Genomic DNA, 271,647 nt, shown 5'->3' with positions numbered 1-271,647 from the left:
AAAAATAAAAGATCTTATGTTCCCCCTCTCCCTCGATCATTTTATTTCTGGTCTAGTCACTACCTCCATTTGGCTCTGAGAGAATGATCACTGATGACACATTCATTAACGATGATATTAGGGAAGAGAGGAATAGCAGTTAACTGTGATGCTAACTATCTTGGCAATGCAACATCGTTATCTGTTCCTCTGCGTGTGGGTGTTACTGAGAGTCTTATCAGTGGAAACAGACCTGGACGTGAGCTGGGTGGCGAGCAGGAGAAGGATGTGGAGGGGGGGTGGGAGGAGCGGTGGGGAAGGGAAAGCAACAGTGAATTTGAAGGATAAGAAAATAAATGGGAGACTGGAAGCAGGCAGAGGCGTGGAGATAGACGATAGACACATGGAGGCTATGAAAAAGGGATAATGTGTTGTGAGCGAGTTGAAAGCAAGATAAAAGACAAAAAAAGAGAGAAACAGAAAGCAAGTGGGACGTGATCCGGGTGGAAAGTGGGAGCAGAGGAAGGGACTGGAAGGGGAGAACAACAGAAGTTGGGTGAGTCAGGGAGAAGATGCCTAAAAGGTGATAAGTAGAACTGGGCAGGAGAGACATGCACCAGAAAATACGTTTTTGATGGACTGATCTTCCGTGCAGGTACCTCAGGGTGTGCCTCTAATCTCTTGCCTTCGCCCTGGAGTATTTCATTTCTGGTTTATATCGGCTTGAAGGCTATGACATAACATCCGGCATATTCTGAACTTTCATATCAAAATATGGTGACCGCTTGAAATTACATCAAGCACTCTGAGGCAAATCACTTATATTTAAAGTAGCAGTATTCAAAGTTAAAAATATGCCCTATGAAGTGGCCCTCAAATCTCAAGATGGCAGAACTCACTCCCTACCATCCCAAAGTTGAACAGTTCTGTACGACTGAACAGGTTCATGACTCAATGTTCGAACAGCCTGAAGCCTGAAACATGTCTCTGTCTGTAAGTTAGAAAACCGTTGAGGACTGTGTGCACTTTGTGTGTGTTTTACAGCCAACACATTCAGGCTTAGGATACTCAGAATGACCAATAAAACATCCGAAAGTAATGAACACATTTCTGCCAACATACTGGCATGTAGAGCAATCATCATCTCACTGCCACATTTCACTAAAATTGTACTCCAATCAAGTTGTACATGCTGGCTTTTTCTGGAGTGTACTCAGTTGCACATTTCATGTTTATGATGTATTTATTCCATTAGTGTTTGTTTAATAAACTGTTGGATTTATTATTTTAAATGTGTGGTTTTTTTTGGGCAGTTCTGTTGCCTTGTGGTCAAAATGTTTACCTTGTGATTGCAAAATCTGTGGTTCAATTGTGCCATTTCTTTGGTGAATATCATTGCCATTGATTTCTCCATGTGTCATCCTCACAGTCATCTATGATAATAAATAAGACGCCAGTAAGGTGTTCCTTTCTTTACCTCCACGGCTGCTGCTTTGCAATAACTAGCAGTAAAACTTGTCTGAAGTGGATGTAAATCTTCAGCATGGCACAGACCAATGTGTTATTTTCAGAGACACCATCTGAGAAAAAGTGGCATTATAAGCCTTTTGAAACTACAAATGCTCTGCAGCTATGCAGCGCGTTAAAGGCACTACAAACACACATTGCCGTGCTCATAAGCCACAGCAGGGGGCCAGAGCCGGTTTGTGTGAAGTCCAACATAAAGTAAGTCACAACAAAAGCTTGGACATGAAAAGAGGTAACCTAAGGAGAGGAGAGAGGAAAAGGACTGTCGTTTTAGTTGTTTTAAAGTGAGTGAGACACAGCTAAGAGGGGTGGAGGTATTTTAGACGAGATTGATTGAAAAGTAGAAAACAGATTAGGGATAATCTTATCCGGAAGGGAAAGAAAGATAGAGTGTGTGCCTCACAGACATAGCTTGAGAACGATAAATGATAGAGAGGGGGGAGTGTGATTGTGTTTGCATGTGAAATGGAAACAACCCTGCAAGGTGGGAGAGAGAGAGATGAAGTGAGTGTGGGAATTAAGAGATATGGAGATATGACAGAAGAGGCCTTGCAAAAATCAATACAGCTATGACTGGAGAGACCTAGAGTGGATTGAGGTAAAACTGGGGCAGGGAAGGAGAGAAAACGGTGACAATGAAGCTGAGAGAAGGGAAAAGGAGGCGGGGGGAAGGGGCAAGATGGGGAATGAGAGGGTGATAAGGAGAAAACTAGTGAGAGAGGGTGTGATGAATACAAGAGAGCGCAAGATGATGTGAGAGGAGCTGTTGTTTTTCCTCAGGCTGCTCTCTTCGAGGAAGGACAAGGATGTGGGGGTGGTTAGCAACATTTACTGACACAAACTGTGAGCGTGTGTGTTCATTTTTCACAGCAACCAGCCACCAATAACATTATATAAGAATGATCAAAACAGAAGAAACCATGGCAACTGTAATCCAACAGCCACTAGCTTTTAAAAAAAATGAAGGGTACACACTAGATTAGGTGCGACAGCGCAAATACCGACGCTATATCTCTTTCGAGATATTACGGCAAATCTGTCTTTAAAAGATCCACGCCAAAGAAAATCAATTTTTTACAATGAGAAGAGAAGAGCTTGCAGTCTAACAGGTAAGAGATGTTTTTTTATCATGCCAATGCAGACCATAGGGATATTAGTCAGAACATTCCTGAGGCATGCTTCTGGGAGCTGAGCGTATTTCAGGCCTGAAACAGAGGCATGATGGACAGAAGATCAGGGCATCTGGGTCATCGGCCCAAATGACTCCCTCGCTTCCAAAAACTCAGCCACAAGCCTCAAACGACTGTCTGTATCCCTAGCTTAGGAGAGGATGAGGGGATAAATGAGGTAGCTCCAGAGAATGTTGCTTCACTAGCCACAGCTTAAAAGCTCATTTACATCTGTTTCACCCTCACACAGGGCTAAACTGGGCCTTGGATGGCCTAAATACCAGTTACCCCACCTGTCTTTACTTTTTTTAGATCCAAGGACCATGAGAGTCTTAGGCCACCAAGCCTGATATCTTACGGCCCGTCCACACGGCGGCGTGCGTTGAGGCTTCAACGCTTCTGCCCATTCACTTTGAATGGGGTGACGTCACGCTTTGCCGAACTGCATCGCGTTGCTCGCTTCAAAAGTTGAGCAATGTTCAACTTTTGAAGCTTCGGCGGAAGCGTCAGCCAATCAAATCATATGCCAGTACAAGCTCTAGCCAATCAAACCGCGTGCTTGTGTGTCCGGGGCGGGAGATTCATGTGATTGGTTGGTGGTCGAGTTTCAGACAAGCTCACCGGCAAGCATCAACGCACGCCGCCGTGTGGACGCTGAGTTACTGATGGGTTTCTAAAGCTTCTGATGGAGCTAAATATCGAAAAGAAACATTTGACATTTCAATAAAAACAGTTTTTATAACAATATTAGAATTAAATAGAACAAGCTCTAAAAATACAATAACAAGTATGTCTTGTTTGTCCAGTGTTATGATATCTAGTATTTATTTGGAATCAATGAGTGACATGACATGGACAAGGAATGAGATCTTCTGACAGTCTGTGAAACAGAGAATTAAGACTTCATGTCAATATCCAATATAAAACTCACCTCATTATGCAGAATGGCCAATTTAAGAACCAGATATCTTTTATTTGAATGTGTTCACCTCTTCAATGTTGCCGCACGTTTACGTGGGGTTTATTTGAATAACTTTATACTAGGTGGCTTCATTTAGTAACTCAATCTGTACAATGTCGAAGGCTTTGACAAACAGATGTTTATTTGAAAATGTAAAGGGTAAAATATTTGCTTACAAAATGTAGTGGAGTAAAAGTATCAAGCAACATCTTGTGAAAATACTCAAGTTAATTACAATTACCTTCATTTTCTACTTAGGTAAAGCACTTTAGTAAATGCACCACTGCTGTTTGAATCCTTTGTTTGTGTGTGTGATTTCAATTATCAATAAAAATGTATAAAAACAAAAAGTATTACTCACCTCCATGAGGCTACTCCAAACCAGATGGCAATTAATGAAGAAAGTCCTCCCTCATTGAGGTGCATCTGAACTTTTCCTGATCACCCAGTGCCTGTTTTGTTTCCTATCGTCCGTTGTCAGCTGAAGGTTAGCACCACAGCTAATTGAGTCCAATATGCTAGCTTCGCATAGCTTAGCCTAGCCCTTAACTTCGCCGAAACTCAAACTCAACTACAACTATGTGAAAACACTTCGGTAAATCACTGCGACTGCAACTTAATGCATTTATTCACTAATTAACACTCTTATCAAGTTGACATTAACATTACACAACACATTTCTGGAGTTTCTCTCAGTCCTCACAGCAGCTAGCTTAGCACTAACAAACCATTGTATTGCTTCCGCCTCTGCCGTTGTTCTCTCGCCTCCCAGCCAATCAGTAACTCAGGAACTTGACGTTGCTCCAAGACTGACTAATAAGAGCTGGGATAAATTAAGCAGGCTAGGTCAAATACATAACCCACCTCAGCACGTGTACACATTATACCTTTCAAACAAACTGTTGCCGTCCGTTAATTACCCAACTCTCAATTTAAATAGTAACATTTAAACAACTTTTTAACATATAACACGCCTTAAAGGTGGGGTAGGTAAGTTTGAGAAACCGGCTTGAGATACACTTTTTGTTATATTCCATGGAATGTTCTTAACATCCCGATAGCAATGAATATCTTAAAGGGCCCATGTCATGGCCATTTCCACTGATCATAATTACATTGTTGAGGTATACTAAAATAGATTTATACTGTGCAATTTTCCAAACTCACATTGGTTTCGCATACAGCATCTCTGTCAAGCATGTGTATTCAGCAGTATTCACTTTCTCCACTAAACGACTCGTTGGAGCTCTTGCCCCCCCCTCCCTGTGAGCCTAGTGTGCTCCGATTGGTCAGCTCGGCCACTCGTTCTGATTAGTCAACCACCAGAGAGGCTGCGCCCATGTCTAACAGTGCTTTTCCCGGCTGCTCTCAGCGTAACATCAGTCTTATCATGGCGTCGGTACAGCCGTATATTTTATATACGTATATATTTTTAACTGTTGTTATAGAAGAGTGTGACGGCCCCAGGGCCTTTGTCTTACGATGGGGTGGAGCTGAAGAGGCTAATCAGCACGATCACGGACACCTCCGGACACGACGGCCCCAGTCTCTCTCCAAAGCGGCTGCAGGAAGACTAACTCTGCGATCCTCTCAACCACCTATCTCTGCATTTACCACAATAAATGTGCCGTGGTTTTGTAAACTCGTGTATGTCTCCTTGTCTTTCCGTTGTGGCCTACGAGCCGCTCATAACAAAGAGTAAGTTATTTTTACCCGTTATAAACTACTACTGTTTGATGAGAAATCAAATCATGGTTTGCTATATATGAATTCAGGGAAGAAAGGATAGGCCTACTAAGTATTTCCATTAAACTTTATTTTTAGAAATGTACAAAATGAACATAAATATACATATATACACACGGTATATCATCCATTCCTCCTCCTCGCATCTTGCCTGCGCACAGTCGGTGCGGTGCCTTTTAGCACGAGGCCTCAGTAGTAGTAGAAGTCCCTTCCCCGTCATGGATTGTCCGCCAGGATCTGGCTGGACGAAATCAAATGCAAATCACAAAATATTAGAGAAACTTAGTTGTTTTAGATTCGTTAGTAATAGTTGTGTAATGAACAGCTTGCCTGCTAATATGCTAACCTAGCTTTGTTTACCTTGGTAGCTAACACGATATGAACGTTAGCTTGGAGGAAAGGCAACTATAATGCAGTGTAATAAAACTACTATGAACAAAAGCTAGTGGTTCATATTAGGCTAGCAATAACGTGTTTATAATTGCAATCGTATACGGGTATTCTGCTACCATACAATGTAACTTGCATGAATACATTGTTTTGCGCTAGCATACAGCTAGCCTCGTTAGCTACATGCAGTATATGTACTGTCACAATGTACGGTAAATCACCCGGAGTATACTGTATGAGTATTCCGTGTGTGTGACTGCAGACATTCTCCTGCCATGACAAACATGTAAGGCCATCTGCTGACATTGTAGTTGATATATTTAAACGCTAGCAACGTAGCATCACAAAAATGTTTTTCCGACCAAAACTAGATCTAGCTCCGTGTGTTAGATCGGTTGCATACACGCTACGCCAGCTATAATGTAATTACGTTTCGCGACTGACCGCACGGCAAATCACCCGGAGTATACTGTCAATAGGTATTTTGTGTGTGAATGCAGACATTCTCCTGCTATGAGATACATGTATGCAAGGCCATCTGCTGATATTAGAGTTGATATATGGAAACTCTAGCAACTTAGTTAGCACAGTTAGCACTGTGTCAATGGCTTAGCAGTCCAACACAGTTTACACATTTAAACAGTCTTGTTTGATAAATACACAAATAACAATGCAAACTTACAGGTTGTATACCCAGATCTTCCCCTGCTCCAAACGGTCCAAACAAGCTGTGCATATCCGGCCTCAAACTGGGCAATGTTTTGGAAGCTTTCGTCTGTGAAATGCCGGTTCTTCGAACCTCTGGAGGAGGAACACGCCGCTGCTGGTGTGGCCATAGCTCTTCGGGATTGGTCCATTTCGTTCCGGGTACCGCATGACATCAGGCGGTACCCGGAAGAATCAAATGGGCAGTGACGTATCTCCAACGAGGCGTTTTGGGGAGGTATTTTCTGTGTTAGAGTTTTACTCGCTACAGGGTGTACTTTGAGGGTTTTGACTCTGCACACCGTTTACATGCATAAAAACCTTCATAACACACAAGGGGACGGGTAATAACCGGAAAAGCATGACATGGGAGCTTTAAGTGCTTTGACATCTGTGGAAGCCGTAATACTGTAAAAAGTACGACAATCATTTTAGCCGGCCCGGCTAAAATAACTGGATGGCCTACCTGCCTGTCAGCTTTCCATCGGGGCACAAACTTATCTCGTGCCCTCATTGGTCATGTGCACGTTCGTGTGTGTTGGAGGAGGGGCTCTATAAGGAAGTGGCAGATTTTCTCCGGTTGTGTATTTTAAAATTCTAGCGATCTCGAGCCGGTTTCTCAAACTTACCTACCCTACCTTTAAGTGCTTTGACAAAAAATCCATAAAAAAAATTCATCTGTGGAAGCCGTAGTACTGTAAAAAGCATCTGTGCCCTCATTGGTCATGTGCGCGTTCGTGTGTGTTGGAGGAGGGGCTGTGGTCTCCTCACAATCCAACTGTTTGTCAGCAAACAATCAGCAAACCATAAGATACAATAAAACAATGATCTGGAAATCCTGCCACGTGTGCTCATCTCTGAATCCATTGCGTCGATCTCCTATCCTTGAACAAATTATTCTTAACCAGATAAATATTCTTCATATACATAAAGAAAAACATAGCAAAAGGTTTGTAAACCAAATAAGCCTGCATGACGGATACAATTAAACTTTGACCTGTTAAAGGTGCTGGGTGAGCCATGGCTAGTCAAGTCGATCAGATTAATCCTATGTGTACCATGAATGTCTTACTAAAATTTCATTTTACATTGCATTAGTCCATGAGGTATTTTTCCTCCAACAGGGTAAGAGGTTTAAAAAACTCTTTTAGTGTCAGACTAAAAAAAGAAAGGCATGGCTGCTTCTTGATTTTCATATTGGCTCTGATGGTTGGGAGTCCTGTGGGCCATCTCATTGAAAAAAGGGAATAGAATGCTTGAAAATGAAGTCAGTTAGAAGGTCCAGTGAGGCCTTAGATACGATAATTAAAACTTTACGATCAAATTTGAAAATCACTAGAGGCCACTGCAGAGAGAGCATCAGCAGAGTGCCTTCTGTCGGATGTGTGTTTAGATTTAATCACTGAGACACACGTTGAGCCAAAAGATAATTAATCTAGTGTCCGTCTCAGCTTCCACATCTCAATTGTCCAGCTTGAGAGATGTAATACCTTATTGACTCTGAAAACGTTTCTGTGCATGGAGTGTCTGTCGGCGGGTCGATGGTGGGTTTGTGGCTGGTTGCCTACCTCTTAACATCACCTGCTGATTTAATATTATCAGAAATGTGGCGGGAATAAACAGAAGGCAGAAGGCATTCTCCCTTTGAAGCAACAGTTCCCATTCAGAGCCAATAATAGGGCATCTGTCACAGTAGCTCATGCAATATCCCATCACATCACATCTGGACCATATGCGTTATAGGCAGATTCTCTGTATTTAACCAAGCATTTCATTACAGTATGTTGTCCTTCTGTTCTAGATATAGTTTACAATGATTTCACATATTATCCATTACCTGTTTATTCTTTGCAGGGTCAGCGGACTGGAGCCTCGCCAAGCTCACATTGGGTGAGAGGCGAGGTACACCCCGGACAGGTTGTTGTCTGTCACAACAAGTAGAGACAAATGGACATTCACACTCACATTCCACAGGTACAGGCATACTATGATTATAAACAAAGGATGGCAATGGCTATCTCTGGGTCCACCTCTTTTGTCCATACTTAAATATCATTACAAATACTGGATGGATTGCCATGACATTTGGGGCAGACACTAATGTCCCCACCATTACCATGTCCAATACTTAAATGTAAACCCCAATAGTTGTTAAACACTAACATTATGCCTGGTTATTATCAGCATGTTTGTCACTGTGAGCATGTTAGCATACAGATGTTAGCCTTAAAGCATCACTGTTTCTAAGTAAAGCTTCAGCTTATAGCATAAATGTGCAGTCTTGTTCATGGATTTCAATAACTTTATATATAAATAATCAGGGTTTACTGTAACAATAAATGTACTCAAAATGTGTTTAGTTGCATAAAATAAAACCTACACAAAGATAGGATAAAACAGCTCTTTAATTAGCTGCCAAAAATGTAATCAGAGAAGAAATTATCGGAAAAGTTCATTTTAACTTATCCTGTGTCATTAGAATATAATTATTACACAATTGGGGTTGTCACTCATTTCACAATAGGTTTGAATATACTATGTGGGGGCCCAGTGCATTGTGTGTGGTGCTGAATTGTTTTTATGGCCATATTGTCATACTGGAAAGACAATGGAGCGCTGGTAAAATAGTCGTCCTCTATCTTGTTTTATAAGATGTAGTCTTTATTTCATGATACTAACTTAATGTAAAAGCCTCGTCCACACTGAACATTTTAAACTTCATTTTTCTTTTCTTAAAAAGGCACACATGCACAATCGTTCATGCAAATATTTATCTTCATAGCTTCCATTTTTCCATTCGTCATAATGTCTCCAATAGACGGGAACAGAGCCTGGAGATGAGGCCTTGTGCACGCTGACTAGAGATGAAATGAAAGAAAGATGAGTCAATTAATGGGAAGCAACAACAATAATGTCTTTCGACGTGTGGAACGAAGTGTGAGGATCACATATTGTCACTGCAAATGCGCAAACACAAGAACACAATAATTGTGGACCTGCTTCTCTACAGTGAGTGTGTGTGTGTGTGTGTGTGTGTGTGTGTGTGTGTGTGTGTGTGTGATAGTTTGTACCTTGTATCTAATGATCTCTGAAAATTGTTTCTGACATGTGTTGGGCCAGGGGACACAGCACTGAATCATATTGGTTGCTCCTCATATTAGATTCTCTTGTTTTCTTTTCTTCACGTGACAAAGACATCTCATACCTAAGGCTGCTCTCACTGTTCTGTTAAGATGGAGTTTCATTTTCTCACAGCATCGATCTGCTTTGGACTGCAGATGTGGTGAAGAAAGAAGAAGAAAGAGAAGGAGAGAGAGAATAAGAGAGTGGAAAAGCTGTTGAGGCATTATCTGCTTTTAAGAGGGTGCTGTTGTTCAGAAGCAGCCGGCTGGAGAGCCCTGCCTGCTGTAGCTAATCGGAACCGAGAGTGTGACGCCCTGATTAAAAACCCAATAAAGGCGTGAGCCACACACACACACACACACACACACACACACACACACACACACACACACACACACACACACACACACACACACACACACACACCACACACACACACACACACACACACACACACACACACACACACACACACACACACACACACACACACACACACACACACACACACACACACACACACACACACACACACACACACACACACACACACACACACACCTGCTTTGAAAGCAACAGCTCTCTCCAGAAACCTTTCTTTGGTTCATTCTCTCACTTATATGGAGGAACATTACTTTGGATGTGAACTGAACGAGACACTTCTTTATGACAATGAGATTTAAGAGAAGTAAATTGTGTTTTTCTAGGGGAATAATTAATGAAGGAGCCATTACCAAGGAAGTGTGTGAAATCCATGAGTATTGTACAATCTTCGACTGTGAAGGGTAACACAGGCACACATTAAAATAGGATGTGGCTAATTGGTATGATCAGAGAAAAGATAATGGTTACAATAATAGACACTTGATCAAGGTTCAGGAACAAAATAAGGAACAACAAACATAGATTTGGGGGGAAATATCTGTCTGTACTATTTATTAAACCTTTAAAAGTAAAAATAAATTGATTAACCATGCTCCATGTTGTCCAATCTAGTTGCTAACACGCTAGCCAGACATGAATCTCTATTCGGAACTATTTATGAACTTGTGAAAAAAAGTTATTTGCGACTCATCTTTAATTCTGCAGTTGATGTCACCAAAAACAAAGCCTGGAGGTTGAGAGCAGTGTAAAGATGAAGGAGAATTAATTTTCAAGCCCAGTAAGCCTTCCCTGGAAGAATAAAGGTTTAACAAATGCCAACACACATGACATACTGATGGCTGCGGATACAACTACATCTAGTAGCCCGTTAGTGAAGGATAAGGTGGTTATTAATCTTTCACCTTCCCCATCTGTTACCTCTCTCTGCCTTTCTCAGTTTCAGTCCCCCCCGCTAACCTTTCATTCTCCGCCCTCCTCCCAGCTTTGCAGCTTTCAACCCTGAAGTCACAGGCAGTGAGTGGTTATATGCATAAATATAGAAGGGGAAGAGAGAGAATTTTAATTAATTTCCATGTCTATATCTTCCTCCATCCACCTGCTCTATAGTCCTAGCGGGCAGAATGTAACCTGGAGTCAAGCCCAAGCCTCCATGACGGGAGAATTGCAATTATTTCTTCAACAGCCTTATCACACCTCATAACCACGTTCATCCACCCGAGTTCTCTCTCATAAAGCATTCGTCCAGAAATTGAGGGCTGAGCACAGATACTCTTTTCCAACAGCGCTTAAAGTAAATACCTTCACACCTCAGGGTTACAAGTATGCCAACATTCTCAATCTACTATACCTCACAGCTCTGATGGTTTGGGCATTGAAATACGTGTTTTTTTTAAACAAATTGAGACCGTTTGAAATTGCAGGCTACACTGCCTCCCTACACTAAAGTCCATTTCCGAAGGTATGTGACACAGAGAACAGTGTCTCTGCCATCTGGCAGGAGACTCAAGTTCCCACTAGCCAGGGAAATGATGGGTACAACAACTCATTTGTGCCCTTTGCTGTGGCCTTCCCAAACAGTGAAATAGTATTATAACCCCCCTCCAACAGTCCATGAGCACTGCGGCTGTTGAAAATGTATTTGTGTGTTTTAGTTGCCCTTAACTGTCTGTTTATAAACTGTGTTCGCAGAATGCCATAGGTGAATTTGCATTTCATATGATCTACTGCAGTAATGTTTTTCTTTTATAATATTTGTATTTTAGGGCAAAATAAGGAAACACAGACATTATGAAAAAAAGGCAAGAATAAATATGTAGTTTCGTGCATTTAAAATGATTTAAAAAAAATTGAATATCAAGGGACAATCTCAGCTGTTTTTTAATCGGCTTCGTGGTTAGTTGTATGTGCAAATAAATAAATAATGTTAAACCTACCTCCATGTGACTTGCAGTTCCCCAAGCATCCAGCAAAGATCTGCAGCATGACAATAATGAAATGGAGTTTCAGGCATAATGGAAATATATTTAATATTGATTATTTCCATGTATCAAGCCAGTTAAAAAAACAGCAAAGTTTCACTTCCTGTCCTGTTTTAACATACGTTTAGTATCCCTAGCAATTGCGTCTTTATTTTACAAATGTGCACGATTTGGAGTCATCATAGATCAACAATAATGCTTGTTTTTATATAGAGTGTGACCTCAATCTCAAACAGTTGATTTTCATACAGTTGATGCATGAGTGGAATCCAGCAGCTGTTTGAAAGGACGGAAAGATACTTGACAGTTAAAACAGGCAAAATAACTGACCTTCAAAAACTTCCTCAAGGGCGTTAGGTATAATGTATTTTCTTTACTCAACTCTGCCTCCCACACAGTGCATTGATTAATTCTGCTTTACACCTCCACTGCTTCCCTGCATTAACTCTAAACATCAACTTCCACATGAACTGAATGTTAATAGGCTGTGTTCTATGCAACATGGCCACATTCCTCCACTGAAATCAGTGGAAGATATTTCCTTCATTAATTGACTTCCTCTTTCCTTCTGCCCCACTTCCTGTCCTTGTGCCGCCTTTCACCTCCCAGGATGTCCGATCTGCATGAGAAGAGAAAAGACAGTGCATTAATCACCACTGCATCCAACCCTCCTGACAGTCACACACACACACACACACACACACACACACACACACACACCACACACACACACCACACACACAACACACACACACACACACACACACACACACACACACACACACACACACACACACACACACACACACACACACCACACACACACACACACACACACACACCACACACACACACACACACACACACACACACACACACACACACACACACACACACACACACACACACACACACACACACACATTAAAGATAGTAAACCTCACAACTAACCCCAGAGCTCTCCGATCCTTTAGAGGGGCGGTTCAGTTCCACGCTGTCTAAGCACTCGGGGCGTCTCACAGGGTTTTGAGCAGGAAGGCTTAGAGCCAGATTGGAAGAGGTCAGGAAGAAGGGCACAGAGAGACAGAGCACATAAAAAGGAAAAGATCCAGAAAAGAGGAAATAAAAAGGTTGGGAGTGGAGCAGCAGGGGAAGAGATGAACCGGTGTTGTAGTATAGTTGATATACTGTATATATTGAGTTATGGTATATATATCTTGGTACGCTCAGTATGAACTTTACTTCAGTCACGTACACCATTGTGTATTTTTCCGACATCTGAAATTCTATTATATATCTATATTTTCATTTTTGGGGAAATTTGGATGTTTGGGGGTCTAATGACCACCAGGGGAAATGAGGTGACATTCCAGAAAGCACGTCCCCCTCATGTCTAAAGGACATGGACATGGTAACATAACAGGTAATCATGTTATTGTTATGTTTATGCATGGGTTGTTTATGCATTGGTTGTTGTGTTGTTTTCTGTTGTTTGCTCCTTTTACCCCTCTCTACTCTGTCTCTCCTTCTCTGCAGGGCTGTTGTGTGACAGGGGGCGTGGCTGCTATTCTCCTGGCTGCAGATGAGGCACACCTGTTCCCACTTCCCTAATCAACCCTCTCTTTAAGAGCCTGGCCCTCACCTCACTACTCTGCCAGAGTATTATATGCTGTTCGTCGATCCAGAGTGCCTCTCTGCAGCCCAAGCTGAGTTTTTGTTTCTCTTTGCAGTTTTTGTGCAACTTTTTGAGTTTTTGGCCAGGAACGTTTTCCTTCTGTTTGTTTTTGGACCTTTCTGCTACCAGCCAGCTCCCTGTCGACAGTACCTGCCTTGGCCTAGTTTTATTAATTAAACACCTTGAAACTTTACTAGTGTCTGTCTCTGCTTTGGGCTCCTAGAATGTGTTATGTAATGTCTCTGACTATATGTATGTACTAGGCTGTATGTATTTCTATGCTTTGCTGCAGTAAAGATCAACATTTTTAGTTTTGAGGCTTTTTCTTAAGATTTCCAGAAATGTAGACCAGTATATTATCACGATTTAGGGGCCACTACAGCATGAAAGAGTGAGGTCTAAAAGAGAATATATAAAGCGTCAAGTAGAGGAGGATTGACAAGTGAGTGGGTAGAAGTGAGGGGAAAATGGAGGCTTTGGCAGAAATACAGTATGAAATTGGTTGGAGAATTAGAGTGCATTTCAAACACGATGATGGAGAGGCCAGAAAATGAAAGGATTGTGCAAAGAGGATAAGGGAGGGAGAGGGAAGGTGGGAGACTGTTGCAGCTTTTGGTAGTTACCTCTATTCACCTCAGACTGAAAAATGTATCCTTCGCTATAGGCAAGACAACACACCCACGTGCATGCTCTCTCTCTTCCTCTTACACACACTCAAGACGCACTCACATCAGGTAGAATGGTGATCCCTGGAGCCTTGATTTCAACATTGAGCACCTGCGACCACACTTTGTCTTTCTCTCTGTCTTCATCGTCGCTCAATGGCTGAAGTAAAATCAGACCTGAAACAGAGAGATTATTCCAGCACACTGCAGTTTATTACACCAGAACCACGCTCTGCTGCAGATGCAACCTGTGAAGAGCTTGGCAAAGACACAGACTCTCACCGTTTGACTCATTGTTGTATTCCCTTTGGTAATGCTTTTACATGAATATTTTAGAGTAGAAGACTATTCCGAGATGGGTCCCTCAGACAGGTGAAAAGCCTGTTGGCATAGGGCTTGAAAACCTTTCCGTAATAGAGACAGGTAACAGCTGGCACACGCATTTAACTGCACTATGTACTCACTGATGTGATGTAATGCATTATAGTTGCCATGTACTTTAAATAGCCTGCTCCAGCCTTGCAGTATACAGCTATGGTTTACGGCTCCATATCATGTATGGTAAAAATAAAACTCAACACCTTAAACAGGCTTTCCAGCAATTTAAAGGACACCTATCATGCTATATTTAAATGATATATTGTAGGGCCATACCTATATAAGGTATATTTATACGTTTCTGTTTTCAAAATACCAAACAGATCATGCATTTTAGCCATGCCTCATTTCGCTCGATTTGCTGTTCTCCAGCCCTGTTTTTGCAGGGGGGTGATTCTGTGAGCTGCAGCTGACCACGCCCCCCTGCAGGAGAGGGGAGCGTGCTCTGATCAAGTCAGAAGAGGGGGAGAAAAATAGATCTCCGTCCTCCGTGTTTTATTATATTATTATATAGAGTCGTTATTCATTTGTTTTAAAGCTCAATAAATAACAAAGAAGTCTTTTGACCGGCACTTTTCTAATTTTGTCCGGAAGATTTAAACTTTAACGGACATCTTGACCGGCGAAAGAAAACCAAACTGAAACTCTGCCGCACGGTCCCCTCGTTCCTTGGAAGAGGCGGAGAGGTGGGTGTTTTGGCGCGTTTCCACTACAGCGCGGAGCACGGTTTAAGAGGGCTGTGACGTCAGCGGCCCGTTTTTGGTTGCGTTTCCACTTGGCCTAGTACCGGCCGGCGGGTCCTAATTCACAGTTTTTCTGGCCTCATAAAATCGTGGGTCTAGGGCCAGAGACAACGAGGCTGAGTCGGGCTGAGTATGCTAAACTAGAGAGAGAATCGCTGGCAAGGGGGCTACAACTACAACAAGATGGACATATTTGACCGTGATTTAATTGAAATACACGTTTCCAAATGATGCCGAAGTAACAACATACTGATACCGGTTAGTAAAAACCATGAATTAATGCTTTGACAAGTCTGCAGACAGACGGCAGGCGAAAAACCTTTTAAAATGAGTGTTTTCTAAATGGAGATTGGCTAAGCTAACGCAGTATATGCTCCGACCGTCCACACTCACAACAACGGCCTATACAGACATAAATAAAGCAACGACTGTATTCGCCATGACACAGGCAGTCTGTGGTTTGTACTTGTTTAACTTTTGTCTAGTTTCTGAACATATATGAGGAGCTGTGAGCTCTGAGTGCTAACAGCTAACGGCTGTGTTGTTTTTCTGGGGTTCTCATTGAAGATGACGTCACGGCTCCGCCTACACTGCGTTACTATAGATACTACCCCAGTTCCTAAACTGTAATGGAAATGCGCCATAAAGTGAGCCAGTCCTAACGAGGCCTAGCCATACCGAGCGAGGCCGAGCGAGGCCGAGCGAGGCCGTGTAGTGGAAACGCACCATTTGTCATCTGCTGGTGGACTAACCGGAGAGAATTACAGTGCTTGCCTCGACGGGGAGGGATTGCATTGAATTACAGCAGCAGGAGCAAACGCTTGCCTCGGGGAGGGAGAAAAAAAGCCACAGCAGGGAATAAACAGAAGGGAAACCATGGCAACCATGCGCGGGAAGTCTTCTTCACTGTTTTTGTGACAGACTACAGCGCCACTTACAGGCCTGGCATATGTACTACAGCGTCTCCAGCGCTTTCGAGCGGCAATGGCCACCCGTGGCCCAACTCCACATTCCCCTGATAGGTGGAGAGTTGGCCCAATAGCCGTAGCGCCACCGTCCTGACGTCAGTAACGTGTTCAAATCTGGATCAGTTTTTATCAGATCCGTTGCAGCCCCGTTTTTAGAGATTTGGGTATGGAGGAAAATAGAGAGGGTTGTGTTTTCAGACACTTGGTGAGTTCCCTGGAACACCGGGGACACATATTCATGTATAAAAGACGTACAAAAGTGCATTTTGCATGATAGGTTCCCTTTAATATTGCACATCCATAACATCTGTAAACTCATGAGAGATAGACCGATTCAAATTAAAGCATCAGAGGCCTACATAACCTGACTTTAGGGTCTTTATTCATGTTAAGCTTCAAAGACGTTGGATCCTACAATTATCATAATGCAACTCAATAGGCGCGTTCACACCGCAGTACTTTTCCCACTTTAGTTCCGATATAGTTCCGAAATGTCGCGTTCACACCAAAAAGAGCCGGAACTAAAATTAGTTAATGAGAACCTTTTTTACCCCCTTTTCCGTCGGTTTCCCGTCCCTGCTAGAGAGCAGGGACTTTCGTGGGAGAAAAAGGTTCGTATGTCTGATTGGCTGGGCGGAATGCAAACCACGCCCCGTAAAACTCCCAAAAGGTTTTGTGAAGCCGCCATTTTATTATCCTCGCATTAGCATTATTAGCATTAGCCCAGCGCAGAAACGCAGAGAGACTAATTTATGGCAACACAAAAGAAAACATGGGAGCGGTAGAGATGAGGAGGTGTTGGTGTTCTGGCGATTTACTCGGAAGGCTTCTGTAGATGCAGCTGGGAGTCCCAGCAGCTTCTACTGAAGCCAGTCCCCAACTCCGGGGACTTCCGGCCGGGGACTTTGGGCAGCAGTATACGCTGTGAAGTTGTTTGCGGCCTGCCAGTAAACCCAAAGCAGAAGAAGAAGAAGTGACGTCAGCGGCTTCATTTGCCTAATCCTTCCCCCAGGAACTTATTGCGGTGTGAACGCGATCTGTACTTAGTTCATGAGAACTAAAGAGTTCTGATGAACTAAGTTCTGATGAACCTTTGTGGGAAAAGTACTGCGGCGTGAATGCGTCTAATATTATCTTTTGTCAGACCCTCCCCACCAAGTCTTTAAATTCTGCGTCTATAATTAGTAATGCAGCCTTTCTATTTTAAATCTGAATATGAACCTGAATTCACAACGACAAAATAAGATAAGTGAAGCAGACTTCATAAGACCGCTTTAACACGATGGTTACCATCCCGGTAACTAATGCCACTATGATTAGGTTTACATGCACACTTATATTCTTCTCTTAAAGGGGACCTATCATGCAAAATGCACTTTTTTATGTCTTTCATACATAAATATGTGTCCCCGGTGTGTCAGGGAACTCACAAAGTGTCAGAAAACAGAACCCTCTCTCTTTTCCTCCGTACCCAAATCTCTAAAAACGGGGGTACAACGAGCGGATACAGATTTGCGTCCGATATGACGTAATATCGGAAATGTGGACCCACGGCAAATCAGAAACGTTGCTATCAGAAACAATGCCCGACTGTTTTGGACGTAATATGGTCTTTGTTTACATTAGCAAGTATCGCTAACACTCAGAGCTAACCTGTACTGGAGAGAGCATGTGAGAAGCAGGAAATAAAAAAAGGAACTCACCTTGTGGTAAACCCGCAGGAGAAAAAGCATTTGAGCTCCATACTGTTTCAGAAATAATGCTTGATGTGGTTTGAAACATGATATGTTGTTTAATCACGGCAGCATTTAGCTGTATCTCCGGTAGAATTCTGAGCAGGCATTAGCTCCCCCTCCTTTTTTTTTTCTTTTCAAGCTAAGGACCCCGAACCTGCAGTTCTCTAACAGGCCTGAAATAGAGGGATATGAGGGATGTCTAAAATGCATGATCTGTTTGGTATTTTGAGCAAAACACATCATAGACATGTTTTTATATATTTATACATCTGAGACCCATAATATATGCCTAAAAATAGCATAATAGGAGACCTTTAAGGCCTTTACACTCAGAGTTTTTTCTTCCTGCAGTTAACCCTCAAACACAACAAAAGAATGAACTCATATTTTCTGTAACAAGGTTTTTTCTTCTGGATTTTAGCACTGCAAATAAACAACCAATCATGTTTTGTAGAATGGAGTTGCGCCTATGTTTATGAGGATTATAAAACAACATTGAGGCTCTGCAGTCCAAACCACGACAGCAAACTTTATAACTCCACTTTTTTTCTATACTTTTGCAATAAAAGCCACAGACGTATAATATTTGCCGGTGAGCATTTGCATATTTCGGCTAATTTAATCTTCACGCGTGTTGCCCATATTGTTCTAGTTTTAGGAGCCTTCTTTGTACACTTTTACAATACATCTCAATTGGTAGTTTTACTGCAGTCTGCTGGAAACAGCTTGTTGCCTGTTGACACCTAGCTCTTTGCGTTGTATAGCCCACATTTGTGGTTCAGAAGGAGAATACACCTATTTGAAATCATTATGGAGGACTTGGATATCAACAGGCATTTGAATTAATTAGCTGTAGCCTCAGGACATTCCCCATGAGAGAGAGGGTTAGGGTTAACGTTAATCGGAGTATATCCTGCTGCAGGTAAATGTGAATATTGAATACTCATTTTCTATAGATATGTCAACAGTTTAGCAGAAACTGAACATTTTGTGCAGGTAAACGTGTTGTACGAGCAGGTTTTGTAATGCAGCATTGTCCTCTGAGATGCTTACATTTCTTCTTCCCTGATGTGTTCGCATCAGTGAGTATTCACATTCAAGTGTTTGTAATGCTTGTGTCTCTCCAGGAAATGACAACTGACAATGACAAAACAGGTGTTATCCTTTTAGATTCCATGATGATTGTGTGTATTCAGTGTGTGTCTGTGTACGGGGTTCGCAAGTCTTGTATAGTGCGTGCAGCGATGCATGGCCCACTCGTCATCCGTGCAGGACATCTGATAATAAGCCAATCACCGGGGCTGATGGAGAGGAGTGAGTGATGAGAGCTCTATCTTCCAGCGGTGAATGAGACTGCGGGGGATAGATGATGTGCTCGGATGCAGGCAGGGCTGCTTTCTGTCTGGTATGACCACCAAACACCTGAGACCAGGGCCACGGCAACACAGCAAGCCACAGCGGATACAAGTATCTTTGTTATAGAGAGACATCCACAGTGAGTTATTGTCTCAGCAAAGTATTGCCAAAGGAACTGCTCTAAAAAACGGAGTTTGTTTTATAATGAATCAAATATGCAAGGTTGATTCTGGCACAAGTCTGGGCTCTGTTTACTTTCATAGTGGACACCAATTATCTAGTGATATATTCACACATTTACAAGCACTTGGGCAAACCTCATGGCATTTCATGCATGCAGAAGAGAAAACGGTGATACATGAGGCTCAGTTTTGCATTAATCACTGCATTGTAACTGCACTGAGAAAATATGGTAATCTTATTGTATTTGGGCACCTGGTGTGGGACTCCTACGCACAGCTCAAATGGAAACAGTCTTGGACTAATATTGCAAGGCACACATTGATCGGCCTCTTATCGCCAGCTGCAGGTCCACCGAAACAGAAACACACAGAAATGCAGAAATCCATTCATTGTACATACAGTACACAGGCAGCCTGCCACATGGCTCCCTGCTGTATTGATCCTTTATTGATTGTTATTTTTTGCTGCAGTTTTATGTTGAACTAGGCCATATATCTGGCTCCCTGGATTACTGTGCCCAATAGATATAGATAAAAGCACAACACCATGAGCGCTGAAAAAAGACATTATTACACCAAATAATGATCACGAAGATTTCTAGATGATTTGTGACAACACTGCAGGGACACAATCATGCAAATGTCTCAGTGGGGATAAATCAAAGGAAGCGGCAGCAATTCCTTCTCATCTCTGTAACCATTCCTTCATGCAAAAAATATACTTAGCTGGACAGGGGGTTAGAATCTGGCTGAAAGCATCTTTTTTACCCGAATGTCCAAAAAGAATGGCTGGTTTCTGTGTTTTCCCCCGGAGAGAATACTCATCTTTGCAAGCAAAGAAGCAAAGGCATGAACAATGTCCCCGCACACTTAACAGACAGGCACTACGAAGCCTGCCATCAGGTGCCAGCAAACATTCAGTGGCCATAACAATCACATATGAGCCTGCACGGGAAATCAGAGTGCCTGCAGTGGCGAGATAAACGAAAAGCAAGACTTGCCCTTTTGTCTGTGTGTGTGTGTGTGTGTGTGCGTGCGCATGCGTGCGTGTGCGTGTGTGTGTGTGTGTGTGTGTGTGTGTGTGTGTGTGTGTATGAATATGCGTTCCACCTTCCAGGACAAAACAAGCCTGAAGCAGAGCAGGGCACAGTTCAGTTCAATAATCACATACTTACTGCCATCTTTCCCCCCCATAGTTCTTCTATCTTCTGCTTTTCCTCTGGCCGCCTCATTTCACAGCCCATAAATTACAGAGACCAATGATGTGTTAGCCTTAATGTGAGCTGTGTTGCTTTACAACTAAATACCAGGACTTGTTTTGGATTACATATATTTCTTGTTTTCTATAAGGTTAATACACAAATAAATATATTACAGTGTCGGTGAAAAATAAATCCTACAATTTCAACTTTTGGGATTTTTGTAACAATTCCCAAACGCTCATATGTAGTCTCTCCCTCCCTGCTGCAAAGAAACTATGGATTTTTTCAGCCATCGTTTGCAGTGGAGTTGCATTAGTAAGGGATCTCTTCACTGCCAATACACACAGGAGGAATGACTAAAGTAATAACTTGTTCAATGCTCAATTGCATGTGAGGATTGCAATACGATATGCTAAGCTCTTTTGTTTATTTTGGGAAGGGTGTACCAATTTGTGTTGATAGTATCTCTTGTGTAAAGACTTTAAAGAATTGGAATTGAAATCCTTTTGCTAGAGTCTGTTGTTGCAGTTTGCAGTGTTGACACGCTACTGACAAAAGGTCCATAACAAGTTCTGCAATAACTCTTTTTGTTTTTGTAGTTCTTGTAGCCTACATCAGTAATTTGTGTAACCTACTACAGTAATGTAACAAGGAAGTTGATTGTGATGGGTTTGAAACCACCAATTTAGCATTTAAATGTTATTTAAAGGTACAGTGTGTAGTAGTGATTTTTAAGAGGGCGGGGTTACTAACTGGCACATTTGCATTCAGGAAAGCAAGTTTCCTCACTTTTGAGGGCTTAATGTGATTTCTCCTCTCTGAGAAGATTTGTCCAGTCTTGGAGAATATTCTCTCTGACGGAACTGACGTTGCCACAATGCAAAGCCTTTCCGCCATGAGCTTGGTGAGCCTGGAGTATAGGCATTGAACCAACGATAAAAAGAACGGTTCTCACCAAGTAGGACTCGGTTCCCTTCGTTCGTACCAAAGAGCCGTTCAAAAGAATTGGATCGTTCGCGAACGTAACATCACAAGTGTGGAGTTAGTGGCATCTATTGCAGTAAGTCTGCAGATTGAAACCATCCGAATACCCCTCTGCTTGCCCTTCTCTCTCTTAGCGTGTTGGAGAATCTACGGTGCCTTTGGGTGAAGTAAAAAAGGTGCAACATGGAGGACACACTGTGAAGAGGACCTGCTTTCTGTCGATAAAAAGAGTCAAATTCTCAGCTAAGGAAAACACAAGGATTCTTAGTTTCAGGTCATTAAACACTAATGAAACATTATTTATGAATATTATCTTCCATTTCTGCTAATGAATTCCCCTAAATTCTCCACACGGGGCCTTTAAACTCAGACAAAGGAGTCGGGGGTCCTGTTAGTCGCTCCTTGAGTATCAGCAGACACATCCTTATCTTCCATTTACTTCCAACTTATGTCATCTCTGCATTCCCTTTAATCATGGGGACAATTTCTGGCAGTCTTATAAATCTTTCACTGAGTATATGCCTATCATAAAACATAAAAAAAGATTTATTGCTTTGAACTTTTGGGTCCACTTTGAAAATAATGTTCCTCATGTGTCAAGTGAGAGTCAGAGCAAATTAGTGTGTGGGAGAGAGATGCACAAAGATGGAGATAGAGAAAGTGCCTTTGCCAGCATGTTATCTTTTTCTGCTTTGATCTCTCTTGCTATCATCCACTTTTGCCTGCGGTCAAGTGTGCAGCTGTCATTGCTCCCCGTGAAACAAGCAGACAGACAGAACGGGGGTTCCTGTTGAGTGAGGGCTGTGATGGGTCCTCAAGTCTCCGCTGTCACTGCACACCACACAGTTTATGTAAGAAGAAGGCGACGGAGGAGGGAGCGAGAGATAGAGCTGCGGAAAACAATGAGCAGAGAAAAGAAAAAGAAGGGGAAGGGAAAAAAATGTCAGGCAGGCAGTGAAAGAAATAGAGGGAGATAGAGAAAGAGAGGAGAGCTGTCATCATAAAGAGTCTGACTCATTCCTACTGTTCTGGATATAGCTCTGAGCTGAGAGGCATGTACTACAGCTCGAGAACAATTACATTTCTTCAAACCCGGATTAGACTCATAGTATGTGAGAAAACGGGTCAGTCTCTACAAAACTACACAGAGAATGAACTCAATTTTCACTTTAACTGCCACCAAATTATGTTAAGTCCTCAGGAAAAAAATTGAAACATACATTCTTGAGTCCAGATATGACATTTTGTAACATTTCTTCATAAAAAGTGCAAGTTATAATGTAAACTAAGGCACGCTACATGTGAAGATTATAAAATAGAAGTGTTATTTTAAACATGTCTCAGTTTAATCCCCTTTCATGTATAATGCCATGTCCTTCTTTGTTGTTAAACTAATGACTGTACGCTTTTGTGGAAACAAGTATTAGACCAACTGAAAAAATGGACCACAATATTGTAACTAGCCAAGATTTGGGGGTGAAATGCTGCCCCCTATTGGTTTGGAGAATGCGGTAAGGCATAACATGCAGAACACATGCAACAGTAAGATATTTAGGTTTTTCAGAATCCAGGACAGTTTTATATATGAATACCTCAAAGCTCCAACATTGGTCGGATATATGATTCCTTTTCACTCTCCCATTGTGTCTGTAGTTATCCGCAGAGGCAGTTAAGGGCCTCTACTTGGCAGGTTCTCCCTCTGTAAGTGCCTGCAGAAAGGACTGGCTGTGAAAGCTGCAGTCAAATAGCTGTAATTATCTACAATCAGTTGACAACCAGGGGCCGGCTGAAAGGCTGCTCGCACACAAACACGTCGGAGGGAGAGAGGCATTGAGGGGGCGCAGAGGGTAAAATATCTCTTGAAAAGAAAAGAAAATGGTAGCAATGTTGGTTTCAAAATCAGACGACAAGGCTGTGAAAAACACGTTATAATTGAGATCACAAATGAAGCTGTAGCAGATGTGAATACTAATCAGGGTAGAAGACGACAACAGGACTGAATGATGTGTCTAAAGCCTTCTGTCTCTAAACCCCATGTTTATATTAGAAAACACCATCTGTATCAGAAGTGGTTGTTGAAAGGAATAACACAGCATGTTACACAACATACTTTTCACATTGACTTAAATACGTCTTTACCAACAGTAATGCAATCCTCGTTTAGTAAAACATATAATTAAAGGTCCCCTATTATACTGTTTTTCATCAATATATTATAGGTCTCAGATATATACAAAACATGTCTCTGAAGTGTTTGGCTTGAAATACCAAACAGATCATTGAAGTGTCCCATAATCCCCTCTGTTTCAGCCCTGTTTCCGAAGTGCTGATTCTCTGTCTGTTACTTTAGATGCAGTGTTGGGAATTTACAATCAGAATCGAGTATTCAACTAAGCCGTGTAATACAAGTTGTTAGTAGCCTTAATGGCCTACACAGTTGTTATGCTATACCACATTGCCCTTCACTGGATGTATAATGAGCTGCACTGAACTACATTTTAGCATTTAAAATACCGAGCCATTCTTTTGCGGTTATTTTGGTAAAGTAACTCAAAAGTAATATAAAAATAGTGTAACTCGTTACATTTCAGAGACAGTAATATTGTAATGTAACGTATTACTTCAAAAAGACAGTAATAAGTAATATATTACATTTTGGAAGTAAATTGCCCAACACTGTTTAGATGAAAATAAGGCGCTAATATTTGGTTAAAAAGCACACAATGGTGCTCTGAGGAGATTCAGGTGATAAGGTGGGGGGTGTTATCTTGGTTGGTGATTGGCTAATGGTTACACAAGCCAAAAAAATCGTTATGACATCATAAAGTGGCCAAAATCTGATCAGCTCATTTTCAGACAGGTTTTCATATAAATGGATCAGGACAAAAAGAGAGTGAATCTTTTTTCCTGAAACTTTAGGAATCTCTTTTCACAGAGGGGACACATGTTTATGGATAAAAGACATGAAAAAGTGGATTTTGCATAATAGGGAACATTTAAGTCACTGCCATGTGTGTATGATACTTTGTCGTGCTTTCTCCTCTGCCACTTCGCCTATAAAGGCTTGACCGATAATATTCCTGATGCACAGGTTGAACACCACCACTAATGGCTCAGACGGGCGAAGAGAAACTAAATGCGGGCACGTAGGCTCCTTGATCAGGCAGAGAAGAGGCTGATGGATGAGTAAGAGGACGGTTTGGGATCATTTCGTGCAGCAGTCATCCCTCTTAAGAGCCATCATATAAGAGCAAAGTAGAGGCAACTTTTGAATGAAGGAGCTTTAATTCTGCACAGAGATAATTAACTTTTGTTGGATGTCTAACTAAAAGTGTTTGTCTACTGAATGTCAGAGAGAACAACAAAGCAGTAAACAATAAACAGAGAGGCTTGGGATAATCAGCTCTTTATGTTTTTTCATATTCAATACAGACATCAAACCTTCTGTGCGCATGTAACTGACAGTAGTATTGATGTTAGTGGAGAGGGAATCGGAGTGCAAATTGCTTCTTTGTACATCAAATAGTCTCCCAAAACAGAAATACGTCCTCCTCTCTTTTTTCTGTAGTCTCTCTCTATCTTCCTGTCTCACTCTGGGCGCAAATTAAAGCTTTATCTGAAAGTGATTAGCAGTTTCACAAATTCAGAATGATTTTAAGACACTGGAATGGGTTATTGATTATACAAGACTGTGCGCGTAAAACTAACAAGCAACAACATGCATCAGGCTCAAAAAGTGCACGTTGTGCGGCCTCACGTGGTCATCACTGAGCAGCAGCAATATATCACACTCTTCCTCTGCGCATGGGGTTTCACATTACCCGTCTCCCACAGGCACACAAGCTTCTGCCGGAGCATTAGGGCCGTGACAGAAGCTGTGAAGCATTGGCCTGGAACCACGGCTCTGAAGCACGCTGAAAGGCTGAACTGCCTCAGATGAATAGATGGTAATTAATACACATAGCACCCAGGAGACCGCAGTACAATCTCGGGGCAAATTACCCTATCAATAAAAAGACCCACAGACACAATGAGAGACAGAGAGGAAGGGAGGGAGAGGGGGATACAATTGTACAAATTAGGGCCGAGCAACTCAGGTGTTTGACTGTGAAAGTGAGGTGGTTAAATCTGTAATAAAGAGATTCGGTCATGCAGCCCCAGAAAAACAAACATAATAGTATGTGTTAACCCAGGTTTAAAAGGTGAAAATTGGGGGGACAAGTTATGAAGGAGAAGACAAAAGCAGATGGAAGAAAGGATAATATGTGGCGGGCTAAAAATATAATACCTTGGCATGCAGCAAGGAGATGAAAAGTTGAGCTTAATGCTCACAATCAAACACTATCAATAGGATTCCCCTTGCGCTTTAAGAAATCCAATTACTCTTTTCTCCTCTTTGCTTCTCATCTTCCCTCGATCTCCTATATGCGCTCTTCCCATAATGACGAAACAAGGCTTCAAGATATTTGGAGAAAAAGATCAATGGGGGGAAATGCATTGCCTGCACATGATGAAAATATTTCGCCTAATAAGATCATCCTATCCCCTCTGCAAGAGTCATCCACCAAGCAATGTCCCAGCATTCCTCTGGGTCAGCGTCTCACTCCTTTCTCTCAGACAGATCTCCTCCGACGTTACACCTCTGCAGCGATGGGGAAATGAGGGACAGTTTATCACATTGTTTGGACATCTGAACATTTATCTGCCTGAGGGCACGGTCGGGATTACAGCAGAGCGCTCCCCTAGTGAACCCAGCAGGACTCGCACTCAAGACCCGGTCAGTTACATGTTGTGGTCTCTGAAAGATCAAAGGCTGAGCGAAGCCGCCTGAAGAGATGCAGAGAAACACACGAGTCCCACAGTGACTCCGAGAGAACATGAAAGCTTTGGTATGAGATTTAAAGTGAAAGGCGAGGAGCACCGAGACATAAGACTGAATCCTTGTGGATCCTGTGTCATTCCTCTTCAAATACAGGTTTTACACTGTCAGCACATCTGAGAGGGAGGATGTTTAACACAGGCAGATATCTGAGCTGGAAGGCGTGCAGGTCGTGCTGTGAGGATGTCTGGTAGACGAGGGGGGGGCGAGATCAGTCCCACTGACTTACTGTCATGGTGGCAGCTGCTTGTTTAGGCCATAAAATGTTGCAGGAAGACTTGAACCTGATGAATTGATTTTACTAAATGCATTTGAATCCAGAATGATTTCATATTGGCAGACTTCTTTAAGATGTATTTATGAGATCCATTTGTGCTTGATTATTTTTACATTTTTTGTCTCCTGTGTTTTTTGTCTCTAACTATGTATTGTTTTGCTTATGCTGCTGCCTGTTGTGAAAAGAGAGTGTCTTTATCCTAATGGACTCTCTTGGCTAGTTGAATAAAATAAATATAAATGTATGAAATGGTATTTTATATTGTATCACGTTGCATCTAAGGACAAGGAGAGGCAATTAAAAAGCCAGAATAAAAAGGAGAAATAAAAAATATACAAGGGATATTCTACACATAAATTATAAAGTCTTTGGAAAGTGTCCTGCTGGGTCAGCAACATCTTCGGTGTGTGTAGGGTATCACAGCACTCACACACAATAATTTATCATTACTAAACCTAACCAATGTACTATGCTGCAACACTGTAATGTAAATAAACTGTATTCCATACCCCTCATTTGAACATACAACCTATGCTTGTGCTCCGTGTGAATCATCTGAATTACAAGTGCTGATGCTGCACCAAAGAGGGTTGTTAAATAGAGCACAGCACTCCAGTACGAGCTGAGTGGAACAGATTGGTTGTTTCATTAAAGATTTCTGGAAAGATCCAGCTAGGATAAATCATTTTCTACTTCTGTTGTGCAGCTTTAGCAGCCTCATCTCACCTCCATCTCCACCAGTGTTCGTTTATCCACCTTGCTAATCCACTTCTAGTTCCTTTTTTACGTTATCAACACTGTTTATGCGACAATAAAATAATAATAATAAAATTCTTTAGGACAAGTCTTGTAAGTCAAGATATAAATCGCTGAATACTCACCATTAACATGACACAGCTTTTAATAATGTCCTTCAAAGCTGCATTAAAGGGGAACTACCATGCAAAATGCACTTTTTGATGTCTTTTATACATAAATATGTATCCCCGGTGTGTCAGGGAACTCACGCAGCGTCAGAAAATAAAACCTTCTCTCCTTTCCTCCGTACCCAAATCTCTAAAAACGGTGGTACAACGGAGCTGATCCAGATTTGCGTCCGATATGACGTCATATTACATAAACATAACTAACACATTTGACGAGACACAACATCATATCGGCAATGCAGACCCACAGCACTATCAGAAACGTTGCTATCAGAAACAATGCCCGACTGTTTTGGACGTAATATGGTCGGTGTTTACATTAGCATCGCTAACACTCAGAGCTAACCTGTACTGGAGAGAGCATGTGTGTGAAGAAGCAGGAAATAAAAAGGAACTCACCTTGTGGTATAACCGGCAAGAGAGAAAGCCTTTAAGCTCCATACTGTTTCAGAAAGAATCCTTGATAATCCATGATATGGCGTTTCATCACAGAAGTATCTGCCGGTAGAATCTCCCGCATGAGCAGGCATAAGCTCCGCCCCTCTTTTTGATCAATTCCCAAAATCAGCACTTTTGAAACAGGAAGTGAAATAGAGGGATATGAGGCATGGCTAGAATGGGTGATCAAACTATTTTGAGCAAAACACTTCATGTGGGGCGTGTGGCGCAGTGGGTTAGTGCGTTGGTGTTCGGATCAGGGGGTTACAGGTTCAAACCCCACTGTAGTCAGCATGTCATTGTGTCCCTGGGCAAGACACTTCACCCCAAATTGCTCCTGTGGGGATTGTCCACAGTATTGAGTATGTGAGTCGCTTTGGATAAAAGCGTCTAACAAGTAGCATGTAATGTAATGTCATAGACATGTTTTTTAATATATTGTTATATATCTGAGAGCTATGCTATTGCCTACAAATAACATGATTGGTGACCTTTAATTCTAACTTTTGAAAAACTACATATGAAATGTTTTATTAAGCTGCTATTTTCAAGGTCAGGAAGGAACTTGCGTCAATTGAAAGCTAACATGAATTGGAAGTGTTTAAGAAATATGAATAAAATCAGCTACACTTTCATGCTATACATCCAGCCGCATGACAAAAGAGAAAAGCTCTATCCACTGATGAAAACCTTGAGATAAGAGCTAAATCTTTCATGGTGTTGAACTCAGCTGTGCGCATGAAAAGCAGCAGAAATAAACTGGCAATAGTAAGCTTAAGAGAAAAGGTCATATCCTCCATACTTCCTCCCCTCTGAGTGTCCAGTTCTATTTTTTATTTTGTTGCATTTGGTTTGAAGCATCCTGAAACCTTAAGGCTGACTCAGAGTCATGGCTCTGGACACATCATCAACTATCAGGGTTTTACAAAGACAGTTTCTTTGAAATAACTGCAAAGCATAATAATAATAATTCTAATATGTATTCCCATAAGTCTTTCAAGCCTGTGAAAATGAAAAGGACTACAAAGTTAATGTTGTTTTATGCTCCATACTCCTCAGTGTACGAGGGCATGGAGCGGCTCCCACTGGATGCAGGACGGCCAGTGTGTCCTCTGAGCAAAGTCCTCTGTATAAAAGAACAAAAAAGGGACACAAAGCTTCACCCAGTTCTCTCTAGTGATTGAATTTGGAACGTAGATGTCCGCCAGCCATGTTTGCTCACCTTATTGGGCACGATTTGTCCACATGGGGTTTGTGTTGCCCTTGAAACTTTGTTTAAGACTTTGACCCAAACTTGGCAGAGTTTCACTCTTTTCTTTTTAACTGGAAACGTGCTGAGAATAAAATAGAAGGATTACTTATCAACTTTAAGAAGGAAATCTGTCAATCTGACGGCTCGATTTAATTTGATTCATCCAGCTTCTTTGAGTTTCCTGAAAAGCGTTATACAAGTCTCATGTATTATTATTATTATTATTATTATTATTATTATTATTATTATCCAAATAAAATACATTTTTCAATTACAACTGTTCCCTCTGATGATGCAATCTAGTGATGAAGCTGTAGGGACTGCAGTTTCAGCACTGACAAATCAATGGGGTGAGAGTGTGCATTTGCTAATTAAGTCTGCAGACAAGCTCATTATAAGGAAGAATAACACTAAGTGAACACATGAGGCCATTATACAAGGACACATCATAGAGCCTACACATGCAGTATTCATTTTGTGTCTTAAACCAACACAACAAGCAGGTACAAATCAGCCAATGGATAGTGTTGTAAATTCCCCTGCCTTTTTTGGTCTTGTGGGAGGCGGGGCTTAGCCTCCACCTACCAGGCCACACCTGATCCCACTTAAAGGTCCCATGTCATGCTTTTCTGGTTATTACCCGTGTGAAGGTTTTTATGCATGTAAACGGTCTACAGAGTCAAAAACCCCCAAAGTACACCCTGTAGCGAGTAAAACTCTAACACAGAAAATACCTGTCTATGCTGCCCCAAAACGCCTCGTTGGAGATTTCTCTTTTTCCATTTGTTTCTTCCGGGAACCGCATGACGTCATGCGGTTCCTGGAACCAAAATGGACCAATCCGCGGAGGTCCTCACACACCAGGACCTTTAGCGTAAATGTTCAACAGGGAGTCCCATTGACTTGCATAGAGCTCCCTGGTTGGTAATAGACGAGTTGGGATCGCGGAGAAATGCTCTCCGCAGACCCATTCTCACAGCGTTTATAAACCTTTTTCTTACTCAATATCAAGCCACACTTATTGTTTTTACTTCGGCTGTGAGTGTTTGTGTGTGCTCAGGATGAGTTTTGCGCTGTCCCGCTCTATCGCCGACCCGGAAACCACACCAGTAAGCCAGATCATTGAGCAGCGAGCCTCGCAGCGTCCCGACCAAGGGACACTGGGCTCACAGGGAGGGAGGGGGGGGGGCGGAGCTCCTACAAGCCGTTTAGGACAGAGAGTGAATACCTGGTGAATACACATACTATACAGAGATGCTGTATGAGAAACCAATGTGAGTTTGGAAAATTGCACAATATAAATCTATTTTAGTATACCTCAACAATGGAATTATGATCAGTAGAAATGGCCATGACATGGGACCTTTAAGGCCTGTAATCAGCCCTGCTCAGTCTCTCCCTGTCTGTAGCAGCAAGCTGATCTCCATGTGCTCTCTTCTCGAGTTGAATATGATGCATTATTTGAGTAAGTTATGATTTATGTTTATTTGGTGATTATGTTTATTGATAGCTTGTTTAGGCTTATCTGGCTAAAGCAATATTTTATTTGTTTGTTACAGAGTATTGTAGTTCTTCCTGATTTATTGTGTTTATATCCTAGCCTCATCATCATCATAACCATCATCACCACCACCATCATCTACATCAACTCTCAACTGCATGTGAAGAGAATAAATGGTTAAACTGCTATCACCATGGGTCCTCAGACTTTGACTGGTATGCCAATGCAGAGGCACTTCAGACATGCTCTTCGGGCGTCCTCTTGCAAGCTGCGGGTTTGGCAAGTAGTCTTTAGTGAAGCGTCCAACAATGATCTTCGCCATACACTGCCTGGGGAAAAGAGGTATCCCGCCGCCCCATGAGGAACCAATTTGGGGTCACAGCGGGGATGGACTCTGGAGGCAGGCCAAGGCGGTGGAACTCTGGAGGACGGGCAGGAAGATGGCGGGACCCCTCTGGAGGACGGCCTGGAGAACGGTGGGACCGCGTCGAAGGACAGCCTGTAGGACGGCCTGTAGGACCGCCTGTAGGACCGCCTGTAGGACGGTGAGGCCGCTTCGAATGACGGCAGGACCTATTAGAAGTGTGTGTGTGTGTATCCTACCCCCTGACTGGATCTTCTGTTCCTTTTAGTTTTCCTTTTCCTATCCGTGGTTTAATGATCAGGAGGAAAGCTAGTTAACGTTAGCTGTTAGCTCCCTGCAGGACCCGGGTTCCATTGAGTTCCATTGTGATGCGTTCATGCGCTAGTTAAAAAAGTTTGCCCAATGCTCTTTAGGTAAAAAAGGAAATTACGTTGTCATGGTGTGTTACATGTAGTCATGTAAAATGCAATTTTTGGCATGAATTAAAAAAAAATCTGAGAAATATAAAATAGATACTAAAGGGGGATTTATTATTATTTAAAAAAATAGCCCTAACCGTTTAATAAAACCTAATTTACACACACTACGAGATGGAATAATTTATTGTGTAGTCTACCTATAAGATGCATATATTTTAACAAAGTGTATTTTGCAACATCTTGCAAGAAACAGCATCTCTGGGCTTCTTAACATTTAACAACCTATTAATGTGTCATACCCACTTAACGGGAAGAAACTCAGCTAACAGACGATATTAACAATTTTTACCTAAACGAAACACAAGTCTAACACCAAGCGTCTAAATCAGCACTTAGCGAAAACGGGCTAACGAGCTAACGACTACTTAAGCACCTAACTGGCAAAAGCGATCTTTTCTACTTCATGCTATCTGCAAAAACGAAATAGTTTCATGGTTTCATTCCCCTCGATTCTATTGGCTCTAAATGTTACAAAGAGGTGTCAATCACCCAATTTGACCAATGGGTTCCAGAGATACAGCCCTGCGTAATGCATGCGTAATGCATAGGTCTGACTGGCAGCTCGCGCACAATTACGCATGTGGCCAAAAAGGGGATAGAGGACGTCAGGCTGAACTTTCCAAAAAGGTCAAAAACAGTTGTATTTGGATGGAATGAATACCCATTGTGATATTTCAATGAAATAAAATGAGTTTTACAGTGTGGTACCTGAGAAAGGTCAAATGGCACTGATGGTAACCAAATGTACCCAAAGGTGAGTCTGCCTGGACCTACCTGTGCCAAAATATTCTTAAAAAATGCAGGTTTCACTAATTTAGCATCTATCTTGACACAGGGTACTTATGATATATTGTGGTATGGATCCCTAAAGGTTTTGGGCTCCTATCCCACCATTCAAGGGTGGTTTTCACTAAATAATGTGGTTTTTTTAGGCGGAGATTAGAATTTACATTTTTTTTACTATGTTCCATCTGAATGTACTCTGACACAGCAACATCTAAATTGATTCTGACACTTCCACAGCCAACTCACAGGTGTATCATTGCTTTGATAAAAAACATTATTCAAATGCCCCTTTTAGAAGTGAAGAGTCGTTCATTCTGGGCATGTCCTTTTCGAGCCTGAGGCCTGAAAAATAGGCTCAGGGCTTAAGGTTAAGAGTAAGGCACACCAGTGCTTTAAATAAACTGCTAATTTGCTCACATAAGCTTGTCTGAACCAAATATCTTTGAAATCTCACCCATGTGTGTCCAAAGGGTTCGGACACCCATTTTGGGTTCGGACACCCATTTTGATAAAGTGAACCACGTCCGAAAGAGATTAGTCGAGTCAGTTCTGAGACATTAGCTCTGGATACCATTTGAGACTCTGACCTTCTCTTGGTGAGTCCACCCATGGCAAAAGGTTAGAGAGCTTATGTCCCCTTCAAAGGGATTACTGACGATGGGTAGGCAATGTGTGACTAGCTGGAATTGGGCAAAGTCCCAGCAAAAGCATGAGCCATCAACATCACCACAAGTCTGTTTACCAACACTTCCTCTCTCCTACTGGCCTGCAACCACCTCACCCCGATATAAACCAATCATCTTTACATCTGTTTACATGGCTGCTTGTCACACACACACACACACACACACACACACACACACACACACACACACACACACACACACACACACACACACACACACACACACACACACACACACACACACACACACACACACACACACACATGGTTGAAATAAAGATGCACTCATGCATGCACTAATGCAACATTAGGATTATAATTTGATTGACAAAATGGTAATATGTGTCTTAAGTGTTTGATGTAGAGGATGCGGCTGACGGTCAGTTAGTACAAAGGCAGTCAGGCCTTCTGCTAATCTGCATGACGGCCAGTCAGCCTGACAGACTACAGACTTCATTTATGGAGCAAAGCAGTCTGAAGCTCCATTTTACAAGTACAGTGGCGCTCTCTGCTGGTAAGATATAAAAGAGTGTCCATACATATTATGTCCACATTTTCAGACAAGAAAGTGGGAATACATTTTCAAATAAAATCTTTATCTTTCACAATTATCTTGTTTGACTTTGGGACTTTTTTAAATGTATCTTATGATATGTGTTCTATATTGCCTTTGTATGAATGTCCTGTCCGTCTCTGTGTATTAAATTGCTGGTTTCTCTCAAGAATGAGACCCTGCAGTCTCAGTGAGATTACTTGTCTATAGAAAGGTCCAAACTAATTTATAGAGACATTGCCCAGTTGCTCCTGTCTGTTGAATCAGTACCAAATAGGCTTACAGTTTTGTAAGATTGTTCCCAAATGTCTCGTTTTTTTTCTAAAACTTGGGCTAGGTGTGGTCCTATTCTTACCCTCTGAGATTTCTCTTGGGATTGGGCAGCTGACTCGCACATGTTTATGTCAACCCTCCCTCGATCAACGCCTCTGACTGACACTCAATTCTTTTTTTGTTTTTTCATTCCCAGACACCTGTGCTCAGCTGTCAGACAGTTCAGAGTGTGACTCTGCTGCCATTTCTGCCGAGGAACAACAAGCTCTGTGACAAAGGCTCCCTGAAGCTGCCCGGAGGGACCCCAAATATCGAGGCAGGTCGGTCCTTATTTCATTCAGGGTCAAAGGTTGGGCTTCATCACGAGAGAGACTAGCCAGGGGGAAAATGGTAACATCAGCCCTTTTCTCTTTGTGTGTTTATATGCAGTGTGTATCCATCTGTCTCTCCAGTGGCTTTGCTTCATCTATTTATAGGGCTGCTAGGACATTAGCTCAATGTCCATGTAGAAATGTCATGTAAGACATAAGAGCTTCACAGCATTCATTTATAAATGTGAAGGTCGAGAAACGGCTTACATTTGTTCATTAACGAAGGAAGTTGACCTTTTAGCTGTGTCATTTTGTGCAGTGAATGTGAAATGCTAATGAGACTGTGGATATAACTTTTACAAAGTGAAGAATAGTGAAAAGAACAGCTGTAACAACATTTTGACCCATTGAATCACACTGTTGTGGGATGGTAACAATGTACCAACAATCCATATATTGAAGTGGCAGCCAAGTTCAAACGAAAAACTTTGTGTGATTAATATGTACATTTGTATATCTGCTGAATAATTAGAAAACAAATCACTTTTGAGCCACCGTCATCTTCTTCCCTCTCGTTCCCTCAGGCGGGGGATGGAAGAAAGCTATGAGACATTTGAAGAGGAGTTAGGGCCATCAACAGCAGATCCTCCTCCACAGAAGCCTGTTCGACAGATCCGCAGACCAGGTGGCCACACACACACACGCACACGCACACGCACACGTGCACACACACACACACACACACACACACACACACACGCACACGCACACGCACACGCACACACACACACACACACACGCACACACACGCACACGCACACACACACACACACACACACACACACACACACACACACACACACACACACACACACACACACACACACACACACCATATCTGTAATGCCTGCACATAAAAGCCTTCATCCATTGTGCATATATTGTTCGACTCTATAAATACTTAGGAGCAGCAGAACAGGGAGCCGCTGAAATATGACTCCTGGTCACAGGCTACACAGTGATAATGCAGCCATGCTAAATGGATGGTGGGTGTAATCAGATGCAATCTCTCCAAACACACACACAAAGTCCTCCTTGTGAGGAAGAGCTCTTAAAGGTCTGAAAGGATGGGAGAATGTATTTTTATTTGGCAGCACTTTGGTCCAGACGGAAATAATTATGTAGTCTTTTGAGGTCACCAGGGGAAGAATCCTAATGATTTTATGTAGAGCCAATTTAATTTGCCCCATACTTTAGTTTTCCAATACGTAGGTTGATGATACAATATCTGCAAAACTTCTGTATATTTCATCAGCTTCACTTTCTTTGTTTTTAGTGCTAATTTGATACATAATTAAACCTTTAACCAAGACGTTGGTCAAACAAAGTAAAACACTCTTTATAGTGACAATAATAATTTAGATTCCTATAAAATAAATACTTAAAACTGCACTCCTTAAAAGTATTATATATGTCGATGAACCAATAAATATGCATTCACATGGCAAGTGAAATATCAGCATCAATAAATAAGTTATAACCATAAAAATAAATACAAAAATGCCAAACGAAAAACAAAAGGCAAACACATTATCATTGTTTACATACAGTGTGCCAAGTAACAGTAATCAGCAAACCTCAATGCAATCAAGACTGCATAATTTAAATTAACAAGGTCCCTATAAATAGATAATACAAGTCCTAAGTGGTAATTACAGTCAAACATGCACATATTTAGCTGCTTAGGATCAGCCTAAAACAACATAACATAACATAATTGTAATATAGTCATTGTGAGTGTTGGTAGGTTGGTGTAAGCATGAAGCTCAATGCACACCTCGCATCTCTTAGTTTTCTTAACCTGTCATGTCCGTCTGCAATAAAATATAACGTTGGCAGAGTAGAGTTGCATTTTATGTAAATAAGACATTAGTTAAATCAAACACGTCAGCCAAGCAGAATATATGTACATGCATCAAATTCATGTGAATAAATACAATCCAGTTAATGCTTGTTTATTGTTCAGGATTTATGATATCCCCCATCAGTAAATCTTCATCTGTCTGTTGCAGAAATGTACGCTCCGAGGAAAATCAGAGAGGTGAGATAGAAAACAACCAACATGGATCATTTTTCACTGTGTTCACATCCCTATACATATTTTCTGCTAAGCTATACATGTTGTTTTCTGACAGGCAAAGGCTCCATTTCCACAACAACCAAGATCAGAACCCAAGATTTTACCGAGGGAACCCAGCGTCCCCAGAACAAGTGAGTCATTTCCATCGAACTCCTTAACCTCCATCAGATTTCAGTGTTTTCTTTTCTCGATTTCAATAACATCACCCAATCCTTTTCCTTCATTTCCTTCAGCAACTTTGCACAAACCCTTGTCCGTCCAAAACTTGACACATATTGAAGCCCCCTGGGAGAATGTCACCCTCAACCGCTGTCTGTTTGTGGTCATTTCCATCCTGGTGCTCACCTCCGGCTTTCATAGGCTTCATGGCAAGTAAACTGGAAGTAGCACCACAGTTACAACATGATGACATGCCTGCTGTGACTGAGTGGTCTCTTTTGAAAAAACAGAAACTCTGCGTGGTAAGAGGACAGCAGAGGAGGAAGAGGAAGAAGTTGGTGTGATAGTGAGACGTTCAGGCTCATTACGACATAGAGGACAGCCACCCGAGGTAAAGACAGGATTCACCTATGTGACAAGTTTATCATCCAATCTCAAAATAAACAGCTGTCCCTATATTGTGTCAACCACTTGCGTTTCCCTCCCCTCTAGCCCGAGACAACTCTTTGGGAAGTCATGTTTTGGTGGCTGCCAGACCTAGACGATGAAGAGGATGAGGAGGAAGATGAAGACGATGATGGACTTGTCAAAAAAGGAAAGTCAAAGAAAGGAGCATCAAGAGGTCTTAGAAACAAGCCACTGCCAGACAAAAAACTCATGAAGCCAAATGAAGGGAAATTAAAGGACAGGAGAGCTAAGAAAGACAGGGTCGAAGAAATCAAAGACATGAAGACAATAGATCAGGAGGAACCTGAAAAAACAGCAGATGAGGAAGATGAGGAAGATGAGGAGGTAAAGCCTGAGAAGACTAAAAAGCTGCAGGAAAAGAAGAAAAAGACTCAAAAGGGATGAGTTCAATGTTTCTACTGTTTCCAATGTCCTCTTTTAAATATGCTTCTACTTAGACTCAAAAGTCTTGCTTCCAGATAAATGACTTCAATGTCAATATGGTAGATTTTGGCTGCTTTGCTACAGATGTGATTTTGTGTAGTGACATGTTTGATTCAAAATTCTGACTGCTTTATTTAAACCTGTGATCATTTGGAGGCCTTTAGAGGTGAAAGATCTACATTTTTATTAAATTGCTTATCAATCGCACCAGCTCAGTTTACTGTCAATAATTAAAATAAAAGTTTACCCACAAGGCTTGTTATTTCCTCAAGAGCTGCTTCAAAAATATTTGTTCCCCGTAAAGTCAAGCTTCTTTCCTTATCAGCCTCTTCATGCCTTAATATTTCTGCACTGTTTCTATTTTCATGTGCTATAATCCATTCGCACAATCCTGGGACACATCGATTAACCTTAGTGTGTTTGTGTGTGCGTTATGTCTTTGTAAAAACACAGATTCCAATGCAAATGTTTTTTCACCAAAGAATTTAATTACAAAAAACAGAATGTTAAAAGATGAGCTATTCTTAATCATAGCTGCACGTCCAGAAAGTAAGCATTTATACAAAACAGTGGGGTCATACGGGCTGCCCTACACATTTACATAAATCAAACAAATGTATAAAAATCGACTAGATGTAGACTTTAAACGTCATTGAAAGTAATCACGATCTGCTGGTAGGGAATCAATTATTAGACATGAGGCTCTCAGGAGGAGGCGGCCTCATTGGCATGGGGGGCATGGGCATCTGATGGGGCATATGGGGGTTACCGGGGGCACCAGGTGGGAGAGGGGGCATCCCTCCTGGCGGGGGAGGAGGCATATTATCATTTGGCTGGCGATGTCCACTCATGAGAGGAGGAGGACGCTTCACACCAACAGGAGGTGGGGGTCCGCTGGACTGGGAAATAGCTTTCTCCATTTTGAAGTGGAACTGTAGGAAGAACTGGGAGGAAAAATAACACAGACAGGTTAAACACATATGTTCTCATTCCTGAAATAAAACATAGTGGTAATAAATGTTAAACAGCTTCTAAGTACCTGTTTAGTTTCTCTGTTCCAGTGGGTCCAGAAGCGGTTTTCTGCTTTATCAATTTCTCTACTCGGGACCTGAAAGAGCAAAGATGGTGATGTTATGTTTAATTGAATTGAAAGTACTTATTGCCTGAGATCTCATGATGTGGTTTTATTAAATGTGCCAAGTGCTAGGACTGTCTTAGGGAAGAAAGCTTTTAGTTGTGCAGCTCCATTAACATTACATTACATTACATGTCACTTGTTAGACGCTTTTATCCAAAGTGACTTACATACTCAATACTGTGGGCAATCCCCACAGGAGCAATTTGGGGTGAAGTGTCTTGCCCAGGGACACAACGACATGCTGACTGCAGTGGGGTTTTAACCTGTGACCACCTGAACCGAAAACCAACACACAACCCACTGCACCACACGCCTAACTTGGAACAGTCTGCAAAAATGTTTCAAACTGAGCACTTTGGTTCCCCTGCATCATTTTAAAACTCGGCTGGGTGACATGCTGTTTGATACTCATGGTACCTGTCACTGTAAATAGAGTTTGTAAACTGTACCCTGTAATTTATGTTGTATGTCGTCCTTATTGTTGTTCTGTTGTTTTTATGTTACATGTGTAACCAATGTGCTGCAGGTCACCCTTGAAAAAGAGATATTTTGATCTCAAGGGGCTTTCACCTGGTTAAATAAAGGCTACAAGAAAAAAAGACTACAGAGGAAAATTAAAGTGCAGTTAAAACTCACCTTAAAGGCAATGGTCTCGTACGGTTCAGCAGCCAGAAGCAGGTACTGCCAGCGGCGATCAGGGGGCTCGATGCGCTGCTCGTAAGCAGACATAAAACGATGCCTGGGTCCAATTCCTTCAGCGATCTCTGGGTAGTCAATCTGATGAACAGAGGAGTAAAAACAGGTAACTTACAGACTTGTTTTTGAAAGTAAATAATCAGCCAGTGAAAAAAATGTGTTTGAACACAAAAGGGATGGCTTAATTTGGTCAACAGGACCAAATTTGTCTGCTCGTCTGTTTTTAGGTTTGAACCAGACTGTGTACGATAACAGGCCAAATACATCCACAATATCTGTCCTACTGTACTAGAGAGTTCTTTCAGATTAAGAAAATGTTCGTTTAAAAGAAGTACAGTATATTGCCAGCCTTGGGAGAGAGAATCAAAAACCTAGAAAATATCTATTTACGGCTATTTTATCAGAAGTAGGATGTAAGCCAATGCATTTCCTGTAACTTTCTTATACGCCAACTTTTGTTTTTCCAGTCAAGTCATTTTGATGTGAGGCTGCAGCAGTAGGAAGTGTTTGGTTTGCATTAAGGACCTGATACAGCAATGTTTCCAGGTAAGTAGCCACAGACTAGACTTGGTAAAAGAGGAAATAAATAAATATTGCAATATCAGTGGGCCATAGGCTAATTCACCAATGTGTAACCGCATAAGGTGACAAATAATAACTTAATATTAACTCATTTTTAATTCCCTCCAAAAGACACTAACCTGGAAAAGTAGGGACTGCTGTCCGGTCTCCGAGTCCCTCTGTTTGGTTACTATGAAGAAAAGAAAGACATTGATTGTATAATAAAATGCAATACATTTGCAGGTAAACCCTGGTCAGTACAAGACAAAATAATCACTGCACTGACTCATAACAACTCAGCTCGCTTACCTTTGTATCCCGGTCGACCAATTTTGACAAATTTCTTGACCTCAACTTTCACTTTGGCTGGAGCTGGCTGGGCAGGAGCTTCTTTTGCCTCTTTGGCTGCTCTCCGCGCCCTGAAACAAAGAAAATATATAATTTTTTAACTGTAGAAAAATGATGTGCTGAATCTCAGTGGGTTGTTGCGGTGAATTGTTGCGGTACAATTAATTGGTCACCAAAAACACTAAACAAATGGCGTGTTGCACTTACAAGTTGGTCTGATGTTTCTTTCCTTGTGTGTGAGCCAAGTAGCTGCCCTGTAAAGTAGAGAAGAGCGATTTGTCAAACAGGATACTCCGATAACAGGAAATGTATTATTAAGTTAGGATAACTTCTAGCACCATACAGGAAAGTATCATTGTCTGCCTCCTCACCTCATTGTTATGAAGAGTCAAGCAAAGTTTGCACTCGTATGACCCTAAATGATTTTTCATAAAGTAGGGGTCTTTATTGATGTCAATAGTCTCCAGGGCCAGCTGGCGTAACCGCTCTCGCCTGTCCCGGTTACTTTCAGAGGAGGAGGCCACCCCACCGCTCCCCGTCTTCCCTCCAGCTCGATGCTGGAAATCCATCTTTGCAAGGTGATGGGCTCAATCACTCAGAAACCCACACGCGTTGCCCAGCTGACACTGGACAGGCACTCAGAGAAGATGCTGCTGATTATCTGAAGAAAGATAAAGCAAACAATGTCAGTGAAAATGAACATATAGAATAATGTTAACTGTTATTGCCGTACCATGTGTTACTGGATTGTGGTGTAAAACAGTGCCATGTATGGAGTTACACTATCACTTAGGAGTAAGCAATACAAGACTACTGACTTGACTCTATTATATACTGTATTAAGTGCATTGCTCTAGTCTAGATACTAGTTCAGGTCTCCTTTGCATGTAAACGGTTTGAGGAGCACTGCAGTAAGTTCCCCCTCAATTTCAAAAGGAATGTTAAAAACAAATACTTCCGGAACCAAGACTTTCTATAATTAGTTTGGCACACATTTCATGTAGTTAAAAAACGATACAATGACTGGCTGCGCTACTTTATGCTAACTTCCCTTGTAAGTGATCGGTCTTACTAATGGGCAACAACACACTTATTTAGACAAATATTCGTTATTGACCAGATAAAATATATAGCAGAAAAGAGGGGAATTTTTTTTATCAAGATAGAAAACAAATGACAAAAACTACAAACTGTAGTTAGCTGCAGTTTGTTAGAATATGGTAGCGCTCGCACGACAATGCTAAGCTAACAGCTATTCATTGAGACACATTTTAACATATGATCGAAGACCCCCGCACCTAAAAAGGAGCTATCTCTGTATATGTATTTATAGATTGATAAGTTATATGTAAAACTAAAGAATACACATGTAAAGGATAGTGTAAACAGTTTACTTTGTTCAAAACACTCACCGACAGCACAACGTAAGGATCATGCCCCTGTAGATCAGCAGTGCGCATGCTCAGGTGGTTTCCTCTTCACCGGTTGGAAAACAGCTTCAGGTGCATTACTGCCCCCTGCTGTTCTGGAGTATTCCTACATGTGGCACATTTCAGAATCATCTTTATATCTGCAAAGTAACTATAGCTGGCAAATAAAACGTGTTGAAGTAAAACTTAAATGTGCTTTCTCTCTGAAATGTATTGGATTAGCACACTATGAAAATACTCAAATACAACTACCTCAAACTTGTTATTGAGTACAGTACTGGTGTAAATGTACTGAAGAAATCTTTCACCAGAGAAAAGTACATCCCATACTACCATGTCACCAGTGGTATAAAGTAACTAAGTACACTTAATTGAGTATTGTACTCAAGAACTTCTATTTTACTTGAGTAACTCAATAATTTGCTACTTTGTACTTCTACCCCACTTAAATTTAAAGGTAAAAAGTGTACTTTTACTACACTTCAATTTATACCTTTAGTTACTTTGCAGATTTGGATTAATGGTGTTAAATATACTCAACATTTAGAAAATACTTGAGTCACACCTGGAGTAAATCACAAGCTACCTTGCACTATAAAGTAATTAACATTAGCTGCACCTTTACCAGCTTTGATTAACACATTAATACATCAATAATTACAATCAAACTATATAATATGATTCTGTAAATTGGCCGATCTGCAAATGAGTACTTTTTACTTTATATTTTGATGCTTCTGTATTTTTACTTGAAACTTGAGTATTATTTTGAATGCAGAACTTTCACTTACTATACTCGATAAAGTATTCCTACTATCTGGAAATTCTACTTTAAAAGTTACGAGTACTTCTTAGTTCTTCCACATCTGCATGTCACTACAAGTTGTAACTTACACGGCTTGTAAACGCACTGTTTACCTAGTTGGTTCCTCACCGACTTCCGTACTATTACAAGTGAGGCGTTTCTGGCTGCCACCGAGTGTCCGGTGTGAAACATGGAGGAGAAGTCCGACTCTTGACCACAGCAATGACAAAACACACACATTCACATTTCGAGGACAGAAGATTGCGAGGCAGTGACATTTAACGGACGCCACAGACAACGCTGCCTCGACTTGTTTGGTATTTTATCTCGCTCCCTTGCTGGGCTGTCGGTGGGCATGGCTCGGTCGTAGCTAAAGTCTCCTCTTCTTTAACCCGGGTTTTACTGCGTCAGTGGCCGTGATGCGTTTCAACGAGAAGGAGCTGGTGTCTCTGAGCCGACAGCCCTCTGAGATGGCAGCCGAGCTGGGGATGCGAGGACCCAAGAAAGGAGACGGTAATACGGTTTATTACACACCGATTCAGCTCCTTTCAAACCTACTTCCGTTTGATGTAATCTGCACAGCAGGCTGTTCATGTTAGCATAATGGACTGAAAACATGTTTAAGATTAGCAACCACCAGAGATATGTTATGGTCGTGTCATTCATCAGCTGTGTACTGGCAATCCTTTTTTTGTAATACAGTTGTAAAGAAGAGGCTGGTGAAACTCGTCGTGAACTTCCTCTTCTACTTTCGGACTGATGAGGAAGAGGTCAGTAGCACACTGCATTCAACATGCATCACATGTCTTACCTGCTCTAGTGACTAATGTGAAACCATTATTTGTTGTCAGCCAATTGGAGCTTTGCTGCTGGAGCAGTGTCGGGTGGAAAGGGAGGACTGCCAGAGCTTCTCTATTGGTGAGTTTCCCCTTCTACATTCACATGACTCACCTTTCCTTTCACTTTCTCGCATTGTTGACTTTCAAATCCAGTCCAATACCTAGGTTTTAGAAATGGATAAACACTTTTCTTCAAAGCACATAACATTTTTTGCAAAAAAGATTTTATTAAGATTTTACTTTAGAAATAAGTATTTTTTTCATTTTTTAGTGTTACTGAAATTAACGTTGTCTACCCTCTTGACCTACCTGTCATTGAGTATGGTCAGGTTTTGTACAACTGCTCATCGTCATAATTAATGTGTAAAATGCGGCTCTACATTTCAATACAAAATGTGGATCTCTTACTCGTTTTTATATTCAAAAGTGAATTGGCCTGATACTTAATATATTAGTTTTTATGTAAAATGTCCAAACTGTCTTGCTACAAAACATTTGGCCAGGTCTCTATTGTTTAAGATATATTTTATCTCAGTCGCACAAACCTGGTGTAATAAAGTCTAAATTAAAATTAAAAAGTCGGTGGAAATGAGCAGGCCGGCTTTTTATTCCGTATTAACACTGCTTTGTAGATGTCACTGATCAGGAATAAAGACATGTATCAACGTCCATTCCTTAAGACTTAATACTTTGTTGCAGTTTGTGTATTTTTATTATCTATTTGTGACTCGTTTTATGTGTTTCTCTTTGTAGCATTTCTGGATGAAGCAGAGAGAAAATATCTTTTTGAATGTGACTCAGAAGAGCAGTGTGGGGAGTGGGTCGACTCCATTGTGAAGGCCAGGTGGGTCTGACTCCTTTTCCAGTTATTGCAGACACAACAGACCACAACACCATGAAATACACATGTTGGTCGACCTGGCAGCAACTGACAGAAAATGACAGTTTTTGGGGGGTTTAAGGCATCACATTAGGCTCTGCTGATTGTCAGCGTTTTGAATTTAGATATTTTTTTTTAAAGACAGAATCATGTTTTAAGGAAAAAAAAATGAAATCCAAATGATGATGAAAAGTAGTCTTTCGTTGCACTTAATGTACTGTTTTGTTGTATTTTTGCAAATTAACTACAATATGGTGACATGATTTGAATTAACATTGTAGCTACAGTTTTCTCTACATCTGAAAATGGAAAAATGTGCAGCTTGGCAGACCGCAATGTGCAGTGTGATGCTATTTGAACGCCTTTAGTCATACACACACACTTGGGTTAAATGTGTTTTACTAGGAATAGGATAATGCTCCCTAACAGGGGAAGATTTTGCCTAATACATTTGTCATCTCATCTCTTACAGTTACGAGTTCATGAGGAAGAACCTGATATTCTATCGAACTGAAATCCACAGGCTAACTGGCAAGGTAAGAGCCGTCTCAGCAGCATCTTGAAGCGTTAAATGCCACACAGATGGCACTTATATCCAACAGTGTCGTAGTAGAAAGGATTTAAGTATGAAGTGTATTTGCGCAATACTTGCCTCGTTAAACGACAATCATTTAAATCCCGGCTGCTTTTAAAATGTGAAAAATGTGTGTGTGAAAATGTTTTACAAATGAGCTTTTGCTGATTTTTTTTTTGTTATGATAAAATTAATTAAAATGTACATCTCTGTATTTATTTGTTACATTTTGTCTGAAAAAGTTAGAAGAGCAATGTTAAAGCCTGATGATTCCTTACACCAAAAATAATAATCCCAGTCACCTTCAAACAGTGAGGCGTACTGTACATACGGCTCGTTGATTAACCATTAAGATATTTGTATCGTGACTGAAAGTCGGATCAGGGCATCGGAAAAATGTAATACTTTAGAAAAAAACTAAAAAGCAATATGACTTTTTTAGAAACAAGTTATGTGTCAATCAGGATGATCTGGAGACATTGAAAATAGTTTATAGCAAAGTTTGTCCTAAAAACATGGTAGGTTCGCTTCGCAAATGTAGTTTGTTGGTGCTGTTAAGACTGAGCCACTAAATAAAGTCAACTGAACTACACTGTATCCTGTTGGAGGCTTACACTAACAATTACAAGAAATCTCTAAACGATTTTTTTACTGTCTTACTCTTAACCTTTATATATATATACAGTCTATGGACTTAACTCGTATTCTTCTTTCTCACAGGATCCCTTGGAGCAGTACGGTATATCAGATGAAACTCGCTTCCAGGTCAACAATGGACTGCAACTCACGCCTAGAGATACCTCTTCCCTGTAAACCATCAACCTGTCCCGATGTACTTTATTTTAAATTTCAGTCTGCCCTTCCATTCCAACTTTTACTACTCACTGGCTTGAAGAACATGGTATTACCATAAGCTCAGATGCTTTTTAGATCTTCACTGCAATGAATGTTTTTAGTAGTGCCCTAGACTTACAGCAACATCCTTATGTGCAGATGTTATAGCAGAGTATCTGAGGCCATGTAAAGTAATGAAGTGATAATACTGATTATTTCTTTTATATCAATCATTACAGGTAGCGGGGCTGCAGAGAACTTGACACTGTCTTATCTACGGTTTATGGGATTTTACATGCATATTTTTTGTATCATTTTTTGAATTTTCCTTGGTTTATTTGTTAGCTATAAAAAAACATATTTTATACTGTGTTTTCTACTAGACATACTTTCAGACAATGTGATTTTGAGTGTCTAATTTTACATGTGCTGTACATTTCTTTCAGGAGTGTTCCGATGAGCACCGCTGGGATTTAAAATAATTGAACCAGACTTTTTGAATAATGTTAATCAACCTAATATACGCTGTTTGAAGAAGCTTATGATTATAAGATACAGTGCCCAATTGAGAAAACCTTCTGCAGTATTTCCTGAGTAATTTCAGCTGCAAGGGCCTTTGATCTGCTGAGTTGAGCCAACCATTTGACTATTTTTTTATCAGATAAATGTTTTAGCTATCCCTAATTGTATTTATCTTCCAGCCTTTTTAGACTACCAGTAATTAGTTTAAAAAACTATACTTTTGCACATATTACTTTACTGGGTGTTGAGGGTTTTTTTATTATAAGAATTTCAAAAAGTTACTTGAACCTATTGTACTTATTCTTTGGCACTTTGAATCAGATTCCTTTAGATATGCTGTTGGACCAGACTATGTGATTTTTCAACATCACAACAACTTTGTCATTGGAGCTACATCAAAGTTTCAATGATGAGGTGACGTTTTTCTCTCGTCCAAATGTAACTATCTTGCAAATTGTATAAAAAATGGTCAGGAGTCTACCCTTAAAGAGGATAATGTCATTGAATGTGTCTTTATTTTACACCTTTGCACATTGAATGTGTTAAGTCTATTTTTACTTCCTGTTCAATTATTTTTGTTTCACTTGCATCTCTCTTTTTTAAACTAATAAATCCATTGGAAATATACTGTGAATCAATATAGTGTGTCACTGTTAACTAGAAACAATTTGTCAACACCAAAATGTAATAAAAGTGTATTTAATCATGGTCAATCTAACAATAGAATTCAGCAGGTGTCCATAAAGTGTAAATGAGTCTCCTTCAAGACACACATATACAGTACCAATACTGTTTCAAATGTAATGAAAAGCACAGGCTTTATCATGAATGTATCACTGCTGGTTTGACAAGACGTGCATATTGTTAAATCAATAAATAGTTAACATGTAAGCCTATTGCTTGCACTTAAAAAGCAATGGATAAAAAGACAATGGACTATGCAAATATATGTTTATAGCCATGAAGAAATGACTGATAAGGAGCTTTATTATAAATGTATCTTCTGTTTTTTATTGTTTATCTTATCTGCTGAAGATGTGGGAGGAAATGTGACACGTTTCCTTAGCAACGCAAATGTGTGATTCAAAAAATAGCTACGTCACATTTTTTTCCCGTGATGCTTAGCGAGGCCAAATTGAACGCTCGGCAAAAGAAAACAATTGTATTTTGCAGGCTCTGTTTTAAAGAGTTAAACACATAAAAACCACACATTTCAACTGGAATTAACACCGCTAAGAAAAACAACTCTACGGCGGGTAACGGGAAGCGTTCATCGGGGCTCGGTAGGTTACAAAAGTGGACTGTGAACGAACAATGTTGCTAATGCATTAGCCGGACAGCTAGCTTAGCGTTTTAACGTTACTTCAGCCAGCTGGGCTAGCGTTAGCATAGGTCTGTATGTTTGATCGTTTCATTTACATTGTTTAAATAATTTTAGGGTCATGATTACAGATCAGCGTTAACTGCCGTGACTGTGTTTTTTGCAACTCGAAACCAGGAATCAAATACTTCAGTGTTGAAGGTTTTACAGCTAACTAATGTTATATGTTGCTAACGTCAGTGTTCACAAAGATAATGTAAGTGTTATGGGCAGAGGACTGAACCCACCCGCAGCTGTTCACATGCACTGTTACTATAATATGTCTTTAGCTAGTTTAAGAATATTCTAAATGAAGGCACTGGAGGTTAACAATAGATTGTATTAATCGTGTCGATGTTCCATGCCATATCATTATCTCAAGGAATACTCACTCTAGGCTGTTACATGTGTTTTTACAGTATAATCAAGTTAAATGTAATGTCAACTGAATAATTGTTGTTGTTTTTACATATAACCCAATGTAATACTTGACAACAAAGCAGGGACTTCTTTGATTTGTGTGAAACATTTAGCCACATTATTGAAGGACATGGTTCCTCAGAAAAACCTTCCCTGGTCGATTAGTAAATGTATATGAAACGTTAATTGTGTCATGTCAAAACATATAAAGTTACACTACAGATTTGCAATGTATCTACTTATCAATTATTCGATCTACAGTTAATTTTTTAAGATTTTGATAATCAATTCAAATTAGATGTTATTGTCAAGGATTTCACCATGAACTGTTTGTTCTGAATGAACTTAACAAGCAAAATGCCAAACATTAGCTGGTTCCATCCTCCTATATAATTAACCTTTGCTGCTTTTCTGTTTTCTGTTTTTAAAAATTGAACATCTTGTACTATTGGTGGGCAAGTCATCACCATGTTCAATTGAAAATTGCAATAAGAGTGTTTCACGATTTTATAAAATGCCATAGACTATAAACGAGTCAAAAACGAAATATCTAAAATTGCTCAACAGTCATTTGTGAGTTAAAGAGACTTATCTGTCAGTGCCAGAAGAACTGAGAAGTAGTAAGGAAGTTACGAGAGACAGTAAGATAGATAAGATAGATAGATAGTACTTTATTGATCCCAAATTGGGAAATTGTTGTTGTTACAGCAGCATAAAAGGCATTTTACAATAAAACAAAACTACAAAATATACAAGAATAGAAAGAAAAATAAAATAAAATATACATGTCGAAATAGAAAATATACATGCAGATATTATATATATATATATATATACAAAAATATACAAATATATACAAATATATATATATATGTATATATATATATACAAAAATATACAAATATATATATATATATATGGAGTATAAATATTGAACAGATTATAGAGTAAAATGTACAACGTGGTTTTATTTCAAGAGAAACTATGGAGCAGAGAGTTCTCTTCCAGCCAGAGGTGATTTATTGTACAGTGTTATTGCAGTGGGCAGGAATGTTTTCCAGTATCTGTCCTTGTGACAGGGGAGCTGCAGCAGTCTGTTGGAGAAGGAGCTCCGTTGACTGTCCAGCTGCAGGTGGAGAGGATGGGTGGGGTTATCCATGATGGACAACAGCCTGTTCAGTGTCCTCCTCTCCACCACAGCTTCAAAGGGGTCTTACCTGTCATCTGACATGTGGATTCAGGAAACTGTTGTATGACTTGTATGTATGAATGTATTGCTGATCAGTCTTATCCTCTTCTCAGGCATCATGGACCAGGACTATGAGTGCAGGCTGCTCAGGCAGATCAACATTCAGAATGAGAACGCAAGCCCCATAGTAAGTTAATAATATGCACTTGTACATAAGGAGCTGTGTTTCCTCTTGAAAAATGTTTTCCTAAAAAACAAACACAAACCATCTCATTTAGGCCCCGGCTCCACGAGAACAAATACGGCAAAACATCCAAACGCTGGAAAAGCTGCAGTACATATGCCGAACCTGTACGTGGCGCTGTAACTTCCTCCACAAAAGCAGCAACTTCCTCCACAAAAGCAGCGAAGAAGAATGGTTGTCATGGCTGCACTTCTGTTTTTTCTCCGCGGTGGGGGCGGAGGGAACCGCGCAGAGTTTTTCGCCGGTCAATGTGTGTTAAAGTTTAAATCTTCATGCTTCCTCATGCAGCAGCTGATCCAGTAAGTAAACCCGACAGTAAAAATAAACATATTTATAACTAGTTTAGGTAGTTTGAGAGGTAATTAAAATAGCTAAGGGTGGTGATCTGATTTGAAGTGTGTGTTTTGCTCCCGCTGCTTCACAGCCGGAGGAGCTGCGTGTCTCCGTCCTGTCAGATTAGACTTCACTCGCGTTTATGTTCATATCGAGATAAAGATAAATAATCTGAATCTGAATCTGGTGGGGAGAGGCGGGGCTATGAAAACGAATGACCGTATAGGCGACTCCACGGCCCCGTTGGACCCCCCAGAGCGCTCCGTTCCCAGATCTATCCACCTTTGGACCCGTTGTCGTTTGCGGGGTCTGTTTCTACGTTTCCCTTACGGCGTCGTCGAGCTTAGAGGGCTATACGCATGAGAAATATGCGGATTCAACCCGTATTTGTCCTCGTGGAGCCGGGGCCTTAGCCAAGGCTTAGGCCCCGGCTCCACGAGGACAAATACGGCAAAACGCATCGGAGAAACGCAAATGCAACTGCAAAAAACCTTCCGTCCCCACGCAATATACACCGGATTGTGTCAAGCTCCACGAGACGGCTCCGTTTACATCCAAACGCTGGAAAAGCTACAGTACATATGCCGAGCCTGTACGTGGCGCTGTAACTTCCTCCACAAAAGCAGCAACTTCCTCCACAAAAGCAGCGAAGAAGAATGGTTGTCATGGCTGCACTTCTGTGTATTCTCCGCGGTGGGGGCCGACAGAACCGGGCAGAGTTTTTCGCCGGTCAGCGTGTGTTAAAGTTTAAATCTTCCGGACAAAATTATAAAAGTGCCGGTCAAAGGTCTTCATTGTTATTTATTGAGCTTTAAAACAAATGAATAACGACGATATAATGATATATAATCATCAAATACACAGAGCCTGTCTCTTTTTCCTCTCTTCTCACAGCGTCAGTGTCTGTCTCATGCAGCAGCTGATCCTGTAATGAGTGACCCGACAGTAAAAATGAACATATTTATAACTAGTTTAGGTAGTTTGAGAGGTAATTCAAATAGCTAAGGGTGATGATCTGACTTGAACTGTGTGTTTTGCTCCCGCTGCATCACAGCGGCAGGAGCTGCGTGTCTCCGTCCTGTCAGATTAGACTTCACTCGCGTTTATGTCCATATCGAGATAAAGATAAATAATCTGAATTCAAGGAGGAGCTCCTGTAGATGTTGCACAAAGAACTGTAGCATGGTCAGTAGCGACTGGAACACGATAGCAACCCTGCGGGGGAGAGGCGGGGCTATGAAAACGAATGACCGTATAGGCGACTCCACGGCCCCGTTGGACCCCCCAGAGCGCTCTGTTCCCAGATCTATCCACCTTTGGACCCGTTGTCGTTTGCGGGGTCTGTTTCTACGTTTCCCTTACGGCGGCGTGGAGCTTAGAGGGCTATACGCATGAGAAATATGCGGATTCAACCAGTTTTCGTCCTCGTGGAGCCGGGGCCTTAGAGTCTTGACTAGTATCACTAGTGTGATTAGATCAGTATATTTACTATAGCATGATGGTAGTCCCGCCCAGAGAGGGTTATTAACCAGCAAAATACTTAAGATGGGGGCGGAGAGGTTGTTACCCTCCATGTGTCGGAAGAATAAACTGTTTAACAGGCCAGTCTCTTTCTTTTGACAATGTCACGAGTGTTGAGTGAAAACAAGACCTCCCCGGCCAAATGACTGGGTTTTGTGAATGATGCCTCCTGTTGTTAACACCTCAGACAAATGCCCCATCTGCCACCTCAATGATCTGCCTGCTTTGTTGCAAAGTGTTCCCATTACAGTCAAAGGCCTGTGTTGTTTGGCCTCCAGTCAGAAAATGCTTTCTCCTCTCCCATCTTGTGTAGAAAGCAGTAGGTGCAGTGCGAGCTCTGACACCCACCAGCTCCCCCCTGTCCTCCCCCAGCAAGCATGGCGATCGCTTCATTCCCTCCAGGGCTGGAGCCAACTGGAGTGTCAACTTCCACCGCATCAATGTGAGTCTGCTGACATACAACCAGGACTCACTTTCTTTTCTACCAAAAGAACAGTGGCTCTTAACAGAACACACAACAAAGAACAAGTGTTGATTGTAGCTTTTAAGAAAACACATTTTCTGTAACGTTTTACTATTGATTGTCTTGGCTTTGAGTGATTGTTTATCTATTCCAATTTCTGATGTAGGAAATCGAAAAGTCGCACAATCAAAACAGAAAAACCAAAGACGGCACAACAGACAGCAACAAAGGTAATCACTCCACCTTTATATCCAGAAACAAGTCATGGGACATATTTATATAATAACAGATTATGTTACACTTGCAGTATTTTATTTGTAATTATTTACTACTTTTGATAATAGTTCCTCATCATGAAATATTCTGCTTTTCTTTGTTCACAATTTACATAGACTTAACAACTGACCCAAACTAGTAGTAGTCGTAGTAGTACATTTTTTTAAATGAGTAGATGCTGCTGAGACGGGTCTTACCTTGCCAGTTAGCCTGTGGATTTCAGTTCGATAGAATATCAGGTTCTTCCTCATGAACTCGTAACTGCAAGAGATGAAACAATATTAGGCAAAATCCTCCCCTGTTAGGAAGCATTATCATTTTCCTAGTAAAAAACATGTATAACGTTTGATATTTTATGTATGCACACGACATCAAGTCAAATTCCTTGTACGTGTGAACCTACCTGGCAATAAACCCGTTTCTGAATAATAATAATGCAATAGATTTAAAGTACAATATAAGGCTGGTTGACTGTTTTACAAAACAAAGTTTCACCCTTTTATATGTGTATTTGTGTGTGTATTGTTTCACTGCCACAGCCACTTAATACAAATGATAAGGGGTTAAACTAATATTCATTGTTTTGTACAACATGCCCATGTTGCCCAAGCATATTCAATTTACTATAATAGTTTAAGAAGAATTAGAAATCCTATAAAAACATTGATTTTGTTTTTGCCATTGTTACTTACAAACATTACTCTAACTACTACTTGATTATCAAAATGGCTACAGATTAATTATCTGTCAATTGTTCTGTGCTCTGAAAAAAAACTGCATTTCAGTATAGTTTGTTCTGCAAAGAAAATATTTTATACCTTTTCACAAACTGTACATCTGGTGTGAGTCGGACCCTTTTTCAGCCTATTCCTTCAGGTATCTCTGTCTGCTCCTGTCAAAGTTGATAATTTGACCTTCTTATTTACTAAGCCTTGACAGGCTCATGGAAACTGGAGATAAGGGGGAAACAAAGCTTTGTGAAGAATTCTCCCTGATCTATAGAGATGTGAGAGCGTGCTATAAAATTGCAGAGGGAGCACAGTGTTTGAACTTAATCATTGCGACAGCCAGGTTTGATTTCCCCTCTGTCTCCTCCTCTGCCTTCAGCGGACGGTCTGGCTTACTCGGCTCTGCTGAAGAACGAGCTGCTAGGAGCGGGCATCGAGAAAGTCCAGGACCCCCAGTCAGAAGACCGCCGTCTGCAGCCATCTACACCTGCCAAGAGAAGCCTTTTTAGTGTAAACATAGTTATTATCGCTCTAACCTGTAATTCTGTTAAAGTTTTTCCTGCATCAGTAATCATCTGTCTGTTTTTTTTAGTATTCTGTAAGTGCTAAGAGGGCTCTGCCAGAAGAGGATGGAAACACAGTCTCTCCATATTCTCTATCACCTGTCAGTAGCAACAGGTAACGTCACTTTTCCATGTCCTTCCACAAATGTAATTTTCAAAAATCTTCGAATGTAGCCTCATATAACTTACTTGATTGTGTTTGCAGCCAGAAACTGCTGCGTTCGCCAAGGAAGCCTACGCGAAAAATATCCAAAATTCCTTTCAAAGTCCTGGATGCTCCAGAGCTTCAGGACGACTTCTACCTCAACCTAGTGGACTGGTCCTCTCTGAATGTGCTCAGTGTTGGGCTGGGCACCTGTGTGTACCTGTGGAGTGCCTGCACCAGCCAGGTGTGTGTGATCTGATTACTCGAGCTTTGAGCAAAGCAATGGCGAATATCATGGAAATGTTTTTACTCTTTTTCTGTGTAGCTACTGGTTTCCTGGTCCGGGAGTTTATCCTCCAGGGTTTTGCTCTAGCGTGTGTACCTTAGCTTGCAATCTCGCTACGTCGTCCTCGGCGTTTGCTATCCGTAACTGCCTGCGAGACTCACTCAGCACAGCCACTTATCTCCTTTCTCATAGCCGCCATAATTGCATCAAATCTTGAAGAAAACTGTTGTCATGGAGCTCAAAGCAGACAGTATTGCCCCCCTCATACACACTCGCTATCTGTATTCCACCTTGCATGCGGTAGTCTGTCAGTCTCGGTTGCTTAGACACTTTGCTCTTCTCTTTGCTCAATTGACCGGTTTTCGTCATCCCAACATCCACATACGCTACCGTTTTGTGTTGCACATTATTTGTAACTTGTTGTTTATCACAGGTTTCCTTCGTCTTATGATGTACCCGAACTGCCTCTTGGCATAATGTTAATCTATATTTCTTTCCTCCCTGTCTTTTTAGGTGACACGTCTATGTGACCTTTCTGTGGAAGGAGATTCTGTAACATCAGTGGGCTGGTCGGAAAGGGTGAGTTTCTCCAACATCTACATAAACAAAACCTACATCTGTAATAATAGTAGAACAGGGTTCCCGAGGGCTCTTAAAAAGTCTTAAAAAGTCTTACATTTGATAATCTGAATTTAAGGCCTTAAAAAGGTCTTAAATATGACCAAAATGAATAAGAAAGGTCTTAAATATGATTTAGAAGGTCTTAAAAATGATCAGATTTGAAAGGTACTTCTGTGTTGCGATCGCGTCTAAATGTGTTTTGGGGGAAATGTCCGGGCTGCATAGTAACCAGTACGGTAATAGCCTTTCAGTTCCCCCCAACAATTTGTATTGAATTAAATTGAACATGGAACCAGTAATCAATAACTTTGTTTCCCCCGGCCCCTTATCGGAGAACACCCAGCTAGTAACCTAGCAACCAAGCTAGCGGCAGTCAGAAACTAAGGTATCTTCGAATCTATTTACAAACAAATATGGGGAAGTGTAAGTTCAACCATATTTGGTTGGAAAACATCGAATTTAGTGCTCGATTGAAACCAGTTGAAGGGAACGTGTTTGAAGCCTGCTGCACCTTTTGCAAAAAAAAATAGCGTTTGTTTTGCTAATGTAGCGTTAGCTAGTGCAGCAGTGGCTAGATCCCCTCCTGGGTTTTAGTGACGTAATCTGCCACCCAGGACAAGAGACGAGCATATTAAATGTATTATTTTCGGTTGTGTATTTGTGTTTCCAGGTATAACATTTAAGTTATAACAATCATAATTTGTGGATTAATTTCATTATGGTATTTGAGTTTGTTTCAGATTAACTTTTGTATTTGATGTTGCAATTTAATTTCTCCAAGAGAGAGAAAAATCACTAAAAGATCTGGTGGATATCTGACCAGTATTTATATATATCCTAAATGTTCTTTGGGTTTTATCCACAAATGCAACACAAATAAGAACTGTAAGTTATTATTTGATAATCAAACCATTATTATTGATAATCACACATTTTAATGTTGTTATAGAGTATGATCTCATTATTAGTTAATGAACCTCATATTTGTAACAAGACGTGCGTGAGCGTAACTCTCCTCTATTTAGGGTAAACGTTAAACTTTTAATACAAAAGTTGCCGACTTCTCATCCACGATTACGTCACTTCCGCCGCCTAAAACCCAGGAGGTATACGATCTAGCACTACACACACACACATTTTGTCTAACCTGCTAACAAAGTTCTGTGTACTGTTATGCTGTTATGTTCAGTCATCGTTCTTATGTTCAACATGAATACATTTAATGTACGTATTTCTTCTTTCATAGCAATTTTCCTTCATACTTTCTTGCCGTGAAATAGGTCTTAAATTATATTCAAAGTGGTCTTAAAAAGTCTTAAATTTGAGTTGGTGAAACCTGCAGGAACCCTGTAGAAACTGCACACCAAAACTCAATTTGAATGTTCACTGGTCGATCACAGAGTTATTGACAGAGTTACTCAGGTTAGGGTTTTTAGACCTGCACTTTGTTTGCTTTGTTCCCACTTAGTCATTTTATAACTTTTGTATATTTTGCCCTTCAGTTCTTTTATGTTGACACAGCAAAATTCAAGGGCAGTGCAAAAGGTGTACACAAATGCCATGCGCGAGCTAGCTGTTCTCTCGTTGGTCTGAAATGTTACTGGGAAGATTTGACTCCAAATTTCTCCTCTCTTTTATTATTTCCACTTTTATCATGGAGCACAGGCAGCATGTAACGCTAGTTATTTTCATTACAGCGAACAACATATCCAGCTTCAGTGAGCATTTGTACTGTGACTACTGAACAATGTCCTAAAGCATCTTATTAGTAGACGTGATGCCTCAGAGATGAGCTCTGACACCACAAAACACTTGTTCTTCTGATAGAAAGGGCATCGGTTAACCTCAATTAGATCATCTTTATTGGGCAAGTTGTTTCTAATGGAAGGGTCGATTGGGTTTTGACAAACCACTCCAGTTTAGGTGGAAGCAAGCTGAGACTGCCATCCCACTTGAGTGCAATGGCTATGTTCACACATGTCCAGACAAATTGAATTAGAGGGTAAAACGCTTTCTTATACCCTCAGATCGAGCTGACAGAGTTCCATCATGAAAAAGGGATGTTCTTAGACAGTTCAGTGAAGATGCAAATTGTCTTTTGGTGTGCCTGTTTTGTGTGTCTCACTCCTTTGATATATGTGTGTGTGTGATATTCAAAGTGTGCTCTCTATTTTTAGGGCAACCTGGTGGCGGTGGGGACTCATAAAGGCTATGTACAGATCTGGGATGCGGCAGCAGGGAAGAAGCTCTCCGTACTAGAAGGACACACAGCCAGAGTGGGTGAGTTGACAAGCTGGAGTGATGTAGAAGAAAGTGCTGTAAAATATAACAACCTTCGTACTTTTCACACAGTTTTTTAAATCCTCTTACATTCGGTGAATCATCTTCCCTTCAATTCATTCTTGGTTTGTCAGGTGCGTTGGCATGGAATGCAGATCAGCTGTCGTCAGGGAGCCGAGACCGGGTAATCCTGCAGCGGGACATCAGAGCCCCCCCTCTCCAGTCAGAGCGCCGTCTCCAAGGACACAGACAGGAAGTGTGCGGGCTCAAGTGGAGCACAGACCACCAGCTGCTAGCCTCGGGGGGAAATGACAACAAGGTATGTAGACGGAGAATCTCACCTGTTTGTGATCCACACATCAGTATCAGGTGACTCTTTTTCATCAAACATCTAATCTCCCCTCTTCATTTCGTCCGGCTCGCTGTAGTTACTGGTGTGGAACCACTCCAGTGTCCTCCCGGTGCAGCAGTACACGGAGCACTTGGCTGCAGTGAAGGCCATCGCCTGGTCCCCCCACCAGCACGGCCTGCTGGCCTCCGGGGGGGGCACCGCCGACCGCTGCATCCGCTTCTGGAACACTCTGACCGGCCAGCCCTTACAGTGCACCGACACCGGCTCGCAGGTCTGCAACCTGGCCTGGTCCAAGCACACCAACGAGCTGGTGAGTCACCTGGAGCTGTGTTAGACAGGCAGGCAGATGGATACTGTAGCGCTGTACCAAATGTTATTTATTAGAATTGTATGTCTCTTGTCGAATTATCATAATGCCATGACCCCTAAAAAATATGTCATGATGCATACATGTAATTATGATGTTGTTAGATTACAAATTCTAACCTAATCTTTGGCTAAACTTGTGCACAAATTTGACATATAAACATAATTAAGGAAAGAATGCAGATATATTATAGATGAAGATTTGGTTTAGCCCTACACTCCTGTAACTCTGAACCAAACCAAGGTTTCTCTTGGTAGGTATTGTATTTGTGAAACTCTGAAAGGATCTGAGGTGAATATGTATTAAACCACGTTTCTTCCCTGCAGGTCAGCACACATGGTTACTCCCAGAACCAGATCCTGGTGTGGAAGTATCCCTCTCTAACTCAAGTGGCCAAACTAACTGGACATTCCTACAGAGTACTCTACCTGGTTAGTATATTTACTGTGTGCATTTATATTGTCTTTTTTGAGAACATTATCCTATGCTCTGTCCAACTGAAGCCAAAAACAAGGGTTCAATTCAAATTAAATAATAAATAAATAAAAGATAGACAGGAGGGGACCGAAATATGTGTACTACCTAAAACTATTAATACAAAAAGACATTTTCTAATGAAGTATTGTGATTCCCCTTTGTTTACAAGTGCACATCTAGGAGAAGAATGAACAATGGCCATAACATGCCTGGATGTTTTTGCTAATGTGAAAGGATTCCCACAAGAATGGAGCGAAACACAAAACAAATACCACTGATTACCATGATTTGTTATTGTTTTATAATGCTGTCTCTTCAGTGTGTAATAATGAGTTTATGTGCAGGCCATGTCTCCTGACGGGGAGGCCATAGTGACGGGAGCTGGAGATGAAACACTTCGCTTCTGGAACGTCTTTAGCAAGATGAGATCCACTAAGGTATTTATTTTCTCACTTTACGTGGAGGTAACATCCTCCCATCTCTATTTGAGTCTTTTCCCATTGGTCTTTGTCTCACCTCCTTCCTCCATCTCCTCCCTCTTTTAGGAATCTGTGTCGGTGCTGAACCTCTTCACCAGGATCCGGTAGTAAGCAAAAGCGGAGAAGGGATTTTATGTTTGCATGTACGGAGCTGTAAACGGGCCCCTTCTTTGAGCATTCTCCTCGGTGGTCTACAGGCGGCCCCCCCTCGACTGCCCTTTGTTAAATAGCCAGGTTGTAGCTGGGAGGAGAAGATGGAGAGATGCACAGCGTGAGTGTGGAGCGCAGAGGAGACGCGTTCGTACAGTGTTCCACTTCCTCCTGAATGATAAAGCCACTTCCTCCTCCATCAGACCAGTGATCCCTGATGACGAGGGGGACTTCGGGGGGGTTTCTCTCCCCATGTGATTATGTTTGTTTACAGACTGACGTTGTGCTTACCTGCCAAATATTGAGTTTGTCCTTTTAATTTGAGTTTGTCCTTGTCCTTTTGACTGTCTTATTTATTTTATTCTCTTTTTTTATTTTAAAGTTTTAAATATTACCCTGCTAGTTTGTTTGTTTCTAGGCTGGTAGATTTCCTTTTCTGTGTGTAACTGCAGTTTTTTGTTCTGATCTTTGCAGTGTGTTTGGCTTTCTTCATGTTTGCAGAAAAATCCAAGCTTGTCTTTTTTTTATTTGACTGCGGCAATAATGTTTAATGTAGACGATAACCGATTACAAATTCCTGTCTGGAAAACTTAATGGTCAACAAGGATTGAACGACTGGGTCTGATATTCTTTTTAAAAATCTTACACTAAGTTAATTTAGTCTAATTATACTAAGCAGTATTGGCTCATTGTTTCTCTCGTGAGAAAGTGGTCTAAGATGCATCTTAGAAAAAATTACTATTTGGTAACACTGTAAATAAGAACAGTTGCCTATACAATTAATTCACATGACAATTTGAGGATTTTAATTTGACTTGTGTGGAAGTGTTTTACCCATCTTGTTTTTTAGGGTCTTAAATGGAAAATCAGGCAAGGGAAGTTCAAATGAAAACACATCGGCTCATCAGTGTAGTTTATTAAAAAAAAGCACACAGCTTAACATTTGGGACTGCTGCTACTTTGCACTCTGTCTAAAATATTCAAGCTTGGGGCAATTCTCTTTTGCTACATGAGACCATTTCTGTGTCGAGCAATTCAACGTGTTTTTGTTTTTTTTATCTGAAAAAATAGATTTCATATCATTGCAACATTTTCTCCCAATTTTAATTTGTATTTTTTTCTCCGTTTGAATGTTTGAGTCAACAAGTGTGCCACATTTAAACAAATGCTATTTATTTGTGTTGTGAAAAAAGGTTATTGTACAGAAATGGCATGTTTGTTTACTAATGTTACCCGGGGGAAGTTGATGGGCAGTTTAACTGCTAGGAAATTTGTTTTTATGCCACTTCAAAATCAAGACAATGCTGCCAACTTGAATTACAGAAAGAATGTTAAAAAATAAATATTTCTGTACTGAGAGATAATCAACAATTAAAAGATCATATCTTATATCTTAATTGCTGTTGTTGTTGTTTTCTCCAATACCATGAGGGCAGACTATTAAGTCTTCTGAAGTTAAAGAAGCGGTTCCATTGTTATCACGCTTTCTAGCCCAGGCGTGTTCCAGATCAATGGATTGATTCTACCAACAAGTGTTAGGTGTGCAGCAAGGGCCTGATAACGCTTTATTTTAGCCAAAGAGCTCCAAACCACATGAATGAGCTAAACTGGGTGACTTCATTACCATGCATGCTAGTTATTTGAATTATTTTCTGTTAATTGCAACAACTCAATTAAACTCACTAGAACTGATGGTCTTTATGCAGCTAAATATAGTCCTTAACATATTCACTGTTTATTACTCGTAACATATTTAACAACAACTTCAGTGCCTAGCCTTTTCATAAAGAAAAATAAATACATTTGTGACATGTTTTTTTAATCTACATCTTTATTAGAACAAATGGACTCTGGGCTGAATGCCACACAGAAACCACACGCAGTACTGACTGAAGTCAATAAAAATGCCTAAAATGGTGTTGGCATTTTTTTGGCATTGTTGACAAAAAGAAAAAGGATTATTTGAATTATGCCATATTTCAGCATTAAAAAAAAGCATTCTTCTGTGAGGCGATGAGATCTGGAGATTTCAAAAGCCATACCGCATAGTTCACCATTACCAGATTGCGCAGATTAATCTGTCTTCAATTATTGCGGTTTTCCTTCATTGTGTCTCCTTTCAGATTGCTTCTCAGGTATCTACATTGTCCAAGTGAACACCAGAGGGAGCCATCCTTGGAGCAGACGCTGCTCTGCTGCTACCACACCCAAACAACCAACCTAAACCACCTTGAAGGTGAGGATCAGGTCTAAAATCCTGACAGTAATGTTGATTATTTTTAACAGGCTATGAGGAATGTATCCGGCTAAATTATACACACAGATGTAAGAACAAGTTTTTAGAACGAGTGCTTTAAAATAAAAAAAACACCCTGTGGCCTTACCTAGTTCCCTAAAAGTCTGCATTTTGTTTTGTCATATCCAGCCCACGCAAACATTTTTTTCACCCAGAGCATGAAAACTAATGAATGTTCACTGTCTCCCAAAGCTCCTACACCTCTGCTTGTGCCCGGGGTCCATCCAAACCCACTTTACACACATATAGGCAGCAAATGGATTTCTTTCAGTGTAAAAAACAGCTGAAGGGTGTAAGAGACGGGGGATCTTAAATGATTCTGTTCCTGTGGTTTTGCTATAATTTACATTTACATTTTTGATAGAAATCAGAAAATATTACTGAACACTGGCTAACTACTAACACGCTGGACTGAAAACACAACTCAGTGACTTCAAAGAAGGAAGGTTTTTTTTGTAAAATATTTTTTTATGAAGATCAGGTGCTGTAGGTGACTCAGCTTCTTTCGTCAACACCAGAGAGCCGGAGCCTTTGTCCCCGTAGACTCCATTATAATGTCATCTAAATAACGTGCATAGTCCATTATAGTGATGAGATAAATCATCTGAATGGAAGACATTCAACACAGTCTTCCAGCTCATCTGTGGCTCTCGGTGGGCAGATGTTAACATTAAGCCCTGAAAGCAGAGGGGAGGACACAGAGGGGGATTGCTAATATGCATAATCCTACCTCCTGATGTTTCCATCAAGAGGCACAGAGTGCGATGTTCGTTATACAACTAAAGCCCGACAACACAGAGAGCAGATCTTCCCCCAGGTTCCTCCCTAAGCCAGACTCTTGACTTGTATTGATAACCGGCCTACAGAGGTATCAAAGGAACCAGGCTTTTGTGAGAACTAATGGCTGCAGCCACCCAGGCTTCTTTTTGGTAATTTTGTCAGAGCACAGAGAGGGTCACGTGCCTTATTCACAAACACACTAGTCTCTCACTAAAGCAGCAGCTATGCATTCATAAACTGGGGAATCGATAGGATGTTCTTCCACAGCCTGTCGAGCTGTCAAAAAGCAGGTGTCAGAGAAGATGCTTTGATGTAAATAGGTGGAAAACAGAACAACATGAAGGTTCAGTTGAGCCTGATTGTCTTGAGGCTTTTGAAGATGTTGGTAAAATGTCACACAGGGCCCTAAAGGCAGCAGGAAACATCCCTGTCAAGGTGTCCTTGTTATTTCCTTAGAAAATGAAATTGAAAATGATAGTTAGACCGTCCTCAAATTGAGCCCTGCTGTGATGACTGATTTATACAAAATAAGTGGTTTCCAGTTTTAGCAAATAAAATGCTCAGAACAGCTCTGAAAATATGAAGGGTTTCTTCCTTTTCTCTGCATGTCACTTTAAATTGAATATCGACAACACAATTTCAAAACATCCAGTGGCTTTGGTTACTTGTGAAGATAATTTGAAAATCATTTTGGATATTCTTTAGACAAAGTTAAATAAAAAACAGTTGTTGGATGGAACCGTAAAATTCAGACTAAAATGTTAACATGAGTCTCACATGCAATTATGATCAGGATGTGTTGTATTGGTTTTCAACTCATTCTGTATCCATTGTGACAGTCTTTTTATTTTCTTGTAACAGTGATATTGTTAGGAAAATCATTACCAAACATGTTCAAAATTCATTTGTTATACCAAAAGGACAAAAAAGCACAAAAGGACCACAAACACGTCTGCTGACTGACAATACTGCTAAGCTTCACACTCATTGCTGTACTGGAAACAAATCCAATCATATTATACTAATGATACTAAAACCAAACTCTTACATTTATAACAGTTGTACATTTCTTGCAATCCCTTTCTTGCATCCTACCAGCCTACCATTCAGTCATTTAAAGACAATTCACGACGGGAACTGCTTATAATAATAATCATCCCCCAACACTCTCTGTTCTGACCTCTTTGAGAGACACAGTCATTTGGTCTACAACTGACAGATCAGTTTGTGATAGCTGACCCCTTCCCACATTTTCACCATTCAGCTACACAAGAAAAAAGGTGATACAAGACTTTTCAGGAGTCCTCTTACCTGCGAAACGACCTTCATATTGCTCTCTTTCTGAAATTTGAACGAGTACCAGAACCAGGACAAGTGTGTTGTTATTGTCAATTAGACTCTGCACTGATTTGTGAGGTCCCTGGCAGTGTATCAGTCATTTCCCATAATTTGTTAGCATTATTTAGGTTGAAAAAAATAGAATACAAATTTAAAAAAAATTGCATTTAGGAGTACTAATGGTAGTAAGCGTATTAACCTGTGTTACAATTATAAGTGGGTCCTCGGATATTATGGTTTCATGTCTACGAAATGTTTGAAAACCCCATCATAGCTTGTGCGGCTGATAACGTTCCCATGGGAATTGCCTGTGTTGTCTATTTATATTATAACTATTTTATGCATAATGGTTTTCTTATTGACTTTTGTCATTTTAAGTTTTTACCATTATTAGTGTGGGGACTGTGTATGCTCGTTGTGTTTTATGTGAGCTCAAATCAAACAACCAGTGAAATATATCAACAAAACAGGACTTGCAGCTTGACTGAACACACTAGAAACATGTACAACTGTGTGTAAATGTATCCGTGCAGGAGGATAAATGAAATTGTATTCAGCCCAGTAGTTTCTTCCAAAGCAATTAATTTTACCATTTACAATTTTCACAGCCCTTATGGTATGTAACATTCTCCTCTTGTTGTTTCCCTCACCAATTAATTTGATGCATAATCTTGATCTGCACAGTTCAGGTTTAATTCAATTACACCTGAGCTCCTCACCACAGGTTCTTGGTGTTATGCACTTTGGGACAAATCAATTCAGTTTTATTCCAGGTTTTCTTTTGGGGGTCTGTGTGTTAAATTACGAATGTGTGTAAATGCAATTACGTGCATTGATTTAACCCAACAGCTACCAACCCTAGAAACCCAGGTGTTCCACCGACATGTATCCTAACACCCAACATGTTTAAATTCATAGGCAACTTTAACCTTCATAAATGTAATTTGGCTGCTGGTTTTTGGCCGCACCCTTAACAAGGTTTTGAGGGGAAGAAGACAAAAATTAATCCACTTCAATTGGCCTCCCCTCGCAGTCGTCACTCCAACTCGTCCCGCCTCCTCCTTGTCTTCTCCGGGCAGCAGACGTATATAAAACACGCTGATCCATCTTCCTCCAGCCTCCCCGGTAACATCATGATGAGCATTACGTGGAGCTCCGGGGGGAGGGGGGTGTGGGGGGCGGGGGGGGGGGGCAGAGCCTCAGATCGTGGCTCCAGCAGCGAGAGAGACGCAGCTCTGGCTCCTCATCCAGCCCACGCTGCATAGCATTATGTCGGCGTCACCTGTTGTTCCCGTCGGTGAGTCCAGCACTTCCAGCCTTTGTCCTGTGAATGCAATACGCTATTTATTTCCTGTGAATGTATATGTTTGTCATGTGTTTTCGCTCCACAATATTTGTCTTTTTTTCTGTTGCACTTCAGGATTTTAAAAACAAATGGTGGAGCCAAAAAGAAAAAAGCAATAAAATCATCTGCGTCTACGGGAAATGTAATGACATCCCCTTCCTCCTCTTCCTGCCTCGCCTGGGGGAGAAAATGTTTATCATGTCGTCATGTTGCCGTGATTTGAGAGAAAACATATAAATAACCTTCTTTACATTAGGGAGCAGGGTCGCTGCTCATTATATATAACAGATATCAGAGGTCTTTTGGCTTTACAACCTCCTGAGAGAAAACTTCGCTGCAGCAACAGGTGGCATGTTTTTTTTTTTCCCCGGGCCGGAATCGAAGCGAGATGCTGAGGAGGAGATGGACGTGAAGGAAAGTAGGGCGTCATTCAGCACCGACACACTGGACAGCTCCCACATCGAGGGCTGTACTCATGTCTCTATAGCTGGACGGAATATCAGGTTTATTCATCACATTTATAGCTCGTGTTTGAAATCGTGTTGACATGTCTGGTGAATATTAACACAGCCTAATGGTCAGAATTCAAATAGCCCTGCTGCCTGGAAACTAAATGGACGATTTGTGAACGGCAGAGGATTAAATATGAGCATGCAAACGCAACACAAATTAAGTAATTTGTTTTTAATCAATACTATAAAAAGGACTCTGGTGGAGATTATTGATTCTCTATCCTGGGGTCTTATCTTGGTGTATAAGTGTTGTCTCTGCTCAGCACTCCTCTTTTTTCTAGTTTACACTCAAGGACCCCCCCCCCCCCCCCCCCCCTTCCCTCCTTCCTTGCTTCCTTCCCTCCCTCCCTTCCTTCCTCTCACTAAACTGTCCCCATCTTCCCATCCCCCTCTTCCACTGACTCCCAGTCTTGTTGCATAGCTACCAGCTCAGAAAACATATTGGAGATGCAGGACAATCTGTCTGTCTCTTTTTCTCTTTCAGTCCAAATGTGGTTAATTGGAAAGGAAACACACATCACTTTGTTTCCATTTTGTCAATCTAAATGGGGTGTAATTTAGGGTTTATGTTTATTGCATATGGTGAACAGCGTTTATTCTAAGTGCTGTGCTGTGATCCTCCTCCTCCTCCTCCTGTCTCCCTTTTTGAGAGGAGCTGAAAGGTTGGCATTACAACAACAAAGGAAGGATGGAATGTCAACAGACTTCAGAGAGAAATGGGTTGAGGGGAAAACAGAGATGAGAACCAATGTGGTGTTTCCATCTCCGGCATCTGAAGTTCAAAACCTGTCACCACACCACTGGTCGGGGGTCGGGTGTTGTGCAACACTTGTGGCACATGCATACCCTGAAATGCTCTGAAACTCTGAGTTACAAATGCAAAATCAATACATCATGTTTAACAGTGAATTCAACTATTTCGAGTTCCTATGGTGTTACAACTCCCCTTCTTTTATTGTAGATTGAAAGAGGCGGTGGGTGTGGAGCTTCAAAAGGAACTGAGAGGATGTTTTGGCAAAGTGTTGGTGGTGCTGAGTGGAAGACTAGTGATTTTGTTGTGATGCTGATCAATGAACAACAAGTCCCAGTCTGCCTCTCAGCACAAGCAGAGCTCTTCAGTCCACGTCAGCTTCAAATCAGAATGTATTCATGTCTCAATGTTGGTATTGTTACTCAGTTTCCTGTTTATTCAACTTGAAAAAAAAAGAAATTATTGATTCATCCCTGCCTGCATGCCCCTATGTGACTGGACATTAATAAGCACCAACGTTACCCAACAAACTGCTATCAAAAGCATTGTTTAAGCAGGGTGCAAATGAAACTGAATCATGTACAATAAAAATTGCTCAAAAACCTAGGGGAACAACTTTCGTGATGGCATACGCAATATCTTTTTAACAGACTAAATAATATCCCAGTATTTAACTTCCTTTCCAATCTTTGATTCCACTTTTTTCCAATTATGCTACCCAAGTGTTCATTTAAATGTTTCATATTTAATCTGCATTGGACGTTATTTATAGCTTTTATGTTGGTCAAATAAAAGTTGCTAATAAACCTTTTTCGTGTGTTCCTGAATTTGATCACATCAGCACCAACGTGACAACATTGAATAAACACATATGAGCCACACCGTGCGGAGGAGATCCCAGAGAAAAAATACCCAAAGGAAAAAAGCACTCTGGTCTCTCCTGTTCTTGTGTCTCTACACACTATTCTCCTCTCAATTATTACTCCTCAGATGAGATGGCCTGCTGCCAGAAAGCTTTACCGATAACGCTATATCAATCAATCAATGTTTATTTATATAGCCCAATATCACACATGTTACATTTGTCTCAGTGGACTTCACAGTTTGTACAGAATATCAGTATGACAATACGACACCCTCTGTCCTTAGACCCTCACATCGTACAAGGAAAAACTTCCAAAAAAGGAAAAACCCCACAGTTTAAAGGGGAAAATGGGAGAAACCTCAGGGAGAGCAACAGAGGAGGGATCCCTCGCCCAGGACGGACAGACGTGCAATAGATGCCGTGTGTAAATCGAAAAGATAATACATTTTACAGTATAGGTAGACCAGATGTTTGGAAATGCATGTGTCTATAATAATAAGATGAATCCACGAGGATGTCAACAATTCTGTGGGGGCCATCAGGGAAGTAGTATGATGAGAGTCATGTCAGTATATGTGCAACACTTAGGGTTGAAATACAAGTGGACCATGTATAGGAAGGGTCCAAAGCCCTGTGGACCCCAGCAGTGGCCTCAGTCACTGTAATGGACAGTAGCATGCCTGTATAGCTTCATCCGTTTCTTCAGTGCATGCTTTGTATGTTTTTTGCTTTTTACAACAGCCAGGCCTTTTATGAGCTTTGTATTATATCAAAACAGATCTGAGCAATTTAAATCTAAAGCCACTAAGAAGTAAGATATGTCCTGCTCTCTGCTCCAGTGCGGGGGGAAAACTGATAATGTCAGAGGAGAAAATGTAACAAAGATGTGCAATTCAAATGCTTCAAATCAAGACGCTTCATCGTTACATCAGATTATACCAGCTGTGCTTAAATACATGAAAAGTAGCGAAGGTGAGCACAATTATTTCTGAGAAAAGGGGGATTTAAAAGCATTCGTTGAAAATGATGGAAAAGGCTTGAGGCTTCAGATATTAAAAAAATGAAAACACACCACACATAATCTATCTGCCTCTCCCTCCCTCAGGATACCTGCATGAGTGACCTGACAAGATCCCATTTTTGTTACGCATGGCAGCAGAATGCTTACAACAGTATGTCAGCCTCACCTCAAATGCAAAAAGCAACATTTATAATAAAAAGCACTATATTGTTACTTTAAATGTGACTAGATAATGCACTTTAATATTGCCTCAGCTGACCTGATACCAACATGTATTTGAATGATGAATCATCTTTATCTCACTGACAATAAATCATCTCACTGACAATAAACGTGAACAAATCTATTTTGTCTCTATCTTGTGTTAATAAGTGACAATGCTTACAGCCTCCTTCAATCAGAAAAGCTTGCATGGTTTTAATTAAATATGCATCGTGGCTGGTCTCATTCACACTGCTCCCTGTAAGTCTCCAGATTGGAGGCATGCTGGTTTTTCATATATAAAAACCAGGGACTGGCTTGTGTTGCTAAGCAACACAAAAGAGTCAAGTGCATTTGTTTATTGGCCAATAAGAATGCAGACAAAGTTTCAAGGTTTCAGATGAAGGTCCTGTAATAATGCAACTCACAGAAAAAATAGAGCGGAGGATTCTCTTACCAAGCCTTCATATGTGTGTATAGATGTTCTGCATTCAGACGTCTCCTTCAGAGCTCACACAGCTCTCAGCGGTTTGCTAGAGAAATGAAAATGTGATTCATTTATATTTGGTTTTCATCCCAGAACATAAACATTTTCATCATTTTCCTCTTGACAGAGGCTCTATACATTAAAAACTACTGAGGGAGTCAGCAGTGAATCTGATCATTGCATAATACACTCTGGCTTTGTTCTGGCCTATTGTTGTTCTCTCAATAAAGATATGAATCAAAGGAACACAACGTGTTGCTGTCCAGCCTTTTGTCCCCCAAACACTCCTGCCCCCCACAGGAAGTGGACAGCATCTCACAACCAGCACACATGAAGTGCTTTTAATCCTGTTTTAATCCTGAATGAAAAATCAAAGCTTATACGACCTTGTAGGAAGAAATGGTTTCCTCTGTCAAAGACACTTGAGTTCATAATGATTGTATCTGAAAAATGGCAGCAGTTGCCATGAGCCCCAGGCAGATGGTTTCACAAAGAAGGGAAAGGCTATAAAAAGAGTCATGGATGTGTAAAAGGAAGTGCACAACAGGTGACACATTGCATCAGACACATTGTGGAGAGCACAGACCTTGTGTAATGCATGTACTCTCTCCTCGTTGTGATTACTATCTGGGCACACAGCCGGCGTGATGGTATGCCAACTGTCCCCCCCGCTGTCTGTACTGGCAGCCGTCAGCAGCACCCATGGCACCTCGGAGGGACTCTGGGGGAGGGAGAGCCGTCAGCATGTGGCTGCATGAGGAGGAGCAGAATCAGGAAGGACATGTCTGCTCCATCAAAGCACGGCTGACATTTGATGAGCAGACACGGATCAAACCTGTTATCAGACATACGCTCCACCTCATGGCAGATTGTGCTTGGCATTAAATAATTACAAATATCTAAGCAGGGTTATCTCTTACCTCTTTCTGTTGATTATAAATCATTTACAATACTGTAGGACAAAGAATAGCTGATTACAGAAAATAGGGAAAAGCTATTTACAACCAAAAATAGAGGCATTTTGCATTACCTGAACTAGCCCACTACAAGAATGGCAACAATTATCAAAAACAATATGTTGAATGTACAGCCTATCAGAATGAAAGTGAATGGTTTCTGTTCCTCTGATTTCATGGCCTTTTACTTTAGAAAGCAAATGAGGAATCTGAATATATTAGGCTGTAAGAAAAAGGCAGTTATCTTGTGAGTTAGGCTACTTCACTTTTTAAAGCACGACATCCATCACTGATTGTTTTTATTTAGGTTACACTTATTATTTAATGTGTAGTTGCCAGTTTTTTTTTTAATCATATCTTATCTTGAGCTAGATGAGGAAGACAGGTAACTCATTTTTACTAGGAGTACACTTTTGGAACCTAGTCAAAGCGCCTCTAGTAAGTCCTAATTTAGATGTTATTTAATTCTTACTCTTTATTTGTTTTTATTATGTATTTTTCAACATCTGGTCCTAACTTGTATTTGATTATTCTTTTGTTCCTTAATAGTTTTAATTCACACTTGGTATTATGTGTCAATTTTATTGAAATAATGTGTTTCTTCCTTGAGAGGTCAAGGAAAGATGTCTATCAGATAAAGTAATCATATAAAGAGAATAATTTAAGTTACATTCATTACAGACGTAGGGCCCACTTTTATAGTAACTATAATGCTCTTCACATTCTAAATGGGTCAATAGGCCAACATATCACCAATATGTAAATACAAATAATACTGATGAGAGATTTGGATTATGAATGAAATGTAGTTTACCATCACATAACCTCAGACAGTACAATCATCTGATCAAAGGTTTTTCCCGTTAAATGGATGTAGTGTAGTAAAACCATGGTGGATGTCCTTCACACACATTAGCTAAATCTACCCAAACACAAACAGCATTCATAACTAATGAGAAAATAATTTCCAAGCAGCTTTGTATAATGTTCATAAAAATGTGTATTATATTTACAGAACATAACATATTTAGGGTCACAATGAACAATATGTTGAGGCCTGAATATAGCATATCACATCATTCATGTTTTTGGCAAATAATAAAGACGTCAGTCCAAAAACCTAAACAATGTCGGAAGCCAATTTGAACTACAGAAATAATGTGTAGCACAAACACCTTTTATAACAACTTGACACCAACATTATTTTCATATATTATCATAATGTAGAAAACTTGCAGTATACATGATGAAACGGAACAGGAATATGATACACAACTTCTTTTTTTATTTTGACTAATCTGTGTTTTCCAACCATGATGGTGAGACAGTCAAGTCTCATAATGGCCTAAACACTGACATCATAGTTCACTGTGACTTCTATTTTCTTCAAACTGAGGCTTACCCAGTGACACATAAAGCACAGACGTTTTGCACAAATGTGACCAGCAGCACAGCCGGATATTCCAGAAGACATAAATAGGACAGGCATATAAAAGTCAAATGAAATAGGAGTAAAACACAGAGGTAAGAAAGCTGAATAATTTTAATTTACGTGTTGCTTACAAAAAGTATGAATTTGAAGTTTGAAAGTTGCACTAGCTGCATTTTATCTGCTGGGCTATACAACCGATCTCAAATCAGTTTTTATTTACATTGAAGAGGACCCAAGAGTCATACATTAAGGTCAACATAAATTCTAACTGGAAGAAAAACCAAAAACCAAGGTGTCTGGTGATGTGAGAGTAAAAGGAGACTCTGGAGGCTTAAAAAAAGAACAAAAACAGAATAAGACGGGGCTTCTGATCTTCGGCACACTGCCTCCTGCTGGAAGAAAACTGAAATCTGTAACACTTCACAGGTAACGGCAGGTCGGTCAGAGACGAGCCAGTCAGTACTAGGTGGTCTTCACCAGATCGTAGACGTGGATGTGGACATCATCGTCATATTTGATGTAGTATACTGTGGGCTTAGCTGGGACCTGGTAGATAACTAAGCCCGTCCTCTTCAGACCGTTATCTGTGACGTATTCCACCTGCTTACCCACAAGGCTCTCTGGCTCCTCACCCGGCTTCCTGTCTGCTGGCAGCAGGTGTTTGTTCTCTGAGGAAGGATAGCAGACCGACAACAGACATATAAGTCAGAGAAAGATAAAATAAGAACAATGCAGAAAGAGTAGGGCTCGATATTGCGAATACTAGTAGGCTGATTAAGCATTGGTACGGAATGAGTACGAAAAAAAAGTGTCCAATCACTTTCTTTCAGGTCGAATTAATGATTGGATAGACTGAATAAAGTCCACCAATAGCCACAGATACTGGATATGTTTTCTTTTTTTTGTCAGTGCATTATGTCACTGATTGCTGTTGAGAATGTTGACAAATATAACAACAAATATTTCTGAAATGCATAACCCACCCTGCCTTTAAAGGGTACTGGTATTTGTACCATAATCACATTATTTGTAATGATATACAGCCGTTAGAAGCAGCAAGGGATTTCTTGTATGGTTTTAATGTAGCCAAATTCAAAATGAATCCCCAAAAAACTGCGAGATTAAGATGGTAAATGATCTACAATTTGAGGCTGAACCTTGTACCCAGTGTATTTATTTACCTCTTCTTGTCCTTGTAGATAACATGCGTCTTCATGATAAGACATGAGTAGCTATAACAGAACATTCTCTCATGGTATTGAATCAAGCAGAAACTCTGGACCAAATGTTGATAAAAAACAAGAAGGCGGAATAGAGAGTGTATTGTAATGCTGACTATGTAAATGAGTCCTGTTCTCTTCCTCCCACCTTTTCAGGAGCATCTGAAATATAAAGCATTAGGCTCTCACACTGTACCTGACTCAGGCAGGACACGTAGATCTCCGTCCTTGTAGTCGTCCCACAGCTGGTACATGTACAGCACCGGGTCCTTCTCGTAGGTGATGTAGTACCAGTGGGTCATGACGGGGGCTCGGGACAGCACCATGCCTCGCCACTCGTTCTTCTCACCGCCCTCCTTCTCAAACAGATGCTCCACCGCCCGGCCCACCAGCTCCTCGGCCCCGGGAGGCACCTTGATCTTATTGTTCACTGCAGGAGAAAAAACATTTGTTTATTTACTAATGTCACTTATGCTTGTGGAATTTGCACATTGTACTTTTAGTGATAGGATAACTAAACTAATCTTTCAAAAGCTGGCAAAGCACTAATAACATTTAGAAAAAGCTACTGACAGACTATAAGTTTAGCTTAATATCAGCTTTATATTGGCTCACTGAAGTATAGAAATCTTTTCAATTTAAGAGAACAAAAATGTTACGCTGATACATCGGATAAGACAGATTATTTGCACAAAAAAATATTTAGTATCGTCTGGGCTGTGTCTGCACTGTCACTGTTATCATTTCAAGTGTCAACCTGTTACATTCTAAGACAAATTATTGTCTATTTGGCTGTTTTTTTACGACCCATTCATTCATACTTGGGCACAAAATAAGTGATATGTTTCATGATGTATACCACAGCAGTAGTTTATTTAGAATAAACAAAAGAAGAGTTAACATTAGCACAATAGTCGTCACACTAGAAGAGAAAAAGTATAAACACACTACCCAAGAATGAAACTGCAAGATTGATTTGCAAAGTAATCCTAGAGGTACTGAGAAACACACAGTAAATGACTGGGACCAAAGTAGTAACCAAAATAGAAAAGCAAAAAATACCACTTCTCTGTACTTGTACACCAGGAATGGAACTAACAAAGGATTTCATTATCGAAGATCGTACCAGTATTTTCTCGATTAATCGTTTGGCCAATAAAATGTATAGAAATACAAATAAAAATAATAAAAATATGCGCAAGGTGATAGATGTATTGTTTTGTACGACCAGACACAAAGACATTGAGTTGAATAATTTAAAAAACCAAGTGAAGTTACATATTAAAGGGGCTGAAAATAGTATTTTCTGCCATTTTGGAAGGAAAAATTACTTGAACAATTAAGTTAATCAAAATAGTATTATTATTCTTTCTCTTTTTTGACGAATTGAATAACTGTTGCGTGTGATAGACGTTAACACACTCACCAACTTTCTCTGCCAACACTTGCAGGTTGGTCACCCGGTTGTCTTTGAAGAGCTCGATGCCGTACACGCAGTCAAAGCCGTCATATTTGACCATGTAGAGGGAGGTATTCACAGTAAGGCGCTCCAGGACGGTTCCTTTCCACTTGGTCACGTTCCCCTTCTCCCTCCAGGAGTGCTGGATCCTTCGGCCCAGCAGGTTGTCTGGGTCTGGGCTCAGGGTCGCCGCCGAACTCTCACTCAGCTCTCCACTGCTACGCTTCCTGTGAACATCGAAGGAATTAGGCTATATTTATATTAACATATAGGTTGAAAATCCTAAGTATTATGAACCTTTGTGGGTACTTTTAAGCTTTGAGTTAGTCAATCAATATTAGTTATGTTGTTATTTGAGTGAGGCCGTGTCCAAAAATCCAGGGTGCCAGATGAGTACTATTGTCCTAAACTGTGAAATGTTACATATGCACACACAAGTGTCAGGCTTAGGGGATCGGTGAGTTACAGCAACTAATATCAGTGATCTTTTTATCATTATCGTTTAAATTAAGTCTCGCTTTAGTGCCTCTAAAGGTGCCATTACTTAGACTGACATATGTAGCCTTTGTGCTTAGATGTTATTTGAGTTTGGCCTGTGAACCTGTAATGATGAATTTGCCCAACATCTGCAGGACATAGACTTCACGATGTGTTTGCAAAAATGGTGCAGAGAGCTGAGTAGAAAGGCTTTATCTGAGTATACATTGTGCTAATGAAGTACGACAGATGTGACAGATTTTACAGGCGATAAAAGCATAAGCCAAACCTACATAACATAAACCAAATACATAAGCCTAATATGCCTGTATGAGTTATAGAGAAATCATAATAAAATCTAATTATGTATTAAAATGACAATGTACTCAATCCTAATTTTATGGAGCTTTTTGGAATGTTTTATCTAAGTTTCTATCCTTTTATATAGTTACATCCAAGCTATATTATCAGCACAGACAATTGACCATTGTTTTGTTGCTGCTGAATACATTCTTCCTGATACAATTTAAAGAATGCTCTAAAGGAGTGTAGCCTACTGTTTTTGTATTAGTTTTTTTCTGGACGACAATAAATGGACTGCAGTATTATTGTGCCACATTGGGTTTTTCATAATGGAAAAAACGTATCCTTTAATCCTGATGCTGTCACACACTGTAACACATCAGGGTCAAAGGGAAGTCATGCTGTGTGATCCTACCTGGCCCGTTTTTTTGACATGTTTCCATCAATTCACACGACCCTGTGAAACAAAAGACAGTTCCGTTAGTGAATATCAGAGGACTTTTCCACTTAAATCTTAATTAAAAAATGTTTAAGAAATAGTTTTGAGCAGACTTTGGTTACCCTGCGCTCAGTGAACCACATTCAATGCAAATGAGTCAACAGACCCGCTTTACCGGATGTAAACAACATCCCAATGCTAATGCTAACTATCTTAGCTCAATGCTAATAAAGACTACAGGTATACATTTACACAGCAACACATATGGCACATTAATATGTAACTTCCTTACCGGGTCTAGCTAAATGTCAACGTGTCGAGTGTCCTCGGGAATGTGTAGCTACAGTGAGTCTAAAATAGGAAACAGCTAGGTAGCCGACGTTAAGGAAGCCTGCTAGTGTCTGTTTGTAATCTTTTTAATGAGTAGAACTCTGAGAATGTGGTATTTCTACACATAAGCTAGCTGAACAAAAGGAAATGCATCGCCATGTAGAACGCTGATTCTGCACACTGGTTATAGCTTCTAGATTAACGGACACATTAAACACTGACCGTTAATTAACTGAAATGTTTAATCCGAACGACCAGATCAAAAGGTGCGAGCCGGCGGAATGAAGCGTTTGCCCTACCTGATCAATAATTTCACATGTGTTTGTCTTTGCAGAGCAGATTCCTCCACCTAACTAACGAACGCTGGATACACGGAAACGACCCCGACTACAAGTACCAGAAGGAATTTGCTGCTCGCAAAACACTCTGGGATTTGTAGTCAGTGTTATGTACTGCCTTTTGATTTGGATCACACTCTGGTGCCAACCTTTACACCACCCATTGTTTAATTTATTTATTATTTTATTTTTCCAGTTTGATATTGAAATTATATGTTATTGTCCTCTCTTTTAAGATGTTTAGGTTGTCGTGAAGCCAAGAAAGCCCAGACACTACATTTCCCAGCATTCACCGCATTCAAGACCACATTTTCCCTTCAATCATCGACTGCTGGACATTTCTACGTAGCCTAAGTAATAATTACAGTCACAGCAGGCATTTCTAGAATAATTTAAGAGATTATGAATGATATTAAAGATGACACCCAGAAAGACATATGATATTCATGTCTTAATGACTTATTTTTTTTTACGGCATAGGCTACATGGGTTTCTACCAGGTTTCTACACATATCTTGTTGGTCGGTAGCTACATTCACAAAATAACGTTAATTTGTTTTTATTTGTATATTAATACTATTTGAGAAAGTCATAGCTAGCTTTACCCAACTATTCCTACATAATAATAAACACCTCAACAAATGATTTATAGGCCTATTTGGAAGTTATACTGAGGGAGAGGTGGACTTGTCTTGTAGCTGAAATGCTAATATCCTCCACAAGATGTCAGACTAAACACAAGATCCCTGCCACAGGCTCTTTCAACAGACCTCAGATGATGGACTGACCAGTGTGTGGAGTGAATGATGCAGTACCCTTGGGGGCCTGTCTGACAGCTTTTTCAGGGTAAAAGCTTTTGGTTTTATCTTGTGCCAACCCACCTGTGTGTGTGTGTGTGTGTGTGTGTGTGTGTGTGTGTGTGTGTGTGTGTGTGTGTGTGTGTGTGTGTGTGTGTGTGTGTGTGTGTGTGTGTGTGTGTGTGTGTGTGTGTGTGTGTGTGTGTGTGTGTGTGTGTGTGTGTGTGTTTATGACTCACCTGTTTTGTTGGAGTGAATAAAAACACTGCATAAATCTTAACCTCCTTTAATCTTAAAGCAATCAGCACTTAGCGGCCATAAACAAATTTGATTGTAGTTATATTTCTTTAAAAGACATGCTTTGTTTACATGTCATTTATCTAACCGTGCCTATCATTCATTTGTTCATGTCTCATTCTTACATTTTAGTATAAAATCCTGGTGCATGACTCATAACTACAAATTATAACTTGTGATGGTGTTTGCTGTTAATTCATATCTTTGAGATCATTATGATTTTGCTGACAGAGTAACGTCTATGAGGACAATGCACTTCCCTCGGGTCTCTGGCAATGTAGATGTTTGTGGCGGAAGTTTTAAAGGCAGATTCAAGTATTTTTAGACTCATCGTATTTAAATTCTAAAACCTTTGACTAAAAAAGGAGATAAATTATTAATTGCCCCAAATATTATTCCTGGCTTTGTGAATGCTTTCCAAAAACTTTAAGACCTTCATGTTAAGGATTACAGTCTACATAAACAGAACAGTTAGCAAATTAATAAATATGATAAATCCAAATAATTTGACTTTCTATCAGGTCCACATTTCGTGATGGGGATGAGAGGGATGGTGGGGGGAGGAAGACCTTGGCTACCCGGTGATCATGATGTACATCTGCCTTAAAAGATGGGTGAACCTCTCTGCAGAGAAAGACAGGTCAATGTATTTTGTTTCAGGTTAACCTGACCTACCCTTCTTGAACTTATTATCAATCAGCCACTCAAGGTCTTAACTCAATTGCAACAATTCAGAAACACTTTGCTTCAAACTAGATCTATTAATTAGATACTATTACCCACCAAGATGCATTTGTACTCTTCCATTAGCAGGCGTGGTGGTCTGGGTGGTTACAGTCGTGTTTTTCTGATTACAAATTTCACATTGAAACAGTTTGACCACAGATATGTCAGATTAGTTCAATACAGATGGAAAATCTTGGAGGTGTGAGTCAGTGCTCTGTAAAGCTGACAGCCTTCGGGAGAAAGCTAGTGTTGTATTAACACAAAGCTGTCCGGCCTCCAAGGTTGCCTCTTCTTATCCTTGTTGTTGTCACAGCAACAGAAAAAGTCTGGATGTTGGAGAAATGGGCTCGCTTCTTCTCTTTTTGTAGTGGTTACATTTAGTCCCATGATGCTCTACAGCAGGCAATCAGTACATCGGTGGAGATCACTCAGTGTTCTGGGCAAAAGGAAGTATGGAGGGACACTGCAACCCAGCACATTCACAAAATGGTTACACTTCTGGCACTTCAATGTGATGAATTATACCTACTGTCTTCAGTTGCTAGGCCACAGAAAATAAATCCTTATGTCTACTCATCTGTGACTGACATCTTCTGCTGCTTGCAGGTTTCTCCAGCGCTGCCATCTGAGGAGAGGAGCCCGCAGCGGCCCACTCCCCTGGGACTCCTTGAGAATACCATCTCCAAAAATAGAGGTCTCCTCCTCTTCTTCCAACTGTTCCGCTCTTACAGGTATCTGTCGCTCCATTCACATTACTGGTTGGGACACACTCACACACCATTGACACACACATGATTTGCTCCTGTTGAGAAATATTGTTGATATTTTTTTGTCAAGTATTGCAAGGAGAATGTACAGAAAGTCAACCCAAGGTTAGTGTGTGTGTGTGTGTGTGTGTGTGTGTGTGTGTGTGTGTGTGTGTGTGTGTGTGTGTGTGTGTGTGTGTGTGTGTGTGTGTGTGTGTGTGTGTGTGTGTGTATATATTGATTAGATATTTCTATTATTAGCAACATATATGCAACCTGAACTATGGTAGCTATAAAGGGATGGCATATCATGTCTGTATCATGCATGTCTGGAGGTGAATTGAACTTGACTGTGACAAGTGTCTGTGTGTGTGTATGTGTGGGACATATAAGAGCAGTTGTTGCTGTTTTCAGCGTCGTTAATTATCAGGGTTTCTTTTTCTGTCTGGATCACAGCTCAACTTCCTCTCTGAAGAAGTACGTGGCAAAAGAACACAATCGACAAAACCCTTAGAGCCAAATAAAGAGCAAAGACATGTATTGCGATTTGGATTATGAAGAATTGTTATTTTAAGTCACAGATAGAGAACATAACACATGTGTGTACGATAGGCTGCTGGCTATTCCTGTGTTTTCTTTTATGGTAAAATGAAAGCTAATTCCCCTTTGGTGCTGAGATTGTTTCACATGTTTAATCTTTGAAATTAGTTTCCAAACAGATCTATCTGTCTATCCCTGGAGAAATTGTATCTATGCAGAAGTGTGAAAATATAATTTCTAGACTTTTCACAAAGAGCTTCACACCTGCCTTTGGCTTCTGATCACTCTTTTGCTTAATATTCAGTTAAATACATTTAAGAGTCCACATTCACAACTTCTGGAGAGAGAATGAATCTCCTTTGGTTTGCACGTGTGTAATTTCATCATATGAAACATGTAATGATTAAGTGTTGTATCCTCAAGTTGACAGTTTGGGTCTCCCTGAGGTGTTTTGCTTTGATTTAACAAGTCCATAGCTAATGTGTGAACATGCAACCTACAAGATGAATTGGCCCTCGTACCTAAAAGGCAGTGGTTGGTGTTTTCACCTTGAACCGTCTTCTGATTAGACATAATGGGGATTTATCTGGTCCCAATGTCAGCTGGTTATGATCTTGTCAGCAGCTTTCAATTATCTGTAGGGAGTCAATATCTGTTAAACTTTGAATCAAGAGTTTATCTATCTATGTATCTAGTATAGATTACTTCAACAACACTGTCTTCAATAAAAAATGGCTGATGCCGCAAAGTAAAAATAGTGCCACACAAATGACTACATGATTAAAAACGGTCCTTTAGGTAGTCTTAGCATCTGCCACCCAGCACTTAACCATAACACTAAATGTTTCAATGTAATTATATCCAGTCGGTGTGATAATAAGTAAATCCTCTCATTAATTGGGTCTTAGGATCGTGTAGCTCTTGCTGTCACAGCTAATTGACCCCAAGTATGAGGTGGAGTACGTGTGTGTGTGTGTGTGTGTGTGTGTGTGTGTGTGTGTGTGTGTGTGTGTGTGTGTGTGTGTGTGTGTGTGTGTGTGTGTGTGTGTGTGTGTGTGTGTGTGTGTGTTGTGTCTGTGTCTGTGTCTGTGTATGTGTATGTGTTTGACATGGGATCTCTTGACCCCAATCAACCGAGCCAGACCATATGGAAAGTGAAGCATCCTATTGGTCTCCATCGTGATTGCACTTGTTCCATTACCACTTAGTGTGGCAGAAATTGGATATATGAGCCATTTATTCACTACTTTATACTTTATGTACTGCTCATTCGCTAAATAGTTTTCAAATACTCTCAGTTACATTGGTGTATAAGTGTGACGGTTGATGCAGGTTGATGCCGCCACTGATTTTATTGTTTACTTTGGGGGCAATGCAAGCCAGCAGTGAACACAACCTATATGGCGAATGTGTTAGCAAACAGTTGCTATTTGTAGAAGCAGGAGGTACAGAGCAACTTCTCTCATATATTCGGAGTTGTGTTTCTGGTGACCTGATGTAAGCAAGTCCAATATTACCTCTCCTCTTAAGTGTTTTTTCTTTAGTAATGAACTCCCATGGGAAATATCTGGCTTGTTTGCTGATAAATGCTATGTTCCCCATGCATTGTTTGCCAGCAAACTTTGTTTGTCTGCTGTTTGTCGCTGTGCAGGAAAGCTACAGTGGTGTTTTAGAGCTTTTTACCTGGAAACAGCAGCTCGCTAAAATTGATTTAATATTCCACTTACTTGCTGATTATATCCTAAAAGTCTTAAAGGTCTCCTATCATGCAAAATGCACTTTTTTTTATGTCTTTTATACATAAATATGTGTATGAGACATGGCTAGAATGGGTAATCTTTTGGTATTTTGAGCAAAACACTTCATAGACATGTTTCTTATACATTTTTATATATCTGAGACCAATAGCATGATAGGAGATCTTTAAGTAACTGGGATGCATTTAGTGTTTTGCTCAAGAACACTTGGACTGTGTTGTATTGATGGACAGAGCAGAGATGTAATCTGACGCTGTTTACGGGACAGCCTCATTCACCAGGAGGCAGACACCTCAGAGAACGCAAACGTCTGTCCTCTTCACACTCATAGAAATAATTAGAGCTTGATGTTCCTCCGTTGAGATGATAAACAGTGCTGAGTGTATTGATCACAACTCTGCCAATGCATCTAATGTTGATTACAGTTTATTTTCATGACTAACAGGGCTGTGTACTCTTTGTAGTTTCTCTAGCGGGCTACTGGACTTTCTGTGTGCCCACGCTCTCTCCCTTGTTGATCCTTTAATCTCTGCATAAACCCACTGTGACTTCATAGCCCTGAGTCATACTGTATCACATCACACACACCTCTCTCCTCTCCTCTCCTCTCCTCTCCTCTCCTCTCCTCTCCTCTCCTCTCCTCTCCTCTCCTCTCCTCTCCTCTCCTCTCCTCTGTCTCGTCTCATCTCCTCTCCTCTGTCTTGTCTCCTCTCCTCTGTCTTGTCTCCTCTCCTCTCCTCTCCTCTCCTCTCCTCTCCTCTCCTCTCCTCTGTCTCGTCTCATCTCCTCTCCTCTGTCTTGTCTCCTCTCCTCTCTCCTCTCTCCTCTCTCCTTTCTCCTCTCCTCTCCTCTCCTCTCCTCTCTCTCTCCTTTCCTCTTGTTTCTTTTTTAAGTTTCACATTGTCTGTCTTCCTGTCACTCTTACCTAAACAGCAGGGGGTGCTGCTCTGTCAATCGATTGTTGTTGCTGCTTGCTGATTCAATGTGGTTGTGTCAGCGTTGTCAACATATACATTCTACATTAAAAAATTGATTGAAATTAACTTTCCATGTCAATCATCGCAATCAAAAGAAGTGACAGCAAAAATCCTACAACTTAATTAATTTTTCTATTAACCCACTCCTACTTAGTCACGTCCGAAGAACCGGCAGCTTGCAGACGCATAATCCGAGACACCTGGGGGCTTTTTGTTTGATGAAACTCCCTTCTGCCACCTAGTCTAGAGGCTCTTCTTTTCTCACTCTACTTTTGTTTTGAAGAGAGTTTATTAGTGAAATAAATTATTTTAATTTGACAAAATGGAGCATTCCCAAAAACCTATGGTGGGCTTGAAACCTTGAAGCCTATCTTTTTTTAATATAAATGATAAATGTCACGGCATTAAAACTAATGATCTGTTGATCTTAATGAATCCAGACACTAACAACTGCATTTAAGTTAATTAACTGAATACAAAGGAGAAATACTGAAGGTTAAAATGATTTAGTGAAGAACTTAAAGTGCACCTCTCATGCTATTTTTAGGCATATATTATGGGTCTCAGATATATACAAATATATAAAAACATGTCTATGATGTGTTTTTCTCAAAATACAAACAGATCATGCATTTTAGACATCCCTCATACCCCTCTATTCCAGCCCTGTTAGAGAAACGCAGATTTTGGGTCCTTAGCTTTAAAAAAAAAAGAAAAGAGGAGGCGGAGCTAATGCCTAATTCTACCGGAGATAAAGTTAAATTCTGCTGTGATAAAAGGCCATCCTGTTCTAAACCACATCAAGGATCATTTCTGAAACAGTATGAGCTCAAATTCTTTTTCTCTTGCGGGTTTACCACAAGGTGAGTTCTTTTTTTATTTCCTGCTTTTTAAACACATGTGCTCTACAGTACAGGTTAGCTCTGAGTGTTAGCGAGGCTTGCTAATGTACACAAATACCATATTACGTCCAAAACACGTCAGGCATTGTTTCTGATAGCAACTCTCTGTGGGTCCACCATCCGAAATTACGTAATATCGGCAGCAAATCTATATCCGCTCGTTGTACCCCCGTTTTTAAAATATGTGGGTACGGAGGAAAAGAGAACGGGTTTTATTTTCTGACGCTGCGTGAGTTCCGCGACACACCGGGGACACATATTTATGTATAAAAGACATCAAAAAGTGCATTTTGCATGATAGGTCCCCTTTAAAGTTACTTGAATAAAGGTAGGAAAGATTTAACAACCAAGTAAAGTTTCAAACATAGTCGATTAGGCAGCACAGTGGCCCTTCTCAGTGATATTATTATACATTTTATCATTGGATTATAGTTACTGATGAATTACTGTATAAGCAGCTTGTTGTCGCTGGTAAAGGTGGCGCAATTAATAAAAACCTTACAACTTTTACATCTCGTTACAACACCTCATGTTATGTATAATAAACCTACACCTGCAAGTCACTAGCACTGTAAAATAAATGTAGCAGTCTGAGCCAGAGATTAGTTACCATCATTTTTATTTTCACGAGAATGTAATATAAGTTTGTTGTCAGCCTTTTGAACTTCAGTGTCTTTTCCTTCCAACATGCTGTGTTCAATGTTGGCAAGTACTACTATAAATATAATGTAGCAAGTACTACTATAAACATAATGGTTCCTGACCGACCATTTGAATGCTTACTGCCCACTGAGCAGTGTAATAGATGGGATTATAAAGCTCTGCCAATCATCGATTTGCACACAATCATTTCTGCTCTGTCGGGCTGCAAGCTTTCTAGTTAGTGGAGCATGTGAGTTTGATGTTTACACAGTGTGAGGTTGAACAGCCACAGCACAACATATGGGACATATGTATATGGTGATGAGGGCAAATGTTATAGCATCCTGCACATATTGCAGAAATAAAATAAAGATACACCCAACAGCCATTGCGTCAGAGACCATTACAATTATGTTAAATCTTCCAACTGCATTTTTTTTGGTGAACACTGGAACCATCAACAATATGTGATATGACAAACATCAGGATCTGATGTCAAACACACGTCATCTGACTGCAAGGCCTCCAATCTGCTGCTTTAGTCCTCAATAAATATTAGTTTTTCCTCTTCAGCTCTGGTGTTTTAGTGACTCTGTATGACGAAAGCACAATTGTACCGCAGCATGGCTGTGTAGTAACAATATGTCTCATCCTCCTTCCTGCACCCATCGCTCTCTTGGGTTGTGAGTGTGCGTAAGTGTGTGTTGGCTGGGGTGCAGTAAGCAGTGTGTCTTGGTGATGGGGCATGTGGGTGAGGAAGAGACAGAAGGAGGAAGAGAGCTGGTCTGCAGCTTTACGCTTCCAGTGATTCAGCAATTTCAGAGATGATTTCTTTGTAAATAATCCCCTCTTCTCATATCTGCTCCCTTCACCCCTTATCCCCGTTGCCCTTTTCACACTCCATCACCGCCTCCCCTTCGCTCTAAAAAAATAATCTGTCTCATTACTTCATTGCTTTTGTACGTAAAAATAACATCTCATCACTGTAATGACTCTCAATTAGATAACAGAGGGAAAGCACATTTGAAAACTCATCATCACACGTCCATTGTCTTATTATCACTCCTATTCTGGAGCAGCAATTGAGGTGGGAAACATAATCTAGTGAAATAAGAAAAAAAAGCAACGTCATTATTTAAATGCTGTTGGTTTGCGGTAAGATTTTGAGGCGAACACTCATCACCGACATCCCTCATCTGTTTAGTGCAGGGAGAGACGTCAGAGGCACTTTGTTGAAGGCAGAGAGACGCAGGGACAGAAATAGACCATACTGAGATATCTGAGGAGAGGAGGAGCAGGGAGAGGCCCTGGGTATTCTGCCATCCTAGATAACACCGACTCTCGGCATGGTGGGGTGGAGAATTAGCGCCGACAGAGACAATGAGGATCATAAGCGTGCACTGGGTCACGCAATGAAGTGTGTCTGTGTGTGTGTGTGTGTGTGTGTCTGTGTGTGTGCGTGTGTCAGCATTGAGGTGGTCCCATCAGTGGTGGTCTGATGGAAGACAGAGAGAGAAAGGGGAAAGGAAATACGATTCCTATTAGATTAGGAAGAGAATAATTGGAGAATGTTTATAGTGCTAGAGAGCACAAGTTTTATGGGTGTAATTAGCAAAGGATGTTGTTCATTTTCCTTGTTTGCTTTATTTGTATCAATTATCAACACATTTCACCTTGATGACTGGCTTGACGTTTGCCTGGTAATCTGACTGCTGTTTTAAATCATTATTCAGCCTGACATTTGATTTCTGTTCAGTGACTGACGCATCTGCCCACTTACATTCAGTCATCACAGTTTTAAGGGACCTTTAATGTAGTGTTTTTCACATCAGCTGATTACATTTGTCAGTGTAAAAGCTGTTATATCTGTAAATTGTCTTCTAACAACACTAAGGTATTACAGCAATGCTTGCAGGAGCTGTGAAGCTGTATTTACAGTACAGGTGTACTGGTGGTGCTAGCACAATCCCATTGACAATGCTACAATGCTAATGTTCACCAGCATTAGATCATGCTAACCTTTACTAATTAGCACCAGACATAAAGTACAACCACCCAAATTATTACAAGTATTTTTTAAGTAACAAGAATCTCTGTACAGTATTGATAATAGTTGTTAGGATATTTTGGTCTAGAGCGGTGGTGGAGCCAGTAAGAATGGGATCCCTACATTAGCCACGTCTGATTGACAAACGGGTCACCATGACTTGAAGTTCACTGTGCCCAGAACTCACTCCCACTCATTCCCATTACTCACTACTTAGTTATACTGTTTTGACTTATCCTATGAAGGTCGGATATGATCACTATTGTGCAAGCATTATTTGATTTCCCCTGGAAGAACTGGGTTATAGAACATGAGGAACAAAGCCGAAAACAAGCAGTTTCTCTCAGCATCTGCAACATTGCAGTGAATTAATGATGATTGATAGTTTGTCAGGCTCTGTCGTTGGCTGAGCGGTCTAATGGGAGCACTGCTTCACATTCATACTTTCAAACTCAAATACCTTCTACAGTCAATGTAGTCCCACCGTCTTTGCCAGAATATTCTGATCAGTGGGATCATTCGATTGTAGAAAGGCCCCTCTTGCTCTGCCCCTGTTTATAGTTCAATCTTAGTTAGTTAGTTACGATCAAATCGTTTTTCAGTCACAAGTGATTCTGCTCACCTCTAATGACACAGGTCACAGTTCTACAGATAACATGGATATTGATATAAGAAAAGGACTAAATACACCTTATTGCAATCTCAAAAAGCAATTTTTCCTATCTCGTGTTTTGGTTTGCATTTTCATGCTGGCATTGGTCTGGTTCTTGACAACTAACAGGCACTTAACATTTGACGACCTGATTAAAAATAATAGAGTAATGTTATGAATTGCATCTGATCCTCTCTGTAAAGCAATATTGAATAGTCGTTGCAGCTGAAAATGTGCATAACATTTCAAGTTTATTGTAATTATGATGAATGTCCCCCTCCACTGACCTCACAATTAACTTTTAACATTTGATTCAGCTCTAGTACACTCTGACACTTAACAAATCACTCCCAAAACCTGTGGTGGATTGAGAAACTCCCATATCTAAACACGTCTGGCAGTAAGTAAGACACTAAACAAAAAATAAATAGATAAATATGTCAAGTCATATTGAGGAACAAAGAGACACACCATATGGCGTAGAGCGCGGGCTCATTAGACACCATAGAGCACAGGACTTACATTTCTATTGCTTTGTTTTTCTTCGCGGGACTAAAGTTAGGTCTGTTTGTTTCCCAGGTGAGAGAGAGGGACGAGGGTGCTGTTAGGACCCAGGGGTGCTCTGTTTGAATGTGATGGATGTTGTTCTGTTTCTCTGTCCTCCCAACAATTAGTTTATCACGGCTGTTCCCCCCTCAGAGCCAGAAACAGTGGCCTGCTTGAGATGCCTCTGTACACGGTCATCAATCTTAACTAAGGCCACTTAAAATCCCTTCTAGAGATTACGCTCTGCACAAAGCTGGGTTCCACAAGACCCCACAGCCGTATATTAGCGATTATGGTCACATAGCCAAACAAAATGACGGAGCAGAACAGACTGGTCCCTGGGCTAATACTCAACAACAACAAAAAGCACTACACAGCCCGAATACAATGTCTCTGTTAAAGGGTCACAGCAACACAAAGCAACACTTGTTTATAGTATTTCTGTTTGTGGTAATTTCCTCTCTGCTTCAAGTCCCATCTGAGCTGTTAGGTAATAGTTTTCACACTCACGATGCTTTAAACCAGGAAAGATGACCCTGTGATTTGTGCAAATCATCATCATCATCTTGTGTTTCAAAATGAAAGAAATCCCTTTTTTCTGTTCAAGTATATTTGATAATATCATTACTTCAATTTCAATTTGACCTTTATTAGGCCTCCTTCTAGAGATCGCAAAATGCCTGCAATGTAAATCATCCTTCCACAATTATTAAATAAACTTACATTTTACATAAATCATTCGGACAGCTACTAGATCTATCTGCATCAGGGGACTCATTTCTGTGTTCACATTCAATCACACTCAGAGACAAGCATCTGAAATGATGAGTTATTTTCAAAGTGCCAGAAGGCTTGAGCTGCTTGCTCTAATATGCTTTGTTTTTATTTGTTTGTTTTATTTGTATAGAGTGCAATTGAAAACATAGATGTTACCATTTGATGAATTGTAATTTTTCCTTTGCAGTCCCTTGGCAGGTGATAATTAAATCATACACAGTGAGAGAGCAGAACTAAACAAACAAGACTAACCATTAAAACAAAAAGGCACAAGGCAGCACAGTCAGCACGTGTATGTTGGACAAATTAAGTGCAGGAAATATTTGTATACAAAGCACAATCTGTAACACTTAGAGTCTGTGCAGCTACAGAGTGAGTCGCTTTTAGCAACGTTTCAATCTGGCTTTAAAGCTACGGATAAAACTGCAGCACATCCAGGAAATGTCAACAACATATATCTGAGCCTCATAACACTTATCCAAATACACATACATTTTCTGTTCAACATTCAGGAAGCTAGTTTTGTTAATTGACAAGTAGGCTAAACGACAATAGATAATCTGGAAGGGTTATATCCTGTGTTAACATTCAAATACACTAAATGAAAAGCGTTCAAAATGATTTGTTGAAGTTTATTTGCAAAGTATTAGGAAGTTGGCTCAGCTTGCACATATGACTCTATACCTTAACAAGATCCAGGTTGAAAAATACTTGACTTTTGACATTATCCTACATGATGTTTTCTTAAATAAAGGTGCCCTATGGACTATTCTTCTCACAGAATGTGTATCATTGAGGCATAACAAAGGTTTTAAGTGTATTACCTTCCTTGTAAAAATAAATTGCAAAAGCGTTTTCTAAAAATATCTTCAAATCATAAATGTAAACTTGATTGCAGTCTTCTTCTTCCCTTACTTTGTCGGAGTATTCTTCATTTCCATGGCATGTTACGGCCACCTGTAGATCAGTGGAATAATGTGAAACATGTGACAAGCATCCTGTCACCTGCGTCTCGCGTCTTGTGTGTGTAAAGTACAAACTCAATGAAGGCCAATTCATGCAACATTGCGTTTACGGGGTCAAATCTCTACGGGGTGCATTTGAATGTAACAGATACACCATCTGCAATAACATAATAACACACTAAATCACTCACATAAAAACGGTGTTGGGATTTTAGTGTGCGCTGTTGCACCTTGAATGTCTGATAAGGTAATAAAAGCTTTACAATGAGCGGCACACCTGGATGGGGTGTATTTTCGTCACTGTGTGTGTGTGTGCGTGCGTGCGTGCGTGCGTGCGTGCGTGCGTGCGTGCGTGCGTGCGTGCGTGCGTGCGTGCGTGCGTGCGTGCGTGCGTGCGTGCGTGCGTGCGTGTCTGCTCTGATGAATAGCCACAGTGTCACCAAGTGCAGACCTTGACAGAGCAGAACAGATGAGATGATTCAGAAGTCGAAGCATTGTCCTGGCTCTCATCACTTCAGTCGGCGGCCCAGAGCAAATATTAAGGGTGGAAGTGGATGATGGAGAAATCTTTGTTTCCTGTCGCGAAACAATCACAGCGTAAACAGCCTAAAGGCCTACAGGAGATGAAATGTTTTGCACACGAAACAAAGTGCTCTGAGAAAGAATAGGTATAGTAATTTCTGCCTGGAGATTGTGTTTATTCTCTGTGAATCATATTTCCTCTTCTATGTGTTTTTCTCACATTTCAATTCTTTCTTCATCCTCCCTTTTTTCACTCCTTTTTTTTTTCTGGCCCGGCGGGTTCATGGACGTTTCTGGGTCGTCTCTAATGGGAAGTGTTTAGCGGAGCAGATGCAGGGAGTGCTGCTCAGGACAGCTGCTACCAGAGAGCCAGCAGCCAGCACCCTTTCAGCGCGTCCTCTGCTGCTCCCCGCACTTTATATTCAAGAGAAGAAACATTTAGACATTTTAAGTTCAGGTGGAATAGCTGCTGAATTATTATTTTTGCTTTAAACACAGCTTTCAGGGACTTTCCCAAGAAGCACACATGACAAAATGTTCATCATTTACATAAAACATTGTATCTGAGCTGCAGGATGTGCCTAGTTACTGCTGTTGCCCTCCTCCTCTTCATCCTCTTCCTCCTCCACGCCTCCCTTAAGAGACACATTGCTCATTACATAAGTTGTTAGTTGTCTTTAAGCACGTCTACAGAACTCGATATGAAATGGTGTTATGTTCTCAACTTTAGATGCCAATTTCACTCTAAAGCTTTGCATCACAAGTCTGAATTCATGTCTCACTATTCAGGAACATATTACATATGAGAGTAAATCTAAGGGGGATGGATTATAAACGTTTTTAATATGTTTTTTAGTATAGTTACAATCATACAGAACAATTATAATAGAGTTGTATTTCAATAAATGGTGGATACAAATATGTTTTTGAATTGGATATTGGAAGGCCTGCTAATCATACATTCTTGGATTACTGGACTCTTTGCCATTTCCTCTCTTTTGATGTATGTGTGCAGTTAGTGTGCCACTGAATGGCGGCTGAGTTACAGGGTCACATGATTTATAGGCCATGTGTCCTTGAAGGGAGGCAGCATTGATCAGTAAAAGGAACATCTCTCATTTTTGTCTGAATGAGGAATAAAACAGTCAACCAAACCCCCCCTGGGACCAAAGATAAGACGACCACCAAATTACATTTAAATAAGATGACATAGCTTGTAGAAGACCATGTGACCCTTCCCTTCTGTCTCTTAGTGTGTGTTTTCCTCTTGATCATTTCAGCTTGACGCACTTCTCACTTCCTCCCCAGCCCACTGTCCTGAAACTGTGATGTTACTGAGGCTGCCTGCGGCTGAGATGGACGGTTGTAAGAGAGAAGGAGAAATCCGATAGAGAGAGAGAGATAGAGAGAGCAGATAGGAGAACGAGAGAGAGCAGAGAGATAGAGATACGAGCAGAGATCTCTATAGCCTATAGCATCCTCTCTCGCTCTCTCTCACTCTCGCTCTCTCTCTCTCTCTCTCTCTCTCTCTCTCTCTCCGCTCTCTCTCTCTCTCTCTCTCTCTCTCTCTCTCTCTCTCTCTCTCTGTATGTCTTGCTCTGTGACTCATTTATGGACTCAGAGCTTGGACCAAATGCTAATCCTGGCATTCAGATGTGAGCTGTGTTCTCTGGATGCTCCCGGGTGCAGAGGCGAAACAGAGAAGAAATGTAAGGGCAGGAGGGCAAACGATTGTATCCCTCTCTTCCTTTCCTTCTAGAGGTGCAACAATTAGTTGAAAAGTGGATGAGTTGATCAACTAAGAAATAATCCCCAACTATCATGATAATCGAATAACTGTTAAAATTATTTGTTTTTAGCGAAAATGGCAAAACAAATGCTGTTTTCGACTTCTAAAATTAGATTTTTCTCTGTTGTATATCATATTGAACCCTTTTAAGCCATGTGATTCACCTTGGACTTTGAAAAAACTGTGGTGGAAATGTTTTTATATATATTCTGATTTTATAGATTGAATTAATGATTGGGGAAAATAATCAGCAGATTAATTGATAATAAAAGTGTTTTTTAGTTGTGCCCTGTTCCATAGGTTCCTGGAATAGAGCTGAGTTTCCTCTGCACCTCCACACCTGAATATTACAACAATACCAAACTGCACCTGTCCTTATGAACTGCAGAATAAAGTTTGCTGACAAAAACCTGGGGGACGCAAATGGTTTAGCTTTTGAAAACGGAGCAAAATGGTCCAGTCCGGGAGGGAACTGGAAGGAGATGGATGGGAGGGGGCGTGGATACCATAAAGCAGCTGAATAAGCAAATTGCCCTCTGGAGGTAAACAGCCTGGGGGGTAGTGCGGGAGATGCTGATATGATTAATTGAAGTAGGACAGCCAGGGACACAGTAGAGGACCGGCACTGCAGAGGAAACCAGGTAGAGGACACTCCTCGGCCATATACAGGATGAAACTATATAGTCAGACTACATATCTGTTCACAAGTTGGTGTAGTATCTGCCTGCAGCCACTATCAGTACATTGCTTCCTCATTGAATTACAATGAAATGGATAGAGGGGGGAGAGTGTGTGTCAATAGAGCGGAAGAGAGAGAGGACATTATGTCACGTCAAGGTAAAACTACGCACACGCACTGCGGATGGCCTCACCCACATTTGTACCAGCAGCATGTAGCTCTGAGAGGGAACGGGTGTGAGCTGCTCCCAGGCTGCTAGAGGAGTGTCCTTGGACTGCCCTCCTCTCTGACGCACACACCCACCCACCCTTTCTCACTCACTCACACACACACACACACACACACACACACACACACACACACACACACACACACACACACACACACACACACACACACACACACTTGTCAATTTACTCCCTCCTTGATCAGACAAATACAAAATTAGGCTTGCATGTGTACGTACATGCTGCTAGGTACAGGGACAAATACACTTGCTTCTTTGTTCACTAACAAAATGCACCCACACACACACACACACACACACACACACACACACACACACAGAAATTGGTAAGCTCTTGGACTGAGCTCAGACATCTCATCAGGGATGCAGCAGAGCCCCTGTCTGCAGAGAGAGAGAGAGAGAGAGAGAGAGAGAGAGAGAGAGAGAGAGAGAGAGAGAGAGAGAGAGAGAGAGAGAGAGAGAGAGAGAGAGAGAGAGAGAGAGAGAGAGAGAGAGAGAGAGAGAGAGAGAGATCTCATCTGATGTGAAGTAGAACAAGGGTGGAGGGGTGCTAGTTGATTTACATGGGTGAGGTGTGTGTGTGTGTGTGTGTGTGTGTGTGTGTGTGTGTGTGTGTGTGTGGCAACCAATGGTAAGTTCACATCCAATACAGCATGGCAACCAAAAAACGACAATGAATAAAAGTCCACACACGGAGGTTAGTATGCCAATGCGCTCATCTTTTTATTGCACAACAATGTATCGTCTTTTTACGAACGCTTAAACGACATTGCCACTGACTGACAGACCAGCTTATTGAGAGAGACCAGGGTGTGGCTCTGTGTTCTCGGCCAACAGAGGTGGTGGACAAGACAGCCTTTTGGACGCAGGCCCAAATCAGCCCCCCCGCTCCCATCGCCACCAGCTGTGCATCTCAGTCTGAAAGGACTGGATGGCGACAAATATCGCCAGCATCACAAGTATCCCCCTGATCCTTTGAGATCGATTTGGAAGTGCTGCGGCCCGGGCTGGGGGCTGATTTGTCCCTGGACTGTAGACATCAACTTAGACAGAGCTTCTGAAATACTTAAAACTTTTTGTTAAGAGCAGAAGCAGAGCACAGCCTGAGACTGTTGCAGATTGGCCTCCAGAGAGAAAGAGAGACACGCGCTGTGTCAGATATCTGTGCTGTTGTCTACATGGTGCTGGTAAAGTGTGTATGGATGCCCACACTGAGCTGCTCGGGCAGGCTGTGGAATGCTACTAAGTCTAGGGACGTGCTGGAGTCTTTTCTAGGAGCATTACAGTGTTGTATTTTAGTGTGTCGTTACCATGTAACACTTTCCAGCTTGTGCTGGCGTCTCTCTCAGCTTCACATGGGTTTTAAACCCCTAAATGGCATCATATTCTCAAGTGGGACCAACATTATAGAAGGAAAGGCACAGGAACACACACGCACACACAAACTCAAGCACACAATACACAGAGTCCTGAAGCAGAGAGAAGGCTTAGGTAAGCTAAGTAGGCTACAGTAGCTACGACACAAAGGTTTAACTGTTAGACTAAATAAAATCATTGTACAGTAGTTGGTTCACAACAATGTCTAGGTAGAAGGTCCCACTAAGAATCGTACACAGAACTCTGCGTAGATAATAAAAATACAAGCATGCACTCTGCTGTCATCTGTCAAGTAACTCAACCCTGGAGTCGAGCTTGTGACTGCTGTGGCTCGTGAGCCAAATTCAGCCTTAGAGAGATCTTTTATTTTTTTAATGGCAAACCAGATCCATGTTCAACTAGCATATAGTTCAACGACCTGTGCAACACTATGGTTTGGGAAAGATGTTCCAGCATGTGTCCAGTTTTATTCCTGTATTTATATTGTGCAGTCATCTCCACAGTTTCATTTGTTCTTTTCTTTCTTGCGTTTAGCTCTGTGCACTAAGAAGGTCTTCTAAGCTAACGTCCAGACTGCCGATATTCACCAGAAGCCTGTCAGAGCTCACCCTCTCACTGTAGAAAATGTTTCTTATACAGCAGGTTGCGGTAAACACGACAATGTGTCCCACATCTGTGTGTATACCATATGTACAGAACATGAATGTACAGAGTACAGCGCGCATGGTGTTGGAAGGCTCAAACCAACAAAAATGTGCAATTTTGTGTTTCCCAAATCAGGGAAAATTATATATACTGACATTGTCATTTAAATTCAGGAATACTAGTCTGCATCTAATGTTTTTTTAGTTTTTTTTTTTTTTTTTACATATATTGCAAGTTGAAAATAAAAACAGATATTTGCATTTTTACAGGCACATACATACCACAAAAATAGACTATGTGGAAACTAGATATACTAGGCACAAGGTATATACAGTCCATGTGCATGGGGCACATTTGAAAAACAACAATAAAACCAAATGTACTGATAAATCAAATACAGTACAACAAAAAGAATACCCTGATTTGCTAACATATCAACACCGAGGCATTCAGTACCCTTAATATCTGGTACAGCAAGAATGAGAGGTTTGAAACTTAGATACTCTCAATAATTGTCAGTCAGTGTCAAACATGTATGAGGGATTTCAATCCCACTTCACAGCAAGGTCCAGTAGAAGAGCCATTAAAACAATCGCACTTTGAACCCCCCCGTCATCAGGCAGATACAGCGCTATATCACACACACACATTGACGGTGGCTGGAAGCAGACTGACTGAACACACTTGTGACACAGACACAAAACAGATAACTGACAGAAGTATGTGCTTGGCCCGGGCTGTATCAGCCTCATGGCTGCGGGTTGAAACTGAGTGGTACTGATCAAAGTGAGTCTGGGATGCCGTCCTTTGAGTGGGAGTGAATTACACACTACAGTATCTTACTGGATGGACGCAATGAAACAGAGACGGTGCCTGATATTGCCTGAAACATTAGCTCTTTAACTCTCCTCCCATCTTGCTCTCACTGACTGTGGACTCATTCATATCATATCAGCACAGTCCTGATAGCAGCTTAATAGGGCAAACTCTGGTATTAGCACAAAGGAACAGGGAAGAGGACCAATTGATTGCACTGGAACAGTATTGAAGCACACAACAGCTATTGACTCAAATGGACGCGATTCATTCACAATCTTATTGGCATTTTGGCATGAACCTTTCCCATAGGAAAAAATAAATACACAGTTCCCGCTTTGCTGATGGATTCAGCACTGTGACCCAAGAATGGCAATGAACCAGGTTTAGTGCATGTTACTGATCAAATAGAAAGTGGAAATGTGGATACTCCACAGTGACAATGATCCAGGGTTTACAAGCAATATTATAAAGCCCTTGGATAAAAACAATCACTTACAGCTTGTCTAAAGATTTAAATAGCTCTCAAGGGATCAAACTAAACGGCAGCGAGTTTTGTTAATGACAATCGGTCTCCATTCAATAGACCCGTGTGTTTCTCCGCCAATCAAAATTCAAGGGGAATCTTTCGGCACGGTTAAATCAACAAGTTGATTATGGGAGGATAGACAAGTCTACATAAATCAATAGACAGCCATGCTGCGGCGATCAATACATCCCTCTGGAAAGGTAGCTAACCTGAGTGAAATGTCCATTGCATTGATTTCACAGTTTGGCTAGGGGTCGATGCTCGGAGCTGAAAAAGTTGAACACAATGTTTGTTTAGCACATTGATACAGCTGCCTGTTTTCTTTCCCAATTAGATTCACTTTTCGTCCTTTACAGTTTAACCAGATAATGGGTCCCGGGGAAGTAATGCACCCGTTTAAAAAGAATAGAGCAATCGATTTTCATTTTGATTACAAGGTTGAAGTGCAACAGCAGGTGCTTAACTGAATGTCCTCAGTGCTCGTTTTGGACCGAGGAGTTCAAAGTGGTTACAACTCGCTCTCGTTCACGTCCACCTCAATAAATAAAGAGAAATTGATATTCTTATGGTAGATGTGGGGATTGGATTGGGTGTGTGAGGGGGGGGGTAACATACAGGTTAAATACAACAACTTTCTACCCAGAGAAGCATCATCAAACCCAAAAAAGATTGCAAAGACACTCAGCAGCACATACAGCGATGCCCACAACCCCTTTGCATCATAAAAGCCTCTTTAGATGTCTTTCCCTTTATTTACATGGCAGTTTATATCTGATTAGCTGTCTTCCTTCTCTTATGGCATACATTCAGCAAGAGAAGGCTTTTAGGTTCAACAGGATCAGAATATTTAGAACAAATAAAACCAAGCCTCAACGCAATCCTGTAATTTGAACAATAGGTTTGTTTAAGATCGAATATTGTTGTGACATTCGTGGGGGTTTCGGCTGATATGGGGCACATAGAGACTTTGATATGGAGCAAAGAGTTTTTACAAGTGAGGCGTTTATGCCCCATATTGCCCACCCCCAGTCATTTTACAATTTAATATCTTCAAATGAGATTAAAGTGACATTTTTGAGGATCTGATTTGCTGAACTCAAAGCGAGGATTCCTCCTGTGACTCTAAACCAGTTTTGGGCAGTTTGTCCCGTCTATACAAAAATGAAACTGCACGTCCTCTCATTCCCTTCAAACATTTTTGGTTAAGGTAACAACATGGTCACTGGATTACAATACTTCAAGTGAAGCCACAATAGCTGCTGGATTCTTTAAGAGTTCACATTAAAAAGAAAACAAAGGAAATTGTTCCTGTACAGCATATGTATAGATATTTATATTCATATATATTTATATATAGGCGGGGTAGAGTATTGCAGAATTATATTGCATGTGTTAATCAATAAACCTAGACAAAAACAAGCAAGTATACAGTATGGGTTGTTCACAAATGTTACCTTCGATAAAGCTCAGATTATTTAACCACCTTTGCATTCAGGGTTACAATCAGTGCGCTGACCAAACAGCTGACCGCCTCCCAGATGTTTCATGGAAATAGGTCAGTGCCACCGTCAGCATGTCAAACCAATTGCGCTTGACAAAGTGTAGTGTGTGAGTCCATTCTCTGAAAATAGAACCAAAACGTACCAACAAACTCACGCGCACAAACTTACACCCACAGATATACATACACACAAACCAAATATATGGCTTCTAACGTTGAATCAAGGCAGTTAAATAAATGGCATTTCTTCTATGTTCCTTTTTTAGTTGATACAGACACAACCAGACTTTGTGTTCAAGCTCAACTTTGGTTTGGGTAGATACAATGAATATAATATCCCTCCTTACTTTTTTCAACAACTATTTACACATCGATGTAAGATCGACCAGCGGTCTAAAACACTATTTTCACTACAATTTTAAACAATATGAAGAGCAATGTGTTCTTTTGCTACGACAGCTTATACAGAAAAATTACACTCAAAACACTTTTGAACGCTTAAAATGTCATTGTCATTTGACTTCAAGTCCCTGATTTTCATTTTTAAGTCCAGCTCCTGCTAGATTGCATTGCATGGATTCTACACAGTATGCAATAGTTACATGAATCATACTTTTCTTCATATCTTTACAGTAAAGACAGCGATATACAGTAGGTGTTTGGAAGCAGAGTGTAAGGGGTGATACTAAGACTAAAGGTGCTGGCACAGTAATCTAGACCAGTTCCACCTTAAGTTATACTAGTTTAATTGTATAGACTCCTCCTAGCCAAAGTGTCTCAAGGCTTTGAGTTGCTCTTTTCCTTCTGCTGACGCCAGCACACAGTGCATCCTGGTCGAATGACGGCTGGCGCTGGCGCTAGCTGAGTGGTCATTCAGCAGGCTGACAGATCAGCTGGACTGACCTAAAACAAACAGATTCTCCTACAAAAAAGGCCTCTTTCCTGAACCCTACCAGGGTCACAAGTTGGAAGACAGCCGGGATCTGGCAGAGTCTAGCTCTGGAAGGCTGACAATTGAATCTTTCTTAGGAACTCCAGAGTCTGGAGGTCCTGATCCAGCAGCTGCTGCTACTGCCCCCATTCCAGCAGGTCCACCAGGAGGGGCTGTGGAGGCAAACGCCACCCTCGGTTGAGCTGCTGCCGACCTTCCTACCCCTGAGGGCCCTGGCAGGTTGGGGTTAGGGGCCTGAGGGGGACCAATGGAGTTGTTAGAGGTGCGGGTGGACTGTGGAGGGCTGGGGACTGCAGAGGCAGCTGGTGATGTCTTCTCCTGGGGGAGTGAGAGCTGGGAGGCAGACCTGGCCCGGGTATCCTGGCTCAAGCTACTTGCATGAAGGGAATGGGTGCTCTTGTGTGAGGCAGGCCTCTGCTGGATATGAGTGGGGCTGGGTGCATGGTGCTGTACCAGGGACAACTGGGAGCCAGAGGGTCCCGCACTCGCCATGTACTGGAAAGTCCGTCCTGAAGCTGCGAGCGGGCTTTGGACAGGCGGGCTGGAGATGGCAGATCCAAACGCCCCTCCGAGCGTCTGAGGGGGTTGAGATTGAAGAGGGGACATGGCGACTGGGCTGGCCAGGCTCTGCATCACATGAAACCTCCGCACCATGCGAGGAGACAGCAGAGTTGATGGACCCACCAGGGGACTCGCCATCTGAGGACAAAAGCTCATGGCCACAGCCTGCTGGAGAGTGGCGATGGCAGAGCCTGACTGAGGCTGGCCGGGGGGGGCAAAGATGGAGGGAGTCATGGACATGGCCCGCGGCCGCTGCAGGTCCACGCGCTTCACCATCTCACGGTCGTACTTGATGATTTCCTGGATCATCTCGTTCTCCTGGTTGTTCAAGGCACCAGCGTTGAGATCATGCTGAACCTTGTGCAGCAGGGTGGAGTTATTTTTACCTTCAGACAAAAATAAATTGATAGGTTTATTACAGAGCTGCATACAGACAGGCCAGAGAGGACAAAAAGCAGAACACATAATAAATATATATGGAAAGAAATAATTTGGAAAGGGAAACAGAATGAGTTAGATTTAGCGTGTGATGTCCTTCACACCAGGTACATCCTCTAGCAGAACAGCCCTGAGGATAATGGATGTGTCACCCCACACCCAATCTAATGTTACAGTGTCCCATGTCGTTCTGAAGGAACAGCACGACTCGTTTTACTTCCTATTTTAACATTAATATTCTAAAAAACACATCTTTAGAACAATATTATTCTGTTCTCTGTACACAGGGTTCATTTTAGCATTTGCATTTGATCAAATAGAGCCATGTGCAGAGATTCAAAAATAATGCAATACAGATGTTACATGATTTCGTTCTAGTGAGATGGTTGACTGCATCGATGTGCCCATATGTCGGCCTCTAATATCACGTATGCATGCCCTGGAAGCGTGCCCTTTTTACCTATTCGGTCTAGACGGTCAATGGCAACAGTCTCAAAGGCGCGTCTCATCATGGGATATTCTTCCAGCACCTCATTGAAGTGGTCCACAGACAGTGAGTAGAGTCGACAGTAAGTCTCTGCTCGCACACTGGCTGTTCGCCGACCTCTCGTCAATAAACAGATCTCTGAAAGCAGGAAGGAGAAAATGCATCAGTTTTAAAAAAAGAAGCTCAAAATGGCACATCCAGAAAAAAACGATGCCACAAACTGTGTCCTACCTCCAAAGTAAGAGCCATCAGAGAGTTTCATTGCCAGGGTGCCCTTAGTGATGACGCTGCAGACTCCGTGCTGAATGAAGTACATCTTTTTCCCAATGGTGCCTTCCCTTATTATGTAATCATGCGGCTGGAATACCTCAAAACGCAACTTGGTCAACATGGCCGTCACAAAGTAGGGCTCTGCGTTGGCAAATAGCGGCATTGTCGCCACCAGCTTGCGACAGTTGAAGTTAACAATTTCCTAAGAAAAGACATTGTTTTGGTGAGTAACGTCTGTCAAATGTTTGACTGATGCGCCACACAGCTTCCCTCCGCATGCAGGAATTCAGGGAAGTCAGGGATTTGAGTTTAAATACGGTAACGACAACTAAAGGCTAGCAACAAGTACTATTTTCTAAATCAACGAGATCATAGTGCAAACTATGACTAATCTTAGGTTTCTCAAATAATCTTATAGTACAACATATCATGTGTAAAATTTGCAAAAAGTTTTGTCTTACCTCTCTGAGGGGCTCACTGAGTTCTCCCAAAATGCTATCCTCATCAAACATCTTGCCCTGGTATCTGTGCTCGTAGTAGTCATGGATTTTCTGTCGGAAGTCGGACGGCAGCTTATGGAAGGACATGTACTGCTCCACTTGTTTGTACTGAGGCAGACAGAGAAAATATTATGTTAATGCAGTACACATAATAACTCTTTCTTACACTGTAACAATGTTTGAATGTATTGTCCCTTTTGAAGAGTACATCTGGAGATATTCTGTGTTTTTCTTCATTTGGTAAAAACTTTATGAAGAGGATCTAAAAACCAAAATGCATTGATCCCTGTCTGTGTTGTCAAAGCCTGATATATTCGTCTGTGCCAAAAGGCTCCTTTGTTGTCCCAAAAAATATTAAAAACAGATCAATGAGCCACACTGTTGCTTTGGGTGACATGTTCTTTTATTATGATGAAAATGGGCACTGGAGTGCTTTTCTAGTTAATCCCACAGCTAGCATCCTGCTGTTGCTAGATACTCACTGCAAACAAATTAGTATATCTTTATAGCTGAAATATAGCACTATCTAATGCATTAGTTCAGTATGAACCACAGTGCCAAGCTTCATTGATAACTATTCAGCATTTTATAGAAAAAGGAAATGATATATTTGCTAAAATGATAGACATTGTAAGGATAAATGGATCAGATATTGTGCACAGCATATTTACACACTTCTGTACGCCGAAAAGCAAGTATGCAGAGATCTTTCAAATATGTTTGTAAGCATCCAGCAACATATATTTTGTGCCATATGACATTTAGGAAGCTGTTACACATTTGTTTTGTGGGGTTCACTGATTTCTACACTTAGAGTTGGCAGTCCAATGCAACAGCCTGGCAGTAAATCTCACGCTCATGACAGTCATAATGTTCATTTTATATTGCAAATGTGTAATCGAAGTCCCAGATTCAGATATATGGACGGTTTGGAGGCTGTAGCTCATAGTGCTGTTGGAATTTATAACATTATCCTCAGAGATTTGCTCGTATTTTATTTTTGGGTAAACAAAATATTACAGTATAAACACCTCTCAGTAGAACGCAATAAAATTCAACAGCACCACAAACTACAGCTTCCAAAAAGGATTGCAGCTTACCAAGGAAAATCAACAAGGGATCTCTCCGGGGATAATGCAACAGCAGTTTACCCATATGTCTTCCGGTGGGTCAACAAACAGAAAACAAACAACAGGAAACAAAACAAGCACTTGCCCTTCAGCTTTCAACTGAAATGAACACACTTGCCCTTTAATCAATGCTACCTAGAAGCTGATCAATGTCAGATCAATCGAAATTGAAGGGGTCCAACAAGGCAACACAAACAATCAGCTCCTATTGTTGAGATATGCTGATCACAATCCATCCAGAGAGACTAAGAAACCAGCTTTTCCTGTGGAGAGGGGAGTGATGGATGCGGCGATGAACAGAACAGACAGTTAACTTTTAACAGAACAAATATTTATCCTTGTAATCAGACTGTGCGCATTTCAACCAAGCTCAAGTGGAATGGTGCATAAGAGACACCGATTCATCCTGCACCTATAATGTAAAAAAAAACATTGACACAGTTTTGAGAGATGCAGTGAATGCACAGCAGGCAGGCACGTGCTGTGAGACAGCTGGCATCTCCTGACAATGTGTTCAACAGGTTTGTTTTAGAGTAGTGAGACCGCCCCACAACTGGAGGGTCCCAGGTTCACTTCTGGTGATCAGCTGTCCCGTCCGATCCCGCGAGGAAAACTGTGAGGTCCACCTGCTCACCCACCGAGAGCTCTGAATCCTCTACAGACTCAGATACATGCCTTGCTTGTACAGACTGGCTCTCTGTTTCCAAAAGAGAGAAATATTTGGATAACAAAGATTTTGAGTGGTTCATAACTGAATACTCGTGTACACAGAATAATCCTGTAGCACAAGGCAATTCAATTCCATCTTTCATGACAGCAGTACACTACCCTGCTCCACTACACAGCTAAAAAGCACCTAACTATACGTAATAACAGCTGATATTGTCTTTACATAAATAAATAAAAACTAAACAGACCTGTCCTTGTCTTTATCATTTCATATCATTAGGGTCCCATTAGCAACAGCAACTAAATGATCACAACTGCAGAATTTTGAATTGATTCTACTTCAGTATTTGGCTAAATATACTTATATTCCACAACTGAGAATTTATTTACAGTTTTTACAGTGCAGTCAGGAAAGTATTACATTTTGTATCACCGTTTTATGTAATATGAAACACTACATCTGGGTTAAAAGTGCCGATTCAGTTTTACCTTGAGCGTGATAACATCCATATCAGATGAACCGCGTAGGAGTGCTAATGTTTAATTTATGTACAGCCATTCCATTTAGAGAGACTGAAAGTAACAAGTTAACATAGACGTGAATCAGGACTTCATATTTCATATTTGGCTGAAAATCCGTCAATGGCTGGCTGAACTTTATGACCTGAAGACATCGGCAGACACACTTGGCATCCTCCCCGGTGAGCCAAGTGTGTACTCCTCAGTTCTTGCTCATTTCAGGAGCTTTTTAAACTCAGTGTGGTTTTCAGCACAGAAACACATACCCGTCTGGAGTGAAGTTTGTTCAGTCATATTATCCTGTCAATATAAAAGGATGCAAGTCCAACATTGCACACTGTCTATGGATGTTAACAGTGAACACAAACTGTTAACCCCATCAACACCAAGGTCTTGAAACATTTACAGTTCAGGATGATTCTTATATCTGTGATAACTTTGGAGATCTCCTGACTTTTCATATTGTCTAATACTTGTTTTATGACCAAGTTCCAATCAGCTTAAGATGAGTTTTATCCACGTAAAGTTACAATTATTACTGTAAAAGCTCTAACGCTGATTTCTCCAATATTTAACAGTAGGTGGTAAATTCATAAAGACTGGGTGTCTATATTCTATTTCAAATCCAATGTGCTAGATTACAGAACAAATACTTTCTGAACTGTATGTAGGTTTGAAGCTACCACATGCTGTTCCTGCAGAGGGGGGGGTCGGTATGCAGTGACCCCACAATGCGAGGAAACAAAAGTATTGTCAGTCTGCCCAGAAGAAGCTAAGCGTGTTTCTCCCACGCTGCTTCCTTCTGCCATATAACATAAACATAAATAAACCGAACATTTGAATTATTCAGCAATTAAGCTAAAGTCTCCCGGGCAGAGGGGGGGGGGGGGGGCAGCTGCACAGCTCCATGATGGAGTTACACAACACACGTCTCACCTGCATGAGTGACTCTGCTTCCTGACATCTGCAGATGGAGAGCGGCCTGAAGAAATGACCCAGTGTCACAACTCCTTACCCGACGTTCCAAAGCTAACACTGCAGCTGCTGAGGCTTTCATAAGGTGGAAGTGCTGATTGTGAACAAAGTGTAGGTGTTGGGGCGGTCTGGCAGCGAGGGAAAACCTCACACTCCCCGCAGAGATGCAGCCGCCGAGCAGCTGTGGTTGGACTGTGACTCGGCCATGTCTGAAGTAATGAGGCAGCAAAAGCCTATCTGGTTGATCTTGGATGGTGGCATTTAATGACTTGACTTTAAGAGCAATGACACAGTGCGGCGTATCGATCATCACCAAGCCAACCTGAAAACCCTCCAGTGTCACAGAGGAGAGAGGGCGTCACAGCACCTGCAGGGAGCTGACGAGCACCCAAAGGAGAGAGGAAATGACATCTATTTTCTGTTTCACATTGATGACAATGTATGCGGCATAAACGCTCCACTGACATTTTGTCATCTAAAATGCTGCTTATGGGAACCTTTGGAGAAATGTATGGAGAGTTTGTCATTGACTGATTATATATTTCCACTTATAAGCCCATTAAGTACTTACCCATGAGCTTCCATCTTTTAATGATATCCCACTCATTCTCCCTATTTCCTTTTGTTAAAGTTCCTTTCCTTTTGCCTTATTTCCTGTCCTTTCTCATCATCAATTTTATTTCATTTCATGTACCTTCCTTTCCTTATGTTTAGTTCTCTTTCCTATCCTTTCTCTTTCTTTTTTGTTTAGCTTCCTTACTCTTCCCATCCTCCTATTTCCTTTCCTACAACCTCTCCCCATTGGAAATTCTAATTCTAGGTTCATCCCAAACGGCCATGTGGATGTATAATTCATTCACTTAATTCCCTGCTAAATCGGCTCATTATATTATACAGCACATTCACCAAAGAGAAGAACATCAGATAGTGGTAAGTCAGAGCTTGCCTTGTTCTTCTTAAATTGGGAGATGTGTACACAGAGAGGAACAACACACTGTGGGGTCTCACACAGTACAAAGTCGTATTAAATGAAATGAGGCTTCTGAAGAAACTCTGATATTCCTATAATTCAGTTAAAGGCAGGGACGACTAAAGTAGACTGACTGATAAGGCTTTGTTCATCAGACACACTTTCTACTAGTGAATATCATGAGCCAGGACTAGGGGGGGCTGCTTTTTGTTGTTGACGTTGGCGGAGGAATTTCTTTGGCCACAATCTCTGCAAAGTCAGGCTGGTTCTGGATAATTGGAGCGATCAGTGACATGCAATCTGGCTTAAAGAAGACATATCACTGTTGTTGATGGTGGCAGCGGCACGCATAGGGAGCGGAGGAGGAGGGGGAGCAGGTAGAAAACAATCTTGTACACAGTATTGTGCCACATCATGGCAGAGAACTCAGACTAATGTCTGCCCTCTGTCTTCCTTACTAAGATTAGTCTCTCTACGACTACAAGAGAGGAGCGCTGATTCAATGTGAAACCCCTGTGAAGCCACTAAGACATGATTATCGATGCGCAAGGTGTATCTGCGCAGCATTATATAACTAGTCTACTGTCTGCTGCATATCTTAAGGCATACTGTTTGATGTAAAGGGGAGGAATGTATGCCAATAAGACTTTTTAAAAGGGTATTTTAACACTTCCTTGATAACTGGAAGTGATGTCACTGTGTGATTTCAGTTATATATACATCCCAGAAAGAAAGAAATAGGGGGAAAATGGATCAAGTGACTGAGAAACTCCCTGCACAGTGCACACCTACATCGGACTTCCAACGTATTCTGGCTTATTAGACCAAACAGATATCAATGACAATTTAAGGGATATTCTCACATTCTTACACCATAAGTACAAGTAACCGTGTCTAAAAAATCACTAACGTCAGCCTCCGAGTTGACATTGACAGTGACACTTGGGGAAAAGAACTAAAGAAGTGTCAACATACTGCTAACAAAATAGCCGCCTGCAGAAACACTAACCTTGGGTGTTGCATCTCAAAAGAAAATCCAATATTAAAACCAATATAATGCAATTAGCTGATAAAACTAGTGTTGTTTCATCTTGTGAAAAGGCTAATGGCTAATGAAGTGAAAACACCTGTGTGTGTGTGTGTGTGTGTGTGTGTGTGTGTGTGTGTGTGTGTGCGTGCGTGCGTGCGTGCGTGCATGCGTGCGTGCGTGCGTGTGTGTGCGCTCGTGCGTGCGTGCGTCCGTGTGTGCGTACACCATGAAGTGTGAAGGGCTTTTAATGCTGCATTATCTAGTGACATCACACCATGTTACATAAAACCTGATAATGTCAGAATCACAAAGTCAAAATCACAAAATACATTGCACCAAAGTGTTTGCATTCTCTTAACAAGCAGCTGCGAGGGTCAGACGTAACATTAATTTTACAAGAACAGTGATGATCGGAAACACCAGGCCAGATTTGTCGTTGCATTGTTTCCAAAGGTGCATTAAAGGTGGCACAAGTGAGGCTGCTTCTTCTATTGTCTATGTTCCCTTATGCTGTGTCAGTGTTCACTGTTATATGTATAAATAACAAAAAGGTCTCTGAACCAAAGCCACCAAGCCAAATTCTGCCTAAATATAACCAGCATGCATTGTGAGTCTGACATTACTGCCGGGTTGAAATGGAAACCTACACACAACGCTAGCTCGATCCTCACTGGGGCTCTAACAGACTGCCAGCAGACTTGTTTTGCTAACACTCTCCAAATGATAAAAATGTCACTCACAGTCCTATCCGGAGGCGTGGCAAATTCACCCGGCAGCATCGGCATCATCCTCCCCGGCATGGCTGGCACTTTGCAAGTTTTTTCTTATTTATTTAAATAAACACATCTTCTGCTGAACTGCTAATCCTCACAGAGCAGGAAGTGAAATAGAAAATCCGACAACTGGTCAGAAAGAGGGTTCTGGATTTTCTTTGGGTTGAGGGTGCATTAGAAGTATAAATGAATCCGAACAGACCAGACAGCATTATAAACTAATGTCCTTACGTAAAAGCATTTATGTTTCTTACTTCTTAAATTATCCTCAAACTGAATACAATTACAGGACGTTTGAGGATTATACACACTTATACAACTCATCACAGCTCTCAGACATGAGACCTAGTGCTTGTAGTGCAAATGTAACTCTGTATTTAAAACCAGATTATTGGTTTTCTTGCACAGGATGCTCATTTACTGTCATTTACTGTGGGAGCAACCATTTCTCACAGACCACACGCTATGGATTTCTCTCAGGCCTTTTAACCCCCATCATCCAGGACACACAGGAAAGCAACAGTAAGCTCTCAACTTGCCGATTTGTTGTTTTCTAAAGCAGTTATTGGAAATGATTTATACCCAAGTGGCCAACCGCATGCATGAAAAAAACCCATGGGAAGTTCCTTACAGCGCTAACCAGACGAAACGCAGACATAACACTAAACGACGAGATGTCGGCAGTGTTCAAATATCTCGCAGTGCACCAGGACTTGTGTCGACAACAAGGCCCTGCCATCTCCCACAGGTTTCCCCTCCCCCCCTCCCTTTGCTCCCTGTAGCAGACAGTTAGCAGTAGCACTGCACCTCTCAAGGACACCACCACCAGAGAGGATAAAGGGAGGGGGGGGGGGGGAGAAAGAGAGAGCAGAGAGAGGAGGGATACAGATAAGAGGGAGAGCAGAAAGCAGGCGGAGATATTTAATAAAGGTTGAGCGGAAGAAAAGAAGGGAGAGATAATGCAGAGAGGGATGGTCGAAGATGCATACCGGTTGATACAGAGTGCAGGTACCAGTGAGTGAGTGATCAGGAAGAAGGAAGATGGAGAGAGACCGAAAGAGAGGCAGCCATGGTTGCTTACGTCACCTTCAGGATGACATTGGCAGGACACACAGGTCTGCTGCCTCATCAATTCTACTGCTGTCCAAGGGGACATCATATCACAGACACACTCTCTCCCTATGTCTCGTTCTCTCTCACACATCAGACCCCCCCTCCACACACAAACGCCCAGCCCCTGACGACGTGGCTCTACCTGGCCGAACACACCCGCAGCCTCTGATTGGCTGCTGAAAGCCAGTAACACTCCCCCTGGGGGCGAGACTCTGCTTGGAAACAGGGAGGCTGTGCCGCTACACCACAGGCTGCAGCACTGCTCCAATCCCATCCTGGTTCAAAAGATGACCAATAGGCAAACACAAAGACCAGCTAATTACAATATACATTAATGGTTAAACAGTATCTGATAGAGGTCATAACCCAAAGGAAAGTCACCTGATGTTGCACTGTGCTGGCCCTCCACAATACATCTTCAAAATCCTTCCACTAATGTCCCTGCATTTAAAAAAATAGCAGTACCTTGGTTTTGATCACCTGAGATTATATTTTTATCGACCACAGAGGAACTGACCAGCCAGTCGGTCATCAGTACAAAACTCCTGCTGCGCAGCAACATGTGGTTGAAAGTGATTCAACTTTTCCCCCCGAGACAGATACCCAAACTTAACGTATCAGCATCATTACTTACCCGCTACCAGTGATCTTCTATTCACAAATATACCTGTAAAATTACCTTTAAAGGTCCCATGTCATGGCCATTTCTACTGATCATAATTCCATTGTTGAGGTATACTAAAATAGATTTATATTGTGCAATTTTCCATACAGCATCTCTGTAAAGTATGTGTATTCACTCTCTGTCCTAAACGGCTTGTTGGAGCTCCTGCCCCCCCCCTCCCTATGAGCCCCGTCTGCGAGACAGCGAGACACAGCTAAACCCAGCCCGAACACACACCCGCAGCCTGGCTGGGAGTTTGTGTGTGTGCTCACACACCGACTCACAGCCTCGCCGCGTCCCGCCGTCTCAGGGAGGAGAAATCGGCGGAGCTGCAGCTGAGAAAAGATTGAGTGTGTGTGTGTGTGTGTGTGAGGAAGTCCGCGGATTGGCCCATTTGGACCAATCCACGGACTTAACGTAACGGCTCCGCGGACGTAACGTAACGGCTCCACGGATTACCCAATACCCAATACCCAATGCCCATACCCAAATGGACCAATGGGTCCATTTGGGTATGGGCACGTCACAGAACCCAGGAAGCAAACAATGGAAAATGAGAAATCTCCAACGAGGTGTTCTGGGGCAGCATAGACAGGTCTTTTCTGTGTTAGAGTTTTACTCGCTACAGGGTGTACTTTGAGGGTTTGTGACTCTGCAGACCGTTTACATGCATAAAAAGCTACATAACACACAAGGGGACGGGTAATAACCGGAAAAGCATGACATGGGCCCTTTAAGGTAAGGTGAGGCAGCAACAACACATCAGTTCTTAACTATGTGAGATATTCACCTTCTAGGCTTGTGAAGGTCATCGTTAATAAGATATAACTTCAACCTCATATTCTAAACCTCTTGCATTCAACCAGGTATGTTCAAAATGTAATGATATTTTTTTCATTCTCACAACTCTCAAAAGACCTACTGTATAACCTTAAATAGCAGAGCACTCCATACCCTATCTCGCATTGTTAACCAAAAAATAAAAAGGTGTGTGTCTTCCCCTTTGATTTGGACCCCTTTACAATTGAATGGGTTCTTCTATGGCGGATGCAAAACCCCCCAACTAAGTTTCAAGAAAATCAGATCGGTATTTTATTTCATTTTTGCTGCAGATAGACGAAAAATGAAAGAAGTGCTTCATAATCTGGCAGCGCTGGTGTTTTGGCTGCCGGATTTGGCATCCCCTCTGTAACTTTTGCCAGGATGGTCATCATCTCACCAAAATCACACTGGTGTTAGTTATTCCCTGTAGTTCAATTGAAGAGCCTTTAAAAGGTGCTGGGCCCTGTCTCCAGTCTTCATGCTAAGCTAAGTTAGCCTTCTGGTGACGAAAGCTTCATTTTTAATGAATGGCACCAATTCTCTTATCTAGGTCTCAGCTAGAAATCAAATAATTCTCAACATGTCAAACTTTTCCTTTGATAAGAAATAAAAGTGGAACACCGGAGGTTAAGCGGGTGATAGGAAATATGTGAGAACTTGGGACGGATGGAGGTGATTTAATGAAGCTGCTCACCTTTTCCTGGTACTGCCGCCTGGAGGAGTCCAGGGACTGGATAAGAGCTGTTGCATGGCCAATGAAAACAGCATAGCAAGTAGCTCCTACAATCATACTCAGCATGGTGAGCCAGATATCTGAGAGACTCTCCGGGGCCTGCCGGCCATAACCGATGCACAGCATGTGGCTCATTGCCTTGAACACAGCGAAGGAATACAGCTCTGACCAGGTATCATTCTGTGGAGAGAGAGAAAAGGTTGATAAGCAAACAATTAAAGACATCAATGTAACATAAAAAGGCATGTTTTGGGGGAGAGCGGTGGCAGAGTAGGCCACCAGAAAAAAGTTAGGGACAGCAGGGTCGTGGAATAGCTCTTATTCAAACGAAAACCCCAGGGACAGAGAAGCGTTAGAAAGAAAGAGGGAGGAAGTAAAAACGACATCAGGGGAATCCTTCGAGGCCTAATCAGTAAAGTAGAGTCGGTTCGGAAATTATTTCCTCAGAGAGGAGTGATAATGAGAGGTCATTAAGTATGCCCTTTCAGAGCTGTGAGAGTAGGAATCTACTCCAGGCAGCCGCCACCAGGCAGCTTGTGGTGAGAATAATGAAGGGGAAAGCCTCAGGTCGAGAGTTGCAGAAACATCAGGGGCATTGGTCATGCTGTCCGAACACTCTGAAAACATTGAATCAACACTTTTCTAGATGTAAATAGTGGCTCTGTGTGTTTCCACTGTACAGATTTAGGCCAAACCAAGAAAGAGAGGGGGGAATGAGCGATCCGAACAAGCTCCATTGATCTGATACCTTTGTCCAGCAGCTTCCTTTGTCTCTCTTTTTTCTTTCATTAGCTCTCAGCGGTGACTGTGGTGACCTCAACCTGAACAGACTGCTGATGCCAATTCATTCAAAGAAAAACCAAAAGCCGGGGTTGAAGCCCAGTTTTATTTTTTGCCTTATTGAATTCATTCTACCAGGGGAACAAGAATCTTTTATAATGAAACTGTAATATTAAAGCAGCTTAAAAAAGGAGGTTAAAAACAGCCTCCTTCAAAAACCTCTCAGAGCCCAGCTTTAAGAGAAACAACATTTTCTATCCTCGCTCCTGACAGACACACACACACACACACACTCCTCTAGCAGGCTACAAAGAGGTCAATTATTATTCAGCAAAGGCAATAAACGATATCCTCTCTAACTTATGGATTTGCATTAGCAGTCCAATATTGTATGCGCCATCACATTATAAAACACACTTTCCTTTCCTGGCTCATTCCAAAAAACTAAATTAGCCACTCGTTCTGTTAAAGTCATGTATCTGCAAACACTTTTCATGAGTTGAGAAAAGTTCATATATCATTTTAAATGGCTAATTCTTCAGGGTATTTAAACCTTGGGGTCTGGGAAATTGCCACGAAGAAAAAATCAATAAAAGCTAAATAAAGATTGATTAATAATAAAAATGAATCATTAGAAACTCTAAAGAGCAAAACGACAAAGTAGATTAACAATTCAACAGTCTTGTCTTGTGTCTGTTCGATGGAGTTAAAGGGCCAGACACAGGGAAAGAAGCACCTCTACGTCACAAGAAGAAAGAGAAAACTGAATCCAAAAATAAATACAGCTCCACCAAGTGGGCTGAGGCTAAATGGTGTATGTGAAAACAGAAAGAGAAACAGTGGAGTGAAACAGATTGAATAATAGATGAATGATGAGCACTTTGATTCCGAAATAGCACAGGCAAGATAGAGGCAGAGAGAGACTCCATATCCTTATAAGTCTCTACAGGCCTCCCCAGGGATTTCAGTTTGGGAACTATCCGTTGCTTTGTTGGTAATCACCGTCTCCATTAGCTGCAGATAGTGGGTTTGAAGTCGGCTCATAACGCAAAGGGTTTTCAATTCAATCTCCAGTGTCCTAAAAATGCCTTTTTGTGTGCGCCTCTGTGACCTTACTGTGCGGCAGGCCTCTTATCCCACATACAGCTGAACTCAAAAATATATTTGACCTGCCAAAGAGAGTGAGTAGATGTTAGATATATGCTTCCAGAAGAGAAAATACAGAGTGTGTGCTGACTTTGAGTTAATAGCAGCTCTCTGAGAATGTAATGCTCGTCAGAAAACAACATGAAATATTATTAGATTTAATATTTGGACAGAAGGTGATGACAGAGTAAAGGTATTTGTTCGCATATGTCGAAGAGGTTCATTAAACATGAACATGATAATCAAAGTGTTAAGATATAAGTGTGGCAGAGTTGTATGAGTGAGGAGCAAAAAGGTCGTTTTTTTCTGACATCAGACCTAGTGTAGAAGAGATATAAAGAGAAAACACCCTTTTTTACAGTTATGCATTAAGTATGTTACTCATTTTAGTTTAAGGACATCCTCCCAATGGTCGTCAAAAACAAACCACAAATGTTAATCTCACGTTGCCGCTAGAGCATCACTTCAAACATTTGGGGAACAATCAATTTATAGGAATCCATCTGGTATTTCCGTCCGCACCAAAGTGCAATTTTCCAAAAAGATGACACACCAACATTGACAAAAGGCCACATAAACACTTTTGATTACCACTCTCATCAGGTCACACCTCGCTGGCTGCAGGAGGGAGGCTATGTGCCGGACTGATAGGTGCAGGGGGGGGGGGGGGGGGGGGGGGGGGAAGAAATGACAGAGACAGGGAAGAGGCAGATAATGGAAAATGGAGTCACATCAGACTGAATGACCGACCTCTATGTGTGTCCGACTGCCGATAAGCTGGACAAATATCAGAAGATCATCTACACACATGTAACAAAGCTTCTTCTCTGGCCCTGTCTCACACACACACACACACACACACACACACACACACACACACACACACACACACACACACACACACACACACACACACACACACACACACACACACACACACACACACACACACACACACACACACACACACACACACACACACACACACACCAGGTTAAGTTTACAATGGCTTATCTGAGTTTATTGTACAGTCTGCTCCGTCTCCTGCTCTCTCTGTCTCTCTCTCGGACTCACTGAGTGTGTGTGTGTGTGTGTGTGTGTGTGGGGGGGGGGGGGGCAGTACATTCGACATTACATTTTAAGGCCAAGCGGAAAGTGGCACTCAACAGTATTCGATCTGTGTGATGGTTGCCTGGTTTGTGTGGTTGTGTTTCATTAAATGAAAGCCTAATTCACATTGTTTATAGTTAAACTAATTAGCTTTGTTGCCGACATGATAGGACTGATACCACACGTCTGTGCGATGAGTATGGAGCTGGAGTTAGTCAGCTTGCTTAGCTTAGCAGGACTGGAAGCAAAGGGAGACAGCTTGCCTGGCTATAATCGGCACGTCAAATCATAACTTGTTTTTACATTTCTGTTTGTCGATGGATTAAACAGACAACATGTAACTTTTGTGAGCTTAAGAGTTGCTGTTTTCTTACTTAGTACACTCCCAGACTAGCTGTTTCCCCCTACTTCCAGTATTTTAGCTGTTGTACTCCTTTAATACCTGCATGTGTAGATGAACGTGTTCAGCATTCCCAAGTTAAACAAACCTTTTACAAGTACTCTCCTACAGTGACAGAGACACTTCAATTATTAATTATATTTCTGAAGGGGAACTCCAGTAAAATTGGGTTGACTGATAGAAGCACAAATGAATCATTTGCATCAGATGTCGACTTTTAGCTTCTAATAGCAAGTTCAAAGAACATATAGAATATTGTTTTGTATAATGCAATTTAAAAGCTTAAATTATCTGTAAATGCCCACGTCTTTTCAAACTCCACGACCCCAGTTTCTAACACAGGCTTTCAGGAATATGTTATTCTAAGCCCAGACGTGTGGCATTTAGAGTTTTCTTTTTACTTTACAAAGCTCCTGTAGAGCAACAGAAAACCATTATGACCATGACTGAAATAACCTTTATGTGTAGAATATGTTCCATACATGTTTTTTCAAGTCTATAATAACTTTTAAGCCGACAGTGTGCAAATTATGAACAATTGAGTTTGCATTTAAGATCTTAAAGCAATCTTTAAAGAAGATTTCTCACTAAGATTTGATGATGACTTTTATAGTCTCAATTAAGTCGAAATGGTTTAATTTCTAAAATGCAATGATTTTTGAAATGATCTCAGTCAGAATGCCAAATGTATTTAACTGTCTTCGAAGCAGCATTTCATTGAGTAGTTCTCGATACAATACCCTTTGTTTAAAATATGTTTAATTACAGTAACTTTACTTCTTCTTGAGTGTGATATAGTAGCATTGCTTGGCTTCAGCACAATGGAAACACCTGAGTTCCTCTGGGACTGAGATAATCACATCCTTTTCTCTCCTCACCCAGAAAACAAACACCGCCTATTACTGAGGTTAGACAACAGCTTTCACTTTTCATGTTCATATGCTGTTACAGGCCGAGTGAGTAATCCAATTTGCACCGTCCAGCAGCAGACCTGTAATACTGTTTGGTTAAAGTAGGTGCAGTAAGTAAATAAAGTGATTTAACACAGTACGTAGCAATTACCAGCTTATCTTCTTCGAGGTAGCAGACCACTGTAATGCAAAGCCCCCTCCCGCTGATGGCAGTGAGGGATAATAAAACTGCTTTGTGATGTGGATACAGTGAGGGATGGTTACACACACAGTTGTAATTACAGGGTTGAAAATATACACCCTGTGTCTGTAAGTTAGCACTGCTGTCAGTATTATTATACAGTCGTCTTCAATGATGCAGCGAGGCTCTGCCACCAAACTGCACTGGAGATTAACTATATAGCTGACAAAGCTGCGTTAAGCTAATGCTAAATATAATCTAAATGAAATTAATGGGTGCACTGCAAAAACAACCTTTGCTCCCTGAGGTATTACAAGTTCGGCTGAACCCAATTACTGGTTGGAGGATGTCATCCAGAGTTACACAGTGTTCTCAACGCCCTCCATGGGTCCTGCCTCTGGGCCCCTCACCACCAGAGCCACTGTAGGGTGCGAGGCGTGATGGATGGCCTGCTGCAACACAATGGCTAATGTTACAAGTTGTCAGCCACTCAATAGGAGGGCGGTCTCAGGTGGCTGTACCATGCCAGAGCGGCCCCTTCATCTCAGAGTGAGGGCTCTCTGGAGACGAGCTGTCTTTGAGTGAGAAAGAAAGCAGTTTCCTGTCGGCCCCAAACTCCATCATCCAGGACTTCAAACTCTGCACACTGCACAAGGTTGTCTTCTGGTGAGACATGTTAGTTTATTAAAGCAGGTCAATTAAGTAGTCGTGGAGTTTAGGTTGTGATAAGTCAGCACTGATTATGTCATTCTTACAAGTGAAATAAAATACCATTAATAGTTTAAGATCAAAGCTGCATATGAGTGGTTTTATATCCAACATATAGCCTTTGTTTAATATCTTGATTCATTTATCAATACACAAAAGATGCATCTTAAATTGGATTATTTAGTCTGACCAACCTACCAAAACCAGATGTGTATTTGAATGTAAAGGTGAAGCTAAGACATTTTTGGAAATAGGCTGAAACAATTTGACAGATTATCAAAATAACTGATTCATTTGTTGTGGATTGACTGAGGAAAGAATTTTGCTAGTATTACCTTTTTCTTTTAAATGAAAAAACATTGATGTAGGAGTCAGTTCGTGCTTTGCATTCAGAGTTGTTTTGTGGGTGTATTTCAGCAGAGGGCAGCCAGTGGATGTTTTACATCAAAGACTGGTTTGGACATTGTTAAGAGTCAGCCTCGGGGAGAGTGGACACACCTGCTGTGGATAAAATCTCTTAATGTCTGCATCCTGAGTATTGTTAAATTATAGTACACAAGTTGAAATGTATGTTTTATTATTTTAAAGATAACACAAAAGTAATGTTGGCTGAATTATATAAATAGCAGATGCCTCCTCCTGTTCTGCCTTCTTATAGTTCATGTTTATATATTATATTATATTTCCCCATCAGCTAATTTTGATTAAATATCCCATGAAAGCACCATTCATTCAAGGTAATGCTCTTTTCAAAAGCTAAAAAGACACCAGAGCCTGTTTTAGATATTGTAACTACGCAAGGAATAAAACTTGAAGTGGTTACCTGTTACAAATACCTTGGTATCTGGCTTGATGACTGTCTCACTTTTAAACGTCATGTCAATAACCTGCTTAAAAAACGGAGGGTTAGGCTAGGTTTCTTTTACAGGAACAAGTCCTGTTTCTCGCTTGAGGCCAGGAAAAGGCTAGTCACTGTGACCTTTTTACCTGTGCTGGACTATGGTGATTTGATTTATATGAATGCACCTGCCAATTGCCTGGTCAAGTTAGATGCCGCCTATCACAGTGCACTGAGATTTGTGACAAACTGTAAAGCATTAACTCATCACTGTACCCTGTATGCAAGGGCTGGTCTGCCTTCACTAACTGCACGGAGGCTCAGTCACTGGTACATTTTTATATACAAAGCCATGTTAGGGAAACTTCCATCCTACATCTGCTCCCTGATCTCACGGCGAATTGTAAGTGGCTACTGCCTGAGATCGCATGCTGTGGTTTTATTAAATGTGCCAACTGCTAGGACTGTCTTAGGGAAGATAGCATTTAGATGCGCAGCTCCACTGTCCTGGAATAGTCTGCAATTGAAATGGAAACTGAGCAATCTGGTGCCACTAAATGTTTTTAAAGCTCGGTTGGATGCTACTCAATCGGAAGCTGTTGGTACCTGTGCATATGAATAGTTATGTAAATTGTAATCCCTGTAATGATGCTGTATGATGTCCTTTTGTTGTTCTGTTTATGTTTTTTATGTTTCATGTGGAACCTACTTGAGCAGGTCTCCCTTGAAAAAGAGATCAATGATCTCAATGGAATACACCTGGATAAATAAAGGTTTGAAATGAAATGAAATTCATCAAACCCAACATTTTATTATTATTATTATTATTATTATTATTATTATTAATGCTGAGATCCTGAATCAATTGTATAATATATGGTTTTGTCAATACTGTCCAGCTCTACATAATAGTACCATAAAAACGGCAGTGTGTCTGTGTCTGACACCTAAAGCAAAAGGCCTTTGACAGACATGAGGGGGGGGACATTCATCCTCCTCCCCACATTAACTTGTTCAAACAGTAATTACTTTTGTAAAGCAATAAAAAACAACAGCCACTGCTGCCATCCAGGAAATAAAGTTGTTGTGGCAGGCTGGATGAATGTAGAGAAGCGAGACCCAATATTTTTAAAACCCCATTTGGACCTGTGCCTCATGTCTGGGTTAGTGTGGTCTCCCCTCACTCAGTGAACGGCTGGGCTCACAGACAGGACCTATAAACAAGCAGCTTTTATCTCTCTGAGAGAGACATGGCAACAAAGAGACCAGCTGCCGGGCCATATCCCCCATCCCTCCGTTTTCCTCTTTTATCTTTCCTGTCATCACCCCACCATGTTGAAGAGGAGCCACGGAGGGATCCAGAGGTGCTTAAATCTCTGGTTTCTTTTTCACAGCTTTCTCATTATTTTCAGATTGGCTGCAGAGGGCATGGATATGAGTCATTTTCTTGAATTGTTGGAAAGTAATGCTGGCTTTTCCTCCTGAATCAGTAATTGCAAATTGCAACAATAACTAGGATAATAATAGCTCCCTGAATAGTGCAGTGCGCTGTTTTAAAATGTGGACCATATTGATGTCAATTACACTATTGCCGCTAACCTAGAGGACCCTTCACTTTAGACAGCAGCATGACACTTGGGGTGTAAACGTGGGTCCACAACCTTGGTTCAGACTGAATCATAATGTATACATACTATATCTCAACTACTGTTGCTTAGGTGGCAAGGACATTTTGTTCAGACTTTGTTGCTCCCCTGAGGATGAAGCCTACTTTGATATAAGAACTCTAATTACCAATCTCCTATCGATATAAGACTTTGATGTTCTCCTGGCTTTTCATGTTGCACTATATTCATGTCTCAATTTAATTTGTCCAATATGTTTGAATATACCCAAGAAGGCTGCCCTAATGAGGTGTAGTGCTAAATAGATAAAGTTAGAAGCTAACACACCAAACTAAGACAGTGGACGTCGAAGACATTATAGCAGATTAACATCAGTATATTAGCATTATCATTGCGAGCATGATGCCGTTAGCATTTAGCTCAAACCACCACTGTGCTCTCCAAAGAGCTGCTTTGTGTGGCTGTAGACTCTTAGTTTTGTTTCAAATTATTAAATGTCCATCTTTGAGTATGACCCAAATTCCTCCAATACTACAAGATGCTTAACAACGCAACAGATGTATTTTTGTGCCAGGAAAGGAGTTGAAAGGGAAATAAACCCAATGTTTTCTGGTGCAAAAGTTCACTCAGAGATTTGAGGCTTTCCTCCAAGAGAAAGAGTTTATCATGATCCAAAAATATTGATTGACATTCAGACAATATTTCCTGATGGCGGTCAGAAACTTCAATCAATATTCTGTGACTAACGTTAGCTCTTTGCCAATCAACGCAGAATAAAAGATGCTAATCCAGTTCTGGGGGGGATATGTGCAACTTGGTATGCGCAGACACGGTTCCCCGTTACATACCTCCATCTTGTTGAGGGACACCCAGCAGTCTGAGGGGAAGTCCTGCAGCATGGGAACCAAGAACTGTAGGCAGCCGTCCCAGTGACACAACAGCAGCATCATACCAATCAGGTTAAAGATCCGCATCACCGCACTAGCCAGGTCATAGGTCATGTGGAAGATCTGTAGACAACAAGACAGGAAGTGGGGGTTACATTGTGCTGAGACATGTGGAGATAGAACAAAAGGAAGAGCCATGGAATTCTTCTGGCAAAGGTTGAAAAGCTACAACAACTCGACTCATACAGAGCAGCTAAAAGTTTGAACTTTGCTTTGGAAAGTTCCTTGGATCTTTTTTACTTTTTGGAACTTTTCAAACTACTTTATCAATCCCAAGTGGATATAAGGTTTTGTGACAGTTATAATAATATAATGAATACATATTTAAATAGATACAGTCCCTAGTTCTTTTTAGGACATAGAGAGAATATGTAGGATTTTGCAACACGAACTCATGGAATATGGCGTTCATTTTTCAACTTTGTCAATGGCTTCCCACTAAGCTCCTGGATTATACCAAGTTAGATGAATGAGCATGGGAGACAAGTTCACTTCAGTCCCACATCAAACACAGCAGGAGCATTTGTTACACAGAGACACACGACATCAATCAGAGGCTCAGACATGAACACAGAGTCCAGTCACACACACGACACACTCACGCAAGCCCGCAGGCACACTGATACACCAACAACACAGACAGGCATGCCAACCCACTCACATACACAAATTCACACAGAGTGATGGACAGGGACCATCATGATCCTTAACAACTGTGAGCCTATGTCGTCTCACACATCAATCATAGTGAGTCACTGGACAGACACTTAGGCCAATCATCTATCACCTGACTGACGGACGAACCTCCCTTTGTTGGTGCTTTGCGGCTGCATGCTAATCTTTATTAGGTCAAGATCTGAAAAAATTACAAACTGTTCACTGTAAGAAGGTCTGTTAAATGGGTCATTTCTTACTTGGTGTAGCAGAGAGATAAGTGATGCTCTGTGATGGGAGGGATGAGGGATGAGACTGGACATGAATCACATGTGCTGATCTTTCTAAATGTCACTTTAACCTTTATGGGGTTTTCTCTGTCAGTTGTTATCAATCAACAACTGACCAACTAGAGTCATTTGTCATATCATTTTCGCTGAGGTTGGATGAGAGGAACTGTATTGCACATGGTCCTGTTGTGCCGGCTAATGGTGATGTTCAGCACCACGGACAGCTCATACTGTTACAGGAACTAAAAGAAGCTAAGGGCTGAGATTCTTTGATTTCAAATAAACTATGACAGATAATGCCCAACAGACTGGGCTTTGGAACTGGTCGTTTCCTTTGTGTCAGTGTCTCACTCTTCACCCCATCTCCCTTCATTCTCCATGCATGGCAAGTATCACTTCCCATCATGCACCACAGTGTGTGTATGTGTGTGTATCCCATCATATCTTCAGAAATCCAATTATCCAAAGGTCAAGTTTGCAGCCCAGCCCCTCTGCACTGCTCACCACTGCAAAATGCCAGCATCAGGCTGCCAATACTGGCATAAACTTAAAGTCGAGTGATCTTGTGACATTGTTGGACTTCCTGTCTCCGAGGCAGCTCCCTTTCATTATAGAAAGGGGAGTCCAATGGAGAACTTGGAGCAGAGCCCCGACAAAGTGCATCCTTCACAAAGTATATAAAAGCTGAGTGGCCAGAAAGTGCAGGATTGTGTCATTGAGTTCAGTTTACTAGAAGTGGGGACTACCTAGCAACTGCACCCATCTTCACATCCAAAAATCTGTCAGGCCTCTGAGGAAATACCAGCTTACCTAACCTATCTGATCCTTTTAAATGAACAATTACTGACATACATAATCGCATTCAACAGCCCCCTAGTGCTGCATATTATCATCACCCCCCCCCCACCTGCTCTTCCTCTGGCACCTTAATTGATTAAGTATGTTTTCCCTGGTAATAGGCTGCTTATTAGACCGCCTGGTGTCGCCTGTGGGACTACCAGGTCAGACAGAGACACAGAGGGTAAGGGGGGGTTTGTGTGACAATAACAGTAATTAGAATGCAAAGTTTGTTAAAGCTCAAACATCCTGCTGACATTTTACATTTCTCACCAGGTGGCAGGTGAGAACATTAATATGGAGCGTGCCGGCGGAGGAGAGCAGGCAGACTGTTGCTTTGATCACAAGCCAACATCAGCATATTGGAGGCAAACCAGTGACCTTTTATCACAGACTACATTGGGTTTTGTGCCTAAGAGTTGTGTGATTGGAGTTGATATAATATTTACTGAGGGACACTCGTGAATCCTCTTACCTCTTCCCATTGGTGAATGTAGCGTATTAATCTAGAGAGCCTCAACAGCCTCAGAAGACTTAGGATCTTGGTAAAGCGGACGATCCTCAGGGCCCGAGCAGTCTTGTACACCTCAGCGTCGATCCCTTTCTCCACTATGAGGAATATGTAATCCACTGGGATGGAGGACACAAAGTCTACAATGAACCAAGTTTTTAAGTACTTTTTCTTAATGGTTTCAGGGTCCAAGATGATGTCTGAATTGTCTTCAATGATGATTCCAGTGCGAAAGTTTAGCAACAGGTCCATGAGGAAGAAGGTGTCGGAGACCACGTTGAAGATGATCCAGGGCGTCGTGGTCTCGTCCTTGAAGAAGGTGATGCCGACGGGGATGATGATCAGGTTGCCCACCATAAACAGCAGCATTGTGAAATCCCAGTAGAACCTAGCAGGTGTGTGACGTTGTGGTGTGTGCATGACAGTGTGTTAACATGTATTTGAGTGTGTATGTGTTGAGGGGGAAAGGGGGGAGGGGGAAAAGACAAAAATAGAGTCAGATAAGAATGAGAGTTGCTGTGGAAAGCCGATAGGCACAAGAGACTTACTAACTGAAGATGGGAAAGAGTAAACGAAGTACTAAGTCTTCCCTTTGCATGCCTAAACATTCAGAGAATAATGAGATTAACCTGCTTTTACCACACATATTCTTTTCATGCAAATAAACCACTCCTATAATTGTCTCGGCCCCCTGGCTGATGAAGTTTATTTCTATACTATATCTATACTTTTTAGGGTTCAAATGATGGAAGAAACGTTCAACCTCCTTTCGTATCACTCACATTGGCCTGACTTACAAATACTGCACTATAGTCTAGTTGTACAAAATCAAAGGAAACTATTATTGCAACAATGTTCCTTATGATTTTTGTCTTTTTTAAATGTATGTTGACCTTATGCAGAAAAGACGATAATTCATCCTTTTTCAACAGACTGAGCTGGCACACTTGATAACATATTACAATATTCCATATTTTTACAATGTAAAGGTCTATTGTTCCTCACGGTGACTCATGTTTAGAGTAAATTAGACCTCATATAAACAAACTAAAGTAAAACACAGATAAGATCCAAGTAACTGCAGTTATACTTTTTGTTTTAACCCTGATTTACAGCCATGCTCTCAGAGACTCCAAAGAGAAGTCCTTTTCTGACCTTTTCTATAGCAGATCAAATTAGGCGTCTCATCAATTAGAAACTGCTCTAGTGCTGTACTGAAACATCAGTGACTTGAGCTGTCAATGAGGACCAACAGAACATTATGTTTAATTGATCAGAGTTGTATGGATACCAAGAAGGCAACAGTCTAACCATCTGCCATCTTTGATGTGGCAGTTTGGTGGATGGGGTAGACAGAATTAAGAGATGTTTGAGCCCGTCACAGGAAGCTCTGCAGGACAGGTGCAGCGCTGAGTCATTACACTGCGACTTATGCAACAAGCTGCTCCACTTCACGACAATAACAATAACCATCCCATGATCATATTTGAAGCAACTTTAACTATGCAGTATAGGGGGGGATACAGATTTACCCGTGTGTGAGCTAGCATGGTAAAGAAATGTGTCCACCTGTCGTCAAATAAAACATCTGTCTGAAGTTTAGGCTTTAGTACTGAGTCGGCGTAATGTGATCGAAATAGGCCAAACATGAATGTCGCTGTTAAGGGGGGCGAGGGGGGGTTAAAGGTAGCGTTCAGACGCGCAAGACGACTGCAAATTATTCGGGAGCTATCCCCTCCTTGTGGTGCTGAAACCAAGCAGCCCATACTAGGGGAAAACTTTCACATTTTCTGACCTTAATACAATTTAGCGACTGATACATGTCGAGAAAATGATTATAAGCTAATTCACCAAGCCCGAGTCACGAGGAGCCTTCGTGGCTCATATCTATGTCTTTAAATATTTTTAAGACCAAATAGATGCTGGATGTCTTATCGGTGTTTGAGCCTTAACATAGCATCATGTATTAAATGCAGGATCAGGGGAGCCGTGCAGACGGTTATGTCTCCAGTGATGCATGCTTGAGGTTTTCGCACACTTGGCTCAAGGTGACATTCCATTACTGAGTGCATCGCACACACATACACACACACATAGCCTATTTCCTTTCAGCACGCCTCTTGTCGCAGATGATAGCATATTATACTACTGCACATTTTAACCAGATCTTCGAAAAAAATTATGGCATTTTGAATAAGCCCCAATAAGCGTTGTCCTCTTTGTTAAACGTAAGCGTGCTTCAACAAAAAGTCTAGATGTGTTAGCAGGCCGGGCTTGTTAAGCATCTCAGACACGCTACTGTACATGCAGACTGGAACAGGATTTGTTTACAACCTTGAGAGGACACTCTTTGCTCAAGTCCGTTTGCCTGACAACAGGTTGTTTGGGGGATTATTGGCAGCACGTTGTAATGCATCGATTCAAATCTCTAAAGATTCAATCAGAGGGGATGAAATAAAAATGAAGCAGCCTTTTACATTAACCACGCATGTGTTTTCCCACCATGGGGACTCAGTAGTAAGTTATTTGTGGATGACAATGGGGACCCATACGGCCCCTCATGACATTCAACGTGCAACCAATGGCAGCCCCAGCTCTTACCTGAAATCGCTGTAAGGGTGGATAATCCAATTTCCAGCTGATTTTACCCTCTCCTGCTCTCTCTCCACTGCTTTTTGACTACCATACATGCGTAAGGAGAATTTGTTAACTCCAGGCTGCAGCATATTACTAAACTGCCGCTGCATGAAGCTGGCTTGGCTGTCCTGAAGCTCCGAGTCCTCGGCCGGCACGATTGGGGGTCCATCCTCCAGCTTCTGGAAAGTGACAGAGTTCCTGGGCTGCTGGGTCTGGGTCTGAGTCGGGCCGTGCAGCGAGGACGAGGCTTTCCGGCTCGGTGCGTTAGAGAAGGACACCCTGGAGTCTTTTTTCTCGGGCAAACCGCTGGACACCGGGGTAGAGCCGGGGTTGATGCTGTCTCCTCCGTGCCCCCCGGTCATGGACCCGCCTGGTGTGATCGAGCCGTCCATGCTGGCGGTGGTCGAGTTACGGGCTCCTCGCTTGGCGCTCCCTCCGTCCTCGGCCCTCCCCGACCCTCCTGTCTGCCTCTCCTGCTTGGAGATGATTGAGCGCAGGCTCCCGGTACCCGAGTCCCTCCTGCATTCTCCGTTTTTGTTGCATTTCATGCTGGAATTTGCAGCGACGCTTTTGCAACCATCACTTGCTGCCGCGCTCAAAACCTCTAACGCGACCGCTGCCGCCGACGCCCCCGCCCCAGATGCTCTGCTGGTCTCGCCGCGCTGGGCAGCATCGCCCGGATTGGGTGTCTGGGTCGCCGTAGCTCTGGAGGCAGAAGTGGGCCGTGGAGCGGCAGGAGCTTCCTCTGTGTGCGTGTGGCAGGGCTCCTTGTTTGAGTTTCTCCTGGAACCCGAGGACGCGGCTCCCCCTCCTGGCGTAAAGTTCTTCATCCTGATACTGCCGCCTCCTCCTCCTCCTCCACCTCCGCCGCTGCCGCTCCCCCCAGCTCGGCGCAACCGCGGATGCTGGAACTTGGACTCCTCTTCACCGTCCTCCGCCTCGTCCATCACGATGTTGCTGGCCCCGCCGAGCTGCTTAGCGCTGGGTGCAACAGGAGAGCCGGAGTCCAGGCAGTTCTGGCTGCTGGTGCTCCTTGTGCATTTGGACGCGGCAGCCTTTGGTGCGCTGATGTGGCTGCGTCCACTGCCGTCCACCTCCTTCTTTTTCATGGTGGCATCAGAAGCCGGTGAAACCTCATTCCTGTCCATGACATTGAGCATATCAAATTTTGCCTCCAATTATCTCTGGAGAAAACCAATCAGAGATGGAGGGGAGATGGAGAGAAGCAGAGAGGGAGAGAGAAAGGAGAGAGGGGCAGAGGGAGGGGTGGACGTGACTTCTTTGCAAACTACTGCGCTTTTACTTTCACTAGTCGTTGTGTCACAGATGCTCAAGCTTCACACTAAGTGAGTCCTTTGACTGCGTGTCAAATATCATTAAATTAAATTAGCCTATTCTCCTGCTAATTCCACTCAAGCTGCCTCCGACTGAGGCCTCTCTGTCATGGTGACCCGAAGCTTGGTTTGCCTCAAGTAGCTATTTTCTAAATAGCCACACTGAAATACATGCTCAATATGTTGTCAATTAGGGTACAAACTAACATCAGCAGTTTAATTACCACGTGTTAATGAAAACTCCAATGATGTCATATGTTTTAAAGGTGCTTTCAATGACAACCTCACTGAACTGGTGTTAGCCATGGCTGGTGCTTAGTGCACCCTAGCGGCCACAGAAAGGAGGCACAGGAGAAGGCAGAACGATGTTCAACGTTAGGTGACCCTGAAACAACAGAAATCAAGTTAAATACTGAATAAACAGAAACAGGAACAAGTAAGTTAAACAGATAACGTCAATATCTTGATGAAAAGGTAAGATACTGTCCAACTTGTCGTCTCAAATGTGCCTGATCTTGTTGTTGGCGTTATGCACCTGAGGGAACACACTGTCCCCCTTCTATTTTTGAGCTCTTTCATTTATTCCCCCTGGAGCTATGCACACGAATCCAAGATATTTTTTTAATTGAAAGTACACAATGCACAACTACAATTTGTACTGTAGTTGTGCTATATGTCCTCAATTTGTGTATAAAAGGGTGAGAACTGAGGATGGGTCAATTAGCTATTCAAGTCACCTACTGTACTGCACAATTCGTGCAGGTACCTGTAATAAAGGTCACCAAGAACAGCAGAGGTGTTCATGTAGTGCATGCTGCTGCAGTCAGATGAATGTGTTTTGCTCAGGTGTAAATTGCATGGTATGAGCATAAAAATGTCTTCCGCAAGTGCAGTGCAATAATAACATTTCCATTATTTAGAATTACACTAAGATGGCCTGAATGCATGTTTGAGCTGCAGAGCAACACATAGGGAAATGGGCCGTGACAATCCAGTGCTTTGTCACTTGAGAAAAGATAAAGTAGTTAGCCTATTTTCTTTGTTCTGGTTGAGTCTAATTTTGGCCTCATATGTGAAGGATAGCTTGTATCTACACACAAATGTCTGCTTATCAAATCAGCATGACTATATAACTGGTGCCAATCATTGAACCTACATATTATCACTGCTGCAAATTAAAGTTAGAGTAACATTTTCTCCCTGCATGTTTCATACCTTTTGACATCACTGCTGAGAAGTCATACGCGTCACCGCTCTCCCCCTCCCCTGCTCTCTCTGCCAGCCTCCCTCCACTTCATTAGACAATGCTGCAGCTGCACCAAAGTTCACTTTAATTTCCTGCTGGGTCGATGCAGCGGTGTGACGCTCTCAAACGGCTCTCAAAAAAAGACAGAGACAAAGAAGACACAGCGATCTGCTGAAATGGCAATAAAATAAAAAGGAGTGTTGAACAGACGCCAGACAAGTATGCAAGTGGTGGTGGTATGAAAGGCCCAGAAACATGTTGTAGTAGTACAGGAACCAGAAAAGCCCATATAGTAAACACTAAGTTGTTGTTTTTTTAAGTAAAGCAAAAAAATAGGGTACTGTACCATTTAAGTCAGCATTTTCAATCAGGGCCTCTGTTCTTTCACCCTTATTTAGTTATCCAACCAATAGCAGCTTTAATGTATTTGCAGTGGAAGGCAACGTCACACCAATATGCTCTGGTAAGGTTGGTACCATCAGGAATACAGATTTATTTGTAACTTGTATTTATTAGAATATAAAATCCTCTGGTCGGGTGACTCAGCCACAACCTGTTAGTTCATTTTTTAGAATAATTCCTTTTTGTAAATGTCTGACATCTGACATGCTGCCCAGTTCCACAGAGGTATGAAGACCCTTGAGGCATTTTATCAACATTGGTTTTACATTTCTGTCAACGGAATAGCCAAAAAGAACTGATCGTGCCTATAAAAGGTACTATCAGTTTTTTCAAACTGTGGAAGTTTGAAAAAAGTGTTTTGTTGATATTTAAGCATTATTAAAAGTGTAACATTAAACCTCCTGGTGCAACATTTGATGATGACATTTTAAAAATCATTCATTATCAGGAGAAACTTTAAGGATTTGTTTGTTTTAGCACTTTATTGTGACTGTACGAAAAATCAGTAAATCAAATTTAAACACTTAGTGAAACACATTTGGCCAGTTTCAAAGAGGTAAGATGTTCCCATGCCTTTTTATACAGTTGTTTTCTTTTTATGTTGCTCAATATGGGTCTTCGGCAAGGGTTCAATAAATAAGTGAGTTTGATTCGTTTTTTTGTTTGTAAGAACAACTTGTCCACTGTAGAGCTGTGCGGATCTCAACCTTTGCACCAAACACACTCGATCAAGCTCTAATAAAAAATATAACCAGAATAAAAACAACCTTTTTTTTTTTTCACTGCAGACATTTTTGTTTTTTTGTTCAGTAGTTTACCCAAATCCACATTCCCACCAATAGACACAATTGTGTGAAAAAGAAAAAGAAAAAAAAGTGCAAATAATAAAAAAAAAAGTGCATCACTCAGCTTCCTTTCCACAAAGTTTCAGTTTGATCCACGAGCTGTACAGCAGCTGACCAATTATATCAAATTCTCTATCTACACATCTATGCACTCTGCACCACCACGGGCTTTAAAAAAAGTTGCATTCTGTCTTTTGAATAAAAAATGTGCCCCAGACTCGACAAGTCTCCGTCAAAAAGTTGCCGGCTCAAACTCCGCTCCAGTTCTTATTGTTATGGTGACAGCCTTTCTGGATCCTCCTTCCACATCACCCCGTCCCACCTCCTCAAATACTCTGAAACAATAGCAGCAGGCTCTGGACCGGGCGTCCGTTCAGCACAGGGGGAGGAATGATGACTTAAAGTCTGCAACAGATTCAGAGTTGAACTCGACTCACATCGTCCCCTAGAGATGAGACGGACCACTGTCCTGGTCTCAGCTCGGAGCCGCTGGGTCTCGCTTGGCTTCATTTGTGAGGTTTTCAGATGTGTGGTGACGGTGGAAAATCTAAGAGTTTCTGGCAGCATTCTCATTGTTAGGAGAGCTAGGGGAGGAAGAGGAGGAGGATGAAGGAGAGAAGTTCATTCCTGATAACCCGGGTGGGTCTGTGGCCGTGTTCTGTCCACTTAGACTCTTCCTGCAGACAGGACAGGTATCATGCTGTGGAAAAAAAGGATTAATGAGACTTTAGATGTTTCAATACGAAGGAACATGGTATATTTGGATACAAAAAATATATACTAAATTCTCCTACATACATAAGAAAAATACAACCCTGTATCCAAGCTTTTCTTTGCCAATTTCATAAAGTGTTATCGTAGTGTTTTAATTTATAAGAGTAAAATGTTTCTAAGCGTTTTGAATGTATTTTTGTAACAATACAACATCACTTAGGGGATTCACCAGAGGTATGTTTGAAACTGGAGGTGACGCATCAGTTTGTTTAACCCAAAGCATCGCTGCTTTTTTTGCATACTGTCACTATAAATACATTTAACAGAAAATGCAGGCTGCTGTTTATTTGTGTCACCCTGCGGTTGACTTGCTCACACTGCAGCACGTTGAGAAAAGCGTCAGATGTTTTCACAAAGCACAACGGTTATAATAAACAAACTAGCTCACACAAATTTGGCTTTATAGCTGGATGTAGCTGATACCAAACAAAAGATAAATGTCTGATACAAATGTTGGGGATGTACGTACCTGTTCCAGCCATGGCACTATACAGGCATTGTGAAACAGATGATTGCAAGGCAGCTGTCTAACATTCTCCTCCACGCTGTAGTCTTCTTTGCACACAGGGCACTCTAAACAAGCACCTGCACAAACAGAAAACCACATGTCATCGGTCTGTCCGTGTGAGATAACCGCCATCGAAAAAATTGGTCACACTGGCTCTGTGTATCTGACTTCAGGCAGTGTTGCAAATATTAAATTCAAGTTCTTCAGAAGCACTCACAAGAAGAACTACACATATAAATATAAATAAATGCAGAATTCTTCCCACTTTAGTCTGTCTGTTGGGATAATGATATGCAACGAAAAAGGAAATTGTAAGAGTCACCTTTTGTTGTTAGCCTTGGTCTCGTTATAGAGAAAATACCGTTATTGAAAAGCTGACAGCCTGTGCCAGTCTAATACGAAGAACCACACTGATCATAGGGAGAATTTTTCTGTTTCGTTCTGGCAGATTGGTCAAAAAAGCTGTTGCCGTTGCAGGATGGTTGAGAGATAATTACTGTGTATCAATTTGGATACTTCTGTACACTTCCATGAAGTACATTGTGTGCACTTTGTACTTGCGTGGGTAGAGTTTGCATTTCGACAGGGTAATGCAGGGTATCCGTGTTGATTGTCTAAACCACAATTCTGGCCCGCAGTTAAATATCTGCCGGCTCGTTTGCTCACTTGACAATTGTAAAAAACTGAGTGCAGTGTTTACAGCTTAAAAGGCTACAATTAAGGAAGAGAAATGCCAGTGTTCCACGTCCTCTTTTTGGCTATTATTATTGCACCATCCTCACAGTGATCTGCATTTAGCAATACATGCCATTGTGAAGTTATTTTACACTTAATTTAGCTTGTCTAAATACGATAGGACAGGAATGTAGACACAGCACATGAGCGAGTAACTGTAAGAGAGAGAGACGTGGACTTACCCACATGTTCCTCTGTGATGGTCACTGTGGGTAAACTCTTTATCCGTTCCCTGTCTGCAGGAGGCGGGCCCGTGTTTTCAAACTGGTTCAATAACTACAAGGGAAAAAAGCAATATCACAATGGATGTGAAATCAACTGCATGACAACAAGGCTGTTCTGTAAATGACAACTTTTAGACATTCACTATCAAAAAAACATACTGTTATGTCTAATTTAAATGACAATTCTTCAGAAACTTTAATCTACAGTCACATTTGGGCCCATAAAAGCCCAATATTTTTGCGCCATCAGAATATTATCCAGATATACTCCATTAAGAAAAAAGAATTCAGACACTGTTGCCGCCAAACTGATATTCAGTATTTTCTCCACTGTCATGACAAAAAACATATCAACATTTTTTTATAAAACCCTTTTTATACCTGTGTAATGATAGCATCAAGTCCATTGGCTCCCCATGCGTAATCCATTGGATTAGAATGTAGCATACCCCTGCAAGACAAGGAAGTAGTGAACTACAAATATATATATATATATATATTATTTTTTAAATCAGTAATATAAAACAAGTTAACAAAAGTGCATCAAAGTTACTGAGAATTACACTTACCATGGTCCCATCCCCATATTTGGCATGGCTGTAGGTGCTATTATTCCATTTACTAACTGCTGAATAATCCTGTAACCGGAAAAAAAACAACACTTTCAACACCTGAAGAAATTCCAATTGTCTTCTTATCTAAATTGCACATATGGAACATCTCTGTATCTAACTATCTATTAATAGTTTTACGATCATAACAATACATTAATACTCTATACAAATGGTACTACTGGATATCTGCCGTTTGTTCTTTATAGGAATAGTAGTTCTTTGTTTTTAAAATGGTAATACTAGATAATAGGCTAATACAGTACTACGAAGAATAACATAACTGTTGTTAAGGAAGGTTCTCCATGTTAAATGCATCTAAACGTATAATGTCACCATATTCTAAAACTGGAAATAATGGTGTTTAATCTAAGTTTTTTACATAACATAAAGCACGCATTACACATTAGCAGCTAATGTTTTCCTGTATTCTCCCTAGTCCCAAAACAACCTTCAACACACACTACTGCTGAAAAAGTCTCACCCCTCTAATGTGGGCACTCCTTCATGGCGCGTACCCTGTCTTCGAGGAACATGTCGACCCCGTGGTTGCCGTGCACTGTATCGTTGCCGCGATGCCATTTCCCTTTCCCTCCCATTTTCTGTCTCTCTGTTGTCCTCTGTGGGTAGCCGCGTTCGAAGGTCGAAGTTTTCATCAAAAATCCCAAGTGCAAACGGACCGTACCCAGAGGGGAATGTGAACAATTGTTGGTGATCCATGCTCTAGAAGAGAAGACAGAGGCAATGTCAAAACACAGCGCAGGGCGATTATGTATCCTGGACCAGCTGATTCAACAACTCACACTGACCTCAAAGGCTGGGCGGTTCTGATCACTGCTGGAGGACGTGGATGCGGACCCATTATCAGTACTGCACAAATACAGATGAGAAGTGGGGAAGAAAGTACAATGCTAAGACTCAGAAATATACTTTATATTAATCGAATTCGTGAGACATACGATTATCAGCCATACCTTCTTTCCTCAGAAAGCTCCTCAATGAAACCTGAATCACAGCGTGGACAGGTGTAGTCCTAACATGAAAATACAAATGTAAATAAGAATGTATACAACATAACTGTTATTAGATAGAACTAGCCAAAACGTGCACCTTTATTCAACAGTTCAGCATAAAAGGCTATCCTTATTAGGGTTATAACAGTTAGAGAAGTGCTAATTCAACTTAATGGTAATTTTAAAGAATCTGTGTGCTGCTTATGAATTGTATTTTGTTATACTGAGAGGTGTTTATAATATTTAATCTACCATAACTGATATAAATGGGGTTGACAAAATAGTAAACATATGTTTCAGTATTTGGCAGTAATGACGCCCCAAAATACTATACTACACACTTAGGACTTGGAAATATCTTGTATTAGACTGCAGTAGTTTTATGTAGGTGAACACATAAGATAATAAAATGGCAACTGGTTCAAAAAATGTCAAATACATACTTTCCTATAAACATGTGTCTCTGTGAAGTACAGACAATGCCTATGTTGAGGTTAAGAATGATGGCAACATTTCCAGATGACTCACTGACAATACATTAAGTTACATGCTGTTAATAACACATTGTGAGCACTTCTAATTAGTAAACACAATATGGTGACATTGTGCTGTCACACAGGTAAACAGCTGACTTACTGCCAATAAAGATACTGTTACTGTAACATTCAAGAAGCTTCCCATGAATGGCTGTGTTACTACTACAGCAGCAATACTGACTGACTGAGACTAGATAGGGCAGCTATTGTAAAAATGTACTTTATATTTGCGGGACAACCACAATAAACATAGAGCAAGACTTATGTGAAAGACATTTAAATGAAACGTGTTTATATTACCAGCCTGAACATCATAACATCGAAACCAAAACGTCCTGTAAGATGTGATTTAGAAAGTGAATCTACACTTACTTCTGTTAGCTAGCAAGATGCTAAAGTAAAACGCTACAAATATGTTCAGCTGTTATGAGTGGGATCTAGCTGATCTTAACAATACCACTATATAGCTGAAATGATGTGTTTAAAAAACACAAGAGTAAACGTGAGTGTACCACCAACTCAATTACAACCACTTCACTGTCACTCTGGACCGTTGTTGTCTATGGGGCTAGCTAACTAGCGTAGCTAAACAGCAGCATTGGGTCTATTTGACTGGTAGTACGCAACAAACACATACAACCACACAAATATAATTTCTCAATATTTGAGGAGGTATAGCCTTACCGGTAGACGCGGGCTGATTTCGGCGGAACACCGGTGACAAAAAAACCGGCAGGGCCGTGGGGGAGCTTCAGCCATTTCTAAGCAGGAGGCTAGTTCGTACGATACGGACGGATAGCAACAAGGGACAACTAAACCTGACTCTTGCAGCGGAAAAAGACGTTACGTTACCATGGCAGGTAGAACGAATTACCGAGGAAAATACTTCCGGTTTAAAATTGCTTTAAAAAATAAAACTATGTAAATAAAAGAAAATGTGTCCTTTAGAGCTGAGATTATAGAGATTATTATGGAATAATAGAGTCTAATTATGTAACTATGTAAAAGTAGTCAGTAGTTTAGTCAGTGTCGTTGGGCTCGTGTGGATTGTAGAGATCCCTGTCTCGATGCTTTTATTCTGGAACATTTACGACCGGAAGTTCTGTTTTAGTATTCATCAGAGGATTCAGCTTTACCAAAGAGCTAGGACTGTAGCAGCGAAAGGCCTTTTTGTAGTACGTGAGCGTATTTTTCCAAATATATTTGTTCTCCAGCTACGACCATGGAACCTGGCGATGCAGGTAAATCTTAACTGTGAATATCACTGTGATGCTTACGCTTACTATGTAGCAGCTGCCCTTATTAAACACTTACGTTAGCCAGGTTAGCTGTTAGCTGTAGCAGTATAAACGCTTGCTTGCTGGCGTAATCATTGAAAACCATTGGCTAGCTGTCGGGTAACATAAACTGGGAAACGTTAGCAATCATAAGACATATTGAAATATGTGTACGTAACTAATACGACACTAATATCCCAGTCTACTTAGTTTTGCAACATTTAGTATCTACGTTTAATATGATAACATCGCTTTAATATGATAACATCGCTTTCCCTAGTTCCCTAGCTTTAAAGTTGTTTGTTTGTTTTGTTAAAAACAAAGCTTTCCTGTATGCTAGTCTGAAATGCAAACGTTGAAGAATACTATTATTAGTAATATCCAGTAATAAAATAAAGTAAATTGTTCTCCATTATCAAAGTGCATTTTGTTATATCTTGTTTTTTTTATTAAGGGACAATTTGCATTTTCCTTTGCAACCCTGTGTCGTATACTGAAAATAATTGACCCAGGACCCTTATGACCTTGAATTGGGTCAAATTTCACAGGATACATATACACAAATGTCACTGCTACATTTGCTCTCTGAACCGCCAGCTGTTTAACAAGCCTTTTGGTGTGCTGATCTATCTTTTTTTTAAGGTCGAGGAGGATGGAGGTCCAAGCCTATCCAGCCACAGAAAAGCAAGATGAATATGAATATTCTCCGCCAAGAGAAGCTGATAGCTCAGAAGAAGAAGGAGATTGAGGCCAGATTGGCAGAAAAGGCAAAAGTGACCGTGCAAACACCAAGCAAACCCCTGCCTCAAAGGTAACAATATAATTACAACTTGCTAAAATGTCGTACATGTTTTGCAGAAATACAATGTACTTTCTTCACTAGATATATATCTCATAATTCGACCCGTGTCTTGTTCAGGCATTGGCTTGAATCATAACAAATGCTGTTTTGCCCAAAATGCTAACTTATATTTACGTTAAAAGTTCATCTTTGGGTGATAACTTAAAGAGTTTACCAGAATACATGATAGTATAAGTGTTTGATGATATCGATTTATCTAAAGTTTCCATCCTAGATTTTCACCACACATTAAGTACAGTGTTTATGTCTAGTGCTTCCAGTCAGTTTTGTTATATCTGAAGGCTTATTGAAACCATCTTTGGCCTGACATTTCATCCATTCTCTTCCCAAAGTTTCCCCATCCTTCAAGGACCTTCCTCAAACAAGTTTGTAAATGATGGAAGCTTCCTACAGCAGTTCATAAGGATGCATAAGGACAAACCCAACAGTGGTGAGTACTTTGATCTGCATAGTTCTGACCAAAACGTTTCTGTTATGTTTTTATCTTATCCTTATCAAAATGAATGCATTACTGTAATGTTCTATGATGAAACCTACACAACAATGGGAATGCTGGAACGCAGTATCTAGTATCCATAAATGTATTGTTTTGTCTTCTCTAAGACACTGATTAACTTCAGTCGGTCTGCTATAAGTCCTTGACAGCTTTACAGTTTGTTTTAAAGAGGGCATCCTGACCCAATTAAAACTTGATTCGAATAGGGACCACTGACATTACCTTGCATTACTTACTTACATTTGTTAATGCCAAATGTTCTGGTTGATAAACAATTCTTACATGTTTTAAAAATAACACAAAATAATGCATTTTACATGAAGGTTCTGATTATTTTTTAAGTTGTCCTGTTTCCTACTCTTTGTTCAGGTCCTACCAGTGATAACAAAACTCCAATAACCTCGACTTCATCGCCAGCAGGAAACGCACTGCAGAAAAAGAGCATTCTTGTTGGCAAGCGGCCTGGCCTTGGAGTCAGTAGCATGCTTAGTCAGTTTAAAAACTACTCCCACTCAAAGAAGAATCCTGTTCTTAGCCAGAGGCCAAGTGTATTTTGTTCTCCTGATGAGGATGAGGAGGAGGAGGAGGAGGATTACTCCAGATACTTAGAAATGAAAGGTAATTCAAGGCCTTTTTCTCTGGACAACTCTATTGCTTGGTCATTTCAAAGCATCTTCTGCGTACTCCAGTGCCTTTTTACTGGCATTTTGTCATGGGTGCCCTTAGAGTAAATATACTGATAGCCTGCTTAAAGTCTCCCCCCCAGAGGATTCAGACACCAGACTCATTATCGACAAGATGGCCTCTTTTGTGGCAGAGGGAGGAGCTGAGCTGGAGAGAAAGGCCAAGGAAGACTACAAGGACAATCCTATTTTCTCGTAAGTTTGAAGGACAGTGAAGCTGACACAGATGTATTTACGTGTAAAGTATTTTTAAACTAACCTGCTTCCAAATGTTATCTTTGCCTTTCAGATTTTTATATGATAAGAGCAGCATGGAGTTTCTCTACTACAAAAATAGAGTTGCAGAATTGAGAAGAGATTTGCTAGGACCTGATAACGCGTCGGATAATGGTAAGAGTGCTACACTTTAGCCAGTTAATTAACATATACACTCATTTGTCCACATTTCTCACCCCTATGTTTTGCCTAATTGAATCCTATTAAGGATTTAAAATTAGAGTACATGTTATGGTTTGAAATTGTGCACAACATTATACATGCAGAGAAGTTTCACTGGTCTTCATTTGTTCCAGTAAAAGCCTTACATCATTACAGTTCCCTATTCACCACCCCCTTCCCCCTTGCCCCTCCCTCCTCTTCTTATCCCCTATTGGCTCTAGACTGCTGGTGTGTGAGGGCTAGTTGAATACGGTACACTAGTAGAGAGTGAGTTGAGTCCCAGTACTGATAGGCTGCTTAAAGTCTCCCCCCCAGTGGACGCGGAAACCCAGCAGTTGGCTGAGAAGCTGGCCAGGTTTGTGGCGGAGGGCGGCCCCGAAGTGGAAGCCATCGCTGCTGAGCGTAACCGGGAAAACCCCGCCTTCAGGTCAGTCAACATATATGTGTCACTGTGTTTTTTATGCTTTGTGTTTTTCTTACAAACCTGCTTTTACACATAATATCTTCTGTCCCTCCCTCAGTTTTTTATATGACTATCGAAGTCCAGCCCACCGCCTCTACAAAGAGAAACTGCAGGAGTATCGTGCTGCAGCCTCGCAGAGCTCCTCCCCTCCAGCAGCAGAGTCGGGGACAGATCTTCAGCGGCCGTCTGCTCCAGCTTTATATGGAAACCCTCCACATCTGAACTCGGCTTCTCAACCCCACACTCAGGAGGCAGGAACTCCGCCCGTGAAACGAAAGAGAAAGAGTCGATGGGGGTCTGAGGACGACAAAGTGGAGATGCACATTCCTCACATCAATATTCCTCAGTGCATTCCTGTTGCAGACCCTGACATGCCATGTCTCTCTGGTGCGTGACCCTGTTTATTTACATTCTACATACCATTGTCCTTATATTTTCCAACCCATACATGCTTATATTAATATGCATATAAGATAATGTAAATATTTTCCCTAAATTGGTACTTCTATTGTTATACATTTTTATAAAATTGCGCCAAGCATTGATTTTTAATATCATATTTGTAATGTACTATTTCAGCCACTATATCAGCTGACCTAATAATACATTTTATGAATATATAAGTTTGTGGTAACTTGTGTTTCAGTCCAGGATCTGAGAGGTCTTGGTTATAAGAAGGGGAAGCCTCAGGGTCTGGTGGGAGTGACAGAACTATCTGATGACCAGAAGATACAAATCAAAGAACAACAAGATGTATGAACCTCTATGTAAATCTACATCCCTGCGTTTTGAAATATACTTACACCCATCCCAAACATTTTTTATTTAATCTCTGTCTATTGCTTTGACTTAATGTGTCTTTTATAAAAGTGGAATAGCATGTTGATGACTGGTGGATCACGCCATGAATTCCTGATTATAAGTCTATGTAATCTGTTAACTGTGGGTGTGTGTCATGTTTTCCCACGCGCTGTAGATGCAAGAGATGTACGACATGATCATGAAGCACAAGCGTGCGATGGCGGAGATGCAGGTAGTGTGGGAGAAGGCCATCAGAGAGCACCAACATGAATACGACAGTGATGAAGAAGTTGACCAGAATGCAGGCACCTGGGAGCATAACCTACGTAAACAGGAAATGGAGAAGACCCGTGGTAAGGCTGATTATCAGTAGGAAAAATGTCTTACTTCTGCATCACCAGCAACTGTTAGTTTTTATAATCAGTTATCATCGAGGTGAAGTTATCAACTGTTGCTGTAAAAAAGCATCTTGTCTGTACTTTTCCAGAGTGGGCAGAATCTCTGACAGATTTGGGTAAAGGGAAACATTTTATTGGTGACTTCCTGCCCCCTGAGGAACTGGATAAGTTCATGGAGACCTTCAAGGCACTCAAGGTAAGTCTTTCTCTAAATTCACTAAAAATACTTGCCTTTATCCTCTAATTTCACTTTTATAGGTAAATTAACTCAACTTCTTAATTGAGTCACAGATTAAGGCACCAAACTAATGTAAATACATTAAGGGGTTTTGAATGTGTAATTGTAGGAGGTGTTTTGTATTCAGAGAAAATAGTTCACCTATTCCCTGCAGGATCTCTTCTGAGTTGTATAAAAGGTTTCATATATCTTTGGTGTAACCTGTAGTAGCTTTTCTCTGTTAAATTAAAAGAGCCATACACAGTTTAGTAGAATCTGTTTGAAATTCTTGTAAACAGGATTGTTATCATCCGTCCATGCCTCTGTTTTCAAGCTGCTTATCCAGGTCAGGGGCACTGTGCTAACAGCCAGCAGAGAAACACAGACGTCCCTTTTCCCTGCACATTCCTCTAGTTCCTCCTGAGATCCCCAGGAGGAGACTGTAATTGCCAATTGTTTATTTGAAAGTCTTTTTGGCATTGTTGTTTTAACCACACTTTTCTAAATCCTTTTAAAAGTTGAAAAACAGAGCACGTTAAAAAAAAAAACAACGATAGAAAGTTATTGGAAAGTCAGTACAAGACCCAGAATGTGTGTTCATACCATTTTGAATGTAATGGCCAATGTAGACAAATGGTTTCTGTACAAAATATTTAAGGTTAGGTTATATTTAATAAAGACCACCAGTGGTGAGTTATGTGGAGACACACCAACCCTGCTGAACAGACTCCGATGACAGGCAGTGTTAAATCAGATAAATAATGGAAGATGTTGCCATTCCTGTGTTAAATAAGTAATCTCCTCATCCTCCTTTTATTTTAAGAATGAGACAAAATAGTTTCGGAGACGGTGGTTGGCGTGAATGAAGAAGTTTTTTATTTTTTACTTGCAGGAGGGCCGTGACCCAGACCTCTCAGAGTACAAAGAGTTTAAGTTGACGGTGGAGAATCTTGGTTTCCGGATGCTTATGAAGATGGGCTGGAAGGAAGGAGATGGCCTGGGAAGTGATGGACAGGGCATCAGGGCTCCTGTCAACAAGTGAGCATTCATCTTCTGTCCACTCGCTTTCATTGCATGTCTTCTTTATTCAGGAGTACAGCTGTAAATGAAATCTAAAACATACATTTTCTAGTTTCCTAAAATAATGACAATCAACAAGACAACATGCACAACACACAGAGTACCAACAGAAACAGTACAAGTGTTTATTCCCCCTAACAATATGTATTTTTTGACTGTAAAAACATTGTTTGTGCGCCAAGATCATACACTCCTTTTTTATCTTGCAAGTCTAGCTGTGCAACTGTGTGTTCCACAGTGTAGTCTTTGTCAGCATTTACACCTGAACAGACCTTTTTCTTAACGTTAGTTTTGTTAGTTTGAAAAGTGCAGTTGAGACTTATAACAATAAACAAACAAATTAAGCTCTGAAGTTACTGTACATAGATAAGAAATGAAATGAATCTTTCTCTCTGTCCTCCTCTAGGGGAACCACGGCTATGAACGGAGCAGGCTTTGGAGTTGACCGTCCCGCTGTGCTCACCAGAAATGACGATGAATACGATGCTTTTAGGAAGAGGATGATGCTTGCTTACCGCTTCAGGCCCAACCCACTGGTAACTTCTTACGCTTTTCTGTTTGTTCTAATAGCATTCTCTGAATATGTATTACATTTAATTATGCCTGTAAAAAAGAACATCCACATTGAATTTAAGTATATGTTATAGAAACTTAACAATTTTTAGCTCTTCCTTTAGTGGCCAAGACATAACATTTGAATTTAATCAGTTTCTTTTTTGTTTCCACAGAATAACCCACGACGACCATATTACTGATGTAAAGGGCTGTTTATGTATTTGCTTGTTCTTGTTTATTATAACTTAAAAGCCGGTTTCTTTAACTGCCACAGCTCTACTTGCTTGAGAAATGGACACTGTTGCACAGTAGACATTTTTAAATTTGAAGTGTGTGACAAGTAGAAAGATTGTTATACTGTCAAGAAGATTGGTATATTGTTTTAAGGTTTTGTTAAAAAAAAGAAGAAATTTTGTTTTTTTTTAAATAACTATTCACCAGTTTTGTTACATTTCAATTTAATACTGTAAAGATGTAACATATACTTGCATCGTCTGACTTCCAGAAGGATTTTCTCACTTCAGTTTGTGTTACCATTGTGTTGTTCACTTCAGAGCTTGACTTGACTTTGCATTCCCAACTATATAACACTGTTCTGCTGTAGTACACAATCTTTTGTATGCATTTTTGATTGCCTTTGATGTCTCTCACTGTGCTATAACTAATCTCTGAATCGTGTCATATGCTCCAGTGTTCACAATAAAAAGAGAAGTCCACTTACTGAAATGTAGAGTTGTCCCAGTTCGGTATTTCTTTACTTAGCTTTTATTCAGTGTTCATTTGATGGTACACCTGTGTGTGCTAAGTGCAGGTATGTTTCCAACTATGTTGATAAGTGCCAACAGCAGGGAGCCATAGAGTGGAGTTGACCAGGTTTAAGCATCCAGCAGTGAAGAGGAGGATGACGGATCAGTGAAATCAGACCTTCAGTTTGGCATTCCCCAGGGTTTTTTACACAGGTTAAATATAACTCAGAAATCCCAGCTAAGCAAGAGACACTCTGGTGGCGGCCACAGTATCAATCGGAGGCAACTTGAGGCATATTAAAAGGTAACCTAAGGCTTGGGTTAGTTAATGGCATGGTGAAGCTTTGAGATGAGGTGCAGCTTACTATCATTCTCATTGTCCATTAATTGTTTGGTTTATACATACATTTTTAAAACTGAAAAATCTTTCTAGAACCGTTTTTGATGTCTGAACTGAACCTTTTTATAGTTATAAAACTGTCTGATACGACAGAAATATAAACAAGCCGGAAACAAGGAACCATGGGAAAATAATGATTATCAAAACTGTTTGTAATGAGTTATTATTTATGTATTTACAGTTTTGGGATTGGATCATGTACTGGACAGATACATATACAACGTTCACAATACAATTAAGAGTGGAGTGGGACAGAATGAAATCACCTCAAATATTATTGTTTTATATTGCCACACATTGTTAAAGAACTAACGTTGCTGAAAGTTGTCAGGTGTTATGGTGTATCCATCCTAAATTCTCCGAAATACCAATGAAATCAGTCTACTTAATAAAATGTAGAGTATAAATTGTCCAGCAAATGGAGGACATTTTCTGCATCCTCCTCAATGTTGTTGTTTTTTTCCTTTATTCAAGAAACTATTTGCACATCAATATTACACACACAAAACATTGAAATCAGGGGTACAAATGTGCATAGTACACTACAAATTAAATATATAGGCCTATATATATATATATATATATATATATATATATATATATATATATATATATATATATATATATATATATATATATATATATATATAAAGAAAATTGTGATAAAACAAAAGGTCAGATTTCAATTACAATATTTATCAAATACACATTTGGATCCTCCTCGATGTGTGGGAGGGAGAAACTTTGATTTGACGCATTAACGTACAGGCTGCTGTCAGTGCGAGTCGGGGGGAGGTAAACAAGATGGCGACAACCTGAGTAGCAAGAGTAACATGAAGAGACAGAAAATGAATCTGATATACTGAGAGACCCAATTCAACCGATTGATTTACCCAGGACTGATTCACAAAGAAGAAAATAAAACAAGATCGATCCGGAACCAGGTGAGACCCGGCTCAGGAGTAAACTAGTTGTCTTGGTAACTAGCTAGCTAGCCGTTTACACTGGGATCTGAATGACTTGTTAGCTAACGCAGCCCCGTTGAGCTCGCGTTAGCTAGACGTATCTGGTTTATTTCTCTGGTGTAACATTAAGGGATGGATTTGATGTAAGAGCTGTTGTAAGATTTGCTCTTCGCTGAGCATTATGCACATCAGTCGGAAATCAATTACCGTATCATACATTGTTACCGTTGCTCCGCCGGCAAATGAGGTGAAGTCAGCTAGCGCTAATCTTAACGTAAGGCTCCGTTAGCTACAGTTGTGTGACGACGTTTCGCTTATCTTCTCTAATTGTCCACCGTTTGTTTTCATTCACACTAAATTAGTTTCCGCTGTTTTAAAGTACTCTTCTTTGTTGAATTCTGGAAGGGTTGCTAAAGGTGTTTATATCGTTAACCACAAAGTGAGAGTGAATGTTTGAAAGCTAGTTCATTCAAGCTGACGTGCTATGTTAGCCTACCAGCTAGCTAACACTTAACACTATATATATTTTTTCTTTTCAATTTATGAACTGAAGTGTTAACCGTGACTCGCATACAATTGTGCGAACTATATTTGCATAAATTATAATCTCATAATGTCTGAAATGGAACCCAGTAAAACTGACCGGCCAAGTGTTGATGTCTAGACACATTGTTTACCAAAGATGGCTAACTAAGTTCATACGCAAACAAAAGCCATGTATGAATTTTCAATAATGTTTAAATGTCCCCTTGTTTTCAGGCACCGTGGTGGCATGGAGGACACCTGAGGACGGTTGGACACATTGGATGGCTCAGTCGACCTCCAGGAGCCGGGCTGATACTGCTGCATGAGATTGGCTGTAGCTCTGTGCTTGGATCCAGTCCAACTGTACACACACACACACTTATGTATCCTGAGGAATCTTATGCTATGAAGCATGGACCTTTGACAGAAATGCTGTGCTGTATGGCCTTGAAGCAGGACTTGTTGCCTTTACCTTAGGCTATATGGTATTATATTCATTTAGAAGTGATTTAGAGCTAAGCAGAATTCACTAATTTCTGATCAACTATACTTGTCACCTACGTAGTACAGAATGCACAGTATAAAGCACTAACTTGGCACTGGACCCAACAGGATCTTCACACATATTCTCACCTCTTGAGAGAAAAGAGCCCTAATGTTTACAAATTGGGATTGATCCCCCACCTCCTCCCTCAGGACTCTTCTCTCTCCCATATTCAGTATTTTGTAGTTGATCTTTATTCCATTTTCTGGAATTGAGACACTCTGCTCAGTGCAGAAAGGTTACCAGTGGATTACTCTCCAGCAGCAATCAAAGCTATTTGCAAACGTTTTTGCACAGGAGGCTTAAGTAACTGTCAGTCATGAGTCTTGGCGAGCTGCATCATCTTGACTATCTTGATCTAACTGAAAGTGAACTGATGGAGATGGATACTTTCATCCACCGCATCGACTCTACAGAGGTGATCTACCAGCCACGGAGGAAGAGGGCCAAGCTGATAGGAAAGTACTTGATGGGGGATCTGCTAGGGGAGGGATCTTATGGTAAAGTGAAAGAGATGCTGGACTCGGAGACACTTTGTCGCAGGGCTGTCAAAATACTGAAGAAGAAGAAGCTGAGGAGGATTCCCAATGGAGAAGCCAATGTGAAAAAGTAAGTGTTTGCCAACCTGTTTTTTTTACCGTTTTTATCCCTTTTCTATCTGCACTCTGACAGTTTAAATAATAACACCAGTGTCACTGACTCCTCACATGTGCAATGGGCTTTATGCAAGTGGCATGGTGTTTTTCAGTTTATAGTCAGTTACCCTGATATGAGTTGAATACTTGATGTTAATATCAGTACATTTGTTTGAATAACGTTACTGAAAATATAAGGGCAGCACTCAATTGCGTAATGAGAAAGGCCCTTCATGCATGTCCGACTTTATTAACACTCCTCCATGTTCACAACTCTTAACTTACAATTACATTACTTAGTTTCAATACAAACACAAAAAAGTAATTTTTTCTAATTCATCTAAATAAGCCACGTTTCTCAAATGCATCCAAAATCTCACATCATATGAAAGAAAAAGGTCTTCTGTGACCTCTTTTGGTTGAAGGTTTCTTGTCTTTCTGACCTTTGAACAGCATCACTGTTGAGTTTGTTTGTTTGTTGCACACAAACGTAGTGCTGTTCTAAGAGTGTAAATATGGCAGGACTGCAAGAATAAAAGCTTTCGATAGTGGACGGAGGATATTCCTCTGCTTCATACATTGACTTTACATTAACTCGAGTCAGTGGCTCAACATTTTTGCAATAACCCAGTTTGGTAAACAAGAAGCAAGAAATGTGACTACTGTAGTTAAGGAAACTGTCACCACAGCTAGACCTTTTCTAAAAAAAACAGCCATCGATTTTCTTGTTCACTCATTACTGTAGTCAATGCAACCAAACATTGAAGTTTATCTTAAACTAATCATTTATACTAAAACTAAACATTTTCAGCCAGTGCATTTTGACACGTTGCAAGAAAATCTATCATTCATTATTTGTTTTACCTAGAAAATCACATCAATTTTTTCTTCGTTGCATGCACAGTAATACATTTTAAAATCAGGCTGTTGTCGGAGTTAATCAGAGTTAATATCCTAAACCTAAATGGAACATTTATCATTTTTTCAAAATCTCTTTGTTCCTGACTCTCTCTTCGGTCTTTATGCCTCTGTGATTGGCTGTCATCTCTACATATTCAAACTTCTTGTCTCCATCCCCTGTTTCCTGATGAGTATCAGACGTTTTAATCACACAGTAGTTTATTAAATATTACTCCAGCCTTTCGCTGCGGGCCTGTGCTAATTATAGAGGAAGCTTTAGAAAACTGTCAAAATGAGTTTGTACCGAGAGAATATGAAGAGCTGCAAGATGGCGTAACTTTTGTCCACAGTCAAAACGGCAGCGGAGAAATGGTAATAAGCTTGTTCTGATGGCTCAGCAAGAATCATTTTGTTGACATTGCATAGCCTGTATTAACAAGGTATCTAGATTAACTTCACTAAGAATATCCCAGAATATTGTGTTAACCATTCAAGAAGGACAACTTAAAGGTTAAGAAATACAATATTTCACCCACTCTAGCTAGTTGGGACTCAAGGCAGCGTCAGCAGCTCGGCGGCAGCAGCTGCAGTTCTCCATCAGTGTGTGGATCCCTTCAGCCACAGTATTGCTTTGCACACGTTACAGTATTTGATGCGAAGTGTTGATTTGAATAAAACTGAAGTGCATCCTTGTAGAGATTTTAAAATGTTGCCGTCATAAAAAGTTGACGAGAACAAAACACAAATGTATAAGCTAAGTCCAATCGCTGGTGTCCACACCCTGGTAAAAAAACTACACCATGGTCTTCAAGATATAAAGAAGAATGAACCTTTCAAGCGTATCTATCAGTTGTTTTGTAAATGACCAATACGGAGAAGCATACAATAACATTATCAAGACAGTCAGTGAGGTCAGTCATTAAAAAGTCCTCCTGAGAAGGTCTCTAAAAACCTATGCCGGCTTTGATCGGTGCTCCATGGCTCCAGGACTAAGACACTAGACACTGTGCATGCTGCTGTTGCTATGTTGAAAAACATCTGAAAGGAAAGCTTTGTTAGTGTTTCCAGGAATAAATGTTAGAGGTTGAAATGTTTATGGCAAAACAGAGAGGGATTCCGGAGGTAAACCCTTTTTCTCTACTGTAGGGGAGAGTTGAGAGAGCCAAAGCTTCACCAAAATTACAGTCCATGTTACTTGGAAGATTGATCAAATATTTTTCATACCTTCATTTCTTTTTTCTCTTCCCCTGAGTGATGAGGGGCTTAGCCTCTGTTCTCGCTTTCCTAGTTTTTTTATCGTGGCTATATTTATATTTTTAGGTCAAAGCTGCAGTGGTAGACAGCACGGTTATGTCACACTGTTGATAAGGCCCCAGCAGTGCTTATTTTATGTGTGAAGTAAATGTGTCTGCATCTGCCTCACTTGATGAAGGCCTTATGTTTCCCAGCGTGAGGAAGCTGGATCCTGGAGCCTGTGAAGGCCCGTCTGTGTGTGGATGTTGTAGTAGCCCCCAGCCTCCTCACTCAGCCTCTGTTTAGCATTCCTGTCTGCCAAACACTTCCTGATTTAACAGGGTTGCTATAGGAATGGGCATGCTCATACCGGCATTGATTGAGCAATGGCACTCCTGTTTCTACGACAACACCCCAAGAAAGCCATGCCCTTGTTTGGAATGACAGGAGTGCACATGGCCAAATACCTTAAGCTAGGCACAGACTCTGGAGCAGCCCAGTGTAGAGGCGGATTCAGATCAGTTGTTGATGTTGCCGCTGTGCCAGAGGAGCTACCATATCGCTGAGTGCTGAAATCCTTTCAGCTCTGCAGCCCACAGGCCCTGAACACACAAGGTCTATCAGCAGCACACATTTGAACTCGGAGACTGCAGATCGACTGCAGCAGTCACTGTGACTTAGTGGCAGCCTCCTTTTTTACTGATTTGTTTAATGGAAACAAGCAGTGATGCTGCATGTCATCTACGCTTGTTATTCAGCTCTATAGTCAAGATGGTATATAGCTTAAATGCTGCTATTCAATGTCGTGACATATTTTAATCATAGTTCTTTTTATGTGTGCATGAGTCAGCTCCCTCTTTTCTAGCAGTGCAGTGATGCAGCAGTAACTGCTTGTGTGTGTCTCTGTGCTAGGAGAAGGACAAGGCCCAGAATATCCGTTTGTCAGTAGCAACACAGACTGTGTACACGGCTGAGGACTGACTCAGCTCGTACACAGCAGGAGGATGAGGGACTGAAAAGCTTCAAAGTGTTTGTTGTGAGATTGAGTCAAAGTAAAAACAAGAAGAGAGATGATGCCTCGGCACTGTAGAGGCTTTCTTACATTTTTGTAAAAAGCAGGCTCCCTTTGCTTGCCATTGCTTCGCACAAAACATCCGATGTAATCCCGGGTAGGTGAGGGAAATCTATTTAAATAACATTCAGGCTTGTATCTACTTAAATTCTAAATATATTCAAATATTATTTCATTGATGTTGTCTGTTAAAATCCCACTTGAGTACTCAAAATTACAACTTTCCTAACCAAAGGAAGCTCCTTCATGTGCGCTCACACTGCACTGTGCTTCACCAGACGTATGCCAGGAAAAGCAAACGAAGAAAACCTCTCGTGAAATGCCATGTGCAGGCTTTGAGGCTCACACTACCACGTGAAAAGTGGAATCCATCTATGTTCATATCACACTAAGAGCAGCATAAGTGGAACTGCTCAGTGCAAAGCTAGTTTGTGTATGAAAAATTCTCGATCGATGAATCAATTTATGCATGTCTTCATCTCGATTCATCATTACACTTAGGCCTGGCCTAATTGAAAGAGCAGTTTATGTGTTCACTCTAGAATGTGCTGTTGGTCGTACTAAAGAAGTTTAAATTGCTTGTCTAAGCAATCGGTGAATAACCACAAAATGGACATTACATAATTCCCCCATGATGTTCAGCTACTGCTAATGAAATGGTGTTACTGGCAGTATAATGTGACGATGAAGGGGTAAGCCGAATTGAATCTCAATCTAATCACAAGATTCTCCTTTCCTAATGGTTGAAAAGCCGTATTATTTCCTGTGTGTTAGTGTGGATGTTAGTATGTCAGTGGTTTGCACTTTGTGCTCCTCCTCTTCACTTTTAATTCATTAGCGTCTCCTCTCACAGCTCTCTGATGAATGTTGGGTCTCCTGGGTGTCTTACCATGCCGATGATTTAAACCTCTTCTCCTCGCGTAGCAAAGTGATCTGTCAGGTTATCTCTCTTTATGAGACCAGTGTAATTGATTTCTGCTGCACTCAGACAATATAAAGTCTTACAGTATCATCCCTGTAAGTCTGAGAGGAGTCTCATATCTGTCTTTATTCTGAATGTAATGGATCTACAAATTTACTTAATTATTACTTGCAAATGTATTTGAATTTCATATAAAGAGACACAAATAGGCCTCCACTGTATCGTGAAAGAGTTTTCGCCTGTGCTGAACAGCTTATGAGAAATGCCAGTTATTAAACCAATAATGAATTCTTGCTTTATACTGCCATGTTGGTGTCGATGTATGGCACTGGACTTTGTCTTACATTTATTTTACTCAGCAAACACAGGCCCGTATTTGTTTATATAGCACTCCCTGTACAATTTAAAATAATGTTTTGCATGTGCTCTGTTCTTGTGTCACTTTATAGGGAGATTCAGCTGCTAAGAAGACTCCAACACAAGAATGTGATTCAGTTGGTGGACGTGCTCTACAATGAAGAGAAGCAGAAAATATATCCTTGCAGTGTAAACTAGATTCCACAAGAGTTGATTTTAAATGTTTGATGACTCGAGATGTTAGATTTTATTGTTACTGTTTGCCATTTAGCAGCTTTTTAACTGGCTCTCTTTATTAAAGGAACTATTTGTTTGGTTTGGCCCCTTAACTCCTGACTTACGTATATGGTGATGGAGTATTGCGTTTGTGGGATGCAAGAAATGCTGGACAGTGTCCCCGAAAAAAGGTTTCCATTATTTCAATCTCACGGGTAAGTGTCTTGTTTTCCTCTCTGCTCATACTCTCTGCTATATTTAGATGAACGCTCTCTGCACTCACTGCTCCAGGCCTAAGTTTAGACCCAAGACTGCAGGGCCTCTGCCGTTAAAATAACTGACCGTAGATTGTGCGAATGTGTGGTCGCTGCTGGAGACCACTGACGATAAATTAATAACGGATGAAGATATATACGACAGCAGTGATAAATTGCTTCATCTGTCAATTCCCTTTTATAACTTACAGTATGAAACACTTCCTACCTTTTGAATCCTGTGTTTTTCTTTCAGGTACTTTTGCCAACTCTTAGATGGCCTTGAATATTTGCACAGCCAGGGAATAGTTCACAAAGACATTAAACCAGGGAATCTGCTGCTGACCACAGACGGGGCACTAAAGATCTCCGACCTGGGAGTAGCAGAGGTGAGCTCGTGCTGCAGCATCGTGTTGTTTACCATCCAGGGGGAATAATACTTTTGTTTGTGTTTCTTATAACTACCAGATTTCCGCAACTATAACATCTATGAATTCCATATTTTAAAAATAAAGCCAATTTGTAATGATGGTTAGTGAAACCTTTATCACAATAGTTATCATTTAGCTCAGATATACACCAACAGCCAGTGGGAAAGCATACTCATGAACTGCTTTTAAGATTTAATACACTTAAATTCATCATGAAAACAAATTATTTGTGGCAGACTTTATATAAATGTCCACTTAAAGGTCACTTGCTATGTAAAAAAACCTTTCTGGAAATGAGCTGATCAGATTTTGGCCGCTTTGTGATGTCACAATGTTTTTTTGGGTTGTGCAACCATTAGCCAATAACCAACCAAGGTAACACCCGCCCACCTTATCGCCTGAATCTCCTCCTAGAGCACCATTGTGTTTTTTCAAACAAATCACTTCGCAGAGGGGCGTGGGGAGTGGCATCTCATTTGCATTTAAAGCTACAGACAGAATCAGCACTTTTGAAACAGAGGGGTTTATGGGATGCTACAATGCATGATCTGTTTGGTATTTCCAGCCAAACACTTCAGAGACATGTTTTGTATATATCTGAGACCTATAATACTTTTTAAGTTGATACATCTACACAAATCAGTTACAGTGTTTCCTACTTATGTGAAAGAAAGGGATGAGTGTAAAATACATTTTGCCGGCATGTTTCAGTCTATTCTGTGATTAATTTTATGATTGAGGTTCTACGGTGTATATACTGTTGCTAAAGAAGGAAATGGTAACACATTTTATAGCTATTTTATCATTCCTATTTGTGGTTATAGAGAAACACTAACTCAAACTTTGACTAATGTTACTAATTCTATATGTTTTAGGCCCTTCACCCATTTGCAGAGGATGACACATGTCGCACCAGTCAGGGCTCTCCGGCCTTCCAGCCCCCAGAGATCGCCAACGGACTGGACACCTTTTCAGGGTTTAAAGTGGACATTTGGTCTGCTGGAGTAACACTGTGAGTAGTCAGAGCCTCCGGTCGCTCCGGTTCTCTGAGAAGATTTATAATCATGTTATTTTAAAGGCTCGATTACAGACAGAAGAGTTGCTTAGTTGTCTTAATATCTGACAGAATTAGATTTTGATAGTATTTATTAGATTTTCATAGAAGGCTTTTGCTAGTCCTTTTCTAGAGAGTCCAAAGAGCAGGAAAGCATTTCTGTTAGCAGTTTGTAACAATTTAGATGTGCTGATAAAGGCTCAATGATTTTTAAGTACCTTGAGACCACTTGAATGTTCCGCCTGTAAGAACCCTGATGTAGGTTTGTTATACTATAGAAATAGTGTGGTTTTAAAGTGATACTATTGTGTTCTCTATTAACATTTTCCTATTTTGAGATACACTTACTTCATTTGTTGATTGCCTCCAACCATTCAGATACAACATTACAACAAGTCTGTATCCATTTGAGGGAGACAACATCTATAAGCTATTTGAGAACATTGGAAAAGGAGACTACACTGTTCCCGAGGAGTGTGGACCCCTCCTGTCGGACCTGCTGCAAGGTGAGTGTGCTATAGAGAAGAGATTCAAGATTCAAAGCTTTATTGTCATATTCACAGTAGCTACAGTGTAGTCATGGCAATGAAAATCTCAAGTCCCCGGCTCCTCCAACTATGCAACATAAACAAATGTATGACATCAATCCCATTGGAGCAGAATACAAATAAAATAGTGGGAGATGAGGATGCAAGGGACCAATGTGCAAGAAGTAAGCTCCAAAAATGTAATACTGTACAGTGGAATAAAATAATGCTTATTGTAACGATAAATATATATGTGCTGTAAAATGGATTCTGCATTTGACCCATCCCAGTATTAGGAGCAGTGGGCAGCCTCTATGTACAGGACGGTGCTTTGCTCAGAGGCACCTCGATAGTAGTAATAGTACTTGGTCGTTCTGAGACTTGACCCGGTGACCTTCTGGTTCCCAAGTCCCTCAATCTGAGCCACCACCACTGATTGCAATCAGTGAAAGCATACATTCTTCATACATATCAAAGAAAAAACCGTTACCTTATACTGTATGTATGTGTTGACCTCTTATAGAGTCAACTACTTTTATAATCAAACAATATGTATGTATTTATACAAAACTATTTAGAAATGAGCATTTTCACAAGAATATAAAGGTGTGTGAGTGTTGCATTATATCCATCCCTAGTATGGAGCACATAAGGCCAAATCATACTTTCTCATCAAGGTGTTGCCATGGTTGCATACTTATGCCGTAATGGATGATTCATAGCTCAGCGTAGGATTAATCCAGAGTGTTGTATTATGAAGGAGATGACTGTGTCATGCATCATCAGGCCTCTTTATTAATGCTATTGAAAAGGGTTGCTTTTAGAATGTCTCAATCGGTATGCTGTTTGTGTAGCGTTACAGGAAAAAAGTCTATTGCAGTAAAACATTTTAAGGTTTTCAAGCATGAAGAGTGAGCAGAAATATCAAACCAGGTCGTCCGCAGTCGGTGATCTGACCAGTGATCTCTTCTGCGTCCATTAGGTGGTGCTGTGACACTGAGAGTCACTGTGACTTCTCCTTATGTGAGGCTTCCTCTCCGAACTGTAGAAATCCCTCCAGCTGTTGACGTAGTTTCCATTGATCTGGAGCCAGCAGCAGAATACTAAGCACTGCATAGTCAGGCGTTGCTTTTCTCGCCCCGGCTCCTTGTAAAAGAGAGTCAAGAGTCTTTTACAGTGAAACATATAATCGGCTGAAAGGATGTCTAATCCAAAAAGAATGTTGGGAAGATTATGTTTGCACCGATTTATGAAATAATGAAGCTAAATGCCTCGCAGTCTGGCTCGTTATCCATCTTTGTTATTTTTACTTCACTTGGTGTTACATGGAGGGGTTTTTAGCGAGGTCCGCGAATGAATGAGAAATGCCACATTCTGGTTCTGTTATAACTCACAAGCCTTCATCGCCCATTTTGTGTGAGCGCGTGACGTCTGCGTGTGTGATGACGCAGCACCTGGGAGATAGTCAGTGCATAATTACACGGGTCTAAAATAAGCCCAGAGCCACAAAAGGTGTCCTTCAGCAGGCGAAGCACTACTATCAGCACTCTGCACGCCTGCTGGGAGACAATTACATTATGAGGTCCGGATGGGCACTGCATCACTGCCGCCTTATCACCCTGACACTGCTTTTCTCACCGATTCAGCCCACATCGTGATAATTAAGGGACAAAATCTTCATTATTTTGCTACAGCTGTTATGCTTCTCATATTGGTGTTTCCTTACAGTACCTCATTGACTCTTTAAGCTTTGCGGGATGCCTTGACTCCCAGTGATTAATGAGATTATTATGTGCATCAATTAATAAATGAGTTTATCATCTGTCAGGCTGTTAATCCCCCCACTCACTGCTGCAGCCTCCTACTTAGGTCAACCACCTCACAGGAAGAGGATGTGTGTTTATGATTGTTGTGATTTAATTGACCTTTTGTAATGTTTGTTTTTCAGGAATGCTCGAGTACGACCCTGCGAAGAGGTTTTCCATACAGCACATAAGGCAACATAAGTGAGTGACTTAGTACATTGCATTAATTATCCCATGTACAATAATAATAATAATATATATATATATATATATAATAATATTTATTTGCCGATAAACAACATGCTTAGACTCCTGAGCACTTGCTTTTTTGTATTTACATTTTCATTTTCGCCCCTGCCCGTGGCTTCTAGCTGGGTGCGTAAGAAACACCCTCCGACTGAGCCCCCCGTGCCCATCCCTGCCAACGCAGAGAGCAGGGATCCCTGGAGGAGTATGACGGTGGTGCCCTACCTGGAGGATCTGCACGGCTACACCGAGGAGGACGATGACGAGCTCTATGACCAAGAGGATGAGATCATATACACTCAGGACTTCACGGTGCCAGGTGAGGGTGAGCTCAGACCTTCCTTACAGCTGGACTCAAGACGGATTTAGATGTTATTGGACTATATTGTGCAGTATGAGAGCAATCTGTGTCTTTCAGTGTTGTTTTCGGTTACTCCTCTATTGTTTCCGTTTCGACTTTGAGGGACAAGAAACGGTCTGTTTGTCTTTATCAGGGTTTTGTCTAAACCAGGTAAGGGGTAACAGAAAAGTCGTACTTTCGGCATGGCCCTTGTACTAAAATGCAGATTTTAAAGTGATGCCAGAAAACAATATTTTTGTTTGTCAATAATGCTACAATTACTCCAAAGATATATAAATCGTGTCAAATATATCGTCCATCAGATGGCAAAAACAGCTTTGTTTTTACGGAGCTCGGATGTTGCGTTGTTGTTAACGTCCACGGCGCCATCTTGTATACGGGCGTCATGTTCTTTCGAGAATTGATATATCTCATATGCAAGATCAGCACCACAGTACTGCCCTCATACTATATGTGTCTAGAAAAAAAACCTGTTTATTGTCCTTAATAATGTGTTACAGAAAGATTGCCAGTTGTTGCAATTTTCTGTCTCTGTTGTTTTATTAACAGGTAGATTGGTGGCTACAGATGGTCCAATTGTTAAACCCACCTACCAAGCTGTGATTGGTTGACTGTACCTATTAAACAATCTGTGCACAGGGCTTAGATGTGAAAATAGATCTACAGGTCTGGAACAAAATAGACTTCATGTTGAATTGAGTTTACTGTTGTTGTGAACTGTGTGTACAAACCTTTTTGATCAGTGTGTTCACTGACTGGTGAATAGATAATGGTAGTATCTTTATTTTCCATTTAATTTGTTCCCCAACTCTTCTTTTATCTTTTCCCCTAAGAATGCAGATCCTTTATCTGTTGCTAGGCAACAGCTGGTAATAATAAATGCGGTAGTCGGGTATCTAGAAGTGTTGCCCCACATAAGACCCAAGCGGAGCTGCAGAGCTGTGAATGAAGTGATCTAAAAATAGTCCAGTGAGATGGTTTTGGTGTGGGAGTATGAATGGTTTCCAGGGTTCACTCCCACAGGATGCTCCATGTGAATGAAGGAATAGAGTGTATGGTAAATGAAACCACAGTATGACCTGATGTTTCTCTAAAGCAGTATCTACCTCTCACTGCTTTTAATCTCTTTACGGTGTTACTGTTTTTGCAGTCATTTAAAGTGTCCCTCAGCTCCAGTTGCATATACACACACACACACACACACACACACACACACACACACACACACACACACACACACACACACACACCACACCACACACACACACACACACCTGCACTTTCCAGTAAGGGCATACTTCTCAGTTGATTTCCTCTGGTTATTATTTGTCTTGTTTCTCATGGTTGGTCATCTGACCTGACATTTAGCTGGTGCTGTTGACAAATTAGCTTTCTTTTCAAAGGTCCCTTATTAGGACACTTGTTCATAGTTCTTACAGTTGTAGTCATTTTCATCCATTAAATCATTCACAGTGTGCACACTCATTACCTCGCGCTGACTCAATGAAGCAGTCGGCACTTAGGAATCTGTGATGGATTGGTTTTGTTGTGCGTGTGTTTTTAGGACAAGTGGAGGAGGAAGATGTGTACGAGGGGCATGCAGACCACAGTCCAGCTCTGGCCAAGCCAGCGTGTGTGAACGGGACAGAGGGGGGGTCTCTGAACAGCAAGGCCAAAGCCGAACGCCGATCCTCCTCTTCATCAAACCCCTCTCGTAAAGGAGTCTCCACAGCCAGCAAGATCCGCAAGCTCTCCACCTGCAAACAGCAATGACCCCCTCCTCTTCCTCCCTCGGCAACAACCCTCCTGGTGAGTGTGGAGACTGAAGAGCTGTCTGAGAATATATTATATAATTAATAGGTGTAAATCGAATATGAAAATCTACATTTGACTGTGAAAAGGGTCGGTCTCGGCCCATCCACTTTATATACGACTGAAGCCCCACAACATCACTTTTGAAAGAGAAATGTAAAATTGGGTCTAGCTGAACATGGAATTCATTAAATGTATTTTAATTAAATCTGAACTTCTTTGAAGTGATGTAAACAAACCACCTATCAATCAGCTCGACTCTTGAGGAGATTGTCAGCTCCTTGGCGACCCTCCCCCCTGCTGCCACTTTATTGAGGTTTTGGTTTGAAAAATGAGTTGGTATTGTATAAATGACTCTTCATTTCTACTTCCCAAATCAGCCGGTCCTCGTCCCTGCAATGCTTTCCAAGCACGCAAAACAAATAAAAGAGAACAGAAGAAAGGTAACCCTGCATCAGGCGCTGCCAGTTATGACATTCCAATTGACAACAATGACATCAAATTGATCTTGTTGCTGTGCTTACTGGCACCGTAATCTGTGGAGACACAGTTTCATAGACATTATCTGCATAAATTAATAATAATAATAATTCATTGCATTTATTAGAGCGCTTTTCTGAATGCTCAAAGCACTTTACATTACATATTACACATCAGACCGGTAACAGTGAATACTGTGGACAATACCCACGGGAGCAAATGATATAGTATATATTATTATTAAATAGAAGAAAGAATATTCTGACGTCATGTTTTGCCACCCACTGCTAGTAGACTATTAAGAAAAGGTGTGAATTGTGCTTCAGCAGTGTTTGGAAGAAACCTTTCCATACAGCAGACTGAGGGAAAAGATTAAGATAATCCCGGCAGGAGAGCAGATGAAATGATAGGAGGGATGTGTTGAGAATGCGTCAGAACAGACAGAGACGTAAAGATGAGTATCAGTGAAGAAGGAAGAGAGGCAGAGGAAATCAGGGAGGAGGGGGCGAGTCTACGTTTATATTCAGAAAGCAGTGCTCTGACTCACCACCCACACATGGAGGCTTGCCATACAGTCACAGAAACCACATCTGGACTGGTCCGGTCTGGAAGCATCAGTCTTTTTCACTCTGTTTGGATTCTTTAGCCTTCAGGGGTTCGTCAGCATCCCTCATTCAAGCTGAGATTCATGCTGAAGCGTACGCAGACTTTTTAACAGGTTGTCCTCCTCTCTTCCCAGTTACCACCCACAGTTTGCTCTTTCAATCTCTCGCACATACAAACCAGTCACGGTGTGAGGCTGTTTGTCATGAGTGCAGTGCAGAGGAGATGCTGTGTATTCATTTGTTCAGGCGATGACTCACTCTGGATGAGATCAAGTGGGCTGTGGGATGTTTGTCTCTCTCTTTGCCTCAATGGAGATGAATCTTTCCCTGTTAACACCCCCAATTTCTACTGTCTTGTAATATAAAAGAAACACTTTTCTCACCAAAATTGGCAAATTATATGCAGGGTAACATTCCAAAAAATACCTTTCTTTTTGCCAGTAGTCGAGTATACCTTACTGCTATCTTTTCTGGCGTTCAACAGCACAAATGCACATGAAGCATGGTTAGTGCAACGGCTAAACAAATACATAAATAGAAAACGTAACGTAACAGAAAGCAAATCCTAATGCAGTTAAATAGTCAATGTCCAGGCAAGAACTTCGGTTTGTTCCTTTATTGTCTTGTATTCCAATAATGCACATATACAGAACAATTGTTTCACGGATGCCTTTCCTGTGGCTTCTCCTGTAGCATATCCTATGTTCCCTGATCAAAACCCATCGTCTGGTGCGCCAATCCCACCACCACCTGCTTCAAATGTATACTGATCACCAGGTGCCCAAGTCACCCAGTGCCAAAACCTCCTTCAAAATAAAAGCATAGAGAACTACTGCAGCTAAAATAACGATGATAAATAATGATTCATTTAATACAAACAAAAACAGCTAGAAAATAAATATTGAATTACTAAATAACATAAACCCTTGTGTAGCTCCAACAGTTAATAAACAGTCAAAATGTTACGTTAGGGTATTTTATATAACTGTTATATATTCAGGTTCTCTTTCCAACCCTCAAACCACAGTTGGTGATTGTTGTACAACAAGGCTGTGGAAAGGCTAACGGATGGTTGGGATGAGTTTTATTTTTGTTTCGCTTCAGTTTGAATGAAGTGTGTCATACGAAGTTCAGCGAGTAAAAATGACTGTTTCTGTCAAAGGATGCTTTGAAGAGAGCATATTAATCATACATTTTTTTACGTTAATAAATTCTACTTATTGTCCACATCTGTATTTATTTTACATTAAACAATTGTCATAGCATTGCACTGGAAAAATAATGAAAATGACTGAGTCCAACCAGGTGTCATGTTTCCATCACTGCCGATCAGTGCTGGATCACATTTCTCCCGGAAACGAAAGACGATCGTAACCTTTCCCATTATTGGCAAAACCCACAGTGAGTGTTTTCTGTCAACTGTGGAAAAGGCGCTGAGGGGAACTCCACCTGACTGTCTGTTTTACTCTGTCCTCTGTCTCTCTCAGGTTGATCTGTCCCCGTCCTTCTGTGTCCGGAGTCCTCACCGTTGTGACAGAAACCTGCTGACGTTAACGCCCTCCCCCCTCCTCGGACCCCCGGCCTGCAGAGTCTTCTGAAGATGCGGTATGAGCGACGGGGAGGAGGAGGACAGCATGAAATGTTCTTTTTGCTCTGAGACTGAGGCACTGGCTGTGAAGATGATGTTTTTTTTTCTCCCATATGTTGGCTCCTTATAACTCTTGTCATCCAGTTCTGTCACCCCCCCCCCCCCCCCCCCCCCCCCCCCCCCCCACTCCCACTCCCACCCTGACATCCTCTATAGAGGCCCGAGTGTTTTTCCGGACTTTACAAACACCATCACCCCCTGTACCCCCGCCCATCCACCCCCTCTACCCCACCTCCTGTTTCTTTGACTACCTTTTTGTTTTTACTGAACCCTAATGGCAGATTTCAAGACACATTGTGATGTGTGAAAAAATTAAAAAGAAAAGATAACAAAAGTTATGAATAATTCTATATTTAAATCTATAATGAGAATAATTATGATAGTACTCTACTACCACCGTCATAAAAACTGCATGCTGTACAGAGCTGGAAGAAAGGGAAAGTGCTTGGTTTGTGGACAGACTGAAGCTTTGAGATCCACCTGTTGGGGATGTTTGATTTCCATTTAGGTTTCTTTCTTTTCTTTTCTTTTTTCCAATGAATATTTTTTAATTATTATTTATATAAAATATGTCCCAAACAGGCTATTTTGTTGGATGATCCTTTCTGTTTGATTTTGAGACGAGCATATTTTTTATCATACAGTACACCTCAATGTCCTGTTTTTTTTGTGATATTTTTTCCGCTGTCACAATCAGCCCGTCGTCTGTTTTCCAGCGAAGCTCTTTGTTACGCTGATCACATCAGTGGGAGCTCTGCCCCCCCCCCCCCTCTTCCGCAGCCAGGCCCATCGTCAGCCCCTCGCTGGGAATAGATCAGAGAGCAGGTGAGTCACAACTCTGAGGGAGGGAGAGAGAGCAGCACGGAGAGATTCTCCGTTGAGCGAGACGCAGGAAAAATGATGATGAGATGTCTCACATTAACAGAGTGTTTCAGCTGTGTGATTGGTTCATCAGGACAACTTAGATGAATCTGCCGTCATGACGGTTTCACACACATCAGCTTACGTTTAACACATCACAACAGCATAGTCACAATTTCATGAGTCACTTTTTTCCACTTTTTTTAATTCAGAAAAATGTTCAGTCCAAAATGTTTATGTGCCTCAGTTGGTCCCACATGGTCTGGCCTTTGTCAAGCCTGCGATACATTTGAATTTTCTGCGCTACTTGTTTTACAGTTAAGCAGATGGTTCAGCATGAATGAGGACTGAGACAGGAGTTTTATTACATACATGTACCCAGGTCTGTGTGAAAGAGGAAAAAGGGACAAGCTGTACCTACTCGGTTTCCCAGGTGACATCGCACATCATGACATGCAGCAATGTTTTCATGTTGAAGAGATGCAATTTGACATGAATGCAAAACGAATAATTACATTTGACATCCATACTGGCAGAGAGAGAGTAGAGAGAAAGCTATTCACCCTGTGATTTTACCATGTCAAGACATAATATCTGCAGAGTATTACCTAGAGGCTAGAGTTGCCAGTATTCTATCTTTTTCTTAATGTCAACAGAAAAACAAAACTAGCAGAGTTCCAATTTCTTTTTAACTGTTGGGCCCCTTGGTTTTAAGCTAACGTTACTTGAATGAGGCTTTATAGTGCAATTTTGGAGCAACAATTTGTGCTATAGTTCATATTTATCATGTATGTGATTCATTCAAAATAACTTAATAGTGCGGTGTATAAGAAATGAAGAATGTCACTCACTCCAGAAATGTGGCCCAACATTTTATTATTTGAAAAGGAATAATCTCTACCAGACATTGGCTGCATGACCTGATAGTAGGATGAATTAGTTAATGTTGTCTTTTTGTGGCATTTGTTGACAGTAAGACCAACATAGGATATCACCAGACTCGTGTATCATTTAGTAACACTGAGTAAATATGTCCCATGACACTGCTATTTAGTTTCAGCCTCTTCTTTCACAACCTCAACTCTCTGTCACTGGACCATCTGTCTCCAGGCCTGAGAGGCTCCTGTGTCACCGTTAGTATCATCTGTCAGTCCCCCCCCCTCAGCCGAGTCTCAGCAGTGAAGCAACACTTTGCTCAAGCCCACGGAAGCTCCTGGATACCGCCTGCTTAATTATGATAAATAACAGGAAAAAGACTAACCAAAATCCTATAAAAATAGATGAAATATGGGTACAAAAACTCTGGATGCACATATTTTCACTGTGTTGGCATTATAGTCTGGGTCTCCCATCTGTTTAGAACGTGTATTCTCCAGATCTGATGATATGGTGTTAATGAAAGACCACTGAATTACTGTAATGATTTCGTTTTTTTAACATGGTCAGTATTCTTCTTATTGCCAAATACAGAAACAGACAAGAAGGACACTTGAGGTTATGGTTTTTAAATGAGAGGAAACGGGTGACAGAAACTCCATCATGATCTTTCTTCCCATCAAAGTGCTTTTTGTTTTGAAGATAAAACTGTACAGTATCCACATACACATTGTTTGGACATAGAGTAGCATGCTAAAAAGTCACAGGTAAAAATATTACATTTTCTAAAGATGGGTCTATATTTCAAAGCTATGTAATGAATGCATTTGATTTTAGGAATGGATACCAATAAAGAAAAAGGGTGCATCACATGTCACATTGCGTCACAGTGGAAATAAAGGTCTGAATGGAAATGCGGGTAGAGACTGGCCTTCAAATAAATAAGTAAACTTCTCTCCCTCAGGATATCGCTGTGTTCTTGAAGTTTTTCCTAAATCGTCCATAGATTGAACTAGTATCTAACACATGATGACGTTCAAAGTGCTTTAGACAATTTTCCAGTCTGTCATCTTGAGATGATCGATATGCAATACAAGTTAAAAAGTAGATAGATAGAGTTATTGTTTACCGGTTATATGGGGCTGAAGCCAGGGGAGGCTGTGTGAGAGATGGTGAGCGCTCGCTCTTTTGCTCCCTGGCCGAGCTTCTCCGCAGAGCGCAGGCCGCCGTACAGCCTCTCCTCCACCGACACAGCCAGCTTGTCTGCCAGGCTGCTCTCTGAAAGAATAGCTTGACTGCTGTTGTTGTTTCTGTTGACGACTCTGGGATCCATGTGGCCCGTCTGTGTCGTCACCGTGCTCACAGACTGGCTAGTTGTGCTTTCTGTGCCTTTTCTTGTAGAGGCCTGGTTGCCCTCAGCAGTCGACTCACCACGGCTCTCTGTCACGTCGGTGCCTTCTGAGGTTGTATGGGCTTTACTCACTGCATCGTCCCCTGCGGCTCCTTCGCCGGACAGATCTTTGTTCTCTGTGCTCTCATTCGCTGCTTCCTCACAGGCTGCAACCTCGCTGGCTTCTTCGTCAGCGGCGCTCGCAATGCGTGAGAGTGTGCTGTGATACCTCATGTCAAGAGGGTAACTGGCACTGTCACCTCTCCTCAGTGGAGTGAACCTCTGCCTCTCCAAAGATGGGGAGTACCTACCCCCGGCGCCTGACCCTGGGTCGCTGTATTGCTTGTGTCTCTGCCACTGTTTGCGGAGGTGAACTCTGGATCGGTGCCTGGAGCGCAGCGGAGAATCCTGCTGGTCAAAACGCGGATCATGGCGGAGGAACTCGTTGAAAAGGGCATCCGTCTTCTCGTCAATGCTGTAGTCGCGGCGGCGGAGTCGAGGTTTGTGAGGACTAGAGGATTGTGGGATCTGCTTGATCAGCGGAGACATCAACTGGGGTTGTGATTCTGAAGGTTTCTGAGGGTGAAGTGATTTCAAAAGCTGAGATGGTTCTTGAAGGGTGACCGACTGCTTTCGAGTTTGAGATCTCGCCTTTGGTTTCCCCTCTGTCTCCGTTCTGTTGGCCACATCATCCTCCAGCTCCTCCTGGAACAGCCTGGCCTCGATGCTCTCGCACACTGAGCCTTTCCTCCCCGAGTTGGTGAAGAACAACCTTCTCTCAGATGCCGTCTTCCCTCGAGAAGTTCCCGGAGTCCCAAACAAGCGCATTTCCTCAGGGTGTCTTGAGGGTGCTTCAATGGAGGTGTAACCGCTGTCCATCTGGAGGAGCTTCCGGTTCCCTGCCTCACTCTCTCCTCCAGCCCCACTCCCCACCTCACTGTCCCCACCTGACGCTCCTCGGATCCCACCCTCCATCATCCCTCCGTCCCCTTCTCCCTCATGCTCATCGTCCAGGTCTTGGGACAAGCAGCTGTCCAGGCCATAGCGAGCTCCTGCACCCCCAAAGGACGAGACGCTGTCGGCATCACTGCGGATCGACTCCCGGTCTGTGCTGCTGTGGTCTGAGGAGGCGTATTGTTCTAGAGAGGCTCGCAGGCTCCAAATGTCTCTGTACAGGGAGGGAGGCGCCTCCGAGCTCTCCTGGCGAATCATGAAGGAAATGGATGAGCCTGAGTCGGTCCTTCGTCTGGCCTCAGCTCCAAACACCATCTCATCTCCGTCATCTACCTCGGCCTCGCTCTTCTTCCTCACAGCTGATGTCTCTGTGTCTTTAGTTGCTCCAAACATGTCTTCAGATCGTCCCTGTACAGCAGCTCCTGCACCAAACAAGTCATCTACCGATTCTTGTTCGTCCCCTGCTGCTTCTGTCTCTATAACCGCACCAAACTGTGTTTCTTCTTCTTCTTCGGTCCCATTCGCTGTGGCCTCCTCTTGCCTCGGCGCGTAACTCTCATTTGTTTGCGAACAGAGATCCTCTCTTCTGCCGCTGCTGCCACCTACCTCCACCATGTCCTCCAGTGTTACCCTGTATAGATGAACAACAGCCATTTTCATTAATGACGCTGGGAATGTAGAAGTGCATGTTATTGGATTACAGGAAGGCATGTACCTGCTGAGGAAGACCGAGGACATGGGTGCTGTGTCGGAATGAGACAGAGACTCTGCAGAGAGGGACTGGAGACCACTGGTCTGGATGGGGGACTGTGGGAAAGAGTCCATGACCTCGTCTCTGAGAGATGAAGAGTCGTTTTCGGTGTGATCCGTGGTTTCACTTGCTGCTCTCTGCCTCTGGAAGGGCCTTCTCTTGGGCGATCCTGGTAGAAATTCACATACAAAATAGCGATGTTTTTCACAATTTCTTTATCAAAGCTACTTTTGAAGACATAATCAACAAATGTAAGCTACTGATTGATTTATAACATGTATTCAAACCTTTGGCATCCAGGCTGGCAGCCCGGTGACTGCTGTCAAACTTCCACTTCCTGAAGTAGGGCCCTGCTCCCTCCAGACTGGCATGGCGCCGCAGTTTAGAGAAGAAATGCAGAACTGAAGTCTGGCCTGTAGCTTGAGTCAACTCTCCTCTCATCCCCCTTCCGTTCTCAGCCTCTGCCCTGTCCCTGAGAGCCTCCATCTGACAGAAGAGATGAAGGGAGAGGAGGATGGAGAGAGGTGATGAGACATTAAGGAGGGTTTGAGGCAGACAGGCTGAGATGAATGGTGACGGGCAGAGGCAAAGCCCTCGGGGGACAGCAGTTTGTCATGTTGTCACTCAGCTGCTGTGAAGACTGATGTCACAGGGCATCAGTAGGTCTGAGCCTGTGGCAGCTGCTTTTCACAACTCTGTCAGTCCGCGATACAAGCGGATCAATCCTCACTGAGGAATCAACCTGTGTGTGCCCGGCCAATAAATGCATGCTGTTAGAAAACTGTGAAATCAAAGAAAATTGGTCATTTTAATCTATGTATTAGTACAGTTGAAAATAAGACTCTATAGCTAAAAATGTACATAGTGGACTCGAGTGCTCATGTTAATATGTGCATTGTCCCTACTTAAATAAATAAACATACTGTAGATATGTTCTCACAGACATTTCTGAGACTGACCCTGATTGTTTTTTTCCTGGCAACAAGTGCCCAGGATGAAAATACTGATTTTGACTAAGAACAAAAAAACATAAAATCACTCCGCATGTTAACCCATGATGAAGAAGCGATAAAAACAAGATAAGACTCAACAGCTCGTGGCTCTGTGAGGTTATACTTGGGCACAGCATAACTGAGAACCACCCTTGAGCTGATCAGGACCAACTTAGTCAACATTGCTCTCCGAAGAGTGATGCCGCTAGCGTGCTGAAAAATGTACGTGTCTGATGCAATAACTATTTCATAACTCAATTAAAAGTTAGCACAATTAGAAACTCACTGTCTGGGAATGTGTGTGCAGTGCTTTCATGGCGGATGGTACCTGTCTGAGGCTCTGGTCCAGGATGGTGGAGTGGTGCGGGTCTCCTGGAAGACCTCCACTGAGGCTCTGTCCCACCCAGTCGGGGACTCTCCTCTCATTGGGCTGGAGAAAAAGAAATCAATGCAGGTTAGAGAGGAGAAAATAAACCTGGTTTTGTTTTGAGACAAATCACTGCCAGTAAAGTCACCTGGTAGATGGTGAGGGGCAGTTTGGGGGATGCGGTCTCATTGATGTTGACGGTGCTGCTTTCCGTGGAGTTACACTCCATGATGGTGAGGATCTTCAGGTCACATGGTGACGGAGGCAGGTGGAGGTGAGTCAGCCGGGCCTTCTTCAGGTGGTGGAAGTCTCCCTCCGTCAGAGTGTATCTGGAAAAGAGTCAACAAATCTTCTCATCTGTTTCCAGCTCATCAAAATATGAATGTATCGTCTGTTATACTGTACCTGCGTCCTTTGTCCTGGGTCGTCTTCTCCTGTTCGTAAAGTGCAGATTCATTAAAGGAGACTCTGCGGCCAGTGGACCCAGTGGAGACAAATCGCTCCGACTCCCCATCGTGACAGCTGGCAGCTGAGAGAGCGTCTGAATCATCCAGATGAATGGTGATCTCTGAGTGACAAAGAGGACAAGGCCGAAGTGAGGGAGAAAAATAGCATTAGTGACGACAGTGGAGGAGAATAGATGTATGTATGAACTTAAGAAAATACACATCTCTGACCTTGGGTGGGCTGAGAATCCTCAGCATAAGTCGTGTTTGTCTTCTCAAGGTCATCGCTCGCTCTGAAAGTGGAAAAGATTTTTACTCTTTGTCAGTGATTGAAAAAGCATTCAGATCTTCAGTAAAAGAACTCCATTACAACTCCAAGTTCTGCATTGACCTAAGTCAAAGTATGTCAAATCAATTGATAGACAGTACTTACATGAAAAACTATAAGTTGAAAATAGTTTAGTTAACTAATCGATTAACAAGCTAATTATTTCAGCTGTACTTGTGTGTGTGAATATATTTATATATATGTATGTCACTAACTAACCAAAGCTATCAGATAAATAAACAGCTACTGTTTCCTGTTCAGCAAAATGGACAGGAAACTAATCCACTCTGTCACAATCACGTCAGCTGCTGTGATGTTTGCAGAAGAACCGGGCCTGCACCCACCTGGAGTAGCGGCGGCCGCCCATGCAGCAGCAGTGGCAGAAGAGGAGCAGCAGGGAGAGCAGCACCAGCGTCCCCCCCGCAAAAACACTCAGCACCACCAGCAGCAGCACATAGTTCTCCACCTGGCCCGCCGACACAGGCACATCCTGAAGAAGAGCAGCCAGGGAGAGAGGTTAGGTACATTGAATCAATACAGTACACATGTGGGGTAACCCTACCTAACCCTAACCCTACAAATACTAAAACATACAACATCATTTAATCTTTGAATGAACCAAAGATCAGTTAATCTCTTTTTTCTAGCATTTTCTCTGCGAATTATTCGTTTTTTAACATGAGTTTTTAATAGTGTGTCCCAAAGTTGAGTTTATCTGGCATATACTGGACCATGTGTTCTCTCAGCTTGGGTTTAGCATGCTTTACATTGCAATGAGGCTTCTATGATCAGCATATCTGCCGGGTATAAAGATAAAGAAATTGCACACCAACCAGTTTTCCATCCTCTCTTGTGAGATCAAGGGACTACAACTTTTATGTAGCCTGAAATAAATAAAGATTTACCTTAAAACTTTAAAATAGAACTCAGCATTTCCCTTGCTGACAGGAATATAAATCAAAAAAACCTGTGTCACTAAAAATACCAGCCTTCCAAACCTATCTAGCTCAAACCCCGGTACTCTCTGTAGTGTGTCCTGTTTAGGTTGCACAACATCAATTGAATTCCCATTGCTTGTGTGTATTGGTGGAGCTCGTAACTCATTCCTTTAATAGCACAATAAAGGAGAGGCTTACATATCTCTGTTGTCATGTTTAGTTGTGAGCGGGCTGGCTGCGTTAGTCCTGCTGGGACAATCATTGATTCTTCTCCCTTTGAGTTTCGCAGCATTGAGGAATCTCTTTGTCGCATTACGCTGCCAGCTAAGCGCTATAATATTTAATAAGAAGTGGAATTAACACTGAAAGACTTTCTTAAGTAACTGCCTCTTCACAGTAATTCTTACGCACACACAGACACACACTTTCTACTGTTTCTGATTAATACCCTCAGTCTTGGCTGAGTGAGCTTGAGGATGCTAATCGAAACATCAGCGAGACCCTTAATTCAATCTCCTAGCTCTTCTCAATGAGGGGGAAACGAAGCCTCCGCAGGCTAAAAATGGAAATCGGAGGAGGACTGAGGACGCACATGAGCAATCCCCACACCAGACTTTCCTGCCTCTTCTTCCGATGTCAGTTTCGAAAGAGAGGGAAAATAATTGGGCTCTTTTCACCGTCACAAATGGAATATTCATCTATTGCAACATTTAGAGTTACATAAGATACCAAAATGTAAAAAGGCTGTCATTGCGCACAGATTTAAAGGAAACTGAGTACTGGAAAAACTCCTCACTGAGCACACACCGACCTTTAGATGAAGGCCTCACAGGAGAAAGGAGGTCGTTACAGCAAAAACCCAAAGCCTGCTGCTGACTGGACGAACAGACACTGCAACCCCTCCTCCTTAATACTCATTAATCCGCGTATACAGAGTACAGAAAATAAAAATTATATTTGTATGTAATTTTTTGCTGTTTTCAATACAAACCCCAAACATATTCAGTTTAAAGCAGTATATCCTCATAACTGAAGAAGACGCAAATAGAGAGGTTGACATTTTAACTGAAAAGATACATTTTCTGGCTATCGACTAAAGAAGGTGTACTACAAAACTAAAGGGCTAAATAGCAAGATGGCTGGTTTCATAGTGACTCTGCTGCTCTCCCTGTAAATGATAAAGGCATTTCTGTAAAACAAAGCATCAATCAATCTTTGTCAACCTCAATCACAATCTCAATCTCAATCCAACAGTGAGAAAATCGCTACGCAGAAGAGGGAGTCATTTTGTACTAATAAAACCAGAAAGGGTTGGTGATTATATGCATCGGAGAAAATGAAAACATCCTTTGTATCCTCTTTTCATTCAACCTCGAACCTGCTTCAGGCCTGAACATGTTCAACTAAGTCCATGACACACATGCACGCACGTACGCACGCACGCACGCCCACTTAGATATTTGTACAGCCATTAGATGTTGCTATGGCCTACATTTAGCTGTAGCCTATGGGGAGATTAAGAATGATGTGTATGAAACTGTGTGTGTGTCTATGTAAGAATAACAGCTCCATCACGGCACACCTTGATACACTCACACACACACATGGTTTGTCAGAGTGTCTGTAGCCTAATGAAATCTGCTGTTTTAACAAGCTCAGCCAAACATGAAGAACAACACAATCAATCAGCGGGAGCAGCAAAGCCTCTCGCCAGTCTTTATGCCATGTTTTTCACACACACTGTTGAGTCAAACAACAGTCAATTGTCTCTCCCCACAGACAGCCTTAACTGTCCGATAATCACCGCCGCTGGCTCAGATTTCCCCCCCCCCGGCCTCCAGAGGCTGCATGGCACACAAAGCCAGCGGCACACTCTGTTTCTGAGTCAAATCCTCTTTAGATGCAGATCCGGCTATCCCCCCACTACAGCTCCACCTGGATGTGTAATACCTGTTACTGGAGCCATGGGTGGTGTTAAATCACTGTGTCTACCTGCTGTGGGCTGCTTTTGGCTGAGGTTCCATATCCATGAAGTGCTGTTGACGAGTTGTGGTTTGGACACCAGCTAGTGTGTGTGTGGTGTGTGTGTGTAGTGTGCGTTGATAGTAGTACTCACAGTGGAGTTCTCAGTCAGACTTGTCAGAAAAGGCAAATCATTGCTCATGGTCCAGGTCAGCGTGAGTGAACCCTGCAGAGGATGGAGAAGGTGAAGTCAGACAGAGTTGCTGCTTCTTTCTAGATAACATTACTATTTATGTTGTTTCAGGAAAGGCAGCAGATTTATGTTCTTATTGCCATTCCTATTGGGTGTTTTGAAATCCCTTGCAACAGACCTGACTAGGGCCATGTTTGTTATTAAGTTAGATGATTTGCAAGAGGCAGGGGCTAAGATGTACATTTATTTCATTTCATTTAATCGTTTATTTAGCAGGGACAATGCACATTAATGAACACTTAAAACAAAAAAATGCAAATAGTGTAAATATGCCGGATTTTAGCTTGGAGCTAATTTACATCCGCAGTCCCTCACATAAAACATTTAAGAACATGACAATTATACACATAGCAAAAACAAATACATGATATGCAAAAAGTGCAAAAGAGCAAGAGCCGCACACACAAGTATTTACCACATGGCAGTACAATCTAGCAGCAACGACATATAAAGTGCAAGAGAAGATACAAGAGATACCTAAAGTGCAAGAGGAGATAGCCCTGTGTTAAAGTGCATTTAGCGGTGATTACACGTTTGTTTGTTTCTCAACCATTCTTTGAGTTGACCTTTGAAGCTATTGAGAGTGGGACAATCCCGTATCTCAGTTGGGAGGCTATTCCAGAATGAGCTGCCTTTAATGGAAAGGACCTTTTGTCCAAAAGTGGTCCGTCTACGGTGGACTTCACAGTCTCCTCTGGTTTCTGACCTAGTGCAGCGTCCAGTGTGTTTTTTGTGGATGAATTCCCCTAAGGGAGGGGGGGGCCAGTCCATGTAAACATTTATTAAAAAAAAGCACATACTTTTAAAAGACTTAAAATTGTCAAAACTCAAGAAATTGTGTTTTTCAAGGATGGTCCAGTGGTGGTATGAATTTGGCTTTCTGTCAAACACCTTGATAGCTCTCTTGTACAGCTGTTCTATCGGTTTCAGGTTTGTGGCACAAGCAAACGACCAGTTTGTAAAACAGTATTCAATGTGGGATAGAATCATACAGTGGAGGTACTTTAAGTTTCATTAGCCATTCCTTACCCAACTCTTTCAAACTCCAAAAGTTGTAATGATAGCTTTCTGTTACTATTTGGATGTCATCAGAAGAACAAAATGAAAATATTATAAAACTCTTTTGAGGGCTTGAGACTCCTTTTGTTAGCCATTTTCTTTTGGGAAGTCAATATAATGCATGTTGATCATCGCTTCACATCAAAAACGAGACACAGAAAAATCAATAAGAGACATAATATTACCACAAATAGATGCACAATTACCACAGAGGTTGAGATACCAGAGAACTAAAAATAGCCACATAATTACCAAATAGAGATGCAAAACTATCAAAAAGAGGTGTCCTTGAATGTGTGGCTCTTGTTCGTATGTAGGAGGTGGGAGCACTTTTCCCAGGGTCCCTTTGTCTCATAATCACACAAAGTTACATAAACTCTTGTCCTGAATGAGAGTTATACACACACACACACACACACACACACACACAAACATGAAATAACCGAGAATATCTCAGCTCAGTCTTTACACTTTCTGTAAAATGAGACTGTGAGACGGAGTCGTTTGGTAAAAGGAGGTGAAAGCCTTCGGTTTATAATCACTTGCACAAAGCGCAGCTTGTGTAACATCAGCCCGTGATTGCATTCCTTACACAGACCGGTAACACTGCCGCACATTCCCTCTCCATGTGAGGGTCATATTTTATGTAATATCTCATAGAAACCAACAGCTAAAGGTAACAAGGACGAGGATGAAGCTCTGAATAGCACACCAACAATAGAGACCCACACACACTAAGACATCATGTTGAATGTTGGTAACACTTTACTTTCACCCTTGTTTAGCAACAGAACATGAACGTTTCAAATATGGTTGTTGTTGTAATCAGATAGTAAGGCATGTTCCTTATTAACAAACAATTATACATATTCCTATGAAGACATATTTACCATTATTACAGCTTTTACAACTATTTATAAGGCTTCATATTTACTCATTCTATCCCAGCCGACATGATTAGGGACTTAAAAGTAAAGTGCATTTTAAATAAATGATTTCAGACAGCTGTAGCCTTAAAAAAATTCTGCTTGATTTCTTTTTTTAGACACGGCCATAGTTTCCCTCGAGACAGATGTTGTGAAAACATCTGTCTTCTCTCTGCAGACTGAATATCAAACAGTATAATGGATAGAGGCACCTAGCATAAGACTACAAATGGTCTCTTTCATTCAATTGTACAAGGTCTCATTTGTAATGTTCTTTCTTGTTACAGCTCAATAAAATCACTAAACTTTGGAGAATTAGTAGCTTTAAAAAAAGAACCTGCAATTAATACAGTTAGTCAGTCATGTCTGTTTCCTTTTATGCATGTCTGACATGACTATAATGTATATAAACTATATTTACCCATGGTGCGCTGCCATAACAAACTCGTGCTGAGAAACCAAACCGTGCTCAAACCCACATATACCTAAAATATTAGGAGATAATCCATCTAGAAACTGCAGCCATGACATTATAAAATCTTAAATATTTCATAGTGTCAATTATTGACTACACTAAGAGAAAATAAAAGGAGAACAATTGTGTGTTGATTGCATGTTTGGCAAATTAATTTTAAGATCCTTTTTATTCAATGTTTTTGTATTATTATTATTAGGCTATTATTATTATTATTGTTATTTTAATATTGGCCCTATTCATTATGTCCTATTCTGAAAAAGAAAAGTGTATCCTTGTTATAATAGGCCTAGTCCTGTGTGTGTGTGTGTGTGTGTGTGTGTGTGTGTGTGTGTGTGTGTGTGTGTGTGTGTGTGTGTGTGTGTGTGTGTGTGTGTGTGTGTGTGTGTGTGTGTGTGTGTGTGTGTGTGTGGTGTGTGTGTGTGTGTGTGTGTGTGTGTGTGTGTGTGTGTGTGTGTGTGTGTGTGTGTGTGTGTGTGTGTCTGTTTGCGCGCGTGTGTGTGTCTGTTTGCGCGCGTGTGCGTGTGTGTCTGCGCGTTCGTTTGTGCGTGCGTGTTGTGTGTCATGACATGTTACATCCCCACATCATGTCTCACTTTAGCAGGAGGCAGACAGATGGAGACAGACAGACAGACATCCACATACTTCCACTACTTCCATCCCATAAGTGCACAGTGAAAATGCCCGTGGTGTTTACACCCTTTCGAGCACCGTCAGTAGTAAAGTGCATGGCGGGGGGAGGCGGAGGAGGGTACCGGAGGATGTGCTGTGATCTTACGGTGAAACAGGCGGTGTTGCAGCAGCGTCCCTCCGCTCTGCAGACTACAGGGAGCCGCTGCAGCCGCTCAGCAGCAGCAGCCTCAGCATCAGCAGCAGCATCTCCCTCTCTCCTCCGAAAACCCTCCGATCAGGACTGTCCCACATCTCTGCTTCGTGTGTGCTCAGCCTGCGGGGAATAAATCACGACCAGTCACTCAGGAGGAGCCCTCATGTGCCAGCCAGTCAACTCTCACTAAATCACTGCGATTAACGAGCTGTGGTCACCTATCTTAGTATTGCTAGATATTTCAAATACAAATGCTAGGCTACATATTTCACTGTGATCAAGCCTGTTGGTTCAGGGAAAAAGACCCACACTCACCCGACTGTAGAGTCCGTGTGAAGCGGTGATCCACATGCAGCCTGCTCCCTCTGCATACTTTAATTTGGGCTTCAAATACAGACTGTAGTTATGAATGAAACCTCACGCGATTAGACACACCCACCGCCCGCTCCCTACGCACCACGTGACCAGCAGTGATGATGATGCTGGTGGTGATGATGAGAGATGGAGGAGAGAAACTCATTCACAGCAGATGCCCATCAATGGCAGCTGCTGACGGAGCGATTGGTTGGTTGTCTATCTGATTAATGTTGCATAGATTCAGACATTGTATTCAATATTTAAAACGTTTACATTTGCTGCGTTCGAGTCTGTCACTGACGCTTTGTTGTACGACACACATGCACGGGGACAGATGGGTGTTGTAGACGTGTTCTGTAATCTCATGTTTTACCACCAGGTGGCAGCGTTGCACGGTTGTTTTCTGGTTGATAAACATATAGACTACAATACAGATCCTCATACAGCTTCTTAAATAAAGTTTGAATTTAGTAGAACCCATCAAAATAAGATAATTTAACACGAATACGAATGTTTCTCTAATGAAAGGTGAAAGATATGCCATAGCCAACTTTTGAGTGATTTGGTAACATTTTCATCGACCTGCACTCCATTGTGTAATGTAATCATTTGTATTAGTCTTATTTAACATAAAATAAGGGTTTTTGTGTCCTATATCACTGAACTACATATTTATTAACCATAGTATACAATTGTTCCTATAAAATGTAATTAAACTATTTTTATTTGAAAATAATGTATGTATTTTCCTTTTTAATTTAGAGTAACCTATTGCGATGTCAGTCAATTGCAGTCCAATAGGTTAAATGCATGGATCTCTTTGCTGTTTGAAAAATAAATTATGTCTTAACTTGTTTTAATGAAGAAAATTAAGTTAAGTTACACCCAGATATTTATACATTTTTTCTTCAAGGATTTGCCCAAATATTTAGTAGCCCTCCAGGTTTTGAACCTCTCAGTGTGGAAACAGGAAGTGCAAACACATTTTCCGGGTTATGTTATGTGATCAATCATTTGTCATATGAAAGTAGAAGACCTGTTTTTCGCAACTGAACAGTAAAACATTGACTTCATATTATTACTTTTCAGTAAAACTGAGATAATGTAATTGTTGCCATTTCACAAAACCATGCAATACAAGTTAAAAAGTCATAACTGCTGTACATTTGGATCATATTTTATGTCATGCCATGTTGAATTTATTTTAAAATGTTTGTCAAACCTTAGATGAAATTATGTTGTCATACATCTCAACATTACATATTGCATAACTAACAACAGATTTAATTAGTTTAGTCCTCTTTAAGCATTTGAGCTTAGTTTTGACGCACAACATGTTTCTGCACAAAGGGGGGCGGGGGGGGGGGGGGGGTGCATTTTTGACGGATGAATTTGAGATGCTGTCCATTTAGGAATGTAACCACATGGTGTAACTTGAGTGGCCTCTCTTGTCTTGTCAGGCTATTCCTGTACATCTCTGGGACATTTGAACTCTAAGTCTATTTTCCACTTGCTTAAAAGGGTCTCATTAACTCTACTTGCAGTAAAGTCTCTTCAAATATCTGGAACATAAACACACCAAATGGTTTTCAAGGACTTTTTTCATACACTTTGGAAGAAAAAACAGTTCCCACTGTATGCACAATCTCTGAGAAGATATAGCCTTTGGACCACTATACAATTCAAAAAGATATGTTAAATGGATTGGCATTATAGGTGTAATACTATTTACTACACTACAATACTGCAAAACAAGTCTAGTTGATCAATACTGAGAACAAAACAGGATCTAAAACCTATTGTATTGGAAAGTATACTAAATGCTGTAGCTAAATGGAGACGATTTGTTTTTTTAGATTATTTTACACACGTCTCTTAGCATACTGTCAAACCTTATTTTGTGTAAATGTCACTAAGATGTGACTTTGAATTGTTGTACTGCAATTTAGAAATGTACACTGATTCAACTAATAGGACTTCTTTGGTCAATTAATGTCTATATATTCAGTGAACGTCCATGGATAGGTATGTTTGTAGTCATAAGAGAATGAAACAGGAATTCCTCAGGTTTCTGAGTGAAATATCTTTTAAAGTTATTTTTGAAACGTCTTGGCCACAAGCAGTTTCTAAAAAAATCAAGCCTCTTAAAGGTGATATAATGGCACAATAAAAATGGTGGAAATCCCACCACTTCTATATTCTAAAAGAAATATATATGTCAAGGTTGATCATTCTCATTGATCAAATTATTCAATTTGCTAATATTAAACTTAAATGCCTAAACAATCTGACTTCTGAAGATCTCAATGACATGGTGATACCTCTTTGTGTTTTAAGATCTGTGTATGGGCAACATTAGTCCATGCTCTATACTTGTTCCAACGAGAATAAGCATTTTATAAATATATAAAAGCATTTGGTGGTTTGCTAAAGACAATGACCAGGAATTCATTTGAAGCTTTTTCCATCCCAATTAAGGATCTAAAGAAATGTAATGAAGATCAGTGAAGAGACATGTTTCTCGACCTGTTTTTATTAATGCAACAGACAATTTTCTCAGTCTATCAATGCAATTCATATTGAAATATTCAGGACAGATTCTTGACGTACACATGTTTTTGTCTCTGAAATTCCATAGACTGTAAGGTGCAACATACCGGAGGACTGGAACATCTGGGAAATGATGCCAGGAGAGGCTGTGCAGGGGCAAGAGGAATGTGAAGAAAAAAGATGAACGATGTGTGTGTGTGCGTGTGTGTGTGTGTGTGAGATTGTGAGTTGACGTCAGAGCTGCGTCTGTGCATGCTCTGGAGAGCAGGACATCCTGTGGAATTGTTCTCAGCGAGGCCCGAAGAATGTAAAGCAGAAACCTCTCCCTTCTCGTTAGTCTCTGCGAAATGTTGGAGTGGCACGATGACATCTAATTGCTGGAGAGGAATGAGGGTGGAGTGGGCTTCAGATTAGGCTTAAATTGTTGTTTGATTTTATTAATGTGCATGGCTCCCCTTTTTCTAGAGCATAGACTATATATATAAACATCAGAAAAAGCAAGAGATAGAAATGAAAATACTCAGCTATGCAAAGCACAACAGAAGTGTAAAAGAGAATGTTGATATTTGCTTTGCAGTTTTTGTGACTGTACAGGTTTTTCAGACAGAAAAGACGCCATGAGGCAAACATGTCTGCAGAGAAGTGAGTGTGGGTGTGAGGAAGGGAGGTAGGTAGGTGGTATGGGAGAGGAGTGACGCAGGCTGGATAAAGCGGGGGTGTTGTGGGTGTAGCTATTTTTAGCCACTGTGAGGAGACACATATTAGCTGCATTTCTTTGGCCTATCCCAGCTTCCTGCGTCACTTTACTCCTGGCTTGTCTTCTCTCCACTGAGAGTCATGTGACAGGTGCAACCCCGAGATCCAGAGGTGGGACACGAATACTAAGCAGCCGAGGATGAGGAAGACTGCAGAGAACAAAGGGTGGATGCTGTCTGTGAGTGTCTCCTCCCACAGGCTGAACAGTGAGATTATACCGCATCCAGAGATGTGCTCGTGATGAACTGTTCAGGGTGTTTCCATGCTTTCAGCGCAGTTCATGCTGAAACAGGCTTCAGCATCATGTGACCTTGTAAAAGAAAAATTAGGAATGATTTAGAATGTTCTTGACATATAGCCCACTGAATTTCCTCTTAACCTGATTGAAATATAAACATATTTTACAATATAAATGATAGATGATGTGTTATTTGGACAACATCTATTTGCTTAGCTGATCCTAATTAGTACATAAAGATCTTGTTGTCAACATGTTCAGCTACTAAAATGTCCCAGAAATGTGCAAAAAACATTTTAATCATTACAATTGATATAGTGATTATAGGTGTTGAGTTATAGTTGTTAAGTTTGTAATTCAACTCAATATTTTCAATTCCACCCAAAAAATGTGTTTTGTCTTCTTGGGTAATACAATTAGGTAAAGTGTGTATAGGCTGCACAGATACATGAGTAGTTTGCAATAACATTAAAGGATTAAAAGAGCGTAAATGGAGAAAACCTATTTAAAATGCCACAATAGAGTCTGTCTGTTTTGCTGGTAAAAAGAAGGTAAACATTTTGACATGAAGACATTCTGTACAAAATGTTGTATCTGCTCTGCAGATTGCATCATTTATGAATGGCAAGTGAGGCACAAAGCGGGGTGGAGCCATGTGAGAAACAAGTGCTTTTGATTGGATGATACAGTTAGACGGGTCTCGAGGTTCTTGCTGATTGGCTGTGTGGCCGAATGGGTGGAGCTTGTAGTGACAAGGGTTGTGGTGGTTTACGCTCGGTGGAGAAGTAGTGCTGCGTCTGTCAGAGCTAGGAAGGGAAACAGTTTCAATCTGGTTAAACCGCTCTGTTATGTGATTTTTTTTAATGTATATCCTTTTCACGCGGTCCACCAAGGCATGAGGACAAAGAGTTAAAAGAGCAAAACTGTTGCATCTTGCTCAATTCAAGCGAGCAGTCTGGTTTTACATTTGGACCTTTCAAATAAAAAAAGCTTTATGGAGCAGCAGCGGGGCATCTGTAGCTTCACCCCGGGTGGGTCCGCAGGCTGCGGGACTGGGGTCTCCACCGGTCAGCCCACTATGCGTTTGTGCATCACCTCGACCACCGGCAGCCCGGTGGAGCTCACTGTGCCCCTGGGAGAGACTGTGGAGGGACTGAGGACTCACATCTCCCACAAACTCAGACTGCAGACTAACAGAATCGTCCTTCTGTTTAGAGACAGGTGAGTAATTCCTCATGTTGAATAAAAGACATGTTTCTCCTTCAGTTCTCTTTGGTATTGTGTATGCTGATTGTATATTGCATGCTGACTGTTTAATGTGTATATGGCAGGCAGCTGACTGCAGGCAAACTGGTGGACCTGGGTGTAGCAGATGGAAGCAAACTGACCCTGGTCCCTGCCATTGAGGCTGGTTCAGCGGTAAGTAGGCCGGTGTACATCTCACCAGTGGAGGAAAACTAAGTAGGCTACACATATAGAGTAGGCACTGAAGTAAAAATATGAAGGTACTTTACAGCTATATTTATTTTCTGTTACTTTGCATTTCTACTTCATTACAACTCAAGATTAACAATATAATTGACAGATACATTATGGATTATTATGGATTAAGATAAAACTTGATTGATCCCTTTCACAAGCTAATTTTATTATCTAAAGAAAAAGGCTATATAAAAAATTCCCAAATACACAAACTGCAACATTAAATCACTGCTTCTTACACTATGGAGAAACACACTGCACTTACTTCATGAACACATTTAATCACACTTCATTTAGTGATGTCATGTTGATATTTTCTTACTGCAGTGCTCCACTGCCAGGGCTGAGAGAACCATAATGGATGTCTTGGAAAGTTTACCAGAAGTCAAGGTAAGATAAACGTATTTTCAATGCCATTCTGTTATTAACACTTGTTGTTGAATGCATGAATGAGGCGATTTAAAAACAAATGTTTTCTTCGAAGAACTCATGCTGAGGAAGTGAAGCTGCATGGTGTTGATTGAACAGCTGTATGATTGAGCTGTCAGGGGAAAATAAAAGCCTACACATTCTTGTTTTAATGTTTCGAGGAAAACATGCATACACATGCAAACATCCTTAACAAAGGCAATTCACACCTGATTACTGACAGTCATACAGAATCCTTCCCACACACAAACATTTGAACACATGTAATTCAATATTTCCATGTAGACTGAAATGTTCATAAAAACAAAGTGAGTTCAGGAGGCTGTGCTGTTAACAGATACACCATGCTGCTCTTTTGTTTTGTTTCTGACAAAGTCGTTTCCTTGCTGTTGCCACAGTATGAGTGCCAGCAAAACCTGAAAGATTGTAGATTTATCTCTGAAGTAACTTTTTCTATCCTGCAGATCAGTGACTTCCTGTCTGGGCGCTCGCCTCTGACCATCAACCTGGGAGTCGGAGCCCAAACGATGTATGTGCAGCTCCAGCTTACTGCACAGAACGTGGCAGATCTGAGAGCTGGGGGAAGCAGTGAGCTTCAAACTGACCTGCCTGCCGCCGCCATGACGAGCCCCCCTAACCCCTGCACCAATACCCCAGGATCCACCTCACCTGTTTCCCAAACATCAAAGTCTTCTGTCTCCACGTCCTCGATCCAACTGAGCTCTCAAAGACACAAAACTTCCTTTAACTCAGCAGCTCCCCCCTCCCACTCCCTCACCACAGCTCCTCCACATGAAGCCTTTACTCCCCGCTCAACACACACATCTCCTTCTGTTCTTTCAACCCCTTCTTTGCCTTCTGGTTGTCCACATCCCAGCTGCCCAGCACCAACAGCCACACCGGTCTGTCCTCCTGCTCCAACCGGCTCCATCCCTGGACCCCGCAGCCCAGCGCCAGCCTCCACCTTCACAGAGGTTAGCTCTATAAGTCTACTGCATTATGTGCTTGTCATTATCTTTAAATCATGTGATTGTGTATTACCATATGTCGATACCTGATTTAAATGCAATATAATTAAATCATAGGAAGAGAAATTATCATAATCAAGTTTTGGCTTGCCCTTATTACAATGCTTAGTCATAGTTTCACCACTATGCTATAGCAAGCTATTCCAAATATGGTCTTTTTAACAGATATAGTTTGTACTCCTAGTAATGGATGGTAAAAAACATGTGTTCTTTCTGTTTACAGAGTAATGTTCATGCCTCATCCACTTCAGAGCTGTGTAAGCAACCAGGAGCTGTCATAGAAAGTCTTGTGAGCCACTCTCCAGGTGTCTTCTCCGGGACTTTTTCTGGTAAGGGAGTGAGTTAACATAACAGCGCAATCATTTTCCATTATTTTAATTGAGATAGACAGAGAATAATATGTATAAATCCCCAAAGGGAAAAGTGTCACAGAAGTGCTGATAGGCCTATAATTGAAATCCCAATTATATATAATAACTAAACATAAACAATACGTTATCTTAATTGTATACATTAACCATGAGACTAAAGATAGGGAATACTCTTTAGTTATATAAACTGTACAATGATAGTGTTATTTTGTATCCTACATTATTACTATAAGTCAAATATATAATCTTGTATCCTGCAAGGTACAGAACTGTCCTTCGATATAAAAACACAATTCATTTCAAGGAGGGCAGACATTTTAAAGTTTTGTAACATTAGCTCAATTGTGTTTTCTGGGCGTTCAACTAACAATTATATTCTTTAATTGAGGTATCTGCAAAAGTCGTTATTGATGAGCTGATTAATAACTTTGAAATAGTAAAATGATTATAATAGCCCAAGAAGACATGTTCAGATTGCTTACTTCATTTGACCAGCTATTTAAAATATCTTCTATTTTATGAAAAAGATGAGCAGCTAGTTATTACATTTGAGCAGCTGGAAGAGTAAACAGATAGTTTTTGTTGGCCTAAACATTACTATACCAATTATTTGAGTATTATATTGCTTTTATTTTATCTTAATCCACTATTGTTATTGATGCAGATCCAATGTGTGCAGTTTTCTTATTCTCACTTGGTATCCCATCAGGCTCTCTGGCCCCTTGCAGTCAGACCGGCATCAGCCATTCTCGACGAGGCTTTGGCATCATTCTCCAGATCCTCCAAGACCTCCTCAGAGCGGCCTTCCTCCACCAGGGGGCTCAACCTGCCCCTCCTCATCTCCGCTGTCCTAATATGAACCCTCCTCCCGGCCCACTGCTCACAGCAGAGCAGCCAAGCAAAGCAAAAAGCAAAACACTGGTCACCCAGAGGGCAGAGCACAGTAAAACTCAAGGTGATCACATGATATTATACACTTGAATACTGCATGATTTGCTGGAGGCTGCATTCATAAATACATCCCCTTTTATCCATCTATGCCTGCTACTTGATGTTACTCCCTTTATTACCTCTGCCACATATTTCCATTAATTTGCTTTATTTTTGTATTTATTCTCCGTTGTACTAAAATATATTACCTGAAGATATACCGACCAGGAAGATATGTAAAAGAACCACAAAGACACATAAAACAGATTAAAAGAGACATAAAGCAACTACAAAAATGACAAAACAACCCTCAAATTAGCACAATAAGCAGGCAGTTCAACCACAAAGGCACACAATACAATCAACTAAATTGTCCACTAAGGGGCATAAAAGACCAAAAGAGACACAACATGACTATAAATAAATGCAGAACAACTACAAAGAGACACAAAAGGACTACCACGAGACACAATATGACCAAAAAAGGTACAAAATGATCGAGATAAGAGGCACATGTACCTGGGGATACAAAAATGACCTAAAAGAGACACACAAAAAAGAGCCATTATTAATCCTGCTTTATTGCTTTTGTAAGAGAGATGGGCCTTTGCCTGTCTGTCCCATGGTCTGCCCCCAGGGGCCCATTGTCTCATAGTTCAGCCATGCAGGCTTTATAATTAATTTCCACTGGGAGTCAGTGTATAAAGCACTCTCCTCTTTACTCTTCTACAACTCAAACTCAAATCTCCTGCAGATGTAATTATTTACACCAGAACATACCAACCAATAACTTTCTCATTGTGCAGCATGTCTAACAAATTGTTATTCCCCCCTATTGCAGGTGAGGAGAGTCCCCCCTCATGCTCGTCCACACACGAGAATCAAACATTGCACTATAAGCTAGAGCGCCTGCAGCACTTGATGCTTCAGAGGCGTCTTCGCAGACGGACTCGCAGGAACTCTCAGACGTCTCACCCATACCAGCACCGTCACCATCGTCCCTAGTCTCCTGCAGGGAAAATATCCTCTCACTGTGATCGCTGTGGCAGCTTTCTGGTGTCAAAAGAAGCCAATCTGTAGACCAAAGCTGACCTTTGAACTTGTGGACTTGTTTAAGAGCAGCAGACTGAACGTTGTCGCTATTTTTACACTCTGAGCAGTTCTAAAGAATGTATTTCCAAAATGTCTGTGGAACATGACTCCTGTGGCTGTCCCTGTGCCGAGTATTCATCTGGGTCTGTCCTTCACTGACATCGCTCTCATTGTCAAGAAAGGTTATAATGTACATTTTCATGATATACATTTTGGTGTTTGTACAAAGCGTACTTTGTGTTTGTTCGTTTATTTCAATGCCTTAAATGTCCATGTCTTGAATGTAAACTCTATGTTTGGTTCTGTGCCGAGGATGTTCCTCTTAAATGTTTTACTTATGCAATATATAAAGTGTAAACACAAAGAAGGGAAAAGAAGAATAAAGAAAAACTTTCAAAAAAAAAAAGGGTTGTCTTTGTCAAGCCCACTTTTGAGGACGTGTGCTGACTAAAACTTTCTGCACACATGACTGCGATTGCTGATGTAAAACAGGGTTGGTTGTGTGTGAGGCCTGCAGAAATGGGTGATCCTGCACTATTGGGCCAAAACCCCAAAACACAAATGAAATCAGAATAAAAAAGAACTAGACCAAAGAGCGACTCTGCAGGTCATGACCAAATCCCCCCCACACACAAAGGGGAAGAATCATCTGGCTGTAGACCTGAATGTAAATCACAGCAGGTTTGATAAGGACAGTTACGCCACACTCCTTTCCGATTCAGAATGAACCCCCCACCTGCACTCAGGTATGTGAACGGTTCTTCTCTTCCGACATCAACGACTCCACTGCAGGGGGTCAGTGATTTATCTTTCCTTAAACTGTTTTGTTGAAGTACATTGAGAGCAACTATCTTAAAAGCTGTGTCAAACTCCTTGTATACACACACAATATCAAACACACAGTTTTAGTGAACAGTGACTGCTTTAATGTTGACATGGGTGCACAAACTATCGACTGATTAAATAACATAAGATCATATTACTTCACAAAAATCAGAGAATGAACAATATATTTAAAAAAAAACATGGAATAAGTTACTCAAATCTGCCTACCAACATCATACAGCTCACTATGAACGTGTTATATCTTGTTTGCTTTATCACACATAATCAGGTTCATACAAACAAAACACCAAACCATTCAAAAATGTAGATCTTTATATATTGAATGAAATATGTTTTTACCACAAGTAAAATGTATGTGAAAATGTTTTAAGAGAAAAATATAACTAATAAATATATGTATAACCTATTGGATCTTCTGACTGCTGAGAGGAAGCAACTACTGATAACATAAAAATGCCAGCTCAATATTTCACACACTATTAATGTTGCCACTTCCTACCTTATTACTTTAATATGTTACGTTATTCTTATCTTACGTTTTCTAACGCTGCTAATTATTTTTGTTCAATGCATCTGTACTAATTATCGCTTATTTTATTAACATGTGCGTGCCTCTTTCTTTTATATGTTACTCTTCTACTCTACTAATCTTATACTAACTTTTTTTGAGATTGCTGACTCCTGTTATATAAATAAATATACAGTCAATGGTTATATTTGGATTGGCCTGGATGTCCCCACCGGTAGGTAGGGGGCGGTATGGGCCCTGCAGGTCTCATGGTGCCGCAGAAGAAGACTCAGTGCTCAGTACAGCTGAGCTCCCTCCTCCTCCCTCATTCGACCTGCAGCCCGTTCAGCATACACTTGTCCCTGCTACTGAAAGGGTAATTGCTATTTCAATATAATTAATGACATGTTTTCACGGTGAATTTACTTCGCAAATGTTGCATTCACTAGGCATAACTTACTTTTGATATATGCTCTATATGCTCTCGAATGCATTGCCAGCACAAGCTTGTCAAACCGTTTTAAATTGATTGTATCTAGTTGATTTAGGTTGGAATACAGGTGAAAATCTGTATTAGAACTAATGTTTTGGTTTAACTCGCTAACAAGTTATGTAAGATATTGTGGCCTGTCACCGCATTCCGAGCTGTCAGTTGACAGAAGTGGGGCTGGAGCTCCGCGATACAAAATGGCGCCGAGAGTGAAAGTGCTGGCTACCTAATTCTAGAGAAGGGTCCAGCTGCGGCCGCGGCAAGTACACGACACTACACGACACGCCCCCTACACGACACGCCCACCTGACACGACACTACGGTGGCTGAGAGACATTACCGTACATGGCAGATTAAAAACGAATTGCTAATGTTATTGTAGCATTTTAAGCAACTATTAGGCAAATAAATTAATAACCTAGTCTATCCGTTTGAGACACAACAGTATAACTTTCAACCCAAATCATTTTGTCAACAAACGGTGGTTTAGTAAACTTTTTTTTAATATATAAAATAGGTATTAATGAGATAATCTATTAATTATGTTTGTCTAACTGCTACACATGTATTTATACATAAATGTAGATATTTGTGAACATCTAAATATAGTTGTTAAAGGTTTTAAGATATACATAATCACATCATGGGGTCATTAAGGACCAAATTAGGAGGGCCAGTCAGGCCACTAATGAGATCAATCATTCACATGTATTATTATTACTTTATAAATTAAAAGTACTAGGGGTCTATTACAAAACCTTTGAAGGAATCGTCATGCATTCTGAATGTTTCTGTACTTTAAAAACATCATGGCTCAAGATCCTGTTCTTGTTCAAGATTATTCATACTCATTTGTGAATTTAACATCCATATTCACTCAAAACTGAAACACCAACATTTTTTTTTAAAGCATTGCAGGCCTAAAGCTCCACGTCAGTGACCTATATTTTAATTTCTTCCATCAAACTTTAAAAATGGCAAACAGCATGTTTTTAAAGATTTAATCTTTTAAGAAACAAAATATCAAATTTGAACAGAAGGGTTTAAAAACACGGTTTTAATGCAAATAAACTTGAAACATAAACCTATTTGTCATTTCAAAATTCACTTGTATTGTCTGCGTGAAAGGCACAGTAGGCTATGAGCGAATACATATCAACATTAAAAAAAATGACAAAGTCGTACAATATATACCATGTGCTACTGTCTACGATTAAGTATGATGAGACTTTTTTTAAGGAGGGACCCCAGAGCCAAGGGCAGGCCGAGCAGACCGCCTTCTCCCGCCGCAGGCTTCCCCGGTGATGGGCTCCGTGTAACAAGTCCCCTCAGTCTGTGCGGGGAGCTGCACCACGGTGATGCTGCTGTCATCGCTCGCCTCTCCTCCGGTGGTGCCCTCGGCTCCCTCCGCCGCCACACTGCCCAGCACACTGGAGATCACTAATGTCTCTCAGCCACCGTAGTGTCGTGTCAGGTGGGCGTGTCGTGTAGGGGGCGTGTCGTGTACTTGCCGCAGCCGCAGCTAGACCATATTGTAATCCTATCCCATAGAGTGGCAAAGTCCCTCCCCTTCCGGTGGACCTCCATGGGACCTTATTTCGGAAAAATTATGTATTGAAGTCAATGGAGAGAGAAAGATTATCTTTCGATCCCGTTTGAATTGTGCCACGAATTACACATATGATGTTTGTCAATTTAAAAGATAATTTTGCAAGTCAAAAAAAAAAAAAAATGTGTCGTAAAAACTGTGAAGTAACACATTTGTTTGTGTGAAACGCTCAATGAACTACATCTCTGGTCAACAACACACGTCACCAAGATGGCCGTCACTACTGTCTTGTCAACAAAACGATTGACTACCCTCACTATCACCACAATGAAACACGTCCTGAAGAATGTCATGCAAAGCTGCCTGCCTGCCTTCCTTTGATTCTCTCTGAACTGCCTGGTCGTTTTAATGTTTAATGTCAACCATTTGTGCAGATAGCATGAAGTAGAGAAGATCGCTAGCGTTAGCGTTAGCATTTCTCCCCCGGGCTTAAATTGTGTATTATAGAATGATCACACCGGTGACAGTACTCTTCAAAGGGTTCACGAAATATGACTACTACTCTTACTGTTTAACATTGTGGGTTACTTAATGTTACTTCATGTTAAGGCTAATAAAAATGACAAGGCTGTAATGCTAACTAACGTGCTAGCTACTAGCTAGCTTGATCCAGAGTACTCCTGGTCCTTTCATCAGACGGGAAGCGAAAGAACGAGCAAGACCCATTGCTGGTATAATAACAACCTGATACTAAGCACACAGGCATCTTGTTAAAGTTATCTTATCTTAGCCAGCGCCATATCGATAGATTATATCGATATGGCGCTGATCTTAGCTATCTCTTATCTCAGTGGAGGAAAACGATTGTGACATCACTTACGCGACTCTGGGATTTGTAGTCTTTCTAGTTACGTATTTTTCATAGTCTTATATTTCAACAGTTTTACGACAAACTGTGACTTTTTTGACATGGAAATTATTTTTTAAGATGGACAAACATCATATGTGTAATTCATGGCACAATTCAAACGGGATCGAAAGATAAGTTTTCTCTCTCCATTGACTTCAATACATTATTTTTCCGAAATAAGGTCCCATGGGGCGGAAGTAGATGGGCGTGACTTCGCCACTCTATAAGGGCCAACACACTCAGGCGCCTGCGGCCTAGCTGGTAGAACAGCTATAAATGGTGGCCGTGCGTTACATTTGAGAAAATGCACAATAAAATGTCATGATTAGCGTGTGTACGGTTAATTGGGATTTATTGTATTGTTTGACACCAAGAATATCGTTTTGTGGTTAGGGTTTGCCGATTACCTACTTTCGTTTTGCTTTAGCAGACAATATTTGCCAATGTTGGAAATTTGTTTTAATGTAATGTGTAAATATTAACGGTTTTATTTATTTTTTAAAGATGTCGGACGAAGGTAAATTGTTCATCGGAGGACTGAGCTTCGAGACCAACGAGGACTCTCTGGCCGCGGCTTTCGACAAATATGGAACCATCGAAAAAGGTATAGTAGGCTATTTACTGTTACAGTTATACATACTTTTACAGTTATACATATATTTATCTTTTTCAATTATAAATATATGTAATTTTTTTTTATTTAAATTCTAGAAAATGTTGTTTTAAATATTAATTTTTCCCCGTTCCTCTTTCCCATTAGTGGATGTGATCAGAGACAAAGAGACAGGGAAGTCTCGCGGTTTCGGCTTCGTGAAATACGATAATTCAGAAGATTCTAAAGATGCACTTGACGGCATGAACGGCAAGGTAAACATCACTTCACAAAATACCTCTGCGATCAACGTGTTTGCAATCAGAATAACTGTATTCTCCCACAGTACGAGGCATGCATAACATTTTAAAGATAGAAATGACACAAATTACTTTTTGGGAAAAATACACATCCAGGTGGAAACAAAAACTATAAGCAATTATAATAAATAAATAAAAAGTTGGAGAAAGTATTAATCACCTGTCATTTGAACAGTTTTTACTCTCCACAGATGTTGGTTTCTTAATATTAACAGTTTTCTTAATGATTGCCACATTTGTAAATGGTCATTTCTTTAAAAACACGATTGCCTATGTATTGCAGACTCTGGATGGACGGTGTATTCGCGTGGATGAAGCCGGAAAGGGTGGCCGCACCAGAGGAGGAGGTTACAATTCTGGCCAGAGAGGACAGCGAGGTGGATTCAGCGGGCGTGGGAGAGGTGGACGAGGTTACTCCAGAGGTGGACACCAGTTGTCTGCTTGTCTTTAGCATGTTCTGTTAACTGTTCATGCTTCTGCCCTGTTGGTCAATCATAACCTTGTGTTTCAGGAGGTGGATACAATGGAGACAGGGGCTATGGTGACAGGAGCTACAACGAAAGAAGCTTTAGTGGAGAGGGGCGATTTGGAGGTGGTGGTGGCGGTGGCCAGTACAGCAGGAGCAGCGGTGGCGGATACTCAAGCTACAGAGACAATAGGTAAGAAATTGTTGACTTTAAACTAGTTGAGACAAGACCAATTTGCTTGAACCATAGTTAATGTGATTTTATATTAAATCATTTTATTCATTTTTTTATTTTCAGGGGTCAGGGGTCATACGGTGAACGCTCCTACCGCGATGGATACGACAGCTATGGTAAGCTTCTTTGATATGACAATGTCTGTTTATGTACACTTATGTTGGGGCTGTTTTAAGTTTTTTTTTAAATGGCATTTTAACATTAACAATTAACTATTTAAAAAAAATAATTAATTAGTATAAACATACAATTAGGGATGCTCCGATCGCCAATTGTGGGGCCGATCGCTGGAATCAGTATCGGCCGATCCGATCGAGTGGTTGGGGGCTATGGGGATCTTCCATTTAAAGTGATGTTTAAAACTCAGTTAATGGGGCTCATTCACTGGAGCTTCCACAAACAACAACCAACATAATTATTACATTCAAATGAAGTACATTATTCAAGTTTACATTAACTTTGGATAATAACACGGGCTCTCACGATCGGAGCATCCCTACATACAATATTGATTACACCTAAGGTAACCTGTTTTGGTAGGCTGATTTATACAACACTAGGCCGCATCAAACATTTAATGTAAAAACTTCACAGCCCCAACATATGAAGACCTGTATGATGTATGTCCCTCAGTTTTGTACCGAGCCCAACTTGATGCCTCTTTATGCAGTTGCCAAATTTCGCTAGCCCCCCTCCCACAGTCCCACTCTAAAGAGGCTGGCCATCAATTCGAAACACAGAAAACTTCCATATTTTGATATTGCTCGTATCCCATCGTCTGGAGCCCCCAATATTCAAAAAACTGAGGGAGGGTTTATGGACTGTCTGGTGGGTTGAGGGGGGTTTGTGAGACTCCAGTGTTGGAACTTTCCGTGTCTTTACCTGTGTGCCCACTTCTTATCCTCAGCTGCAAACGAGTAAACATCCTGATTCAAGATCATCACTTGGCTGGCTGTATGTCAAAGATGCGCTCCTCAAGAAAGATGTCCATGTGTTATTGCTGACCTTAGTTTTGTAGTTCTGTTGTGGTAGCTCAAGCATCTTAAAAATATTGTAGCCTTGAGTTTTGGTCATTCCTTAACGAACCATGTTACAAATTACAGTTTGAAAACTCTTACCTTGCTTAATTGGACATATTTTTCCTCAAAGGTCCTTTTGTTAACTAAAAGGCATCTGTGTAATCTGATTTAATTCGGTAAAGTCCCTATGAGAGGACCGAACACAGCTTTCGCTTAACAGCCACAACCATCGCTATAGACTTTTTGTCCAGCACGTAAAGTGTTCCTTTTAGTATTTTATATTGAAATATATACGTTGGGGCTTTTTTTCCCCCCTTAACTTATTTTCCCTCTCAGTCTCTGTGGCTGACTTCCTCTTGGCAGATTTTTAAACTGAGAACGGAGATCCATTTGCTCTTAAACTGACTTTTGGGGGATTTTGGCTAAATTCCTTGCACTATTTAACTTCGTCTAGCTGAGGCTCCTGTATGTTCAATTTCCCAAAAGAGTGAATTCCTTTCAGACTGGTGAACTACACATCCGAAGTGGCCGACTGTTCATGAAGTTGCAAATTGCAGCATGCTACAGTCTGTCCAAGGTATCTTCTGTGCTTTGCTCAACATCTGCATTTTAAATGTGCTGTAAAATGGACTAATCTTGTTTAAATGATTGGAAAATGTAACTTAGTTTCCCCAAAGTAATATCTCTACCGGGAACAGTTTTGTACTTTGTTCTTTGTATGATCAACAATTTTCTTTCTTTGTCAGTTTGGCTTCATGGAGCCTATTAAACAGACTGTGGAAAATAACCTTGATTCTTTTGCCTTTCAAAACTACCGCATGGGGGAGTTTAGCCGGTAGCTGTAGGCTTATGTAACTGTAAATGCTGCGTGAGAAGTCAACAGCTTGAAGCACTGAAATTGCACATTTTGATTTGGAGGGCAATCTTTAATTGGCAGTTTATTCTAAATTTCTAAGAAAGAAATGGTCATTTGAATCTTTTAAAAGTCCACTTCCAGTCCACAAGCTGCCTGCCTGATCCAAGATTTCAAAATGTAAAGATGGTTTTTGGCCCAGTGCATCCTTAAATGTCTAGAAACCATCAACTAGGCAACTTGATCGTTTGAAATCAAACTTCTAGTGATGTTTGAAGAATAAGTGGCACATGTAACGCAGGGAATCATCATCAGTCTGGGTCTGGTCATGTTAATGCTTCGTTACGTTCAAGAGGTCAGCTACTTCAAAAACCTACAAGTCCTTGGAGAGTGTTGCGCCTTCCAACAAGTGCTCACCAGAGATGAAAGCTGCTCTCTGGTCAGGTCAAATGTGGAGAAAGTAGGCCAATGCACGTGAGGTAAAAAAAATCTCCTTTTGCTTTGCTCACATCCTTCAAACTCAGTTCTCATTGTTTCCATGAATTCCTTCAAGTTAGTCATAAGTTTCTAGTCCTTTGCTTCAGATGTCGCCCACAACATGCCATGGCCTCTACCCCGATTGGAAAAGTTCATTGAGAGAATGTTTCTAAGAAGCTCCTCTGGATTGTAGTGGTCCTCCTGAGTCCACCAAAAGAAAAGCTTTGGCCTCTAAGTCATGGGTAGTATTGTGCTCAGTCCACTTCTGTTCACTGCACTAGTCCTCACATTTGCTCATGTAATGCCCCACAACAGTCCTAATTGACGTCTAGACTGTATTCAGTTTCTCTTTGCACCCTTGTATTTGAATAAGTGGTGAGTTTCAGAGACTAATAGGGTTGCATGCATTTTATTGTGATTGTGTCAAAAGTTAATTGCTGTGCTTAATACACCTTTTACTCTTTTTCTTTAGAATGAACTGGCTGGCAGAAGCTTCAGTGAATCTCCTCACAGATGACATATCAGGCTGTAGATGGCCGTGACTGATGCAGTTCCCGTTAACGGGTGAGTTATTGCAAAACGTTATGACCTGATGTTTTTATAGTTGGTGCAGTGATTATTTGCCTGGCTGATAATGAGTTTCTGCCTTGTTTCAGGTCAAATGTGCCGCAGTTATGGTGCAGCTGTAAGCAGTGGCTACATGGGAGGAACCAACCAAGATCAGGCTGATTCCAAGTTGGAGGCCTTGGTTGATGCTAGTTTGCCTGAAAGACTTTCAAATGTAATGGCAGCTAATGAAAGGTCCTAGAGAACAAATGGACCAGATGACAGAGCTTGTCCTGACACAAGAAGCAGTTACTGTCAAGCAATGTCGTACAGTCATATTTGTTCTATCAAAAATGCAAGTTTTCTGGTTATTGTTTTGTACTTTCAATAATAAATTGATGGATCAAACTTTTCATTGTGTTTGGGTATATTTCATAATTGCCAAAACATTTAGTTTATTAAAATTGAAAATCAGACTTGACATTGTTTGGAGGATTTAGGTGTTTGACAGATTTAATCAATGTGTTGGATGATGACAGTTTGGGTCAATTAGGCTGTAATCAAAACACTTTATTGATCCCAGAGGGAAATCAGGTTTCGTGACAGCTGCAACCCAAAAGAGATTCTTCAAAATGAGGTTGCAAAGAATGCACCGTAAGGTACAAATAAAATGACGATACTGTAGGCAAGTTTGGTGGATCAAAAGTTGGCGTCATTTGTAGATCATAATGCTGTGTAGCCAAGTAGCTGTCCTCCATACCTTATGCTCATCATGCTTGGGTAGAGAAAGTTGTACATGTAATTAAAGGACATTACTTGCTTGATGGTGGGATAGCAGTTTACTAGCATGTGAAATTTGAGGATAATGGCCAAAAATACAGGAAATGTACGTGAAATTGAATCCTAATTGATAAAATAAACAGGGTACACCAGGATAAGGTACAGGAAAAAAAGATACTTTATTATTGAACATTTACAATCTGAATTGAGCGAGGAACAAGGTGTTGAAGGCGGTGGAGCTCAGGACGCTGTACGTCGTTGATGGTGCTTACACGTACCACTTGAAGCCGAAACGCCTTTCCAGGTGCTCTTGACGGGGCCGGAGGTAGAATAGCTCCTCTGTCAGAGGGATGATCCAGCGGTCTGTGTGGTAGACCGTCTCACCAACCTGCAGAAATATTTTTATAAATACAATGGCCTTAATGATAACATACATTAGATTCTTAAGGCACTTAACTCTTAAGTAAAATAGAAAGTTTATGTTGTGGTGCTAGGATGTTTCAGTAAAGATGTAAAGACTATGTACAGTTTTCATTTCAAAATGTCAGGCAGCTTTGGTATGTACACATTGTTTTTATACAGTATGTATTCATTTAAACAGATCATGGCAAAAAAGGATTATTAAAGAAAGAAATATTGATGCCAAAGAAGTCATTACTTTATGGTGTCCATTTTGTTTTGTTTAGCAATCAGTTGAATTCTGTTATGTACTAGTACACTTAAAGGTGGGGTAGGTAAGTTTGAGAAACCGGCTCGAGATACACTTTTTGTTATATTCCAGGGAATGCTCTTAACATCCCGATAGCAATGAATATCTTAAGTGCTTTGACAAAAAAATCCATAAAAAAGATGTCATCTGTGGAAGCCGTAGTACTGTAAAAAGCACGACCAATCATTTTAGCCGGCCCGGCTAAAATAACTGGATGGCCTACCTGCCTGTCAGCCTTCCATCTGTGCACAAACTTATCTCGTGCCCTCATTGGTCATGTGCACGTTCGTGTGTGTTGGAGGAGGGGCTCTGTAAGGAAGTGGCAGATTTTCTCCGGTTGTGTATTTTCAAATTCTAGCGATCTCGAGCTGGTTTCTCAAATGTACCTACCCCACCTTTAAGTGAAATGCTGTCATGTATTGACTGCTAAATGCTTTCTTTAAATTTAAATTTGACACTCATATCTATAATTTGTTGACACACTTATGACCTAAATGTATTGAAAATATGATTTTTTTTTTGTAATACAGCAAAAATTAAGTCCTGTTATAATGTCAGAAATATAATAAAAACAACTGAAATAGACTACAATCAGCACTTAACCTGTTAAACCCTGAGCCTGTTTTTCAGGTTTCAGGCTCGAAAATGACATGCCCAGAACAAATGACTATCTTCACTTCTAAAAGGGGTAAATTAATAATCATTTTTCTCAAAGCAATGATACACCTGTGAGTTGGATGTAGAAAAGTCAGAATCAATATAGATGTTTTTATTTTAAAGTAAATTCAGATTGAACATAGTAAAAAAATGTAAATTATAGTTTCCGTCCAAAATAAACCCATTACTTATAGTGAAAACCACCCTTGAATGATGGGATAGTAGACTAAAAGCTTTAGGAATCCAAACTATAACATAATAAGTACCCTGTATCAAGATTGATGCAAAACAAGTGAAATTTGACCTTTTTAGAGAGGTTTAGCAAAAATAAAACCCCTGGGGTCATTTGGGTGCATTTGCCATATCTCTGGAACCCATCGGTCGATTTTGATGATTGACACCTCTTTTGGACCGTTAGAGCCAATAGAATCGAGAGGGAGTTCCTAAATCCATCTAAACATTACCATTGGTGAATGAGAGTGATGCGCAGCCAGCATGCCCAAAACCGGAAGCTCTCATCCACTCTCGTAGCTCTCATAGCAGCTATATGAAAACTCAGGTTATTGATTATTAGTATATGATGATGTTAAAGTTGAGTCCCAAAAAGAGAGATCGCAGCTTTTTTTTTTTACCTTCCAGCCAGGAACGTCCTTCATGAGAATCGCCTCCTCTTCTAGATTTTCCCTCAGCATCCGCAAGTTTCTGACATGAGTGGAAATTCAAATGTTAACTGTTGTAATTGAGGAGAGTCAACGCCATATTAAAAAAAAAAATCGTATCGCATTTGTCAGTGAGGCTTTTATGTGTCACCTTCGGTCGGTCTCTGCCTGCATCAGAGGCATCAGAGCTATCCTGGCTTCCATCTCCTCGATCTGCAAGCGCCTGCAATGCACACACGTCACCACTAGTTACAGACTAATTGTGAAGTATTACACACAAACACACTCTTTCACTGTAACACACATTTGAACCAAAAGCAAAATTACAAGAATGACCCTACCTCCTCTCTCTGTTCCACTTAAACATCCTCCAATAGCCAAACACTAAGACGCCGATGCCAATGCCAAACATGCTATATCCTGTTGATGAAAGAAGGGGTTAGTGACAGTTTAAAGGTCCCCTATTATACTGTTTTTCATGATATTCATCAATATAAACTTTCAGAATCTCTTTACACAGAGGGGACACAGGTTTATGTATAAAAGACGTGAAAGAGTGGATTTTGCATAAGTGACCTTTAAAGCAACATTTGACAGTGGGTGTTTCTCAATCGCGAGTAAAGCTGCTTCAGAGCCACTATTTCAAGCATACTACGTCATCGAGTGCCGCCGAAGTACTGTTCCAATCTCCAGCATACTTGGAAATCTACCGAGCCCGGCGTACTCCGTTTGGAGAAATATCGAGGCTGCACATGAGTAGACTCCGCGGTCTTAAAATCCCCACAATGCTTTGCGCACGGACCAATTTCCCCAAATCTGTGGCGGAACATGTAAGGCGGGGCCTCTCATATGACGCACACCTGCACACTTGCTCGCCTGTTCCACTCTTTGTTTTCCGAATGCCAGGAAGTATTCTTGCCTCGCTTCTGAAGCAAGATGCTCGGCAGACATGTGCTACCAAGCAAGCGTACTCGCGATTGAGAAACACCCAGTGTTTCCCACAGATCTGAAATATACTTGTGGTGGTAAAAGAGAACAGGGGGGGGGGGGATAAAAAAAGATTAAAGCTAAATGGGTCGCGAAATATACTTTGGCGGGCGTTAATATACCTGGGCGGCCCGCCCAAGTAAAGTCTATGTGTGGGAAACCCTGATTTTATTCATAAAAACAATTGATGTTGGGTTTTAAATTATTGCTTTCCCAAATGTATTATATGATGTTACAAAGTTGGACTAAATGAATCCATTGTACGTTATCTTTAAACTTATAAATGGCATGCAAAACTGACTTTTGGCTTACACAACCATGGTGTACCCAGATAATAGCAACTGAACGGGCTGGTTTGACACGCATATAGACATTGAGACGCCCAATGGTTGTGTTCAAATAATTGTTTGCTCAAGTTGAATAGTAGCAAACGTTTTTCAAGTCTTGAAAATAACCTATTCAATTAAAGTTAATTGAATAATATAACAGTTAACCAATACCTACTTTGTAAATAAAGTAATACATATTGCAAATGCTGGTAACAATTATTAAAGCGTGACGATACGCAGTTTTTTTGTTTCAGGCCTTACATGTAAAAAGCCTTATGAAAGTGACTCATAGCCAAGCATGAACTCTTTATTCAGCAGTTAACCAAACACTTACATTTTCATGTTCATATTAAACAGCATAAGCCTTTACTCTACTCTACTAGCTGATAGCGGATAATTACAAAGTGCGGAAACCCCTATTCACCAGATAAAAATAACTGCTCAAATAATAATCTGTAACGCTAACAAATGTAATTCTGCCTTTAGAAATGTGTGCACTCCCAAATGTCTACTTCAGACCGTGTGCAATTTTACCGCAACACAATATGGTCTGGTTCAATGTTTGCTAACAATACAATCGTGTGCACCTATCATGCTATTTCTAGGCAATAGCATAGGTCTCAGATATATAAAAAACATGTCTATGAAGTGTTTTGCTCAAAATACCAAACAGATCACCCATTCTAGCCATGCCTGATATCCCTCTATTTCACTTCCTGTTTCAAAGGTGCTGATTTTGGGTATAAAGCTTTAAAAAAATAAAAAATTGATAAAAAAGGAGGGGGCTGAGCTCATGCGAGACCAGGCAGATACTGGGTGTTTCTCAATGTCGAGGAAGCTTGCTTGGTAGCACATGTCTTCCGAGTCACTTGCTTCAGAAGCGAGGCAAGAATCCTTCCTAGCCTCGGAAAACGAAGAATTGTGGAACAGGCTAACAGGTGTGCGTCATATGCGAGGCCCGCCTTAAATGGAGCGTGATTTCCGCCAAAGATTTGGAAATTGGTCCGTGCGCAAAGCATTGTGGGGATTTTAAGACCGCGGAGTCTACACATGTGCAGCCTCGAAATTTCTCGCTACGAAGTACGCCGGCCTCGACATTGAGAAACACCCACTGTCTAAACCAGGGGTCACCAACCTTTTTTAGGGTGAGGGCTACTTTTAAAAAATAAAACAAGTCAGGGGCTACTTTTACTCCTCTTTTTCTTTCTTTTTTGCAGTGTATATATTTAGCACATTTTAACATTATGATATACTGACCTTTAACCTTTGTGTGCTGTTTGGGTCTGTGGGACCCGTTTTCAGTGTTTACTAAGGCCCAGGCCCCACGGGAACGAAAACGGGTTGTATCCGCATATTTCTCTTGCGTATAGCCCTTTTTGCCACACGACACCGTAACGGAACGGTAGAAACGGACCCTGCAAACGACAACGGGTCCAAAGGTGGATAGATCTGGGAACGGAGCGCTCTGGGGGGTCCAACGGGGCCGTGTGGTAGCCTATACGGTCATCCTTTTCTGATAATGACGACGCAATAGCCCCGCCTCTCCCCACCTCTGCTGCTCACCCCCGCAAAAGTACACTGCAGACTGAATTCAGATTATTTATCTTTATCTCGATATGGACATAAACGCGAGTGAAGTCTAATCTGACAGGACGGAGACACGCAGCTCCTCCCGCTGTGATGCAGCGGGAGGAAAACACACACTTCAAGTCAGATCATCACCCTTAGCTATTTTAATTACCTCTCAAACTACCTAAACTAGTTATAAATATGTTTATTTTTACTGTCGAGTTTACTTACTGGATCAGCTGCTGCATGAGACAGACACTGACGCTGTCAGAAGAGAGGAAAAAGAGACAGGCTCCGTGTATTTTATTATTATATATCATTATATAGAGTCGTTATTCATTTGTTTTAAAGCTCAATAAATAACAAAGACCACCTTTGACCGGCACTTTTATAATTTTGTCCGGAAGATTTAAACTTTAACACGCGTTGACCGGCGAAAAACTCTGCCCGGTTCCCTCGGCCCCCACCAAGGAGAATAAACAGAAAATAAACAGAAGTGCAGCCATGACAACCATTCTTCTTCGCTGCTTTTGTGGAGGAAGTTGCTGCTTTTGTGGAGGAAGTTACAGCGCCACGTACAGGCTCGGCATATGTACTCCAGCTTTTCCAGCGGTTGGATCTAAACGGAGCTGTCGTGTGGCAAGACACTATCCGGTGTATATTGCGTGTGGACGGAAGCTTTTTGGCAATTGCGTTTGCGTTAATCCTATGCGTTTTGCCGTATGCGTTCCCGTGGGGCCGGGGCCTAAAAGAACATGTATGCAATTTAATTATTTTAACCTGCTTTATTTGGGGGTGGACGGGCCTCACCTCCTCTAGGGGGGTCCACACCTCCTCCAGGGGGGACCTCACCTCCTCTAGGGGGGTTGGGGGGCATGCACCCCCGGGAAGATTATTTTTAATGTTGAAGTGAAATGCATCAATCTGGTGAATTGATGGAAACAGCTCTCAACACTCAGATGAAAGGGAGCTGTATACTTTTCAATAATCCAAACATCTTTAGAATATGATCACAACCAATAACAAATCATTTAAACTGGTTTATTCTTAGCTTATGTTAGTTTCTTTCTTTTTATGCTTATTTTACTAATCACTCTCCTTTCAAACTGTTTTTTGTTTTTTTACTGTCCTATACACATTGGAATGATTTCTTACTTTATCTATATTAAATAGATAAAGGTATGCTCGCTCTCTCTCTTTCCCTCCCTCCCTAGCTCTCTCGCTCGCTCTCTCTCTCTCTCCCTCCCTCCCTAGCTCTCTCGCTCGCTCTCCCTCCCTCCCTAGCTCGCTCTCCCTCCCTCCCTAGCTCTCTCGCTCGCTCTCTCTCCCTCCCTCCCTCCCTAGCTCTCTCGCTCGCTCGCTCGCTCACAGAGCCAGTGTGCTCCTCCGTGGCGATGACGGCTTGCGTTAAAAAATAATAATAAACATATTTGTAAAGTGGGGGGGGACACAAACGGGATTTCGAAAAGAGCGGGGGACATTTCCCCCCTGTCCCAGGTGGAAATTACGCCATGCGTGTGTGTGCGTCAAGTGCAATAAATATATATGCAAGTTGCAACACACACACAGTAAAACTCTGCCCTATGTGGCACCTCCCCGCTGATTTTCCTTCTGGCAGAATCTACACAACACATCAGCCCCATTGAACAGCCTATCATGCCAGCCTATACAACACATGTGGCCCACATTGCTTTTCTTCCTGACTGCAACGCTGGTCCCGCAAATCAAGCAAGAACGTGATTGGTCGATATTCATTGTGGGGGTGGGGGGAGGAGGGGTGTTAGATAGATATAGAGTTGTAGTAAGTAGATAGAGTTCGCTATGATGTAGGTTTCGTTTATGCATAGGGTAGATTCTTTTAATTACATTTCCTTTTTTGTTTTGTGTATTTTATACATTTTGGATTTGCTTGGCGAGCTATTTTTAGAGCATGCCCCGCGGGCGACTCACGTTGCCCCTGCGGGCGACCAAGTGCCCGCGGGCACCGTGTTGGCTACCCCTGGTCTAAACTAAATACTGCCGTGATGAAACGCCATATCATGGATTATCAAGGATTATTTCTGAAACAGTATGGAGCTCAAAGGCTTTCTCTCTTGCCGGTTATACCACAAGGTGAGTTCCTTTTTATATCCAGCTTCTTCATACACGGTGGGTGTTTCTCAATCTCGAGTAAAGCTGCTCCAGAGCCACTATTTCTAGCATACTACGTCATCGAGTGCCGCCGAAGTACTGTTCCAATGTCCAGCATACTTGGAATTCTACCGAGCCTGGCGTACTTCGTTTGGAGAAATTTCGAGGCTGCACATGTGTAGACTCCGGTCTTAAAATCCCCACAATGCTTTGCGCACGGACCAATTTCCCCAAATCTTTGGCGGAAAATGTAAGGCGGGGCCTCTCATATGACGCACACCTGCACACTTGCTCGCATGTTCCACTCTTTGTTTTCCGAATGCCAGGAAGTATTCTTGCCTCGCTGCTGAAGCAAGACGCTCGGAAGACATGTGCTACCAAGTAGGGCTGTACCCGAATATCCTAATATTCGTTCGTTGGAGTACTATTCGGGTTTCAATTTCGTTATTCGGATATTCGTTTTGTTTGTTTTTTTTCAAATTGAATTTATTGAACTCTCCAATATCAACGTAAGAGCTTGTGCCTCTTCGGGGGGTGCTAACACTTAACCATAAACGTTATCGTTTACTTTCTCCGTCTTTATATGTAGATATTACTTTTCTCCGTTAATCTCCGTTAATCTCCGTTAATCTCCGTCACGTTGTTTCCAAAGCAACAACAACTTCCTGTCAACTGCGCTAACTCTCCTTCAAAAATAAAAGCATGTCCATAAATAGGAAGCCAAGCCAAATTACACTTAAGACATATACAACTGCAACGAAAGTAACAAACACAATGCGATATCCTTTTCAATTTCAAAGAACACAAATTGGGTTACATTAACAAATAACTATAAAACAACAATAGTTGTTCCACAAAGTGGGTCCACATTTCCGATATTACGTCATATTGGACGCAAATCTGGATCAGCTCCGTTGTACCCCAGTTTTTAGAGATTTGGGTACGGAGGAAAAGAGAGAGGGTTATATTTAATATATTAATGAAGTACTGTACTTGAGGTACTACTTTGTACTTTTACCCAACTACAATTCAGAGGTTAATAGTGTACTTTTACTTCACTACATTAATTTTAAAGCTTAAATTACTTTAAGATATGGATTCATGATAACAAAAATGTAATCAACACTTAGGTTACAACTGGATAAAGTAAATAAAGATTTTAAAATGTGTTCCACCTTAAACAGCTGTGATAATCATATAAATACATCAATAATTATGATCAAAAAATATACTATATATTATTCTGAAAATGGCTAATCTGCAAAATTAGTACTTTTACTTGAGTACGATTTTGATTGCAGGACTTTTACTTATAAGAGAGTATTCCTACACTGTGGTACTTCTACTTTTACTTAAGTACAATATCTGAGTACTTCGTTCACCTCTGATGTGACTTTCATACTGACGACGACAGCACGTAGACCTACTAGTGCAGTGCAAAACCGGAACCTAACTAAAGAAAACATCGTTCATATTTTAACAGAATTTGCGGGGGCAGATTTAAGTGCAACACCAGAACAAGCAAATCATGCGTTTAATATTAGGTCTCAGGAATTTCACACAACTAACTAGGCTGTGTTTGCCTTAGTCTTGGAAATACACTTCACAACATAAAAAAAGAAGCTCATATGTATTTTAGAACATTATAATACAATTGGACTTGCAATGAACCGGGTGCCCGTGTTGGCTAGTTAGCAAGTAGCTATCATCACTGTCAATAATGACTCTTCAATGTTATTCAGCGACACACTTTTATAATGTACGCTGCAGTCAAACATACGTATTGTTTGTTTCCCCATATAGAAAGCATGAAATGAGGACACTAAAAAAAGGTTGACATTAAACATTTTACTATATAAACGCTAAAGTGTCTACCTGACCTGTTAGCATTGCCTCTGTTCAGTAAGTAGCAAATGTCCTCTGTCCTGTGCATACTAACAGCTCGAGTGTGTGGACCTGTATATTTCAATAAATGCGTATGAGATGCAAGTACCAGAGAGTCCTCGTTTAGGCAGATTCCTCTTGTAATCAAACGGAGCATATCCTCCCGCAGGAGGCATGTCCTGCTTCACCTTGGACCCCGCCATCTTCCTCCGGCCTTCTCCCAAACACGCCGGTGACGTCAATGCAGCACTTCCTCTTCAGTCCGGAACAAGGCTCTGCGGCGCTCTACCGCCCCCACCGCTTTATTCTCTAGCATATTTAGAGATCATTTTAATAAATGCGGCTTGTATTTGCTCCGAGTTTTGATTTATAGTTAAATTGTTACTGTAGAGACTTGAAACTGGGCCGACCAAATACCAAAACAACGTCTTAGCTTTATTAATATATTGGCACTTGACATCTTACCTTGAAATCTTACTGACCATCCCTCTTCATTCTAACCACTTGACTAAATCTAAATTTAAATATATAAATTACTTCTATTCAAAAGCTAAATTAATTATTATGCAGCAATATGCCCCTGTAATACATATATTGCTATATTTAATACTATTAAATTGTATTTGGTGTAAGGTGCATTGCCATGTTGTAAATTGTTCATGAAGAGAACATTATGAACTTAGTATCCTGTTGGTTCAGTCTGTAAAAAATAATCACACTTCATTAGTTTACCATCAACACCACACGTTGTATGTGTGTATTATGTCCAAAGCACACTATATATGTCTCTCTAGGTCAGGGGTGTCAAACTCAAGGCCCGGGGGCCAAATCCGGCCCGCGACCTCATTTTATGTGGCCCGCAAGAGCTTGCAAAGAATATAATACAATTGGTGTAATTGTTGAATATTTACTTTCAATTATTTGCCCTAGACTTCTGCTTTCAGACGTAGTTATTTAGGAAGATATTACCAGATCTGATAATAATCCAATGCAGGGCCAACAATGTAATATAATACATTATTTAATATATATTATATATTTACATATGTATATTTATATAAATTACAACCGGCCCTTTGAGTGCAACCATAATGCTGATGTGGCCCGGGATGAAATTGAGTTTGACACCCCTGCTCTAGGTATTCAAGTAGAAGCATGTCTTAATTCTGTCCATAAGAGATGATTGTACTTAAGTAAATGTATTGTATTCTAATAATATATTTTGTGGAGAACGTGGAGAAATATTTAATACATTTGTATCTGACCTGCCTTTGTTTATTTTTTGCTAATCAAAATGTACATTTTTCGTATTGCTTTCTTTTTTTTCCTTCAGTGTCTCGTCAAATTTGGACCATCATTGGAGGATTTGCATTGTTAGGATGTACACTTACCTAATTTGTACATATGCAATAGTAAATAGCATGGATTATGGATTAAACAAAGGAAGCATGCCATGATCATATGGGAAAGAGCACTGATTATGTCCCATAAGTGTTCTTTTGTAAATGAACTCTTCAACTGGAGTAATATAATCCACACATAATAAATAAGAACAAGTGTTTAAAATGTATATATTTTTTTATTTCTTAGGAGCTAGGAAAAAAAGTAAACCAAATAACTTTTTAAATAATTTGTACAATGCAGGTCAAATCAGGAAGCAGATAATGTATGTAATATGGTGATCAGGGGTACAAGAAAAATATCTTGAGTATTCCAGGCTCTTGGTAGCTGAGATAGTCCCTTTAAGATCGGATTGAGGGCTACATGAATTCTGCGTATTGTGATGATTATAGTTCTCCAGTGTGGAAAAGTCAGCTCCTTTAGAGTTAGCTTTTTCTCAGCAATGGCAAAACACTTAACAAAATCTTACAATGTTGACATTAATATAAAATAAGCAAATTACAGATGGTAATTACAAATGAATTAAGCAACAACACCATGCTTCTTCAGCAGAGGTGCGAAAGAACAGAGCAGTTAAGGGAAGGCATGCTGTTAAACGGGAGGAAAAAAGATAGAGTAAACTCTAAATGTGTGGAAACCACAATATACTGAAATATAATTGAAAAACAAAATAACTTACTGTGAAAACAAAATCAATCAAACCTTTAACTACAGGGGTGATGTTCCGGATTTTTTTTTTAGCTCAGTTATGTTATTTCTGCTCAAAATAAGTGTATTTTATTAAATGTGAATACTTGGATATACCTATAACCATTCAAGTGTCAAAAAGTCGGGTCAGTTTGACCCACATCATGGCAGAAAGGGCTTATACGCCCAGAGTACTTTTTTTTTTTTTTTAATCAAAGTACTATTATATAAACACCCAGTCTGGAGGATAGAAGTACCCAGTACTCCTTCAAGTATAAGCTTTTTCTATGACCCAGTCAAATCCAAATTGTTTCTGCACAATTACCAAAGAACAGCGAATCTCAAAATAAACAACAGTAAATAACAAAACTAAAATAAAACAACAATCATACAAAAAGGTAAGGAAGGAACGGTTCTTCACTTTGAGAGATTGTATTTGCTTAACAGTCCTCCGGGGGTTGCTGTTGGCCATATTATTGGAGCTAAGGAACTTGCTCAAAAACAAAGCAGTACTACAGTACTGTTTAATCTACTTCCAGGTATTTGCAGTCTGGGAGATCGACGATCGAGAGGGGATCATGTCCAGCAGGTACTCCCTCTGACGAGCGTCGACGCTGGCTGACGTCTTGTGACCTGTCAGGCTGGGGTTCACGTAGGCCATAGTGACTCCTGTGAACATGCAAGAGAGCAGCAGGTCAATATGTGGCGCAAACTGCTAAATGCCCTTCCAAGTAGAAAAATAATTTCAGAACGCCTGAAGATATATCAACCCGTTTCCCAATAGAAAACAGACTCTCACTCTAAGGATTAGGAGTGACACCCAAGGAAAACTAACAAACCACCCAACTGGGGGACTAAAAGAGAATTATTGAGATCACTGGCAGGGGTAGGACTGGAGAGTGGGATTGCCTTGTCCGAAAACATTTCCTCCTCAACTTTTGTATAAGATTCCTTAACTTTAGAAATGTTTGAAAGTAGGATGTTGAAGGATTGCTTTGGGACCAGACAGGAATTTGAAAGAGAGCCGATGTCAGTCGGCAGGCTGGTATTAATGTGAGTCTACCTGTATTGCTGTTGCTCTGCTTCTTCCATGCAGTGGATGAGGCACTACCTCCGCTGATATTCCTGCCGCCGGCGATTCCACTGCTGCTCACCTTTGAACTCTGGACAGAGCGGTGGGAATTGTGGGCATGCTTACCTGGCCGGCTGACCAAAGCTGCAGCCGCCACTGCACTCTGCAGCTGGGAGGAGGAGGAGAAAGAGTGGGGGACGCCCCTCAGTCCCAAGGATGAGACACCATGGGACAGCTGGCCCTGGGAGCTCTGAGGGGAGTTAAGAAACACACAGTGGATCGTAAGTTACAGTTCCCTGGACCGCACAAATGCTTCTTTTTAAGATAACAAATTACTCCAACCTGCTTGATAGAGTGATGGTAGACCATGTTGGATCCTCGGCTGGCCTGTTGGAGGTGGTGCATAGAGGACGCTCTGGCGTGTGCCTGCTTCAGCTGATGGGACACCAGCTTCTCAGCTTTCATCGACGAAGAGGAGCTACTGTGAGACACTGATGAGGAAGTCTGCTGAAAAATGCGCTGCTCTATTTCCTGCTCTTGTTGCAGTGCTTTGACAAACGCCGCTTTCAGCCTATTGGTATGCTCCGCCTTTAAAACCTTTTTCTGATTGGATGACATGCAGTGTTCACAGAGGAGTGCCCCGCCTTTTGTCTTGTCATGCCTCCAGCGGCAGGTGAAGTCGGTTTTGCACTGGGTGCAGGTGAAGGGCTCTCTGGGAATGGTCTTGGACAGTGCTACGCCTGTCTTTCCTGGATGGAGTGAGATGGGAAACTGATTGAAAACATACAGAGGTGCTTGTTTGGTGTCACACAAGTAATTATAAAGAAATAGATACAGGGAGACCAATATATTTAACTCCTTGGTGAAAGTGGTGAAGGCATGACTTCAATTCCATAACATTGGGTAAAGACAATTGCTAACACTTGTTTAAAACAAGTCCCATATCTTAGCCTAACACCAAGGGCTGAAACTAATGAGTATTTTCATGAATCATTTTCTCAATGAATTGTTCTATTAGTTGTTCAAAAATGTCACAATATACTACATCCCCATCAGATATCACAAAATTGCTTTTCAATGTTTCCAATGGCAATCCATCATAAGATATTCAGTGGACCCATAACATTAACAGCAAAGAAAATCATAAAGTAAACAAAAAAGTAAAAAGTAACACACCTCTATGGATGGTATCAAGCAGATTCTGTACCACTTCCTCGAGTCCCACCAGGTAAATGAACTCATTATTGGCCGCAGAGGGCAGGAAGTTAAACTCTGGAGCAGGGGGTTTGGGTGGGGGAATCTCCAGCAGGGTCTTCTCCAGTTGTTTGCGCAGGGCGAGTTTAGCTGCAGCCTGGCGGCTGGCTGGAGACTCATTCACGCCAATCAAAGACAAGCCGCTTCCTGAGGAAGAGCCCTTCAAACTGGATGCTGAGGCCTATGAAACAAGCAAAGGCATGCAGAAACAAGACAGGTGTAAAGACCCAGTCATGATCAGAATATTTTTGACTTGTCTGAGCAATGCTGAAGTTACCAAATGTGATGTTTATGATCACACTATTGGACCCATATTCAAAGCTTCCTGGCTTAGACCATTTAAAATATGAAAATATCTAACAACACTTATAGAATACAATTATTCAATTGTACAACTGAGTGGATTTACGTATTATGGCTCATATTACATGTCTATCTATTGACCAACCACGATCGATAGTATAGCCCTCAGTGATTTATAGGTCTAAAACTAAGAATAGCATGCATTCAATTAAACAGTAGGTTTGTGATTATTAAGACATGTCACCACCTGTTTTTAGCAAAACCACCTAAACAGACAACCACGTTTAGATAGCAAAGTCACTAACGTTTTCTTTTTATCATACGATACTGTAACGTCACCTTCATTTCAGCCCTCCGAAAAAAGTTGGTTATGGGTAATTGCGCCATGTTTACCTAAAGTTAAGGTAATGTAAGCAGTGGATTTCACAGTATTACCAGATAAAGACGAACACAATATTTATAGACTGAAGTGTTTTGTTTCTAACTGGCAGGCCATCACTTGCAGTCTGACCTACGCTATTCGCCACCTCATAAAGTCATTATATTGGTCATTACATTTAACTAAATTTGCAAAGTTGTTTTAAAAGCTTTTCTTCTGTAGTGAAGTAATATAAAACTGTTGTTAACCGTCAGTTTACCGACGACAAATTGTAAACGGAAGCACGCGGTACAACCCCCGACGTTAGCGATGACAACTATGCTAGCTTATTAAGCTGTAGCTAAAAGTTAGCTTTAATGTAAACAACATAATGCTAATAGTTTTAATAACTGGTAAAAATGATGTGGTGTCGATTTGTTTCGCACCTGAACAGTAGTACAACGCCTCAAGCGTTTAGATGCCTGCTTTCTTCGCTTCAAACGCTGATATAAAAGATAAATAGCCACAATCTTTTTAAGCCTTTCATCCATTTCTTCAGCTATAAAGACGGATCTAGATAGACAACACAGTCTCACGGCATTTCGTGTTATTAGTCACGAAATTAATTTAATCTATTGATTCGTGTTCACCAACACGATTTCGCCATTTTTTTCATGTCACACAGAACGATTTTAAAAGCAATGTAAATAATAACAAATTAGAAGGAAAAAGACATTAAAAAAAATACAGATTTAAGTATTCTGACACAGAACGATTTTAGAAGCAATGTATTTATATTGGTAGTATGTTTCGTGCCTGCACCAAATAATAACAAATTAGAAGGATAGAATGGAGGAATCTGTTGTGTCTGTATTCTGCTGGATCAGCAGATCAGCAAGTAGGCCTATACAAATACATGTTTATTGTTTGTTTATAAATAATGTTAGCCTACAATTGAATTGGGACATTGTGATCAAGGATGAAAGTTATTGTTAACTAATGCTATCCGTTTCTTTTTTGGTACTAGATTGTTTTACTGAAATTAAGACAATTGAATATAAGATCAATTTCTAAACCGGAACAAGCATTTGTTTGGTCAGTTTGGTCAGTTTGTGCACAAATACTTATCAGGCAAATTAAAAATACCTCAACATGATTCGGACATTTTAGTTTCCCACAATGGGTTCAAAACACATTGTTCATGCAATGTTTACATTACATTACATTACATTACATTACATTTAGCTGATCCAAAGCGACTTACAATAAGTGCATTCGACCAAGAAGATACAAACTTGAAGAAAACAGAATCATATAAGTACATTAGGTTTCATAGAGCCAAGACATTTTAAGTGCTACTCAACAGGCTTTAGATAAGCCAGTCCTTTGTTAGTATATAAGTGCTTTGTTCGCATTTCCACCGCAGGCCTCGCTCGACTTAGTACGGTTTTGTTAGGCCTTGCTCACTTTAATGCTGCGCTTCCATTACAGTTTAGGAACTGGGGTAGTATCTAGTGATGGCAAAATGAAGCTTTGAATGGAGCATCGAACCACTTGGACAATTGTGTCGGAAATAGGTTCATTTCTCGAAGCTTCAGTTACAGCGACCTCTCCTGGCGAAGTGCAAGGCTGCAGTGGGTTTAACGTATCTTTGCCTTGAAAAATATTCGATGCACACACACACTAAGACTGAATATCATGTTCTATTTGCAATTCAAGATTGATAATTGTGTGTATTGGGTTATTGAGAAGAGACTAGAGAGTGCTGGACATTCTTTTGGGCGGAGAGGGCCTTTTATCAGTTATTAAAGTATTAAAGTTGAAAAGCAATGATTAAAAGTTCACCCATTCCGGGCTTTGAACCAGCTGCGCGGAGGACATCGCCGCATTCGGGCTGGCGGCTCTATCCACTGGGCTATCTATTACTTAAACTATTCAACTGTTTTTATATTAATCATAATTGTCTTTTTGTTCACAACTTCTCCACATTTCGAAGTGTTTCCCGAGCCAGAACGACCTATCTTTCTTCCTGGCTTGCTCTATAATGACCCAATTAAAATGCAATACCTACCAACAACAACTCAACAGCAACAACGTAAACTACGACAACAACCCACACATTGCGCATTGTTTAGAGCGGTTATAAAGTGTTGAAGAGCTCAAATTCGAAACTGTTTCAACCTGTCACCAGTCAGAATCGAGACGAGGCAGTGCATTGAATCACCTGATTGGACGGCGAACCAGTGAGTTGATTCATTCAGGAAATGAAGCAGTTACTGGTTCGGACGTCACATGTCACGTGATTTGAAGCAGTTGCTGCTTCTGACGTCATATGTCACGTGATTTGAAGCAAGCTTCGAATCACTGCTTCTATGGAATAGGAAGTCCAGGGTTGAAGCTCCGTTCGAAGCTTCAGTGTCAAACTGCCATCACTAGTAGTATCTATAGTAACGCAGTGTAGGCGGCGCCGTGACGTCATCTTCAATGAGCACCCCAGAAAAACAACATCAGCCGTTAGCTGTTAGCACTCAGAGCTCACAGCTCCTCATATCTGTTCAGAAACTAGACAAAAGTTAAACAAGTACAAACCACAGACTGTCTGTGTCATGGCGAATACAGTCGCTGGTTTATTTGTGTCTGTATAGGCCGTTGTTGTGAGTGTGGACGGTCGGAGCATATATTGCGTTAGCTTAGCCGATCTCCATTTAGAAAACGCGCATTTTAAAAGGTTTTTCGCCTGCCGTCTGTCTGCAGACTTGTCAAAGCATTAATTCATGGTTTTTACTAACCGGTATCAGTATGTTGTTACTTCGGCATCATTTTGAAACGTGTATTACAGTTAAATCACGGTCAAATATGTTCATCTTGTTGTAGTTGTAGCCCCCTTGCCAGCGATTCTCTCTCTAGATTAGCAAACTCAGCCCGACTCAGCCCTGTTTGTTGGCCCCGATAGAACCACGATTTTGTCGGGCCAGAAAAAAGGTGAAAAAGTAGCCCCGGGCCAGAACTAGGCATAGTGGAAACGCAACCAAAAACGGGCCCGGCACGACACGGCACACTTAAACCGCGCTCCGCGCCATAGTGGAAATGCGCCATCGCTTAAAGCACCTGTGAGATACTGACCAGTGTGTTTACACTGCTGCCAATTCTGATGAGGCCTGAGTTGAGCATTCCTCTCTGGCCTTGATTTGTGGGGGCTGAGGTCCTGGAGCCCATCAGCAGAGGAGGGGGTCCTGATCCTCCAGAGGCAGCCAACTGCTGCTGCTGGCGCAGAGCGTGGATTTGCTGTGGAGAGATAGAGATGGGCTAACTAGTACAATGAGAGGGATGGAACAAGGGAGGGGCATCAAAAGCCCCAAGCAAAAGGTGCACACAAAGAGAGACTTGCAAAAAGAGATCATAAGTACTAATGTATGTGAATTTAATCTCCCTGTAGATTGTCCAAGAGTGAAAAACAGCAGTGGTACAACTCAGGCTATCATTGCCCTGCCATTTAAACCAAATGGTAAGCATGTTGTTAACATATTCCCTTGACTCACCTGTGCCCCTCTGACCAGAGGTGGCATTATGATCTGGGAGCTATGTTTGGACAACATCTGCTGCCCTCCTCTCACCAGCGGTGGAGGGATGACCGTGCCTGAACTCTTGGCTGTCAAAATCTAGTCAAAGAAAAACAAAATCACAAACAATATGAATTATAGAATAAAGGTGCTGTCACACAGATAGGCTGCCTAAGTGTGATAGTAGAGCATTAACCTGCTGAGAGCCTTTGTTGCTTGTAATTGTTCCTCGAATGAGAGGAGGAGGCACAGAGGAGCCGGACAGACCGGAGGGCTGAAAAGGAAATTGAGACAGACATTAAAAAAATAAACAGGATGCTTTAAGTGGTAGACTGTGTTGTGGGGATGTGCAACTAATTGTGTGGCTCTGCTGATGTGGGAGAGAACCGTTTACATTCTGAGGAGTGTCCTTGTGTATCTGGCTCTGTCGAAGTTTCTTCAGAAGCACCAGCTTGGCCTCCTCCAGTCTCAGCTCCTCCTTCAGCTGCTTAATGATGTGCACCCTCTCCGCTGGGCTGCTCTTCTACAATACACAGAAAACAACATCACTTTCATAATTTGCTTTACAAAGGACATTAACATTTGATCATGGAGCCAAACTGTCCACTTTCAACTACTTTGTTCAGACAATGAAATGCATAGACTGTAAATGAACTATTCAGAAATAAAACATGTCCACAGTTAAAATCTTTAAAAAGGTAATAGCCAATGCAAAAGTTACGCCAATGATGAGTCAACTTATGATCACGATAAAAACAAGTGCCACCCATATTAATAACAGATTAACCATTCATATAATTTTTAGGCAATAATGCTGTTTTTAGCTTCTCGAGTATGGAGATAACCTTCTTTTCGTGGTTTTATTTCACATTAAACTAAATATCCTTGGATTTTGGAAGGACAACAAATGTAAAGACTTCACATCAAGAAACTGGGTAGGGACATTTTAAACTTTTTCCTATAATTTACAGGAGAAACAATTATCTATTACTCAAGAAAATGATTGGCAAATTAATGGATTTAGAAAATAATAGTTATTTGCCACCCTAATTTTAACGTGTCTCCAGTGCTTTAGTAGTACAGTAGCCGGACAGTTGCGCGACGTTTAGCTTCTCACCATGAGCAGGTCTATGTCCAGCTCCTTGAAGTGTCTCAAGCCATTCATCGGGGGGCTGGGGGAGTCATTATCTGACAAGATGATGACATCGTCATCTTCAGGGGACGGAGGCCGCTTCTCCCTTTTTATGCTGACAAAAGTAGGAGAGTTAAATTGAAATCAAAATGTCAGATATACTCAAGCAAACAGAGGTAATGCATACAAAAACAGAGTAAATTCATGTTTATTTAGCTTTTGTTCTTAAATTGTTATATATATTATCAGATGCAACAAACACAAGAAAACAGTATATTGGCATGTTATATCAGCAATCAGTCGCCCTGTACTTTATTGGCATTAGCCTTTGAGAATCTGAAAAAGTCTGTTGAACATTATTGAACAGTAAAGTATCAAATTCAGACATATTTGACATTTTGAAAACGTTGGGATCGTATGTGAGCCTTCATTAGTAATGTCTACTATATGGAGATCTGCTCCTCAACCACAATTATAGCTTATGACTGGGGGTTGATCCGTCCACTACAATCTAAATGAGTCTCCTCCACAATAACTTCTCTCTAAATTGAAGCCACACCAACAACAGAAAAGTCTTAAAGCAGAGGAGGAGCGAGGTGGGACTTAAAGCTCCAGAGAAGGTTTTCAGTCACAATGCAAAGGCTGTTTGAGAGCACATATTTCCTGTTGAAACAGGATATTGTGGCAGCGCATAACAGGCGTCTGAGTCACTCTGAGGGTGACCTGTAATGGTCTATATACGTCACCCAAAGCGTGCTATGAAAATGAAAGCGTGTGGGAATCTTGAATGTAGTTTCGACCCTCACGTATTACAACCCCCCCCCACCCCCCCGGACACAAAAAGCTTCTCCTCAATGTGACTTGTTCTACTACAGGCCATATGCAAAAAGCAGATGACCTAAAAATAATTAACTAGTGGTGGTCAAAAATGTAGGAGTGATCTTCCTCTATAATCCAAGGATGGTGTTGTTACTACAGAGATTATATATTAATACGAAGTTGTTAAAATCTACACATGAAGATGTGAGGCCTGTCTCTCCTCGCCCTGCTCCGTGTGTGTGTGTGTGTGTGTGTGTGTGTGTGTGTGTGTGTGTGTGTGTGTGTGTGTGTGTGTGTGTGTGTGTGTGTGTGTGTGTGTGTGTGTGTGTGTGTGTGTTTATATTAGTCTCTCCTCAGGGCTCAGCAGCATCATCACTTCCTGTGGATTAATCACTACTCTTCCAAAGAAGTCACATGACCTCAAAGTCATCATCACGTGACACACTCACTTTTCCTCCTCCCCCCCTGCCCTCACTGTTCCTCCACTGTGGAAACCATGGCAACAACCGGCTGGAACCGGTTTGTGACACAAGGCTTCATTTTGTGTGAGGGGAGTTTTTTAGGGTTCAGGTGGTGAGTGGGGGGAAAATGGAGGTAGACTGAAAGATAAAGTTAAACATCATCTCTACGGACAGCTACCCCCCAACAGCCCCCCTCTACCGTACAGACATCGTTTTAAAGAACATCCTAAAAGTACCGTTCGACATTTTTAGTCTTTATTTATGTTTTTTTACAAAGTTTCATAATGAGAACAAAAACATCTGAAGAAAAATTCTTTATGTAGTTTAGATGAAGTTTCCTGCACATTCACACCATCGCCAAAAGTGTCCGAGCTTTTTCTATTGCTGCTCCTCACATCCCGCATTAAGTCCTGTTCCACAGACAGATGTCGGAAGCCGCCCCGTGGCGTTGGTCAAGTCCGGCCTAACTTGTTTTTTGACGTCTTCTTAATGCTTTAAAACATTTTGGGGGTTTAATTCGGTCCGTCATAACTTCTCATTTAGTTTTTACATCTTCTTTTTTTATTATATTATGTATGATCCACTTTTTATGTCTTGAAATGTACGCTTGTATTGAGGCAGATCCTAGCCTTGACTGGAAAGCACTTTGGGTGACCTCTTTTTTTGTTTATTAATAAACTGTCTTCACTACTTTCTTGATGGAAACATCATGTAGTTGTCAAAGCTGAAGAGAGTTTACTATAAAATGTTACTCACCCTCTGGAGGTGCTCATGTCCACGGGCTGGTCTCCTCTCTGAACTTCCACTTTGATGGTGGCCTTCACCTCGCCGGCAGCCAGGCCACTGGATGCTTTTGGCTCTGTCAGTCCGATCTTGCTCCTTGTTTCCAAAGCTGGCTCCGTCCTCACCTTGATGTCTCTGTCCTTGTGATCAGTCTGATTGTCTGAGCTGGGTTCAAGCACCGTCTGTTGTTTTTGGGTCTGCTCCTGATCATCCTTCACAGGATGAGAGGCCAACGGTAGCGCTAAAGGTAACGCTAAAGGTAGCGGCGACGGGCTCTGCTCTGGCTCCTCCTTGTGCTCTGATTCGACCGTGGTCGGGCTCTGATCTTCCTGTGCCGTTACGGAGTTGGCTTCAGGTTCAGTTTGATCCTCTGTCCTGGGTTCAGAAGGGTCCAATTTAGGCTTTTTGCTTTCATTCTCATCCTCAGAGGGTTCTGTAGAATGGGGTCCAGTATCCTTCCCCATCGCCCTCTTTTGGCTGCGAGTCTGGCGAACAGCCTCCTCAGACATCCCCTGCAGATATGAGAATTTTTTTTATTAATATGTTATCAAAAAAGGTAACAGAACTAAAGAAGACAGGCTATTTTCTTGGAGAACAATCTTAAGCGTGCTTGCTTATGCTGATAAAACCAGGTGTAAACACTGTAAATAAGAAAAATGGTAAATGTGGAATGCAGTGGAAATGTCAGTTGGAATAGTATTTAAAGTCTTACTTTAGAGAAACAAGCAATGGTAATATAATTATTCATTTTACAGAAAGTTGCATTGGGATTCTGGGCTTATCATTCAAAACATCTAAACAACACCAACTTGGCTGAACTGTAGAGCACACAGGGTGACTGAAATGGCCTTTATACAAAGCATGTGGGATTTGAAAAGTCATGTGACCAAGATGTTGACTCAAGTATAATTTCAAAACACACAATTATGCAAATGTCAGTTTAAACCATGGTTTAAACCGAACATCAATGATTGTGAAAAAAGATGGGAGTAAAAAAAGACTAGCGTTCTCAGTAATTACTCAATGTTCACTGCAAAACAAATCAAATATGAGGATCGCTTGAATGCAACAACAGGATCTTTTGAAAGAGAGGTAAGAACAAATGCTGCAAGGAGACACTTTCAACAGCTGGAAAACATGACAACAATAAAAAGGGACTTGGGGCAATATCCATAATTAACTGGAGCATGAATCTTGTTAAAATGTTCACATCAACCCATGAAACATGTGTTTTAATTATTTATGTGTGTACAAGTGATATCATTTTTTTTTTATGTAATTCAAATAGCTTGTGTGTAGCGTTTCTTTCCTTGAGTCAGGCACCAAAGAGCACTAGATCTATTACTGTCTGATATCCCCCTGTACAACAAATTCAATCCCACCAGATGTTGACATGCCAGCTGAAGTGGAGATTGACAGATACAGCCGCTCGTTCTGTCTAACACGTACAGGTTAAAAGGTGCTCACTCACAGATGTGCACCAGTACATGGTACGTGCTGACACACATTATCACTGCAGTGGCTGCTCTGAATCCCTCTGACCATACATGATTCAATACTCAATACATGAACCATAATAGTGTTTATAATGGCGTTTTTTATGTTATTAACCTTTTTATCAGGAAGACACCATACGTTTATCTGCACAAAAGGCCACTAAAAGAAGTGTGTACTATTAATAAATCAGTAGCATCATATTCTACCTGGAAACTTCTGTCAACTGATTGTGTAAAATGTGTTATTTTTACGTCACATGATACGATAGGCTTCTAACTAGGGCTCTGTTGGGTCTAAACATGGATGTAAAGTAGTGGAAAAAAGGCCATCTTAGTTTCTCAAAGTCCAAGGTGATGTCAGTCCAAAACTCCGTTTCTATGATATAAAACCGAGAAAAGCTGACCATCTCTATATTTGAGGGGCAGAGAAATTCATTTTTTTCGCAAAAACAATTATATCAAATGTATAAATAGATTGATCTATTATCAAAATAGTTGCTAAATATCTGTCTATTCAAGGTTCAAGGTTCTTTATTGTCAAACTAACATAGCTACAGAGTAATTATGTCGTTGAAAATCTTAGGTCACAGGCTTCTCCAACAATGCAACACAATAATACAGATAAGCAGACAATATTAAAACAATATTAAAATATACTATATATCTATTGACTAATAGATTAGTTTACTAATAATTGTTGCAGATCTTCTACTTACGTCTGGATAGAAAAGTGTTTGTATCGTTAACAGTTGGTGAAACGCCCTTTCAATGTCAAATCACTGACAATTTTCAGAGAGTCGTGACTATGTTTATCCTCAGCTATTAAAGTTACTATAAGTCACTTCAGAAATGACTCGCGTTCGAGATGTTGAAGGATCAAGAAAAAAACGATTGAGATAGAGATGTATTCTATTGTGCAGGTACAGGCACTCTTTGAGATTACTTTGGCCATTATAAAATGTAAGAGGTAAACGCGTACTGGCACATATAGCATGCTGTAAGAGAAGACCTGGGTTCAAAGTTCAGAATCTCATGCAGAAAGCCCTAGTGACATTGAGGGACCTACTCAGACCGCCGCTATTTACTAGTCGACCGCGTAGAATAAACACAGCAGTGCAATGTCGTGCATTATATCCATGCATGGATGTCACAGAATCGAGGGCCAGTCCTGCCAAGTCCGCTGAGGCCCTCAGTCCACACACCCATCCACTACAGGAAGCTATGGTTTTTTTGGGGGAAAGAAGGATTACAATTAACCCTCACAACCTACTACTTCTCACTGTACACCCCCCCCCCCCCTTCCTGTTCTCAGAATAGTTATGGCGGCGAGCATAAAGCACACAGTGTGTCCATGATGTACCCAAACACACAATATACATAGAGAGCCATAATGCATTGTGCAGAGGAATCTTCTGATAACACTAAGCTGACTAAGTTTGTTTTATTTAAATACTCTGACATCACTGAGACACATATGACATGACCCTTCCCAGGATTCAGTGGGACACAAAGCACTTTTCCTGAGAACTGGTTTAAACCGGTTCGCGGGTGTGTGTGTGTGTGTGTGTGTGTGTGTGTGTGTGTGTGTGTGTGTGTGTATTTGTGTGTGTGTGTATTTGTGTGTGTGTGACTGAGAGAGAAGCTGAAGCTGCTTTTAACCCTTCAGGTGCTGGAGCAGACGCTTCATCAGTGACGGCCATTACGCAGTGTGTAATGTGTGTGTGCTGCAGACAACTGTGACGGCATCACTCAATCAGATGCATAAAGCTGTGAAATTATGCTGGGGTAAGAATTTAGACACGCCAACACCCCCTTGCGCCCCCCCCCCCCACCACCCCCCCACAGACACTGACCCTATCTTTGTAACAGCGGATCTGAATGGCTGACAGGTTTCACATTTCATCTCCATGGCAGTTTACACACATTTCCATCTAGCCCCCACACACACACACACACGCACGTACGTATGGTTGATCAAACGCTCGTCACTCACCCACCCAAGAATTTGACGTCATATGCAACCAGTGCAAATGCTCAAAAGGCAACTAAAACTGGAAGGAAAAACATCTTCTTTACAACTTTATTCAGTCTATGTACATAAAGTTAACAAACATATGTACACTAACAAACACACATAACAGGGAAAAGAGCTACGCTGTCCAATTTAATATTGTAATATTTTCATGGTACGGTTATAAAAATTATCTCGCTTCACAATATTATCCTGATAGTTAAATAACATGGAAAACCTCAATAAGCATATAACAACATTGTAAAGAGGTAATTGTACAGTGTGTGAATGGTGATGTGTCCATACGTTTGTTTTGCCGTAACTCTAGGGTTTTACTTTTTTGACTCCAACGTGTGTATCTTAGCTTGCAACTAGCTACGTAGTCCTCTGCGGTTGCTATCCGTAACTCTGCCTGCTAGACTCGCTCAGCACAGTCACTTATCTCCCATATTCTCCGTAGCCGCCACAATTGCCTCAAATCTTGAAGAAAACTGTTTTCATGGAGCTCAAAGCGGCCAGTATTGCCCCCCTCATTCACTCCTTCAAGTCTAGTTTCCCCGCTAGCCGTCTGTTTTCCACCTTGCATGTGGTATTCTTTCAATCTCAGGTGCTTAGACACTTTGCTCTTCTCTTTGCTCAATTCACCGGTTTTCGACATCCCAACATCCAGATCCACACTCTCTACCGTTTTATGTTGCAAATTCGAATATTTTTTGTAGACATTGTTGCAGTTTAAGCTGTGTGAGTCACGTCTTCCCACGCAACCGCCATACCCGGAAGTTTGTAACCAATTTTTATCATAGCAATAGTTTTTGCATCAGCAGGATTTTTTTATGACCTACGCTGTAGTGATCACTGATTGACATAATTCACGCATGGAACTACAGGTTGGGGGTATTGTTTCCGCACGGACATATGTGTTGCTGACAGTATTTATTGTGTGCCCTCCTGGCTTCTTTCTTTTCTTCCCGGGCTGCGACCCGACAACATGTCCGTCTCTGCTGCTCATTAAAGCACCACTTTTCACCTTCGATGCACCGCCTCCGACTCCTATCTCTCGGCACTACAACGCATTATTTCCCTGCATTTTCCCTGCATGCAGTTGAGTCTTCCATTGTAGGAAAGGGAACATATTTATGTAAAGCAGGTTTGAAATGCACACAAACGCGCCATGATATGAACTTTAAATGCAAGAAAAACGATTAATCCTTTAATCTACAGCAGCTTTCAAAAGTAACTTCAGTGAAACAATGTTTATGTCAGGGGGCAAATGTGTACTGACAAAAAACTACGTAAATATGGTTGCTTATAAACATTGCATAATTTTTGCAATCATCTTGCAGATCTTGTGTCTACTTATTTAAACACAGTTTAAGGTCTGTGTTCATTCATTGATCCGGCCACGTTAACAAAATGTCCTCAAGGCTTCTCATGTTACAAACTCTATTTTTGTAATCTTATCATTAAGTTATGAGTTATGAGTTAATAACATGTGTTAGATTTCTTAACTAACAGCATATTAACTGTAGAAACTGCTACGTTTAAAAAAAAAAAAAAAAGTCTTTGTTTTTACTTTATCATTATTGCTTTGTGTAGATAAGACTTTTAAACGTTATTAAACTCAATCCTCTGATTAAGACTTGCAGTGTAATTACATCACAATAATTACCCCCATATTATCATATTGCACAGTGCAAGTGGCAGAACACTTTAATATGGTATCAGGTTGCTGCCACTATCCGGGAAACGCTCAAACAAATTCACAGGTTATCTACAGCTGTAGAGTTTCTGCTGAGTGTCTTTCCTCCTGCCCTGAGGTGGTTATTTATCTTGTCACTCATGGATCATGTCAACCATCACTCACTCAGTAAGCCTTCATTTAGGCTGGCGGACTCACTTTCAAACATCATCGATGTCTGGCTACACATACAGTATGTGTTCAGCATTTTATTTACCCACTGGCAGACCTTTAACCTGTGAAAACATATTTATACATTGCGCAAGGTTTTCAGAACACGATGCACCCACGCAGTCACATTACTTTGTAGAACTGCTGCACCGGCAAAATACTCTTATCAATTATCTGCTTGTGTCTGCCAGAATAGCAATTACTAGTGATAATTGTCTCAAAGTATCAATTAGTAACAAAAAAACGTATACAATTATTATGAAGCTGATTAGTGGTTGCTTCATGAAATACCTCTAAACTCTTGACAAGTCAGAGCTTTATGCAGCAACAAACACCTCTGTACATAAAAAAAGGGCAGAAAAAAGCAATTAGACAGCAAATTACTACCTATATATTTGGTATACATGGAGGCTTGACTAAACAGCTGCCCTGTGACCCCTGCAGTCATGTGCAGCAGCTTAAATTGTGGCCAGCAGACAACCCTTTCCAGAACACAACACAACTACACTAGGTCAGTCTTCTGTGTGATCACTGGAACAGTGCTTTCTGGAAACAGAAGTTTCTGAACAATTTCTGAGTCACTCGCTGTTGTCATTGTAATATTATCAATACAGTCACTCTGGGGTGGATAAGTCTCCCTGTGGATGTACAACTTCAACACTTAGTAGTGTCAAACCAAAGCCTTTTCCTTTCTTTGGACCAGTGTTAGTCAACCCCTTCTCTAAAGGCAACCTGCATTTTGTTCACAGTGACAGGTCATAAACAATGCAACTGATTGTTAACATGCAAACAACACTTTACAGGGCCTTTGTTCACATGAACAACTGACTGTTTATTCCAGATCTCCACAAAGAGGCAATAAAGTCTCCTAACAGCAAATCACTTTACCAGTCTTTATAGCAGGCACAGTACTTGGTTTAAAGTGTCTTTGATGTGCACAGGTCCTAATTAACCAAAGCTTACTGACAAGTATGCTAAAGATCTTTAAAACAAAGTAGAGCTGCAACAGTCAGTCAAATGACAGAAACAGCAACAACTTTGATAATCAATCAACTGTTTGCTTACTCTTCTAAAGAAAGCTTAATATTTTGGATTCTGGAGTGTTTTGGTCAGACATAACAGGACATTTATAGACATGTCCTTTGACTGGTAAATCAAAAAAGATCACAATCTCCTGTTCTTTCAATAAATCAGGCAGTTAATTGAGAGGATAATGAGCAGATCAAGTGGTTAAGAAAGTAATGGTAAATTGCAGCCTTAACAAAAACAATACTTTCTGAAATCTTTAAATGTAGCAACAATACATTAATATCTTCCTCTTTTGTTATTTGTCTGATTATTTGCCAGGCTACTTCAGTTCAAAGTTGTAAACCAGATTATTATTACTGTCACCTAGAAGGCAGTTGATTAATGTATCTGATAACAGAACAGATATTATGTAATAAGACCTTAATAAATAGCAATACATGTATCCAGCATTTCGTCTTGATCCACATCACATCTAACAACAGTGGCCATGCCTTCACAACACGATGCACAATGCTGCATGGGCTACTGTCAACACCGGGTCTGTCATAAAAAAATATATATATTAAAAGCTTTTAAATGGGTCCGAGTGCAACAATGGGTAAATAAGTATCAGGTATAATGTCAAAAATATATAGTTTTGTCCCAAAATTACAGCAAACTGGTAAGGTTCTGGTGGATGGGAATGTGTGTGCGAGTGTGTTTTTGTGTGCCTGCCTGGGCGAGACAGAGAGGGAGTGTGTGCGGTGTGTGTCAGTGTGTGTGTGTTCAGCTTTAAGATGAGGAAGACTACGGTTGTCACAGAGAGAAGTAGGAAGATTAGCTACCAGATAGCAGAACCAACACTGGTGCCAGGGGGCTTAAAGCGAGCAGCAGCGTCCACCATTAACGTTACACCACCACCACCACCACCAAATAACACCAGCCAAACCACAGTCAGCCCTTTAAAAACTAAACCCAGCCCACACTACATGCGCAACTAGCCGGTTTTTTGTTATGTTGACACCGCCTCAGAGGAGGTGTTATTAGTTAGCGAGCTAACGTGAGCTAACATCGACACAAACAAAAACACGAAGCCACTTTATCTTATTTCATGAACACCACCGGCTGTCACACACTTAAAGTTAAAGTAGTAAAAACTCCTGAAGCCGGTACTATTCAACATGACCCACACCAACACCAGAACCGAGCCCGGACCCTAAACCCTGGCTGGCTTCACCCCCCGATGCGGGACACCCATCTGCCTCAAAAAGCGGGTACAAACTTTTATCTTTCAGCCCTAAAAGTGAGGCTGTGAGAGGCTCACCGGGACTGTTTACCTGGGTGTCCCCTCTGGAGGAGAAACCGAGCCGGAACTCGTGCATTTTCATCGGCCGGCCGCGGACCGAGCGTGCCGCCGAGGAGCCGCTGGCGTTAATCCTAACCTCCTTTAACGACTTCTACCGCACATAATCACGTCCACGGATCATGGTTACAAACTGGCAAGCTTGGGAAAACGTAAAATAAAATAATGTTAGGCAGAGCCAGTCCCCCCCCCCCCCCCGCACCCCCCTCCCTCTCCTACCCGGTGCTCAACCTTTGGCTCTGCGGAGAAGTGTTACTTTTCAACAGCCCATCAGCTTCTTTATCGTCACAGATAGGTGGAGGAAAACCTGGCTCCTCTCGACGACTCCGAATGAAAGGCTCCTCTCGATACACTCTCTAAAAAAACTTCACTTCACCACTGACAACTTACTCTGTCGCTTTATCGCCCGTTCTTCGCCGATGGTCGACCAGGGAATGTTTAATCTGCAGTTAACCTCGATAAATCGTTGCTTTTTTTAAATCCAGGGGATATCCTCTTTTTTTCGGCCCTCCCCACTGCCGCGTCTGTTGCCAAATAATGCGCCTCAACACACATGGAGCCGCTGCGTCCTCTTAGTGGGCATGCGCACCTCGGCATACCAGGACGACCGGATAACATCATGTTAGCCACTGACCACCAAGGGCCAAAGCAGGACGACCATGTCAGGGGCCCCGGGCTCCTTGGGTTGACCCATGCCCGTACTGAGTTCCCCTCCAACACTCACTCACACACGTACACACACACACACACACACACACACACACACACACACACACACACACACACACACACACACACACACACACACACACACACACACACACACACACACACACACACACACACACACACCACACACACACACACACACACACACACACACACACACACACACACACACACACACACACATATATCAAGTAATAATGGGCACCTAATTGAAGGCACCACACAGTTCCCCAGAAACACTCACCAGCATCACAATTGCATTCTAACATACAATACACATCAACCTTAGGTCAGGACTAAAATATACTTTATTAAGAGTATATAGGCACAATGGAACTGGACACACGCCTGCAAAGATATATCAGATATGACAAAATGCAACATATAGAACAAAGTTAATCCACATTGTTTACAGTGGGCAAAGATCAGTTTATTATACCAAACAATGCAGTGACCTACAAAAGTTCGAAGTTTGCTGTAGGCTCATGTTTTTTTTATGGTGTATTCTGCCAAAATGCACAATACGTTAACATAAAAAAAAATGGTTTTGCTTATAAGCCCCATTTCAACAGCTCCTTCTTTTGAGATTCAACAATACAACTGTTTTGACATATCTTATTAACTAAAGTATAGCCCATATGTGAACACCTTCATCTGAGAGTTTAGTCCAACAAACTTGAAGGACTCACTCAACCTGTGCTAATTTGTATTGCATGTATGTCGAGTGAGTAGGTATGTTGATGAATTGTCACATTGAAACACATGCATAAAAAGCAAAACATTTGAATTGATGAATCCAAAAAGCTTTTGAAATGTTACGTACACTCTATACACTGTTTGTAAGGTAGACTAGTGTTTCAAAGAGTGAAAGGTTTTAATGTCATATGCACATTAGCTAGTGGAAATGGCAATGAAAATCTTCTGACCCGAGCTCCTCCAACGATGCAACATGTATAATAAAATACAAAAATACAAATAAAAAATTGTGCAAGAAGACTATATACATATAAATAGAATACGATACAAGAACAGAATAAGATAAATTAAATATTGTACAGTAAGATGAAATTAAATACGGTTTATTACGGTGATAACTATTTTAATAAATAAGTAGATTGCAAGATGACAAACAAATGAATGTTTATCGAGGCACTTAACAGAGCTCAGGTGTTTAGCAGTCTTGTTGCCTGTGGGATAAAACTGTCCCAGAGTCTAGTGGTTTTAGTCTTTAGAATGCTGCGGTACCACCTGCCAGACGGCAGCAGACAGAACAGTTTGTTGCTGGGGTGATGGGGTTCTTTTATAATCTTGTGGGCTTTCTTCCTGAGCCGCTGGGAGTAAAGATCCTCCATGGATGGCAGCTCCGTCCTGGTGATGTGCTGTGCAGTTTTCACCACCCTCTGTAAAGTCTTACGGTTGAGGGCGGTGCAGCTGCCGTACCAGGCCGTGATGCAGCCGGTCAGGATACTCTCTATGGTGCACCTGTAGAAGGTCAGCATATTCTCTATGGTGCACCTGTAGAAGGTCAGGATACTCTCTATGGTGCACCTGTAGAAGGTCAGCATACTCTCTATGGTGCACCTGTAGAAGGTCAGGATCCTCTCTATCATGTACCTGTAGAAGTTGCAGAGTATCCTGGAGTCCATGTTGAACCTCCTCAGCCTGCGGAGGAAGAAGAGCCGCTGTCGAGCTGTTTTGGTGATGGTGATGAGTCCATGTCAGGTCCTCAGTGATGTGAACACCGAGGAACCTGCAGCTGCTGACTCTCTCCAGCGTAGTCCCATTGATAGCGATGTTTCCTGAATACATTAGCAAAATTGCACAACCAAAGCACAGTGTGTCTCCTTTATTATTCTGTAATATTGTGGAGGGGCCTTGTGTTTAGATCTATAAGATGTTAATATTAATATTTCATTGTATAATGTGCTTAAAGCACATGTTCTTAAATAAAGTTGTCTTTAATAAAAATGGAACACCATTAACTGACACACAGTAAACCTGAGGCCATGTAATCTGCTGTGTGCCTTATACAGGATGTAAACTTTAAGGAGACAGGGTAATAGGTTGGAATTTAATAAATGTTTGCCCTGGAGCCCCATAGGTCAACCAGGCTACTGATTTATGTTTCTCCGTACATATAAAATCTGGCCACCCCAGCCTTATTATATCCCCCAAACTCAACGTTTGGTCACACCGGTAACCTTAGCTTGATCATCACAGGCTCTCAACAGGGACCTGCATCAGCATCATTCAGATCCTAGTCCCAACCTGAGCATCACATAATTACCTCATGCCTCGCAATAACCTATGCTGTATGCTAGCATAACATATGACTCCCTGAACCCACAATAATAACAAAAACTAATGGAAACCATCATCACAGTATTTACATCTCGTTTCTCATCGTTATTAAAAGCAGGGTAGCATTATTAAGCAGTCAATCAGGGTTGCAGTTATGCTCAGAGAATATGCAAGTCCGAGCACACACATGCAAAATCCTGCTGCTGCCTCTTTCATGACATCTTCCCCAATCATCCCTGTGTACTAATGCCCATCGAAATGTACACACATGCACACACACACATATTTGTTTGAACTACTGTGATCTGAATAACAGAAGTAGACTGAAGAGGTTATAGAGGGCTGCTGTTCTCTAACAGGTGGGGGTTTGAGTGCTTTGTCAGCGTTCTTTGTTGCTGTTCTTTAAATGACAAACAAAGCTCTCTCTAGATGATGCTGTGTCATCAGGTCTGATTGTTTCCGTCCTCTCATCCCGACTGCATCTCCTGAGGCTACAGATTGTCTCGCATAAATGCAATGAAATCCGTACCAAGGGGCCATCTTCTCATAATCATCCCGCTCACAGCAAAAATTAAGCAACGCTCAGGAGTTTATGGGTAATGAGGAATCTTTCTGTAAATATTGTCACTGCTCCTGTGGACCCTGGAACCAGAGCATGTTATCTCAACCAAAAATAACTTTCTGGTAAGAAACAAACAGAGCCAGTTTCAACTGAGAACACTAAAGTCGTGTCCCTATATTTTGGTCATTTTTGGGATTACATAAAGTGGAAGGTTTCTGCTACAACTTCAAAGTGTTTTATGACCAATATGAAGGCAGCAAGCCAAACTGTATCAGATAACAAAATAAAATGTCAATCAGTGAAGTTCACAACGTCAGAACCATATTCGATCAATCAATCAATCTAAGTTTATTTATAGCCCAATATCACAAATTTGACATTTCTTCGCAGGGGGCTTTACCATTTAAACAGAATATTGTAAAAACAAGGGTTTCATTTCAAGATAAAAAATGTAATTTATATGTTTGGAATTTTTTTGTAAATTAGTATGGGTGATTTTATGTTTAAGATTGGCGTTTATTTCCATATTTTACCTTATAAATAAATGTTTTTACCATTGAAAGAAACACTGTTTTTCCATGATAGTTAACATTCTCTGTCAAGAAAATTCAGTGGATCACTAAAGACAAACCGGCCTCTCCTATACGGAGAAATAGCAGTGGCAAAATGTGTGTCAGGTATTGTAGAGAAATTCTATTGGATAGTTGAAACGTTTTCCCTGCTGATGGCACCAGATCAAAGACACATATGGATATATCCTCTGGGGAGCATGAATTTCTGACAAAAAATGTTATGGCTCTGAGGTAAATAAAATGAGGTACATAAGGCATGGCAATTGGCCTGTGGCCCACCATGTCAGTATTGGCCTTCAAAGCGAAAACATTTAGCCACCTCCTGCGCCAGAGGAAAAGTCAAGGAATCGCCAAAGTCTTCAGGGTCTATCCTCTGGGGACCATGAATTGCCATTTAAAATGTAAATGTGTCCAGTAACTATTTCCCCAACACAATACATTTTTAAAAAGCTAAATAATTATGAATATATTTTCATAGCGGTCTTTTTTAGTGTTTAGGCTTTTACACTCTGTGTTGGGATTGAAACAGGGGGAACTGGGTCTTACAACCTCAGTATTTCTTAAATCCTGGCTACGGCCTCACAAACATTAGTTAAATGGCCCATGTCATGGCCATTTCTACTGATCATAATTCCATTGTTGAGGTCTACTAAAATAGATTTATACTGTGCAATTTTCCAAACTCACATTGGTTTCTCATACAGCATCTCTGTAAAGTATGTGTATTCACCGGTATTCACTCTCTGTCCTAAACGGCTTGTTGGAGCTCCTGCCCCCCCCACCCTCCCTGTGAGCCCAGTGTGCTCTGATTGGTCGGGAAGTTGCGAGGCTCGTTGCTGCGATCTGCTGCGAGGAGTGGACAGGCTTCCGGGTCGGCGAGACAGCGAGAACAAGCAAAACTCATCCTGAGCACACACAAACACTCACAGCCGAAGTAAAAACAATAAGTGTGGCTTGATATTGAGTAAGAAAAAGGTTTATAACACTGTGAGAATGGGTCTGCGGAGAGCATTTCTCCGCGATCACAAATTAGTAGCCCGAAAAACGTTTACCCATTTAAACAGTCGTGGTAGATACCTTGTTTGTTTTAAACATCATAAATACACAAACAACAATGAATACTTACAGGTTGTGTACCCGAATCTCCCGCTGGTCCAAACATAGTAGGAATAGCATCGTTCTTCAGTGCCCTACGCTGTAGGCCTACATATCCGGCATGAATCGCTGAAAGGTTTGTGAAGCTTTGTTTCGTGAAATGCTGGCAGAGGGTGTGGCCTCTGGCCCAGGTATTCACACGTCACAGTACCCAGGAAGTAAACAATGGAAAATGAGAAATCTCCAACGAGGCGTTTTGGGGCAGCATAGACTGTGTTACGGCCCGTCCACACAGCGGCGTGCGTTGAAGCTTGCTCCATTTTTTGCAATATGAGGAAATGACCTGCGGTGTGTCTCTCCCAGCATACACGCGGTTTGATTGGCTGCATAAACGGGATTTGATTGGCTGACGCTTCTACCGAAGCTTCAGAAGCTTCAAAAGTTGAACATGGCTCAACTTTTGCAGCGAGCAACGTGAGCAACGCGTAGCTACGCTCCCCACAATGCAGTTCTGTGAAGCGTGACGTCACCCCATTCAAGTGAATGGAGCAAGCTTCAACGCACGCCGCTGTGTGGACGGGCCGTCAGAGTTTTACTCGCTACAGGGTGTACTTTGAGGGTTTTTGACTCTGCAGACCGTTTACATGCATAAAAACCTTCATAACACACAAGGGCACGGGTAATAACCGGAAAAGCATGACATGGGCCCTTTAATGAAAGGTAAATATAAAATAAAGCAGAGGTTGAAAAATATAAAGATACACCTCGAAAATAATACAATGAAACACTCAGCCAATAATATCCAGTCCTTTTAGGCTTATAACAAAGGTCAGGCCATAATCGTATTTTCTGAGGCTGAATTTTGTGATTTTGCATTGGATTACATACTAAGGTGGTCCTGTTCCTTTGTCCATTTCATTTAAGCAGTGTAAAATGTTAGTTTACTCATTGTTTATAACTGTAAGGCTACATGATGATGTGAAGATAAAAAAATGCTGTACACACAAGTGTTCTTGAATGAATTTATATGCTTTTAGGAATGGAATTTAACATTGACAATCTTAGATAAGATACTTTATATTTATAAAGAGCAATGTACAATTGGACAGCAAGATGTCAGTCAGCAGGCCCTGCCCAGGTGAAGGATCAGCTCTGAAATCAAAGAGGGGAAGATCAGCCTCTCTCCTTTCTACGTGTGGAGGAGGCCTAATGGCCGCCCGTTACGACATGACAGCATGACAGCCTCAACTTAATCCTCATTAAATACTGTAACAATGCAGGAAGTGGCTGCTGCAGTCACGATTAGACGGGCGCACTATTTGGCAGGAAGCGGCTCCTTTCAGCTGCGTCCAAGAAGACACCTCGAGCGTCCACAAACTTTTCACTTCTCACTAACCCTTCTCTTCTGGTGAAGATAATTTACAGGCAGCAGCGGGCAAGAGTAAACAACAGATGAGAGGAGAAATATTAAAACTTGATGTGGTTGTATGTGAATCCATTTATTCGTGTGAATATAAATTGATTATATCTCGGAGGAAATCTCATAGGCCTACCGATGGGTTGCATTACATCATGTTCACACTGACGATCATGTCTTAAATTTCACAATAACACGTTATTATATTAATGAATGAAGACAAACAAAACTTCAAATCAATATTCTGACATGAGTTTACTTTTATATTACAAAAATTCCAATGCCAAAATCAGGTATCATAATGGTGAGTATTTAAGGTCGTACAAATACAATAAAATTCATCTTAATCCTACATATTTGGGAATTTTCATATATGTTGTTAATAGTCTGAAATACACAGACTACATATATTTTGAAAACCAGCATAATTAATATTTAACGTTGAAATCACTACATAATTCAATAAAATACAACTTGGACTTTTTTGTCTTTTTGATGTATAAGCAAACATCTTTGTTTACTTTTTCTTTAATAGACAGGCAAGTGTATCACCCTGTCTGAACTGTAATATTGTACTTTGGCCGAATTGGTTATCTCTTGTGTTCAAACATCACACTGGTTTACATGAGGATATTGAGGTATACAACACACAATCTCATTTTTTAAACCAAACTTGATGTGTTTTTGTTTATTATTTCTCTCACATGACAGAAACTGTAACTCCCATTTTAAAGCATATGATCAGTAATGCCCTGAAACAGTCCTTTTGGTGACCTTTTTCTGTATTGGCAATCTGATCCTCACAGTGTTGATGGCCTTTGCAATTGACTCATTTGATACAAAGGTCATGTCCTTCACAGTTTACTTTTCAGTGGCTCCTTGGAGGTCATCTCCCTTTTTTGGGGCAACAATGTCCACATTAATCTGAGAGCATTTGTAGTGACACATTTTTGTTGTAGTACTATGTTACACATTATGTTTAATATTATGTACTGCAAAAACTTGGATATGAAATGAAATATATATATATATATATAATATATATATATATTGTATAAATCATCAGAGTTGTATATGTATGTCTGAGAACTACAAACCCAACGTCCATAGGCGTAATTAAAACGACAGTCCTTCCACTTAGTTGATATCAAATGGTAATCAGCAAAAGACTACATCTGGTATAATGAAAAGCAACATTAAAGGATTTATACCGCCATCTCCTGGAAGATAATGAGTAAAACAGGAAATGACAAAATAAAAGTATTCCAAAATCTTTGCATGAAAAATATACAAATGTGAATGTCAACATAAAACATTCAGCTTGTGCAAACAGGTAAGAATTAATCTCACAGTAATTGTTTCTTGAGGCCACTCAAAATGTGTTAATTTAAACATAGGACAGCGAGAGTGAAAAGGTAAAAATCTAAACGTCTGGCAGAAAGTCAACCAAATTCCAATGTCCAAAAAATATCTAAATATTTTAATGCATTTCAGTGTCAAAACATGTTCAAAGTACATTATTGTTTAACTCTTGCATGCAGGTGCACCAATGTGCTACAAAGTCTCACCACAGGTTTCACTGCAGGTAATGAGAAAACGGCAAGCCAGTAAACATGGATGTAAACAATGCTGTATTTAAAGTCCTTTAAAAAACCCTCAAATTACTTCCTTGTGGTCTTATGCAAACAATAACATCCAAGTTGCAAAATGTCATCACTATCATTATATCCTTTTAGATGTGCGTTGGTGTCCCATATAAGAAAGAATAACCACGTAGTGCCTCTATCTTCTTCTTTTTAAATATACTGACTAACATTACTTACCGTAGCTTCTATTTTCACAAGCCACTGGGTCAAAATTAAGGCTCAGAAATAGTCGTTTTGAGGAGAAACGGAACATAATGTTTGTGGTCTATGTTCCAACCGAGAATATTTACGAGTGGGACCTTTTTGCGGAATTTACTATTCACCAACCGTTTGCCGCAAATGTACGCCCTGCGTTAGTAGGAGCTGTAAGGAGTGAGCACAACCATTACGCAAACAGCGTAAATCGAAAGCGGCAGTCTGTTCTTCATTGATAACAGTAGAGCAGCCTGTCTGTCACTGGGCGTTGGTAACAGTTAAGTGATGTGACTTGTGTTTTTTATGAAGATATTTTTCTCAAGTGTGATAAACAAAACGTTAGAAGAGCTTTATGTATCGCTAGCTTTGTGAAATTAAACAGCCACAGTAGAAAACAAGAGCGCAGACAACACATCGTCTAGCTAACACTAGCTATTACTAGCTACTACTAGCTGAAACTGAATCAACGAGTTTGACATTCTCATTGTTTGACATCATCTTTATGACATTTCAGAGTAGAGACCAGATGGAGAAAATGGTTAAGCGGATGATCACCCAGGAAACCTTCGATGCTGCTGTCAGGGAAAACATGGAGGAATTTGAGATGGATCCTGATGAGGCTCTGAAGGATGCTGTGGAGCAGTTTGAGTCTCAAGGTAACAGAGCTACAAAGGACGATGGCTGGTATTTAATGAATGAACAGTTTTGTTGATAGTCAGACTGTATATTATTATCTTAATGAGGCCAAACCTATAATATATGTCAACTTTAGGTGAAACATATCACCTATTTATAACCTTTTTTTCATCAGTAAAGGCCATACAGATCAAGCTTTGTTTTACAAATAGTGCCCTGATTACAGTATACCAAACAAGAGAAGCACACCAACGTTACAGTATACATTTACAAATTGTACAACAACCCAGCTAAATACCTAGCATACACCAGGGAAAGGAGATATACATTTAGGGAAACATACATTCAAATTAAATACTTGCATTTACACTTCTATATGTAAGCCAACAAATTGATCGAAAGGGATAGTGTGCCGTTGTGACCCATGCTATTCTAAATGTTCTAAAATGGCTGATTCACGAAGACTCTGATCAATTAAAAATCTCTTAGTATAAGAAAATAAGTATTATATAGTATCTTTCCTTTCCAATAATTTAGTAAATGACTTTACTTAAAGGAGAGGTGTCATGCTTTTCCGGTTATTACCCGTCCCCTTGTGTGTTATGAAGGTTTTTATGCATGTAAACGGTCTGCAGAGTCAAAAACCCTCAAAGTACACCCTGTAGGGAGTAAAACTCTAACACAGAAAAGACCTCCCCAAAACGCCTCGTTGGAGATTTCTCATGTTCTTCCTGGGCATCGTGACGTCTGGATACCCAGTAGCCACGCCCAGAGCTATGACGCGATACGGTCATGCGGTACCCGGAACCAAATGGACCAATCCGTGGAGCCGTTACGTTACGTCCGCGGAGCCGTTACGTTAAGCCCCCGCTGATTGGTCCAAATTGACCAATCCACGGACTTCCTCACACACAGGCAGCTCTGCTGATTTCTCCTCCCTGGCTGCAGGCTGATAACAAACAGTTGGGAAATTCTCTCTGCAGACCCATTCTCACAGCGTTTATCAACCTTTTTCTTACTCAATATCAAGCCACACTTATTGTTTTTACTTCCGCTGTGACTTTGTGTGTGCTCAGGATGAGTTTGGCTGTGTTTGGCTGTGTATCCTAAACAAGGAAACAACACCTCCACGGAGCTCAGCGCGATTCACAACGTCCCGACCAATCAGAGCACACTGTGCTCACAGGGAGGGTGGGGGCTGGAGCTATTGGAGCTACAACGAGCCGTTAAAGGCAGAGAGTGAAATTCAGTGAATACACGTAGTTTACAGAGATGCTGTATGAGAAACCAATGTGAGTTTGGAAAATTGCACAATATAAATCTATTTTAGTATACCTCAACAATGGAATTATGATCAGTGGAAATGGCCATGACACCTCTCCTTTAAACGTTGTTCCATCAACCCACACACAAAATAAAGCTGGACAGTGACTAACAATGTTTTAAAGTTCCTTATTGGAAAGTTGATAACCTACATAACAAGTTTTACCATCAGCCCACAAAATAGTTTAAAGTATTCATACACACCTGTTTTCTGTGTCGATGCAGGTGTGAACCTCAATTGTATAATACAAGCTGTACCACCAGTATCATCTGATGGCAAACAAGAGCCAACACATGAAGTCTTAAAGGTAATCCTAATTTGAGAAAAAGGGATTACTGAGTGCAAAAATTTCACAATCTCACATCTGTTTTCTACTTTCAGGTTTTGAATTCCCTCTGCATTGTAAAAGATTCAGCCAGTGTGCAGGATGTGAAGGCAGATTTAAAACGCTTTACCGAGCTTTGTTCACTTGAATTCGCCCAGAGGTACCTGGCTGCCCAAAAAGACGCCTACCCAGTCATCCTCTCTTACTGCAAAAAGGGTGTGGAGGAGCAGGAAGCTGTGTTTACTGCTCTCTCCGCCCTGGCTGCACTGACAAATGGACAGCCAGACTTGTTGAATGCAGAGGGCCAGCAATTCCTTTTGAATATCCTCAAGAAGTACAAGGCAGAGTCCTCTGTGACACGTGTAGCCTTAACCACCGTCCGTCAATGCTGTTTGAAACATGAACAGAACAGGCAGGATTTGGTCAAAGCTGGCATCCTGCCTTTGCTGACCGGTGCCATCAAACAACACAGTGAAAGTGCTCAGATCGTCAAGGAGGCCACTGCAGCTCTCAAGGTCATGACCTTTGACGATGATGTCCGAGTTGCCTTTGGGCAAGCTCATGAACACGCAAAGATGATTGTTCTCGAGAATAATGGACTGAAGGTTTTAATTGGGGCTGCGAAAGGTAAGGCCCGCTGATGAATAGTTGTTTCAGGTGTTTAGCATGATATCTTTAACCACTTTAATTTACAAAACAAATTCTGATTATATCCTTTGTTTTTCCCTCACAGCTCACCTTGATAATACTTCTGTTCTGAGTGAGCTGTGTGCAACGCTGTCCCATCTGGCTGTAAGGAATGAGTTCTGTCAGGACATCTGTGACCTGGGGGGATTGAAACTCATCATGACGCTGCTTGCAGAAGGCTATGAGAAAGCGGTAACCTGCTTAAAACATGGCGATGTTTTACAGACTGTCAGGAATATATGTTCACTGTGTATGTTATGCTCACTGAACTGGTTTATCATTGCAGGAGTTGATTCGGCAGGTCTTTTGTGCAATACGGGCCATAGCAGGAAATGACGACGTGAAAGACGCAATTGTTAATGCCGGTGGAGTCCAGCTCATTGTCATTGCCATGAACCGACACATGAACAACTCTGCTGTGAGTAAAATGTCATACCTGTAGCATTTAACACAGATTGTTGCTTACAAATATTATAATTGGTTGTTTTTTGCTGGATAAAAATGTAATTGAGTAATAATTTAATTCTGGAAAATGTCCTAAGATTATGTTCATGTTTTACTGTAGGTGTGTGAGCAGGGCTGTGCATGTCTCTCGGTGCTTGCTCTGCGTAAACCGGAAAACTGTATAGTCATCATGGAAAATGGAGGTGCCTTGGCTGCTGTGCAGGCTATGAGGACACATACCAATTCGATCAATGTCCAGGTATTATATCCATATTACAAGGTCATTCATTTTCATTAATATTTGTACCTAATACAAATCAGGCCTTTTTATGTTTGCCAACAATCTGTCCATGTTTTCTTTTTTTAAATCAGAAACAGGCATGTATGCTGATGAGAAACTTGGTTGGCCGTTTGAGTAACTTAAGCCAACCAATCCTGGATCTGGGCGCAGAGGACCTGATAAACCAGTACCTCAAGACCCATCAAGACAGTGGAGACGTGGGTAAAGCAGCCCTCAGAGATCTTGGATGCCACGTGGAGCTCCGAGAGCTCTGGACCGGAAAACATGGCAGCCTCACCCGGTGAAAGTAAAGAAGAGCATTAATGTACATCCTTACAGTGAGCCTAAAGCTTCTTTTCAGGCAAGAAAAAATGTTATCTTGGAATAGCCAAGAGTTTAAGCTGGTGCATCTACCCAGTTTGACAAATGTGTTAAAAGGAGAGGATGTAGAACACATATTTGTAAGCAGGCCACCTGTCCGACACAACGCCTTTGAGAGGTCATTGTAGTCCAGGTAATCATGTTTTGTTTGCTCACAAATCCTCTGTTGCCCAATTTTATATCTGTACCACATTTTTGTTGATAATATGCAGATGTTAATTTTCTTACTTTTTGTGCCATGGGTTTATCTTAATAAATGTATTTGCTGCTATGCAAATATTTTACCTGCACTGGTTTGTGCAGTCTCTTTGCAGCCACATTTAAATGTATTGAATGAATTGTACTTTTACTAGAGCCAAACATTTCCTTTGTATGTGTTTCGTTTGTTTATCCATTATTACAATTTAAATTAAAATCTCTGATAGTAAGATCTACCATTGGCAACTGTACTGAACATTTAGTATTGATTTTCTCAGTTTTACTGTTATAGTGACTCACTATTGTTCATTTTTGTGACTTTTATTTAGATACCATACATTAATACATACATAGGAACTGTTACAACTGTTAATACAACTCTGCCTGTTACTGAGCATCAATAAAGTACTTCACGGACAAGAAAAAAAACACGGCTATAGTAAGCAAGCTTGTTGCCAAGTGTGTCTTCTGCTCAGTGCTCACGCCCCTCTAACAGACCTATCCAAACATGCCCCTCCTCGTTGGGACTTCATTTCCCAGAATGCCACCGCGCTCCTCCTTATCCAACCTCCCTGTGGCTAACGTTAACCTCCTCGGGTCGTTGACAGCAGTAGTAAGGGCATAAATAAGACAGCCACTCACTTAAAGTCACAGCAGACCTGAGGGTTATGAGAAACGTTTCGTTACACCAGGAAACATTTTTAGAAAGACACTTAATATTTTCACAGCTGTGTCGACGAGATAACATTAACGTTGTTTCAGTGAGCTAACAGCTAGCTAACGTTGCCTAACTTGCTAACGCGTTCGCTAACTTGGAAAAAGCTTTCGAAAAACCTGCTAGAAACTCGAAACAACGCACCAAGTGAAGGATATAAATGTATCAGACATATTCGTGATGGTGTCTAATGTTTAAGGTAAGAAATGTAACGTTAGTTTTAATCTACTGACAGCTAGCTGGCTGCCCAGGGTGTCATTATGTTATGTTAGTGGACAAGTTTGGACCTGTGAGTGCACTACACAGACAGAAAGACAAGCATGGAGATTATTTTATGAATGAATATCTGATTATTTACCGCTAGTAATTGTAAATATACCCTCTTTATTGTTATGCAGTTTTTACAATATATTAAAATGTATTTTGAAACATTACATGCCAATGAAATGCCATAATCAGTATGTGGTTTATTGGCAGGTACGTCTACATACAAGGAATTTGCTTTGGTGTATGGAGGTGCAAACAAACAACATAAGGATATAAAAAGTTAATGTAAAAAATATAACGATTATTACTACATAACATATTCTTTTAAAACAATTGAACATAACAAAAAAGAATAAAGACAATTATTTACTCCAAACATAAATATAAACCAAAGAAACAAAAAGTACAATGAATATATGACATATGACAAACTACAGCATATTATATTGCCTAATGTTGCAACAACGTATAAATACCAGGAGGTACACACAACACATGATTTAATTCAGTCACATACAGCTACACCACAATCATTGATTTTATAATTGAAATTGTATTCAGAGCTGAAACAAGGTTGATAATCTAACAGTCCATTGACAGACTTGATTGTCAATGTGATTTGATTGTAAATGGTGATTATCTTATGATTTATTTAGGTTTTGAGCGGTTGATCTGAACAAAACTCAAATTTTGAAGACTCAGGAAAATTCTGAGCACTATTTAGTCTAAGTAAATTACATTCACACATACATTTTACTGATGATTATGGCCATGTAGGTTACTTAGCTGAGAAAACAGTTTGCTAAATTTGTCAGATAAATAGTTCACACAGGGATGTTTGTGTTTTTATGAACACTATCAAACCACAGGTACTGCTCTTCTGAACTCCTGAGTGTAAAGCATCAGCCGAGCCTGAGGCACACTAAACGGGTAGAGTTAGCAGCAGCAGTCGGGAACAAGTAACTGTAAAAGGATATGCAAGGGGAGGAATGAGGGAAGGCCCCGGAGCAAGGACAGTGTGTGAGGTGAAAGGGGTGTTAGGTCGGCGATCATTTGAGGATCTGGCTTGAAGCCCTGCTGCCCTGAAGCCAATATCAGTTGCCCACGACTACACAGCCTTTCAGCTGACACTGTTTGCTCTCTTGTCTCATGGCTTTCTCTCTTCCTCTTGTTTTGCTTGATTCTCTTCACTGTTTCTAAACTCCTTCAATTCAGATTTGACTAAGTGGAGTTTACAAAAAACCCTCCAGTAATAGCCTAGTCTTTGTTTGAAAGCTGTATCAGTCTTATATTGATTGAACTATTTAAATTAGCGGTGCCATCTTTTCATGGCTGCACTGTAACATTCAACAAAGATAATTGTGTCTAGTACTGACAAAGACATTTGGAAAAGATAATTCAATTGAATATAATGTATAACTAAATGTTCTCTGGGAACAGTTGACAACAACATATGCATTATATAAACTATGTGGAAACAAATCTAAACCCTAAATGATCTCAACATCAAGAAATGATTAATAAAGTAACTACAACAGACGAATCAGTCACTATCTTTGGCTGTTTTGTGGAAAATATGTATACTACAAACATTATTTAAGAGTTAAATAATAGTCTTTAAAATAAGTATTGCAGCCTAGCTCTACATTATTCACATGCCAACTTTGAATATTTTCTCATGCAGTTCAGGTTGACATATTTGAAAGCTTTTACATAGTGACTGTGAGAGTACAGTTGGCTTGAGTGTTGCTCAGCTGTGAACAATGTGCAGTGAGCCTGTGGGGTGAAGGTTGCATGAATAGGTTTGTCCAGTAGAATGATAAGCTCATTGTAGAACATGCAGCCATCTTTGTTTGTTAAGGCAATGAGATCCCACATCTCATGATAGTCTGCAGTGACTATCAATACAAGAAAGACCTGATTGTACAAAGATTGGGTAATATTGTACTGTACTGTATTGTATGTTAGCAATGAAGAGGATTAAATGGTTCTCTTGTTTTTCTTTTTTAAAAGCTTTGCTCACACATCACCTTTCACCGACAATTCTTCAAGAGATTTGTTGTGTGTATCTTCACACATTGTACTTTGCTCATTGGCTGGCAAAGGTGTGGCAATTGGGTAAAAGGTAACTGGATTGTTCTTCAGGGAAAACACAAGGTTGTTTTAACAGTATCTTGTTAATAGATAACCCCTCTCTCAGTCAGTACATGCTGACATGACTTATTCTGCAGAGGAGTGCAAAGAAAGTACTAGAACACATGTCTGTGCCTGCAGGAACACAGGGTGAGACTTGAATACATTTGTACCCATTTTGCCACATGATAAATTCTAGCTATGCTCCTGTATGTAAAATATTGCTTTGTAGACAGTGTTATCATGACAGGCTTGTCACTTGATCCTGACACGGATCATATACGGAACATATCTCGTCAATTGTTTTATATTTAGGCTAACCTAAAACTGACCTCTGTTTCTCCCCTGCTCTCTCTCTCTCTCTCTCCCCCCTCCCCCCTCCCCCCCCCCCCAGCTGTGAGGGCCTGGTGGTGCTGCCCCTGTCTGCAGAAGTTGAATTCATGAGCAGCTTCAGTGACAGCAGTGCGTAGTCCTCCGGGATGGGGAGTGGAGTCCAGGAGCAACGGGCCTCACTACAGGGAGAAGTGCTGCCAAACATCCACCCCAAAACGAAGGTTTGCTTTCATCTTTGGATTTTACTATATTATTATGTAGAATTAAATAAAAAGTGATTATCTGGTAATGTAGAATAGCAGATTTAGAGAGGCTTTCCAAATGTTATTTTGCTGTCAATGTTTCATCTGTGTTTTATTTGTGGGAGGTGCTCTCTGCTAAGTACTTTGTTGTATTGTATAATAAGATAAGATATGCCTCAGAGATGAGATTTTTCTGTATAACTTTTATACAGATTTAAGTTAACTGTCAAAGTGAGATGGGCACGCGTTTACAACCTCCCACAGTTTATATGGTGGGAGGTTTCTTTTGGATCAGGGGGGCACTGGTTCAAATCCCGCTGCTGTCAGTATGCCGCTGTGTCCTTGGGCAAAACACTTCAACCCAAATTGCTCCTGTGGGGATTGCCCACAGTATTGAATGTATGTAGCGACATTTAATGTAATATAATGTTATATATGGGGGGCAAACAAGGAGATAATAGATTTGGGACCTGGTAAAAGTATATTTGTGTAGATGCATAGAGCCTGTATTCGATATTGCCTTTTCTTTAGAGATACTGAACTCAAGCTGGACAGCCAGATCAAGGCAGTAGTTAGAAACAGCTTCTTCCACCTCAGGCAGCTAGCCAAAATAAAGCCTTTTATAAATAGTGACCTTTTTGAAACAGTAATCCATGCCTTCGTCACCTCCCGCTTGGATTATTGGAATGCACTATATATTGGGATAAGTGCGTCCTCCCTTGCTCGCCTGCAGATGGTGCAAAATGCAGCAGCACGGCTACTAACTGGCACATGCAAACACGAGCACATTTCCCCCATTTTATCTTCACTCCACTGGCTGCCCGTTCTTTCGAGGGTTCAGTTTAAAACTCTTTTATTTACTTTTAAAGCCCTCAATGGCTTGGCCCCGCCCTACCTCGCTGAGCTGTTACACAGCTACACGCCCACTCGCACTCTCAGTTCAGCTGATCAGTTGCTCCTGAGGGTGCCAAAAACAAAGTCTAAGCGCAGAGGGGACCGTGCTTTCTCTGCTGCCGCCCGTAAACTGTGGAACGACCTGCCCTTGCTAATCAGACAGGCTCCCACACTGTTTGTTTTTAAATCCTGTCTTAAAACCCACCTCTTCTCCTTAGCATTCGGAACCAAGTAGATTGTTGCTTTTATTTGCTTTCAGTGGTCTATGGTTGTTTTTTATGTTTTTATTTTTATTTTGTAATTGTTACGTTTATTCTGGTTTGTTTTGTGTTTCGTATCTTTTATGTGATTTTATACTTATTTCTATGTTTTGTGAGCTGAGCTGTGTGATTTTATATTTGATGTATCTCTCTGTACAGCACTTTGGTCTGGAGGTTTTAAAGTGCTTTATAAATAAAGTTGGATTGGATTGGATATTGTGAATCAGGGTGAAGGAGTGATTATATGTGTGTTGAGCTGAGCTGCCGCTTCATGGCCTCTGCACTTTCTTCAGTTCCTTTAAGGACATCTGCTCCCATTTGTAAGCTGGCCAGTCACCTTTTATCCTTTCATAACTCTGGTTTAATGATCAACAGCATCTCAAACACTACTTTGTTCACATAAGGAGGCACTTTTTTCACGATTCACTCTGTTAGTGTTGCTGACCCTAAATGAGATTCCTCCATCGCTGTGCAGGACCTGCAGCAGACGCGCTCCATCCTCAACGCCATCTTCTCTGGAGCTTTAGCGGGCGCTGTGGCCAAGACAGCTGTCGCCCCATTGGACAGAACCAAAATCATCTTCCAAGGCAAGTGTGGATCTATTTTTAGATAAGAAACAACTCACATTAGTCTATCTACAACTGATTTTGAGTTTTAACTGGGTTGCTCTTGCATTCAGATAAAAGTCAAGTTTATTTATATAGCATATTTAAAACAACCTCAGTTGACCAAAGTGCTTTCCAGTTTTAAAATAAGACAATCAGCAATAAATAAAAGAATAAAGACATACTTGTACACAGGTAAACATAGATAAAATGAATAGAAATACAAATAATGTGAATATTTATATTGCACATATGTTTTGTTTTTTAGTGTCTTCAGATAGATTCTCTGGTAAGGTAAGTTTGATCACAATTCTATAGTTTCTTGGTTAAACAATTGTCTGATTCTCAATCATAACAAGAGATCAATTCACAAAACTAAAGTTGAATTCATGGTTAATAGTTCTCATTTTGACCTTTTTTAAAGAATACATCACAGGAACAAGTTTTACAGACACAAATCTGAACAACAATAGCTTATCATCAATCAATGTGTGTGTTAATATGTGTGCATTACATTCCAGGAGGCCTACAGGTTGATCTACCGCACCTACCTGAAGAATGGCTTCTTCAGCCTGTGGAGGGGGAACTCTGCCACCATGGTGCGAGTCATCCCGTACGCTGCCATCCAGTTCTGTGCGCACGAGCAGTACACGAGGATCCTGGGAGGCTACTATGGCTTTCAGGGGAAGTGAGTGTCAGGGTATATTGATAGATGTCTTGACTGTTGTGTTTGTTTTGAACCCTTGTGTTGTGTTCGAAAGCTGTTACCGTTCATGGTGTTCGCGGGTCAATTTTGACCCATGATTTGTTTCAGTCCAAAACACACAAAAATGACTATCATCCAATATTGTTTTAACTACATCATAGCTAACTTATTATGCATTCATAACCGTATAATCCTGTAGTAATTGTATTTTATGGCCCCAAAACACATTACACCACATATTGCACACGTGCATGTGTGTGTTCAAGTGTTAGTGTACATATTCTTTGAGAAAGGTGGAGTTCCCATGGGGGGAGGGGAGACCAGGTGCATGTTGCGAAAAATTATTGTTACAGTGGATGAAGGGGGTGGGGTGTTTCAAGTGAAAGATGAATCTTGATTGGGCCAAATTTGACCCCGAGTCACCCACGACAATTCTTCCGGGTCTTCCCAGACCCAAACACCAAATTATACACATTTCTTTTTAGAGACCTTCAGACTTGGCTAAAATGGTCAAAATCAGTTTTGTAGTGTTTATATAGCTGTTGTGGAGGATATCATGAAGCCTTGTTCCGATACAAAAAACTAGAGCGTAGTTATTATATAATTTGGGTCACGGGAGACCCGAACACAACATAAGGGTTACATGTAATAAGCACTCAAAAGATTTTCTTTATGTCTGGTTGGAGTAACATAAACTCTGAAAGGTTTATATATGTTTCGTCCCTGTTCCAGAGTCCTGCCTCCAATCCCGAGGTTCCTGACCGGGGCTGTGGCTGGTTTCACGGCAGTCATGCTGACTTATCCTCTGGACATGGTGCGAGCTAGGATGGCTGTAACGCCGAAAGAAATGTAAGTATCTTTCAACTTTTTTAACACTACAGCAAAACAACCAGGGACTGCTTTGGACTGTGTTGCTATGCTACACTGTTCAGGTTCAGGATTAAATATGAAACATTTGAAAGAGTTGTAGAGCAATCGACTCCTCTTAGTAATTCATTCAGCGATAAAATTATGATATCAACACCCGAAGGCCGTACATACTTTTATATTAGATTTGTGAGGCATGTTGCTTTTGTTGCAGACACTTATTCAATACTATATATTTTCCAGTCTGGAAAAATATATATTTTTGGTGAAGCAACCAAAATAAAAGTCCTTCAAACAGTTTTTAATGGATACCAGTCTCCACCTCACAGGCATCTGAGGGAGTTGGGTTATTGATCAGACTTGCTGTTGTCTTTGGTGGGACTGTAGAGTATTTTCCTGAATGAAAACGGGTTTGAAATAGAATCAGAATCTGATTATAAGCAGGAGCCTTTTACTGCAAAATGTCCACATGTTCATTCTCATATTCCTGTTGATGTTGTTGCCTGTGCTGTTTAGGTACAGTAACATCCTGCACGTGTTTGTGCGGATATCCCGAGATGAGGGCCTGAAGACGTTGTACCGAGGCTTTGCTCCCACCATGCTGGGAGTTATTCCCTACGCTGGACTCAGCTTCTTTACCTATGACACACTGAAGAAACTGCACTCAGGTAATGCACTGCCAAGTCTGATGTAATGCGTAGTTATCTCAACCTGCTTCTTTTACACTCATTTTAATGTTGCATATATGAAATGACCCTTGTTCACTTCCTCCTCTCCCATGTAGAGCACACCGGGCGCCCAGACCCCTACTCGTATGAACGATTGGCATTTGGAGCCTGCGCAGGACTTATCAGCCAGTCGGCCTCTTACCCTCTGGATGTGGTGCGGCGGCGCATGCAGACTGCGGGAGTCACGGGTCACACGTACGGCACCATCCTGGGCACCATGAAGGAGATTGTGGTCGAGGAAGGGTTCATCCGCGGACTCTACAAAGGTCTCAGTATGAACTGGGTCAAAGGGCCCCTCGCCGTGGGGATCAGCTTCACCACCTTTGACCATACCCAGATTGTCCTGAAGAAGCTGCATGAGATGGGCTACACGGGTCGATAATACTAGCGATACAGAGGGGGGGGGAATTGGGGATTGCTGGATGACGTGTTCCCAGTTGAACCATCTGGAGAGAAGGGAAGTTAGAGAGTGACCATGGTGTACACACACTGGCTCAGAATGCGTTATATTAATGTATTCTCTCACGTTATCGGTGTGCAGCAGGGGATGTAAGCGTCTGTGGGAGGATACACACTGTTGTCATGGACAGCTAAGTGCAATATGTGCAGTGATTTTCTGTGCGTTTGTGTGAACACATGATTCGTAACGCTCCTCCCCTGGTGGACCAGTCAACACGCACGCACGCACGCACACACACACACACACTAGGGTCTCCCAACTGCCTTCGGTGTCTGCTTAAAACTGACGCCTTTGAAATGCAGATTTAAACTTGTTTATTTTGTAACTTTTCAAGCTGCATTTGATAACAGTAAAATAAGCCCCCTTGAGATTAGTTTTTTGTGAGTGCATTTGTTTTAAGGAATTATACCAAAGGATAGTATATAAGATAGTTATAGTAGATTATATGATGTTAGTGGTGTATTTTTAAGCACAAAAGTTGTCAGAGTACAACTGGAAGAGCAACAATCATGCCTAGCACCGAGCACAGGAAATGGCATTGCTGCTGCCGTCATATGGTCAGTTTTGGTTTGAGTTGCATTTATTGAAATTAGTCCAGTATCTACAAGTGGAGCACGCTAAAGATTGACATTATACTCACCAGTGCCAACAGATATGAAGTATAAAGAGTGCCCATATGATTTTGTTTGCACTGTGATCTATGATGGGCTTTTTAAAAGATTGTGATTGAAATGTGTGTTGTTTGAAGTACTAATACAGATGTTTAGACTTATAATTTATGTACCAGTTGGGAAAACAAGAAGTTAACCTCCTACAGTCCCATTTAATGCACATCAAGCAATATAATATTACATGTACAGTCTAATGTAACCCCTGACGACAGCCCTGCAATGAACATATACCTTCATGAAGATTACAATGTGCTGTTGCTGTGTGACAAGTGTCACTTTAAGTCCAGTACGCTTCTAGCCGTGTTGTTTTGGATACAATATATAGATACAAATGTTGTCTTTGATGTAGGGTTGACAGCTGCAGGGGTTTTGTTTAAACATGGCACAAGTTGTAGAGCTGTAGCAGTATTGGCTAATGAACTAGCTGACTGAAAATATGCACAAACGCCCGGTGAGGAGATGATTTTAGTTTCTTGAAATGGGAATGATTTGGTACATGTTGGTGTTTTCTGTATTGTCCTTTTACCTCAGCACAAAATCAAATGTTCATTCATTTCCACATATCAATGTGTTATGTGGAATAGTGTAGAAAGTGGGACTCGCTGCCTAGTTTTCTGAATGAATGTGAGACGGTGTAAACAGTATGGGCGGAGGCTCACAGTGGTTGGAGAGTGTCAATAGTTTCTATCCTTAGACGCATAGCGAGAGCTGAGGCAGCAGCTGAGCGCAGGAGAGTGACGGCGTCAGGATGAAGCTTCTCTGGGAAACTGCTGTGAGGATATCCAACTACTTTGAATGACAGTGACACTCAAATAGCAATATTGTAATGTTGTTTTTACCTCTAGAACTTCACTAATAAGGTTTCAATAGCCTATGTTTTGTGTTTTCACTATTTAAAATATTGATTGATTATCAAATAGGGATTTCTGTTAACTAATCAACTTATCAGCTGATTGTTCTAGGGCTTGTTATCATTTACATTGATTTGAGCTAATGCTTAACATCAGTTGGTTGTCCCTTAAAAGAAAACGAATATTTTAACAAACTATTTTTTATTGAACACACTCAAATTGAAGTAAAAAAACGCGTCCTGGTCACCTGATCGTGGTGATACATTTGTTTTAATGGTACTCTTTTAATATCAGATTGTGATCTTTACCCCTTGCCTTCTTGGTGGGCAATAAGTGTTCTGGGCATTTTGATCAATGGATTCTGACTGAAGTGCTGAGCAATGCTGCAAAGTAGAAACTGAAGCTGAATGAATAGTTAATCATAAGTGCCTAGCAAGGGATAGTAATGTTTTACTATGACTGCGCTACTTCTACTAACCTTCTTGAAGGTTGCTTCCATTTTCTGTCCGTTGCTTCAGTCTTGAAGTAATAAGTATTTAAGGGGCAGCAGAGGATTTGAAGTTTGGGGCTCGACCTCTTTGACTGAATGTATTACTTCAGGCCAGTTTTTGTATGTGGATTTTGTAAAACGTGTAAACTGCCCTGCACTGTTTTGCTGTCTAAAGTGAGATGCATGATCCTGGCTCCCTAACGGATCAATCCATTCCAAACAGTGTAGACCTGATTCAAAGGTTATTTGTAACCTGATCTGAATTGAAAGAGCGTTTTAGTGTTATCATCTCCCTATTGATCAAAGGAGGTAGGTGATGAAAAACAATACAATAGGGAGAGTTCACAACAAGCTTGGAAGAAACCCAGACAATCATGAAATGCCAAAAAGTTTCATTTTTAAACAAAAGGTATTCTCGTTTTTGTTGCAAACCTGACAGTGGCTTAATGATAGTACATAAACACTACTACAACAGAAACTGGTCAAATGTGACTCTTTGTTTGCTCTTGTTAAAGCAAATGTTTTAACCCATTTGTGGGTAATGCTAGACGTGCAGACATACAATGCTACTGTGTTTGCATGTTGCAACAGATCACCTTGTATTGTTTTTGTTTCCGTGCAGCAATAATACGACAGCTGTTTTGTAAATCCTAGTGGTTTGTGCCAACTGAATGTAAACGTAGCTACTAATACCACACCCTGTGTCCAGTCTCTAGTGATGATGGTGTATCTGTAGGAACATTTTGAAATATCCAATTCTCAAATAAAACTGGATGTTAATAAAAGATTGATGCTTGTTTATTATCTCAATGTTTTTACCCTTCCTCTGAATGTCCTCTGTTTGTATATGTGGAGTTACATTTGGCATTAGATGAAAACTAGAGTTAAACATAACAACTACCATGTTCAGTGTGGTCTTCAAGGATTCTTAACATCCAAAAAAACACATCCATTGTGTCATTATTTAAATCTTAAAATAAATAAACACATTGTTGGAGTTTTAAAGAATTCCTTTTTAATTGAGAAAAAATACTAGAAGGTAAATAAAACATTAAACACTTTTAAACATAATGACAAAATAACAACCTGAAAGATATTTATTCTATCTACACATTTCGTAATTATCTAATATAGTGTTGGCTAAAGTAATGCAGAATATATATATTTTTTAATTGTAAATAATTAGAAACATTATTTATGTGCACAAGTACATAAATATAAAAAAGGTCCAAATGCGGGAATAAGTATAAACAGTGAATGTGTAAATAAATACATGCAAAAATATGAAAAAATTAATTAAATGGGAAAGTAAATGAGATATACTGACAAACAAATAGCTACAGATCAAGAAATAAAAATGAGTACATAAATGTTTCATACTTAAATTAGTATTAATTTCTATTGTATTTAATTGTTCCTATTATTAATATTATTATTATTATTATTATTTATTTCCCGTGTCAGTTTTGGGCCCCCACACATAACAAGCTGTCTTTGTTCAGGCGGAAGACACATGGCATGTAATGACATCTGCTGACCAGAGGAGGGCGCTCCGTCCCCGTGTATGAGTGAGTTCCTCCGGCTGCAGTTCCGCAGACGGCCGGTGTGTGGCAGCACAGCGCCGGGAGCAGAGGGAGGTGAGCCGGTCAGACCGAGCTGCTGCACCGCCTTAGGCCGTGCTGGAGCTTTGAACTTGACCGTGAACGCAACACAGCCTTATGAAGCCGATGAATAAACTGAGCAAATTGAAAAAGGTCCTAATTGATTAAGAATAACAAGTATTATTAGTATATATAGGGTATATAACATTTTATTTGGACGTTTTAAGATTGTATAGAAAGTAAAGAAATCCATATCTGATTTATTAAAGGGTATTTTACTGTGTATTGCTCTTAAAATGGGGTGAAATATTTGACTTTATTTAAGATTTTATACTTGAACCGGACAGAGAGCTCGAACCAAAATCTTTATGCACAGATTTCTTGTAATGTGAAAGAAAAGGCAGCAGAAGAAAATAGCTAGGAAGGACTAATTAGAGAGTGAAGGAGGAGGGATAGACGGAGGCTGAGGATGTGGTTGCTATAGATACTTGGCATGATGCCAGGTGGAGGCAGAGCCAATTTGCATTTATTCAGATGATGACTGCTCTCTCTCTCTCTCTCTCTCTCTCTCTCTCTCTCTCTCTCTCTCTCTCTCTCTCTCTCTCTCTCTCTCTCTCTCTCTCTCTCTCTCTCCCTCTGAAATAAAAGCAGCAAAACACCCATTTCATTTAATTAGTGTTCAAATATAGGCCTATTCTTAGTAACATATTTTCTATTGCTAAACATAGTGGAAAGCGGTTACATTTAAAAACCTATGTGTGAACTTACTTCAGCTTGATTCAAAAATACATATTTTGATGATGACACAAAGTACATCTTTCTCTAAACAAGAGGCTTGTTGCCAGGTTAGGTTTTATCATTTGAAGTTGAAAGCTTTAAAACCAGATTGTAGTTTCTTCTTTTTTTTATATATGCAATCTATATTTAATAATGAAAATACAAAGAATAAAATCTATGCACTGTAGTCGAGGCCTGCGATTTCATGTAGGCCTGAATCTGTTCCTCAAATGAAGCTTCAAATAAATGCTGCATTTGTTTTAGATTAAAAAAAAACTCAGAATTGAAAAGAAAACGTGAAGTAAAAAAGTTAAAATATAGCAGTTCTACTATAGTTATGCCTATCATATAATAGTCTATTTAATATTAAAGCTTCAGTAATTAGCCTCCTCCTCCTCCTCCGGCCTACAGTTCAGCTATAGCTAGCTTCTGTTGGGCCTCTGGGCTAATAGATTATTATTTATCTTTATATATTAAAGGAACAAAATATTGAGAAAATGCTGTAACAGAAAAATCGAAAGAGAAATGTTTGATGTATCAAAGGCTAAATCTATGTTTGATTTTACGTAATTAAAAATGATCCCCTTTTACAGTTTCCAATATAAAATGACACTGCCAGACCTACGTTAATTTAAAAGAAGCATTTCATGTGAATGTATAAAATAAACAGTGACAACAATGTGTCCTGCTTGAATAACCTTAATGTGAGTGCATTTTTTGCAAAGTTAAGAGTTTTTACTGAAAACATATTTAATAAATTCACTGGAAAAAATGCAAAAGTAAATTCTGTCTTTATTTAATACATATATATTTACACAATATACACACACAAAGTTTTGCATGGGGAAAACACATCAGGGTCATTTATAAACTGACTCAACCTCGACATATGGAATGATCCTTCTTATTTATTGTAAAACAACATTTCAAAAACAAAAACAACTAAAAAACACTTTCAATGAGCGCATAGATGGATCAATGATAGCAGTTAAACCTGGACTTATTTATTCAAACAGTCACAAAATAATTTAATAATATTGATGAAAATTCTACTTAAATTAACATCATCTTTATATATTGACATATGTCTTATATATATTGAGAAAAATAAATTATCGGACATTTGAATATATATTAAATATTTACCAACAATACAAACTTCCTATTTTACATTAGAAAACACATTTCAAGGTACAGCTGGTGAAACCCCCCCACCCCAAAAAAACAAGTCTTTCCTTGAAGTGTGTGTGTGTGTGTGTGTCTGTTTATGTGTGTGTGTGTTTTCAGAGGCTGTAATTAGTGTCGACTACAACATGTTTAGTGTCAAAAGCTTCATTTATACATCAGAAAACCTTCAAAAAAGTTAATGTTGGTCCGGTCCAATTAGAAATCCTTTTCTTTGTGTCAAAAGTTGTTCAGCCAATCATTTCCCATCATCAGCAATCTGCAGAAAGACAAGAAGACAAAGAAAATTAATAAATAGAAAGAAAAAATTGAAACATAGCAAAATATCACATTTATAAAGCCAGGGACCTAAATGCGAGTGAAACCCTCCAAGATACAGCAGAGTTTCACAGTGAATAAATCATGAGTATGTGTCACGTCACAGGTCTGACACAGCAGTTTTGGACTAAAATAGAAAAAAGTGTGTTTAAAGGGGAGCAGAGAGAGGGGGGGGCTCCCTGCTCATGACTACCAATATCTGTCTGTGTTTGAGTCTGCACTCCAACACCTCTGACCTCTAAAGTCTGGAGCGGCGAGAGGACACATATAGTCAGCAGGGAACCCCACAATTACGCCCGGGGGAAAGGACACACACACACACACACACACACACACACACACACACACACACACACACACACACACACACACACACACACACACACACACACACACACACACACACACACACACACACACACACACACACACACACACACACACACACACACACACACACACACACACACACACTTCTGCTGTCTGGTTTTGCAACGTCATGACTGAACTAGATAAGGATCCCACCAGCAGAGATACAGGATTTAATCCTAATTTGTCCAGACTTTAATCATGATAATAAAGGAAAATCTTTTGACTTCTATTAATTCAAATGACTTCAGGTTTATAGGTTTACAAAATGCCAGTTTCTTACTTCTATTATTGCTCCCACAGTACAGCCTGATGGAGAGAGAAGATGTGTGTGGGTTGTGAAGTGGAGGTTTAGTTATGATTGAGGAGATCAGAGCTGGACTGCAGATTGCAGACATTCAGACATGGGGTAATTATGAGGGGCCTTCCCGAGCCTGAAGGGCTCTCCAGGGCTCCTCTGGCCCACGCTGGCCCAAAAAGCCCCTCTAATATAGGCAGTTCTGTCTCCACACCACACACACACTCTTGAGTATCTTTCAAAGACAGGAATATTGTTAAATGCATACATTTTGACTCCTATTTCAATACAAAAGGACTGAGGGGGTAAAGGTGGTATAGCCTTACTAGAATTACTGTGACCCTCAAAAATGATGTTACAGCATAATATATCATATGCTCAAAAATATGAATATGAGCCAGAGAAAGACACAGGAGGTCAGAGGACGTGAATGGACCATTTCCAAACATGACTTCGCTCATCATTTCATCTCTGCCTCCTCGGTACATCGTCACATAGGGCCTAACCCTAAAGCAGCTTCAAAACGTTATGGGAAAATACTGAAAACACACACACAGTGAGATGCTCCATAACAATTACAAGATTTCTCTGTGCGTTATTCATCAATCATTTTCCGCTATCTTGCCTTTTATTACAATATTAAAAAAACCATGATGTAAATGTTGTTTGCATACTTAGTATCTGTGCTAATCTAGTCACATGATAAGGGGGGGATAGTTAGAAATACATCGGTGAATAGACTGTGTTTGTGTGGTGTATTTGACATGTTCTAATTTGTATAAAGTCTTGGCTTGGGTTTAGGGGTACTTTAAAAGTTCATTATAAAACATTGATGGATTTGACAGGACAATATTCAAATCCTGTGTCATCTAGTAGTCAGCAATAAGAGATCGGAATTACACACGACATACGTTTTCTATTTATCGGCAGTGACTCAAAAAACGAAAAAAGAAAAAACTGCTCTGACGGGTCTTTAACTTGTCCCAAACACTCCTGCTTTAACAGTTTTTTCGGTATAGAGAACAGACTTTCTACCAATTCTTCCTCTCTTCCACTTGACAAGGTCAGTGTTCGGATGATATTCTCATGGTAACGAGCTAAATCTTTTTTTCCACGGATCAAGAAGGCAAGACAGAGAAAGTGTGTGAAAGACTTGGCGAAGTAAGAGAGGTGTAAAGAGACGCAGAAAAAAAGCTTGCATTTGTATCCATGTGGAAGGGTTTGTGAGGGGGTGTTAAAGTCCGGTAGCCCCCCCTGCACACACACTCTTATGCTGACATTGTGTCCGTCCAACAAAGACGTCCCCGCAGCCCCCTCATTATAAATACATGTCATTGGATCACAGCTCGTCTGAATCCCTGAGTCTGCTGCGCTCCTAAGTGGCCGTGACTGAGCCCTGAATGGGTGGCCGAGCGACAGCTATACCAATAGAGCCAACAGTGTGCGTGCGCGCGCGCGTGTGTGTGTGTGTGTGTGTGTGTGTGTGTGTGTGTGTGTGTGTGTGTGTGTGTGTGTGTGCGTGCGAGCGTGCGTGCGTGCGTGTGTGTGCGTGCGTGCAGAGACGACCACAGCCCCCCCAGCCTATGGGAATGAAAGCTTCCCAGCAGGACGAGGTCAGAGGTCCGGCTGTCTGTTACATACACATGTATACACACACGCAGCTTACTGGATGTTTGCGATATGAAGTGATGCAGAAAAGGGAAAAAGGATGAACTTATCGTTAACATTTGAGTTGAATTCAGTTAAAGTGTGGTAACGGCTGCATGTGTGAAGCAGGTTTTTGCTTGAATCTGGGGCAATACATTTTCCTGCTGCCTCGACAACAAAGACGCATGAATCTAGTCCTGGCTCACTTAGAAGGAGGGAACAAGGTCTGCGCGTATGTATATATATGTGTGTGTGTGTGTGTGTGTGTGTGTGTGTGTGTGTGTGTGTGTGTGTGTGTGTGTGTGTGTGTGTGTGTGTGTGTGTGTGTGTGTGTGTGTGTGTGTGTGTGTGTGTGTGTGTGTGTGTGTGTGTTAAAAGAGCTCATCCTATCTCGTTTTGCAGGGGAAAGTGTCTCTATCCCTCTGGAACCGCAAACCAGGCCACAGTGTTGTACTCTCATTCCTCCTGCTCTGTCAGCCTCTCTCTCCTTTTCACTATCAAGGTTTCTATTTCTGACTCAAAGCTTGCATTTCTCTCCGGGTATAAGAAAACTTTTACTCACTCTACTTTCACCCGAGTTTTAAACCCCCAGAGATATGACCCGGACTCGACTGGAAATGAATAATTAAAAGAATAACTAATCACCCGCAGATATGATGGGTATCCTCACTTGATTATAAAAAAAATGACTGTACTGACTCAATAAAAGGCTCACTTGTGCTTTATTTGTTCTACCTTTGTATGTGCAGACAGTGGAAGCATATGTGAGTGTGTACGTACATGTGAGTGTGTGTGATGGACAGATTGTCGGATGCACCGTGGGTTCATTAATGCAGCGCTGCAACAATGAGCAGAGCACGCGATGGCGGCTGCCCATGCTAATCATCTCTGCTGCTAGCCCGCCACCTTCCTGCACGTTTGCCTATATTTGTGTCTCCTCCCCCCTCACTAGACGAGGACCCCGAGTAGGCAGCTGCCCTCGCACAGTGCCTGATGGGGAAACAGAGGCGGCATAGCAGGTCTTCTGTATGGCATCTCTGTTTTTTTATAGACTTTAGCGTATACTGACTGCTTTTATGCTGTCAGACCATCAGAACTGGTTTTAAATACAAAGCGAATTTGTTCTGTCCATCACATTTAAATGGCAGATCCTTAACAAATACATGGCATGTGTAGAGAACTACCTTACCAGGTAAATGGGTTTAGTTTTATCAGCTGTTGATGGTTAAAAGAAAATCACTTATGTTTGAAACAATCTCACTTTGGATAAAGAGCCCCTTCATATAAAATAGAGATTGATGTGAAATACTATTTATGAGAGGAGCTACTGGGAGAAAAAGCATGTATAAATTGTCCTCAGTTATCAAAACAATTCTGACTTTAAACCACTGCATGTTGTGAGATTTTGGAGTTTACTGTCAAAGTCCTGTGAAGTAATAATTGAGAAGGCTGTTACAGTTATTTGTTTATTTTGAAAAAAGGGTAGCTTAAATAACGCTAACTCAATTTGAAGGTGGGAGTTATTCTAACACATAGGCATTGAGTTGTCAAGCCTTTAAATCCCATATTTAGGTTTTGTAATTGTAATTATACAGGAAAGATTTATGTGAAGTTACGTAAGTCAAGAGCGACCAGAGTACAGCAGTCAGAGGTCTGTACAGCAGTCAGAGGTCTGTACAGCATACGGTCCTTGACTGAGCGTCTAGTTGTGTGAGAGATCTGAGACTCAAAACGATGAAGCGACTGAGAGAGGAAACACAATGAGGAAAAATTGTGAAATGGAGAATAGTGGAAAGCATGAGCGAGAAAACAAGAGAGCGAGGGACAAAGAGAGTGGGAGAGAGATGTGAGACCTAAAAAAGTGTCAATGCAAGACTTCCTTTAGGCATGAGTGAGAAACTATGAGGCCTGGTACTGTGTGAATGGTTCACACACACACACACACACACACACACACACACACACACACACACACACACACACACACACACACACACACACACACACACACACACACACACACACACACACACACACACACACACACACACTCCCCACTGAGCCGAGCCTGTGCCAGTGAGACAGGTCTATGGGTCTATTGAGGGGACGGGGAGGGAGCTGTCCCTTTCTGTAGAGCTAATGAAGCCTGCACCCACAGGCATAAAGGAGTGGAGAGAGTTAGCACTGCGCTCCTTCACCCATTCACCCACTTCCTTCCTTTACACCGCTCCTGATGAGGTAATGCTTTCCCTCTTAAAGGGACACCATAAGTGATACACCTTTACGCATGCAGCTCTTTGCACCTGCAGGAGATGTCCAAAATAAATTGTTTGCACGCACGATTCCTGTTCAAGACACTGGATATGATCTTATGACAGGAATAAAAGACACAGCTGCCTTCCCCCTGGCAAAATGCAACTGTTTAAATACTGTACGTTTAAAATATGAGGCTGTAATTATTGTACGTTTTTCTTAATCTCATTCAATTATGCATTACTTGTTTTCTGCTTCGCTTTGTGGCATTCAGCCTCAATTCCATTAGTTCATTCTAAAGATTAAAATCTTCGAAAAATAGTTAACATATTAATTGTTTCATTTTCTACCATCCCATTGGTTCTTATACTATAAGGACGGTGTATGAATTGACTCAAAATAAACATTTAGCCCATGCACATTGTGAAAAACGGGGGTCATATTAACATTTATATTTGTCTTTCAAACAGTGTAGGGAAAATACCTACCTGTTTTTAAAATGCTTGAATTGTTGGTGATGGTCTTTTATGGAATTCATTGATATGAGTCAAATATAATGTTTCACCAGATTAATCCTTGAGAAAAGAAAAGCGATTTCCACAAAGACATTAACGTTTTTCAAGTTAGATTTCACAGGAATCACAGCGGCTACAGTTGTACTTCGGCATTTGAATATGTGCCGTAAAACACAGCGCTCTCTATGATTTCCCGGTACAAAGCTTCCATCAATCTGGAGAGAAACAAAGACAGGCACCACGCTGGAGAGCCTGAAACCAACTGTGTCACTCAGAGAAGAAATGTCACAGAAAGCAGAGATGTGGGGAGAAAAAGGCTTCCAGACAACACAATCACACTTTCAGCACGGGAGGTCTGACTTTACCCTGCCTGCCTGTCTATCTGCCTGTCTGATACTCTGCTGTGACTGCAGCATGATGAAGGAGCTCTTGTCCAAGTCTACACCCAGCAAGGCCTCTCTGAGCAAACCAGACTGAGCTAACAATAGACAGCCGTGCTTATCAAATAGCCTGGCAACTTCATTAGCATCCTACAACACCCAGACGACAACCAAAGTGGCCCTATGCACACACGCACACGCACACGCACGCACGCACGCACGCACGCACGCACGCACGCACACACACACACACACACACACTCAAGAGCCAGACAACCCCTTCACTGCGTGGCCTTGACCCATGAACTCTAGGGTTCTTTCACCTGCTACCACAGCATTCATGCTAGCAGCGCTGTCTCGCCAGCGGCCGCCTGCTCTGCATATGTTCCCCGAACATTCCCACGCTCCGATCTCAGACCTCCAGATTGGTAGACCATCACACTTTAAACACAGCAGTATTCATTTAGGGAATTATGGAGATCCGCATTGTGTCTGGCTGTCTGACTTTCTTCATGACGGCCATCGTGACTTTTCCCACTAGAGGGGAGGCTTTTTATGTCTGTTCTTCCTCCCTCTAATTGATTTGTATATATTCTACAATCTCGTCTGACTGGCGCACAAAGAAAATAAATGTGGTTTTGTTTGTCCAAGAAGCTGCTTTGTTACATACTCTTGTGTTTATGTTCGTAAAGCCATGTTAGCTTCACCACAAAAAGACGTTGTTGTGTCGTTCCTCCCTTTCCCACTATCCTTTGCTTCCCTCTCTTCGATTTCTTCCTGCTGTGTGTTGTTGATTCTCTTTCCCCGGCACATCAAGGGTAAACTCCTGACTCTCCTCGCCTTTGCCTTCCTCTTCCTGAGTCTTTGTGGTTTCTTATTGGCTAGAAGCAGCTTTGCATCTTCTCATTGGATGGCGTACCGGAGAGAAACAGTGATGCGGCTCACACGAGGCTTCAGTATAGTAGGAGCGTTTAAGTGTTATTGTGAGAAATGGGGTAGAGCGTGTTCCTGCTCCCCGACAGATAATGTGACTGTCAGGTTTAGAGGGGTGGGACACTCGGAGGGCTTTTCGTTCAGATCATGCAGGAGAGACCTTGAGAGCCGTGCAAAAGACTGTGACTGAATTTGCCTCGCCACACAGCATATGGTCCTGATCGCTCTATGCAAATGGCCGAGACACAGACACATGTTCACAAATGCAGACAAACTACCCCCCCTCCCCTCCAGTCCCTCATTAATTGTTCTTCCTAAAAAACAGACGCCCCCCCCCCCCCCCCGTCTCAAATAATAACCTCTCCACTAACACCCCCCACTCCATCTTCCCCTGATGAGCGACCCCCCACCCCACAGTCTAGACCCCGCTACCCTCTCTCTCTCCATCTCGAACCAGACGCCCCAAAAGTCCTCCCCCCCCCCCCCCCCCCTTTCCTCTCTCTCCTCTCCTCAGCTCCCACGACCAGCAGACAGACCCTATGATTCGCGTGACCGCCATTTTGCTGCCCACAGTAGACCTAACTGTACAGCGCAGCAGCTGCCCTGATGGGCGAATGCTAATACGAACGCTGCTTTGTTACCCAGCCGCTCAGACGACTCTCATCGCATGAATTAACGCCCCAAAAACAAGACCTGCTCAATCAAATGCGACCACAAAACGACGCAGTGCCGAAATGCACAAACGTGAGGTATTCATTTATACACGCTTCAATCCTCTGACTACATAAACGCCTCAGAATGTTATTATGCCAACTTATGAGATGCACGCTCAGTATTTTTATGGTTATTTCAAAGGACATTTAAAAAAGAAAACAAAGCGCCTCTCATTTTCTTTTAACTGGTGTATTCTTGGAAAAATAGCACTGATCTGATACTTCAAAGCTACAGTGTTCTTCAGACTCCAATTTTTTTTGTTACACTGCCTATTTATATGTTTCATATGCAGCACTTTTCTGGCACCCCAGGATTTGTTCAGTGTCATGGTTACCAGACACCCATGTGCATGAAAATGAGACTATTATGGTCTGTCTGTCTAGGGTTTGTTGGGCCTATGGATCCCTTTTTAATTACAGTCTGTGTGCATGTCTGAGCTTCTCTGTTTGCTTAATGCTTTCATCTGTGCATCATGTATGTCCGTGTGTAAAATAGGACGCAGTGCATGCGTGACAGAGCGCTATCTGATTAAGAGAAAGGCTCGCCTTAATCTGTTGTACAGTGTCACATTTGCATGCGAGGGAATCACATGCAAACACACGCACCATATGGCACAGTAGGACAAGACTCTTGATCTCGCATGCACAGAACACCTATCAAACACATTTTCAGGGTGAGAATACTCACAATCTCAAGAAAAAAATAAAACGAAACCAAACAGCACTTTGAAACACCCTTCACTTCGGCTCGCTCGCCGATATGACGCATTCGTGGGAGCAATTATCAGCCAACGACATGATGGTTGGATGTTATGCAAATGCAATTAGCCTCGATTTGCATTCTACAACAGCTAACGGATGCACAGATGGCAGACAACAGAGATGCGCCCGCCATCTTTGGCAGAGGCATACACTGTCGGCCATTTTGTCTGAAGCTGTGCCCATCTGGATGGAAACAACCGCGCTGCATTGCTGTGACGACGGGAGCTGTGGGTGCACGCTGCTGCACGCTGGCAAACACTTTCAAGGCCAGGTACAGTCCATTCACACAAACAGAGCTCTGTTTAAAATGAAGCTCTCTATTCAAAATGTTCAGATTTGAGTTGCGTCTTATAATTCAAATGGCTGTACAAACACACCCTAATAATCTAACTTCTTAGAGTTAAAGATACATCTTTTACAGCTGTAAATTATATCCTAATAATGATTCCTTCTGATACAAAAAAGGTGCAGAGTGACGGGCATACATACACACACACTCAGGCACACACACACTATTTCAGGTAATGTACGAGGTAATGAGAGCACATTGACAGTTTTCACAAAGTGGAAAGTGCTAAGGAGAGGTACTTGCCATTTACCATCTACTCTACAAGGTGTGCAGATCTCTCCTATGTGATCTCCTGCCCTCATTACTGTTCAATCGGTTTTTCAAAAAGTCTGAAATTGAATAACAGACATCACGGGGAAAAAAAGGTGATCATTCTGCTGCTGTCTCTGGTTTTAACAGACACATGTCTGCAGCTCACCATAGTAACAGCCAAAGAGTGGGAGAGAAAATAAAGATCGTACTGTCTCTTTGTCAAATGTAAAAACTGGTTGGGGAATAAACAACGGGCGAGATGAGGTTGGAGAGTGAGTCAAAAGCAGAACTCCCAAACTGTTTTTAAAACAGCCAGAGGCAGAAGTTGGGGGATATGTCAATCTTATGAAGGGAAAACAATTCAAGAGAAAGAGAACATCCCTGTCGGCAGTCTCTCAACATACCGGGTATTATTTGGGGAGAGATCCCCTTCAGCAGAACCACACACAGCCAGTGGAGATTGGGACTGAGGTCCAGTCTGAGGGGCAGGGGCTGCAGCTGAGAGGGCCACACAGGGCCCGTCCTTTGGAGGTCTGCGGGCCCGAGGCCACAGACTAACACAGGAAACCCCACTCTGCTGTGCCGGCTCTGTGTTTCGTATTGATTTCTCCTGCATGCCGGTAGCTCCAGAGGTGCTTCGAGCCTTCAGGGAGCTTTTCCATCCTTCCCAGCCCACTCACTTGCTCCCCGCCTGGGCTTCACCGGCTCTGCTGGACCCCTGGATGGAGGTATGGGCCACAGGAGGAGAGGAGGAAGACGAGAGCCCATGGCAATGATGATGAGCTGCGCTGGGTCTCTGAGTTCAGTCATCTACCAGCCTTTATCCAGCCTTCCAACCACCCACCCTTGTTTCCATCTGAAAAAGAGAAAATAGAGTGTTTTTCAAAATCTCACCTTTGGCATTCAGCATCCCTCTGCTCAATGCAAATGCAAATGTAAACACTAACACTTTGATTAAAAATATGTGGGAAGAAAACGCCAACTTGCTCTTTTGTAACCTGCCCCAAGGCACTCGCTGCTATACAGCAACAAATACAAATGCTCAATATGAAACAGACAAATCCACCTCGCTTTATATTTAAAAATGTAGTTTTTTTCCATAAATATAAATCATTCACATTAAAATCTCTACTGTTTGGAACACTATTGAAATAAATACGTTCAGTTATTTTTGACCATGCCTTATGAGTGGTATAAACAAAACAATGAGCATGATAACGGTTTTTATACTTAATGAATAATTTGCATGGATTCCTTCACTGCAGTGCATCTTCAAATTGTCTGAAAGCATTCTGAAAGCTGTTATCATGCTAATACAACGTAGTCCTTTATGTGTTGCTTTGTTCTTTTCTATACGAAAAACGAATTGCAGGGGCCTCCTTCAGTAGCTTTGCACCCACTGGCCCCCATTTCTGTACGGCCAGCAGCAGAGACACATTCAGCTCAGTGTGGTTTGTGGAAAATTAATAGGACACATAGCAACGGGTTAAAGCAGACGAGGTCAGTTATGGGATGGCTTGTTTGTGAATCTGAGTTCACTGTTATGTGCATGTTTTCATCACATAATGGGGGAGCACCCGGAGTCGCCCCTGGCTTGGCCTGTGCAGGGGAGTGACGTGGGGTGAGATTGGGTGAGCCGGAGGAAGATTCAGACACAATGCCCCCATTGAGAGGGTTCAGACATGGGTGTTAACTCCCCATTCCTTCACACACAATAGGGCCCCCCACTAGAGCCGGCGTAGGGGACAATGTTGGTTCAGGGCAGCCCTCCACCCAGCAAGAAAGAAAAGGGCTGCATTATCAAGATGGGAGGAGAGGGAAGCATGGATGGGGGGCAGGAGCAGAGAGATGGAGGGAAATGTTTGTGTTTGAGGAGCGGAGCAGAAAGGAGCCCTGTGACCCATGGCTTTGGACTTGAGGAACAAAACAGAGACCCTGACAAACACATCGCAGCAGCGTCAGGCAACCTATACAGCCTGGGAAAAGTTTAAACAATATTTAATAATGATTATCATAATTCTTTCTACATATATCTTGGTTTTACATCTAGTGTTTCTTATTATTTCTGAAGGATAATTCACATTTGGCCAACGGACAACAAAAAGCTAGCCCTTTTGCTTACTGGCATATTTACATTTCTGTATTAAATTAAGCAATATAGATCAAATGCTGATGGTTAACTAGTCCAATCTCACAACATTGATTATCACTTAGCATGTATTAACATGTTAGAAGTATCCAGTCAATTTAAAGGAAGCTTTGGAGCCTGGAGAGCAAATAGTCTTAAGTCGTGCTTTTATTACGTTGTATTAAAGCTGTATATAACTCCTTTATGAAACTGAAGATAAAAGTGTCTTGCAGTGACATAAGTGACATCAAATGCTTTTTAAAAATACAATTACACACTTTACTGAGTAGGAATGAAATGACTGTTGCAAATATACCCAAGATATTCCTGATTAATTTCAACTATTGACCTTTTTTTGCATTTCATTCCCCTTCCTCTTCCACTGTTTCCAGTCTTTCTCTGACACTGTCACTAACTATATTAGAACATATATATAACAATAATATGAAAAGCTGAGATATTAAGTTGAAGAATCTTCTCCTTCCTACAACTTTTCCTCTTAAAAATGAAAAACCAAAATGCACCTAAGTACATTTCAAAGGTTTCACTGAAATACAGACCCAGTTGTGATTGTGATACACACTCTGAGTAAAATGACAGATTGGGGTGTTTATCCGCAGCCTCCGCATGTTTTCAGCAGAAAAAAGGAATCACATCCTCCAATGACTCCAGCATTTTTTAAACATCTTAAGCGCTCCTCCAAAGACCATATAACAAGCGTTTGCTTGTTTGCAGTTGCTTGTTATATACTCTTTGGTTGTAAAGTAACACTGTTTTGAGAGTGAAGCTGACAGCGCTAACAAGCCGTTGGTAAAGTGTAGAAGCTTTTATTCTGCCTTTATTTCCAAGACAGGTAAAAATCTCATCTGGTTAAAAAAAGGGGGGTTCTGCTTCAAATGTACAAAGGAAGCTATCAGTTTGGCTGTGTTTGAGGCCATGAGGCAGTATAGGTGACGAGAGGAGGGGGGGGTGGGGGTATCAGGAAATGTTTAGGAGATCCTGTGTCTCTCTGGGAGCCTAATAGAATCCTGTGGCTGCAGCGAGAGCTCATTGTGCCGGTGTAAAGGATTACACTGGTAAACTGGTAAAACAGGGGAAAGAGCCCAAACACTCTCTACCTCCTATGGAGAGGCAACGAACCATCGAACAATGAGAGGGGAGAGCGTACTGCAAGCTGAATCATTTCATCTACGGAATAAAAACCTGGAGAAAGTAGTGAAAGAGCTGCGAGAGTTAGAAGATAGAGGAAATAGATCAGGCAGTTCATATTCAGGCATGTGCTTGGGCATAACAATAAGCAAGGAAGGATGGGAAAGAAGGAGAGCAGGAGGGGCTGCATGGACAACAGTTTCAGTGGTAGAAGGTAATATGGGGAAATGATGTCGGTGTTGCTTGTCTGTCTGCATCCTGAGTGACAGTTTACAATCTCTGAGGCAGCAGGCGGGCCGAGCAGGTCGGCTCTTTGGCTCCATACGATCTCTCATTTCTCATTTCCCCCCCCCCTCTCTTCCTCTCTACCCTGCACCTCTGGCTCTCATCTGTTTCCAGCCATCTTTAATCTTAACCACCACTTCCTCCTCTGCATTTTGCCCACATTTAAAAATATGTCTTTCCTCTTACAGCTCACGTTTGATGGGCAATTATTTTTTTCATTGTACTGTGCTGAATGTACGACATGCGAGTCATTTTTTGACTAAAGTATTAAGATGTCTAATACTTAAGCAGCTGCTTTATAATGATTTCTAACAGGCCGTCTGTTCTTTAGTGAGGTTATAACTACATATGATGAGCCAAATCGCTCTCTCTCTGCACCCGGCCTCCCATTCATCAGTAAAACTGTTAGCTGACTTTCCAAAAGTGTCACCTTATTCATTCAAAACCTGATTAATGTTGAGCTAATATTTGATAAAAAAACTGCCTTTTTCTACCTTCAGTTTGTCATCTTTAACAGGTTTTAAAAGCTAAGGAATTAAAATAAAGATTAGGAATAAAGATTAGGAGGTTTTATTGCAGCGGAAAATCCCTGCCAACGTGTGATGAGCAGGTACATTTCCCACAGTTTACACGGACAACGCGTAAGTAAAGCATTCTTCTCCTCTCATCTGCTGTTCAAATGGAAACCACGCTGAGCATAATGCATCATCTGCATTCTGCAACCTGCCACGCTGAAAGACTCCTCGCTCTCTTCATCTCTGTTCCTTCAAAGGCTGCCGAGGGTGTATTCAAACAGCAGGATACACACTCAGCTAACAAACCTCATTAAGGGCCCATACACACTGTCTCAATGCTAACACTAGCTGTCACACATCCCCTCTCAATGCATACACTGGTGGCCACACTGGCCGCGACAAAGCATCTTTACAGAGCTAATTAGAAGGGTCCCCCTATCTATTTGAAACTCATCTGAATAGGAGGGAAGATGACAACACAGAGGGGAGAAGGAGATAGAGAAGGAGGGACAGGCAGGAGAAAGGAGAGAGAGAGAGAAGAGAGGACGCTTGCTAATACACTCAAATAGATAGCAGCCGTGTTTTTTTTATAGGGTGGAATTAAAGAAAGGAGCTGAATCAGGCAGGGGGACTCAAATTAGTGTGACACCGCTCTGTGCAGGACTGGCGCAACGGGGACGGGGAGGGAACTGAGTGCTGCACCGCTTTGATCGGTGTGCCAGTAGAGAGAGACGGAAGGAATGGGTGTGACACCAGCTTCATGGGGGAGGCAGCTGGACGCTATTTCAGAAAGCTGTGTTAAACATGCTGCACTTAAACGAGTGGTTAAACAAACTGGAACAAATACAAAATGTGGAATAATTAGATAAATTAACCTTTGCATTGAACCAAATATGTGAGACGCTTACGTGTTTCTTTGCCTTTTCAATTTATGACAAATGTTGCAAAGCTTGCTGATGAAAGAGATGATCAGCATTCATGGTCTAAAACATCGCTGTGTCTTTCAGCTCCGTATTTAGAGAAGGATAGAAGGTCACACTGAGAGTTCAGCTCCAAAAACATTCCTCCAGAGTTGCCATATCTTCCTCCGACCCTCCTCCATTTCATGTTTACATTTTTCTTTTGTGTGCCCTTGAAGCAAGCTGTGTGTGTGTGTGTGTGTGTGTGTGTGTGTGTGTGTGTGTGTGTGTGTGTGTGTGTGTGTGTGTGTGTGTGTGTGTGTGTGTGTGTGTGTGTGTGTGTGCAGGCAGACAATGCCAAGTTGACAGTTAGGGTCTCGGATCAAGCACAAGGCCAAGGTTGTCTCCACAGACTGAGTGAATGGACTCATCAACAATTGCAGAAGTAAAACCTTAATTTGTTCTCAAAAACCGCCTCAATATTTTGGCATCAAAGTTAAAAAAAAGAAAGATATTAGTACGCTTGAGAATTAACAAATAACAAATAATAATAATAATAACATATTAGGCAGTGGCTGTTTTTAAATGTAACAAGAACAGAATGCAAATTAAATGCAAACAAATTGCAAAAAAAAGAAAGAAAGGAAAACGGGAAAATGTTCAATCCTCAGCTTAATTCTAAGTTCAAGTTTAAGTTATGACCTAATTGTTGTCCCATCAAGCCCAGTGGCCCCAGATGATCGTGCAAAGCATTCTGGGAGGATAGCAGGTGTCCCCAATGTCACAGAGCTTCCCAGACAGCTTGTTAATTTGCACAAGTTTTACACACACATCTCTCCCTCTATGTGTGTGTGCATGCATGTGTATGTATGTGTGTATATATTAGCGATGGGACTTGACCCTAGCGAGCTGCGGCAGTGTTTCGCGTCTTGCTGGGCGTGGGAAAAAGACGGGACCCCTTTTCACAGCTGCCTCAGCCGAGGCCTGGGCTGCTGGGGGCCCCTGTACCCCCTCGACACACACCCCCGACTCCCCCCTCCTCCCTCCATCCCATTCAGGCTCCGGCCTACTGGCTTTCAAAAGCAGGACCCCCTTCCCAGCCCTTCATAAATACATCTCATTATTCAAGCCCTAGTTTGCATAGGGATTCCAAAGAGATCTCCACTCTGCTCGTGAGGCCTGAAGCCTCTCAGCCTTTTGGACCGCACAAGTGCAAATTTCGACTTAGTAATCTCCCTGTGTTAATATTTGTTTTAAAACAAAGTGTGCACACTTGCAAAACTGTTAAACCAATATTGCAACTGTCTTAACATTTCTTTTTCTATGCATCTCACTCTTAAAATCTCTCCTTTAATTCCCGCAATGTGGTGGAAAATCGGATGAAACTAAAACCAGTGAAAAGAGAGTTTAGCATGACTATTAGAAAGTGCTTAGCTAGTCTGTATTCCATCTGCCACTGGCTATTGTACAGTACACACACACACACACACACACACACACACACACACACACACACACACACACACACACACACACACACACACACACACACACACACACACACACACACACACACACACACACACACACACACACACTCTTCAACACCCCCCCCCCCCCCACTGCACCCCCCTCACCCTCACCCCACCTCTATTCGCTGCAATGCATTACTGCAGAGATTTATCTCCTATCAGTCTGTATAATACTGAGGTTATAATTTACATCCACTTTAGAAAACAGCAGCACAGGCCGGCCCTTGCATATGCTAATATAAAGCTTGGGAAAATCTGGGCGACTAAAAGAACTCCACACTAAATTTGAATAACTGAGCTTCAAGGTTGTGCAACCATGAAAATTTGACCTTGCTAACAATATGTACTTATTGTTTAGTTCCTAATGCGAAGCTATTAAAGGATAAATTGGAGGGAACATACTGACAACCCCAAAGCTAGGAGTGTTTTGTTTCGATGTTGCGAAATAACTGAAATAGCATCTCCTGGGCTCCGGTTTTTATTTCTTAGAAACCTCAGAATTTGAAAATGTTAATTTTAATGTGAGGGTGAAACCAAAAACATCTTAAAGCACTGCTCGTACAAAAAGGTTTTCTTTGAAATGTACGGTAATTTCAGGCATTTTGACTTCACTGCTGCCGTTGCTAAATCATGCATGGGCATACCTTTATTCAAATCGCTACTTTGGCCACCACATAATAATAGGGATACTGTGGACAAGGGGAGGGTGACTCGTTGAGGAATTAAGGCCGAAAAGGACAGAGCCACCCAAACGCTCTTTCCACATGAGCAGGTCCAAACCTCGCCTCCGCTCTCCTAACGGGATAAAGAACCGCAGCAAAGATTACACGGCCACCTCCCCTGCACCTACCACACACTCTACCTGACAAATAGGATCACAGTGTTTAAAGGGATGAATGTATGTGAATGAAAGAGCGAAGTGTGTGTGTGTGTGTGTGTGTGTGTGTGTGTGTGTGTGTGTGTGTGTGTGTGTGTGTGTGTGTGTTCGTGTGTGTGTGAGGAGGATGGGGGGTTGATGTGCAATGTAAAAAATGTTAATACTTCAAAGGAATGATGGAATTCAACATGGAGCACTTCCTTCACTCGCTCAAATCACCGCGTTTACACTCTGTGCTGTAGGCTACACTGAGCTCCACACTGTAAATATATTCTGATATATAACAGAATGATATAAAACTGACATTAACACTGTGCGCAAATAAAACTGCAATCCGTATTTTCGCTTGAATAAGACAATGAGGATTTTCTCTTTTAAAAATCATTCTTTATGATTAACAAAAATATAAAATCCCCAATGTTTCAAAATTCACGCTCAGCATGTTATGGTCTTGTCTATTTCACACCCACAACCATCCTCACAACTAAAAAATATGGACAATAATCAACCACCATAATGTGTTCACTCAAGACTCTCCTGAATCAAAACTGCAAGCCTCCTGCATCCTAAAGTGCGACATGAACATGCCTCTTCATGTACTTATTGTCAAACACAAAATAAATTATAGGTGAGCTGCTTTGCATTTAGCTAAATCATAGTCTTTGGCTCATACAGATATGACAGCTGAACCACTTCTTTCTATATGCATGTGTTCTCACTTCAAATATTTACCTGCATGCTGACTGTTGCTCCTCCTCCTGTCTGGTGGCAGTTTGTCTTCATGTTGAGTTGATGAAAACTTCATGGCTGACGTCGTCAACATGTTCCTTTTAAGACAAAAGAAAAGAGAATCAGTGTGTGTGAAATCACTCATTTTAACAAAACCACATATTTCAGGGAATAAATATGTGGCTTGCGAGTGAGTGAAAATAAATGCATTTTGGTTGACCTTGCAGCTAACAGACCACTAAAACTTGTATTTTCCTTGGCACTTCTCATTTGTTTGCCTCTCTGCGAGGCTAAACCTATTTTCAGTTGCTTGAACAATAAGTCAAGCTTGATAATAGTGTTTGCTGAAATTCAAAATTGTAAAATGTGATGGAAAAGGCTCAATGAGTGGGAAACAATGCCACAACACAATAGCATAGAGCATGCTTCATCTGGGCAGTATCACAGTTGCTTAGCTACTGAAATACAGGATTGAACACGAAAAATGTTGTATACAAATTAGGCTATTATGAGAGGATAAATTCAAGAAATACTCACTATAAGTGTGGAATCATACAAAAAGATAGAGATTACATAATCTTATAATATGTAAATGATTAAATGTCTTTGTATTAATAAAAGCTGGAGGACATGGAGGTCAAATAATGTATTCTGGCTTAAACTGTATACTGGTTTTCATGAAACCTTCAACAACACACACGCAGACACACAAGATCCAAGCTCCCTTGTTTAACGGTGCACATCAAATATTGTCAGTCATGGTCTAAATAGAGCATGCTGGGACTTCAGGGATATTCAGTCATCTCCAAGGCTTGCTGATTCTGCTCTAAGAATAGATCAAACTCTGAGCCGATGTCCTATTTTGTTCGTATCTAGCAGGCAAACATAAAAATAATCCACCCGGCGGAACACAAATTTGAACATATCTGCCATGTCTAACTTGGATTCAGTGATGAAAGCACGTTGGAAACGCCTGTCGATGTACAGTCTCTTTGGCTCTAAATGACTGATTTTGATGTGTGGTACCCTCCGGGGTCTGGATGGGTATAACTAAAACAATAGTTGACACTGATATGATGCAAAAACACTGTTCTTGAGTTCTTATCCTGCATGTTAGCACACAATAGACCAGTCTTTTAAACTCTAATAAGCCTTCATCTTGTACCCAAGTGATGTACATGCGCATCCAATTATACATCACACTCCTAATGTCAAGTAAATTACAGCCAGGGGACATCACTTAGCGTACAGCACTCATAAAGGAAATACACTCAGTATCAGAGGAGTCAGGGAGTCTACATGCAGATGCAGCTCTGCAGGATTAATTCATACACATTAAGTATTGGCGTGCATGAAGGCAACTAGTAGGCCTATAAAACCCTCACCATAACCAACATGTGAGACCTCAAAGGCGATGTGATGCTGCTGCTGCCAACACAGTCACGTGAGTCCTGGATGGACCAATCACAGGAATCCTTTAACTATTTCTGTCTTACCCCTCAAGGTGTTAATGTTATAACACCCACACAGTTATGACAACTACACAAGAGCACGCGTTGTGTTTTTTAAAGTATGTTTTCTCACATGCATCACTAGCTTCTGTGCTAAAGTTGAGCAGATGTATTGATCCTCAATAGGCCCCAGCATCACCGCGATGCCCAAAAAGCGAACCCTGAACGCAGCAACATTCACGTCCTCATAAACACGCAGGTGACACCTGTCCACCAGAGGACGACCAGCACTAAAATCACACCGGTGTGCAGCACTCCTCTCCTCGCGGCGTGCAGCCTCCCTCAGCATCCGTCCCTCCTGCCTCCTCCTCCCGCCGCCGCTGCTGCTGCTGCCCCGGCATCTTCTCCGTCTCCACGCCGAGAGGGAGCCCCCGGATCCGAAGTGCTCGGCGTCAGTTCGTACTTTCGGTTCTCTAGCTTTATGAAATTAAAACTCATACAGCTAGATAACCAAAGATACAAACTAAGCCATCGTCTCTTAAAGGGGCCGCCTCTCCGGTACACACAGAGAGAGTGCGAGAGAGAGGAGAGAGCCTGCATGTGGTCACATTGCACTGAGAGCCCCCCCCACACACACACACACACACACACACACACACACACACACACACACACACAACACACACACACACACACACACACACACACACACACACACACACACACACACACACACACACACACACACACACACACACACACACCTTTATATCAAATCAAACTTGCAGTGTTGCTCTACAAGGAGTCATCATGACTACTTTGGTGCTAAATCAGCATTTGAATTGGCAAAGCAAAACAATTGCAGGCACCTTTTTCGGTCATTTTGCAACCCAATCAAAACCAGTATTTACAGTAATTTTGTAATATATAAACGTACATTGTTCCAGGGGTGCAGGCTGCCTGTGGTAAACACTGAGCTTTTACACTGCTCCAGATTTGAGCCACTATTATACCGCATCAGGCCTAACAGGCAAGCAAAGTTCCCATCAAACAGCCATCAGTAATGTCACAGCTATAATTTACATTTCTGGAAACCACAAAAGCACAATCAATCTGATGGAACACATTCAAAACCTCCTAATCAGAATTAAAGTTATAACCAAATAATCTACCACCTATATAAATCCAGCATCCCACTTACTTGAACATCAGCTAGGCTATAACTCCTCTCCACTACAGCCAGTATCCTCCAACAATTTCCGGATTGGATTTGTTTCTGTGTTATTAAAGGCTGATCGCTCCCGATGAGAGTATATATTGTAAAAGAGCAGAATATAAAAGCTACAAAGTGTCCTGTGTCTCTACAGACTCGCATGTGTCCTCTCCCTCACACACGCGAGCTGCGACTGACAAGTGCAGAGAGTCCACGCGCTGAGCAGAGGGGATAAACTCCGCCTCAGCGCGAGAGAGAGGGGGGGAGAGAGAGAGGGAGAGAAAGAGGGAGAAAGGCGGGAATCTGAAATCATTAACGCCAATTTGAAAATGAATTAAAGTGTGTCAATCAGGACTTAACTCTCCCAGTTGTCCTCATTCGGTTGGCCGTAAAATAAAGTGAAGTGCGTAATTATTTCTTTTTGCAGATGGAGCTGGGTGGATGACATTTTGAGAGAAATGGCTGTTTTATTGAGAATTAAAATTGATATTTCTTAAACTTTCAGGATTTGGAAATGTCAGCTTTGTAGCTACACCTATTTACGGACAAATTCACATTTAAGTTGTTTCTGTTGAAAACACAAGCTAAAATGATAGAAGTCATTTTAATTGAAGGTTAGGATATATTTCATTTCATAATTTAAAGAAGCAAAACAAAAGGCTAAAAACACAACCATCCAAATGATTATATAATAATTGATAAGGCTGTATGATATTTTAAACAAACAGCTCTAAGAGAGAACAGACATTTACTGATGTGATTGAATGCATTTGGAAACATCAGCAAAATAAGCCTATTGCTTGCTAGTTGCTACTCTTTCATATAACCAGATTTTGGCTGCATTTTAGCTAATTATTAGAACACAATGACTTACAATAGCCATGTTTAGTTAAAACAAATGTTGCTGTGTTTTATTTTAATTTTAATATAATCTAACATACAAAGCTCTTGAGGCTCGCATGCCTCATGCTCTGCAGAGGAATATAGGTGCAGAAAAGGCCCACGCCTACAGTATATGGCTAAACCCCTGATAGCATATTCAGGCAATATACAGATCCATTGTGATAATATGATATGATTGATATCTGGGCTGAGAAGATGAGATAATGCATGAGATAACAATCACACACTATGATAAAAGAAGCCAGTAACAGAGACAAGACCAGAATAGCAACTTCCAATATCTATTAAAGTTTGAAAAGGATATTTAAAAAGGTGCTAGGATGTGTGCGTGCGTGCGTGTGTGTGTGTGTGTGTGTGTGTGTGTGTGTGTTTGTGTGTGTGTGTGTGTGTGTGTCTGCAGGTAAACCAATAAAAGAGCAGCAGCGAGCTACAGTCTGGGTTTCCAAACGAAGCTTGCATCAGATAGCAGTTACATATCTGATTATTGCGCATGGGCAATCTGTTAGTATGGAGGTGCTCTGCTGTCAGGCTGCTGCAGGTCCAGCTCTACTGTATGAATCCTCTGCTACTCTGCATCATTTATAAGAAGATGCAATCAGCTGTGGCCTCTGCTGCTGACTGTCATCCTGTAATTGAACTTACACCAGTGTGCGATCACTGTGGTTTAAGAAGAGCAGTAAGGCACATACAATTATTTAAGAAACAAAATATAATCCTTGTTCTACATTGGCATGAGAGCAGTGTTCGTTTTGATTGGATGCACAGCCCTCAATGCTCCTGAGCATGCGCGACCAGGGCGTTGGGTACACGTGCATCCCTTTCTTGTAGCTTGCAAAGTATCATGCCAAGCCACTGTTCACTGTAATGAACAATAAAGGGAAACAGTACCCGTGTACAAACCCACCATCACTAGTGTTTAAATTCAAAATTGTATTTAAAACTCTAAAATCTTAATATTGCCCACATTTTGTCTCCAATATTTGTTGCCTTAATTGGTTTACCTATTAAATCAAATCTAACCACTCCAGAGTAGCCCTGTATTCAAATGCATTATAACGTTTAGTTGCAAATCAAATTATTGCAGAAATACATTTTGGACCGACTATTAATTCCCGGAGATAAAGTGCATTCAGTCAACTGTGATAATTACTTGCAAATTACGAGGTGTCCGTGTGTGTGTGCGCGTGTGTGTGTCCTCAGATGGATTTTCCCACAAACAAGTGACAGGGAAAATTTAACTCCCCCCTTTCTCACCCTCCAAAAAAAGAAAGAAGTCAACATCAAGTTCAACAACGTGCCGGGGAGAAATTAACATGACAATCAGGTCTGGGATCCTCGGGGTGCCCCCCCCCTCCCCACCCCCCCTCACAACAGAGTCTGGCGTCAGCCCCGCTACACTTTCCCAGGCTCACAACAATATCTCCCTGCTGAACTCTGCACTGCAGCCCGGGGCCTCCCCCTCCTCCTCCTCCACCTCCTCCCCCTCCTCTACCACTACATGAATACTTCTCACATGAGCACATGGCAGCGAAGAGCCTCATTAAATATTCTGCAGTTTGCATAAACTTTAATGCGGGCTAATTGGCATGCATGATGAGAAAAAACCTGTAGGATTTTTCCCATGGATTGAGCGCTGCTCAAGAGGCCTGATCGTAGCATATGGCACATTTGACATGCTTTAATGTTGCTGTAATATTGCATTCAAAATGTGTTGTCATTATATTAGCATCAATTTATCAGTTACATAAATTACTACAAGAATAAACATATTTTAGAAGTATTTTCAGGCTTTGGTCTAGGCTACATGTATTGTATTCTCTTATTTCTCTGATTGCCTAATGCACAAGCAAACACCGAAATAAGCTTTTCTCTGATTGAAATATATTCTTTACGCTATCCAATTTGTAAAATCAAAAGGATATTTTAAAAACATGTGGCACTGCCAAATATACTCACAATTTACTTGAGTTTCTTCCAAAAATGCGTCCACATTCTCTGGATTTTGTAAGTCTATAATTAATTGAATTGTCATTTGTCCCAAAATACGTCCTTTCTGCACTCCATCCATAAACTGGGCTTGATATTAAGAGAGAGAGAAAGAGAGAGAGATAGAGAGAGAGAGAGAGAGAGAGAGAGAGAGAGAGAGGGGGGGGGGGAGAGAGAGAGAGGGATGCCTATATGCATATCCAGCGTGGCAAAAGTGCAACACAACGCCTGTTAGAAGCGATTTTCCTTTTAATTTTATATTAAATGTAACCCGCTGCATTAAGGAAGAGCTCCCAACAATATTATGTAGAAAATCCTCTCTTACCGGATAAAGCAGATCATACAGGAGTGTGAGAGCAGCGTTTGCAGCAGCGAGAGAGGCGAGGGGAGGGAGGATGATGATGATGATGATGATGATGAGGAGGTGGAGGAGGAGGAGGGAATACAGACCCAGGGCCTATCAAATGTGTCAAACAGGCCCTATGATATTTAGGGGAAATAAACGGGAATATAAAACAGCAGGTTGTAGGTTGCTGCTGGTTTTTGTTTTGAAATAGAAATAAGAATCGCATCGAAAAAATCCGCTTGTTAGCCATATTAGATGCACCCCCATGTTAATGCAGTGGTTAATAATAATGCAGCCTATAACATAAATGTCATAATTATAATTCTTTAAAAAATCCTCAGGTTTTTATCGTTTTTCTTTGGAAAAACGAATTTGTGTTATTTTCCTCAAAATACGTATTTTTGTTAACTCAGAAGTTTGAGTGTCTTTGTTTTACAGAAGCTGAACATGGATGGTATTGTGTTGTTATTAATTTACTGTGGAGTAGGATTTATAGATTTACAGCATATAGTAGGCTATTTTTCACGTCAGGAGAAGCCTGTCGAATATTCTCTATTATCCAGGATCAAATGTTCTCAAATCGATACGAAGGTAAGAAAAGTCTGGGCTTGTTGCTGCTGGCTTGTTCTCTCTTGTGGTATAGGATGAAGATGCTAACCTTTGAGTAAAGAAGGAAATAATCCAAGAAGGCACTTTATGATGTAGCCATTTACAGTAGGTCTAATGCATGCTGCATGTAGGTGTTTACAGCCTGTTTATGATCGACCTGTGACATTGGAATAATAAATTCAGTCGGTTATATTGTTTCCATTTCTCACCTACACACCAGCATAATGTGTGTTTCAGGAGCAGGGGAAATTAATGTTAACGGGTTAGAACTTAAACACATAGAAAGGCGTAAAGAGATGCAGTGTACAGTAACATGCATCTGCAGGAGGAAACAGCGACACACTTTGGTGAGAAGGAACATGACTGTTTACAGTGACACTGTAACCTTGTTTTATAAGGAAATGTATTAATTAATTAATTACACATACATTGTATGCGTTTGCAAAGAGACGAAAACAAATAAAAAAGAGGAAAATAAAAAGTACACCTAAAACCTATTCTGCTGCAGACAAAGTTTATGAATGTAAATGAATACACTTTACATCTAAGTGTAATGTAAAAGCCAATCATCTTCTTCATGCAATACAAATATTCTTACTTAAATAATAAAATGATACTCATTGAAACGTTTTTGGACTATTAACAAACAATACACTGCTGTTTAAAAATGATGGCTATTTTTATAATACAATAAATCCTTATAGGCTAAAAAAGTGTGGTACTAGCTGTAGATAAGTTAAACTGTTAAAATACTGTATTTTGTAAATACTAAAATAGTACATTTGTTAATATTATGTATATGATTAATATTATTATTATTGAACATGAACATTAAAAACAGATACAGACTGAGGAAAACTTAAATGAAAAGTGTGTTGATGTTTATTTCACACTGCTACAAAATGATAAAGTTATATTATGTCTTGACATCCTAACACAGCAACAACATGCTCTTGATAATAGACTATTAGTATTCTTTGTATGTGATTTTGAAAAGTGACATTTCTTATTATTACAACATGTTGGTCTACATCCTACCTTATATAAAATGTTAACACATGTTATATGTTCTGAATAAAAGGCACTCTATCAACTCAACACACTACCTATAACATGTATTGAAAAGCCAGAAGATTCGTTTAACACTGTAGTTGTTGAGCTGTAAAAAAAACCTAATGTATGTTTGAATGATTATTTTACATTAAACTTATTTTGATGTCTGCTGTCTACCTATTTTCACACTAATTCATAACATTTTGTTTATAGCAGCATCTCTTTAAACGTTCTGCTTTTATTAGCTTTTAGATCTTATTTTGTCTTCATCCTTAAATTAGGACCAGATAAGCTCTTCTCACGCAACAGAGGCTATTTAGAGTAGAAGAAAAATAATTAAATAGTTTTTGACGGTTTGTTGTTGCATTTGTTGTTCAGTGAGTTATATCAGAATATAAATGTGACTCGCTCATTTAACGTGAAGTTGAAGGATTGTGCAGAGCTGACCTTTGAAGAGAACATTATCTTTTATCTGAGTTTTTTCTTAATTTTTGTTACTCATTGTTAAAGAATCATAGAAGAAATTAAGTGTATATATAATTGAATTTAATGAATGGGATGGTTTCTTTTAAACAATACTGTCATCACTGTGATCTTAAATAAGCAGATATTGATGTTCATTTATCTTTATATTGGTTTTTTTCAGTTTGTCTGCTGTTTTTATATAATGCAATTAAAAATATAACTGAGAATGATTTGTAACTGAGATATATACATGTTGTACCTCTTTATGTTCTCTTGTTGTCTCTTTTATGAACACTGGTGTTAATGTCTCATTTTACAGCTTCAAGGCCTCATGTTAGATTGAAAAGATATAACTGAAGACAGCATTAGGCTCAAGTCTGGCCTGTGTGACTGAGTCATCCAAAAATTACACATGTGTAATCTAAAAATAATTACAACCATTGTTCTGTTCTGATATTAGGCTATTAGAATGTTCCAATTAAAAATGTATATTAAAGACTAGTAATATAAATAAAATAAGTTTAAAATGTTATTTAAAAATCAATACTGTCTGATTTTTAAAAGAAAGAGACAGGAACTTTGTAAATACAACATTAAGAATAGATTAATAATATATTTCAGAATATGGCACATGCTGTTCTAATTTACAATAATAAAAAACATTTTCCAAAGGAGATTCGTTTTTAGAATATACTCTTTCTCAATTTTGTGTACAATGGCAGTACTGAAAAATAAAAAAAACTTATGGCCTGTGATTTTCGGATAAATATTGTTACACATTTAATTCAACCTTTCAACCAAGTGACATTAAACAAAAATACACGCTGTGTGCAATCATACAAATGTCATCTTCGTTAGATGGTTAATAAAAACGAAATTAGAGATGGTCATGAAAAAATAAATCGTATAAAGAAATTAGTCCTTTTTTACTCATCACTAAATGTAGCATTTTTCAAACACATAAAAAAAAAAATAGCCTATTCTGTATTTGAAAAGAATACATTTCGTTTATAAAACGATGCAAACAAGTTATAATCGTGAAATTGCAACTAGTCCCAAACAAGTCAAAATTGTACAGAAATGTCACAATTAACAAAATCACTCATAACTTTAAGATGCCGACACACAGATGACAGACATTTTGTATACACATTAAAGTAGCCCGAGAGAGGACAGGCATTGCATGGTAAACTGTTATCTAAACTTTATGTATAAATTCAGTAAAGTTCTTACCACAGCAGGCTCGTGCAGGGACCTGTTAGTTCCTCCTCGGGCTCATGCGAAAGAGAGAGAGCGAGCCTGAGCCCTCGTGCCTTAATATGAAGCAGGCTGGGTTTTATGCTAATCTGAGCTGACACCGACCTGTGTGCCATGAATAGAGGAGGGCACCCTCAGCCTGCTTTCCCACGAGCCGCATTCCTACGGTCAAGTTCAAGCTCAATGCGCGAGCCACCATTACTATGCGAGGCGTGCCGCGTGGCTAATTCCAAAAAGGCGCGCACTCCCAGTGGGAGAGTTCTCTAACATGTATGTTAAGTGATCTTACTTTTACAATTCATTAATTTGGTTTTTGTTGTTGCACCTTGTACAACATGCTTTGGCAATACTGTGTTTTTCTGAAATGGTCAATAAAGCTCCTTTGAATTTGAATTTGAGTTCTTCACCTTGTATTCAAATGCAGTAGCAGCAGCAGATAGATAGATATAGATATACATATACATAGATAGATAGATAGATAGATAGATAGATAGATAGATAGATAGATAGATAGATAGATAGATAGATAGATAGATAGATAGATAGATAGATAGATAGATAGATAGATAGATAGATAGATAGATAGATAGATAGATAGATAGATAGATAGATAGATAGATAGATAGATAGATAGATAGATAGATAGATAGATAGATAGATAGATAGATAGATAGATAGATAGATAGATAGATAGATAGATAGATAGATAGATAGATAGATAGATAGATAGATAGATAGATAGATAGATAGATAGATAAATAGATAGATATTTATTCACTATTTCCTAACCTTTTTTGGGTGGACTAACAGATGATAAAAGGGCCAAATCAAAAAGAGATACTAGCAGCCCTGATATGCTCACATACTGCCTAATAATAGTTTTTGCTCTGTTTTGGTGGTGACTCATTGCAGTCAACCACACTGAGCTTGTTAATTATTTACAGCAATAACATTCAGCTAAACTTTCTTCACATCATAATATTTATAATCAGACGTTTTAAGTAATTTTTTCAATTTTGAAAAGAAACACACTATTTATTAGCAAAACTTTTGTTTTGTTTGAAACAAATTCTTCTTGGGGACTGGAGGAGAAGGGTGAGCTCTTAGCTAATAACTGCAGTAATGTATAAGAAGTTCGAACAGATAATGATATCTTTCTAAAAAATACTTCATGCATTGCAATGTGTTTGTTATAAGTTATGGGTGTTGTATTTCACCCTCAATCAAAGAAATTCAAAATGATCATAAAAACAAAACCACAGAACTATGTAGTTACAGAACTTGGATATTTCAAATGAGCTTATTTGACAGGTTTATATTATGTTTACATGTTTTATTGGATTTCTGCCTCTCATTTAAGTTTATCTCTTTTAGTTTCATGGATGATTTTCACTTTGAAAACAGTGAAGTTCAAAACTCTTTGTAAACGACTGTATCGACACCCGATCAATTGTTGAGCTAAGGAATAACAATGACATCTTTTTGGTATTAAATTAGTATTTCATAATAAGATTGACATTTGTAAAAGTAGGACAGCATATCAGTAACTAAACAGTCAAGGGTAATTGAAAACTTATCTTGAACTCGTTTGGTTCTAAAACCACTTATTTCTGATAGTTTCTAATTCATGTGATACATAAAAACTATATTTTGCCTATATCAGATAAGATTTGACACATACATATTCTTTGAACATTTTAAGGCTCACACAATTAAGTTAAAAAACAAACTTGTATTCATAGTGGCCCATGTTTTCAAAAGCCAAAGACAGCCCTACAGGTCAGTGATGATATGGTATACTTGACAGTCAAGCTTATAAAACACAGAAATACAGATGATAGCTTACACACATTTACGAAGTTACCACAAATCAATTGCACATTACATCAATAAATATATATGTTCTATAATGACTTCAAATAAAATCAAACACACACGTTATAAGAAATAAAAACAACTTAATTTATTTCCAGAAAGACTTGACTTGTCCCTTTAAAAACCATAAAAAAGTAAATCCTATTCCAGTGCAGGACGTTTGCATGCCTTATTGTTCTGCATCCACAAAACACTATTTTATTTTAGCTTAGTCTGCTTGCCAAGATTTGTATTTCTGTCAATTTGCACATTTGTTATTTAGACATATTTTGCACCATCATATACAAATTATGTGAAGAGTTTAAACAAATATTGTGTTACTCCAGAGCCAGGAGTCTGTATAAGCTCTGTGTGATATTCATGTGAGAGGCAGAAGATTCCCACATGTATGACATGTTAAAGTGCGATGTGTCTAGCCAGAGTATAATTGGCCGGCTCAGTCCCAGACAGCCCTGTCCCACCTCCCCATGTTCCTGCATTTGAGGTCCCATAAAACGGTGTCTGGCTCGCTGATCCCACGACCCCTGAGGGAATAAACCCCTCACTCAATATTAGGACGTTTCAGTTCTGTCTGTGATCATGAAGTGAAGAGTTTCACATATCAGGAAGTCACACCACTTTTAACCTCTCATAATTACATTTTAATGATAGTACTTTAAAATGTACCATACTTTGTGATGCATAAGTTGTAATCTTCCTTCATAACAATACAGTTTTTATCATTCACATCTGCAATTGGAGCCAGTACAACAGTGGTCATCACAAGCTAATAACAGAAACCAAATAAAACAAAAGCCTCTAAACCTCTAAAGCAGCATGTAGCTTTTATTTGTCTTTGTTCCACATTAACAAGCCCATATACATTTTCACTGGCCTCCATTTTTACAGACCTCTTCAGTTGGGCTTTAAAAGCTAAACATCCTCGTAAAGCATTTATTTGACTCAGCGGTCCTGTAGAGAGAAACAGATTCATCAGTGTGGAGGGAAACATCTTATTGTGTAATGACCACAAAGAGGGCTGGCCAGGTCAGAGGTGAGCTGAACCCCTGACCCCCCCCCGAGCCTGCAGAGTGTGCCGGTGACCACTGGGCCGATGATGAAGTCCAGGACCTGCGGACAGTGCATTTGGTGACCTTTGGTGACCTTGGGT

The 271,647-nt window shown here is 41.0% G+C and overlaps 16 protein-coding genes and 2 long non-coding RNA genes across 33 annotated transcripts; 10 read left to right on the top strand and 8 right to left on the bottom strand.

Moving 5' to 3' along the window:
* The first annotated feature begins 35,171 nt into the window (after nt 1-35,171).
* LOC117488667 lies at nt 35,172-37,071 on the top strand. The gene is made up of 4 exons (XR_004556539.1): nt 35,172-35,261; nt 36,649-36,677; nt 36,772-36,847; nt 36,950-37,071. It is a non-coding gene; the product is annotated as an uncharacterized LOC117488667 (long non-coding RNA).
* Nucleotides 37,072-37,081: 10 nt separating this feature from the next.
* On the top strand, nt 37,082-38,000 carry LOC117488582 (general transcription factor IIF subunit 1). The gene is made up of 3 exons (XM_034137578.1): nt 37,082-37,088; nt 37,166-37,266; nt 37,368-38,000. The coding sequence occupies exons 1-3, from the start codon at nt 37,082-37,084 to the stop codon at nt 37,725-37,727; spliced, it is 468 nt and encodes a 155-aa protein (XP_033993469.1). The 3' UTR covers nt 37,728-38,000.
* A 232-nt stretch (nt 38,001-38,232) lies between these two features.
* Nucleotides 38,233-43,063, bottom strand: sf3a2 (splicing factor 3a, subunit 2). The gene is made up of 9 exons (XM_034137682.1): nt 42,858-43,063; nt 41,922-42,045; nt 40,881-41,170; nt 40,717-40,763; nt 40,471-40,580; nt 40,302-40,351; nt 39,541-39,681; nt 38,806-38,874; nt 38,233-38,710 (listed from the first exon to the last, which is right to left on the bottom strand). The coding sequence occupies exons 3-9, from the start codon at nt 41,076-41,078 to the stop codon at nt 38,450-38,452; spliced, it is 876 nt and encodes a 291-aa protein (XP_033993573.1). The 5' UTR covers nt 41,079-41,170; nt 41,922-42,045; nt 42,858-43,063; the 3' UTR covers nt 38,233-38,449.
* plekhj1 (pleckstrin homology domain containing, family J member 1) lies at nt 42,882-47,101 on the top strand. The gene is made up of 6 exons (XM_034137689.1): nt 42,882-43,257; nt 43,447-43,514; nt 43,596-43,662; nt 44,337-44,427; nt 44,936-44,999; nt 45,758-47,101. Exons 1-6 carry the CDS (start codon nt 43,164-43,166, stop codon nt 45,848-45,850), a joined length of 477 nt encoding a protein of 158 aa, XP_033993580.1. The 5' UTR covers nt 42,882-43,163; the 3' UTR covers nt 45,851-47,101.
* Nucleotides 47,102-47,517: 416 nt separating this feature from the next.
* LOC117488651 (fizzy-related protein homolog) lies at nt 47,518-60,044 on the top strand. The gene is made up of 14 exons (XM_034137671.1): nt 47,518-47,676; nt 49,476-49,549; nt 51,774-51,902; nt 52,090-52,153; nt 53,307-53,437; nt 53,520-53,605; nt 53,696-53,879; nt 54,435-54,500; nt 56,720-56,822; nt 56,957-57,141; nt 57,251-57,484; nt 57,868-57,972; nt 58,363-58,455; nt 58,564-60,044. Exons 2-14 carry the CDS (start codon nt 49,481-49,483, stop codon nt 58,603-58,605), a joined length of 1,491 nt encoding a protein of 496 aa, XP_033993562.1. The 5' UTR covers nt 47,518-47,676; nt 49,476-49,480; the 3' UTR covers nt 58,606-60,044.
* Nucleotides 60,045-70,181: 10,137 nt separating this feature from the next.
* Nucleotides 70,182-75,247, bottom strand: LOC117488663 (spindlin-1-like). Of its 3 annotated transcripts, none has more exons than XM_034137685.1 (5): nt 75,159-75,247; nt 74,506-74,547; nt 73,278-73,537; nt 72,048-72,281; nt 70,182-71,299 (listed from the first exon to the last, which is right to left on the bottom strand). In XM_034137685.1, exons 2-5 carry the CDS (start codon nt 74,523-74,525, stop codon nt 71,094-71,096), a joined length of 720 nt encoding a protein of 239 aa, XP_033993576.1. In that variant the 5' UTR covers nt 74,526-74,547; nt 75,159-75,247; the 3' UTR covers nt 70,182-71,093. The 3 variants fall into 3 exon arrangements, with proteins under 3 accessions (XP_033993576.1, XP_033993577.1, XP_033993578.1); XM_034137686.1 differs by having other exon boundaries at nt 74,822-75,236; XM_034137687.1 differs by having other exon boundaries at nt 75,082-75,236.
* Nucleotides 75,248-91,507: 16,260 nt separating this feature from the next.
* On the bottom strand, nt 91,508-123,014 carry LOC117488644 (potassium/sodium hyperpolarization-activated cyclic nucleotide-gated channel 2-like). The gene is made up of 8 exons (XM_034137656.1): nt 121,819-123,014; nt 119,182-119,605; nt 116,827-116,988; nt 108,241-108,459; nt 98,843-98,989; nt 98,343-98,583; nt 98,085-98,249; nt 91,508-97,572 (listed from the first exon to the last, which is right to left on the bottom strand). The coding sequence occupies exons 1-8, from the start codon at nt 123,012-123,014 to the stop codon at nt 96,632-96,634; spliced, it is 3,495 nt and encodes a 1,164-aa protein (XP_033993547.1). The 3' UTR covers nt 91,508-96,631.
* Nucleotides 123,015-125,297: 2,283 nt separating this feature from the next.
* rnf126 (ring finger protein 126) lies at nt 125,298-130,900 on the bottom strand. The gene is made up of 9 exons (XM_034137681.1): nt 130,767-130,900; nt 129,508-129,566; nt 129,343-129,403; nt 129,018-129,256; nt 128,492-128,560; nt 128,304-128,373; nt 127,881-127,974; nt 126,925-127,040; nt 125,298-126,381 (listed from the first exon to the last, which is right to left on the bottom strand). Exons 1-9 carry the CDS (start codon nt 130,839-130,841, stop codon nt 126,229-126,231), a joined length of 936 nt encoding a protein of 311 aa, XP_033993572.1. The 5' UTR covers nt 130,842-130,900; the 3' UTR covers nt 125,298-126,228.
* A 312-nt stretch (nt 130,901-131,212) lies between these two features.
* Nucleotides 131,213-138,082, top strand: sugp1 (SURP and G patch domain containing 1). Its single transcript, XM_034138111.1, has 14 exons — nt 131,213-131,323; nt 132,002-132,170; nt 132,554-132,651; nt 133,087-133,335; nt 133,472-133,595; nt 133,690-133,790; nt 134,142-134,265; nt 134,360-134,688; nt 134,948-135,054; nt 135,278-135,455; nt 135,590-135,696; nt 136,610-136,755; nt 137,204-137,333; nt 137,526-138,082. The coding sequence occupies exons 1-14, from the start codon at nt 131,305-131,307 to the stop codon at nt 137,550-137,552; spliced, it is 1,908 nt and encodes a 635-aa protein (XP_033994002.1). The 5' UTR covers nt 131,213-131,304; the 3' UTR covers nt 137,553-138,082.
* Nucleotides 138,083-139,258: 1,176 nt separating this feature from the next.
* On the top strand, nt 139,259-155,191 carry stk11 (serine/threonine kinase 11). Of its 2 annotated transcripts, none has more exons than XM_034137815.1 (11): nt 139,259-139,442; nt 140,223-141,141; nt 145,744-145,827; nt 145,993-146,082; nt 146,378-146,510; nt 147,428-147,564; nt 147,985-148,112; nt 150,082-150,139; nt 150,310-150,503; nt 152,110-152,354; nt 154,930-155,191. In XM_034137815.1, exons 2-10 carry the CDS (start codon nt 140,852-140,854, stop codon nt 152,316-152,318), a joined length of 1,323 nt encoding a protein of 440 aa, XP_033993706.1. In that variant the 5' UTR covers nt 139,259-139,442; nt 140,223-140,851; the 3' UTR covers nt 152,319-152,354; nt 154,930-155,191. The 2 variants fall into 2 exon arrangements, with proteins under 2 accessions (XP_033993706.1, XP_033993705.1); XM_034137814.1 differs by having other exon boundaries at nt 150,310-150,509.
* Nucleotides 155,192-156,359: 1,168 nt separating this feature from the next.
* Nucleotides 156,360-168,870, bottom strand: LOC117488742 (voltage-dependent calcium channel beta subunit-associated regulatory protein-like). The gene is made up of 11 exons (XM_034137813.1): nt 168,810-168,870; nt 168,447-168,614; nt 165,110-165,181; nt 162,400-162,545; nt 161,959-162,020; nt 161,687-161,849; nt 161,430-161,610; nt 161,243-161,344; nt 160,210-160,408; nt 159,887-160,091; nt 156,360-159,802 (listed from the first exon to the last, which is right to left on the bottom strand). Exons 3-11 carry the CDS (start codon nt 165,155-165,157, stop codon nt 157,960-157,962), a joined length of 2,949 nt encoding a protein of 982 aa, XP_033993704.1. The 5' UTR covers nt 165,158-165,181; nt 168,447-168,614; nt 168,810-168,870; the 3' UTR covers nt 156,360-157,959.
* Nucleotides 168,871-173,176: 4,306 nt separating this feature from the next.
* LOC117488284 (midnolin-like) lies at nt 173,177-178,123 on the top strand. Its single transcript, XM_034137104.1, has 7 exons — nt 173,177-173,616; nt 173,727-173,814; nt 174,205-174,267; nt 174,771-175,280; nt 175,558-175,663; nt 176,415-176,660; nt 177,477-178,123. The coding sequence occupies exons 1-7, from the start codon at nt 173,390-173,392 to the stop codon at nt 177,638-177,640; spliced, it is 1,404 nt and encodes a 467-aa protein (XP_033992995.1). The 5' UTR covers nt 173,177-173,389; the 3' UTR covers nt 177,641-178,123.
* A 1,200-nt stretch (nt 178,124-179,323) lies between these two features.
* On the top strand, nt 179,324-186,951 carry cirbpa (cold inducible RNA binding protein a). Of its 5 annotated transcripts, none has more exons than XM_034137373.1 (8): nt 179,324-179,457; nt 182,535-182,634; nt 182,791-182,897; nt 183,226-183,352; nt 183,454-183,601; nt 183,707-183,759; nt 186,465-186,556; nt 186,649-186,951. In XM_034137373.1, the coding sequence occupies exons 2-7, from the start codon at nt 182,535-182,537 to the stop codon at nt 186,467-186,469; spliced, it is 540 nt and encodes a 179-aa protein (XP_033993264.1). In that variant the 5' UTR covers nt 179,324-179,457; the 3' UTR covers nt 186,470-186,556; nt 186,649-186,951. The 5 variants fall into 5 exon arrangements, with proteins under 5 accessions (XP_033993264.1, XP_033993262.1, XP_033993261.1 ...); XM_034137371.1 differs by having other exon boundaries at nt 184,551-186,556; XM_034137370.1 differs by having other exon boundaries at nt 183,226-183,364.
* A 522-nt stretch (nt 186,952-187,473) lies between these two features.
* On the bottom strand, nt 187,474-196,530 carry ndufa13 (NADH:ubiquinone oxidoreductase subunit A13). The gene is made up of 5 exons (XM_034137374.1): nt 196,352-196,530; nt 189,685-189,763; nt 189,495-189,566; nt 189,317-189,386; nt 187,474-187,706 (listed from the first exon to the last, which is right to left on the bottom strand). Exons 1-5 carry the CDS (start codon nt 196,443-196,445, stop codon nt 187,587-187,589), a joined length of 435 nt encoding a protein of 144 aa, XP_033993265.1. The 5' UTR covers nt 196,446-196,530; the 3' UTR covers nt 187,474-187,586.
* A 1,273-nt stretch (nt 196,531-197,803) lies between these two features.
* On the bottom strand, nt 197,804-216,394 carry LOC117488778 (transcriptional repressor p66 alpha-like). 5 transcript variants are annotated; one of them, XM_034137871.1, is made up of 12 exons: nt 216,250-216,391; nt 215,821-216,000; nt 208,046-208,584; nt 205,995-206,124; nt 205,272-205,400; nt 205,074-205,151; nt 204,857-204,976; nt 204,426-204,602; nt 200,579-200,837; nt 199,745-200,151; nt 199,394-199,652; nt 197,804-198,999 (listed from the first exon to the last, which is right to left on the bottom strand). In XM_034137871.1, the coding sequence occupies exons 3-12, from the start codon at nt 208,579-208,581 to the stop codon at nt 198,860-198,862; spliced, it is 2,235 nt and encodes a 744-aa protein (XP_033993762.1). In that variant the 5' UTR covers nt 208,582-208,584; nt 215,821-216,000; nt 216,250-216,391; the 3' UTR covers nt 197,804-198,859. The 5 variants fall into 5 exon arrangements, with proteins under 5 accessions (XP_033993762.1, XP_033993758.1, XP_033993763.1 ...); XM_034137867.1 differs by having other exon boundaries at nt 215,834-216,000; XM_034137872.1 differs by having other exon boundaries at nt 199,529-199,652; nt 215,834-216,000.
* An 8,121-nt stretch (nt 216,395-224,515) lies between these two features.
* Nucleotides 224,516-228,902, top strand: armc6 (armadillo repeat containing 6). Of its 3 annotated transcripts, none has more exons than XM_034138196.1 (8): nt 224,516-224,653; nt 224,891-225,032; nt 226,561-226,643; nt 226,718-227,288; nt 227,395-227,540; nt 227,635-227,766; nt 227,914-228,051; nt 228,165-228,902. In XM_034138196.1, exons 2-8 carry the CDS (start codon nt 224,903-224,905, stop codon nt 228,375-228,377), a joined length of 1,413 nt encoding a protein of 470 aa, XP_033994087.1. In that variant the 5' UTR covers nt 224,516-224,653; nt 224,891-224,902; the 3' UTR covers nt 228,378-228,902. The 3 variants fall into 3 exon arrangements, with proteins under 3 accessions (XP_033994087.1, XP_033994088.1, XP_033994086.1); XM_034138197.1 differs by having other exon boundaries at nt 224,579-224,653; nt 224,896-225,032; XM_034138195.1 differs by lacking the exon at nt 224,516-224,653 and having other exon boundaries at nt 224,692-225,032.
* A 313-nt stretch (nt 228,903-229,215) lies between these two features.
* On the top strand, nt 229,216-239,672 carry LOC117488786 (mitochondrial coenzyme A transporter SLC25A42-like). The gene is made up of 8 exons (XM_034137886.1): nt 229,216-229,565; nt 232,161-232,320; nt 233,971-234,082; nt 234,369-234,394; nt 234,622-234,788; nt 235,539-235,655; nt 236,190-236,341; nt 236,458-239,672. Exons 2-8 carry the CDS (start codon nt 232,246-232,248, stop codon nt 236,781-236,783), a joined length of 975 nt encoding a protein of 324 aa, XP_033993777.1. The 5' UTR covers nt 229,216-229,565; nt 232,161-232,245; the 3' UTR covers nt 236,784-239,672.
* Nucleotides 239,673-242,042: 2,370 nt separating this feature from the next.
* Nucleotides 242,043-268,716, bottom strand: LOC117488952. 3 transcript variants are annotated; one of them, XR_004556553.1, is made up of 4 exons: nt 268,599-268,716; nt 259,343-259,437; nt 251,630-252,081; nt 242,043-242,695 (listed from the first exon to the last, which is right to left on the bottom strand). It is a non-coding gene; the product is annotated as an uncharacterized LOC117488952 (long non-coding RNA). The 3 variants fall into 3 exon arrangements; XR_004556552.1 differs by lacking the exon at nt 268,599-268,716 and adding an exon at nt 261,992-262,163; XR_004556554.1 differs by lacking the exon at nt 268,599-268,716 and adding an exon at nt 261,093-261,204.
* Between the last annotated feature and the right edge of the window lie 2,931 nt (nt 268,717-271,647).

Source organism: Trematomus bernacchii, unplaced genomic scaffold, assembly GCF_902827165.1.
Source record: "Trematomus bernacchii unplaced genomic scaffold, fTreBer1.1, whole genome shotgun sequence".
Lineage (NCBI taxonomy): Eukaryota > Metazoa > Chordata > Actinopteri > Perciformes > Nototheniidae > Trematomus > Trematomus bernacchii.
This window is presented reverse-complemented; position numbering and strand designations above follow the sequence as displayed.

Bases quoted from the DNA above. Each gene is read 5' to 3' on its own strand.
- LOC117488786 (XM_034137886.1), top strand. From the start codon at position 232,246: ATGGGGAGTGGAGTCCAGGAGCAACGGGCCTCACTACAGGGAGAAGTG. The intron at 234,395-234,621 runs GTAAGTTTGATC...ATTACATTCCAG, and splicing joins CAGATAGATTCTCTGGTAAG to GAGGCCTACAGGTTGATCTA. The intron at 234,789-235,538 runs GTGAGTGTCAGG...TCCCTGTTCCAG, and splicing joins TACTATGGCTTTCAGGGGAA to AGTCCTGCCTCCAATCCCGA.
- LOC117488778 (XM_034137867.1), bottom strand. From the start codon at position 215,884: ATGAAAATGCACGAGTTCCGGCTCGGTTTCTCCTCCAGAGGGGACACC. The intron at 205,401-205,994 runs GTGAGAAGCTAA...TGTGTATTGTAG, and splicing joins TGGACATAGACCTGCTCATG to AAGAGCAGCCCAGCGGAGAG. The intron at 200,152-200,578 runs GTGTGTTACTTT...CACTCCATCCAG, and splicing joins GCTTGATACCATCCATAGAG to GAAAGACAGGCGTAGCACTG.
- plekhj1 (XM_034137689.1), top strand. From the start codon at position 43,164: ATGCGTTTCAACGAGAAGGAGCTGGTGTCTCTGAGCCGACAGCCCTCT. The intron at 43,663-44,336 runs GTGAGTTTCCCC...TTCTCTTTGTAG, and splicing joins CTGCCAGAGCTTCTCTATTG to CATTTCTGGATGAAGCAGAG. The intron at 45,000-45,757 runs GTAAGAGCCGTC...TCTTTCTCACAG, and splicing joins TCCACAGGCTAACTGGCAAG to GATCCCTTGGAGCAGTACGG.
- cirbpa (XM_034137369.1), top strand. From the start codon at position 182,535: ATGTCGGACGAAGGTAAATTGTTCATCGGAGGACTGAGCTTCGAGACC. The intron at 182,898-183,225 runs GTAAACATCACT...TATGTATTGCAG, and splicing joins TTGACGGCATGAACGGCAAG to ACTCTGGATGGACGGTGTAT. The intron at 183,602-183,706 runs GTAAGAAATTGT...TTTTATTTTCAG, and splicing joins TCAAGCTACAGAGACAATAG to GGGTCAGGGGTCATACGGTG.
- LOC117488644 (XM_034137656.1), bottom strand. From the start codon at position 123,014: ATGCTCAATGTCATGGACAGGAATGAGGTTTCACCGGCTTCTGATGCC. The intron at 108,460-116,826 runs GTATGTAACGGG...CTCTCTCCACAG, and splicing joins TGTCCCTCAACAAGATGGAG to AATGATACCTGGTCAGAGCT. The intron at 98,990-108,240 runs GTGAGCAGCTTC...TGTCTGCCTCAG, and splicing joins GGCGGCAGTACCAGGAAAAG to TACAAACAAGTGGAGCAGTA.
- LOC117488742 (XM_034137813.1), bottom strand. From the start codon at position 165,157: ATGAGCAATGATTTGCCTTTTCTGACAAGTCTGACTGAGAACTCCACT. The intron at 161,611-161,686 runs GTACAGTATAAC...ACTCTTTTCCAG, and splicing joins ACCCAGGACAAAGGACGCAG to ATACACTCTGACGGAGGGAG. The intron at 161,345-161,429 runs GTGACTTTACTG...CTTTTTCTCCAG, and splicing joins TGCCCCTCACCATCTACCAG to CCCAATGAGAGGAGAGTCCC.
- LOC117488651 (XM_034137671.1), top strand. From the start codon at position 49,481: ATGGACCAGGACTATGAGTGCAGGCTGCTCAGGCAGATCAACATTCAG. The intron at 51,903-52,089 runs GTGAGTCTGCTG...TTTCTGATGTAG, and splicing joins TCAACTTCCACCGCATCAAT to GAAATCGAAAAGTCGCACAA. The intron at 53,606-53,695 runs GTAACGTCACTT...TTGTGTTTGCAG, and splicing joins TCACCTGTCAGTAGCAACAG to CCAGAAACTGCTGCGTTCGC.
- armc6 (XM_034138195.1), top strand. From the start codon at position 224,879: ATGACATTTCAGAGTAGAGACCAGATGGAGAAAATGGTTAAGCGGATG. The intron at 227,289-227,394 runs GTAAGGCCCGCT...TTTCCCTCACAG, and splicing joins TTTAATTGGGGCTGCGAAAG to CTCACCTTGATAATACTTCT. The intron at 228,052-228,164 runs GTATTATATCCA...TTTTTAAATCAG, and splicing joins CCAATTCGATCAATGTCCAG to AAACAGGCATGTATGCTGAT.
- LOC117488284 (XM_034137104.1), top strand. From the start codon at position 173,390: ATGGAGCAGCAGCGGGGCATCTGTAGCTTCACCCCGGGTGGGTCCGCA. The intron at 174,268-174,770 runs GTAAGATAAACG...TCTATCCTGCAG, and splicing joins AAAGTTTACCAGAAGTCAAG to ATCAGTGACTTCCTGTCTGG. The intron at 176,661-177,476 runs GTGATCACATGA...CCCCTATTGCAG, and splicing joins AGAGCACAGTAAAACTCAAG to GTGAGGAGAGTCCCCCCTCA.
- sugp1 (XM_034138111.1), top strand. The intron at 133,596-133,689 runs GTAAGTTTGAAG...TTTGCCTTTCAG, and splicing joins AAGGACAATCCTATTTTCTC to ATTTTTATATGATAAGAGCA. The intron at 135,456-135,589 runs GTAAGGCTGATT...GTACTTTTCCAG, and splicing joins GGAAATGGAGAAGACCCGTG to AGTGGGCAGAATCTCTGACA.
- LOC117488582 (XM_034137578.1), top strand. The intron at 37,267-37,367 runs GTAAAGACAGGA...CCTCCCCTCTAG, and splicing joins ATAGAGGACAGCCACCCGAG to CCCGAGACAACTCTTTGGGA.
- LOC117488663 (XM_034137685.1), bottom strand. From the start codon at position 74,525: ATGTCAAAAAAACGGGCCAG. The intron at 73,538-74,505 runs GTAGGATCACAC...CGATGTTCACAG, and splicing joins ATGTCAAAAAAACGGGCCAG to GAAGCGTAGCAGTGGAGAGC. The intron at 71,300-72,047 runs GTACAGTGTGAG...ATCCTTCCTCAG, and splicing joins ACGTGTCCTGCCTGAGTCAG to AGAACAAACACCTGCTGCCA.
- rnf126 (XM_034137681.1), bottom strand. From the start codon at position 130,841: ATGGCTGAAGCTCCCCCACGGCCCTGCCGGTTTTTTTGTCACCGGTGT. The intron at 129,257-129,342 runs GTCAGTGTGAGT...CTTCTCTTCTAG, and splicing joins AGAACCGCCCAGCCTTTGAG to AGCATGGATCACCAACAATT. The intron at 128,374-128,491 runs GTAAGTGTAATT...CTTGTCTTGCAG, and splicing joins AATATGGGGATGGGACCATG to GGGTATGCTACATTCTAATC.
- sf3a2 (XM_034137682.1), bottom strand. From the start codon at position 41,078: ATGGATTTCCAGCATCGAGCTGGAGGGAAGACGGGGAGCGGTGGGGTG. The intron at 40,352-40,470 runs GTAAGCGAGCTG...TTTTCTTCATAG, and splicing joins TGGTCGACCGGGATACAAAG to TAACCAAACAGAGGGACTCG. The intron at 39,682-40,301 runs GTTAGTGTCTTT...TCTGTTCATCAG, and splicing joins AGCAGTCCCTACTTTTCCAG to ATTGACTACCCAGAGATCGC.
- stk11 (XM_034137814.1), top strand. From the start codon at position 140,852: ATGAGTCTTGGCGAGCTGCATCATCTTGACTATCTTGATCTAACTGAA. The intron at 146,083-146,377 runs GTAAGTGTCTTG...TTTTTCTTTCAG, and splicing joins CCATTATTTCAATCTCACGG to GTACTTTTGCCAACTCTTAG. The intron at 148,113-150,081 runs GTGAGTGTGCTA...TTTGTTTTTCAG, and splicing joins CCTGTCGGACCTGCTGCAAG to GAATGCTCGAGTACGACCCT.
- ndufa13 (XM_034137374.1), bottom strand. From the start codon at position 196,445: ATGGCGGGGTCCAAGGTGAAGCAGGACATGCCTCCTGCGGGAGGATAT. The intron at 189,764-196,351 runs GTACTTGCATCT...TTTCATCAACAG, and splicing joins GCCTAAACGAGGACTCTCTG to GATATAGCATGTTTGGCATT. The intron at 189,567-189,684 runs GTAGGGTCATTC...TGTGCATTGCAG, and splicing joins AAGTGGAACAGAGAGAGGAG to GCGCTTGCAGATCGAGGAGA.